This window comes from Mugil cephalus, chromosome 3 (genome assembly GCF_022458985.1).
Source record: "Mugil cephalus isolate CIBA_MC_2020 chromosome 3, CIBA_Mcephalus_1.1, whole genome shotgun sequence".
Lineage (NCBI taxonomy): Eukaryota > Metazoa > Chordata > Actinopteri > Mugiliformes > Mugilidae > Mugil > Mugil cephalus.
In genome coordinates, this window is record NC_061772.1 from 20050961 (window position 1) to 20339318 (window position 288358).

The 288358-nt window shown below is 40.2% G+C and overlaps 2 protein-coding genes across 2 annotated transcripts; one reads left to right on the forward strand and one right to left on the reverse strand.

The window, feature by feature from the left end:
* Nucleotides 1-32494: 32494 nt before the first annotated feature.
* On the reverse strand, nucleotides 32495-49402 carry lingo1b (leucine rich repeat and Ig domain containing 1b). The gene is made up of 2 exons (XM_047580020.1): nucleotides 48891-49402; nucleotides 32495-35878 (listed from the first exon to the last, which is right to left on the reverse strand). The coding sequence occupies exons 1-2, from the start codon at nucleotides 48900-48902 to the stop codon at nucleotides 34019-34021; spliced, it is 1872 nt and encodes a 623-aa protein (XP_047435976.1). The 5' UTR covers nucleotides 48903-49402; the 3' UTR covers nucleotides 32495-34018.
* A 22405-nt stretch (nucleotides 49403-71807) lies between these two features.
* Nucleotides 71808-217776, forward strand: luzp2 (leucine zipper protein 2). The gene is made up of 12 exons (XM_047580021.1): nucleotides 71808-72079; nucleotides 142239-142356; nucleotides 146417-146487; nucleotides 149326-149407; nucleotides 155791-155853; nucleotides 180496-180558; nucleotides 191151-191213; nucleotides 197077-197151; nucleotides 197809-197976; nucleotides 206777-206881; nucleotides 210875-210949; nucleotides 216849-217776. The coding sequence occupies exons 1-12, from the start codon at nucleotides 72018-72020 to the stop codon at nucleotides 216945-216947; spliced, it is 1044 nt and encodes a 347-aa protein (XP_047435977.1). The 5' UTR covers nucleotides 71808-72017; the 3' UTR covers nucleotides 216948-217776.
* The last annotated feature ends 70582 nt before the right edge of the window (nucleotides 217777-288358 follow it).

Consider the following 288358-nt stretch of genomic DNA (forward strand, 5'->3'; position numbering starts at 1 on the left):
ATAGCCCTGTAGGGTAAATGTACAGGCAAATCTAATCTTTATCGATTTATCAATATGCATATTTTCATAGTCCTACTTTTATATGCCGTTTTTGCCCACTTTTGTGATTTTCATTCTTTTTGTTATTTTATTCTCTTGCTCTTATTTTATGTACCGCTCTTTGGCCTCCTAATTGCCCTTCGGGGACAAATAAAGTTTTTTCTGATTCTGATTCTGATACAGTATGTCACAGTCTTAACTGCAGTAAAAAGAAAAAGAAAAAGAAAAAAAAACAACCACAATGTTCTTTTTCTTGTTATTATCATGTTTGCTGCATGTAAACATTGCATTAATGTGTTTTTGCCAGCCCAAAGTCAACAGTGCAAATGTGCAAATGTGGTGCTAAATAAAAAATAACTCAAGGTTCGATGGACATATGGATGGAATTTAAGATGGGTGGATGGATGTTTAAGTATTATACTGAAAAGCTGGTTGAGCTATGAGACTTTCTGCTGTTAGGTTGCATAATACAATACATCAAATTGCTGGTTTTGATGCGCATCTTCGTCTGGTCAGAGGAGCAGAAGGAAAAACAAACACAACAGCTGAAGCATAAGAGTTGGCAATCCCAAACGCACAAAAAATGCACTCGGCCTGTTGAATGGAGCTCTGGCAGCTGAGTTCTGAGGAAGGGGTCGATCTTTTGACGAGCTCGGTTTTAGAGACTTGGTTTTTAGAAACATTGCCTAAGTTTTCCAGCACTTATCAGTGGCTGGAAGAATTCCGTTAGATTTTGGCTTGCAATCCGGAGCATTTTTCTGGCAATGATGCACCGCGTTCGTCCGGATGACTGGGGTCAACAAGGATATCAAATCAGAATTCTCAAAGTGTAAGCAATGGAAACCATGCCGTAATAATTAAGGTACTTCTCTCAAATGTGTTCGCAGGGATCATGCCCACTCTCAGTGTGAAACGGATTTCCTTTCTTTGTGCTACGTGCAAGACCGAAAAACAAAGGGAACGATGCCTCAACTGCCTGGCGGAACAATTTGTAGGAGCCTGAGCCCAGTGCAAGTCCGGTCAACATGCTCAGCAATGAGATGTGCATCGCATGGGTTTTTGTCTTGTCCTTTAGAAATTAAGTGCCCTCTTCCTTTTCTGACATCACACAGCTCAACTGTCCTGGCTGCAGTGGAAGAAGCGCAGCTGCAGGAAGGAAAGTCAACCAGAGAGAAGAAGAGAATCAGCATGATAACAAAGGGATGGAAGAGTGATGTAAAATGAATCGTATAAAATAGAACAAAAAAAAAAATGAACCGAGAATTTTTAAAAGAGAGAAGACAAGGAGAAGGCAAGCGCCGCGATTGTTTGTGCGAGATTGCTACAGGGAGAAATTGCTGTAACACAGCAAGAGGCTGAGTGAAGTGACTGTGACTCACTGTGTTTCCACTGATATCCTTTTTATGCCAAACTGCTAAACTAATTGGATCAAGTCTATAAGTAGATCACAGGCCAAACCTTGACGAAATCTCTGATAACGCGAGGTACTGCGGAAACTGTCTCGTCTTATTTTCGAGCCTCTGGGAATCCAAACGTTCAAAGCCTGTTTGGTGTTGAAGCTGACTAGAAATGCGACCAACTATCTAAAAAACTAAAATCTGTCCAACTCAAGAGAGCAAAAGCCACGAAGTGCGCCGAGAGGGAAAATGTTTGAGGACACACTACTGTTAAATGAAAAGCCGCTACTAAGGAGGCGGGGTGGAGTTTAAATGGAAAAGCATGAGCTCTTCTTTTTTTATAGTCTGGCTGGATGTAGCCCTGTGATTCTTTGACTCATCGAAACCAAGATCTTGGAAAGTGGGGATAAACAAATAAGAATGGGTGAGGCTCGGGAACTGCCAGTCTCCTTGACTCCTCGCATACAAAAAATGGCGGTGGACAAAACTATCAGAAGCACCGTCTAGACCAGGGGCCTCTCACCTTTTTTCCTCCAAGAGCTACGTTTACAAAATGAAAGTTGCCAACAGCTACTCATGTTTTAAGATTTATTCTTACTCTTTATTTCAACCCAAACTAACTGCTTAAGCATGTTTAACCCGAAGATTCAAGAAATGCTGAAGTCCACGACATTTTGCGTGAAAAACACAAAGGATATTTCATTCAAACGCATGTGCATTTTGTATTTCTGTACGATTTTCTTGCAGTGTATCTCACACTATGAAATTGAAATATGAATGCTGTCAATGTACAGTAGCTGATATACTGTAGATGTAAGCACGTATACTGAGTGAGTTCAGTAGCTCATGAGCGGCACGCTGGAGACCTCTGGGCTAGACAATATATCTTCAGAGACCTGTGAATCCGTCTGAACGGCAACGATAAGGGAATATCGTGAGGCCCAGGTGGAGCGGTGGAGTAAATAAATTCATTACGATTACTTATCTGGAGTTACTAAAAAAGACCAGGTCTTGATGGATGCAAGCAAGATAATTAATTGCCAGGACCCAAGGGAAATGGTGGAGGGATGAGAATGGTTGAAGGGAATGGGATGTGGCTGAAGAGAAGGGATTAGAGGGGTCAAAGTAAACGGAGATTAACTTCGGAAAATGATTTGTAGGTGCAGAGGAGCCCAGAAAGTGAGACTAGGAGTGGGCGGCAAGACACAAGAAGCTTTGTCTCCTTTTTCCCCTGATTTGTGTAAGTGAAGACAGAGGAGGAAGCAACAAAGAGACAGGGATTAGGGGTTAGGAACAGAAATGCAGAGGAGAACACAGGAAATAGACTGAAATAATGATTACGGTCTTAGTTATACCTTCATTTAATAAATTCTACTCAAAATCTAGTAAAGGATGCTTTAAAAATATTGCGCAGAAATCAGTAATTTGTGATTCTGAGAAAACAACATATAATGTGGTAAATATAGCCTTGTTTTTATATCGCACCATTCTCCCTCTACTCAAAGTGCTTTACTACCTATTCGCTCACACACATTCACACACTTATGCCATGCATGTGCAGCAACTGGGGGTTCAGTGTCTTCCTCAAGGACTCTTCAGTGTGTGGCACATTCTGGAGAACAAACCGAATCCGTTATTCTACGCAATGTCTGTAAACTACTTTTGTGTTGCAGAGAAAATGGCAATGAAAAGTAATGAAAATCCAAGAGCAGTTTCTTCTAAAGCCCCCACCACAAACGCCTCCACCTTTCAGACATTAGGCAGCCTTAACAAAAACAAACAAAAAAAAAAAGTGCCATTATTTTGACATAATGAAGCGTCACAAGTTAACATTTACATCACCCACTATCCAGGGTTCTGCGAGGATTAAAAGCAGTCGTGTTCTTTTGTCAGCTGTCACTGCCTGTTTAAGAAACCGTTCAGTGTTCCCTTTGGAAGTAGCTCGCCTCAGAGTTGAAAAGGTCAGTCAGTGGAAATTAAGATTCGTGCTTTAACTTCGTGTGGGTGAAGGCATTTTTAACCGTCCCATATGTGACTGGATTACGAAATGTGTTCCAAGGAGACGCTTCCCTTGGGGTTGATGCGTAGTCGTTTTTGTTTAATGTGTGCTCGTGTTGTCCACGGATAATTAGGGATAATGGCTTGCCTCTGCCTTTTAACATTAAAGTTGTGTTCTCTGTGTGTTAGGTATTAGAGAGACAATGCGACAGTCACACATCAGTAGCAGCGATTCATAATTCGACTAAATCATTCATACTAGTAGGCCAACATGCATCTTTAATATGATTACAAAATACAGACATTCTGTACTTCATGTGGCATGCAAAACAAAGTCTGTCCCCAGCTGAAATACTGTAGATGTGGATTTCATAGCACAATTAGATTGTCTTATAGTGAGAGGTATAATATTTAGCCGTTCTCATACATGCATTTATGATGGATAACCTATTTCCTTTCTGGTTCCACTTCCCGCCTCAGTTCCATCACTGATTTGCGGTGACTTTGAAGACTTTGAACCTTCCGATGCGTTCCCCCCCAAACCCCATCCATAGAAGGGGGCACAACCCGAAGCGCCCGCCTCACAAAGGAGCAACATTTTGTTTGAGGAAGGAGCAGACTGTGCCACAAGAAATCCAAGTCAAAGCGTCCCGTTAGGCGTCTCTTTTAGTGTGCCGCTCAGATGGTAAAATGCTTTTCGGGCTTCGGGGGATTCCTTAGTTCAGCTCTGCAGCTCTTATGATTGTAAGCGTGTAGCAGGCTCTGGAGACACAATTATAACTCATGGTTTGGTGTACGTTATGCACACCGTTAACACACACAAGTAAAATAACTGCATGTTATTTCGCTTAGTTACTTGTGTTTGTGATGACACAACATATGTCCCCCTATTGGTCCGGATTTGTGGTGACCTAACACTATTTTTTCAGGTCATTGGTACCCCAGGCTTCAAAAATGACTTAGATTATTGTTATAGCTAATAATGCCTCACTTTCTGTGTGGAGTTTGCATGTTCTCCCTGTGTCTTTGTGAGTTTTCTCCGGGTACTCTCGGTTTCCTCTAAGCATCCAAAGACTCTCTAGTTGTCTAATTGTGATTCTCAACTGGCCATAGATGTGTGTGTTGTGGTTGTCTTCACTTACGGAAACAATGACAACCAACACTGTACAATGGGGAAAAAAATCCATTTTGAGTCTAAAGACCCTCAAAGGGACTTGAACTCCGATGTCCCGTATCGTAGCCAATGGGGCTGGCCACTGTACTATCCAAGCATATGGCTCACAGTGCTGAAAACTGAAAGCTTCCAGTGTGACTTGTGCTGCATCCATATTTTCTAATTTTGTCCAACACATGTTTCAAATCCACAGTTCCGTCTTGGGTCCATGGAGTATTTCCTCCAAAAAGCATGCACAGACCGCAGAAAAGTGAATTCTTGGCCGTTAGCCAGTCATTTCTTTTTAAACCAAGAAACACGAAACGTACAGTTTTGTCGTTTGTCCGTTTGAGTTATTTGAGTGAGTTATTTTATATATCATTTGGCCGACGTGATCCTGGTATCTTAACTTCAAACTTTTCCTCCAAAGACATTGAGGAAAATGGATTAGAAATCAAGTAATCCATGCCGCCATAGATGACCTTCTTCTCTCTTCTCCCACTCTAGCACTAGTAGCACTTCTGACCAATGGTCAGCGGCCTGAGGGCTGACTGGATTTAAGTCAAACGATCAGTGAATGACAGGGGCGTGACATGACACCTGTCAATCACTTCCAAGAATTAAATGAATGGGGGTAAAAAATCTGCCCTATTTAAAGATATTCTATAGGTTGCTTTCAAATGTTTGGTGCTGTTGCTACCTTTGGTTTCACCAAAACGTAAAACAATCTGTTGTAAGTTATTTAAAAAATAATTTTCTCATCTTTTTTATGTCAGCTTAGCCCTGTTAGCCTATTTATACCAGTCTCCCAGATGGTACAATAATGGTTTATCTGAATGTGACCAGACAACACAAACTCACATCTGTCCTAAACATTAAAGTTGCAGTCTCAAAATTTCAGTCCTGGTTTGTTTGCCAACACCTGACTGCAGTGGTAACAGTAAATTTACCGTTTAACACTACACATTTTACATTTCTTGTAAATACATTTTGGTCAAAGAAATCAGACAATAAAATTAATTTTTCATAAATTTTTACCCAGACAGACATCAAAACATTTCAGATTTCCACTTGAAAGCGAAACTTAAAACAAACTCACGTGAGAGCAGCAGCCCCTTTAAATGATGCCCCGCCCACTCTCAAGCTTCTTCCTGCAGGAAACACCTGAAGCTGCTCAGGTAAAATCCACTAATCAACCCAGTTGTGTAGTTTCAGTGTGTTTTCTGGAAGAATGTTGTGTTTGCTCCTCACTCCTCTCCCCCTCTGGCTGGACTTACTGTTTTCTTTGTATGCCCTTTCAAGGCAGATTTGAAGTTCTCCTGTTGGGCTTTTGACAGTTTTGGATACACTGACTTTTCCCTAAGACTTTTTCTCTAACTTACTGAGATGGTTTGAGCCCCTGCTTCACGACAGCAAGGTAAGCTGGATTTATCTTTTTAAGTATACTGTGAGAGGATGAGAGTTATGACACCACTGAGGTTGCTTGCTGTTTTAATGCTCTCTCTCGGAGTGACCACGTTGGCCTCTAATGTCTGCTTTTATGCTAGCTACCAGTGTGAAGTATCTGCATTAACACTTACTGGGAAATATTTTATGCAGCGTGTAATGTGTGTTTCTGGTTTAGTGCATACTTGATGATGCTTTTTATTGTCTCTGTTATCGACTGACTTGTTTTGTCATCATCATATGTTGTTTTTGTTGGATTTGTGAGCCCACTAAAAGCCCGGGTCAGTGCACTGGCCTTAATTATGTAAACATGACTGTGGTCATTCACTTAATAATTTCTCAGTGTTTCAGTAATTTCCACACCATTGAGTTACCCATCGGAGACGAGCTTCAGCCCAAAGCGATGCATTTATGTGACAGCTTCCTTTACTAATCTTCATATCATAATTACATCTGTACTCCTCAGCTCTTGTTCTTGCTCTGCTGCTCCGCTGCTCTGTCAACCTGACGCTGAAAACCGTGTGCGGATGGTCATCTGCTGCTTATCAGCACAACATGGCTTTTCATATCGAGAAGGTGTCTGCTGAATAAGACACGCGTTGTTATGATTTTGATCTATTTAAGTGAATAATCATCTGCTGCAAAGCTGCTGTAGTTTTTTTTTTTTTTTCTTTTTTAGCCTGCACAGGCCTTTTTTTATTCCTCTCACCTCACCAGAGGATATATTCCTAGCTCAGGTTGGATGAGACATCCTAGCGCCTGCTGTGCCGAGCTCCCTGTTTGCTTTTGGGGTAGTGACAATGTTAGACTAGATGCCAAATATCAACTTATTTTGTATTCCCGCGGCAAACCTGCTCTGTGAGTTTGGCTTACTGAACTAATGATGAGGCATGGTTATTCAGAGATTTCCTCAGAAGAGTAAGGGGGGGGGGGGGGGACTCTAAAACTGATCTTCCTTTACACGGTAAATTACTGCAAAGAAAAATAGTGTTGATACGATGAATTTATAGAGGTCGGAATGTGTCCTCCAGCGCACAGTGCTTCAAATATATATATATATATATATATATACACTGACTTCCCATTAAGAGCGCTATGGGGTGTTCACGGTTACAGTGGTAGTTTCCTATAAAGCATTTCTCTTTGGAACTGTCCATGAAGCATTTAGTGGTACTTCACAGTGTGTTTGTAATATAATATAATAGCCGAGATAAAATATAAAAAAATAAATGTTTGAAGAGCAGCAGAAGGTCTAATAACTTTAGACAATAGAATTCACCATTAAATTGTTGATTCGCAGCCTCCTTTACTGTGAAGTTGTTACTGTCGCTGATAAGATTTGGACCATTCCTCTGCTAGCATTAGCACATAGGTCTTCAACAGGGGGTCCGTGGACCCCCTAGGGGTCACGGAGGCACTGCAGGGGGATCGCAAAGTATTTGGTTGATTAGACTTTTTTGTGTGTGTATATATATATGTGTGTATATATATTTATATATATATTTTTATTTCTTTATTAATTTTTCCCCCACAAATTTATATTTCTTTAATACACATTGACATAAATCCAACATATTTTAGTAAAGGGATAAGGCATAGGTTAGTATTGAAAAATGATAGTTATAATGTATATTTATAAATGGCACTAGGCTAGGGGGTCCCTACTTAATCTCTCCATCAGTTTGGGCGTCCTCGGCCTGAAAAACACGTTAGCGGATGTCTTTTCAGATTAATTTTGCATCACAGTAGCACTTTTTCTTGTATTTCGGCACTGACTCATCTTCCGCATGTCACAGTAGTATGGGCTTCATCTTTAGTGTGGTATTTCCACACACCTGGTGAACCGGTGCTAGTTTACTGCAGTGACCCTCTGCATTCACAGATGAACTAGAAGAAAATTGCACTCTAACAAAAGATAACAGTTGAGTGTGCATATTTTGCTCTACATCATCATAAATGACTCTTATATACAATTAAAATAACTCTTAACGGTTTTCCCCAACGTAGTGATATATTTTACTCTACACAGAATAATATTCAAAGCGCATACGCCAGGTATGCAAAAGAGGTCCAATTTTCAAAATAAATGTAGGGTAATGCACCATGAAATGATACTTTAGTAGCAGCTTCTTGTTTGGATACAAATGTTTGAATAACCTCTCCGATCACATTGGGGAAAATACGAGGTTTACAATTTGGAGGAAAAGCCAAAGCAAATACTGTCCTTTGTCATGGCATTCAACCCAAAGTCATTTGTGTCCTCTACCAACTTCACTTAAAGTGGTTTGTTGGCTTGCTCCACATCGCCGTAGTTAAAATTCTTTATTCTCGTGTGTATTTCCTCCAGTGTTGTGTAGTATCAAGTGATGTAAAAGCAGCTTTGTTTCATAATGTGCCACGCCCTCCAAGTTATCATGCAAAACACAGAAATGACTGTTTTCTTACTATAATTTCTGTCAACACAGAAATTACCACAAGTGTTGAAATACTGCAATACAGTTTAACACCCATCAAACAGGGAAGTCTGGGATTTGTCTTTATTTGTTGGCAGTGTTCGTCATGAAGCGCTCGAGTTTGCAAAATTATATTAGGTGAATCTTCATCAAATTCTGTCTGAAAGGCCTCTTTCTAAGCAAGACAAACGATACTAATATCCGGCAATGAATGACTCAACAAAACCAAACAAACAGTGGAGGCTGAGGTTGTCACCGGTAAATTGGACAATAGCTCCATACACTGACACTCCATACACTCCATGCAAAGACAAAATGAGCTTTACAAGACTCATCAAAACGCGCAAGAGAGTCTGGGGACTTGCAGGGTGTAGCATGTTTGTCAATGATGACGCTTTTCTGGGTTCCTGCAGCCATAAGTTAGGGTTGACGGATTTCCGTGATGCTGTCTAGATGCCCTAGGATGCTGATCCTAGTCTGTGACACAAGAACTTCACTAAGTTTACAATGAGTCACAGTTCACTTACGGCTTGAAAAAAAATATCATTGATCTCAAAATGATTTTAACATTTTCTTGATGATTTGGAATGGGTAAAATGAGAACGATCTTTCCTCTGCAGATACCACCAATACAATACAATTGTACAATACAAACTGATGCCACTGCTAGAAACAGGCATTTCAAGCAGAATTGCCATTAAGAAAAATCACAATAATTAATCACAAATAATTATTTACTATTCAGAACTTTTCCAAACTGTAAGTTTTTAAAACCTGAAAAACAATATAAATTAGGTTTTAATGAACTGTGGCGAATGCTTATCCAAAAAACAAAACAAAAAACAGATAAATAAACTGGATCTAGGAACGAGACATTGTTTGAAATGTATGCATTAATGAATAAAACAGACTGCTTGACCTGATGTGTTTTATCAGAATAGTTACTGTAAGCTGATAAATCATGGAGATTGATTCTCCACACAATGCATCACTTGTACATTTAATTTATTTAGTTTTTAGACAAAACGATCGGAACGCCACGTCAGATCGTTTATTATTATTATTATTATTATTATTTTACAATTTAGCAAATATTTTAATCAACAACTGTGCACAGTACTAATCCTTTATAGATTATTAATCACCATAACTGTTGCATGGCCTGACTCAGTTCAAACCGATTTTACAATTATGAATGGATACATACATACAAAGAACAAATGCTACAGAATTTCTTAAACATACATTGTGTGTGCTACGTGTGCGTATAGTTTATTAAATGCTTTATTAAATCAATATTACAGGCTCTCAGGCTTTTGATAATACTATTGTCACGTTACACATCTAAAATCACCTCCGTAAAAAAGATACCTATGTGTTACGTGTGTCAGTCAAATCTTCCTGATTGCATTCAACGGTCTCTTGCAGCCATGAGGTGATGGTGGCAGAAGGTGGACAGGGACCAAAATGGATATTTCACTGTTCCAGCCAGAATAAGCTGAAATAATATCTAAATAACATTTTCTCTCATTTCTTTATCAAAAACAATGTTCTTCTGTAGATTCAGCATTTTTGAACCAGGTCTTGAAGTTCAGTCCGTTGAAGGACTTTCCTCTTGTGGACTGTGGGCCACTTCTCCAGGAACCTTGCAGAGATGGTATCACCAAACATCAGACTGAAATCTTGCTCAATCTGCAGACGAGGTGGAAGACAGAGCAGTAAACATCACTAATACTGTTGTTATGAAGAGCATTCACAGTTTCAAAGTGAAGGACTTGAAGATCCACATAATCCCGCAACTGTCTTCTCCGAGGTGTCCATGTCCTTGTTGTTTTCATGTGATAAACTAATCAAGTTCCTGCTTAAAGCATCACAGCAGTAAAGTCGACTAGTCGGCACAAGCCCTGACAGAGTCGTGTGAATGTGCAGCATGTTTTGTTCATTTGCCTGTGTGTGTGAGGCTTCAGTGAAAGAGACTGTTCAACTGGCACTCAATCAATGTGGTAATTAAAGGAGCAATTGAAGGCATTACGTCCCTCGCCGTCAGTGAAGGATGCTTGATTGATTTATTGAGCCTGCTTTGCTATGGGGTGTAAACACATTCTGTCCTCTCACTTGAGCAACAGCAGCCCTGAAACTTTATGAATCGTTGTCGTCGTACAGAAACATCTGTTTTTGCATCATTTCTGGGGGAAAGCTGCGGCTTCACTTGAGGAAAGATCTATTTTTGACACTCGGGGTATTTCCATCTCGAAAATGAATACTTTAATGATAATGAAAAGAACATTGTACAGCGTTGGCCTTATTAAACTTGTACGCAGTGGGATGAAGATGAATTTGTCTTGACAGCGGCTCTAGCCGACACGTGTTTCCCTTCTGCGGTGTTACAGTCCCAGGAGATGTTACATTCCCTAACCAAGTTTTTGTAACCGACACGATGAACAGGCTAAACGAAATCCTGCTCCTCCAAAAAAAAGTGTCTCTCGCCTCTCATTAAAACGACCTTTGCAATTCATTCTGCTCCGACCACTTTCGGCCGCGTTCATCCGCGGCCAAATCGGATGTGACGGCGTCGTATGACTGTTCCCATACATCTGAGTGTTTCACTGCTCACTTGAGGATTGTGCTGCTGCTCCTCCGAGTTGACTTCGCTTTTCCCGAGTGCCACGAAATGAGATGTGAAAATGATATAGTGCATGAGATGAAAACCCCGACAGAGACAGCACCAGGACAGGAGTAACCAAAGACATCTCCCCTGCTTGACAGCCAGGCAGTGGCATAATGTGGCTTGAAATACGGTACAGCCTGCTTTATTTTCAGGAGGCTCGGCTCTGGCTGCCAGGCTCCACTATTTTCACCCGCAAATCCCAAGACCTCGGTAGCTTCAGTGACATGTGATGCTTCCGGAGCTCTAATTGTTGTTATCGAGACGGCAAATTAAATGACGGCTTAACCACAAAAGGTGTCATCTAGAGTGAACTATTCATTTTATCAGCCGAAATTGGGCACCTGAAAAAAATTTTTTTTGTTATATTCGGCCTTAAAGATGTTATATTCCCAAAGCAAGAGCAGCAAGTCTGTCCTGATGGGATCATTTAGCCTTTTATTTTTTAATTATTTGATTAATTTTATATTTTAATTCATTAAAACAAATCCTGTTCTTATACAAGAAGGGGTGATTATAATAATTAATTGTGTTATTTATTTATTTTTTTTAGAAATAACTGCATAAATTTTTCATCAGATATGCCAGTTATTCCCTGATTGCCACATCTCAACTCATCAGCCGCTTTTGTTTGTCCTACGTGACAATAAACCAGCCATTTCAAGGTTTTGTCAGCCGAGGAAACGGGATGTGACGGCTGTAAATTGCTATGGACATGTTTCTCTGTTTCCCTGACTTTGCCTAGACCAAGCAATTTACTGGAGATAATCGGCAGATCAATCATACTTTGAACTTTAAAATAATTTCACAAGCACCCACACGAGGCAGAACGGACTCATTCGATGCCGATGCTGTGCGACTGTCCACCGAGGCTGACCTTGAGCTGACAGCAGGCCGAGATATTTCAATTACAACATGTCTGCGCGCTGTATTAGTGTACGTGTTGCGTAAACGGGGAGCTATTTTCTACTGCTGTTGACAGAAGATCCCTGCGGAGCGTCTAGAAAACAATTCCATTTTACTTATTAGAGCACTGAAACCAGGAACCAGACAAAAATAAATTATCACGCATAAATATTTATTTCTTGTTGTTTTAGCTTTCGGCTTCCCATATTTAATATGGGATTGTATGATAATAGAGTGATGCGTAAGTATTTACATCACAGTAAATTATATTTGCCATGCTGGAAGGGGATGTCTTATTATTATGCCTTGTTAATGGTAAAATATGGGTTTGTTACCATCTATCTATCACCATCTCTCTCCCTGTCTTCTCCCTGTGTGTGTGTGTGTGTGTGTGTGTGTGTGTGTGTGTGTGTATATTCCTCATCTACATGTTATGCAGTCAAGTGTAACATCTCGCGCTGCAGCTCTGCTCGTTCTGACAGATTACGATCTGTTATGTTGTGATGAAAAGAGCAATGCTTAGATTTCTGGTTGATGACACGCCGGAGGGCTTACACAGTGGCTGTTCAGCACTTTCCCTGGAGTGACGCCTCTCTTTATCTCAGCAGAAACGGCACAAATTCATTACGGCTATTGTCTATACAGTGATTTTTTTTTTTTATAAGTCCCCACTTCACAGCACGGCTAATGAGCGTGGAAAAAAAAAGAAAAAAGAAGAAAAAAAGATGCACTCTACTGTGTTGCGACCCGACGGCAGGTCTGCAGGTCACGGGGGTCACAGAATTACACCGTGGGATCGTTTGGAGCAAGTACTTGTCTAGTAACCTTTATGAAGGTTAATGGCACACGGGCACTGGCTATACTTTATGGCATTTCCCTCTGCATCCTGATTATTGTGGCTGGTGATTTAAACGGTGCTGCGTGACGGCTGTTTCAGGTGGTAAGGTATTGTGGCGGCTCTGGGATTCCGTTTGTTTGTCCCGTGCCTGCGTGGCCTTCATCGGGGTGCTCCAGTTTTCTTCCAAAATCAAAAGCTGTTTATTGTTAATTGTAAATTGGCCATAGTTGTACATGTAAGTGTGACTGCGCCCTGTTGCATGCTTGCGTAGGCTCCAGCCTCCTGCGGCCCAACAGAATAAGCGGGTGTAGATAATGGACGGATGAATAGCAGTTTCCAGTGTTTTCCTCGTCTTACCTCATTCATGTTAATATTGTGAAATGGTGCACTGACGCAGCACTTTTTTATTTTAATGAATGATACAAGCAATTTAAACATGTCCCTTAGTGTTGCTTTGAATTCACTATGTTGTTGTGGTTTTTATCTACAAAGAAAATCAATAATCTTTTTTCATCTCATTTACTTCTCCTACAGAAACATGTTTAATGTAAACTCAGTGCCACTTTACCTGACTTTGTCCAGTTGTAAGTCCCTAAAAACTCTTTGAGATGAAACCTTATAAAATCTAGTACTACTTTCTGAGCCACCTGTGACTGATTCATCTACAAGTGTGCTTCTATAAAGGAGGTGACTCGGGCACTTCTTTATCAGACGCTTGTTTGGCTGCACCTGTAGAGGGCCTGTTGCTATTTTTTTTTATTATTTTTTTTTATTTAATTTTTTTTTTTTTGCAGGATGGCCTCAATTCAGGGCTATTTTAGAACCGGCTGCCTTGTTGTTGCTGAATTGTTTGCCAGATATCCATGCTGCAGTAATGTTCACTCTCATCTAAAGGTTGATGCGGTTTTGTTGAGATTTGTCAGCAGTGTTTAGTAAACTGGTGGATTGAGGGAGCTCTCAATTAACTGTACCGCTTCAGTTAATATGATGACCGTTTTGTGACATACTACTCTATAGGTCGACGGTTGATCAGTCATTTTTTATATATTTTTTAATTTCCCCCCACAAATTTAAATTTCTTTAAATACACATTAACATGAATTGAACATATTTCAGAAAAGGGATGAGAGATAGATTAATATTAAATGCATAAATGATAATTATAATAATGTATATTTATAAATAGCATTAAGCCAAGTTTAATATCGGGGTCCCTACTTAATCTCCCATCAGATATTGAAGACCCCTGTACTACTCTATAGGATGCACCCGGTCAACGGCAACATCTCAAATGTTCCCCAACTGCTGTCTGTGGGCTGAAGCCATTAAAAGACGCAAAGCTCCATTAAATCACCACACGTTCAACCTTGGTTTGTGACTCCACGCAGCATGTACCCACGGCTGCGTGCTGTTCATTTAACTCCGCAAACAGAGATTTGTAACGACCGCTAACTTCTGTTCCCCCGGCCTTCATTTATACAGCTTTTCCAATCACTCGCCCAGTGTAGCATCGCTTGCACCGTAGCATGTGGCTGCTCCGGATTGAAACCCAGCATGGTGCTCTGCTGGGTTCAGTGGGTTGTTTTATTCGGAGATGCCCTTGTGTGCACCGTTTTTGTTACAGGCTTGCATTTGTGTACTACTTTTTTTTGTGTGTGTGTGTGTCCAGGTTGAGATAGCCTGGCCGGTTCTGCTTGGCTGTCTGCCATCAACAAGCTGTTTTTTTTTGCTAGCTGTGCTGCCCACTGACATGATTTTGTCCCATTCCCTGAACGAACTAGACACCTTAAAGCTCAGGAGGCTGACGGTTCAGGGGCTGAAACCGGTAGCTAACTTCAGGCACCAGAAGTGACACAAAAGTCAGTCACTTACGTCATGCACTTCACCTCGGCTCCTTTTGAGTGGCTGAATCTTTTGTCACTGTCTGCTTTTTTAGACGCTTGATTCATTGCTTTGGTGTTCGAAGGAGCTGCCGCAGTTGTTGGCATTAATAATTAATCTTAAAGTCTGGTATTGATTGCTCCAAAAAAAGAAAATGTGTGTGTGTGTGTGTGTGTGCGTGTGTGAGTGTAATATCCCTGTGTGTCTAGAGATTTCAAAGGAACCAGAGCTGTCACTGCACATTTGGTGAAGGCAGTAAGGGTTTCAAAGTTCAGGATAATTGGAGACTTCGCTCCCGAAGGTGAACCTGACACGTATGTGACATTTTTTTTGAGGGACCACAGCAGCACCCCATGTGGAAACGCGTTACAGGGCCACTCCTGGCACCACCTGCACACAGTGAAGACACATGTTGGCCAAGCAACTAGCTGGCAATCAAGAAAATGTCTCAGTACGGCTGCAGCAACTAATTATTATTATTAAAATTCATATATATTTATATATAGATTAATTATCTGTGGATCAGCATTTTAATTGATCAGCTAATTGTCGTAGCTTTGTATATTCAGCATCAGCAAACATGTAATTCCATGTCATTAAGAGCCCAGAGTGCGTGCACTCACTTAACATATTCACTCCAGTATCTGTGTGTCTTAATTGTAGCCTTGAACAAGACTTCGCCTAATGCATTAAATATAATACACGAAGGGGGTGTGAAACCACCGTATTACTATAAATGCACTATCATATACCCCGAATTATGGTAGGTTGATGGATAAAATATTTGATTTCCCAATGAGATGGACTTTCAGTATCAGTAATAATGAGCAGCGATATGTGCTCATTGCATTCAGGAGAGAGAGGATTCTTGCGTTTTTCCATTAGAACAGTGGGGTTGGTGATATGGCCCTTTGTCCATTAGCACAGCTCTTTCCTTTTTTTTGATATTTCCCCCGTTACACAATGCAGCATTTTCAAGAATGTCACTGTGCGAGGAGTGTTTTCAAGTCTTTCAGAGTCTGTCAAAGTGTTTTTAGAGTTTACCAGAGGTTTCAAAAAGGGTAGCGTGATGTGTTTTCCTGCCACAGAGGAAATAAACGAACGCATGCTCAATGTCTCCTGGTATCTTTACTGCAGAAATGAAGTACGGGGATAATCAAATGACAAAGACTTACAGTTGTCACAGATGAAAAGCTCAAAAAGACTGAAAACTTGACTGATAGACAAGATGACAAGCTTGTCTTAAAAGCAGCAGAGTTCTCACATATCCAGTGTGTAGCTCTGCACAACCGAGCCATTTCCATATCAGGGAAACAAGAGGACTACCTGCTGTTTTATTTTCACATCATCAGTTGCTGCTGCTGTTATTCTGGTGTGTTTGAATGGCAAATCTTAAATATCTGCGAGGGCCTATAACTATTTACCACACTATTTCTCATAAGGTGCACAGTCTCCCAGTTAAGTGGTTGTTTGGTGGGTTCATATGCTTTCGTCTTATGATAATTCTAACTGAAAAATGCATATTAGCGCATATTGGCACCATAGTAATATTTTGATATTTTTTTTATTATTTTATTTTTCTTTTTTACCCATAATCAATCATTTTCATTGTAGAAGGTTAGCATTAAGGCACAGGTCTACAATATAGAGTGCGCAACCCGTAGGGGGTCCACGGAGGCACTGCAGGCGGGTCGCAAAATATTTTTTTATACATATTTTCTTACAAATTGAAATTTCTTTAAATACACATTGACACGAATCCAACATATTTTAGTAAAGGGATAAGGGTTAGCTTAACATTGAATGCAAAATGATAATATTAATGTATTTTTATAAACCGCACTAGTCCGAGTTTAATATTGCACACACATACAGTAGGTAGGGGGTCCCTGCTTAATCTCTCTTTCTGTTTGGTGGACCTTAGTCTGAAAAATGCCAAAGATCACTGCGTTAAAATAAGAATTTCAAAAATGAAATACCGCCCATTTTCTCACTTCTAGTGCTGGTGTTTGAGACACAGGAGAGATGTACACCGGTCAGCCACAAAACTAAAACCACTGACAGGAGGAATAAATAAAACCATATTGTAACAATGCAATGTTGTGCTGGGAAACGTTTGGTCTGTGCGGATGTTCCTTAGACATGTACCACCCACACACACACAAACGTTTTCGGAACAACTCAAATAAACGTGAAAAACAGTTCTGCTGTTCTAGTGATGAATCTTCTTCACCCTCCATCCTGCTGTGGGATTTGAATTAAAACAAAGGTTTTTAGTTTTCAATCAATAATTTATGGTATTTATGAAACTGGCCACATGAAGTGATAAATATTTATTTCCCCAGTCTCTATACCAGGTTTTACCATTACATTGAGTCGTCCAGCCTGCCGCTGCATTGTTTTGGTCCGAACAGCTCTGATAGCGTTTTTTGCAGCCACAGCTGGCAGCTGTTTATTTGTTAAGGTCTACAAACCCACTGCACAGTGCTTGCTCAGCACCAAACAGCAGGCCGATGCAGTTGGTGACAAGCTGTTGAACACAGTGGTGCATTTAGCAGCTAAACGGACAGATATTCCCTTTGAGATTTATGGGAAAGCAATAAATAAATAAACAAATAAATGAAAATGAGCTAAGGATTGATGGATTACATTCGCCCAGTTGAAGAAATGTAAATGAATTAAAATAAAGCCGTGACCGATGCATATTTAAATCAAATCGACTGTTAAGTAGTTCTTTTCCTCCACACCTGAGGGGTGTTACAGGTGTTAGTTGTGAAAATTAGTTGTGGCAGAAAAGGGCCGAACACAAGACCAGTAGACACTGTGGGTGTAGAATAGATTTGGGGAAGATGAGATTATTTGACTCTCTTCTTTCCCGGCATGTAACTGTTCAGTTCAACAATAAACTGGACTGGCAGGCTCCACCTACTAAGGCGGCTGAGGTCCTTTGGGGTGTGCAGGACACTACTAAGAAGTTTTATGACACTCTGGGTCACTTTCTGTGCTGTGGTCTGCTGGAGCGGTGGAATCACCGAGCCGTCTTCTGGACTCAAGATGACACGAGATGAGTCAGTGGGTGAGAGGAGGATGTTCACCAAAACTGTCAAACATCCTGAACAACTCCTCTCACACTCTGTATGAAACAGTTGGACACTGCTGCATCAACAGTGGATGAATGTGCTCTTAACAGCAGTCAGACTCTTTGATATCAGCATTTATTTTTTATTCATTTGTTTTAGCACTGCCACGAATTTCCGCCTTAGCCAAACCATCTGTCTATACCTCAGGATGTGTACTTATTTGTCATTTCATTACGGTCTTTTCTCAAGTGCATTGTTTATTGTTTTTACTTTCTAAGAGGCATTTCTTAGTTAAAATGGGAGACTCATCTGAACTTGGATGACTTGATTCTTTGACCGTGTTGTGTTGCGTGGCGAGGTAGGAGCCAATCATAGCCTGGACCTCAAAACTGCTCCTCTAAACTGAAGCCAAAGCAAGTAGAGCTCCCCCTGGTGACTGGCTGCAGTATAGGTCATAAGCTCCACCTCCTCCATGTTAGTGGATGGGACTTGGGCCGAGAATAGGGAACTAAAACACTAAAATTTAAATCAACTTTTTTTTTCTTTCAAGGATGATTTCAGTCATTTTAAGTTCATTCAAATGTCATCTTTGATTTAAGTTTTGTTTGAGTTGGTTATTTGACTCTATGGAAACTGATGTGAAATAATGGTGACTACTAGTTGCCGTGAAGTGGTAAAAAAAGAGAGTTGCAAAAAAATAAAAAATTTAAAAAAAATTCAAGAGCGCAGTATTAATTAAACAAAAATGTAAGTGAGTATGGCAGAAGTATGGTCTGGTCATCCATATCACTGCTCCGCGAGGCTCCACTCTCAGACTGTACCGCACAGACTCAGGCTCCAAAGTTGCAAGGTCCCCCTGCCCGTATCCCCAGGAAAATACCATCAGTTTCCAATGCATGGAGGTGAGGCATATGTTGTCCATATTTATGCAGTCTATGGACCCACTACACAAGACAATAGGGAAGGCAGGAGAAAAAAACAAAAGAACTTTCACAAGAACTTACAAAAGTGAAGAACAAGAATCTCAGGATAGTCAGTTGAAATCCAAATTGAAAGAGAAGGCAATAACACTGGGGAATAGGTTACTCAACTGATAACCTGACAAAGGGGAAAACAGGACTATATACACTGATGGGGCATAAGATCATGGTCACCTTCCTAATATTTTGTAGGTATTTCTTGTGCCATCTTGAGAATGGACATGGTTCTTCTGAGGGTGCCTTGTGGTGTCTGGCACCAGGATGTTGTTAGTGGGGGCTTTTGGGAGCTGTGATTTGAGGGGAGGGACCTTTGTGGAGGAAAAGCAAGACACAAAACACCAAGAAAGAGCTTAGAAAAAAAACGGGAAACACAGCTTTAACAATTATACTATAATTTCTTTAGTAAAGGAGTGATGATGAAATATAAGAAAGCTAGAGGCAGAAACGAAGGTTTTCCTGTATGAGCGCATTTTATTTTAAAGAGATTCTTTGTAATTGTAATGACATTGTTAGGATATATGGTATGAGCGGACTTTGGTGCTCACCCGGTATTCCAAAGCATCAGGTTATTACTGTAAATTTTCTAATGTAGCGCTGGTGACATACAGTGTCTTGGCAAAAGAATAGTCAAGTTTTCATGTGTATGCTCGCATGGAGATAAGTGTTCTTAGAGGGATATTCTTTCATCTTGTACACGAGGTGGTAATAACATGCACAAGGTCTATTTCCATGAAAATGTAAAGTGAAGTATGAAGCGGAGTTGCTACCTCGAAGAAAACCTCAGTCAGTCATCATTAATTTCTATACTACAGAGTCTTGTTGAAGGCATAATGGTTATACTGCTGAATAAATCCTTTGTACACATTGTCTGCAGTAAGAATTTAGAAGCATGAGCGCAAATTCATCATGCTGACTTTCTGCTCTCAGCGGTATTTCTTGCTGGCAGTTATAGCTTTCTAAAGCAGCCAGACGCCATCTAGAAATCTCAATGTTGGGGATAGGCCATTAATTCAATGAATTTGGTTAATTAGCCTACTGCCTTGTGCCAAACCCTTAATAAAATACCCAGGGAGTTATAGTCAGAGGTTGCTTATATCTTTCCAATTCAGCCTTGCCCCATTTAAAAATCAGGCTTCATTATTATTTTTTTTTTATTATTATTTTTTACAGCAGAGTAGTGGGCTGTTGACAAGGTTGTTTCTTTTAGAGAAGGATCAGGGTCGGGGCAGTCTGGCAGATGTTCCCACTAGAAAAAAGCTGTTCTGTGGAGGTGATTCCATAATATAAATCCCATCTGTTCTTAAACTCGGATACATCTGGATGAAAATCTGGGTTTTAATTCTTACTGCTCCCTATTTTACTGCAGACCCCAATCCAGGGCAAGGACCTGGCTATACGAAGTTATGATACTAAACATGTTTTTTTATGGATTTAGAGTTTATGCCACTGCTTTGTATCAGTCTGAATGTGTGTTTCTGCGTTCATGGAGCAAACGGTTAAAAATGGAGCACTTCACCTTTACCTTGAAAGCCCAAACAAGGAGTCTGACATAAAGACGAGTGTTTTAAGTGGGGAGGGGGGAAATCGGATAGAATTTAGTCTACCATTGGCTCACTAATGTCAAACACCGGCACGAGAAGGACAACAGATACATGAAACTCCACTTACCGAGCTTCAGTGACATACACTTGGACCTGTTATGTTTTACTCGAGAGGCAAACACGTGGCTGGATGTGAATGAGTGTGGCATTCAAAAGCAAAAGTGGCATTAAATGTAGTCCTTACACTGACCACAGCTTTAAGAAAGTACAGATTTGACTGAATGGAGCAGAAAAAACAATAAATAAGCAAGTAAACAGCTTAACAGCCATATCAAGAGAGTTTTAACACAGACTGTAAATAGCCAATAAACGACACGAGGCAAGTGCGCAAATTCATTCAGTATGTAAACTGAGCATTAGATTGTTGACGAGTCTAATGGCTCCTGGAATGAAACCAGTATTTGTTCAGTTACTTGTACATACAGACGATCTAAATTACACCGCTAATGGAATCACGACGTTATGGAGAATTTGCACCAATCAGCCACAACATTAAAACCATTGACGAGAAAAGTAAATAATATTGTGTGACAATACAATTTTCAGCTGGGAGACTCTTGGGACTGACATTCGTGTGGATGTTACTTAGACATGTGCCACCCACCGAGAAGAGACCACTCCTTGGTTGCAGCACTCGTCCCCAGCAGGATGCGGACTGACACAGACACACACACAAACCTTTTCAGAACTCAAAAAATACAAACATGGTCTCCAAATTCCCTAGATCAGTGCTCTCCAATGTTTTTAGGACAAGGAACCCCAAACAGACTGAGAGATTAAGGGGAAACTAAAATATATACGTATATATAAAAAATGTCTAATCAACTGGGGATTTTTGGTGGTTATAATGTTATGCCTGCTCAGTATATGTGAGGCTGTTTGTGATCTTGAGGACTTTTGAAGTGGCGATCCTAGCAATCCTTTGGTTTTGCTCATAATATCTGAACTACCTGGCCATTTTGACAAATATGTTCCAGTCTATGAACAAAAATGTAAAAATCCTTGTGATAAATGTTAAAATTTTTCTAACCAATGCTCCAAATAAAATGGTGTTTTTCTTGTGGCAAATGACAAGAAAAGACCAAAATCCTCGAGTATCTTATCCCTGTGCGCCACGGACAAATGCATGTGATGAGAATCGAGAACCACTGTCACTTGAGAACATGACAACCATACTGGACATCCAGATTGTCCAGACAGACGTCCAGTTAATCACGTCACCTACACTTGAGATTCTTTTCTCCTCAAGCTACAGCCAGCTTGAACAGCTCATCGCCACTTAGCCAAATCAAACAAATCCATACAAGCAAGGGGGGAAAAAAAGGCACGTTTGATACATTCATCCCAAGTGATATTTTCCTTCATTTCAATGGACGCTGTAGTTTTATTTTAATTAATCTCACATAGATTGTCCTGCGGAATCGGCAGTGCACAAAATCTGTGTCTCTCAGAAAGTGCTTCAAAGTAGCTGCCAACAAAAGTACTTTGGTGCTCCCTGATTAATTTTTCCTAATTAGTGCTGTGGTCTTGAGCAGGAAAAAAAATTCAATGAACAGCACTTTTCCCTCCCTCAACATCCACAACTAAAGTGCACTTGAGTAAATGTACCTAACCCTGCACCTGTTCCCTAGAGGTGGCATGCGGTTATCTGCTGCACTGAGTGTGTGTTAACCGCTCCCAGTACACGCTGTTTGACCCTTACATGTTGGTCAAATGCAGAGGTGTAAACCCTGCCTCGTGTAAAGCATACTCGCACAAATAAAGTTTCTTCTTCTAGAAACTACATTGCCAAGCTGTGTTGAGTGAATTATTTAGCTCTTGTAAAATGTAAGGTCTGCATGAACAGAATGTCTGCCTGAAACATGGCTGTAAATCCAAATGTCAAAATCTGTCAAGTACTGAAAGCTTCCATAAATGTCTGGTCCTGTTCAGATCAATTCTAGCCATGTAGTTCATAATTTAAATCAAAATTCTTCTAAGTTTAGATGTTTTTAATGGGGCATTCTTGTATAGCTATACCTATTTGAGAGAGCTTTCTCTTTTATCAGATGAGGGTTTATGGGAATAATACCATGCAGCAACCTGCAGCTAAATCAATGTGTATCAGTGAATTGGTCCTTCCTGCACATAGACTGTATATAAATATGGACAATGTGTCCCCACGTCCTAGCACTGACTATGCTGACACTAGCTTTCTGTAGTAAACAGAATGTCGAGGGATATGTGTGAGGAATTGGCACCTCACTAGCTTCAAATTTCAAATTAAGGAATTTCTTCCTTCGGTGTGCAAGCGCCATCATTTCTTATCATTCTCAATTATGACGTCTCGCTTGAGGGCAAGTGTGTTCGATATGAAAAAAAAAATCTTTGCTCCCTCTTGGACTCTGCTCTGCTGCTCTGAAATTGGCCACTCGTATTACAAACTGTGCCACAGATTATCATCTTCCAAGGGGAAGTGAGGGATGGCATATTGAATCGGCAAAGGTGTGTCCGATGGAGAAGAGACAAGCGAAACGGAAATCTTAATGGCACCATTCTATTCCGCCTGGCGCATCTTCATTTGTGTGACCCAATAATCTCCGCGTCCACGTGCGAAGGCGCTGGCTGACTGGTTCAGTTTAACAGGCTTCACGTCGGGCATATCGGGGCGCGGGTCAGTCGTCTGCAGATGCTTGTGATTAATGAATTCTAACACTGTCATTCTGGGGCTGTGGTCGCACAGACTAGGAGGCTGTCTGTCAGCTCCAGCCTGCTCGTCTCGCGGCAGAATTATATTTTTATATATCGTGTTTTAAAATATGGTTTCAAGGTTCCACGAAGGAAGAGACCTCAGACGACGAGGGAGAAAAATCTGGCATTGTTGTGGAACAGCCGTCATTGCTAATTACTGTGATAAAAATAAAGCTGTGACTGTGGTGGTGCTCAACACAGAACAAAAAAAAAAACTATTTCATAGGAAAAGGAGTCTAACATTGGTAGACGTTGACTTGAGCTGACTGTTGCACACTAGTCTCACATTAACCTTAGGCAGGCAGATCATCTTTTATATTGCGGGGCCATTAGGAAGGAATTGTAGAGAACAGGAGGAAGACTAGTTTCTGCAAGCACTTTTTTACTCAATAGATGAAATACAACATCCCTGTCACTTTGATTCATAGTTTCTTTGGATTACAGTGAAACTGGTGTGATTATTGAAATATTTCACGTCAAATACGATCTGGTATGAATGGCAGGCCTTCCCATAGTTTCCCTTTCACAGTTTGATGAAGAAAGGGCAAATGAAACTGTAAACACGTTTTGATGAATAGATAACAATACAGGATTAGTTCAGCCTCAGCGAGCAACCACTGAGTGATTTAAAACGGTGTTTGGAAATCTGAAAAACTGTAAAATATCATCGCCCTACAGAAATGTCAGACACGCTTGTAAGGACACCAGCGTACTGTGGCTGAATGTTAATGAGTTTATGATCTAAATACAGTGCTGCCTAAAAGTATTTGCATCCCTCAGAATTTTCTGCATTTCTGCAGGAAAAAAAAAGAAAAAAAGAAAAAGGACTCAAAACATCAGCGGGTTTTCACACTGAGAGCAGACGAAGGGAACCCAATTAAACACATGAAACAAAAATATTCGTATCTGTTTATTCAGGAAAATTAGCCAATATTGCATATCTGTGAGGTGCGGATATGAGGTGAGTTTTTTTTTGTGGGCGACGGCACGCACAAAGGAGCATTCTGAGGACCTTGGGAAAAGAGCTGGAGGCTGGAAAATGTTACAGATTGTTACACTATCAGTGGATTTAAGATGACCGTTCCCCTCCACAGGAGTGGTCATCCAGCAAAGAATGAATCCACCATCAGGAGAGCACTGAACTACTATGGTGTACATGGAAGAGTGACCAAGACAAAGCCACAGCTCTCTCAAAAGAAACTTTCTACCTGTTTGCAGTTTGCTAAATCTCATGTGGATAAGCCAGACTATTGGAGGATGTTTTGTGGACAGACCAAAGTAGAATTGTCTGGTTTAAATGAGGTGTTGTGTCTGGAGACAAAACACAACTGCATTCCAGCATCAGAGCCTCATAACCTGATTTCGGCCTGTTTTGTTCCATCTGGGCCAGGACAGTTTGACATCGTTGATGGACCAATAAATTCTGTATTATACCAGCAAATTCACAGACGTCTCGAAACTAAAGCGCCTCTGCACCGAGATATTGACTCCCAGCTCCTGCAGAAATGCACCAGCAATGTTTAGTTGCTGTTATTGCTGCACAAATGGGTCAGAACAGATACTAAAAACAAGAATTCACTTACTTTTGCAGTTCGCATTCATGTATTTATTAAAAAATATTCTTGAATAAACGAACATTAAGGCATAGTATTTCAGTTTCATTCATTTGACTGGGTTCTCTTTGATGACCTGCGTCAAAGTCCACTGTTGTGAGTCATTTTCATGCAGAAGTGTAGGAGACTTTGTGGGGTGCAAATACTTTTCAGCGGCACTGTTTGTTTGTTTTTGTCCTTGGATGGCATTAAGAACTTATGAAATTTTTAACAGTTCTCTGCTCAATGTTTTATCTGCTTTTTAATGGCTGTGAAGATCCTCAGTCATCCAGGTCATCGTATGCCAAAAAACAAACAAAGCTCAAACAATGGCAACTGGGCTGGACTGTTTGAACTTTCTTTACAACTTTTTGCCACTCACCCAAGTAACCTTGCTGATGTCCTCTTTTGCACGAATGGTCCTCCAACAACTCATTAATGGCCCATCTCGAGGTGTCAATGAGTGTGAATCAGTGTCAAGGTTGTGTTATAAGTTGTAATAGTTGTATTAAAAAAAAAAAAAAGTTGTATTAAATTGGTTGTAATATTTCCGTTTCTAATGTTTTATCCAAGATTTACAACTAACCTCTAAATCTGATTGGAATTTCCTGAAATTGAATTTCTATGAATTTCTTTTTCAGACTGGACTAACATTAAAATTATGAGTGGAATACTTGTGTCCATGCAAACTTCATCGCAGTCACTGATTTACCAGGTCCTATAAAACACTTAAAACATCACTTAGGGCAGTGGTTCCCGACCTTTTTTTCCTTGGAGTCCTTAGTTAGGACACATTCTCCGAGCTTCATAAATTTACTCTCTGTCTTTTTCTGATCATCATCATTGACTTCAAAGAAAAAGCTTAGATGATGCCTTCACGAAAACTCGGAAATTCCTTTTTCCAACTAGAAAATTTCAGACTTCCGATATCAGAGAGTTTACGTTACAACTCAGAGGAGAACAAATAAGTTGGGTATATTGTTACATTGATTTTAATTAATTAATTAATTAATTAATTAATTAAATTTTAATTAACATATGTGCAGCAGCTACTTTGTATTTTGGAAGCAGTAATTTCTAAGTTTCACCACTCACATCTAATTTGTTTCCCCCAAGTTGTCTTGAATGCAGCCTCAGCTGCAGCTGGATCTCAACTAAGCTTCCCAAGACCCACCCCAACCCCACTTCTGATTGGCTAGTGATGTTAGTTTGGAGAGGAAAAGCTGTGTTACTCTCATCCCTTTAGTAGATGCTAAAATGCTTGAACCTGACAATATCCCACATCAACATGTTTTTTTTGTTAGTTTTTTTTTCATTGTTGATCCTTTTTTTTTTAATTGCGATCAAACGCTACACGCCGGAGATCTGGCACTGTGAATACTTTAAGCCCTGCATATTATACCTGTAGGGAGATGCACGCAATAGTAGTTAAAAACTGGTGACTGGTGAAATGGGTGAAAACTGATGATGAGCTCAGATCAGACTAGTCTTGGCTGACCCCCTGTGATGTCATGCGCCCCCGGACCACAGGTTGGGTAACGCTGGCTTAGGGAGTAAAAACTGTAAATATCTGCTATATTATTTGTCTATGCATCAAGAGGACACTCGGCTAATGAGCCGAAAGCATCTTTAATAAACGGAGGCAAACACAAATAAGACAGCGGCTGACTCAGCGGTGCCATAAGTAGCAGCCTCCAAGTGTTTAATTGCTAAGTAATTTTTTTGTTGTTGTTGTTGTTTTGTTTTTTTCATGTAATAAACTACATTGTCCACATTAATGTCAGTGAACCACGCAAACAACAAATGTTACTCCTCTGCCATAACATCATGCATTATCCAGGAAGAGGTGTTCAAGGAAAGTAACCAGAGACGTCCATTCCCATGTCATAACGGATTAGTCCACACATAACCCAACCTCCACAAACACCCACACACACTCTGCTTCTCTCAGATCAAATTTTCATTCCCTGGTTTCTTTATATTCAGTGGATTTGTGTTTGGGGAGTTCTTAGCTTTTAAGCAAACACAAAGCAGTGGTAAAACCTGAACCTTAAAAATGTATTCGGTGTTTCACAGAGATGCATAATTTGACCAGGTTAATGCAGCTTTGGCATGGCTTGTGTTTCCTCCACCAAGGAAGGGGAGTGTTACATTTGTACCTCTGTAATGAAACACATTTGGCCTAAATGGAACTGCAGCCGGAGCTGTAATACGGCATTCACAAGCCGATGCCAAAGTCTCAAATTATGTTATGTGGACTCTAATGTAGGCTCCCTTTTAAACGCGCTGCTAGCTTTCGTGAAATGAAAGCATATTTGAGTGGAGACGTAATGAAGTGTGTTGACTGATCAGAAAAACAACCACACTCTAACCTTAAAAGGCGAGCTCTCACTACTGCACTTTGATTTGTCATGAGGCAGAGTTATTGAATGATCTGCCAAACAACACTGTATTTCACAGCTTTAATTCGCACGTTAGCAAACTAAATGCAAATCTGAATAAACAAGGGGAATTTCCTTTTTGTGACTGCCACACAATTAACTAAAATGAATAACACTGTGTTAGTTTTGCTGTTGAGGTAGATAGATGTAAAGCTACATCCAGGTATATAAACGGCAACCATCCGGTTCCGCGGCCATATTGGCTTGTGCACATTTTTGGCAGGCCATCAAACAATACTTTTTGCGTCTGGAGAGTTTGTCTGAAGGGAGATATTGTAGAGAGTGAAGGATAGTGGAACACAAGCATGATGAGTGCTGTTCAGAGTGCTGACCGAGGTGCGTGCAGTGAGGCACAGATCAGGCTAGCTGGGCTTCCAGCTGTGCAGTTAACCACTGTATAGAGCATTAACCATTCAGTGTTTCCTACAGAATTGGGTTCTATTTGTGGCAGCAGCTGACAGGGTGGAAGGTGTTGGTGGCGGCAGCGGTGGGCGGGTGCACGCGTATGCATGCAGAAGGAGGCATCACGCCAACTGCCTGCTATCCTCCTTCTCCATCTCTCTCTTCATTAGCCATAGCTATGTCTGCGCCGTCCGCTCTTGCTGTTTCAGCTTCAGCCTGGAAGCACTCAACACTAATTAACTTGTGCAGCTTATCACAGTGGTTGGATTGTGTGTTTTCCAGGTGCTCTGTTTTGCTAATCCCACTGGCCCAGGCTCGTCTTGGCACTTCCTCAAGACGGGTCATTCTGAGTTTTTGTAAATATTATTAAACATTGAGAATTAACATTAACATTTTCCACTTTCCGCATCCCAGATGTGTCCTAATGAAAATTACATGTCTGCTAATGAGTTATTTAAAGAGTTCTGTCTACAAGATTGACAGCGTCGTGTGAATACAACACAAACACATTCACTCAGGGAAGTTAACCTGAATGCGTCACTTTTCGAAAAATTTGCACGGAGCCGGGCGTGATACGCGTTGACATTCGTGAACTCTGAATTGATTTTATTCAGGAATTCGGCCAACCGGCTTCTCCATGGGGAAACAGAAACGGCGATCCTCTCTGCTTTGCACACCGATGTTTTGATTCAGAGTGTCATTCAGATTCGGGGGCTGTACACCTACACGACCGTTGTTTGCGAGGGTGGGTGAGAGGGAGGGGGGGAGAGGCAGAAAATGAGAGCGGACCCTGAGCGAATCAATGCGCCATAAGCTTTACAAAGAGATAGCTTTTATCCATTTCAAAAAGTGAAAAAAATAGAAAATCAATAAGTGGTGGTCGATGTTGATATTGTGCTGTGCTGCCACAAATAAAATAATGTACGCGCTCTCCTCAGGTGACCTTGCCATCAGACTAACTCTTGCCCTTGGTAAATCCATGGAAATCACAAAAAAAAAAAAAAAATGGTGAAAGCTGTTGACTGCTCAGTTTCTTTTGATCTAGCTGCACATTATTGATATTCCGCCATTTGTGGCGAAGTTTCACAACATTTCTCCAAGAACCCTTTTGTGTCTCGTGGAGGAACTTCCAATTACTGCCACTGCGTGACCCAGTTCTGTCACAAGAATTCAGCTATAGACAGTTACGAGTAGTCATAGCGGCAATGTTGAAAGTGGTACAATAGGTTTCTGCTTTTCGGGCTCAAACACTTTTTGGCTATGCAAAGCATGTCGGAGTGGCCTTTAAAAGCAAAGCACAAACAAAACGCGTTACTGTTATTATTGGCGTTTTCCATGCAAAGGATTCATTCTGTGCTTATTTGTGAGTCCACGTGAAGTGTGTGGAAATAACTCAAGTGAGCAATTAAAGAAGGCATGTATGCCGTTGGTGGACGAGGACTGCAATTGCTGAAAAACCAGTGCAAAAATGGAGAATTCTTTGATTTGTTGCTCGCTGAAGTGATTCGAGAGCATTGTCGCCTGATGTCTTTCCAGTCTCTCTAGTGTAGCAACAGCTGTAACTACATAAGTAGGAGTGTGTTAAAGAAGCCACTTCCAATATATCCTCAGAGTAAGTGTCTAAGTCTTTAAATTATGTAAAGACTATGTGGCTGCTACGTTATGGCCAACCCAGATTTTGGAGAAAAAAAAAAAAAAATAAAAAAAGCCATCTGGATTTAACTAAGCTAGCTTCTCATTTCTTAAACAGCCATGTCAAAAAACACATGGAAAAGATGTTAGTCTGTTTGAAAAGGGTCAAATCATTGATATGCATCAAGCAGGAAAAAAACCTCTAAAGAGATTGCAGAAACTACTGGACTTGAGTTATGAACTGTCCAACGTATTATTAAAAACGGGAAGGATAGCAGGGAACCATCGTTTTCGTAGTGATGCTCCCATCGTGCCTAGTGGCTACTGTACAAGCTTGTCAGGGGCACTGCTATGATCTGGGGTTGCTGCGGTCGGACAGGTCTAGGCTCAGCAACATTATGCCCAAAGAATGAGGTCAGCTGACTACCTTAATATACTGAACAGCCAGGTTATTCCAACCGTAGATTTTTTTTTTTCTTCCTTGATGGCACTGGCTTATTCCGCGATGACAATGCCAGGAATCATTGGGCTCAAATTGTGAAAGAGTAATTCAGGGAGCACAAGACATCATTTTCACACATGGATTGGCCACCGCAGAGTCCAGACCTCAACCCCATTGAGAATCTTGGGGATGTGCTTTTTTTTTTTTTTTTTTTCTTTTGGGCCGGGCAGTGTATATCAGTATAAATTGGAATTCTTGGATACACAAACTGGCTCGTGGGGTTAGGTGCGAATGATTTATTAGTTTTCTTAAACCCTTGTAAAATCAACGCAAGATTTCATCCACATTCAGACAGTTAATCAAAGGACTCCAAGACCTGTCTTAGCAGGGTATCAGTCACAGATTGCCATCCACGTTTAGTTTGAATTGAATTTGTTTTGTTGACAACGCCCAAGGTGCAGCTCCCATCTTACCTGTCAGAGAGAAAATCTTCTTAGTCCTTAGTGTGTAGATTTTCCCTGCTCCATTATTTACTAGCGAAGTGTAGTTTTCTATCCTTGGGGTTGTTGTTTATTTTCTCGGCTGTGTTATTAATGTTACTCTCTTCTCCTACAAGCTATGGAGAAAATGTATTTTTTGTTTGTTTGTTTATTTATCTCTTTCCTTTTACATAACTGCAGTCACAATGCATCTCTGGACATATTTGTTTTGTAGCTCCCAAATCAGGTTTGTGCACATGAGTTAGGGACGCCTTAAATGGAGAAACTACGAAATCAAACTTGTTGAAAGGAAAGGAACTAAAAAAAAAACGAATGCTTACAAACGTGCTATTTGCCATGAACAAGGTGTAGCTCAGGTCCAATTTGTGTGTAATTGTGCAGTCAATAATGATCCTCTTCTTTTCTTGACCGGATTCATCACAGAATTGAATTTAATCTTTCAGTGACTACTTGGCGCAGTAGTGTCTGCCTCTTTACCACTTCTCTCTTTGTAAGCCAGTGTGGCCTGTGTGTTTGCTTGCTCTGAACAGGGTAAAAATAAAACTCTAAACGTTATAAACTCTTTCAGAACAGCTACTGGATGCTGTCCAGTAGCTGTCACGCGCGGCTGCAGCAGTGTCAAAGTGGAATAAACTTTTTATCAATCGGAGCAGATGGCCAATTTTTCGTGTCAGCACAGCAGAAATTAAGAAAATAACTTGAATGAAAAACACTTCTTTTTTTTAACCAGTGCTGAACATCCATTAAATCTGTATATAGGGAAAAGTGAGAGGTTCTTCGTTAGAAGCAAGAAAGCAACAAAACCATATTTTATACTGAGATGATTTCTGCCGTCTTGAAATTCATCTCCTCTTTTTCTAAGTGCAGTATTTATTGCTATTTTCCAGCTAAGTGTGCTACCAATAAGCCAAAGGTATCGCCGACTTTGTTGGAGCAAGTCACAAGGTATATAATGAGGCAAGTTACACAACATAAAGAAACTCTACACACAGCTTTGAGTTTTATTCATCCACTATATCGTCAGTGTGCAGGTTTCAGTGCTTCCAGCGCTTGTTTTGAGATGAAAAACCTAAATGGCTTCCAATGTGCTTGAGGCTGTTCCACAGAAGTACGGATGAGTCGGTGTCCTGTGAGGAACTACTGGCAGCTCTATGCGTTTTTGGTGTGACAATGGTCACTCCCCTCAGACTGCGGGTTGTTGTTGTTTCCTCTTTGGCATTCTCCTACAACAACATATGGTTTTTTATTCCGATTGGTAGAAGTTACAATATACGGGGGATTCATTCAGTCACCTGCCAATATTTTTTTTTTTTTTCGTGCCCTTTCTTACTACTTTCCAAAGACCGCTTCCCAGATTTCCATCTGGTAAATTTTAAGTATGAATTTCCCTGTTATGTCTGCCATGGAGAGTTAATAATACATGGACATTGCAGTTAGTGAAGACTTTCTGTTCCACGCAGTGACTTTACCCAGGGGCTCCCCAGAATAGATTCTGTGGTATATGCGTAAGCAGGGATGGCGATTGTGTAGTCCTTTTTTAACCTAATCAAAATGCCAAGGACAAATGATAGTTAATGCTGTTTTTCAAACAAAAAAGCCTGGGTTTGGTTCGTTAGCGCTGCACGTCCCAGGAGCTTTTATGTGTGACCCATCACACCATCGCTTGCATATGCTTCTCACACAATGTCACATGATGACGTTTTTTATTCCATGTAATTGAAACTGAAATATTCTTACAAACCAGTCAAGGAAACAAATGGTTCATGTGGTCAGTCTGATTGTGATTGCACTTATTGCCATGAGGCTTTCACGTGTACTGTGGCATTCCCCTGAGTCAAGCAGACATTTAAAGGTATGTTTCTGCTTTGCCTGTTTTCCCTGCCACAAACGATTTCTATTTCATATTCAGAAATGTTTTGAGTTCTCTGGTGATCCCAAGTTAAGTCCCTGATTCAGTATGCCTTAGGCTCAGATACACACTGTGCATCAGGAGACTTGATATTTTGCACTGTAATTATGCTAGTGCTAGACTTGAGAATTGACTCCAACCTATGACTGTTGCACAAAATGTGCTTAATAACAATAAAACTGGGAGACCTTGTTCTGACATGATTTCGCTACAAATATAGCATCTTAGATTTTACTACATAAATGCATCTTTAGGAGTTGGGCTACGACATTAGTCTCTATAAAAGTAAGTATTTCATGGGGTATTTTAAAATTATGCTTCACTATTCGGTAATCAGCTTTACATCACTTACAGAAGATCTTTTATTTACATTCATTTTATAGTAGATTAGCATAAATGAAGCACCCAGTTATATAAAATGTTCTTTATTTTAATAGAATTTCCATCTGCCCATCCCTTCTTAAACAAGTATTTTAAGAGTTAATGAACACATAATCTTGAGAGCAGACCTGGACTGTTAAATTAATTAAACAACACAAAATCCTTATGAGGCATAAAACTCCATTTTACACATAAATATTGGGTATTGCTCACCAGAAAGCTGGGAAATGGGTAACTTAAGGCAACACATTATTATTTTCACCACTTTTTGGACAGAGTTTTTTCTTGAGCTGCCAAATGGGAAAACGAATCAGCGTTTTCACGTTCGATGATGAATCGTTAATCTGAGGATTTTCAGGGAGGAGGGGCTGTTGTGCTCCCCGGAAAAGGTTTCACTACATCTAAAACTGTTTTACAGAATATTTAATCTGCTCTTTAGATTGTAATATGTTCACAACCCACAGCCATCGAAAGCATTACTATTGTGCCATAGCGTAATGTACAAGGTAGAATAAAATACAGAAAAAATATGTATAGCCAACATGTCAAGACATTTGATGACAAAATTCCTTTCTTGGCTGAAAGGAGCACATACTATAGCGTATTTTTCCTTCAGTCTGTTAACATGCAGACTTGGACTTGACACTTACCAGGATAAGAAAATACTCCAGGTATTAACCTGATTGATACAGCAAAAGTCGGAGAGTCGGTTTATTAATGTTACTTTTCTGTTAGGCTTAATGGAGAAACAATCTACTTTCAGAAGTTTTAAGACATGGTTTCTTCAGGACAGGACAATGCAGTTTTTTAATTTCACAGAAATGGCAGTGAAACGTTTTTCATAACTTCTTCTTAAGTCCCAGTGTGATTTTCTTTCTTTATCTTTGGAACTGTATGCCTTCTTTCTTAAAAGTGCATCCTTTTCTGGCAAAATACCACCACATCCCTTGCGTCTACTCATTTTTCTTTTTATCTTAAGGTAAAACTCTGCATGTCATACTGGTTAATTACTTTAGAGGGGAAAGGGGAGAAAATAAATCTGCTTTCCACTTTACGTTTCAGGTAAGAGAACTTGTGCTCAAATAGTGGGTCATTGTGCTTTGTACATCCATCAAAGCAAAAAAACAGAATCAAGATCTGAAGAAGAGGACCTTTTTGTGCTAATGGAAAGATTACACCTGCAGTGTAATCTCCAGATCATTTCAGATAGTGTGTTTTATTCAAAATATTACCTTTATTTGGTTACATGTGCCAGTCGTTGAGTTCGGTTCGTTGAGTGCATGTTAACATACTGATTGGGTACTGCCGATACAAATGTACAGAAATCCGAATATTTTAAAGTCAACATTTGATTTGAAAGATTCAGTCCCTGAAGTAAAAAAAACAAAACAAAAAAAAAAATCGAAACACAAACAAAAAGTCTAGGGTATAGTGTCAAGATGCGTTTGCTGCTGTGCAATTTCTATCGCTCATAAACTGAGTACATATTTGAAGCAAGGATAGTATGCATCCCGACTGCTGTTTGTAAGCTTACATGACCTCGTTTTGTGGTTCACATGATTTTCATGTTGAATTGCACAGGGGCCTCAGTTGGACTGGCTTCCTCGGTTTCCTCTTTACGTGGCACATATTCAACCTCTATACTCGACTTAGTGTTGTCTTTCCCTCTACTCCAAAGGAATAATATTACAAGACAGAAGAGGACCACTCCGAGGAAAGAGATAAATCCCATGGTAGTTGCAATGATGAGTGTCTTTACGTCAAATGGAAACGGAACCGTGGATCTGGTCACATTAGCACCTTCGTCGCTTGGCTGATTGGAAATGAAGGCAAATGTCTTGTTTGGCTGGTGGGGCCAATTCGGGGAGTAGCTGTGCACAAAAAGATGTGCAGCTTTCGTGTCATTTCCTGCTGCATTACTTGCAATGCACAAGTAGGTGCCATTGTCCTGGATTTGGGCATAACGGACCTCCAGTGTACCCTCATTAGACACAGAAAGTCTTGATCCAACAGTTTTGGTAGTGATGTATTCCTTCTTAGGAGATAGCCACATTATCACAGGAACTGGGTCTCCCTCAGCTTGGCAGGTAAAATGAACCGTTGTTCCTTCATCTACGTGGCTTTCTTGAACCTTGTAATCCAAGATTTTTGATTTCTGGCAGATGAAATAGTCTTGTGGGAGCACGTCTGGGAAATCCTTGAACTCCTTTCCCTTCACAACGTCAGGCGAAGCACACATGGGCTGTTGTCTGTTGAAGTTGAGCCTCCATCGTCGACGGAAGACCCAGAGCAAGCGACAGTCGCAGGCCAAAGGGTTGTCATACAAAGCCAAGGTCTCCAGGTTTCCCACTGAGTGGAAGACGGCCTCTTCCAGGGTGCTCAGGCTGTTGCCGGATACATTGAGTACACGAAGGTGGTTGAGTCCTCGGAAAGAGTAGGGTTCAATGGCTCTCAATTTGCCACCAGCCAAATGAAAAGCCTGCAGCTTCTGTAGATTGAACAGTTGGTTCCCTTCCACAGTCTCAATGGGATTGAAAGACAGATTCAGAAACCGAAGATGCCTTAGGTGACTGATGGCTTGGTAGGGGATAGCACTAAGATTACAATTTGTGACGGACAATGACGTAAGATTGAGTCCAAACAAGCATTTTGGAGTCATAGTATCCAGAGCAGACATATGAGAAATCTCCAGCACTCTCAGCCGATACAGCCTCTTGAAAGAGTAATCCCTTATGACAGTGACGTTAAGATAGCATAATCGAAGTGACAACAGGTTATGCAGATGGCTAAGGGCATCAGTGGGAACTGAAGGCAGATTGTATCCCTCGATGTTGAGGCTTTCGAGGTTGCTGAGACCATGAAATGATCGAGGTGAGATGAACACCAGGTCATTGTCTCCGACCTCCAGAGCCCTCAGGTTGTACAGCTCCTGGAACATATAGTCAAGCAGAATGACAATTTTGTTCTCACTAATATCCAGCTGTGTGAGGTTGGTCAGGCCTGTGAACACCCCCAACTGAATGAGCTTCAGCTGGTTGTTGCGCAAACCTAAAGTTCGTAGGTTCATAAGGTTGCCAAACGCCCCAGGCTCAATGGACGAAATGGTGTTTTCATTAAGTTGCAGCTCCTCCAGCTGAGGGTAATTAATGAACTCCTCGGGCCCCAGAGTTTTCAGACGGTTCTTGCTGAGGTCCAAGAGCCTTGTTTCAGTGGGAATACCCTCAGGAAGAGCTGCCAACCTCCGTCGGTGGCACACGACTGAACGCTCCTGAGCGTTGCAGTCGCATCGGGACGGGCAACCGGTGGTGGAGCCAGAAAGGACGGTGCCGAGCATCAGGATCAGGATGGGCTGCCAGCAAGCCACCAAGTAGCTGTGCCCTCCTGCCTCTCCGAACACCATCCTACTGCTTACCTGTGGAGAAAAGGAAAAAAAGTTTAAATTTGATGTCCATTTACCAGTATTGTTTTTTGTGAGAGACGTGATGACGTATGTTTTTTTTTCTGTTGTATGAAAATAACGAGAATATGTGTTTCTGTGAATAGCTCTTCTGGCAGGAGCTTTTTGATAGTAAACTTATCTGAAAGTCCCAAACATAAATAGCTTAAATCTCATCAATATCTCATCAATTCAGGGGCAAATTTCATCAAAACAAAACTCGATCTCATACTAATGCGTTTTTTGGGTTACAGGCACATTTCAGGGATATTACACAATATGTGCTGAACACATTTCATTGATCATCAGATCTATTTTGATGACGTCCGTTATCAGTGTAGTATTTTTCTGCACACCTTTACAAAGACATAAGCTGCCTTCCGGGTAGTACAAAATTTCATTATAGCGACTTTCCTCACAAGAAATGAATCAGGCGATCAATAAAAGGACTTGGTCACACAGCTGTGCCTTTGAGCTTGCCACAAACAATTATCCGCTATCAATGACGTACCGTCCCTATTCTGACACGTTATTTGCAATTAGCAGTCAAAACTGCCATATGCCTTCATTTTTTATTTTTTTTTCAAAGGAGTTCCCCAACATTTGCAAGCTTAACACATCCCATCCCGCTGCTAAGCTGTTGCCCTTGCAGTGATATAAAGCACAGACTGCTGCCAAGTGGTGATGGATGGAGAGATGGAGATTGTCACAGGACTTCAAGCCCTTATTTGATTTTGACTCGGGGACACTTTAACTTGGTGGAACCTTCAAGATCTGCTTCTCACATCAATCATGCAATTTAGGTCAAAGCTATATCTGTGGGGTCGGTGCACTTGGAGAAGATCCCATGGAAAGTGATACTGTCAAGTGATAAAGTCACAGGACTGAGGCCGGTTGAGGTCTGAGTAGTTCCAATGGATCAATGACTGCATTTTCCATGCATTTCTCTAGAAATGTTAATTCCCATTAGCTGCATATGTTCAACACTTCAGGGCTTAATCCAATGTGTATGCATCAGTAAAACCCTACTGACAGAAGGAAAGCTAAATGTCGGTAACTCCTTTGCGACCTCCCACTCTAGACTCCCATCAATTAAACACATTTGCAAATGGACAGCACGGAGAATCTTCCAGCGGACGGTGAAGAAGTCTTCTTGAGCGGACGAGCTGCAGTTTGGTGCATTTGAACACAGGCGCCTCAGCGGAAGGTCAGCTTTGTTCAATAGTGACAGATTCTGAAATGCAGTGAAATATCACCAAAATATTCGACGCAGAAAAGGGGCGACGTGATTATCTGGTTGACAGAGAATATGATTTTATCTCGACAAGTCAGGAATATGAATGAGGGTGAGGCATGCTGCTGTCACTGCTAATCGAAAACAAGCAAATGCAGTGGTGATTTTTTTTTTGTTCTACAAACCATAGTACCATGCATGATTTATGATTCATAATCTTGTGAGGTCAGGGTTACTATCTGTGTAATCTGGCTTTATAATCCATATCTACTCACTGCATTGCCACTTTATTTTGACCTTGAGCAGAATATCTGAAAACAAAAGAAGCTGGAAAATAGCCCCTGAACTACGGTCCTTACGCAGGTTATAGTCTTTACATGTTAAATGAGGACTACAATACAGTCTTCTATAAAATTATATCACTTGATCCATTGCTGCACAACCTAACAATTCTCTAGTTTTTCTATAGCATTGTTTAGTGGAAGAATATGAATAGTCAAGCGGGGTGGCTGCGGGTTGTGGTGCCACATGCTGAAGTGTCCTTGAGCAAGACACCGAACCCCCAGTTGCTCCCAGTGTCTGGCACTGGTGTGTGTGCTTGTGTGAGTGAATGGGTAGATGCGTCTGTGACTGTTAAGCCCACCAAGTACCAATAGGTAGAAAAGCACTATATTTAAAAAAAGCCCAAAAAAAACAAGCATTTTCTCTTCTGCCCTTTTAGGACTGCTTGCATATTTTTGTCAGCAGACCTCTCACCTTGTCACACGCTTCTTTCAAAAGGTTCTCGGGGCTCACCATTACTCTCTTGTCGCCTTGAGTTACTGCTTCCCTTCTCCTGTGTGGCTTTGCGGTTTGATATGGGGCAAACCGAGAGAAAGGTGTACAAGGATAATGGGTCACTGAACGTCTGCAAGCAGCGCGCAGACGAGTGATGCGTGAGTGCATATGTGCCCTTCGGCTATTTTTACTTATTAAGCACCTTTTGTTGTGTAGCATTATGTCGGAAAGATATTTACATCGTAAGGGTAATTGGGCCAGAAAAGAAAGATTATACGTGCCTTTCTGTGTACTACAAGCAGTAGTTGTTGAAAAAATAATTAACTATAAAGTTACCCAGCTGTAGATGAGAGTTTTGTCATTGGTCAGACCAATTAGTGTGATTTGTCAGTTTGCCATAAGCCTGCCTCCTGTCATGTTCCAGCATTTCTGACTATATATCCTGTGTTACATTAAACATTTTAAATCATTTGCACAATATGAGTGATTTATAATAGCTTTCGCTTCGCCCATATCTGACAAACCTTCCTCTGAGGTGGTGTCTGATGGAAGGACCTATATGGATACGGCTCAGTGGGTAGAGAGGATTGTCCACGAACCAGAGGATTAGCAGTTCGATCCCCGAATGTGCCACATGCTGAAGTGTCCTTAAGGACACTGATGTGTGAATGAGTGTGTGTGTTCTACATAAAAACAAGACCGTTTCTAATGATATGCATTCACATTCGGCTGATAGATCCCGCCTGATCCTTCAACACATTTTCTTTTGTTTTAGCACCGTACGTGTTAGCATTTAATCTTAGAAAACACAATTCAGTAAAGTGATAAATCCATCATGTCTTTATTTAATTAGTTTTTTGTATTACAGTCCAACACCTTATTAAAAATACACAATCGTCGCTTTTTCTCGTACCCACGTCAGTCTGCGGCGCTTTCTTTTCATCAAAAATATTGTTCTCGCTGGACTACTTTCAGCTTTAGTCATCTTCATTATTGTTACAGTGTTCTCATTAGCGCTCCTCTTAGACGTAACTTGTTGTTCAGTGGCAAACACATCCCCAACAGCTTTGATTACGCTGCAACTATTTGGAGAATGGCGAAGATGAAACAAAAAAAAAAAGGAGTAAATATGTGCAGGATTTAAGAGATGAAGGTTTGTTTGTGTTCAGGAAACTAATTTAAAGCGAACAAAACAGAAAACCATATGTGCTTTATTTTAGGGTGGTGTTTGTGGGGGACATGACAGCAGACAAGTCTTTTAGAATGTCTTGTTTCAGGAGACTGAACTACACCTGAAATGTGTTTGTGCGTTGTCTGCTGCACATTGAACATAGCTCAGATCCAGATCCCCTTTTCATGAGTGAGTAAAAACCACTTGCTTACATGCAATCCTGACAGCACCGACGTGGAAATATTTAGACGGAAGTCAAAGCCTATAGAATGGACAGATCTCGACACGTGACAGCTTAACAGTGTAACAGTAATTACATTACAAATATAGAGGGAATGGCAGGAGCACGGGAATAAACGGGTGAGCGCAGACACTTCAAAACTGTAGTGCACCAAGGGCTGCCAGCTAATCTACATTCTCCAGAAGAATGAGCAGTCAGATATGAGAAATCCCATAAAAATAATCCTCCATGGAAGTCAAAGTTAAAGGTAACAAGCCCTGAATTCCAAAGTGAAGCCACATTGCCTGATGATCCCCTTGCCCGGGATCAAATGCTTGGAGAAGGACAAAATGGCTTAGTGCATGGGAATTTACCCCCGTTGAGATGCAGAAAAACACACCTGCGAGGGGTAAGCAGGCTATCAATTTTTCAGTTTTTGACAGAAATATCCTCTCATCTCTCGGGCACCCAGCCAGAAAGGCTTGCTCTTTGCCTCAAAAGTTACTGCAGACAGGATCCCTTGAATGCCCCTCTGCACCTACACCGGCTCGTACATACTATTTTGTAAGGTGATAGTGTTGAGAGGGGTTCGGGTGCTTATAGTGGATGACAAGTAAATGTAGATAAGGTTTCTTTTAAAGAAATGGTTTATGCACAAAGTGAATGCGTTTGTCAGTACTGAATCACCTCTGACAGTTAAATAATGCACTGTAATCCTCAGACTGTACCTCTTGGACAGTCCAAGCTGGCCTTGCAAGGATTTATTTATTTATGTTTTGTGTAACCATTGGGGCTCTTTAAGAAGCAGTCGTCCTCTAGCAAAGGTCTTTGGCCCCGTGGAAACAAATATGACATATCTTAATTAACCTCGTACCTGTCCAAAAAAAAAAAAAAATCGTAGGGAGAGGGGAACTGTACCAACCAGTACACCAGTTTCCTTGGCATAAAAACTGACTGAACGTGACTTGCACGCACTAAAACTTCAGCATTCGTGCTGAATAGTTTTCTATTTGACGGGTGACTCCGCGGAGAAATCGTCTCGAAGATGTCAAGGGACATAGAGGGATCACGGCAGCCTGTTCTCTACCTAAACATGAACGGCAACTGTGTTTAATGGAACAGAATATAATGGTGTCTAGCAGGCTTTCCATTTGATACTGTCCATTTCAGGGAAACTTCAGTGCAGTCTGAGCAACAGAGAATCCATCCACTTATAATGAATCATGACTGGAGCTGGCTAGTCAAGCAGGTTATAGGTTATTTAATACAGAAGCCTGCATAACTGTTAGTGAATTGCAGTAGAACAAATTATTATATATTTTTTTCTTAGTGTGGCACAATAGGACAAATATTAATGTGAGCTTTGGACAGTGAATGTTCAGCTTGATGCAAATGTGGTTTAAAACTGAATTGTTCGAGCTCGAAGTCAGTGTGCACACCTACGCCGGGCTGATGCCATGTTCAAAGGAACCAAAAAGGTGCCAGCCAATAGCAGGTCAGTGAGCATTTTATCACTCTCGCATGCTTGTCCTCTGTACTCCTGGCCTGGAAATAATCAGCTTCAAGATCAGAAGGCTCCTCTCATCTCCTGTGTGGTCAGTGGACTGGGCTGAACCTAATCGCCTTTGATCCTCCACAACCGCACATTTTCATTTTTATTTTTTTTTCGACTGAAAAGCTCGCCATATCATGGCCTGATGAGGGGCATTTATTTAAACAGAAATCTCTGGAGACAACTTAGTCTACTGGTAGCGCTGTATTAAATGTTATCAATCAGGTCAAGGCGTTTCAAGTCAGTACAGTTTAAAAGTAAAGACAAATGTGCCCTGAAACTATATGCATTTACTGTTTCATGCAGACATTTTGACATGTGACAGCGTGACGAGCACAGGGCCGTAATCTTCAGGGCTAAATTCCTTTTGTAAATAGTGGTTTGGAGTCGTGGATTAGAGGCATGTGCAAAAACAAAAGGGAAATCCAAAACTCTCAGAGTTCTGAGTCAACGCCTACATGTCACGCCCTGAAGAAAATTCCTACTGAAACATGTAGGTGTAAGCTATGAGGGAATAAAAGCCTTTGCAATGCATTGCATTTCTCTCAACACAAGATTTCGAGAGCCACAAGTGCCAAGCTTTCCTTTGAAACACTGCCATTAGGCGTCACCCAAAATGTTCAAAATCCCACACCGGATTCTTATAATAATAGTCAGTAATTAGAAAAATAATTGATTAGCATGGGAGAGACCATTAGCGATCCAGTAGAACATTCTAATTGTGTTCATGTAAATTATGACAAATGTATTCAATATTTCTCTTCTTCTGCATATGAATATGTAAACTCTGTAGGTGGGAAAACAGGATTTTGCTCCTGGTAGCGTTCTGGTCTGTAGTTTGAGAAGTATTGATCAGTCATGCCTGAGTGGGCTTTGGTTACATTCAGGCAAACAGTATGTGTTAAAAACATAAACTGGTGAAAGACGCTGTCACATTCTAGCGACCTAACGCATCGCATCATGAACGCCATCTCGAAACTTGTCTGATTGTGTCTCATGTTGGGAGTTGAGTCGTACACAATGACCAGTGCTTGGAATCAGCAGCTGTAGCCTGGAGACCGGCCGTATGTGTTTTTTTTTTTTTTTTTTTTTTTTTTTGGGGGGATATCCGCTGGCCACACCTGAAGCCCTGACACACTGGCCGTAGCCTCCAGAGGCTTAGTCATCAGACGACAGCCTGTAGGCTTCCCATATTGGATTAGGTCAAATATGGAATACGATGGTTTATCATGGTATTTGTGCTACAATCTATCAAATAAACCAAATTAAATGATTGTATCCTTAAAGATGTTTCTTAAGGCGAGACACAGCAGGCAAAAACATTGTTTTTTTTTTTTAACCACTGATTTATTTATATGATATGTTTTGAAGGGCCTGAGCAGATTTGGTTTTGGTACGTAGTGGTTTCCAATAAAAATTTACATGAGTTTGCAATGTAAAACTTTAAAGGCTGTTTTGCCTTTTCTTGATCCAGAAATCTCCACTTCAGTAGCACTTACACATACCAAACTTTCCAGATTTATTCCTAACTACATTCTGCAGGTATTTATAGAGAGGATTTGTCATTCAGAGCCTGATTTATATTACATTTTACTCCTAAAAACACGTTTGTTTGTTTTTTTTTTGAGATTGTTGACAGTGTTTTGTGATTTATGTGACAAAAATCCGTTCTGTAAATACCTGGAAATCTAATGCGTTACAAAATGGAACAAGAACTTTGAACGTCACTTTAGTAATTATTCAGATTTCTGTTCTGGAAATATATGCGAACTGTCCTCATTTGCATATTTAAATCTAAATTAACAGAAAACTTGCAATGCAAAAAATGGTTTTATATATGTAAGTAATCAACTGGATAAGTTTCATGGTGATATCTATTAAACATTCTGTTAAAAATTTTACTCCTGTACACCTGTAGTGTCTGGTCTTAAAGAGCGAGGTTGAGATCGTTTAAATCTTTGGAGCCAGTTTTGACACTATTCACAGGTTTGTGGACAAAAAATAACTGTAAAAAAAAAAAAAAACAACCAAAAATGCTGTTGCACTTTTCTTTTTTAAAGGTCTTTGTGTTGTGTTTCAAGTAATGCTACTGCGTTAAGCAACCAATAGATCCAGAATGCAGACTTGAAAGTGAAGCCATAGCTCAAGAGCTTTCAAGCACTCCTGTGTTCTTGTGAGTAATGTGAGCCAATAGGACATGGCCCAAGCTTTACCCATGGGTACTTACTTACTCATTCAGAATCCATTTAGATTCTACATTGAATTCTTCTGCACTCTTTATCTTGTGTGTGAGAAATGGTTCCTATATATTTGACTTTGTCTTTGGCAGGCATCTGATTCTTCGACACACACTAGCACCTTCTCTGTTGTTTCGCACTGGTCAGGAGGTGTACAATTAGTGTGCGAGATCTTCCGAGCTGGACTAGTATGAGATAGGGGGAGCTGCCTACAGCTTTTTATGGGGGTGGAGGGGTAGGGGTGTGAAAGCCAGAGGGACTCAACCGCACAGGTGAACCCAAACAATTAATTGGAAGAGACTCGAAGCTGCACAGAGCTGACTGTTTCCACTGAAAGTCATTTGATTTTGCATTGAAAACGTTGCTAAATTTAGACGTAACCGCTGAAGATCCACAGACATTTCATCAAGTTGTCTTTTAGATTCATTCTGTCTTTTGAACATTCTTCATTGTTCATTTCATTTAGGCCTAACAACTGATTAGCTTATTGCACCGAAATCTAATTAAATAAATGATTCTATTTGCATCCGGCTGAAAAATCTGCTGTCTCAAAATGACCGGAGACACATGACCCAAATATTAAAACTGCTCTGGTCGGGGATCAACCTTCCGGCATACTTGACTTCTTATACAGTCATTACTATGCAGATGCGTTTCTTGGTTCACAGTCTATTGGTAATACTACAAAAGAGGTTCTTTCCTCATTAACACCCATTCATCCTGAAAGTCAAGTAGGATAAGCCTGAAATTACAAAAACCTTCATCCCCTACACACCATCAGAGAATATAAGATGTTTTGGTCTGAAATTGAAAGGACGGCGCTAAATGCCATTCTAACAGCAATTTTACCTCAGACAAGCCTCTTACAGCCTTTTTTTTTAGAAGGCACAATGAGAGGTTTTGAGAGATTTCCTCACCAAGTAATAATAACCAGTGGCTACAATACAAATATTATGTTGCCTTGCCATTTCTCTATGAAACTGAAGCTGTTTGTATGAATAGCATTTTCAAATGGCATGGCACATGGGCTGAATATTCCAGAAGCTTAATTACTTTCAGAAATACAGGGCAATGATTGTATAGTATATGATACTATATATGTATGAAGAATAGTAATGAGTGGGAAGAGATGACTTTTGCAGGATTTTCACTGTGATCACTTTTATTATACATAATTATAGGCCATGCTACGTTAGAGCAGGACCACAAAGATGAGGCAACCTCAGCCCTCCTTCCCACTAGCCCCTGACTGTCTTATATTTTGCATAAAGCTGTCATTATTAAATTTAAATGAGAAAGGCTACTGGCGAGCAGCAGGACTGTGACCTTCTGAATCCATTTGTGGAACGCAAATTTGAGAATCCCGTGACAGATCTGCCTTCGTCTGTCACCTCTCTATCCAGCAGACACGATATAAACCCATACAGTCCGGCACTCTTCACCACAATTACTTTCATCATTTCATTTGTGACGGATCTGATTTTACCCATTATAGAGCGGCATCCTCATGCAAGATCGATCCTGTTGAAGAGAATGTTTTTTTTAACATTTACACCCTGCATGTGTGCAGGCTTGTACATACATTGCTCCTTTCTGGGCCACAAATTAAGTGAGCGAGAGTGCCCTGATTTTAGCTGTAAATATAATGGGCTACAAATAGAACCCAATATCAAACATGGGAGAAATTAACCATTAGTGGCCGTACACGGGTTTCGAATAAAAGTGACCCATTGTGTTATTATACAGCGAATTCTGGAACAAATCCAGCCATTCTTGCAATATGAGACTGCAGGTGGCTTTCATTGCAATGCACTGGTTTATTTCTGCAAAAATATTGCTGGTTGCTGAACTTACTCCAGCGTATGATTTGTCAGCTTCGCTGTACTTCATCTTAACTGGGTAAAAAAATCCTAATGCGAAAGCATTACCTTGGCTATGATAATTTTCACTTGATCTCACTGTGAGAAAAGTGGCCATTTTTCATAATTCAGTAGACTTCTGCATCACGCGGTATTATTCACAGGATGGCATGGAATGAAGCACCGTGCATGAATAAACAACGCCACTGCTTTGATTGTGTCCTGTTGTTTGTGTTTTGTTTGGAATGAAATGTGAGGGTTTTGTATGTATTTGACAAGGTATATTAATGTTGAAACATTGGTCACGAACAATGTATTTTCTCATCCCTGTTATTTCATCATTAGTGTAATATATAGTAGTGGCAAACTACATGCACTCATAGTTTTTAACATATAAGGGTATTTACGGTCAGCAGAATTGTTCCTAACTTTAACTGAGGTGCTTTGTTGTCTCAACTTAATCAAAGATTGAAGTGTTGATGCTGATCCTGGTTTGCACATTGCACGCCCACCATCTACCCCGATCACCTCTCTGCATCTCCAGTGTGCTAGATAAAAGCAGTGCTTCATTAATTCAGTTGAACTACCTCTTGAGAAAACAAATGTACAAATTATATTTAAAAATCAGTGCTAAACATATCAGATAAGGTTTCCATTATCAAGATTTAAAAAAATAAATAAATACCAAGACTAAAAGGACTGTATTATTAGTTATAAGTAATTTCACAAGCTGTCAGCCATTTTCCCCTGGTCCCTACGTGACACGTTTCGACCAGTACGCGGAACAATTATCCCGTAAAAGTTTGGATGTAGTCATAACGCTGTTCACCACTCAGAAACAGAACCGCAGATCCAACTTGGAGCTGTTTTCTAGTCCGCTCAGCTTTATCATGTAAAGTCCAGAGAGGCAGCGCCGCTTTCTTCTTACTGCTGCTTTGTTACCCGTGCTACTCGGTGTAATTAGATGTTAGCTCTTTAACATGTTTGCCATTAATTGTAAACAGAAGCTCTGACTGTGTCCCTGTTGCTATGGTTACCCATTTTCAACAGTGAGCCAAGAAGGCCTGAATTTAGAGCAGCCAACAGACAGTTTCACTGGAACTACTAACTATGTGTCCTTTACCGGGAATTAACAGACACCATGCACCCAATCAGAGTGAAATATCAGCCCAACTCGGGGTGTACAGAAGACTCAGTGAGGCGGGTTTATTGGCCTATTAATACTTCTGGGTTCAAGACTCTGCTATATTTGATGAGAAACACTTTTCACCTTCCATAATACACAGATGAAGCTATATTACAAAGATTCTCTCAAAAGACCCTTTGGATGCATTTGGTCTCACACTAACAGATATTCTTAAATATGTCAGTATGGACCATGGTGCTACATGTAGAGGTAGAACATATCGTGATTTCCTGTAGCTTTGGTTCAGTTAAGAGATTTTCACATTTGCCATTTCACCCATTAGACTCCTCTCTGCCTCAGATATCAACAGTGATATATTTTTTGTTTGTTTGTTTTTTGATGGATGCTATAGTACGATTGCCCCGAATCAACTAAAAGTCATTGTAAATAAAAACCTAGTATTCAGCTTATGAGAGTCTCAGTGATCAATGACGCATCTTAACAGGAAGGATGTGAAGAATACAAATGTTCAATGGATATATATTATAATATTCAATGGATGCCACACTATGCCCTTTCACGTAACATATTAAAGATGCTATAATCCATTTTCATTTTCTCTGTGTATATTTTGCCACTGTCCAAAAAACAACTTCATATATGAAATAGTGGAAATGGAGGGAACCTTGACCTGACAGCAGATCTCCTTTATGTAATTCAGGGTTTTGTCTCTTATTGTGATTTCTCTTAGGTATTGTTTGAAGCAGCAGTAGACAACTTCTTTTCGGTTAAAAACAAAAAATGCTTATTTTCCTCTCAGGTTTGCAGACAGTTCAGTTAATTTCTTTTTTTTTTTTTTTTCCTTTATTCCCGCATAAAATCAATTTTTTTTGTAGAGCATCTTAGCATGTGGGGGTATCTAGTACTTCTTAATGATAAAATGTCAATGCTTCCTTCCAGCTGCCTTCTGTTGTGGCATACTTGGAAAATTATATTGTTTATGCCTCCATTTCTTTGATGTAATATTACTGCACATCTCAAGGTAGGTTTGACGAGCAAATCTGTCACATGCTGATGCCTCCAAGGAAACGGCAACAGTCGATGTTACCCCCACCCCTCCAGAGAACTATTTCTAACCGCTATTGTTGGAGTTTGAGATGGTAGTGAACGAGACAACAGAAAACACAATAAAGTTTACATTTGTTTCTATGCAAGATTCTATTCAAGAGTTCAAACCAAAACTGAGAAACTGTTATATTTCTGTTTATCAAGCGGATATATCAGGGGGAAATATGACAACAACCGAATGCTAATGTTGCTCCGTTTCTGCCGGAGGTGTTGATGTGCCACATCTTTATTTAGACGCGATATGATCCGAAATTTCATGATGCGGATTAAATGAAAACTAATGCTCAAACATTTAACGCCCTATGTGCATCTTATATAATCAAATTAATGTACAAAGTGTATTAGACTGTCTACAGCGGTCTCGCTACACAGCCACAAATGGCAAGTTCACAGCAGCCATTCACAGCTTGTGCTTGCATTCGCAGTCATGCACGCTGGAATACTAACAGACCCGCAAACAGAACCATCTGACACTGACGGTATATAACGTAGACTGCAAAAAGAAAAAAAAAAGTGACACTTTCAATCACCGGCCTGAATCGGAAATTCATAAGTCATGAACGTCCCTTTCTCGTGCACTTCGCTGAATTTGTGCTGAACGCCTTGGAACTGCAGACGCACGCACACGGGGACACAGGGACATGCACTAATAACTGCCCTCCACCTCCACCCACCCAAAAAAAAAAAAAAGAGATTCTAATCAGCCATTATAACCTGATTGCAGTATCTCAATTAAAAGCTTTGTCTAGCTGCTAAAACCTTGACATGAGGAGCAGACCCTTCATTCAGACTGTCGGGGACTGTCAGGGGTCCATGGCTTTTGCAGAGGTTGCTGCTACAGCGTTAAAAAACGGAGATGAAGGGTCCCCTCGGAGCAGCCTTCCCACTCTAGCACCGCAGCCGCGATTATGAAGACGCAAACATCACAGCCAAAAGAAGAGTGAGATATTGTTCATTTGTGCTGACCCCCCCTCCCACCCCCCCATCCCCCCAGGCCCAACACCCACCTTCTCCATCAGCACTGCCGCCCTCCATCAATCTAACCTGTAGCAAATCAAGCACCTGCATAGGATCCCACACCGCCACCAGGAAAAAAGGCAACAGCAGACGCCTGCTGACAATCTATAAGTGTCAGTCTGGATGAGTGTATTGGCACTTGAAGGAACATGAATGTTAATGTCAGGAAGCAGAGGGATGAGGATGAGCAGATTGGGAAGCAGCAACAAAGCACCCGAAACACTTGGGGGAGAAACACAAACCAGACTCACTCGCGCTCAGCTTCATACCTTGAGCTTTGATGTGGAGAGGCAGGACAGAGGTGTTTTTGCAAGGGTGCGTGCACGCACATGATATATAATGGGAGCAATATGCATGTGTTTCTGTGTAGACCTTGGGAAATATCTACATACGCACAATACATGTGTGTGTGTTCCGTCCGTACAAACCCCGATTGTATAGCAGGGCAAGTAAACTGAAACCCCATCGGTATGACAAAGCACAAATAAGATCTGGAGCTCTCCCCCTGATTTTCCCTCTTTGCATCCCTTCCATTTGCCTATGATACACAAATTTATTCCTGACATTAATTTGCTCCCTGACGATCCCCTGGCCCCACCACTGCACCATAATAAATCTGATCCAATGACTCAGTGCTCAAAGCCCACCATAGAGACAGAGTACTTACCAGGACTGTCATGCAGAGAATTCTAATTCAGGCAGCTCCATGTTGCCAAGGAAATTCAAAATGCCTCCGAAAGCATGGAGGCAGGGATGCAGGAGACGAGACGGGCTGGAGTCAAATGGGAAAGAGGGATATATGCAGAGACGAGAATCCCTTGTCTGAGGGGCATTTGAGAAATGCCTTCGTCCTCTCCAGATGCGCTAAATCCGGCAGCACTGATAGGCTGACATGTAAACACACAGGCGGCTCTGCTGGCTCACACACGCTCACATACATGCTGCACCTAGCAGAGACAGAGAGGAAGAGGGAGGGGCAGCTGATGAGAGAGGTGGAAGGAGGAGCTGCAGTGCACTGGGAGAATGAGAGGCACGGAGCACGGGCGGTGAAGGGAGTTGAAAAAAAATGGAGAGAAATGTTCTCTGATTGCACCGGCAGCCGCATCTTTTAATTTTTGTTTTTGTTTGTTTGTTTACTGTACTTTTCCTATTTATGGAGGCATGTGAATGATCTGGTTATCTGGCCCCACGGCCGCTGGAAAACATGAGTGCTGTTGACAGGAAAGGAGGTTAGAGAGGGAGAAGTGTGGAGGGAGAAAAAAAAAAACAGATGGCTGAAAATGAGCAAAGAAAAAAAGTGAATAATGAAGGGGTGGAGCGAACACTACAGGGATATAGAGTGAATGAAATTCCTGCAGCATGCAAACCTTCGCTGTTAATGATAAGCAACTTCACGACAGGTATGTTTTCAAGGTATCTTGCCAGAGTCTAGGATTAACGCCTCCCACGGTGCAAGGTGGGGTAATCATGAGCCAGACTCACCTTTGCTGTGAGGACTGGGGATTGGGGGTGAGAAGCGGTGGCTTATTGGTGCTAATGGGTATATGGGGCTGGCACACACATGCTGGCAGTGCCAAGGAGGCTTCACAGTCAGGGACTGTTTACGGGAGATTAGAGGGCTGAGGATTTAGTGGAGTGGGGGTGGACACGAAGGGCTCCCGTCCACTGAATGGACCGCGTGACAAATGCTGTGAGCATTAGAAGAACACCTACAAATTAATTTTAAACATCATGTTCTGTATATTATCGCAAAGTTTTATTTATTCAACCCGTTTTTCCGAGAGGTTATGGCGCGCACAGCTCCTGCGAAAGGTTCCGCTCCACAGTTGCACTAAATCTGTTAGACAAACAGCAGTACACAGAGCTGAAGACAGCAAACGGTGGCACGTCTCCGCCGTACAATAAAACATACAGCTGGGGTAGAATTATTTAGATGGCGGGAAAAGGCGACGCACTCTGCACCAATACCACATAAAAGAAATTTATGGCTCATTTTGCCAACTAGAGACTAATCGAAAAGAAATGAGTTATGCACCCACGTCAGGCATGGAACCGACGTCAGATATCCGAAACGCTCCCCGACGAGGAGGAGGGCGAATTAATTGCACCACACCTCATGTGGCACTTCAAAATTGAACTGCAGTTGCTTGACGTCTGCGTTTATATATTCAATGGCGCTATAAATTTCCATCTCCTAGCAGGACCATGTGACCCGCAGCCTATATGATTGGTGATGGATTTTCCTTTTTCTTAGACAATTTCATGAAAACCTTCTAATAAGTTGCAGTATTCTTTTGTGAGAACAAATGACACATGAGTAACTTTAAGTCCATTTTGTGAAAAGTTAACTATTGCTTCCATGAACAGCTTGGCAGACTGGTCAGTTCATTAAGGAGGATGGGGCCAAGCCAGTGGTCAGCTGGATAATCCTCACTGTCCATCTTTTTTTATCTTTTTTTTTTAGCACTGTATTGCTGTGGCTTCCAGGCTTTTACATCCATTCGCCTTTACAGTGCTACTTTACCATTCAAAATTCAACCTTTTTTTTCAGACAAAGGCAGGACAGGGTAGTCATTTTGAGCCAGCAGTTTTTTTTTTTTTTTTTTTTACACTTTGAAATGTCATGCTTTCTTTTAAAACGTCTCTTGCTGACTCCTTTAATACCAGAACTCTGTAAAATAGGGTTTTAATATGCATGATATTTTGCAAGCTCCGGGCATAATGTCATGCATCCACATCAGTGCATTTTGTTATTTTATTCAAACGTAACGTCGGTTTGCTTGCAGACATGATGTTTTCTTCTGTCACCAGAGACAGAGGCTGCAAGATTGGGACTAACTAAAGTACATGGCAAATGCACGGCTATCATGGGTAACGAGCTGGCTGGGATTGATCCACCTTCCGGACTATATGATATAGGTGTGGAGAAATCGGAAGCATTGCTGTGCTGCTGTGCCTCTGGTTGCTGATTGGAGATTTGCTGTTCAGAAATATTTAGTGAACAATCAATCCAAAGGATAGTTTTCGAATGATTCACAGTTTTACAACACTCTCTTTTTTAATGAGCATTAGAAAACTTCTTTTTTTTGTCCTAGTGCCAGATGACCAACGTTCACATTGGCCACTACAAGATACCACATATATAGCACAATTCTCCTCCGTGTCTTGGGGCTTGTTGCCGATTGATAAGCTGATACTTGTTTAATCCCACACGTTCCATTCACAAACTCTGTGAATACTGTGCAGGAATGCAAAGGTGCTGTTCTTGTAAACTTGCAAACACCTGCGCCTGAGTTTTTTTTTTTTTTTGTTTGTTTGTGTGTTCTAAGGTCTTTTGTGCCTGAGCATATCACGCCGTAAAACCTCCACTGACGACAAACAACAAAATGATGCAATGTGTTGTGTATCTACAAGAGACTCACTGAACCAAATATGAGATTGGGGCTTTCATGGAAATTTGCTCTTTTAAACTGCGCGGACTGAAAGACATGTTTAGCGGCAATAAACTCAGTTTCAGTGTATAAATAAAACGTTTCGTCTGGGATGGTCCTGCCAATATAGTATTCATAGGGCGAACACGAAACTGCACACACAGCACGCGTATCATCTGGTGGAAGCGGCATTCTATATTTGGAGGTGAATGCTTCATTACAGATGCATGATCAGTTGAGTGGTTAAATGTACGGTTACAACCTGGAAGGCTCATGCCACCTCTTATCCAATCACAAATCAGCAGCCTCTGCCTGAGCTAAACATCTTGGCCACTTAAAGACACACTCACTTTTTTTTCTTGTTGTTTTGTTTTGGAGTCACTGCTGGCGGCAGGAAACATAGGAATAGTTGAACTATTTTATTTTTATTTATAATTCATTTTTAACCTTTGATATATTTTTTTTCCCCCCAGTCCTGCCCTGTGAGTGCTGGTGTAGTTTATAGTTCTATAGTTATTCATGCAACTAGGTCAGTATAACACTGAAGTAAAAGCAAAAAACTTCACTGACTGTGCATGGGGCATAGTTGGTGTTAAAGTGTTGTAGGGTGGATTTTCTTTCAAACAACCTGATCAGAGACGATTTAAGACCAAAAACTATGTTGTATGTCCAGGCTTATATCTGGTGCTAATTGTCTGCTAGCATGCGACAGGGTTTTCCCAAAATACACGCAGCGACTTCTTCTCCCGAGTGTGTTGTTGTAAGAAAACTGCCACATCCCAAAGAGGAACCGGCTGATTGACAGAGAGAAGAAGATGTAAAGAGGCTCTTCGTCTGCTGTTTGTCTTTAGCAGTCGAGGCCTGGACGCCTCAGGAGTCATTTTGACTCGTTTACGTCACGTTCAATTACGGAGACGGCAAAGACGCAGCACATACGTTAAACGTCGAGCCTTGGAGCGCATGAAGTTGAATGTGGGGCTACAGAAAGCGAGAGGAGCGTCCGCCTGTGGCTTTGTATCCGAGTATTTTTGTGTGCGTTAATGCAGAGAATTGAAATGCAACTTAAAAATCCGGATGCGGTAAAATTATAAATAAAAAAAAAAAAACACAGTCACGAACACACAGCGGGAGTTGTGTTTATGTCTGAGTCAAAGACATCAAAGACTTTTTCTCCAGCTCTAATGAGAGCAAGTCAGTTAGTCATATTTAGACACCTATCTTCGTCATCACGGCCAATAAAAACTAATCTTTGACAACATTTCATTAGGTTATTAACTAAGCGAATTAAGATGGTGCCATTTATTAATTATCCTTTCTTCCAGCTGAAGATGACCTCTATTATTATTTGATCTACAGAAAATGTTCAAAAAATTAAATATATATATACATATTTGCCTGGAGCATGTATAAAAAGGAATATATAAATAAGCGCATCTTTCATAACACCATGTCATCATATCAACACTATAATATGGAAATATGTCAATGTCAATTTACAGCTTTTTGAACCGAGAATCATGTTAATTCAAGTCGCACGCTATGAAACGACCCCTTTCTTTTTTTTAACAAAGTCATACCAAAAGCGTTGTAATCCACAGAACATTTTAGGAGTGCAATAACTCATGATAACATTTATTCAGGCACAAAAGTTAATCACTAACGGGGCTCATACCAGCGAGTCGAGGCACCGCTGGGCCACGACGCTTATAAGCAGAAAGTCGACTAGTTGCAGATCACGCGACAATAACAACAGGGACGCCTCGCAGGACATGTAAGAATATGTCAGACCTGAAATGGAAAAACTGTTCTGCTGCAGTGCACATTCTTCTGAGAAGGCCTCCGCTAATACCAGCAGAGGAACGGTCCAAATCCTCTCGACAGCAGCTTCACTTTTCACAGTGAACAACTTCATCAAACAGAGAGAAGGAGGATTTGTTGGTAAAGTTTTTAGACCTTTAGCTGCTTACACATGGAAAAGGCTTAAGAAATAAACCCCATTCTATTTTTTTTAGTTATTTTATACCAGCTACAATTGCTGCTTCAATTACCTTGCAGAAAAGCCGTAACTTTGAGATGCTATAGCGGTCAGGCCAAGAACATAGATTTCATTGTTGCAACGCATTTTCTACTGTGTTTTTATGTGTGATGTCACTGCCGTCGACTTTCAACACATATTAGTCAACTTTAAAAAAAAAAAAAAGTTGTTCAACCCTTCATTGGTAATGATAATTATTGTACTAATATGAATGGCATACATAACGCCAATAAAGGTGGACAACACATACAGGACATGAAAAACCATCAGAAGTCACCATCTCTTACCCTGCCTCAGACAGTGTCTACCACACTCTCTCATTTGTGTTCTTCAGAGCTGATGCTATTGTACAGATCACAACCAACGGCTGAACGCATCGACACCGGCTGACATTAATCATGAAGTCACATTTTTGCAACGTAGTGCCAGCCAGCGCAGCTCCGGGAGAAATGCTCATGAACAAAGCGTCTTGCAGAGACAGTCTGTCACGTGCGCCAACACTTGAGTGCAATGCAGAGCTCTGAAGAAGTTGAACAGCGGTGGCATGAGCCAGAAAGCGAGGCGAGAAAGGAATGTTTAGCTGTTTAACTATAACACAGCGGTGGTTCTTTTGTTGTGACTGGTTATTAAGTCAAAGCACCAAAAAGAAAAAAGAAAAAAAGAAAAAAAAAACATTAGGACAGCTCTCACGGCACTGTGCCAAAGCAAACGTTAAACAGAGGTAGATAAGATGCTTAATTATTCAGTTTTTGACAGATGGTGACTAAGAATGTGTGAAGAATAGCAAGGATGCAGCAGGATAAAAGGATAATAGATGATTGGCAGTCAGATATGCATGAAGTAATGAGGCCAATGTTTTCCCAGTGTTTAATTAACTGTATCTCAAGGCAGTCAGTTACAGAGTGGTGATCATGAAAGTGCACCTTGTATCACTGAGGTGTAAACATACACGTGAACACTACGGAACAGAGTAGGAACAGAATAGCTTGAAAGTTCGGACTACACGTCACTCTGTCATCTTTATAGAGGCGGCTTTACATTTTCCATCTTGACAGTTTGTCCTCTAAGATGGCTACATAATCCCCAGATGATCTGTCAGATATACTACATTTGATGACTTGTCACAGTGTTGCCACAACGACCAGCGGCATAAATCTTTCATTAGTTGGCACCGTTAATCAGGGGACACGGTGACTGATGGGTAACATGATATTATTGGGTCAGAGTAAAATGTGGAGTGGAACAAGGTAGATTGTCCACTGTAAATCATATAAAAATACACTGCTGTTGTGAATTTTAACCAAGGAGCGATGTCTCATCATTCTCACCATTCTGTTTTATCAAAAACATGCTGTGTCTCTACTACTGTTTATTGAGCAGATTGATTTCCAGTCCGGTAGTTACTGATTAAGTTGCCGCTAAAATAAAACCACATGACATTTTATTGCATGCATGTATTCATGTTCCACCATGATTAGCTGAGTGACTCTAAATGTGATGTACACCAGTGTTAGTGGGGGCCTTTGGCTTGAGAGGAGGGGCCTCTGTGGATCAGGCTTGTTCCAGGCACATCCCACAGATACTTGATTAGTTCGTGATCTAGGGAATTTGGAATTGGTCAGGTCAACACCTTGTCCTGCTTCTCATGTTTCTTGAGTTGTTCCTAAACCATACCAAAGAGTGTTATTGCTATAGGGTGAGGGTCTTGTCAAGGTGCATGTACATGGTACATGTCTAAGTACCATCCACACCAATGGTAGGTCCAAACGTTTCCCTGGTCAGTGTCATTCACTTCTCCTGTCGGTGGTTTCAATGTTCTGCCTGATCGGTGTACGTTACTGTCTTTAAGTCCTGTTTGGGTACAGAAACACCGTTAGAGGGGTCAATTTGTCAAGAAAGGTAATGGACGTCACTCTTTTTGCTCAAACCTTGTGAAAGAGCACCGCCATGTGGATCAAAGCAGTAATGACAGTTGTAGACTTTCTGTATTTAGTTCTGTTATATTTTTCTATAGTTGTGTGCTTGGTTTTGTGCTTGGTTTTGTGAATAAGTCGATTATCTGCAGCTGCCATCGGCCTGAAGCCAAACAGAATGAGGACCGTCACACCCAAGACAAAGAATACGATTGTCTCCAACTCATTATATCTCCACATGATTATTATAATAATTCACAATCGAGACCGGACATTCACCGGAGGAGAATGACAGGTTTTTTTTATTCAGCATCAGTTTCGCCATTACCAGCGTTATCACTTCAAACAACATGCCAGCTGCACAGCCGGACGCACAAACAAAAAGCCACATCTCCGCCAATATTATCGCAGGCAGCTGAAACATTTTCTGCAGAGACACGTGCAGATTTGTTCGGTGAATAACCCTCAGAACAGCAAAAGCAGAGCAGTTCCTCTGGCGTGCTGCTGACTACACTGCGAGCATGTCAGGGAACAGCCCGCGTGTGCGCTACTTGAGCATGACATATCTGCTGAAGACATTCTTTCACCCCCGCTTTTCTGCTGCAGCGCCGCAATACGGAGGGAGAAAAAAAAAAGAACACCTGTCCTTAAAATTACAGAGAATGCCAGTGAGCACAGAGCTCATTGTGTTCAAAGTGTGTATAATTGTGTAAGCCGTGAACCATGTCCACCTTCCATGCTTGGCAGTCATGCACCATTTCCTGTGACCTTGCTTTGCTTTGGGAGAATCTGAACTAAACTAATGCAGTTTCAGTCATTTCGCTACTTTGCTCTTTGCAGTATTATCCTCAAAAAAACATTACACGTTACTTTTATTGCAGTATTTACTTCACTGGAGACCTTACTCAAGCTTGAGTCCAGAAAAGTTCATGCATTTAAATTTTTCTTTTCAACACTCAAAGTGTTGAGAGGTGGAAAAAGGAGGAGCAATTTATGGAAAACTATGGAAAAACTGTGGTAGTTTTCCATTGCACTTAATTGCATGTTGTAAATGGGGTATTGAGAGATTCTGAGGGGGGAAAAAAGTCCCATGAGCGTATTTTTAGTTCTTGCAACATATACTAGTATAATATTTAGATTCAGCTATAACATTATGACCACCTGACTAATATTGCGTGGGTCCCCCTGTTGCTCGAGCACACCTCTGAAAGCGTGCTGTGGCATCCTGGCACCTTTTTGGCATAAGCCCTGCAAGTTGCAACATTGGTCCTCCATGGATTGAACTTGATTGGATTTGTCCGGCACATCCCACAGATAGATGGTTGATTGGAATTTGAACGCCAAGTCTAAACCTTGAGCCTGTTGTTGTGTTCTTCAAACCACCCCTGAACCATTTTTCTACTCAAGAAGGCCAAGGAGGTGATCAGGCTATGGCAGAACCCAAGGTCTCTCAGCAATACATGGCAATGCACACACGCCCTGCCGTCCATGGGATGTAACAGACGGTTCATTTCTGATGCTCACATGTCCGCTGCAGGTGCATGTAGGAGTGGGCAGGGATCAGCATGTTTTGACACCTTTGTATCAGAATTTTATTTTTTAGGAATTATACCTACAGTGGCTCGACTTTCAGCCCCCACATGCATCAATAAGCCATGACCCAGTTGCCGTTTCCCTTTCGAGGGCCGCTTTTGATGGATACTAACCACTACAGACCAGGGGCACTTCACAAGAGCTGTGATTTTGAAGATGGCCCAATCGTCTAGCCATCACAATTTGGCCATTGTCAAAAATGCTCAACTTTGAGGACAAAATTATCACTTGCTGCCTAATATCCCACCAAAAATCCCACCCACTGGCAGGTGCCATAATACCGAGATAATCAGAGTTATCCACTTCACCTGTCAGTGGTCGTAATGGTAGGGCTCATTGGTGTACATGAATCATGATTTAAAAAGAAATGAACAGATTCATCAAAAGTAACAGAAACCGTATAAACTACAATTACCTTGTCACAGCTGTATGCTTCTGTCTGCCAGGCTCAATTCTCATCAGAACATGAGTCCGCTAACATGGCAATGAGATTTCATCACGGGGTTTGTTTCAACCATTACAGAGAAAAAGAGTAATTTTGTTTTCAACAAATTCAACTCTCTACTATGCCGCTGTTGCTCTTCTATCCATCCTTGCTTGAAGCCTGCTCATGTAATTTAAAATGTCTGGCAGATCTCTGTTGTGGCCAACCAGCTTCCATCGAGGAGCAACTTCAAACAAACTTTCCCTCTGCTAACATTTTGTGTGTGCACTGGCTTCCAGGTTAATCCATTTATGCTTGATTCAAAATAATCTTGAACCAAATTTGAGGAGATTCCCTCAGGCAGTTCTTGAGATATTACGTTTTTGAGCTGTAGCCAAAAGTGTTTTTTTGACTGGTAAATGTAACCTTTAGCATTTGACTTCCCAGATCGTATAAGGTCCCAACGAGTTCAAATGAATGCGTGTGCCAAACCCGAAGAAACTGCATGAAGGCACAGAGGAATGAATGAATAAATTAAGATAAAATAAAGAAGAGGAAGACAGAAGAAACACGGGGGTAAAGAGACTAAGACCTTGCAACTCGACAAGAAAAGCATCTAAAGCCAAGGATTACTTTTGATATAAAGTGGAACTCTTTGGTGCACATTCTCTGGCTCGTGAGACGGTTTTCTAAAACTTTACAGATTCACATTTCAGAAATCCCAGTCTGTTGTGCATTTAAAACTTCCCTGCTCTGTCCTGTGAATAAACATCAAGAAGCTCTAATGTAATTGTGTATATAGGTGCACGGAACTCTGCTTTATCTATTAGTTGTTTCAAAACTTCCCACGAAGATTTAGATCTGATTTCAATTATTTCAACATTTTTATCTTCCTTACCCCTTTTCCATCCTGAGAGAAATATTCACAATATTTTATGGAGCAGGCAAACTTAAAATGGCACTGTGAGTTTTTTTCGGGTGAAACATTTCAAGCGCCCCACCAAGCTGCTGGCGCCCTGAATCATGTCAGATTGGTAAAGACGGCATGAGTTGACTGAAATGATCCTTCAGATGGAAATATTAGCAAATGATGTTTTGGCAGTGCATGTCATCAGTATGACAACATGCTGGGTTAATAATGTTAAGCTGGTCAGCTAGCTAACATTAGGCATTTTTCAGACATACACACAAAAATTGGTTAGGAACAACTCAAAAAAATACATTAAAAAAAAACAGCAAAAGGTGTTGACCTGGCCTCCAAATTCACTAGATCCAAATCTGATCAAGTACCTGTGGGATGAGCTGGAACAAGACCCCTCACCTCAACCCATAGGACCCAAACACTACCAACATCCACAGGACACCCTCTGAAGGCCCATGTCCATTTTCTGATGAGTCACAGCTGTTTGTGGGGGCAGCCACATCTGCTGTGGACTTCTTGTTGTTATTAGAAGATATTCCTTTACCCGTGTACACAGACTGATGTGTTTACAGTTCTGTGCTTCAGAATATATTCAGGAATAACATAAATCTAAATGTGCCAGAATGTTGTGCTTTATGTTATAAACTTTGAGGGCTTTGACGCTGAGGAACTTGATGGTCTGAAGTCTGTAAGATGGGTATGATCAATACCTGTCACAACAGCCTCACGCGAGAGAAAGACGTGTCACTTTAAAAGACCAGAATCTCTTAAAAGAGTCTGCACCATACGGTGACCGTAGCCCTTTAAAATCTCTCTTTATTCTTTGGCTATTAGATGACCATTCAAAGTAATCAGTGACCTAATGATTCCCATTAGTCTCCTTGACAGTGCGATCAAAGTTTGAATAGGACATTATTACAGATCTGTCCTCTGGTGAAGGTAATGATAGCCCAACGGGAATTATAAGTGAGTCGATATAAAATGTTTTCTGCATTTTTAAAAAGAAGGGCACACAGGAAAGGGCAGAAACTGACAGATATGGCACCTAAATGATATTGGAGCTTTTCTTTTTTCTTTTTTTTTTCTTTCTCTTGCACGTATCATCTTTTAGTCATTAGTCATTTATAGGCAGCTGTCAGGCACGATGCAGTCAGAATGTATAAGTAAGATCTGTGTGACACATACCCAACAAAATAATCCACAGAATTCATTCATATGTATTAGAATGCCGTCAGTGCTTTTCTACACACAAAAAAAAACTGCACACACAGCACTGGAGCACACAGTAAATATATCACACATGGTGCTGTGTACATGAAGAAGAATTGATAGGAATGATAATAACGTTTAACATGAGAGTTAACGTTGTTAACATCAGTATCATGGATGTGTGAACAATAATTTTAAAATAATATTATGGTTGTGTGATAAAAAAAAACAAAGAAAACATTGGATCTGCAAAGGAAGTAGAAAGTATCCCATTCAGAGATATTGTGAGTGTGGGCCAAAGTGGACTGACCGACATAGCTAAATAAATAAATAGCGCAGAATTAATCAAACTGAAGTAGGTTAGTGGCTACACCTGAGATGGGCCTCCTTGCCTGAGAATAATGCTTTGTTAAAATGGGGTCGAGCTGTTTGTGGTATTCACAACCCCCGTAAGTGGAATTTCCGGTCGGGTCCGAGTTCAGGAGTTGTGTCGGCGGAGATGGATGATAGGTCAGCGTCTTCTAATTCAGGCGTGTAGAGTTTTCTTTGTAGTTTTATAACATTAGTTTAGTTTAGTAGTACCACACCATCACAGGTGTAGCAAAGAAAGATTTTGGAGCCTTGACATCAATATTGTGGAGTCAGTTGGGGATTACACAGAGAGAGAGAGAGAGAGTGCTGAGATGGCCTACATCCAAAGAACCAGGAAATATGCTTGGAACAACCTATCTGGCATGTACCTTGTGCACAGGTGTACATAGAATACACAGTGGGTGGCCATAGTAAATATCATTTCATTCATTTATTTTTTTTCCTGCTCCTCATTCAGCAAATAAAGACATGCTCACTGAATTTTAAGTCCTTAAAACGTTCACGCATTAGTGTATGAATGTTTGACCGCAGCCTTAGCTGAGTTACTTATCAGATGATAATTAGTTAAGGTTCCCTCTGCAAAGACTGTTGTCTGTGGCAGAAGAAAACACAGTGCTTAATCCTTTAGTAGTAGCAAAAGGCACCTCAGACATTCTGTAAAGTGGTGGCTGCTGATCCATGAGCTGAACCCAGATTTAACAAAGTTGAGTGTGTTGATGAAGTGGGCAGGACTGCTGACTTCTTCTCTCCTGTCTACTTAGTTGGAACAAAGTGCTTTTGTAATGCCTCATCACTCTTTGAAAAGGCAAGGCTGAAGTAAAGCTCACAAACCACCATCAGCATCTGACGGCAGCTGAATTACATGATGACTGCTCCGGGCCACTTGCTAAGAAATGTATTTCTCTCTCCCCCATGTCAGCAAATGGGCCGGTGGCCACTAAGGAGAAGCATATGGAGAACTGCCTGCCTTCGCCACAGTTCACTTACGTGGGACCCTGCAGGGGAGAGCCCAAATTTACTTGGTCCTGTCACAGCCACATGCTGGCAAATGGTCATGAACAGTGGAGTCCTGCTGGAGAGTCCTCCACATTTCTTTAATAAGCAATTTGAGGTCCTTCCCTCTGGCAAGACGGACACACAGAGACGGACAGGCAGACACTTACTTTATTTATCCCCAGTTGAACAGAGTGAGCGTTTCTATGCTATGAATGTTCTTAAATCTGCTCACAACAACACAGCAAAACAAAATATCACAGTTAAAACCGTTTACTAAGGTGGTTGTACTGTCATAGCTCTGGGTTTTCATTATGTTCTGTAGTGACGCAGGTTGCAAAAACACGTCTGTCAGACGGTGTAGGTGAATGCTCTGAATGCAAATGATTAAATTGTGCAGTTGTTAACTCAGCAGGTTATTGCTATTAGCACAGTACGTCAGGCATTGTCTAGTCACAATGGTGTGAATGGATGTGAAAACACACAAACAGGCTCTCGATTATAAACATCTGCACTGTTTTTTTTTTCTCTCCTTGTGGCTGGTTGTACCATTATTTGTTACCTTTGGAACAGGTTAATAATCAGTATCGTATTCTTGACATGAAGAAAGCATTCCATTAACCTTTAATATACTACTAGTACTATCTCACCCTATACTGACAGGTAACATAATAGCAAAATAACCTATAAATAACGACAACTCTAGATACTTGCCTTCGTTTTAGTGCAAAGAAGTACTTTAGGAAAATGTTTACATCTAATGTATTTCATGAACAACAAGAAATTTCCTTAGAAAAATAAATATAATAATTGGCACATCTGGCTATATGCTGTCTAGTCCTGGGTCTCTGTGTTGTGCTATGTCCACAACTCTTAATTAAATCAGCATGACAAATTAGGAATAGGTGCCAATTGTATTGAAAAATTGTAGCTAATACCAGTTTTGGCCCACGGCCCGTAATTATAACTCCTCTGGTTTAGAGGAAACTGGACGTATAAAATTGCTTTCCAGAAAAGAAAGAAAAAGCAAGAATTTTAAGTAAGAATATTTGTATTAATTTACATCTATAGACATTATTGGGTCATTAACCTCCTCAGACCCGGCGTCCTTATGTTGAGGCTTGTTGCATCTTATTCTGCTTCATTTGGACCTGTTGTCCTCATAAGGAGACACTTTTGTCTGCCATGTACTGGTAGCGAAGGGTTGATACACTTGTTTATTTATGCTTATTAACTTTTCCAGTTTGGTATGACATGAAAATTTAACAAATTCACAAGCAAGCGTTTTATGACATTGGGATTTCATCATTTTAAATTCTGTTTTTGCTTTTTGCTTGAAAAAAGTCCACATACTTTTTTTTTTTTCAAAAACTACTATTTTATATACTTCTTAGGTTCTACTAATCCCAAAGACCTAAAGATCTTAATCTTATCTTGAAGAAATTCCAGTCAAATGCTTTGGTCTCAGGAGGTTAACAATGTATAATAGCTCAAATGCTTTTGGATGAGGTCAGAACGTAAACATCAGAGCTACTAGACTCTTACAGCTGCTGGACGTTTAGCACCCGCAACCAAATGGTGCATTAGAATGGGATATTAGCCGCATACAAACACGGCTGTAGAAAATATATTCAAGAGTGAACCCCCTTGGTCCCAGTGGCATTCGTTTCTTTCAGTTTGTCTTTGAAGAAAGCTCCTAGTAGGCAGACACAGCGTACCCTCCGTGCTACCATCAAGAAGAGAATCTGACAAAAACAATCACAACTTAAAATCACTGCAGCATATTGACTCAGTTCTGCTGGTTATAACTGTTGGCTTCCATTGGCTGAGTCTTTTATCTTCCCCCACTGGCGGCGCAGCTTCACTTCGTCAGTCTTTATCATTATGTCAAGCGGTGCAGCTGCCTCAGAGATGCACGGATAAAGCTGCATGTTTATGTCCCTCTGGCTTGTGCTGTGGTTGACTGACTGGAGGTCTGTGTTTATGATGCCGCCTGGGCTCTTCCTGCAGTTATTCGTGTGAATCCTCCATTAATTGTGCACCCCTCCTGTGTTGCATGCACCTCCTGCAGGCTGGTTAACATTTTTCTGACCCCTTTTCTTCCATTTACCCTCTTTACTGTGTGTGCATAGATTTTTAAACCAGACATTCATATGGCCACAGAGACTGTGGTATTTGAGGTATTGCAGTTAAAAACACAACTACAGTCCATGTATATATATTCCATTTGAAATTCCCTTTTCTTACTTTAAGTTCATGTCATATGTGAATTTTCCACAGTAATTTAGAAAAAAAAAGGTTTTCTTTTAACACAGTGCATTGTTGCATGTGATGTCAACAATTTAATAGTGCTATATAATATTTGGATTAGTGACATTTTTAAGTGAAACGCAGTTGATGTTCTGTTTGTGGTGAAGTGTCTCACTTATTGCTCGTACATACAGTTGTTCATGTTAGAAATATGCAGTGTCATGCATAAATAATGCCATTTGTGGTCTGAGGAAAGATTCTGTTTTATAAAAAAATGTTACCGTTAGTTTGTGCCAATTTAATTTGGACCAAAATATTGTGATGTTTGTGTCCCTCTCGGGGCATCTGACATAACTATAGCAGTGTGCTGTTAATACTGCTGACTGCAGCATTTTGTTTATCCAGGTCATGCAGAAGCTGCGCGGCCGACTCAACGTATCGAGGTCTTAAAGATGCCTCACTACATATTTGAAGCAGTTTGAGAATAAAAACAAACAAGATGAGATGTGTTAATAACAAAATACACACAATTGTGAATTGTAGGAACTATACCTTTTCTTCCATTTGTTATAACATACTACCACTGTATGCTCCTGTGGTCGGTGGCTGCTGTGGTCAGTCTAAACATCCCTTGCAGTTGAAGTTAGAACCTGAAGGTGGCAGTAAAAATCCACCAGTGAGTTTCAAAAGTAGCCTGCCCCTGAATTATGAGTATTGTTAATCCTCCCACCTCAGACAATTCACTTTGTATTCTTGTAGTACTTCACTGTTCCCTCCTCTCTGGAGTAGTGTATTACAGACAGGCACCCATGTGATGGCACAGCAGTGTGAAGATACCATAGCAATTACTTGGAAAGAATGAGAAGTTCAGTTACCTTTTTCGTCCCCCTCTCTCTGTCTCTTGGCCTCTACTGAGAGAAACATCTCATTCCAGTGCTTAGTAGGTGTTCGAATCAACATTATATACAAATACACATTCCATCTTTCACAATTCTCTAGCTATTCAATTAGTGTTTTGTCGTGTGGCACATGAAAGTCTTTGTAATACAAACAGTATTGTCACATTTTATGCTCCTCTTAATGGCAGAACGCACATTACAAGCACTTCAGAGCCATGGTCTTCATTAAGGAGAATTCTATATACCCGGGTCTTCACAGGAGGACCACAGCCAACTCCACTGAGAGCAGGAAATGGTATAATAGTGGAAATCAGTCCCAGATACGGTCACGTAATGGTAGAAGAGCGATCGATTATAGAACACACAAGAGTTGAACATTAAACCCTGAGGTGACCACAAAGCAGTGGCTGCTGACATTACAGGAGCTCTAAATCTATACGTTTATAGATCTGCAGATGAATACATTGAACGCCCGGAGCCGTGGCACAAGCAGTACAACGACAAACTTGTATTCATTTTCAAGGCCAAAAGTACCAAGGAGGACGGGCAACTCTCACACCTGAGTGGAACAATGCAGCCACATAATAGTTTCTAGACGGGTCACGTGGTTAAAGTAGTAAAACCACTCTTGAGGGCACTGAAGTGAGTTTATGTTGCAGAAATAAGACTGTTTATTGCAAACACATACTGCACATGTCTCGCATAAGGCACATGTAACCCTTTTTTGTACAAGATCAATATTATCTCAGCCATACTGCTGCATTCTTTGCAACCTTGTGAAAACACTCCCACATGCAGGTTTTAGGCCAAAAACAATTCTGCCAGGAATATTAGTTCCATCATTAAGCTTTGGCCACACCACTTCCACTCCCAAAAATTAGACGTGTACAGTGTTGCTGACGAAGGGCTTCTTCCGCCGTGAGTTGCTTTAAGTAATATGATCGAGTAAAGCTCCGAATTGTAAAGTATAATCGGCACTTAATTATACTTAATTATCCAAATTAATAATAGTCTTCTTATGACAATCAAGCGGGTGAATAATTAGCAGATAATACTGTTTAGCTGGGTTTTTCTTTTCGCCTTCACTCATGAGGATGCAGGGTAAGTAGCGCACTGGCTACCAGCCCCACAGAACCACAATAAACCGAGGCACAATCCCCCCACAAATGCTCCCCTCCAGTGACAGCATCACCCTGGTTTAAGGCCAAGGCTCTGCTCCAGGGGTCTCGCTGGAACATTACAATGCACTGGAGTGAACAAAGCTGGACTACAATGACTGAGGTTTTCCTTATTGGTTTCAATTGTGCACAATTTTCGAAATGGCCTATGCTATGGTTAATACAAATCCATGCCTGCTCTGTCTCTAAACATGAATGTCCTGTTGTCTCGCTATTTAACGTGGGTGTCTTGGCTCTTAACTATGGTTTCATTGGTGTCCTGCCAGTTTACCGGCTTAAATGTGGTTGGACGTCCTGGCATGGCCTCCCACTGACTGGTCAGATAGCTGTTTTTGTGAGACCGCACGCTTAAAATAAGCTTTAATTTATCTCACAATGGGGATACATTTATGAAACTGTTCAAAATTAGCATTGGTTTTATTATATCTCCATATTTTGTTTTAGTGCTTGTTATGGTGAAATATTTTGCGTCTGAACCCAGATTGAATCCTCCCCGCCGGCAAATATTCAATACAGTATATCACATTTTCAATAAATAATGTATATTACAATCCCAGGCTTTGTCCCTGTTGAACAGAGAATTTGTGATTTTCTTTTTTTTCTTTTTTTTTTCAATTCATCAGGAATTAATTGTAACCCCATGCTTCATGTGCAGCACTGACAAATGGTAACTGTGAGACAGTTTGAACTGTTTTATCTATCGCCTTTATATAATTTATGGACATCTCTTCTGCAGACTTGGATTTCACAGTTTAATGGTTTTAAATATGCCCTTCCACTTTTATTCACAGTTTATTTTATCCACATAGTTCAGGCTGTTCAGCAATGATTTGGGTTTTCATAATTTATTGTTTAAATCTTTTTATATCCTCTACCACCTACTGGCCACAGGCCTCCCAACGCTACCAGGGAGCCATGTGTAGCGCTCGCATCCAAGACCAGTTTATCCTCCAGAGCAAATTATATTTACTTTAGCGTGCCTTAGCTTTGCCTTCCTTTGCTTATTCAAACATGTAGTGGAAGATCTTTCTTTGCTATCTGAGCCTTGGCATCTTCACTATGTTTAAACAATGCTTCAATCACATTTTAAGGAGGTTACAAAGGAGACACAGAAGGCATCCATTTGTTGACGTACTTTGCTTTTTGTAAAGTGAAGTCTTCACTTGTTAGGTACCTGAACATTGAATTTTCTTTCTCAGTTTTCCTTAGCACGAGCTCATCGCAGTGAATTTTTATACTCTTCAAAATGGTTAAAAGGATGTGGACATAATTAAATTGTCACGGTTGCAACACTTGTATGTACTCTTTTTTTTTAGTGAGCGGCCCTGAAGCTGTTGTCATGGTTACAGAATTGACAACTTGGATCTCTTCTTCTGTCGACTCATTGAAAACGGTTGATTATACAAAGGGTTTTGTAACGTGGGGTGTCGGACCAGTAGACGTGTCAGTGGACATCCCAGGGGCTTCCTTCCTGGGTTCAAAGTAATGGGACTATTTTCTTGCAGCATAAACTGTATTATTAGTAAGTTTGGTATTATGGGGGGAAAAAAATAAAAAAAAGGATGATACAATCGCATCAGTTTATTCACTGTATGGACAGCACAGACACTCCTGCTGCTGGTCTGAAATGAAAACTCTGTGGCAGACAAGTGTCCGTGCAAGTTAGCAACAAGTTGTGTAACCAGAATTGAAAATAAACATGTATTTTCTCAGGTATTTTGCAGACTACGCAGAAAGCCTTAGATTGTTTTTCATCTTGCAGTCAATAAAATCAATTAAAACTACATTAAATCTCTACACTTTTTCAGACCAAGGACCCCCAGACTGATGAGGGATTAAGTAGGGACCCCCTACCTACTGTATGTTGCGGGGAACATGACAGAGTCAATATGCTGCCTCGTGATTGGCTTCAGCAGCGGTAGGGGTGGTGCCTACTGTGTACGGGAAGCTTAGATTGACAGGTCTAGTGCGGTGCTCTCTGCGTGAAACGGTGCGCTGTTGAGACAGCTCCTGTATCATAGAATGAGTGAAGTGCTGAATGATGGATGACGTCTTCTGCCTCCATTTATCCCTTTACTAAAATATGTCAGATGTGTGTGTGTGTGTATATATATATATATATATATCAAAAATGTCTAATCAACCAAAGATTTTGCAACCCCCATACAATACCTCCGCAGACCCCCTAGGGGACCTATGATCTAATGAAAATTGGTCTCTCTGCTTCCTGTTGCTTTGCATTATATCCTATTTTCTCTATTTCTGACTCTACAGCTCAGACTTCAAAACGATATCTCCAGGCTAAAGGGTTAAACAGAATCTTTTTTTCTTTTCTTTTTTTCCCCTCTGTCTGTGACGTACATGCTCCTCATGTATGATCGGTTGATGTATGACACACCAAAATAGCTGCATGTGGATTCATATTTACTGAGATTAGGGTTGTTTTTTTTTCCCCCAGTGTGTCCATATATTTGTTCTTAACGTATGTCGGCAGACTACACATTCCAGACATGACGTCCAGAGCTTATTGCAGCACCACTTCTGTGAAACCATATTTTCATAGCCCTGCACTGAGAGAGCAAACCAAGTGACAGTGACCTGCCTTAAGCTTCAGCTTTCTGCCAGACTTCTTTCTCTTTTTTTTTTTCTTGTTTTCTCTTTCCCTTTCCACATAAAATCTTCAATGGCATTGCAGATGCTGAGAATGGAAATTCATGCAAGGGAACGCTGTGTCTTTTCTTCTCACTCTACTTTTGCAAACTCTGTAAACATACATAATACACTATGGAAATTTTAGGATTTGCCAACATATCTCCTAAAGCTTAATATAAACACTGGGGAAGGAAGGATAAGGAATGAGAAGCTTCGTTTTTCAGAACGTAAACAGTTGTCTGTAAAAAGAGGCAATGTTGCTCATAGACAATTATTTTTCTTTCTATCGTGACTTACTCAGGCAACTGTCAGTCAAGTATTGCTACCTCTGGATATGTTATTGCAAGACGAGTGGAAATTCTTGCCTCCTGGGATCGTTGTAGCCTGAAGGTAAAGAGTGGGGCTTGTGTCCAGAAGACAAACGGAGAAGATTTCAGGATAGGGAAATGTGGACCAAAAAAAAAAAAAAAACAAGACTCACGCTCTGCAATCCCTCAAGAGCCAATACCTGGAATAAGTGCTCTTTAGTAAGGTGTTTAACCAATTCTGCCCAGAGCAGCTACTCAGTGGAACACGGTATTGGTTTTATTTTTTCAATTTCGCTCGTGAGGTGTTTAAGTGTGAGGCGGGGTGTTGCTAAGTAATATGTTCCAAAAACCATTCAGTGGTAAAGAATGGGTTTTATGAGGAAGCGTAAACCGCTACAGATTTTTTCATAAAGCCCAATTTATGCTAGCTTTTATCTAAAAATAACAATAATTGAATAAACCACTTAAAAAGTAAATAAATACATTTTTTAACAATATTTTAGCTCTAAAACAAAATCTCTAATATCTATATGCCCCCAACAGCCCTTGGGAGCTAGTACCAATTTCTTTCCGCAGAAAACTTGAGTGGTCCTCAGAACGTTAGAAGAACAAAAGTACAAACACAGATACCAATATACCGTAATTAATAGTTTAACTTCTGAGAGCAGCCCCGCTAAACCACTGAATCAGCCACTTCTGGTTAGATCGTCTGGCACCTGAAGCCCTGTGGTGCTGCTTAAGCCCAATATCCATCATTTCTTCTGCAGTGACCACTGTGGGAATAAGAAGCTGAGAAATGAACTTTTTTTTATTTTTTTTTTATCTTTTCTTAATATCCAGCAATTCGAGAACCGCCTGTGTAATATTCATGTTTCGTCACTTTTGTGGATGTTAATGATTTTTAATGAATGGTGGAAAAATCCGGACGTAGTAATAATAGAGCTCCATGAGTGCCTTTTTTTTATTATTATTTTAGTTAATGCGACGTGTTTGATAGAAGGGCATGATCCTAGGTGGCTCATATTGTGGGAAGCAGGCTGACAAATGCTTGATATCTGTAGTGATGATCCATTTTTGATAAAGTATTTGGTATGTTCAATGACAAACTGACACAAAAAAAAATGAAAATTTCTCACATTCAAAACCCCTTGCAAGACTGAAACACCTCCTTATGTCATTGTGACTGTAATGTTACATAAAAGAAACAATGGGCTTACAAAAATGCATTTGTATCAAAGCAGAATTCACAAAACAACATTTAGCTGCGCTTGGCTCTGACTAAATCAAAGCGTCTCATTTAGGCTAAATTCAAATGAAGCATTTGCAAACAAAATGCACTAATCAACTGATGTGACATTCAAGCTTAGCTATGGGGATTTATCCGAACGCAATCTTGCTTGTTATCAGCAATTCACGCTCAGTTTATAGTAATTATTCTTCAGTGTGATTAGATGCTCAACAGGTTGGTTTAGCGCGGTGGGACTACAAGTATCGGACTGCTGTGATACCTGATTGAGACAGATTATGCGGGTCCACTGAGGACACTCTCCCTGGTAACCAAGGTAGGCTGGGGTCCAGCAGACTCATTACAACTGGTCACTATGGGTTTCCATGCATGAACTTCTAATTAGACCAAATAAATGGATGGAAATCTTTCAGAATGGAAAACGAGCTACTGCTGCAGCACAATAGACTCCGAACTCTATTAAAACCTGTAATGGGAATCATTTATCATGCCTATGGTGTGTGACCTCCACCCTTTGTATGGACTGCTTAATAATCTACCTGTATTACATGGCTCGGAGCCTCACTTGGAACATCCTCAACATTTTGTTCTTGAGCTGTTCTGATTTTGTCAAGGTTAGCCGTGAATTTCAAGGCACTTCTTAGGGACGCGGAGAGGAGATGATTTCATTACTACACATCCTGGCAAGGTTGTATTCATATATGAGAGTACTTCGCAACATTGGGTTTCACTCTTTATGACCACATTGTCATAATGTAATGTTATACGTTGCATTATACATTTATGTGCTACAGAGAAGTGGTTTCATTTGATGTGACAAGTTTCCAGGAAAGACAGAAGCATGGAGTTGGCAATCATTGTGCGCACTGCAATCATTCAATTAATTCATTTTTCTGTTGGATGAATCCAGTGTTGCCGACCAAGATGAGACAAAGTCCAACAGGTTCCACAATTTAAAAATGCATTTAAAAAAAAAAAATCCTGACGCATGCAAATACCATATCAAGTCGTTTTCATCCATGTAAAGAACTACGCTGTAAGCTCTATTTAGAATTATTTTAGTCAAGCTGGAGAAATGTCACCATTTTTGGTCAACGTGACCAATAAGTGAAGAGCGTGTTGTGACGGTGCATTAATGTGATGGCGCCTTTTCTTTTATTGCCATGTATCTGATTGTTTCTTTAACCCTCATACCTGATTCTAAAACTGTTAGGTTGTTACCATTAAGGGACAAAAATAGCACATGTTAATATTTATTTCCACTGTTTTTAGTCGCATAAATCTTTTACTCCAATTCAGGACTAATCACATATACCAAAAGTTTGATTATTTTCTGACTTTTAATCATTTATATGCCAGTGTTTGTGTTATATGCCAGTGGTGCCGTGAGCACCAAAGTGGATTAAAAGATTTATGTTTGAAAAAAAAAGAGTAGAAAAAAACATTAACACGTGCTATTTTTGAAGAGGACGCTTTTGTCCTTTAATGGTGAAAACGTAACAATTTACATAGTGTAAAAATGGAGCATTATGGGATTTGAGTTTGAAATATCAAAAAGTTATCAAAAAATAAAACAAAATAAAAAATACGCACCTTTGCCAAATGTCATATCAAAAAGCATAACCACCACAAAGTTATCAAAAATAAATAAATAAATAAAATGGAAAATGACACTTTTGTCCTTATCTGGGCGTTAATTTCAGTTTATTATCCCAACTAGTTTTCTCCCATAGTTAAGATAATTGATTTTTTCCCCCATTTTCATTGTTTACACACTTCTTTTCTTCTATTAATGATCATTAATATGCATTAGGAATATGTTAATGTGGCCTCCTGAACCAAACTTTACTGTTACTGAACAGTTGTCTTGTAGTGGCAGCCTCCAGACTGCTTACTAAATGTTTTGCTGTATCTCCACCTATCAGCATGCAGGTAGTAAACAGAATGAAATGAATGGAGAGAGATGTATTGCTGAGGAAACAACCAGTACCAAACAATGGCAAAAAAAAAAAAAAAAAAGCCTCTCGCCAATAGCTGAAGCTTCACGGGCGCTGACATCATATCACTCCCACATCTCCCTCTCTTGATTTCAGCCCCACCCGCTCCTTTCCATTACCAAGTCGGTCCGTGTCCCTGTGTTATTTAAAGCCAGAGATCCTCCCTCTCGCCGAGCCACTGTGTTGCATCTGTCTGCCTCGCTGCTTGTGTGTCTGGGTGGGGGTGTGTGTGTGCGTGTATGTGTGTATGTGTATGAGAGTGCGCTAAAAAACCCAAGCAGCCAGAGGGAGAGCTAGAGAGCAGGGAGAGAGACACGGGGAAGAGGCAAAAAGCATCTGAGAAGGGAGAAAGAACGGGACTGTGAGACAGCTATGAAATTCATCCAAGCTATTTGCTTACTGCTCCTCTGTCCAGCCTTAAGCCTCAACACCAGGTAAGCGATGAATAAGAGGAGATGTTTTTTTTTTCTCTGTCAATTTTTCCCTGCTGGAGACTCTCAAACAAAAGAGGGTATAGGTTCAAGGCATAGCCAATCATAGATTACTAATCTGATGGTCTGTTCAGTCCCGCCAAATAGTGAAGCCTTAATTCGTCCTGGCAGAGGCTCTCTGTGCGCTAAGCATGTTGGAGATTGAAAGACTTAAGAGGAGGACGGAAGGGCTTCTCTGTTGAACTAGGCTATTATCTTTCTCAGTTTAGTGCAGGCTGAGAGACAGTTGTCCTTTTGTGGTGCTAATTCATTGAATTTGCCTCCTCCGAAGCTTCCTGAATAGTGGCGACATTGCTTTTTGGGACTTTTGCTGCCTGCTGGTCTGGGAGGGAGCAAGTTGAAGTCGGGGGAACTGAGAGAAAGGACAAGGCTACTTGTGTTGCAGTGCCTTTTTTAAAAAAAAAAAAAAAAAAAGAGCAGGTGTGTGTGTGGAGAGTGTGTGTGTTTATGTACATGTACTTATCTGCAACATAAGCCTTTGAGAGAAGCTGCCGGAGGAGTGATGGAGAAAAATAATGAATAAGAGAAAAATGTGTAGACGGATGCGGGGGGTTGTGGTGGGTTTGATGATTAATTAAATCATTGATAAAATCATCCTTCTTCACTGCCAGTGCCTGACACCACTGCCTTAACGAGAGCCGCGAGAGGAAATTCGGGGCTTTGACTATACCACGGAGACATCACACGCAGGAAGGCATGCATTATAAAACTTGCCTCTCCTTTTTCTCCTCGTTGCCCCAAAACATGTCAATACTGCTTCCATCGCTCTCTCTCTCTCTTTTTGTGGAGAATTAGGGGAATGCAGTTGCTGGGGACTGGATGCGCGGGCAGACCGACGGCTTTGAACTCTGTGCTTTGTTGTTGATGTTAACTTAAAGGGGCGAATACCTACAATTGACATCAAATAATTTGTTTTTCCTCTGGAGTTACAGCTGAAAGGTTTGCAGAGAAAGTCAAGGTTATTATCCAACATATTTGTCAATAGCACAGCGATGCGCTGATGATTTATGAGTCATATAACTGGGGGCTGTATTGATGTATTAACCTCTAGCATTTAACAGTCAGCAAATTAAGCACCCACACACCCTTTAACACGCCTACAATTTTAATTCTCACATAAGACTAATTCATAAGTAACCTCCTGGCAGCAACTTTGGAAACATTCAGTCTTATTGTTTAACGTGCATGCAGAGACATTTATTTGTCTTTTTTTCCAAGCTATGAAACCAGTAATTATCTTTGTCTCACAAGGTTGATTTTTAAACCGCGTGAACCATAATCAACCTTTTGAGGTGATCTTTTGGATACTGATTGAAGAGGGAGGCATTATGGCAGCAATTTAGCAGGTCAACACAGATTGTATGCCACCTCTTGAGGCATGAAAATGAATTGCTAGAAAGCGCAGATATGATTAAAGTTTTGTTAGAGTTTTTTTTTTTTTTTTTTTTTGCTCAGTTCAAACCATAATATGCTTGCAAGGCTGTGTTTGAATACAAGGGAGAGCGCTATCACAGACGAGGTAATACGTCAGCCATGATTGACTGGACCTTAATAGGACGGGAGAACAAAAGTAATGCGTCTGTGATGCCACATCAGCCTGCCTTGCTTTCAGGAAGCAATTCCAACTTGAACCTGGTTTGTTTGTATCAAACTTCTGTTTGAACTTTCACTCTATTTTCTAATATTTGACCATGGCCAAGACAGTGGTCACACATTTTTGCAGTGCGGATGGTGCACGAGACAAAACCTAAAATAAGAAATTACTTGTGAGAAGGCGAGAAGGTTTCTTAAGGGCTGGGAGTCTTCAGATGGCTATATTTGTTTAGCTATTTTAATTAAAAAAGATGGCAGTAAAGCATTTCCAAGGACATATGTGTATAGTTTTTTATCTTATAAACATTTGCCGTCTCCACAAGTGTCCATTGATGGATTCAATTAAAAGTCTCCACTGAGCAGGGATCCGTGATATCTTCTCAATTCCATCTCTGTGCCCTTCCTCCAGCCATGGTCGATACGTCTACTGTTAAACCCGTCACATATACAGTATTAGCTATTCTTTTAATAGCCAGTAGTAATTAGTGGGCTTATTAACCTGCTATACTTTAAAGCCACTCTGCTGACAACAGTAGGCTCTGACATATTTAACATTAAACTACGGAAACTGCTTTTATTATTGCTGACAAGTTCTTGAGAACAGAACACTCTTCCTTGCTGCCTGTTTCCGCCTCATTTCTTTCTGGTCGTTAAAACCACGAGTGAAACTTTGGAATAATGTAATGCTATAAGTAGATTTTGGTTTTTGGTCTAGCCTGTACCTTTCTCTTGCTGATTTCTTCCTCCAGCACCTGCCGTCGTATTTTTGTTGTCATCCTGGAGGTCATGAGTCCAAACACTGCTTATCATTTGTGACGCCTTCATTTTTTTTTTTTTTTTTTTTTCTCCTTGTAGCGAGACACTGAAGAGACTGACTGCGAGGTACATCTGTGGCAGCAAAATGAATTGTGACTTGAGCTGTCTAGTCCTCGCACTGCTCTGCCTCGCTTTGCTTCAGCCGCTATCGTCTCATCAGCGGTGCGTGCGAGAATCCATTTCATATGCTAAATGCAGCCCCCATTGTGTGACCGGATAGAGTCACCTTAAGGCATGACAACTAATGAAAAAGGAACCGTGTCAATTTATATGTATGACGGCTGTGCCTGTTCCCAACTTAATTCTGTTTACCACCTTAGCTTCTAAAATACACCTCATAGGCTTACTTGCTGTTGTGTGAATGTATGTTCTATAATGGCGATGCATTCAACATTATAAAACGCTGAGTCTAATTTGTGAAATTAACCTTGCTCACATGAGAGTTGGATGTAGACGCATTTGGCTTTAATGAATTGAGCCGGTTACTGGGGCCACATAATACTGGTGCAGGGCCATGTGTCATTGCAGCAATCAATGGGTACTTAGGCAGAACACAAGGCTGCATTGACACGAGCCCCATGAGATATGACCGTCCACCTCTGGGTCAGGACTGGGAGGCTACTACAGTAAGACCGCTTTTATATGCATTTGACTTGTTGTGATTTTTTTTTTTTTTTTTTTTTTTATATTCCCTCCCCCCCTCCCCTCCATACAGATCAAAACGGCTCCACCTTTTTACACTTTCAAATATTCCCTTTCAGAATGTTTCTTGAAACGCACCTGACACATTTTCCTGACACCATCTTTGATGTCTCTTACCTTAGCAGACTCTTCTTGGAAACGCTGATATCTGGTGGGACCTCCACCACATCAAAAATGTATGAGTATTTTGGACGGCAATTAAAAGGACGACAGAGAGCCTTGGATTATACATATAGTGCAGTGGCACTGCTTTATATATTAATATCTGCTTGGCCTCATTGTGAGTGAAATAGTCTCTCTCCTTGATCTTAAATACGGTCGGACATATAAATGAGGATAGTTAATGACTTGGAGGAATGAATGATGGAGCTTGGTGACAATTGAAATGAATTCTACATAACATTGTTGACCATGATGATAATCTTTTATTACAATATAAGAATATTCATGCTGCTGCAAGCAATCAAACGGAATATCATGCCATCATTTACATTAAAATGATCAACTTGATGCACAAGAATGATCTGGTATTTATTCATTATGTACTTCTCAAGGAACTGGTTCTCTGTTGATTATGTTCCTGGAAGACACCGAAACGTACTTTCGCCTCACATTCGTCCGTCAGCGCTGCAGAGTCGCATGTTTGCCCGGTTTAAAACGTTCCACAGGTCATCATATATGCCAAATATACGTACAGCAGCAGAGATAAGCTCAGCAGATATTTCATTGAACGAGCACTTGCAGCGCAATTTGCATTTCTTTTTGAAGTCTGCACCGTCTTGATGAAACCTACGGAGCGAAGTTGCACGACAAATGTCGTCTGACACATGGGGGAAGTGAGAATTGACTCGAGGTCAAGTGTGGAGCAGATGCGCTATAAGACCTAGCTATCGACCGCGGGGAGATGGTAATGTCAATCCATACATTGACGAGACTGCAAATGGTTAGCAGGGGTAATGACAACGTGGAAACAATCCACCTCTTATCCCGCGCCATTGTTTATCAGTCTGATAATGAAAGAGCAACTGCTTTGAACAAATAACCTACATAAAAAAAAAAAAAAAAAACATGTTTAAGTGATGCTCGGCTGTGTCGCCATTTGTCTTGATTGTTATTGAGTGAAAGCTCCATCATTATCTAAATGAACTGATGCTTTATTTATACTCAGGTACGTCGCGGCAGAGTGACATGTTTAAACTGACACCCTTGCATAAGCATCTACGCATTTTGCCGATCGGCACTTTCCTGGGAAGTGGTTCAAGGAGCAATTTGTAAAATGGTTTGAAGAAAAAAAAAAAAGAAAAAGAAGGTGCAGTACCTGTCTTCAGCTGGGGCCGCTGTTGTTCCAGAGCTAAAGCTGCTCAGTTTAAGTAGATTGCTACTTCCGCCTAGTCACAGTCAGGAAGGAACTAACAGCTGTGCAAGGTGATTGATGGAGTTGTTGGCGTGGCAATAGCACACAGCTGCCCATCCAGATTTTTAAGCTTCTTAGTCCTCGTTCCTTTTATTTCTGCGAAACATGGGCATTTGGGCAAACAGTGCTTTTGTCTACTGTAAACGCAAGGTTTGTACCATCTTGTGGTTCAGAGTGTTTTTTCAAGATGTAATTAGCAAGCTAATTTCCCGCAGATGTCACACAACAATAAATAGACCTCTTCAAAATTCTGTCGGCAGTTTTAGTTAATTTTTGAATGATTTAAATCTTTACTTATTCTTAACGAGTCTACAAATTACAAAGTGTCTGAAGTGATGGCGCACCACAATGGAGATTGTTCATTTGCTGTGCAATGGCAAACTCTCATTGTGCAACTGTGATTTTTCATGTTTCCGCCTATACAACATAGCACATTTGTGATACGTAGGGAGAAGAGAAATAAGCATGACTTCTGAATCTGTTTTTTCCCCCCCATACCATCAAAAAATTTGTATAGCAGAGGCGTGATTATTGAGATACTTTGAGGTGTCCACATCTTCAAGATGAAAGAAAATGATATTTGTGCAACCTGGGAATGTCCTCAACGCAAATCAAACCGTGAAAGATAATTGAAATTCAAAGGACATGGAATAATGGTTACACCATGGCAACCGCACTGGCCACACTGACAGTAATGAAGTGAGCTACAATAAACAGAACCTTGGGCAGCTCCTGCAAATGTAAAGTAATTAAAAGGACCAAGATTGGTGCAGGGTGAGAAGTAGCCAAATGTTTTGTATTCGAGGCAACATTTCAGGTAGTGTGTTCCGTGAAGACATTTGAAATGACAACAGCGTTTATTCTTGACACTTGAAAGTGTGTGTCATAGATTACCTGGCATCGCACTTCCTGGAACACAACGTTTTATCATGGAAACGCATCGTCTTCTGATGTCGCATACGAGAGGTTGGAGGGTGGATGCTTGATGGAAAAACAAGGATGTTTCAGAGGAAATGACAGACAGAATTTATTAGAAATGTACAGGCATTGCCAGGCTGGTATCCTTTTCTTAAACAAACAAAAAAAGACTGTTGATATTTTAACAGTCAAAGATGTTCTGAGGATTGTTTGAATAATGAGGGGAAACTCATCTAACCTGCCATTAAATTGATCTTAACAGGCTTTGAACCGAATCGTCATTCTCCTCGAGTAACAAATGCGCCTTGACATTATTATCATCTCAAAAAGTTGCATCACGGCATATAACACGGACAGATGAATGCACTTCAAATGAATTGGAAATGCTAATTGTCTGAAGCTGTGTAGCAATGCAAAGTAGGCATAATTCTATTTTACTCAGTGAATAATATATTTAGCTGAATGATTTAAGTGTTTTGTCAGTCACAATATTTATACAAGCAAAGACTTTTTACAACCAACACTGGACATTTTAATCCATCTGTTGTCAATTAAATATGATATATATATATATATATATATATATATATATATATATATATATATATATATATATATTCATATATTCATATATATATATATATATATATATATATATATATATATATTCATATATATATATATATATTCAAATGATTATGCTTCTATAGATTGGTGGAATTGCTCTCATCTGTATCATAATCATTGAATATGAAGGACTAACTCTGTGGCGCAGAAATAATGTGCCATATTTCATTAAAAATAGGTTCCTCCTATATCTGGAAACCAGGCTGACCTTTAAATCAAGTGATGATTTTTCACTATGAGCTATAGGCCACCCTTAACGTGAATTCTGTTGTTTTGTTAAGTCCCTACCAGCGGAGTAAAGACTGTGATGTTAAAGAAAGCTGTCGTTACACAAAACACTGAACAGGCTCGGGTCTTGTGAAATGAAAGGGAACAGACCATGTAGACCGAATTAATAGCGCTCCCCATGCCAGAGCGGGTTGGAGTCTAACACTGTGCGCCTGTCAGACGGTCTTACTGCTGGAATTCCACCAACGTAACAGTTCTCACAAGGTAATTCACCTTCATCTTGCAAAGCTAATTTAAATACAAACCCGAAACCAAACACTTCACTTTTCGTGAAGGTGATATACAGTACTACTGGTATGTGTATTGGGTATCCCGTGCTGGGTACTGCATTATGTACGAATACAAAAAAAAATATAGGGGAATCATTTGGGAGAAGTGCGATTCCTCCAGAAATTGAACTTCTCACCTTGAATTCTAATTTTCCCCAAACACTTTAAACCATGGTACGCTGAGAATCTGACATTTCCACTGTCTGTTATGGATCAAACTGCTTGTTTCATGTTCATTTTGTTCCTTTCTTTCTTCAGCACCTTTTATTTAATGTAGCACCACTTTTCCTCCCCTTTTGGATCTGCTCTTAGTCTCTGGAAATATCCACCTAGATGCTCCACTATCTTCATGTGTTTGTCTCTGTGTCTTTTTGCAATTTGGTGATGTCCGTGTACAGTGAGTTTGTTGTTGTTGTTGTTGTTGTTTTAAAAAAAAGCTTACAGCCCACAGCAACCAGAAACAACTCTGTGGGAGATTGAATGCGAACCAATACGGTGAAGTTGTGAATTTAATAATTAATGCTGCCATAAAACCTCCTGTAACAGCAAAGACGGCTTCAGATTCCTGTTATAATACCTCTTGGTTTTCATTATCTTCATTTGATATTGCAGAAATATCGCCTCCTTCCTTCTGTACTTTGGATGTGGATCCTCACAGCTGTATCGTCCAGCACTTGATTCTGTCATTACAGATATTAGTCACTGTTGTAATTTGTTGCAATTTAATTGCTCGCTCCCTGTAAACATGATGCTCATGCTCTTTCAGCGGTGAGTCATTAGTAGCATGCCTGCCTGTTTTTTTTTTTTTTTTTTTTTTTTTTTTTTTTTTTACAGTGAGGCGCAAGATTTATAACCAGAACAAAACAAAAACTGAACGCCATGCCCTGTCACGGTGTCACTGTGTATAAAATGTCGTATTAAGTGGGTTGTTGTGGAGCAGCTACCAGTCGAATCCTGTTTGAGCTGGAGGAGAATTCATGCTGTTCTCTTACATTCAGCAATTTCCGCATGGACTATGATTTGACTCAATTCCATGAAGTATTGTCTGTCTCTGTTTAATAATAAAAATATTAACTTAGGAAGGTAGCAAATCAACCTTCAAAGCTAACTAAGTCTAATTCAAGAGTATGATGACCGCTTGTTGAATCAATTGATAAATCAGTGCAGCTCAAACCTTGACAAGTGCCAGGACTTTCCATGTTGCAGTTTCCTTAATTTCAAAGCAGTGTTAAATTATCCTTCCTACATCCCAACATTCAGTTTCCATACTTATATCTTGTTGTGTGACCATAGTCACAACAGCATAATCACGTGTAATACAAATAAAGATAGAACCAGTTCAAAAAAGGAAACTTTGGAAGTTTGGTTTAACAGAATCAGTCGCTACCTTTCATTCATTGCCCAATTGCTATGCCTTTAAATACATCGTATTTTAGACCACAAAGCCCTGTTTTTACTTCGCATATCTATCTATCTATCTATCTATCTATCTATCTATCTATCTATCTATCTATCTATCTATCTATCTATCTATCTATCTATCTATCTATCTATCTATCTATCTATCTATCTATCATCCATCCTCCATCATCCATCATCCATCCATCATCCATCCATCCATCCATCCATCATCCTCCATCATCCATCCATCCATCCATCCATCCATCCATCGACATTTGCACTTTTCTTGACATTTTGCATCCCATTGAATTCCAATATACAGTCCAGATGAACACATGTTAATCAAACAGATTTGTGGCCCACTTCTCCTTAACAAAGAAATTCATTGATTACAATACCTAAAGTACACAGGCTGTAAATATCAAGGATGAATGTCATTCCATCTGAGGGAGATGAAAACGCTTTACACTTTTTCAGCTCTTTTCTCCCAGCTGTTGTTATGTTGTGTTGTTATGCGGCCAGAGAGGAGCTCCTCAGTAGATACAGTCTTTCTTAGAAATGGCATGTTTCACATTCAGAAAGTTACTCTGCCCCTTGCACATCACGTGGTCTTCTACCAAACACCTTAGCTGAAATGAATTAGTGTTTGCTCCAGTAAAATAATTTGGGAATGCGGAGGGGTTTACAGGTTACCCACCTTGATTTTTCACCCTTTCTTGTGATTCAGCTCTCTGTCTCTGACTACTTGTCTGGTCATTAAGCCTCCAGCAGTAATCTACTCGTTCCTGATTTCATTCTTTCCACTGTTTAATGGGCCGTAATTGGTTCACCATGGAATGAACCAAAGTGTTCGGCGGCATTGTTCCCATAATATTAGAGAGATCACAGAATGCGGAGGTATTGGTTTTGGCATGAACAAAACAGGAGGATCATTAATAATACAGGACGACACAAAAGAGTCGAGTTGCAGCGTTTGGGTCCTATTTGTGTTCCTGCCTATTGAAACTTATGTATGTTGTAAAAGCTGTGAATAATTTTTTAATTTCAGCTCTTTCTTCCTCTCATTTACCTTAAATTGTGTTCTGGTGTATTGACATTCAACAAACGCTGGGTTTGAAACGTCTCCCATTCCTTAAAACTTCACCTCGGTCTTTGAAAAACAAAAATCTTTTCCGCTTGTTTAGCAGATGGTGGCATTAAATGTGCAATAATAATAACCAAAGCAATGAAGTAAAGGGTAATGTAACGTTAATGACTGGTTACGGCTTCCAAATTACAATTAGCCTATTAGCTTGCTCAAGTTCAAGTGGAATTTAAAGAAACAGACTTTGCAATCGCTGGATGCTAACAATAAAAGTTGCTCCGAGACTTATTAAACCTTATTACAACAGAGGTCTTTGTTCATTTCTAATGAGTCCTAAGTGGTAAATAAAGAAACGGATATGTGGCATTAAATTCATTCCAGCTGAAGTGCTCAGGGACTCCTTTGCAAAATGATGTACTCCGATCAGACAGCTGTGCTATGAATTCAGGGTCACAGTCTTTCATTGAGGCTTTTTTTTCTTCTGGAAAACAATACAGCAACACCTGCAGAGAACAATGGATTACACCATGCCCTGGGTCTTCATAAGTATGATGCAAAATATTACTTCTTTATCCAGTGGTATCCCACAGTGGTACAAACCTCTGAAGTGCTAAAGGTAAAAGAAAAGAGGTAGTATCTTCCACGGTGTTTATCTGATCATAAAATAGGTAGATTTGGAAAAATATATCTAAAAATATCCAATAACTCTTTCCTACTGCGAGTGCCATGCTTTATTCTCCAAACATTCATATATCCCCATATGTGCAGAATGATATACAACAGTCAGGCATAATATTATGACCACCCTCCTGATATTGCATAGGTCTCCCGTGTGCCTCCAGAACAGTTTTGACTCATCAGATAATGAACATGGACCTTCTGAGAGTGTCCTGTGGTGTCTGGAAACAGGATGATGTTAGTGGGGGCCTTTTGGTCTCTATGGGTTGAGGGGATGGGCTGCTGTGGGTCAGGCTTGCTCCAGTGCATCCCACTGACTTGGAGGCCAGGTCAACACCGTTTTGAGTTCTTCCTAAACCGCTTTTGTGTGTGTGTCTGTGTTAGACTGTTGCCATCAAGGAGTGTCATTGCTATGGGGTGGGGCTAGTCTTTCTCTAAGTAACACCCACATGAATGCTGGGTTTAAAAGTTTCCCAGCAAAACACTCAATCGTGAACTGTTCTCTTCTCTTGCCAGTAGTTTGAATTATGTGGCTGATCAGTGGATATCACAGCATTTACATAAATCTTTAATTTTAAAAATACTCAGTCTTTCTCCCTTGTTTTTTAACGATGTCTGTCCCCTAATCTCATTAATACACCAGCAGGGGATCACAAATGCCACCGTGGCACCATGACATCCATGTTGATTAACAATGATTTACTTTGTTAATTGGATCAATGCAAATGTCCATTTTTTTTCTGTTAATTAAATGAACCCACCGTAATCCAATAACTAATTACACAGTTCGGGTGGGTGACAACTCTCATTTATTTACCTGTAAACATCCTCATATCACTGAAGAGAACATGCACCTAACGCGCCACATACAGCTGTTGTTTCCAGTGTAATGCGAACGCGACAATGTTCAGAGGCGGGGATTCGCCAGCTTTCAGGGGGATTCGCGTCCCCCTCCTTCCCCTCGCCTGTAGGGATTGTTGCTGAACAGGCAGGTTTCTAGCACACTGCTCTCATCTCTCATCTCTCATGCAAGTCTCTGCTGGGTCCCTGTTTGGTCTCTCAACACTTGTGGGCTGTCCCGAGCTTTTGGGATATATGTCCCAAATAGGTTACTGCGGCTCAGGCCGAAACAAATTTGAAATTAATTTGATGCAGTACAGAGGAGTGAGCGTGAGCCTTTGTGTAGGTACCATGTCGCTGAGTAATTGAGGTCTGATCAGCACTGAACGCAGGGATTGGATGAGTGTCTGAGCTGCCAGAATTTCCTCCACAGCAGTCAGTGATCTTGAACATAATTTAACAAAACATCTTTCATGTCAGAGTTGCCCACTTGATTACTAAGCGCTTGCCTCAAATACAACGATCTGGCATAACATTGTGACCACCTGCCTAATATCGTGTAGGTCTCCCTTGTGCCTCCAAGACAGTTGTGACTCATCAGAGAATGAACATGGGTCCTCTGAGGGTGTCCTGTGGTGTCTGGGAACAGAATGTTGTTGGTGGGGCCTTTGGGTCCAATGGGTTGAGGGGAGGGGCTTCTCTGGATCATCCCAGATACTTGACAGGTTTGGGATCTAGTGTATTTGGATGCCAGGTCAACATCTTGTGCTGTTTTTCACATTGTTTAGTTGTTGCTAAACCGTTTTTGTGCGTTTGTGTGTCTGTGTGGGATGGCTGCTGCCATAAAGGAGGGTCATTGCTATGGGGTGGGGGTACTTGGTCTGGTCTTGGTGGGCGGTACATGTTTGAGTAACCGGGTAATACCAGGTCCTGAAGTTTCCTGGCAGCACGTTGTATTTTCACAGACGGTCAATGTTATTCGCTTCTCCTGTCAGTGGGCATATTGCTATGCCTGATCAGTGCAAACAAACCACTTTCTTTACAGCATGTTGGGATATGACGCATCAGAAAATCAATCTTTGAGAGGATGTTTCTCCACTCATCACAGATATAGTGTCAATGTTCAAGAACAAATAAATTAAACATGTTCAAGGGCTGAAACTGATTTCCACATATTTTATAAAGCTGCCAAACCGGTGCTGTGTTTTTCATTTCCTGCCTTTTTATTAACCCCTCCGTATTTGTTTTGTGCTCTCTGCTGGGTATAGTGTACATCACAGCCAAGCGCCAACTTGACATTTTTCAAGAAACATAATATCTGCTTCTTTTAGTGAAGGCTACATAAATCTGAATCCTTTATCAGCCGCCAGCACACCTCCTCGAAGACACCCGGGCGGATTCTGTTATTTTTATCTAATCATTTCCTGAGCATATTCTGGTGTCAGGATCCATCTTGGCTGACAAGTGCTGGTTCCATTTGAGTCCCCTATCACCCTGTTTTTCCAGTGTTTTGCCATGACACCTGACTGATAAGTGTGTTGTTCTGTGTGCATGTAGAAGTGGTGGATTTCGGCTGTGACACATGCCATTTAGCGCAGAGACGGCCGTTCAGTGGTGCCCACAGTGGCAGTTTATCTCATACATGTTTTTTGTTTCATATTTTGATTGAGCAGTTTGTTGCCTGCAGACCTCTGCATTTGATGGCACTTCGGAGACTCCTGCTTATTCACTGCAAAAGAGAAATGGTGTCTTGAGGAAATGTGACGTGTCAGAGGTGTCATCAATCCACAGGCTTTGGTCAGAGGAGCCACAGTTTCAATGAATTTGTGGCCACTATGGAAGTAATGCAAGGTTTAAATCGGAGATATGGACCTCTAGTTATATACGGTATATTCTAGACTTTTATTCTGCATTTATCAGTACACTAACAATGTTCCATTTGCAATAGATTGGGAACTCTCCAAACAGACATAAGTGTTCTACTCTATGTCATGACAAAAATAAGATTGCACACATCCTATAGGACAGTGGTTCCCAACCTGGGGACCATGCCACCCAAAGGGGGCCACCAGAGATCACAGGGGGTCCGACCAAACTTGCCTGATCTGAGTTCACCATCAGTTTTTAACCAGTATTACGTGTCTCCCTACATGTACAATATGCACGGCTTAAAGTATTCCAGCACCGTGCTGGATCTCCAGTGTGTGGCGTTTGACCGTGATTAAAAAACAGAACAACTTTTACAAAATAATAAAGTTGATGTGGGATTTTGTCAGGCTCCAGGAGTCAATTGAGTTCACCTACCAATAGAATGAGATTAAGGCAGCTTTCCCTCTCCAAACTAACATCATGAGCCAATCATGATGGCGCGGGTCAAGACAACTTGGGGGAAAATGAGATGTGAGTTGTTAAACTTAGAAATGACCACGTCTAAAAAATAAAAATAGCTGCTGCACACATTTTAATGTTCAGCAAACGGTAACAATATACCAAACCTTAATCTGTACTGTGAACGCTATGATATTGGAAGTCCGAAATTTCCGAGTTGGAATATAGAATTTCTGAGTTTTCGTGAATGCATCATCTAAGCAGTGTTTTTTTCATCGAAGTCGCTGTAGTTGGAAAGATGGAGAGTAAATTTATGAAGCTAGGTGAATGTAACTGTGAATGTCCCCTGGCTAACTGCAAACAAAGGACTTAAAAATAAAAATTAAAATAATAATAATAACAATAATAATAATAATAATAACCAAAAAAAAAAAGGTTTGGGAACCACACCTATAGTATAGGACACCTAAACATACTTTTTGACCCTTGATCTAGATGTCCAGGAATGAGATGGTATTGTCTCTATAATCTGTTTCATCATCTAAGCAGTGTTTTTTTCATCGAAGTCGCTGTAGTTGGAAAGATGGAGAGTAAATTTATGAAGCTAGGTGAATGTGTGCTAACTGCAAACAAAGGACTTAAAAATAAAAATGAAAATAATAATAATAACAATAATAATAATAATAACCAAAAAAAAAAGTTTGGGAACCACACCTATAGTATAGGACACCTAAACATACTTTTTGACCCTTGATCTAGATGTCCAGGAATGAGATGGTATTGTCTCTATAATCTGTTTCTTGTGTCAGGTTTAGTATTTGGCAACAAATGGAAACCCACTCATGCACTTCAGCCTCTTGGTGATTGCATCTCTCTGATCAATCTGACAGTTTTATTATTATTATTATTTTTATTACTATTTTACCTAAGAATATGGAAAACTACCAAAGAGCAAAGATGACTTCCGGGTTACAAGAGGCGGTCATTCTTCTTTTATGCGTGTGCGTGCGTATGTATGTCCACTGAACCTAACCACTGGGCAAGGAGAGGGCAGTGAGAGGGTGTTATGTTGCTGAAGTCCACCACTCCCATTTGCCTGTCTGTCAGATGTCTTGCTTGGCTGAGCTCCACACAGTGATGGTGTTGACAAAATGACAGGAGGTGGGGCACACTCCAGTGAATGTCAATTTGGCTGCAAAGAACCGTTTCCCCAGGAGCACTGAAGCTCCCACACACCAAAAAAACGTAGAAAGAAAAAAAAGAGAAAAAAGAGAAAGGCAAGCCCCAGAGAATTTGGTATTTACATACAGGTTTACACATATGCATTACAATGTACCCGGCTCAAGTTTAGTGAATAAAGTGAGTAAAATGACATTGGCGCTGCTGCAGTTTGTCATCGTGAAGAAATTGTGTACCTGAATTGTGTCCCTGTGACAAGTCGGTGAAGGCACGAGTCTACGCACAGATTGGTTCGTGTCATTTGTTCACGTACTTCCTGTGTTCTCGCAGCTTTTCCTGGCCTTGCTTGCCCTTTAATGAGAGGGAGGAGGGGTGCTATTAGACAGATTATAAGATTAGAGACACATTAGAATTTGTCTCTAATCCCACTAGTGAAGTCAGGACAGCAAGCAAGGCCAGGCAAAGATGTGAGAACACAGGAAGTATGGGAACAAATGACGCGGATCAATCTGTCCTTAGACTCACGCCTTCACCACCTTGCGTGGAGGTTACTGGGGATCTGAATCGGTAAGCTCGATATTAGAAGTCAGAATATAACTGTTTGCAACTGCATTACACATCTAGAGTCACACAACTCCCCTCAAATGTTAAACAAGTTATCACAAACAACCTCCCCTGGCATGTTTCGCAAATTAGCATTTGATGACAGGTGTTTGGATTAACACTGATTTAATGAGCTTTATGGAAGTCCCCAGAGGATGAATGTGGAGTTTTGGGATTACCTACTTCCAGGACACTCTTAAAGACAGGCAAATGGAAAATCTGTTTTCCAAATCCATTAAAACGTGTCCACGTCCTTATCTGCACAAATCCCGCAAGGAACACATCCCAGCAGAACGCCAGCACTTTTTACTGATGTGCGATTGAGGCGGATGCCTTTTTATTGTGCAGATGTGAAGCTCAAGTGCAGCAAAACATGGAGTTGCTTTGGACCGTAAACTGATTATCACGGTGGCATTCTTTATCTGCTTAACTGGAAACGCTATATGCGAGGTCATTCATAAAGCAGCAGTCTCCAAGGTAGAGCGGATGTTTTTGACTGTTATTTTTGAAGCTTGTTATTATGAGTATGTTCAGGAAGTTTTAGAGACCCTGATTAGATTGATCACAAAGTCCTGTGTGTGTGTGCGTTAGGATACAGTTTCACGTGTGTCTGTAGTGATGCAAATCTGCACTACAAAGCACATTGTGTCCGCCCACCTGCAGGCACTGTGAATAATTTTGTCTCTTGCTAGAAGTTTTTTAATGTGTTCATTCTCATGAGACCATTGTGCATCCTACTGGTATGAATCCCAGATTGCTAGTCGTTGCGGCATTGATTTCACGAAGAAGTGAATGTGGAGAATAATGGATGCAGATTTCTTACAATGATACTGCCTTGGGCTGTGTTAAATGATGGATGATGAATGTAATATTTTTTTTAACAAGAGTGCTAACAGTCGTTCAGTCTGTAATTTTATCAAGTGAAAAATGGTAAAAATATTTTTGTCGCAGAACACAGACAAAAGTCAAAAGTGAAGGCGAAGCAAGTAGAGCTCCCCCTGGTGGCACGCTTCATGTTAGTAGATGGGACTTGGGATCAAACTAAAAATCTAGAGTTTTTTGGATATCAGGAGTGATTAGTTCTTTTTAAGACAAGTCTACAGTGTGCTGTATGTTTTTTGTAGCTCAGTAATTCCACAATATCAATAAAACCATTTGAAATCTACTACTACATGTTGTAGTGTGTCTGAGAGAATGCCCGAGAATGGTGTCCAGCAGGAAACTTGACAGGTTTCAAAAGACATGAACAATGGTCAGCTGTGGGAGTTAAAAACTTGTCCCTGCCGAGCACGACCTTGTCAATCTTCTCCTTATCGGCCAATATCCAGACAAAGGGTCTGCAGTGTCACCTACTGGGGCCCTTGACTGCATTTCAATAGAACCAAGTCTCGGTATGTGAGCACACATCACAAAAAAATATGTGCTCACGGTTAAAAAAAGAACCTGAAGCATACATTTATTATCCCGTTCTCAAGACCTTTTCAGTGTTTACTTGGCCCTCGTAAAAGTGTGCGACTTATTGTTTTGACTCCATTGTGAGCGAAAGTTGTTTCTGTCTTCAAAGCGTATTGCGATGTCTCATATCTCTGAAACCCTGTGAATGCCTCCAATCTTGTGTAATACGTTGTGTAACTAACACCTCCCAACCCGTGTCTGAATTTAGTGCTTGGCTGCGGGCACAATCCCATTACTTAAATGGATAGGACTAATAATAAAATATTACTTCCAACCTAACTGGATTAACAATGATCTTATGTCTGTAGGGATTTTTTTGAGCTGCCGTTTCTACATAAACACCTTTTATATACAAAGCTTTTAAGCAACTTCATTTCACTTCTGCTGCTTTGTGTTCCTGGATTGGTGGAGGGATAATACAGTAAGTGCATGCTGACAAACAAGAAGGGGAAAAAGGCTTATGCGCTTACTGCTGCATTGCACTGTATAGCTGAATTAAAGCCAAGTACACGTTGGGTCAGCAGGGGAATGCATTGGAAAGTTTGAAATCCTCTTCCCACAGAAAATGTAGATGAAAGAAAGGAGAGGGATGGTCTGATCAGCAAGCCGAGACTGAATTGTGAGGTGCACTGTGTGGAGGATTGTGGTCTACTTATTTTGATTAGTATCTGTTTATGTAAAAAAAAAAAAAAAAAAAAGAACTCTACAAAGAACCCTTTAATATTTGATTTTAGGGGCTGATACCAAAAATCAGTTGCAGTAAAAATGCAAAATGAGTCCACAACTGTACAATTGTATCCCAGTGTAATACTACATGCACTTAATAGGGTGCACATATGCTGTTTTTCAGTTTAAATATGTTAATTTCTTCTGAAGCGAATCAAGATGTGCACCAAAGTGCAACTTTGGAAAATTCCTCTTGTTAAAACCAAGTTTCTGAAGTGTTAAAAAAAAAAGAAAAAAAAAAGAAGAAGAATTGGAATCACGAGGAAAAATGGAGAGCCCTAGACTTTGATGTCCATAATTAGGGGATGAAATTAATGCTACTAGAACAGAATTACCAGGTATGAGGATATATATACCATATATGTTCAGTGTGTATAACAGAAATGACTGAGTGTGATTGGATTTGTGTGCAAATAGACATTGATATGGACAATAAAGAGATGGTGTTGAGTCACTACCTCTCCTGGAAGTGTCTTGGGCCTAATTTAATAATGTCTACGACAGTACTGAGATTCTCATTCTTTCCCATCTTCTCTTCCAGTGTGCGAGCCACAGATGACATATCATTGCCTTTAACCCCAGTTTCAGAGCTCGCAAGATAGTTACATCAGAACCTCTATATTAATTAATGACTATAGGCTAGCATTGCTTTCAGTGGTAATATGTTGTAACAGGGCTCGGAATATATTTCTGACAGGTAAAGGCAGTTGTGTTGGCACTGCAAAATCATAACAAGGGTTCTCACTGCAGGGATACATAATTGGCATTCAAGACACAGCCCTCCAGTTGGCCAACAGTTGAAATAGACTGATAACACAGGGTACAGTAATTATAGTTGAAGAGTGAGCTTCTTAACACTCATATCTGCTGGTTTCTTCCAATGGATGGAACTGTATAGTGGCAAAATGAAATGTCAGTTTGCGCCGTGTGTATTGATTTTCCTAATAAAATGGCAGGAACACCACATGGATATTCTTATCTACAGGTTTTTAGCATCCGCTGACAACTTCACGCATCAACTGACATGTGTCATTCATGCCATTTGGTGGAGAATAATGATGACAAAGATGTTTACTGCCGCCTCATCAACTCAGCCAGCACCTGCTTATTACCAGAGATTTCTGCTGCAGATTTGTTTTTATATGGAACCCAGGCCACAAACTTGACTTCCCAGTCGTAATAGCAGCTTGAATGTTGGCATCAGCCCAAGTAGAATAACTGGTAGTTAAAGGATCTTCAACGCAATGTAAATGCAGTATTCAAGTAGCACGGCAACACGCTGGATGCACAAAGTTTAATTATTAGCAGCATAAATTATCCACAGTGATTTGATGGCATGAGCCGATTATTTATTAAGAGTCGGTAACCGCTTAGACGTCAAGGTCATATCTAAATAAAAATGCAATTGTTTTGTACGTTTTAATAAGCAATGGCGACTTCATCACATGGTAAAGAGCACTCACAAAAAAAAAAAAAAAAAAACATTTTACCAAGACTTAATGAAATATAGATGCCTGGATCGCGAATTAATAAATGAAAACATGTAAACTGACATCAGTGATGCTATGAAAAATACATACATTGCTGAAAATAATATAGCATTCACATATGAAACATAAAGAGAAGGACACACTTTCATGTCGAGATGTAAGTAAAGTCTGTGGGATGAATTGAGTATGACTGGCTACATAATGGATCATTCCAGGGCTCCTTTCTTCATAAATATACAAATTTACTTGAGAAGTGTCGCTCCATTGGTGAATATGTTATCATTTCTTTTTTTTTTTTTGTCCTAGACATTTACACAATGTGTTTGTGTTTGCTTTAGACCTTTATTTGATATATATGTAATCATTAGTGTACTTAACGTTATTTAGTCCAGCCCATAGTTTAAAATTCATTTATTACATTACCCTTTCATTTGAAAAACATCACCCATCTTAATTGTGCACATTATGAATTTGGAACTATCACAACAATTATTTCATCCTTTGAAGAAACCACATTACATGATGTAAATGTAATCATTATGCATCAGACGGACTTTTGTGCTGCTGACATTTGGTGACTCGGAAAAAGTCATTCAAGGACAGGAGGAGAGCGCAGAGAATGAGAGCTGAGCCCGTGAACTATGAAAAAATATTTAAACAAGGAGATGGAAATAAGTGAGGGAGCGGGGGCAGGTTTAAGTTTATCAAAGATTCATCTAGCAGAAAGGAAAAGGATGTCCAAAGAAGTGTAAGGAAAGAGCATGGTGCATTAGTGAGAGGACAGAGATTTTTGGAGACTTTTAAGGATGGCATAGACAGTGAGGCAGTCCACACAGTCCTCACGCCCTAGAGCTGCAGCATGGACAAGTCAAGTAATTTGTATCTTAAACGTGAATTAATGGGTACACAAAGCCATTAAAAAAAAAAAAAAAAATACCATACCCATCCAAAGTCCTTTATTTAGTCTATTATGTTTTTAGGAGATGTAATTAATTTGGCTTAAAGAAAGAGTGGTTAGCTTCGCTCCTTTCGAAAACAAAGGAATAATTTCCCTCAGGCTCCTGCAAGAGGCTCCTGTCTTCTTGTTGATGTTAGTGTTTTTGTTTTTTTTTTCTCCTGGCCCAGCGCCACTAATTGGGGTTTTCCATTATCGAGATGAGATGTCTGACATCCCTGCTGTCCCCGCGACGTGTCCCGCCATGTGCCTCTTATAAGTTAGTCTTTGTTTTTTAAATTTCTGTTCCAAAAGTGGTGAAGCTCCTCAGAACAGACAGAATAATATCATATAATATCATATAATATGTACGCAGTCAGGTAGTATATATGCTTTACAATAGTAAAGTCTTTTAGTTTTTTAAACCAAAAAGGAAATAAAACGTGCCTATGAATATTTATGCAGAACACCTGATTCGAGCCAACTGTGGATGTTAAAGGAGCAAGAGCTGACTCATATTGGCACGAAAAGACAACTTGAATAAATTGGTAATGTAAAAAACAAACAAAAAAAATTAGTTGCAGGAATTTTTGTTCTATTTAAATATTGCACAAACTGGGTGCATTTTGTTTTAAATGATAAATGAAATCATATTAGTTTTGAAGGATTTTGCTATATTAATCTTTGCTTGATTCTGCTGTTTTATTAGTTTTTGTTCAATCCACACATGGGCATCTAGCTCCACTGGGGTATCTGTGCCTGAAACAACAGTGTGAGGGTGGGATGGACTGTAAACTATAAAAGCAGAGAAGTCCGCTGCATAGTGCAGCAACCCTCTGTGAATTGCTTCGTGCATAATATTGTTCTGTCAGATATTTCATAAGACTGGAGGATTGGGCAGTGTGTGGTGGGATTTGGGATGGCACAGCTGACGTGGTCTTGGTCTACAGGTTTCTAGGAAATAATAACATTCTGGAACAAAATACTGGTGGAAAAAACAAAAAAAGCAGCCTGTGCTGGAGATGCTGTGATTCATCACCGGTAGTATGGGACGATTCTGAGAGTCCCAAATGCCAAGTGGGTCATCCTGGAGCACAAATAATGCACACATGTGATTTCTGAATTATGGGACCTTTGGCTCACAACACACACCAGCAGGCAGGAGCACTTTGCTTACAACGTAATCATATCGGTCATAAAGAACCCAGGCAGCAGCTATAATGGCTACAATATCCTGTGCTTGTGAATTGAAACGGTCAGTTGAATGGTGTGCACATGTTATATCTGTGCAGATTTTGCAGTTTTATCTAATCTACCCCCATCTGCAACCAGAATACAGTACTTAGCTTTGTAGAGAGCAGACTAAACCAAAGTCTGTTATTGAAGTGCTGTTATTAAATCTTCACTGGGGCATGAAAAAGTCATTGGCTATGAGGCGGTTGTATTGAAGTTCATTGAACAATCCAATGTGCTATGTATAAGACTATGGAATTACTTCTAATTGCATTTTTGTCTGTCTGTGCTCCATGGTATGCAAACAGAAAATGTCATTAAAGTTGCATGCCTATTTTTGATCTGTGACTGCAGTGTAGTTTCTATCAGTCGATCATGTCAGGATCTATTAAACTTGACAAAGTCTGAATATCTGATTTTATCAGATCTTCAAAATCACATATTGACATTGCCTTGTGATGACAAAATAACACAAATTAGAAACCGCAGCTTAGCCACAGTGGGCACATATGAATCCATCCAGGCAGTTAGACACAGCATTGTAATGTCTCCCCATTTAATGAGCAATTCCACTGAAATTGCACTAGTATTCTCTGGGCAAGTCCCCGTAAAAAGAGCCAAGGCTAACAATTAAGTGTCCACGTACCAAAAAATAAGACATATGTGCGCCTTCCAGGGATGCGGAAGGATTTCTTGTGAGCCAGTTTTCAGCCCACCAGGGCCCAGACTCTTCAGAGGATATCAAGGACTGCAGGACAGTGCCTGGCACTGCCAGTAAATGATGGAATAATCTGGAAACACAGCAGCCAATACTTTGGTCTGATGAGTATTTACCTACAGGGGGTATGCTCATCCCTTCCGTTTTATCTCAGCAAGCACATATGGTGCCCTGTTGCAGGCGCCTCCAACAGGAACGTCTGTTTTCCAGAGGATGCCTGCGCATTATTTATACAGTTTTGTGCACTTGTTATGTGGCTATGTGGTGTCAGACAGAAGAGACCTCATGTCAGAATCATGGATAGTTTTATTCCTACTCTCATCAGCTTGGGTCATGCTGTGACATGTGACCTGTGTGTGTGATCCGGACACGGTGACATGAACAATATGTTCTCAGTATAAAACATTTGAAAACCTTCTGTATCAGTGGCTGCTATTGGCCCTGTCCTTCAGACAAGAGAACTCCTGTTGAGCCTACGTGAGCCACTCCACTTCATTCACTTAAGTGTGCCTTTACCCTGACATCTAATGTGACAGCCAATCCTCAGGGGGGCATTGATTGCAGTGACCCCGTTGGGAGTAAGGGGGTACATATTTATGTTGCAATAGACAGCTGTCCTTAAGAGTAATGTAATGGAAGGCTGCTGAGGCAGACATTGACAGTGAATAGTGGCCCCACCAGTGGCTGAACTGCCTACATCATCACCTTCATCAGCTAAAAGAAAATTATATTCACTTTGAATTACTTTATCAGGTTGACCTCGTTGTCTACCCTGGATGATATAAATGTGCCCCGATCAATTATATTTACATAATGAGATTTAAAAACATCAAATGATTGTCAAAGACAACTGTTTCAAGATGCGTTTCTTCAGGCAACAAAGGTGAAGGGTGAACGTGTCAGATTTCGGGACAGAGTTCAGCACCTCATGTAAATGAACCATCCAGCCACATAAAAGACAACAAACAACACGGGCTGTCCTCTGCTTCTCCATTCAAGGGGACGTTCGAGACAAGCGTTTGTTCTGAAGGAGCAGTGTCACTGAGTTTAAAGACTATAAATGCAACTAGAGATGTTGCTGAAAGGTTATTTCAGTTTCTGACAACACACTCTTTGTACTCAGTACAAATTTAAGGTATATTCATTTGGGGGCACATGACAAAATGTTTTCTCTAAAGGTGCTTTGGTGCAAAGTGAAAGTAAGTGTTTAAAATCTCTTGCCTACGCCGCTCATTTAAAAACAATTCCAAACAGACTGACATTTTAACGGATGCAAAGCCGACATGTGAATTTTATCTCAGCAGACAAAAAAAAAAAAAAAAAAAAAAAACACTTCAGTTTTGGAGGACAAATTCTCCCCATATTGCTGTGGCATTTATAATAAATTGGCTCTTCCAGTGAACTTCAAAATGCCTCAAGGCAGAAAAAAGGTCACACGTGAGCTGAGAGAATCATATATGTTTGAAAGCTGAAGTGGTGTTCTTATTGGCAGCTTTAAATGTTCTTGTTCAAAGTCAGTAACCCAATGTGGCAGATGGCTTAGAAACATTTTGGAAAAGGGCAACCATTTGAAAAAAATAGTAATAATAATAATTATACAAACCATCTGTCTATCACTGACAATCTTGGGCTAATTTTACCCAATCAGATTAACAGACTACACAGAATTTGCCAAACGGAAAAAAGTAGCCTCAAAGGAGCTTTGAAAACTCGCTAGCTGTCAGTGCATACACATTTTTTTTTTTTTTTTTTTTATTTTTGAAGAATATTCTGGAAAAAGTTAGGCGTGAACCTCTGTCCACCCCACTACCCTGTATGATGGATTGTTGTGTGTCAATCTCACAAGAATCGAACAACCTGACAAAGTAACACATTTCCTGCAAGCACAGAAGCACAAAGCCTTTAAAATGACTTTGCATAAAAGAGTTTCTGTTGAGAATCCACATAACCACTGTCTGGAGGCAACAACTAGACAAAGCAGATTTTCACTTGTAGCTTTTAAGACACATACACCTGACACAGGCATATGGGCAATTTGGCTCTGGGAGTCCATTTTGAACTGTCTGAACATGACAAATTAAATTTGGCTTTGAAGTTAATATTAAAAAAACATTAAATTGCTTGAAGCAATCAATGCAGCTAATTGGCAGTTATCACTCCTTTCACAGAAGGAAATGCTGGTATGAAATGTTAAACTTAATGATGTTATTCTACCCTCCAGTATTGAGGTTTCAGATCAGATCAAATGTCAGTCGGACTCTTGATGGCGAGTGATGGAGAGGACATATCTTCACTTGGCCAAGCCTCACATATCCAAAATAACTTTGCACTTTAATGATTAAATGTCATAGAGTAAAACCTCACATGTTTGGAGAATGATTATTTTAAAGCCAATCATTTTGTCAGAGACTGAGAACCAAAAGGAAAAAATAAGGTCTTGTTTTTTTAGAAGTGACACATCACTGCAATGCTGTGAGGATTCTGTAACTTGTGATTTTCAATGTTATTTTGTACTTGAAGAGGATTTTAGACATCCCCCCAGACTTGTTGGGAATCATATAGCCTTGGGGTGGACTAAATTCCACTATATCCAACCATCAATAACTAATTACTAACTACTGTACTATGCTATATTTAGTATTGTTTGCTATATATGCCAATACTGCCAGTATTTTTTATTCTATTTTATATATAGTCCACTCTTTACTTTTCTTATTTTTCTTTTCTGCCACTTTGCATGCTGTTACAAACTGCAATTTCCCCACAGTGGACAAACAAAGGTTTACTAATACACATACCTATAGATATATATGTATATAATAGATAATGTACATACACATATACATAGTCCTATATCGCCTAGCAGAGGGCAGGAGGGCAAACAGTTTGTATGCAGGATGAGTAATGGCATGCTGGGATTGTTTTCACCACCATCTGCAGTCTCTTTTGATTGGAGATGGTGCCCATAACACGGCGTGATGCAGCTGGTTAAGATGGTCTTGATAGTGTAGATCTAGCATTAAAGGAGACCTTTCTCCTCAGAATGAAGATGCACTGGTGGGTTGTCTTCACCAGATTCAAGGTGTTTAAAGACCAACATAGGTCCTCAGAGATGTAGACTCCTTGGAACTTGAGTCTGGCAAGACGTTCCACAGTCATTCCATCTGTTTGGGTGGGTGTATGAATGTCACTCTCCACCTTCCTGAAGTCCACTATCCTCCCTGTAGGCATGAATCAGTATTATTTTGGATGACGAGGATCATGATTGTGTCTTCAGCAAACTTAATGATAGATCTGGAAAAAACTGCAGGCGCTCAATCGTAGGTGAAGAGGAATGGGCTCAGCACATAACCTTGTGGGACTCTGGTGTTCATGGTCATTGTTGTGGAGGTGCTGGAGTCTGTTGGTTAGAAAGTCCAGAATCAATGTACAGAATGAGGGTTTAATGCTGAGGCTACTGAGTTTGCTTATTAGCATGGATTCAATGACTGTGTTATTGTTGTCCATATGTGAGATAACAGAGTACAGAACAAAATAAATGGCATCCTCTGTGCACCCTCTGTTCTTGCAGTAGGCAATTGTCCAGTGTGGATGGTAAGCAGGCTTTGAGCTGCGCCATGACCAGTCTCTCAAAGCACTTAATAATAATCGAGGTGAGAGCTACTGAGCGGAAGTCATTCAGGCACAACGGAGTGGTGCACTTTGGGACTGAAACAATGGGGGTGGTTTGCCAGGAACAGGTTGAAAATGTCAGTCAGAACCTCAGCCAGCTGACCAGCACAGGGCTTGAGCAAGTGCCCAGGAATGACATCAGGGCTAGCAGGGAGCCGTGTATTAAGTCCTGCTCAGTGCAACCTGTACATCGGCTGGCGGGATGGGAAAACATTTATGGCCCAGGATCCAAAACTGCTATCGTTTTGCATCTTTACAAAAGTCCAGGGAAAGCTCCTCAATTCTGACCCTCTTCCAAATATGACCAGTGTCCTTTATTGTGTTGTATTGTGCTAATGTTAAGGTTAAAAGGATAAAAAAAAACGGAAAGTGCTGAACTGTTGTTTCAGTCTAAAAGGAAAAGCGCAGAATTTATTACTTTATCGATGTATTGATTTCCTTGGTTGTAATTCACTGGTTGTGCACATAGGAGATGAACACAAAATTATTTGCTTTGTGGGAAAGAAAAAATCTATAGTGGCAGAAAGATTCCACAGAAAGATTTAAAGGTGTAATGTTAATAATCAAAACTGCTCAGGAGCAATTTTAAAATAGTTAATTAACCATACAGTGTGTGCCGGCAACACTGCTGGCTCTTACATTTCCAGGAACCGAAGAGCCTGTACAGCACTGAATAAGTAGCTACAAATATATTCATCTCTAACTATTCCATTCCCTCAGTATTCTCACCTCTGGTGTGTTCTGCCGTGTCTGCAGTATACTGATCGAGTGCTTTCAGAATTACACTTTTTACATTTTTTTTTTTTAATGACAGATGAAGAAACCCAGTGAAGGCTGATAGCTGATTTGCACTGTCGACTGGAAAAAGTGGGACTCAAAGACACTGACGAGCTGTCAACTAACACCAAATCCTCAGGCTGATAGATTTCTACTTCTTTTCTCGGGCTGCCTGGCTGTCATGTAACACCTTGCTATCGCTGACCTCCTCTACTGTAACATGCCTCTCACATGCTCTGGTTTGGCCTTCGTGCTTCTTGGGAGGGTTTAATCGAAAAATTATCCATCTGTTCCATGCACCAGATGGTCATTTGGCATAAAGTAGTAAAGGTTATGCAAGTAATAATCAAGGATTAAATAACATTTTGGTTACTGACGTTAAGTACCTGGGGTTTTGTAAAAACTAGCAAAGCAGTTTAATGCGATTTTCATAAAGATGTGTTTTGTTGCCCACACTTTTGACCTTGTTTTACAGATTCTTCCAGTCTGATTTATACCGGTTTAATGTTAAAAATAAGCACAGATAAATAAATATTTTGTTTTTAATTATGCAAACAAGCCCTATTTCCAATGTGGGCGATGAATAATGGAACAGTTGAGAGAACATGTGCAGCTCTCAGTTAGCCTAATACTTGTTGACTTGTAAGTGTATGTTCTCAAATGAATGATGTTCTTGTAGAGACTCATCTGCCTTCAGCCACTGTCACTAGATGTTTATATGATGATAAATATCCATAAATACATTAATCAGTGTCAGCGGGGAAAATGAAGCCAACAACAGCTCCAGGTAAATGCATAATTTGCTGCAGCATGGAGCTTCTCCAGCTCAGCTAGTTGTTACGAGCGTGATTTGTGTTTGTAGTATTTTTTTGCTCTTCAAGTACTCTGTGCTTCAGTACATTATATCTAAAAAAAAAAAAACAAACAAAAACAAAACAAAAAAACATATTACCCACATCAGCCACAATATTATGACAATTTTGAGGCATTTTTCACTGAATGGTTTTCTGCTGTTAAACAGTTAAGATGCCAGACTTATAGTTACTGTAGGTCAGTAACTGTGCAGGAACCACGACTTGTGTGTGTAACATGATTGGAGCAATATAAGTCCTGTGCAGTGTATTATTTCCCCCCATTTCAGTTTGTCCTTTCACCACACAGGTCTGCATTTGTTTGGTATCTTGCTAAGGAAAAGAAAAGAGCATCGGTGAGACTGTGCCACAGTTATACTCGGTGGTTTTACTTTGTAAGCGTAGCAGCAGCCAGCAAATGGACTGACTCTGGGAAATCATTACCCAGGACGAAGGCCAACAAGTGATGTGATCTGCAGCAGCCTGGTTTAATAATAATAATTGTATTAGTAACACTTGGAATGAATGCAGCCTCTTGAAATTGCAACAAAAACCTAAATCAAAAGAGCATTGTGCAAAATTAGATTTAGTTTGTGTGTAACAGAGTAGAACGCCCCATGCACAGGGGGACTTTCAATTTCAACTGTAATTATTTCTATCTATAACAAACCTACAAAAATAGTTCCCAAGTAAATAGTTTCATTTATCAGACGCAAAACAATTGAGAACATGTGAGAGGATTGATTAGAATTGCTCAAAAGGTCACAAGCCAAAGTAAGAACTGAATAGGCACGATATCAGTCTCATATTTTGGCTTTTGATTAGGTGTTGAGCGTTAGCCTCTGTGTTTCCCTCTCATTATTTATCTGTATGCATGTGCCTGCCCTCTGCCCATAGTGATACTTGAGTATTTATCCTCTCCATGCTGGTATCCTCAGCAGTTTGCTTTGTCCTATTTGGAAAGCTGAGTTAATTATCCCCTAGCCTGTACTTGGCACATCATCTAGACCTCCCCAGAGACACTGTTAGGTTTGGCTCATAATCCCGAGGAAAAAAAAAAAAAGCACTGGGTTAAAGAAGGGGAACGTGGGAGCACTCTGACCTGAATTGCCCCCTCCCTGATTGATTGATATGGATTGGGGATGGAGAAATCAAGAGCATCCATCATAATTTACAGCTGTCATCATTCACTGGGATTTCATGGGGCTAATTGGAAAGTCCTGCAGTGGTTTGCAGTTTCTTCCATTTCTGCTCTCCTCAGGGTTTTCCCCAAAGTGCAAGTCCTCTGTTAATTTGTTGTCGGTGAAATCAAATCATGTTACAGACTGAGAGGGAATGAACGGTAAAATAACCTTATATACAGTATACTATTCAGTATATCTATTTTATCTATACATACAATAAACAAATCAATAGGAATAGGTGCTCTTCAATGGGACATAAGATGATAAAACACTTTAATAACAGCAGTAGTTTAATGTGACCCTTAAGTTTTCAAATACTCAATCTAGCTGCTTATTCAGCTCTTGGATGATGTATGGAAGCAAATGATGATTTATCACAGTTTAAACCTCTTATGTTCTTGCCAGAATATGACTATGGTAGCTTGCCAAGTGGATTTCATTACAGTGCATGGTTGAAATGAAATGCAACTCTGTATGCGACTGGATAGTCCTACAACCAATCAGAGCCAATCCTTTGATAAACCAATTTAGTTCCATTGTGTTCAGGTGATATGTGTGACTGCATCACAGTTACTCTTCTTCCCATAAAGCCCACCTATGAGTTGATTGGCCCTGCAGATATTTGCCAGAAGATAATAAAGTGACAAAATATCTACTTTGCTCCTCAAAACGTTTGTGTGTGGGGGAGGTCAAGTTGGTGTCCAGGCTTTTTTAACACAAACTTCAATAGCAAATTTGCTGCCATTGAATGTGTCAATGCCTTAGTTGCCACCGAGTAAAACAACCTGTATCGTTTGGTGCTGTTGGTTACGAGAAAACAAGAGTAATACGCAAATATACCACCTGTAGGTCAGGGTTTCTTGTTGATTTCTTTCTGGACTGGCACTGAGTCGGACCCCTTACTAGCATTGCAGACTTTGTACCCAAGTTCATTTATTTAACACATAAAACTCTTTGCGACACAATAAAGAATAGAACATCAGTGGATTGTGTTACAGTTTCTCTTGGGACAAATTATATTTAATTTTCAGACAAGAACTGACATGCATTTTATATTATAGATAATAGATCCTGGGGCAACCCCCTAAAGCTTTGTGTGAATTGACAGTCCTGCATTAGGCATAGCTTGCGGATGCTATTCTCTCCCAAGTCCTTTGCAGTGAGTGTGCCATTACACAGTGCCACTCCTAGAAATGAATAATATCTAAGAGTCATTCTAAAAAATGAATGACATTTCTGACTTATTAAAATTTAAAGGACTTCCAAGATCCTTTTCCTCTCACGATTAAACGCAAGCTGAATTCAATTTTCATTATCGCGGCACTCTGAATGAAAAATCAAGAGTCAAGAGATGCACTTTCAAGAGTTGGTTTCAGTTAAAACATTATCTTGTTTGTAAGTGTTGGCAGAACATTATTGCTGAATCTATTACTGTGTCAGGATTGGTTATCTTTGTCAGAATATGTCCGACATTCTCAGCTAAAACAAATATGTGCTAAATACGTCTTAAGGCTTATGTTACTTCCCGCGTAATCTCTACGCAGAAATGGGTTTCAGTCAAAACAAACACAGACATGACTCTCCCAGACTCTTGAGTGCTGCTGGCTTTGTACTGTTTATGATTGAGGTGCAAGCAGTTGTCACTTTTATCTGGTTGACACAGTTATCTTTATTCTTCTCATACCAGCTGGGTTATGAATTCTGTGCCTTGTATTAGCTGACACTGCAATTAGCTTAACGCGACACTGCAAATAAGCTTACGGTATCTTTAAATGTCTGGAAAGACAATGAGAAAACCATCCCTTAAGGATACATTTAATATTAATCAAGTGCTGCAAATAACACTTTTTATTATCAACTGCGCTATGACTTACTACAAAACAGTAAACCCTCATACGTGCAAAAACAAAACTACAGTCATTACAGGTGGCATGGAATATGCACGTGCAAAACATGACACTGAAGCAAACCGTGGTTCACCTTCATCACTGCCTGTGATTAGTGCTTGTTACCAGACTCCTCAGATAATGAAAGTCATTGGTCCTCTAATAATTGGGTATAACCCTCAGCTGTGCATTAATCCTGCCCTTGTGTGTGTGTATATATATAGCTGCCCTGAACCTGTATACCTCTAATGGTCTGAGAAAGGCTCCGTGTCTAACTAGCAAACGATCTTTGTGATGTGACCCAAATTAACAAGTGAAATGTGAATATTTTGTCACTGATTTGAGAAGCTTTTATTGTAGCATATTCTGGCTTAGGTTTATCGAAGCAGGGCTGATATCTCAATGTAATTCACACTCTGGTGATGATGGGGTCAAAATTGTGGGAATTGTTTAAGCACCATTTGGGAATCTCCATTTTGCCATCTCTATCTGTCATGTTTCGGACCAGGAATTTACAAGTAATCCCAAGAACAGATGCCATTACCTAGCATGGGAACATCTCCAGTGTATTTCCAAATTGTAAGCGAAATGAGTAGATTCCTATGTTACGCTAAATTAAACTGATGCCCGAGGGTTTAGTGGGTGGGAGCTACCTTTTGCAGACAAATAATACAGCTGTGTTTCCAACAGTCAGCGCAAGCCATTGGAGTTGAATCATATTCAGCGCTACATGCTATATTAGTATTAATTACAAAATACACTAAATATTAATAAATATATTAATTTTTTTTTAGTATAAGTGTTAGTGGTAATTTAATAAGATTCATGACTACACAGACATAAATAATCAAGTAATCTACAGATAAGGTGATAAAAACAAATGTTTATTGGATCCTTAGATCAATCTATAAGAAATAAATAGTATACAACATACCGTGGTGACCTTTAAATGAAAATTGAACTGCAATACAAGACATGAAGTATTGTAACTAATCTAACTGGATGAAAATGGGGATAGTCTTCAACCTGGCTGAAAAATAAAATAGTAATACCATCTGTGAAAATGAAAAGTGCTTGGGCAGCGAATACACTTCGCATTTTGCACTTCGCAATCTAAAATACAATTGACATTTTAGATTCGAAACCATTGTCTCGCCGCTCGCGTTCCAACGAAATGGTGTGCTGGGTTTGAGTCGAGGTTGAGATGTTGCACACCTCGGATAACTGCCGTCAGATGCTCAGCACTGCTCAAAATGTGTATTGACTACCTGATAGTGTGTTGGCTATCTCCCAGACTCCAATGAAATCACATGCTTCAGCCTATTTAAGAACCTCAGAGTGGCGATCTCTTAATAGAGGAGTTCTGTTCAAGGAGCTGGAGAGTTGCAGCAGTGGAGATACTTGATAGAGTGGCTGTGGTGGAAAACTGATGAGAACGACGAGATGCCTTGAATGTGATCAAAATACCAACTCGCGGGCCCAGTCTCCTGGTCATAGGCAGATTTGTGTGAAAATTGGAACTTTGTAAGCTGACTGGCCAAGTGAGCGGGGTCTTGAATGAGCGCCGCCTCACATCTGTAACCCATGCACATTCACCATGTTATCATGCATGGCGATGCAGCTGCCTATGAATACCAAGTCTAAGCCACTATAAACCTTAGCGCTCACCTAAGAACTGCATTACCAAGGTGAAATGTTCTCCATCCTCACCTTACAGATTCCTCAAATCAATCGGGCACACGAGGCAAAGGATTTTCCACAGGGGGAAATGTAACCATAGCTACCTGCCTTCTGAGGTGGACAGAAGCATTTTTAGTTATTTATCATTTTATTATTTTTATTATTTTATTAATCTACAATAATGCACTTATTAAATGTATTGGTTATTTTATAGGCATTGTGAGTTTCTAAAAATTCATCTGAAATCATGATTCACTTTTTACTCTCTGGCTTCTTTGAAATTCACAGTTACCTATTTTCCTAAAAGTGATGAGTTCATTTCAAACTGCTGACTGGAAAAAGTTCAGTTTTTGATCCATAACTGAACTAAGTGTACTGTTTTCAGTCTATCAAAAGCAACTGATTGCAATCCAGCAGTTCATTATAAGAAATGTGCTGAATAGGATCGGCCCTTGTTTCTTATGCAGCTTTCATTTGTCACTTTAAAAGGTCAAAGAGCCGGGAATACATTTTTTAATATATATATAATATATATATATATATTTTTTTTTTTTTCAACACAATCTCAAAGCAACACGCCCCCCAATGTCAAAGCTGACACAGAGTCAAAGCCTCAAGAACAGAAACATTGATTTGTCCTCTATCTTTTCTAAATATTTTCTATAATAGAGTAAATTTTTGAAATTTCCACAATTCAAATTGAAATTCCTCTCAGCCCAGTCAGCCCCTCCATTAAGGTTGTGTCTGGTTTTCTCGTACACTGCAGTCAAAACACGAATTACTGAAAAATTAGTCACGTCATATAATTTACGTTTGGATACGGTGTCTGATGCAGTTAAATTTTACACCAGGACTATCTTTCTTTATTCACCGAGCTCATACCCGGAGTCCGTTTGACAAATTGTGATTAAGTTACATGGATGTGACATAAATTTCAGGGCAGAAACATGACAGCAGTTTATGACAGGATGGACATGATTGATGGCGCTTGCAGCCGAGGGGATCTTGTATGGTATGTGACAGTCAACTTGATTAATCAACACTGTGAGCTCAAGTAAATACAGAGATATGACCTGAAAATTTCTTGATCCGGGCATTTAAATACCACCGTAAAATCATCTCACACAGGTAGAGCGTTTGTTAACGTATTGTGTATGTACTAGTCTTTTCCAAAGTGGGATTTTTAGGATCAAATGTGTCTATTACTTAGAGATTATTAACAAGCAAGGACATCTAGGAGGCCCCTAATGCCCCTATAATGTTCAACATATAAAGCTAACACTGATGTGCTGCCCAATTAATGAAATTATACTTAACATTCTGCCCCAATTGAACAGGTTGCCCACAAATCCTAAGCTCCTCTCTCTTGACATAATTTGGTTTTGAACCCAGGCTAACATTCCTTGATTAGATTTCGTTATTGATTCTGCTGGAGCCGTGAAGGTCAGACTCTCACTTGACTTACAGAGACTGACCTTCTGAGGAACTCTGGCATGGACAGTTGTCTCATTTCATTTGACTAGGGCCATTTTCAGAGATTGATGTTGCAGGATAACAGATAGGTTACGTGTGCCTGTGTTCAAACATAAAAAAAAAGACTAGAAGCACAGAAACATGCAGTGCATATTAAAGGTGCACGTCAGCGAATAATACATGAAGATAACTTTTGTCCTTCAAGGACATTATCAGTGAAAACAGTGATTTAAAGCCCTCTGTGGGTCCAAATGGAGCTTTTCAACATCCAGCATCACAGAATACAATCCGGATAATGTGTTAATTTCAAGCTGGGCTTGTGATTTTTTTTTTTTTTTTTTAAACAGCCTACTTTATTAACTAGAACCATGAAGGACAGGAAAGGGGATTTAATAAAATGCTTTTAAGCTGCATTATGGCGACTGTAGTTTTCAATATAACCCAGAACCGTACGTATTTTTCAGGACTAAAAACTTGAATTACAATTATTCCAAAGAGGGGTGGTGCAGTTGTGAGTACTGCTGCCTCACAGGAAGACGGTTTTGCGTTCAAATCCACTGTGCAGTTTGCATTTTCTCTATGTGCCGTGTGTTTTTTTTTCCCCCAGTGCTTGTGCTTCCTCCCACCACCCAAAGACAGGTTAATTGGTAATTCTAAATTGGCCGTAGGTGTGAGTGTTGGTGTCAACTGTGGATTGTCTGTCTGTGTTAGCCCTGTGACAGACCGGCAACCTGTCAAAAGGTCTACCCCGCCTCTTGCCTAATGATAGCTGGGACAGGCTGGAGCTCCCCCCGAGACCCGTGAATGAATGAATGCAATTAATGGTGTGATTTCGGCAGGTAACGTGTGATTAATTCAAAATAATCACACATCTTTTAATCTCCAGTAAATGCACCCTAAATTGATATTTTCAGGTTTTTGATACTGTTATTACCGTGGTAGTGGACGTACGTGCCTGCTTTATGCACACGTGTGTTGTTTTTAAAGCAAGTCCAACACACAATTGCTCTCCAGAATATTTTTCAGAAGAGCCACAATGTTACTGCATGCTCAGAAAATATGCTGCGTCTCAGATGCATTTATCCATCCTGGTCTGCCTTTGGCGATGGGGGAGGAAGGCTCTCTGCTCTCAGCTGTTTGTTTGACCAGCAAGCTTCGAAGCTGAACTTGCAATTCAAAAGATCAGTTTCTTTATCCATTACTGCTCCTTTGATTCTGCTTGCTTTCTTCTTCTTTTGAGAGTTTTGGCAGTTTTGACGCCACAGGGCGTATTACTATCCTCCACAGGGGAAGATGATTTACTATGACCGCACTTCAGATTTCCCTTCCTTTGCAGAGTGTTACTGATGCACTAAGCGCTTCCTGATTTCCGAAGCTATGCTGTGGGGTGAGGTCTTAATAATAGAGGACACTGTGGCCACAAAGTGGTGATGGAAATACAGAGTAATAACACTGTAATGGCTGTCAAACGATACTTTAATAGTAGCCCAAGTATAGAATAATCTGCAAACACAATAAAATGTCTGTTATGCCATTGTATATGCTTATACCTATTAAGCCATTACAACTGGCCACACCAGACAAGTGAGTAAGGGTGAGTATAGGAACTGAACGGTACATTTGTAAATGTAATGTGTTTTGTATCGGTATTCTCCTTTCAGAGAAACTACAGGAGCACTATTAGTCGCACCGTATTCAATGATAATGAGTTGCAAGTGTCCTTTGAACTAATATTGAGATTCATGTATTCCTCACATCTGCCATTTGTTCCTGCATGCTGACAAATGTAACACTCTGGGCCATTCGCTTCCTCATCAAGCGGCAAGCGTGAAAAATTACTTCAAGCTTCCACTGTCATCGCAGGAAAGTCAGTCACCATCTCAAGGTTAATGGCAAATCTCTGGGAGGGATTTGGGAAACAGGGATGGAGTTTGTGCAATGTCACAACATGACATATAAATATACATATATATATATATATCATCATATATCATCATTTGCTGCAAGCCTTCAGGTTGCAGCTAATGCTATGATCACAAGAGCTTGATCTGGAGGTTTAGCGGGGTATTGACCTTTCCTGAAAGATTACAGTTGCCCTCGGATTTAATTTAGGAAAATGTGACAGCGCCGTGAGCCCTCATCCTTTCAGTGACATAAGGGTATCGTATGCACTTTGCACTCAGAGCGTGATCCTCATTTAGCTAATGAATATGACAAAGGCTGAACAATTGTGCACATTTGTGGTATTAGAAAAATGTCCATGCCTTCCAACGTCTGCTTCTTATGCGTCACTGCGATTGCGTCACAGGCTCATAGTGACAAGCAGTAGTCACATCAAAATAAACATGTTACTTTCTTATTTCCCGATGTGGCCATATGACAGCTGTCAAGTGCGGCTGTCGGAGCATGAATACATGATATGCAGCGTAAGGAGTGGGAGGAATCAGCATTGCGAGCTCAATGCATCTTGAAGCAGGTCAGGGGGTGGGTTCAGAGTCTGGGAGCAGGTAGATGAAAGTGAAGAGCAGGACGGAAAAATAGAGTAGATATTATATTCCAGTGGAAATAGACATTTGTTTGGCCTTAGTTTATAGTTCGGGAGGACGTGCTGATTGTACAGTGCACTGGCTCCAGATTAACAACATTGTCTATGTTTGGATTGGCTGCCTATAAGCCTTGCTTTCACGATGCAACTCTGTGTGTGGGAAAATAAAGGGCTGATTTACGGCACAAAGAAATACGTGCCTGGTAGCTATGGGTCGCTTTTCTAAAGTTGACAGTGGAACGACAACCATGCAAGCAGAAGAAAAGGGGCTCCGGAAGAGGAAGGTGAAGAGGAAGAGTGAAAGGAACCATGGAAACGAGTGAAGATCGGACAGGCATTCGCTCAATGAAGAGCGCTCCAGGAATTGAAACAAATCAAACATTCAGTTGGAATTACTTCTCCCACGGTGGTAACAAAATCTGCCTACTTGTGTTAACACTACTAGGTGTGCGATTCCTATTTGGCTTTGGACAGCAGCCAGGCTGATTACAATAGCTATGCTGGTAATGCTGTTGCATCTCGAAAAGCATCTAGAGATGTTTTGTTCTGCTCTCGCTTTGTGTCCTGTGTTGTTGGTCGTCGCTTGGCTCTGAGCAAAACAGAATCTGGTCTTTGTGGCCAATTGTGAGACCGTCTAGTGGACAGATGTGACTTAACAAGACCTGAAGTAACAGTACAACCAGCAGAGTATGCAATTCACTGAGATGCTTAGGGCTGGTGTGTGGAGGGGGTGCAAGTTATCAGTATCTAACCTCAACCTGCCATTTTAATGCATCAATAATTTTAATTAATATTTTCATTTCAGTAGAATTTTACTCATTTCCTTCAATTTCACAGTCTAATCTGACTTTTCATGGTCATGTTAGTAGCTCTTCTCTCAAGCTTATATTATGTTCTAGTACAGTGAGTAACATATCATATCAAGCTTCCAACTAAACCGTAGTATATTAAATGGTTTGGATTTCTTATCTGCCTGGGCCACAGATGTAAAAACTACTGGCACTATTAATAAATGAATGAATGGATAAACGACTTAATGGCAACGGCTGAGGCGTATCTGTCAACTGTAACACTGAATAAAAGACAGTGTTACACTCTGCAGAATGTACACTGAAGAGCACATTACACCTCCATTTAATGCTGTCCTACTATTCGACATTTCCTGACTTGAACACTGACCCTGACCATGTCTTATATTGTGGTACAGCTAAATTTACTCTATATCACCAGAACCACCAATCTGGTGTTTTTAGATATATGGAGGGGAGGGATTATACAGTGCCGCTGAAAAGTGTTTGCACAGCTCAAGAATATTTTCTGTGTAAAATTTACTCAAAGAAGTCCTCGAATTAAACAAAGAGAAACCAATCAAGCAAATGAGATGGAAAGATTATACATTTGAGTTTATTTATTCAAGGAAATTACTCATTTGTTCATATCTGTGTGCTTCAACATTAAGTGAAGCCTCGTTTATAATAGTCGGTGTGACCCCCTTGTGCAGCAAGCTAAACAGCAGCTAAACGTCTCTGGTAACTTCTGATTAGTCGTCTACTAAACTTCTAAACCAATTCCGCAAATGTGCGTTGGAAAGTTTAGACTGTGACGAATCAGAGATTTCTTTCAACAACAACAGGGCACCAAATGGCAAATGAGTTTAATTGCATTGATTGGAAACTCTTTGGAAAAGAGAGACTCTAATTTGGCCTTGAAATTAGTTTGTAATCCTAGAGGTTTTGCACCTCATCTAAATGTAACATTGTAATATTTTCCTGAATAAATAGTATAATACTTCTCCTTGTATTTGTTTGACTGGATCTATTTGTCTACTTCTGAAAAATGTGTGAAAATCCACTGAGTTTTTTAGTAATTTTTACGTATAAAGGACGGGCGCAAATACTTTTAAATGGCACCATATATCTCAGCTGGCCTGGGAACCCCCTAGAGCTGGAAAGCGTTGCAGGGGCAGAGGGACATTTGGAATTCTCTGCTTAGCCTGTTGCCACCGCAACCCGACCTTGGATAAGCGAAAGAGAAATAGATGGATGTACTCTAGAGGCCACTTTGGATTTAGGGAAAGAAAAAAAAAACTACAACCCAGGTTTGTCCAGACAAAGAGTTCACACAAGAGAGACATGTTAAATGGCTAAATGTGGATGTACTGATGTCATTTTCTTTGAGGTTCTTTCTTTTCTTTTGGTTTACAGAGGGTATGTACGTGACGTCATAGGAGGCGAGGTTTCTGTGGCAAAAAGTGACAGTTGAGCATGGAGATTAGCAGGAGCAGAAGCAGTCAGAGATCTATTTTTACAGATATCTCTGACTGTCAAAGAAAACACAAGTAAATGGATTGCTGTATTATTAAGAAACAACTGGAATCCAGGCACCGAAACCAGGTGTTGTGGTTCACATTTTGTGTCAGGCAATATTAATTTATTTTGATGAAGTCATACGTTAAATTACTTCTTAACTTACATTCTGGAGGGCTGTCAGATACGGTTGTGGATGTTGTTGTTTTGGTGTAGTTATGGCCGCCAGTAACTATTTCAGTTCCAATAAGTTCCAACAATAAATAACAATAAAACAAAGAATGTAAGATTAGTGATCACTCCTCGTCGTCCTTTTATTGTAATGTCGGACAATACAGTCGGATGCTGCAGTATTGTATGGCTAATGTTACTACTCAGTAAAGCTCTTAGTGTTAGCATCTTTTATTTAACTCAATTTATCGTAACTGAAATTACCTAAAACTAACTGAAACTAACTGAAACTGAAGCTAGTCCACTTTTTCAAATCTAAACTAGATTGTATGGATCATTGTCATGTCCAATTAATTTGATCTGATAATCCACATTTTTCCCTGTCTCGCTGTATTTACTGATACATTTCACCATGTTTTTGCCAGTCAGGTGGGCGTGGCCCTGAGCGGCAGTGACATCACTGCCATTTATTGACAAACTGACTGACTGGTTAATTAATAATGAAAATAAACATGTGCTGCAGATGAGTTATGGTTCTGACTTTCTCTATGCTGATAGCAGTTTTCTGTTCAAATTCTAAAATAAGCACGTTCACTTGAGAATAGAGCAACGCGCGAACACCTCAAAGACCCTGAGAGCCAAAGGCAGAGAAAATAGCTCCATTCTTACCAAGCTAAATTATCATTTAAAGGTAGGGGCTGGTCAATAGATTGTGTGCAGGATGTGTAAAGCCAACAGTCTTATCTGGCTAGTGGTTTTTGATGAAAGTGGACAGATACATAACTCAGTGCCTTTCTTCATGAGTGCCCCATGATGTCTCATCTAGGGGTGAAAGCCTCCTTTTTAAATCTGCAGTGCGAACAAGCGTGCCCTGTGTCTCTTTTTTCCAATGTAGCCATCCGCTCTCTGGTGATGCTGTGGACATTTCTGAAACTATCTGAAGGCCCGTGGCTGAAATCGGGAGGGGGGAGAAAAGGGCATCAGCAGCACACACACACAAACACACAGGCACACAAACACACAGGCACACAGCTGGAAAATCAATATACACTGCATTCCAGATATGCTGTGGAATTCTCTTTGCTACACTGCGGGTGATATTTTCATGGATAACCTGCTGCTTTTAAAGAATAATATCTCTGTCACACACAGTTACTAACCACTGATGACTGTCTACAGCCATTTAATGCATTTGATGCTTCTTTCAGGATCAGTAGTAAAAGTTTTCCCAGCTTTGATCTTCCCCAGCCTTGTTCCTTGAATACCATTTATTTATCCTGGAAGGTTGTAAGCATAGCATCGCCTTCCTTATGAAACTAACACTGGCCATTGTCTGACCATTGGTCAGATAAGAAGGTATTAACCAACCAGTTTATTGGGAAACTGTAGCTCCATGGTTAAAAACTATGTCACTATGCTTTCAATTTCAACCTTCCACACAACAGAACATCAGGATCAAGACGTGTAGATTTACAGCAGGTCTGTCACATTCATTTCACCTAAAAAATGTCAGCTTCTCTATCCACGCTGTGGATGTCAGATAGAAGCAAAGCCCAACTGAGGCAAAAAATAGAGGAAAGACTTTACATTTACCACAGTAGGTTATCTCACTTGGGCTACTTTCAAATCGTGGCTTGTGTTTTTTTTGTTTTTTCCACAAGAATGACTGACAGGGATAGCTTCTTCTAAGAAGAGGAAAATGAGCCCGGATATACAGCAGGAAGACCGAAGTGGGCCCCGGTTTACATTTTTACATCTTAAACACGCACACACAAGGCAGAAAGGGAACTTTAATGAGACGAGAAAAAAAATACGTCCTGCCTATCACGGGCGTTTGTTTTTGTTTTTTACCTGCCGGTATTATGCAAATTGCAAACAGGATGCGCATTGTAGCACATCCTGGGCCTAAACACACGTGGTAATCAGCAATAGTAATCAACAATAGCGGCAAGCCCTATTTTGAGCGGTGCCCCTGATAATTTAGGAAAACAAGCTAGCCTCTATCATAAGTACAGGTTTGGTTGGGCTGTCTGTTCTCTGTCTGCCTCGTATTATTTCAGCCTCAATCTGTAGGAAAATTTTACTTTTGATTCACCCACTTCGCTGGATCTTCGACTCCTGCGAGATTAAATATGTCTTGGACTGGCGGTGGTTTTGTGGCTTCATGTTGAACTTTGGGAAATCTTGTTTGTTTGTTTTTATGACATTTTATAGAGGCGTTAAAGAAGGCTTTGATTGGCAGATGAATCATCCATGATTAGCTCCAGCCTTTTAAGTCTATCTATATCATTTCAAATGAAGTGACTGAGAATCTGTCCTCGTTTCTTGCCGACATCAAAGTTGACTTTGCAAGTCTCTGTATTTACTGTTGTGATAATTAAATCGTAATGTCATCGCAGGTATTTTAGGAGGCCAGTGCCACACGTCTGAACCGGGTCAGAGCTGTGCTGTTTCACCTGAGGCCGCTTACCCAGAATTACTTGCACCTCTGAATCTGTCTCCCTGTGCTGTTACCTGTAGTCCTCTTTATCCAGACAGATTAACGCACAGCTCTTCTGACCACTTCTTGCCTTTTCTTCTTCTTCTTTTTTAACACCTGTAACAGAACAGCTTACACAATGTGTTGGCTGTAAAACTACACAATTCTTTTTCTATCATTTTCACATTGAAATGGAGTGGACTCCTCTTTGTGTAGGTGTTTTCACATTTTCTGTCTTTTAAAGCTGCATTCATTGTGTTGGTGTGAATTCTCTGTGCTCTGTATAATGTTTATATTGCACAGTATTAAGTCCTTGAGTGTGGCAAAGACAGCGGCCATATTGCCTAGTTTTAATGTAAAACCCTTATTTGCTTGACCAGACATATTTCTTCTTTAAAGCTGTTCTCACTACAATAACTCTAGGTTTTTATTTTTATCGTAGGAGCAATTCACAGTTGAGTATACTGCAGTTTGGCCAGCAGTTTAAGGAAACTGTAGATGTTTATTGGCTTATTTAACCAAATTACTAAGTAATGGGACTAATTTGGCCTTATGTGCATTACATTAATTAGCCAAGGGGAAATGAATACAGTGGAAAGTTCACTTGCCATTTCTAGCTTTGACCTGGATAAATTCCAAGTCTGTGTAGTACTTTTGTTTTCCTTATCACTCAGTGGAATTGTCTCATATAATAAATGGTTTGATCCAAGGTGGTGATAATTTGAGACAATTTAGATTCATCACAACCGACCAAGCTCTATTTTAATTTCAGTTTTACACATTATCAACATACACCAATGAGGCACAATGTCGAAGGTCACCTGGGACCTCCAAAACAGCTGTGATTGTGTCCTGTGGTGTCTGGTAACAGGATGTTGTTAGTGGGGGCTTTTGGTCCTATTGGTTGAGTAGAGGGGCTTCTGTGGGTCATCCCACAGACACTTGATCAGTTTGGGATCTAGTGAATTTGGACGCCAAGTTGACACCTTTTTCTTGTTTTTATGTATTTTTTTTGTTTTTTTTTGAGTTGTATAGCTAAACCATTTTTGTGTGTGTGTGTCTGTGTCAGACTGCATCCTGTTGCAGATGTCATTGCTACGGGGTGGGGGTGCCTGGTCTGGTCTACAACATGAGTCAACAATTAATATATTTTTAATTGCATAAATCTTTCGTTTTATTTCTAAAAAATACTTAGTCTTTCTCCCTTGTTTCTTAATAATGTCTGTCCCCTAATCTCATTAATATACCATATATCAGATGTAATACATGTGTTATAGTCACACAGGATGGTGAGACAAACCTAAAGATAAGAGGCATGCACTGATGCGGATACAAACTCCAAAGGATCAGAAATACTGCCATGGCACCATGACATCCATGTTGATTAACAATATTACAACGATTTACTTTGTTAATTGGATCAATACAAATGTACATTTTCTTTCCTCTGTTAATTAAATGAAACCGCCTTTCCTGTGTGTCTGGTCATGTCTGATCCAGGAAATCCAATAGCTGATATTAAATAGTTCGGGTGGGTGACAGCTCTCATTTATTTACCTTCAAATATCCTCATGTCACTGAATTAAAGTGAACACACACCTAACATGCCCCATACAGCTTTTGTTACCAGTGTAATGCGAACGCAACAGTGTTCAGAGGCTTTCAGTAACATCCACATGGACGCCAGGTCCTAAAGCTTCCCAGCAAAGCACTGAGTTACAATATGGCCAATGTTATTTACTTCTCCTGTCAGTGGTTTTAATGTTGTGGCTGATTGGTGTATATGAGGGTGTTTAAGGCAGTCTGGAGCTTAAACTTACAAAGTGTGAAAATTACACAGAGTTGCAATGCAATTTTTCAACGAAAACAACTGCTATTCCTTATTTGTCCACCGTTATAGACAGAGAAGTGGACAGAACACAACACTCAGGACCCAAGATTAGACAGCAATGAGCCCAAATTGCACTTATTTTTCTTAGTTGATAGCTGATTAAATGTAACCACTCTCCTATTTATTTGTTCTTCTGGAGTTGTGTTCTGGAGTTGCTGTTATCCTACTGGTCCGGCCCTCTTGAGGTCAAACGGGGCTCCAGGTGGCCTCCAAACAAAAATTACTTTGACACTCCTGTTTCTGAGGTTTGGAATTCCTGCACCACAGATGAAACATCCTTGAATCATCTCTTACTGAATCAGTCATCAGTGAGTCATCGTAAACACAGTTCGCTGGATGTTTGGGGGTGTGAGTGTGTGTGTGTGCGTGCGAGTGAGTGAGTGTGCAGCGTTCAGGGGGCAATCGGGCAATTCTGTTATTAATATTAATAGAAGATTAAAACTGACACACCTACTTCAACAGGGTGACGGGATTTACACTGGAGGGTAGAGCCAAGATAAGAAATTGATTAAGATTATTAATCAGCTTTTAGTATGAGAAGAATACCAATAACACTGACTTCTTGGATCCCAGTGACATTTTGCTAATGGCAATCACGGAAACTGGTTAAACTTACTCGTTAGAGCCTGAACCTGTAGATCAAGTTTCCACTTTTCTTCAGCAAATGACAAATGACCTGGTTGACGACGTGCATGCAGACAGAGCTCCTCTAAATGTGGTTGGTCAGCAGCAGCATGGCAGAGGTATCTGCATGATTAATGTGGCACTGCTTACACTTCTAGCCTTTAACACACAGGGGGAAAGCTATTCAGTCATGACATTTTAAATTTTTTGCCTGTTTCAGTTGTCTACCGGGAGCAGTTTCCCCGTCAACACATTTCCTGCGGGGGTAAGTGGGTCCGGAGCAGCAGAGATCTGCCAGGCCAGTCAAATCATTTGAGCACTGTGGGGTTAATGCGTTCACAGCAAAATGTAAACACTGACTGAGTACAGTTTGTTCAGTTTTGAGCAATGAACGGCCTGTGACCAGGAAAAATAACTGTGTACTATTACATTAACAACCAGACCATAATTGTTGGAGGCAATTGTGATATTAATACCTGTGCTCCATGGGAAAAATACTACTTTCTCCAACATGGCCAAAGGGCAGCATGTTTTAACAGAAGCAAACGTCTCCTTGGAGATTTATTTTTGCAACATTAAAAAGAAGCATATTTTACACGTGCATTTGGAGAACCCAGCGGAGAAAAAGCCTGTTGTTGTTCTATGCGCGCTCTCTTTTGTCAGCTCCCCCGAGGTTACGAATGTGCACGACTGCATGGTCTAGACCTCATTGTAGTCTATTAATATAATAAATGGATACAGCTCCATGCATGTTGTTCGTCATATGAATTCCAGTGAGCACAAGAGGCTGCAATCCAGCAGAGCCAACCTTTTCCAGCCTTTGCGCTATATTTATGGTTAGTTTCGTCTGTTAATGCACACAAGGGTCTTTGCCATTAGATGCATTTCATTTTTATTTATTTATTTATTTTTAATTTTGTCGCCCTTTCTTGCATGAGAGCCCTGTGGTTATGGCTTAAGGCACATGGCTGTGAAGTCGGTCTTCTGACATACTCCAGCATGTTTTAATGAAAAATTCATCACTGGAGATTGACAGGTGCATCTCTACTGCTCCTTCTCCTCTCATTAAGATCCCTTTCAATGTTTCAGAGCTGTAATGCATACTCCCCTATTTTCTTTCTGCGAAAAGATGTATGGGCCATTCTCGCAAACTCTTGTGGGATGGAAACAGGTGATTCAATGAAGTACATTTGTCTGAAATATGGAGAGAAATGAAATGGTCAAACTCTGTGCGTGTGTATATGTGTGTGTGCATTGCATGTTCAAAAGAAGGTCAAACTCAAGGTTGGCTTGTGAATAATGCATCGGCTGGATCCACCTGACACACACGCAGTAGTTAACGTAGTAGAGCCGCAATCATCTTCTGAGAGAGGTTCCTCTCCTCAGACGGCCTCATGGGGCCCAATCATTTGGGTCGTTTGTTATTCGAGCAGGCTGCTTCATTGTTGGGATGTCTGGTATTTAATTAATAAAAGGGATGGGAACACCTGGCCTGGCATTCATTAGTATGTCTCTTTAAAATCATCAGGTACTAAGAGTTGTAAATTACGTGCCGTGTTTAAATTAGCCATTGAAGAGTGCAACCGTCTGAACAAGGTTTGTCTTTGGCACACTCGTGCTGTAAGGAGAGCTATTTGAGATTGAGCCTATTTTTGTCGGCTTTGCTACTCATTCATTTTTAAGTCTCCACTTGTAAGCCAGCTTGTGAATTGTATATAAAGTCATGCAAATTGCATGCGGAACAACACAATGTACTTACTGGAGCAAACGTGGACTCCGACGTATCCTTTCATCTGAGGGAAACTATCCATCAGCGTTTACAGTATCTATTTTAAAAAACGCTTTTTCTCAGAAAATCCACTCCTCACAATAACGTTACGCGCTGTCATGCGTTTAAAAAAAAAAAAAGATCTTCTGGGAAAGCATTCGCAGTAACTCAGATGAGAGCGATGGTTCAGTTCATTAAAGAATGCAGAGGCCTCGGTGTGTGAACGTCTAATGGAATTTAGATGGCAGAATATTAGCATCACGGTGTGCTATAGAAGAAATTTTAATTAATTAAAAAAACATGAAGAAGCTCTGATATCAAAAGTTTTACTCTGTGCCCTTGGGAGAGGTTGATTAGAACAACCATTTCTAAATGCCGCAAATACGATGAGAACATTTACTGGAGTTCATCTGTCCATTTATTGTGCTTACAGACTGATCATTATAAATACTCATTATAAACAGGTGTTAGAGTCTCACCTTTAAAGAATGAGCTGTGGTTGTTGGTTGTCTGCAGTGCTGAGCCAGTTAGTATGAATGCAGTTTTCAGTGTGCTCAGTTTTCCAAATGACTCATGTTGGGGTAATGGCAATAGCACTGGACACAACACTGATTTTGTGACAACACATGATGGCTGGCTGATTATTTTGTTGTCTTCATCTGAGCCCCTGCGGGTTTTTGATTGACAGAAGCCAGCAGGCTGCGAGCATAGGCTGCTGGTGTTACATGTCGCGAATGAGAGATAAAGTAAACAAACTTGGGCAGACGGCATGTTGTTAGCAGTGATTTTGAGGCGTAGGCACCACTCGAGCCTCTAGCTGGACTGAAGTGACATTTCCGGGAACGGTTACATGCTGGTAAATGTGCAGCAGCTGAGCAGATAATTAGCTATATAGCCTGCAAAGCGATGTGTTCCCCGGTGAACGTTTGTTTGCTCACTAATTTGACAAGGTGCAGGACAAAATGTGTGTTCATTTAAATTAGATAAGGAGAGGGCTTTCCGGAGGAACGGCTATTGTGGTTGTTGTTGGACATGGCGTCATGCTGATGAGGCGCCGTGTGACCTTATGTTCCTTCTGTGGAAGAACCTCATTTAATGCAAGATTCGTTTGGCTGTACTGAAATAAGGTCGGCGATTTCATGCAGGACACATTCGTGGAGAGAATTCTGACAAATTCAAGGAAAACCTGAGGGATGCCATCAAGAAACTAAAATATATAAAATAGAAATGCCACTCTTAGAAAGCAGATGCATGATGTTGTAGACTAATAAAAAAGACATGGATTAAAACCATTTCCTGACCCAATATCATGCACTTTGTGGAGTTTAACACTCATCTAATCTGCTTAATTCCAGTTACTTTGGGTTTGGTTTGATCAGATTTGGCTGACAATAGCCTGCCAATCATTCAGCCTGAGGACAGTAGTCAGATTTCCATGTCAGCTCATATCAGCGTGACGCCAGTGAAAAAGAGATGCGCCGTGCTGGATGGGTACTAACAGATACAGAAGTTGATGTCTTGGAAATGGTAAAATGAAAAATGAATGAAATGCGCATCACCACTGTTGAAAGTTAGGAGTCAGCTGAGTGACAGTGCTGATGCACAGTGAAAGCCTACGGTGCATTTGCTGCAAAATAAACTTTGGCAGCCGGTGAACCGACTGTGGACTCTGCCGCGTGTGGCAACTCTTACCTCATCCAGTCCGTCTGATGTGCGCTGATACGGCCTTCCTGTGAGTTTTCCTCGTGTCCCAAATCCTCCCGCCAATTAGCCTTTAACAGAGATCTTGCGGTGCGTTGGGGCAAACATCCTGCTGTACTTGGTGGATGTGGGGCTGGATTACCGCAATGTTGGCTTAACATGCACTTGGACACTTACCCCTTTGACAAACGGCTTTCCCTGTTACTTAGTGTTTCCGTTTCTTTGTTTCCCTGGTAAACACCACCACCAGCTGAACCCGACAATGCAATTTTAAATAAGGATTAATCATGAATGTTGTTTTGTTCTTTGGCTCTCTGTTTGCCACCCTCCTCTGAGGATCCTTTACAAATTGTAGCCGTAGTGAGCTGGCAAAATACCGCTCCGGCTCTTTGGAGGCGATAGGCTTAGCACAATAAGGGAAACGGTTTAGTCCACGGTTAGAAGACGTCTCGACTTCACTTCTGAGGCCTAGAGAACACACAGCCAGTGCAGTTTTCTTGAGTTTTTTTTTTTTAACCCAATATATCATCAACAGGCCGGTAACTCTTGTCACTGACGGTGCTGGCTGCAGCTTTTCAAACTCTTTCAGCTTTTTTCAGTAATTTAAAGCCCTTATCATCCCACTTTTCACATGCATGTTGCTGTTCACGTGTATATGTGTTGGGTAACTGTTCCCACGAAGCCAAAGTAGTTGAATTAAAATCTTCAAAAGGTTAAAAGCTTAACTTCCGATTTACTTTAAATACTCATCTCTTCTACTACATTCCTAAGGATTTCTCATAAACCTTGCACACTTATTTTTGTGATGCTATTGGCTTGTTGCTTGTATGCATTTTGCCCTTTTTTTTTCTTTTTTTTTTTGCAGCGAAACCTCAGATTTTAATCTTTAATTGTCTCGTGTTTCCTCCAGTTTGACCCTGGCGTGTTTTCCTGTACGTCTGTCATTTTGGTGAACACTCACACGCTATCCATTTCCTGTGAGTGGTATCCTCTCTATAATTCAGAGTGGTGCTACTGAATGATATTTAATATGTCATTCAGCAGTGTTGATGTTTTTATGCTGACAAGGCATCGCTGCACACAGCCAAGCCTCTAGGCGGGCGCGCATAAAAGCTTGGCACTGTGGAGAGGGAGAAAGCGGGGAAACACTTATTGATGACTCTTACAAACTGGCCATCTGTCAATTAAATAGAGGACATTAATTAAGGTGACAAGCCTAACGAATTGAATTAATAAAGGCATTCCAAATTGTTGTCGTGCAACCCGCAATACCAGTGTTTAATCGGGGCCTCGTGCTTCTATTTGTGACCTACTTCCTGTGATGGATGTGAATCCTTATACTACGCATAATATGAAAAGCCACAATTTCATAGTTTATTGAAGAAAGTGACCACTTGTGAGGCAGAATGTCAAAATGTGCTTTACTTTTTTGGGCAGCCCTGTTTGACCACAGCTGAAAGTCACAGACTTTTGCTTGTATACTACTTAATTTTGTCTTAAACAAAGCGAGCATAAAGTTTGCCAGACATTCTCTCCAGCGCATGCAGCAGCTGAGCGACAGCCCATTTTGTGTTTACGGGTGCCGCCTGATTCATCGTTCACTGTGTGTTCCACAGTCTCCGGAGTCAAAGTGAAATTGATTTTTCTGCACATACTGTAGAATTTCACTGTTTCTGCCGGATTACTTTCATGAACAGCCGAATGAGGAATGGCCGTCACTGGCTGTGGTTGCACGCACGAGAGCTCTGCTGATTGTTTAAAAAAAAAAAAAAAAGCTGGTGGGAATGACAAATGCATGCTTAATTGCTCAGCTAATCAACAACGTGAAGGAATCTTGCAGGAATTCCTTTGATGCATTCGCGACTCGCCAAAGGCGGATATGTCATTGTGTGTTTTTCGTCCTTCCATCACACCTTTCTGCAACGGCCAGCCCTTTCTTCTTCACACCTATTTATCAGGATTGATTTATCAGCACACAATGCTTCATTTGCACAACGGCCCGCTCCAGAGCACCTTGAAATGTTATTCTAAATATTTAATCAAAACCCAGCCAACAGAACATGAGGGCAAAGGGCTGGTGAACTGGAGCTAAAACCTTGTGGCTTATATGTAATCTTAAAGGTCACGAATGAACTGAGAACCCAGCGCAAAAAAGAATAAGAGATTCTCCTGACGTTGACGCTCACATAAAGAGACATGAGAGCTAAGAGGGAGGGAGCGCACTCTCCTTGCTCTGCCTTTGTGAGGGAGTGGAGACACTGCGAGGAGCTTACAGCAAGAGCCGTGTCGAGAGAGGAATGCAAAATTCAGAGCGACAAACAAGGCATTCTGACCCCTAACATGGTGTGAGCTTGAGCCATTATCTGTCTCACTTTATCACAGGAATTAGATTATGATTCCATGCTCTGCACTCTCTCAGCAGAATTTATCCAAATGTTAATGGTCTTGGCTGCACAGCAGTTGCAAAAAGAGCCTCAGTGTTGTCACTGGCTCAGCCAATATGCGAAGTGGATGGCCAAGCCTCTGCCCCAGCTTTTAGTGGGCCAGACGGCTCTGTCTGTACACATGGTGAATAAAATGCTCAGGACATATTTAAATACCACGCTTCTATTATACAAATGAGATGCAGCAACAGATCAGATTGCTTGGCAGCAAAACCGAGTCCTTGGAAGATTTAGTTTTAAAGGTTAGTCGGCGTTAATTAGCATCAGTGTGATTAAATCTAATGTTTGCAATTTAAAACATGACTTTTTTTTCCTGAATTTTTAGTGATATACTACCTCATAATAACACACAGCACAGTGCAGCATAGACAAACAGCAAATTTTAACAATTATAAATGCCTTTATTTATCTCTAATCTTGTGCGCACATAGTGTAATAGGTTCTTAAATCAAATTATTTTTTAACATCTATCCACCAAAAATTAATATTTGTTAAATTGTTCATTTAAAATTAATAAAACTGAGAAAAACATCAAATACCAACATTTAAGAAACTTTCTTCTGATAAATAATCGTTTTTTTGAAGACTAGAATGAAGAATTGTAGAACTATTATTTTAATGCACTTATTATTGACTTGTATTATTACTGCTAATTAGGCAACTGTTCCCACTGGCATTGAGGCAAATCTGATTTGGTGTCAGACATGAGACATTGGTAAAAAAAAAAAAAAGACACATCTGCCTTAGATAAGTGATTGTCTCTCTGCTATCCATCCAACATGATTCATTTCAACAAAGCCGGGCCAGTTATCTATTTTTGGCCCCATTCAAATTGAAAAATGCAGATGAGGCATCATTAAAGACTTGTCTGCAATGAAACTGTCTCTCATGCCCGCCGTGGAATTCTTCCTCCATTTGTCCAATTTGAGAAGAAAAATGGGACCCATCTAGCATAATGTCAGATTTATTACTTTTCATTGTAGAAGCACATTGTGCAGGACTCTGCAGTGAGATAACGCTCTAAATCAATACCATGGGGATAAAAGTCATACATGCAGAGTTCCGGTGTGGCAACCACAGTGTGTTCATTGTCGGTGATGTCATGTCTTGCCCATATTACACTGACACACATTTAAATCTGTTACAATTATCTTCTTTTGAATTAAAACCCTCAATAAAATGACACAAAAGTCAAACTTTTCCTAACTAAATACAGCACTGAAAAGCCTTAATAGTGGCTAAAAACCTTTAAAACTTGCAATCAGTCATAGTTGGCCTGACAAACGTAGCAATCAGTTGCTTGGATCCACATTTACAGGCAGCAGTTACAGAGCAAAATATAGTACTCAATAGGGCTACAGTTTTTGGGCCAACGTGTAGAATGAAACTCCAAGATATTCGCTCATGTCTATTTCTGTTTTTTCTCTGCCCCAAGGTGTGAAGGAAATATCTGACTCTTTATGCTGTTGCAATATCATCGAGCAGTTGCTAACTGTGCCTGTGTTCAGTTTGGTGCATACGCACTAGCATGCAGTGACTATTTTTTTTTTTTTTTTTTTTTTTTTTTTTTTAGCATTTTTGTTTTGCAGTAGAAAACAATGCAATCAGATTGAATCTAGCGGTGAAGCCAAACACTGACGGCATTTGATATTACTCTGTGCATAAGCTTATTGTGTGATGGTTCAAATGGCCGTCTTTTCGTTTGCTACCAAGTCCCCAAGGCTTCCTAAGAATACAAACAAATGTCTCCGTCTGACTCACTAAACGTAAATTACACGGTCATTGAAAGTGGGAAAAAAAACAGTGCTGTGGCTCGCAGTTCCTGCGCAACACTGAGTTCAAGGATGCAGTGCATCTTGCAAAATGTCATACGTAATGTCGACATTACCATTCATGAACGTTGAACTGAGCTGAAATCCCTTAGCTTCTGCATGCAAGCCTTACATCAGCTTTCACAACATGCTCATGTAATATACAGAGGAGCTGCTTAAAAGCTCAAAATAAGTGTCCTCATGCCTGATTGTTTCCTTATAAAACAAGGAAAAAACAATCTCTTGGGATTAGCCGAGGAAACAACTGCTCACTGAATCTGCGGTGAATCTGCGTGACTTTTTTTTCACCGCATAGTCTCTCATGATCCTCTCATTTTCTTTTCTTAACTTGTGTTCACAGTCCAAGTGCAACGGATTAGCCGCTGCCAGTCCATGCTCAGTTAATTAATGTCACTGAAGAGGATGGATAAGCTCTGAACAAGTCGGTGACAGCAGAGAGTGTTGAAACAGGCGTGCCTTCTTTAAATGTGGTGTTATTTTTGGCGGGGCTTGTGTTGTTTCAGATCAAGAAAACTACTTCAGAAGTTGTTTTCCGGTGATTTGCTGCAGTTAAGCTTTATTTTTGTTTAGTTACGAGGTGAAAATGCATGATGATCTGGAGGTACAAATGGCAATGCAATAAAATGACAGAATGCGGGAATGCACACTTAAGGAAACACCTGATGTAACAGTGATGTGTCATGAGCAAATTAACGTCGGAATGTCCTCAATTGTTGTGAGTGTGACACTACCACACAAATGTCAGCAGCAAAAACTATAAAATGTGTAAACAGTAGTTAAACAGATTTTTCTCAATGTAGTTATCCCTCTCATTTGTACAGGCCACAGTTTAGACCTAATTAAATTTTAGTGTAGTAAAAGGGGGAAACATCCATCATTCATGTTTTGTTAAAACCAAATTCAAACTTTAATGTAAAGCTGAAATGAGCAAGTTGATATCTTCCTGAGTTTCTCTTTGCGTTTCCCTGTTGGGCTGCAATGATGGATTTATACTAAAACAGCTTTAACTTTGACAGATGTCTACATAACTAAACTGATTATGTCCTGATCAACTTTTTAATGCGTTCGTGCAAAGAGCAAGCTCTTGGGATTTTGTTTCCCATTACTTACAACAGAAGTGCATTAGGAGGGGCCTGTAACCAGTATGGACAAGGGGAACAAGCAGAGCACGTAAAATCTGCGTCTGTGCTCACATGGATGCCCAACAAATGTTTTAGGACACACTTTAAAAATTGTTAAGCCATCTTTTGAATAAATGGGTTTATGTTTCTATAATTAACCAATATTTTAAAGAAAATATTGCAAAATATTGCATATTACAAAACTAATTAGAAAACTTTAGAACATTTAAGTCTGGTTGTCTGTGAACGACGTGATTCACAATGAAGACTGGTTAAACATCTGAGATTTTTATTTTCTCAAGAGACATTGCAACACTGAATACCTGAATACCTGAAGAGCCGTAAAGTGAAAAGGGTACATAAGTCTGAATAAAATTCATGCTGTAGAACATAGGGCCTTTATAAAGTGTATAGACTATTCAAACTTTCACACTTTAAACAGCATTTAAGCATTGAAACAGTAAAATGTCCATCCACTGAATAAAATGAAAGGGCAGTTGTTTCCCTTGCTAGCCAACTGGGTATTCAGACAGCTATTAGGAGACCTGTTCACCCATCTCATTTTTTCAGCTGATGGAACGTGACAAAAGAAATCAAGAAGGTGCAGCGTCTGGACATTACTTGTTGTTCAAGTTTCATTAAATGTTAACGTCCTTCATTTAATAGTTTAGTTGTTTTTAAAAATAAAAATAAAAAATCTGCATGCAGTGTCAGAACATCAAGAGCAAAGCAGATGCACAAAAACGTGACATCGAGGCAGATTCATAGCCTCAGACCCCTTGGCATTTCTGGGCAAGTGCCCTTTTAAAGACCATTTATATGGCATTTCCGCTCTATTATACAGTTCACAGCGAGGAGAGACAAAAAGATGTGAGACCGAGGGCATGACATGCTGCAAAGGTCCCAGACAGAAACTAAATCCACTGTAGCTGGCCGGCAGTTTGGGCAAATGATCTGCCAAAACGGGCAAGAACTGACCTCTTAATCCAAATTTATCCCTTCTACTTTCTGCCAAGTACCACGGTTATTAACATAATTATGTGCAGTTTACATCTTGGCAGTTGTACAGTTCTTTAATAACTTTGTTTTTATGGGATCGTCAAAATCACTTCGCCTCACAAGTCTCATCACGTGAAGTTACAAAGACACCAAAACTGGAAACAGAAATTACAAGGAAATGCCTAAATATACAGTGGCACTTAAAAGTATTAGAGTTTCCAACATTTCTTTGTTTAAAAAAAAAATAATAAAACATCAGTTGATTTTCACACAAGCCCTGACAGCAGACAGAGAATCCAACCAAACAGAAATGTTACGCTTTAGTAATTGTTTTCTCATATCGGTGAGTTGCAAAGGTAAGTGAGTGACCCCCTTGTGCAGAAAGAATAGCAGCTAAACTTCTCTGATAACGGCTTATAAGTCTTCTACAGCAATAGAGACTTGCTATGCAATCTAACATATTATTGGCGTAAATGTAGAAGTTTGTATTTTCTATATCACTGGCAACATCACTGATATAATAATGAACAAGAGTGTACCCAGTACAGAACCTTGGGGGATAATCCGAGAGTCGTTAAGAAAGCTTTATATCATAAAATGATATAAATTTTAAATCATAAATTTTACATGCTGTGAATTTTTGGAAAACTGTAAACCAGCTCGACTTGGCCACCAGTAAGATGCTGGATGTGCATGAACAAACGCATAAATAATTCTTTCTAACTGGACTGGGAAAAAAAATAAATTGGCTAACAAACATGGATATAAACAATACAGGTGTGGAATACATTCGAACAATCAGCTTTATACATACACTGAGCATTTAGCTTTCTTCATGGGGAAAAAAACATATTACTAGTAGTAGCAGATGTTCAAGTGAACACGTAATCATATACAATGTGTGGGTTTATATCTAATCCAGCAAATAAGTGTGACCATAATCTTTCCATTTAGAAATAAGTCCGTATAATCCTGTTTCATGGCCAATTAAAAAGCAAATTATGCCCATATCGCACCTCCCTGTTATGCAAATGGCCACTAAAAACTGCGTTTTCATCAGCATCTAGCTGTAGGACGTGACTATATTTTCACAGGATTAATATTCATGGACAAGTGAGCCGAAATTTGAGGAATGAATGAGAAACTTCATTAAATATTTCTCGTCCCTTCGGGTAAAGTGGCTGCTGCCAACAATAAATAAATAAGTAAAAATACATCAAGTAGTTGCTTATTCTTCTGACCAGCTTTATCAGAAAACATCCATTGTAGTTCACACCAGTGGAAAAAAGATACTGAGCCAGCACTCTATAGCCCTCATTTTTCAATGCAGGAATGTGCTTTGAGACAGAGTCGAGCTGAAAGAGGATGTCGCGCATTAAGCATGTTAACAGATGGCAAAGCTTGCGACGCCAGGTACCAGTGAGCAGGGCAGCAAACCATTTGATTGACAGTTTCACTGAAATGGCACAATGAACAGGAGCCGGGCAGTGCCAATACAAAGACAGGGAAAAAAATATGCCCTTTGTTACCACTCGATTGGTATTTCAAAGTAAAAGCACCTCAGCTCACAGCTTCCTTTCAACAGTATTTCATGAAATGTCAGGTAATCTCTTCTGCAGAGAAATAAGGGATCCCACATCTACATCAAGGGGAGATTCACACAAAGAAAAGCCACACCGCAGGGCTCTTTTTATGTACTGAGTTAATTTTGAATGACCACATCGGTTGTATTTATTTTGGTATTTATTTAGGTCCATTTAGTTCTCTAGATTTAATTTGTCTGGGTGTTGACTAAAATTATCAGTAGTTGGATGATATGCTGTTTGAAGTATGTCTTGGGATGATTTTGTTTTAAAGCTAGACTGTTTTGGAGGATGTATGATGCTGAGAGGATGATCAGCCGTGTAGTGTGATTTAAAAACGCCTAATTTCATAGCCCTTTTCCAGAATTGAGCTGTTAGCGCCCACCTCTTCTATGAGAAGCTGACAGACCAGGTACTTAAAGCACTGTCTTGTGAAGGTACATTTCAAAAAATGGTAACTGCATAATGATCTAAGGAGGGCTGAAGTGAAATCACATACTTTTAAATAGACTCCCTGTCAGTCTTGAGCAAGGCCACAGATGCCAACATTCAGTCTTATCAACTAAGGGTGAGGACCTCTATTAACCTCGGTTCATTTCGGTCCGTTTTCAAATTGATGGTATTTTTAGGCATAGGAGATAATTTCCCTTTCAACGCAGCATAACGTGCCATAGTTCATGAAAAGCAATGTAAATGGGTGGCAGATTAGAGATGAATTTAGTACTTAATATGCTAATAAGTGTAATTATAAATTTGATATGAAATTCATGCAGATTAAAGAGAGAACGTCTGCCTCCTCCATGTATTATATCAACTCATGTAATGTGTTCTACTGTTGGCTTGTCATTTCTGAAATTTGAAAATTTGGCCAACAGATTTGGCTTTTTGCATCGCAATAATGTATGCATCGCTGACGGCGCGAGCACCTGAAAAATTGTGACTGCTGAAGGTGATCTGCTGCTGCTGTTTACGTGCTTAAATCAAGGTTGTCCCTCTGACCTGAATGCCTCTATCAGCATGCTGCCATCTGCCATCTCAGTCATCAGACGGAGCCTCGTCCCGGTCAGCACTTTAATGAGACCGTGTGGTTGTGATGTCCTTTTGTATGCACGCTTTATACAGTGCACACTCCCAGGAGCCCTGTTAAGGAGAAACACAGTGTGTACCTAATCACCAGCAGGCATTAAAGCTGAAGTCACGCGCTTTCAAAAGGAACCGCAGACTATGTTGTGAACATGATGTTCCTTCAACACAAATTAGATTAAATTAAAGTCACACAAATTGGACAAACTGTTTTTCATGATAATATTTGTTAACAGTGTTTCCACTGGTTTACATTTGCTGCGCATCTTTTCTACTTCCCCTTTCAGCCCTTGGTATTTCTCATTGTTTAGCCATCACCAACTTGTTAGCTGGTGCCTGGAAGTCCCACAGGCTTGATCATTCTTGACAACCTTCAGAGGTGTCTCCAGTGTTGACCTTGGGACCTTCCAGTCTATACTGTCTCTGTACACTGTGCCAGTGACTTGGTTACGGTGTTCAACGTATTAGGGTCTCATATACTCTGACTGGCCCCAAAAAAATAAACAAATAAAGTCACCACCTGGATTTAACTAAGCGAATAGGTACAAACCTCCAACTGGATAATTACTGCATAGGTGATTATCTTTAAGCTGCCAGCAAGTTATTTAACCCCAACTGATGCAATGATTAGCTTCTCATTTCTTAAACAACCGCGTCGAAAGACACATCCACGTGTTCATGGAAAAGATGTTAGTCTTTTTGAGAAGGATCAAATCACCATTGGAAATTGAAGCAGAAACTACTGCAACTGGGTTAAAGACTGTCTAATGCATTATTAAAAACTGGAAGGATAAATGGGAACCAGCGTCTTCGAGGAAGAAATGTGGTTGGAAAAAAATCCTGAATGATCGTGATCACATTTATCACTTTGGTAACATTTGGTGAAATCAAATTGAAGAAAAACAACAGTAGAACTCAGGGCTATATTTAATAGTGGAAGCAATGTGAAGGGAACTCAAGGGATTGGGACTGAACAGCTGTGTAGCCTTAAGAAAACCACTAATCAGTGAGGCTAATCAGGAAAAGAAGGCTTCAGTTTCCTAGGGAGCATAAAGATTGAACTCTGGAGCAATGGACGAAGGTCATGTGGTCTGATGAGTCCAGATTCACCCTGTTCTAGAGTGATGGGGCACCAGGGCAAGAAGAGAGGCAGATGAAGTGATACACCCATCATGCCTAGTGTCTACTGTACAAGACTGTGAGGGCAGTGCTGTGGTCTGGCGTTTTCTGCAGTTTGTGAGATCTAGGTTCAGCAGCATTACATTATAACCAAAGAGAGATGTCAGCTGACTACCTGAATACACTGAATGACCAGGTTATTCCATCAATGTTTTTTTGTTTTTTTCTTCCCTGATGGAACGAGCATATTGTCACTGAGATGACAATTTCAGGATTCAAATTGTGAAAGAGTGGTTCATTAGCCATCATCCTCGTCCAGGCCTTAACTCCACTAAGAATCTTCAGGATGTGGTGGAGAAGACTTTGCACAATGGCCAGACTCCCATCATCAATATAAGATCTTGGTGAAAATTTAATGCAACACTGGATAGAAATAAATCTTGTGATATTGCAGAAGCTTATCGAAACAATGCCACAGCGAATGCATTCTGTAATCAAAGTTAAAGGCAGTTCAACGAAATATTAGTGTTTTTTTTTTTGTTTTTGTTTTTTGTTTTTTTGTCAGGCGGTGTGTGATGAATACAGTTTTCCTATTTCATGTTCATGATGTCATGATCATCAAACAGCAGTTTTTTTTTTTTTTTTCATAATTGTGTTGCAGATTACAGCGGATTGCAGATGTGTTGCAATTAAAGCCAACTGTCATGCGATTGCTCTGCTGTTGCAGTACATTTGAACAAAAGCTGCCATCTGAACAAGAGTTCCCGCTGAAATATGAAAGCAGACCAAAAGTTTAAGCGTTGTACTTTATCCTATGACTTTAGAGGGCAGAATGATCAAGCATACCCTTTTCTTCTAGGAGCTATTACATTGGAACCGCTGTGTCTTTGCGCAAAAATTTTAAAATGATTTCAGTGTGCAATGGAAGAATTCCTGGTGCTGTCTTGACTCATTTTTAAAACTTTATACCCTTTATGTTCTCAGGTGGTAGAAATAGCCCATGAATCCTACTTTGAACTGCACACAGGATTGTTTTAAATGTTTTATATATGTCATGTCCTTAATTGTAAGTGTTAAAAAATTCCATGCACAGTTGTATAGTTCTGGTCGGAACCAAGGGAACCAAACTACAACTACGAGGGCACCATTAAGAAAGCCTTTACTTATTTTACCAAATATCAAATATCTAGTCAACCTCGATTAAAAATTTGTACAGTGTACAATGTACTAATTTTGCTGTAGCTGTGGTCATGTTGTTTTAATTGCTTCATTAAACCTTCATTATGTAGCAGTAGTAGCAGTAACATAAAAAACGCACTGGAATGCAAATTGCAGTCCGTATAACTCCTAATCTGGTATGTTAATATCATAAACTGGTTTTCACTCATTACTGCATATAGTGTTATCTTAAAAGTAGCGTATCCTATGAACTGCCTGATTGACTGTAAATGATACAACATGTTATCTAATCAAAGGTGTCTCAAGAATAGGGCCTTATGCTAAAACACATTTAATTATTTATAATTTTTAATGCTTTATAAGAAAGCTGTGAGTGCACTGCCAGACATGTTTAAATCTGCAGCCCAGGTCACACAAAACGCTGCTTGCAGCTTGTAACTGTGCTGAGAATCACAGTCCTGCAACTTGGTGTGTAGGTTGGTTCTTTGCCTGAGGATGATTTGTGGAAAACTAGCAGCAACATCAGAGACAAAATACCCAAACAAACATCCACCAGACACTGTGGTGCTTTCCTGAGCTCATAAACTGCACATTTAATAAGATTTGTAGGAGAGGAGGAATGAAAATGCACAGGTTGCATTGGCAGAAAAGCTTCCGGGAAAGGCATGAGGTTAAAACGTCTTATTCTAACATAAGCCTGTTTTTTTTTTTTTTTTTTTTTTTGTTTTATAAAGCAATAAGCACAGAATGCATTCAAGAGGGTAAGAATGTGGGCGTTTAGACCCATGGTTCAAAGCCAACTCAAATGTTTGGGGTACAAGTGGATGACTTGTATTTTTTGTATATTTTAAGTCCTTTGACAGTTAGCAGGTTGCTACAGACACGTACATTTACACGTTGTCAAACGTCTCTTCAAGCACACTTCTCGAGTGACTCACAAGAGACAGAATGATCAAAATCAAGGCTGCACTGACAAAGAGATCTGCCTCCAGTCTGTCTCAAATTAAAAAAATAAAATAAAATAGGACTCACTTCCCCATCATCAGACTTTTAGTATTTTGTGTGACTCTCCCATCTGATAAATCCGTTGCCATGCACCCAATTTGTAAAATGGACTCTGTTAAAATATGCGTGTGTCTCTGATCCCAGACTGAGATATCCCTGATGGCATGACATTTTTTTCAGAGTTGAACCGTCTCTCAAATGTATCACATAATGAACTACATTTATTGCCTTTCGTGTTATCTGAGTCTCAGAAATCGCACTATGAAATATGTATCACACCACACTAGCGTCAGTGTCATGGACGCCAATTTCTGCAAACGATTCAGCATACAGCGATACACTGAATTGGATTTTAGACTTATGAAAATGCACCTTAGCTGTCTTGTAAATGGCAGTTCTGCAAAATCAATAGTCCCAACATAGATCACATCTAATGATGTAATTTTCCTCCATATTACCTTAAAATTGACTTTTTGCATGACCTTTCTAGGATTTTGACATTGGGAAAAAAAAAAAAAATTAATTGGAGCAACTATCCCAGATTACGTGTCTTAGTTGACATTTACCACAAAAGTTTGTGATTTTTGAGCTGATCATCTTGGTTTCATTCTTCCCAATCATGCTCCGAGGTTGCATGAAAAGCCCCACATCATGCATCATATCAGTCCTACATGCGCCCGGTTTGTGGGAGAACTGGAGCACTGCAGCAGGTGCAGGTGCCTCGGCGCCAACAGAACTAATAAATCTGATGAAAAGCTTGATGGGAGATTTTATTAAAGAGTTGGTGAAGTGGCAAATCATCGAGCCAAGTAGGACGGTGGAGCCAACTTCTAAGTTCAGTCAAAGACAAAGACGGCGCAAAACAATAGATTCAAATAGAGCCCTGCCTACTCCAAATTGATAATCTAGCCGCCAGCAGGTTTCTCATCCACATCGGAGTGGTGCACCAGCAGGGTAGTTAACCAGTAATCAAGTCACATCCGTCATCCAATTCCACATTCTCCACCTCACACTCCCCCTTTTCCCTCCCTTCCGCCCGGCTTAACGTGTCCTCTTGTGTTTTCCCTGAGTGACTCTTGGAAGTTGGGGAGAGGCTTCACTGATTGCCCTTGATGTGAATCAGATGCATCTGCCTGCTTGTTGCCAGTTTCCAACTTCTTAGCCATCGGTCAGATGAGAGGAAATAAGAGAAACACTGACAGAGAGAGGGCTATTATTTCAATGAGTGCTGCTTTCCCCTATATTAAACCGTTTGTATTCCACCTTCACAAATTCCTTCCTGTCATAAAATTAAGATCTCCCGCTGTGTATATTTTCGAGCAGGTAAATTATTTTTCCGACTTTTACGTTCAGTAAGCCAGCCAACTTTTTTTAATCTAGTTGCTACGTTTTGCTGACAAAAACAACTCACTCAGTCATTCACAGTCTGGTGGGGATGCTGGAGGTACACGGGGGTAGAATTTGTTTGATGTCTGCTCGGTGCACGTTCCACCCAGAAGATCGCGCCCCCCTGTTGAAGAGAGTTTAAGTTCATATTGATGAGCTGGACTGATCACACACGGAGGTATTTTAAATAAGTGCTTTGGGTCGTCCTGTGGTTGCAATCCTCCATTAAGCACTTAAACACCTCTACCAACCAAATTCTTGGGGGGAAACCCCTGCAAGTCCACATGTAACACCAGTTTAAAGTTGGGTTGTTAAACAATGGGCTGCTCTGGTGGAAAACAAATGATTTCGTCTGCCGCCTGCTTTAATTATAACGTGTTACTGCTGCAGTGCATGTTATTAGGTATATACACTGATCTGGCATAACATTATGACCTCCATAATACTGTGTAGGTCTCCCTAGGAGCTTCACAACAGACAGAGAATGGACATGGGCCTTCTGAGGGGGTAATATCTGGCAACAGAATGTTGTTAGTGGGGGCTTTTAGGTCCTATTGGTTGAGGGGAGGGGTCTCTGTGGATCTTCGAGTTGTTCCTAAACTGTTTTTCTGTGTGTGCCTGTGTCAGGCTGCGCCCTGCTGGGGATGGTTGCCGACATCAAGGAGTGTTATTTCTATGGGCTGGTCTGGTCTAGGCGGGTGGTACATGTCTGAGACGTAAATGTCAGGTCCAAAGGCTTCCCAGCAATGAATGTTATTCACTTCACGTATCAGTGGTTTCAATGTTGTGGCTGATCGGCCACGGTTTGTGAGTCTTTGCGTTATAGTTTACAGTCGCTCATGTTGGGCCCTGTTACAACGTGATGTTGTTCCCACAAAAGCTCACAAGGAAAATTAATCCGGGAACAGTCAGCCGCAGTTTGTAGCTGTAGTGTAAATGTCCCGAGGATGTTGCCTCTGGTGCAAAACAACTTGTTTCTTGTAGCGTTCTCCGATAACGCTGGAAATAAAGCTGGATTAGATGTTGTCATAAAATATCTCAGAGGGAAAAGGTGAGGCTCTGCCACGTACACAAAGGATCGCTTTAACGTTCACTCCAGCAGTGAGCATTGATGTCTGGCGGAGTGTTGTTTTCAGAGTAAACAAAAAAGTCCAAGCTCAATCCACTTTGATTATAGCATAACAATTACCGACAGAAGAATCGCAGTGTTGCACAGCTTTGAAAAACAGGGATGGGTGGAATTGCATTGGATACACTGAAATCCCAGATTTAATTGAAAGTGGCAACCGTAAGAGGTTCCTGGGATTCTTTAAAATCTGCAATTTGTGTGATATAGGTCCCTAGATGAGAGATTCTGCCATAGGAAAGACACATTGAGTCGCGTCAGTATCATACATCAAGCTGAGGAAGATACACAAAGAGAACATTGGCACATAATGTATAGTAGACGAATATAGCATGAATATGTATTGAGCTAGAATTAAGGGTTTGGATTTGACCTGGTTAATTTAAAATCAAATGCAATTGCAGCACGCGTAGTTTGATTTAAGGGGCTTCATGTCGCAGTGGAAATGGTTTGGATTGTACATGACTAAAGTGAGAGCAGGGAGGAATGTTTGATGAGCTCAGCCCAGGCAGAAAATAGAGAAATACACTCAGGAATATTATTTATTTATTTATTTTGTTCCTTTACGTATGCCTGAAGGAAAAACTGGGCAAAAGTTTTGTATTTTTCTTTTTAAAAGATCTAATTGAAACTTCCCAGTAAAGAACATGCATCATATCTCTGTTGTGCGTCTTTGTGTCCCATTTGCATGTTGTTGTTTCTTATGACAGCTGTATCCTCTATTACGACGCCCCATCCAGCATTGTTCACGTAGAGGGTGATGGGTGTTATTTGTCGAGGGAAAGTAATTGCTGTCTACTTTTGCATGAAAATGCCTGCGAGTAATCATTGAATTATTCATCTAATATGCTAAGTATTTCTATTTCAATGCTTTAAACCTCCCTCGGTAGAAAATTACATAACTTAAGTAATGAGCAAATTAGAAGGACTCCCTTTACAAGGATGCGCAAATGGAGGGATCTTATATCTTTCTCATATCACAATTTTCCGCCACTGTAGTTTCATATTGGCTGCTCAAACACGGCCTGAAAAGAAAACTCCACATATATTCTCAGTCAGCATCCCATAAATAATCAAGGAAAATAGAGAAATACAAAATATCAGTGCGTCTTTATTAGCCATGTGTAAAATTGGTTTGTGCTATTTAAATTTCGCCTGTCTAAATGATTAAGTTCTTAAACACGAGTTGCTCTGCTTTTGTTTATTTCGTAACATAGGCATCCACACATTATTATCTGATGGCACTTGTCCTTGAATGGCTGTTTTAGAGATGTGCGATTGACATTTTAATTTCAGGAATTTGGATAAATCGAACTGATTCACTTCATGATTTAATCAAGGTGTAAACCATTCTTCTATTAACTCTGTATTTCCTCATAATGTACATTTCACATTTCAGCTCAAGATACTACAGAGTATCAGTGTCTGCTGCACTCACCGCTCTCCCGAAGAGGACTCTCTCTCCTCTCTCTGCTCAGTAGCTGACAGACAGGAGCAGCATATTTCGTGGACCATATGGCAGCTGACGTAGCCGTGAATTAGTACATTAGAGAAGTTCCTCCTTTTTTTCCTCCCAGAGTCACCGTCTCACATGTAAATACGCTCTCGCCCCACAGCAAGAAATGTTTTTGTGTTCAAACCTGCCAGCTGGCTGTGCGGCGTTTGCGTGTCCTCCCTGTTCCTTTGTGGGTTTTCACCAGGTGCTGCTACGGCGTTGTCTCATAGTCACGTGACTGAAAGTTAAATGGCGATTCTAAATTGGCCCCGTGCGAGTGCGAGGGCTTGATTGTCCTTCTCTGTTAGCACCGTGATAAACTGGCGACCTGTCCGGGGTCTACCTGGTCTACCCGCCTCTTGCCTGATGCCAGCTGGAATCGGCTCCAGCTACCTGTGTCCCACTGTAGGATAATTAGCAACAGATAATGGATGAAAGGATATAACAGAAATCACTGCATCACAACGAACTTTTGACGCATGTGTATTTCATAAGTCGACGTTGCGGGTTGTTGCAGTTTAGAGCAGCAGTTTGTTAATGGCTTGGAAGAGACCACTGGTTAGCATGTCGTCCAAATGGGCTGCATTTCAATCACTATTTCATACTTGATCTGCAACAAAAACAGAAATAGACTGTAGTACTGTGGGAGAGTATAGGCGTAGAAAGTGTAAAGGGTGTGGAAAAGACAACTTAACCGTTTACATGGAAGCATAAAATGACCAGATAAGATACTCCAGTTTAAAACATAGGCTGTATATAAATATGGACAATGCATCCCCAGAGCTGTTTTAAAATCATAAAATACATGAATTTATGCCAAGTGGTCACACAAATCATGCTGATTGGATGTCCTTAAATGGTAAGGGGTTTGTGTCTGCTTTGAGCTTTATTGATATAGCAAAACTGGCATCCCCACCACTACTTGTTTCATTATATCCCCTCACTAAACAATTAAGGAAGATTTAGTGTCAGCGGTCCCCTGACATGCATGCAATTAATATTCCATGCCGTCTGCGCTGTTTATACAGCAGTTCTTAAACATGACTGACTTTCGTTACAGATGTTGGATGGTGGTCATGCTCTGCTAGAGGAATATATTAATTTGCTGACAGGCCTTGGGCAGTCCCCCTTATTAAAACTATTTATTTACCCCGTCCTAATGGCATAATTAATCCAGTCTGAAATTGGGAGTACCACATAAACTGCTGTCCGCCCGGAATCTGCATGACTACAGATAAACTCCTCTTATGCTCAGTATCTGTTGGTTTCTGTGGCAGCTTCCTTGTAAAATATTAAATGTTTAACTTCGATCTTACAATCAGGGACATGGTGAGGTTTATTAGCAGGCTTAACGCTGGCATTTTCACTTTCTAGTCCAGGACTTGGAAGCAACGGTCACCGCTGAATACTGACTTCATCTCATCAAAATCTTCTTTCATCAGATGTTTATGTAATAAGGTGATCGGGATAGGACAGTTTTTTGACACTGTGTCTTCAATTTCCCCCTGGTTGCTGCAACAAATGATTTATTTTTTTTCAATCGACTTTATTCTGCAAAATATATATATATGACTGAAGTTTTCCTAATAAATTTTATTCATGAATCCAATTAGCCCATTTCAGGCTCATTTCAAATTTTCAAATTTTGCAAAATGATACCATTCAACAAATGTTCGGATTTGCTTAGAGTGATTTTGTCATATTTTGTCATTAATTAGCGTCCATAATGTCGAGAATAATTTAACTTCAAATGACTTGTGCTGACTGTAGTTGGAAATGGCACCTGTATCATCTAGTAGAGGGTAACGAGTTGCACTTGTGTTAACCTTACATGCATGTGTATTTGAGAATAAACACATATGTAAACTCATAAAAACACCTGAGCTGGGCAGCACTTTAGAATTTGCAACTGTCTTGCTGTGATGCTAACCACTGCTTTGTTATTAGCATCCTCTTGACCCTCTTCTTTTTTCAAACACAACCGATAAGGACACAACAACGACGACTCCCAATCTTTGACCACCAACCGGCAAACAGATTAAATTCACTACAATGGTCCAGATATTGAACAGCTCAGCTGCAGTTGGGAGTCGTTTAGATTTTAGTACGTGTGCAACCACTTTGTCTTCTTCTTTAGGGGTTCTGGTTGTTTTGAGCAAATGGTCGTTTTGCTTCACAGTGCAGGATAAAAGTGACAACGACAAGCATGTAGATCTCCATTTAAGGGCTTTTTTTTTTTAACATGGAAACGCGTTTTGACATATTTGCATAGAAAACATCCTCAGTGCCCTAGAATATTTTGTGGTTTCCACTGGTAGAGTTGGCTGTATCCTTCTAAACAATAATATATGATTACTGTTGAAAAATTAGGCAACTGCTGTCATAACTGATGGGTGTTTGCTGTATTTTAACACCAACATACACTGACAAACCAGGATTCACGAGATAGAAACAGGCCCCCAGGCTTCCTGAAGGCACTATGAGAGGAAACCTCAGGGGGAAAAAGAGTTTAAGAGACTCACTTGACCTGAACAGGCCACGTCAAGCCGTGCTAAATAAGAGATTAAACATGTTGGCTAAGGATGAAATAGCTACAGAACAAGTCTCACTGTCTAAAATACTGATATGGCAAATGCCTGCCTGTTCGGTTGAATAGTTTTGATCTATCAATAATAAAGGCGACTGAGAAGCGAGCGAGGCTGCGTTTTCCTCAGGTTGGAAAATGACTCGTTTCGTCTCCAAGAAATCGTCCACGAAGTGAAAATGACACACCATGTATTTATTATGGTCATTGCATTATGTGTATCATCGACATGTGAAGTGAGTGACTGATGTAGCTCAGATTTGGCTGTGGGCGGGTATTAAAATAACGGTTCTGCTACACAATGTGTCTCCAGAGGCACTGAGCCCCAAGGGAATCCTTTAATTTGTCCTTGTCTGAACCACAGACTGTCTCCTGCAATTTTTCCAAAAATAGAGTTCACGTTGGGGAGGGGGGAGACATCAGGTTACTCAACCTGATAACACACTGAGCTCCTCTGTTATTATTTTTTCCACTGCAGCTAATTGGTAAGCAGACGGCGGATAACGTACTCAATGTGACTGCGTTAAGGTTCTCTGGTCTTTCCAGACGTGGAGCCAGTTTTTGCGATTGTTGTCAAACCGTTTATTTTTTTTTTCTGCACTGGCAGCGGTATGATTCCCAGTTTCATCTGCTCCCAAGCAGCGTATAAAGAGCATGAGAAAGATGGAGAAAATAAATAATAAAGATGAAAACATACGTGGGTGTAGCAGCACAACCTGTTTACAACGGGGCAGAGCAGACGCTCCGTCCTTGAGTGCCGAGACAGATGTTTGTGCCGAGATATTACCTCAAGTCTGTGCAACATGGACACCGGGAAGAGGCTAAACGTCATCTACAGGTCTTTTCACATTTTCATGAAACTCTCTGCTGTCACTTATCTCCCATAGTTCCTATATTATGCAGGCTCCTATATCTCTGAGCATAATGTAGTGTACTTCTTACAAATGGCAGCTTTACGCTTTTCTTTTTGCCATGAGATGCAGAGTTGTAAAAGTATATTATAAAAAAAAGTACATCATAAATATGGAATACTTGAAGTGAAGAGGTTTTAATTTGAAGGTATCCAGTTTTTACAATTTAACTTCTTCTTTTTATATAAACCGTCCCCTATTTTGCCAGGTTCATCTGGAACTGGACAAAATCAGATTGCAAATAAAATGTTCACTTTTATCACAGCACAGAAAATCATCTGTCAGCAGTGACCTCGGACATCACCAAAGAATTTAGTTGCTTTCGCCGTGCGTTTCCGTGCAGCTGTCCTCAGTCACTGTCTGTTCCTGCGTCTTTCCGCTTGTAGTTTGATGTCCAACAAGTGAAATGCAGCTCAGTATCAGGAGACTGGCTCGGCCACTGCAGAATTTTCCCCTCCTTCACTTTAAGGAAGAAGGCTTTGCTTCATTTGACTGACTCTGAGCTCTTCTTATGTAACCAGACGCACTTCAGAATTCACGGGACACTTGGCAAAATATGAGCAAAACAATGACCTCTCGTGCCTGGTTGAATGGTTGCTCATCTTTGTGCTGCCAAAACAAACAAAACAGTGTTTGACTGGATTCGAAGGACTCCAAAATCATCCTGGGGTATCATGCACTTAAGACCCTTAAGTCCCGTAAGTTGCTAGTTTGAGCCTTCAGAAATCAGGCTTCTTATTCAGACACATCCTGCAACTGATTCACGGTTAGCTCATCCTCAGACAGACCGCTCTCGGTAGCTGATCATCACTGCTCACTACTGATGGGGAGAACACCACAAAAGTCCCCCCGTTTGTGAGATCCAGCTGTGAAACTGTTCGTTAACCCTGCCCTCATCAAACACGTTGCCTACGAGAGAACAGAGCCATCACAATGAATGTCTCCAAGACCTTGGCATGCGCCTTTGTTTTGACATAATCAGCATTTTTTTAAATTATTATTATTTCTGTACATGTGTTCCTATTGTTCAGATGTAGCTCATTGATGTGTTCTCGTTAATGTGATAAAAGCACTGGTTGTCAGTGAGTCAAGCCACAAGGGGAAAAAAGGAGGAAAATAGAAACATAGAACAAGATCAGGTTATTTAACTTTTTCTTTCTTGTTAGTTACACGTAGTTTTTGTACTACTCAGTAGAAAATCCACTTCAACGTCAAGTTGTGTATCAGACTGTGACACAAAGTATAAATAACGTGAGATTAGATGTAAATGTGTCCAGAGGACTGTACTGCATCAATCATGAAACATGTTTACAGGCCAACTCTTGTCAGCAGCGGACCTCCTTCAGCTCCGCAGCCTTGGCCGCCTTTATTGAGCCATTCCTTGGGTGTTGACTGTAGCGTTCAGCTGCGTTTCCTTTAGCCTCAGCAGTTCTGTTCCCCGCTGCAGGGTCAGCCTCGTATAACTCAGAGACCTGCTGTGTCTCCAGGGGTAAAGAAATATTTGTCCTCAGCGATCGGATCCCCGTAAACGATGCCTCCGCCCTCCCGTCTTGAAGAAAACCAGGGACGGACTTCGATCTGCAGATGTCTGAATAGAAAGATTTCATTATCTCACCCTCCCCTGCTTTTACTGCCATGTGTCGGGTGGCGCCGTTTCTGATCATAAGCCTTTTTTTGTGAGGCGTCCCGGGTCGTCATTACTGTCATTAACGTCACCGACGTGGAAGTAAAGGGGGTCTTTGTTTGGCGGGAGCCTGCCAGAACACTGAACTCTTAGAAGGTCATGGTACAATCATGCAGCTGTTACCGTTTGTTTGTTGTAATGTGCAATTTCTAATGGACCGGGCAGAAAATAAATAAATAAATCCTTTATCTAAGAGCCTTGTGATATGCATGTGCCTGTGTCAACGGGGCTCAAATTATAGGTCTGATTCATTTCACAGATACCCAAGGGTCTATTCTAATGGGCAATGAATAATATGGCAGACAGGGAGGAATCTCTCACCCTTTCTTCCCCCCTTGCTTGAACCTGTAATAAATTTCCAACCAATGCCATATGGTAGCAAGTCATGTGTGGGATTCAGTACACTGTGTTATTTATTTATTTCCCAGGTGTTGCTTTTCTATTAGTGATTTATGTGTTATTGTGCATGATCTGCTGCTGGGATCTATGACATGGACTGCGCAGGGTTTTTGGAAAACGGCCCGGGCTGAAACGAAACCAAGGATTCAGTATAATGTGACAGCTCTCTGCTCTGTTCTGTAACCGTTTCTGTTTTTCAAGGGAGGAACGGTCAACCAGATTCCGTTCTAGTGATTCATGTAGAAAGAGGTAGGCGAGCGAGAGGGTTTTTTGTCCATCAGGAAGTAGCGGGGAGGGTTCAGCGAGGACTCATTGAGCCAGGTCAAGTGCATCTGCAATCTGATTACGTGGGGAAGTAAGCGGAGAAAATTATTTAGATTTAGAGGAAATGAAAAACCTCTTCAGCAAGATGTGTTGTGATGTGTTGGGTTCACCTATTAATCGATTCAATCTTCTGAAACTGCATGCAGTTATTTACAAGAGCAAATGGATTTTGAAAGAAACATATTGCCATCTAATTTCAAAAAAAAAAAAAATTATCAGTGCAGTGAGAAAAAAACCTTCACCGTCAATGTATATTTAGTTCTCTTATTCATAATTTCCATTTCTTCTTTGTTGAACGAAATTGCTTATATTCTTTTATGGTGACTATTTTGCTCATGTCAGGGTGCAGATATGTTATAACATCAATAATAAGAAATGCTAAGGAATGGCCAAAGTAAAATGGGGATAGTGATGGCCACAGAGTGGAACGGGGTCATTTTATACACCAACCTCAATTTGTCTCCTGATAAACACACCTTGTCCAGGTGGAAAATTATATGTGGTACTTGTACACAATCACTTCCATTTATTATTTTTTTCATCTCCGGTCGCATGCGAAGGAGGAGGCTCGACAGCCTCTTTTGTGACTACCATAAACCGTCACAATTAAACTCAAAGTGTCATCAATGTAATCAAATTTGCGAGCTTTAGGGGAAATTTAAAGCCTCTGGGCTCTTTTATTAGTAGGATAACCACATTCAGATTCACTTGATTTTAAACGCCTCCCGGAAGAGTTGCCGCTGCCCTTGAGTCCGTAAACAAGGATGTTAGATTAAATGAAAAATGGATTTTCAATGTTATTAGATTGGTGTCAGGCAGTGAAAGAGAGAAAGCAGTGGAATATCGCAACTCATTGATCACTGGTCGATTAACGGGGCAAAAAGGAAAAGGCTTTCATTCCCTTTGCGTTCGTCGGGTCTTTTGAAAAATAATTTTTGCAGCCTGATGCTCTTTGCATCCAGTTCTTCGGCGCAACACTCAGTGGGGATTGCAGTGGGTCATTTAGAAGAGGGAAGCAAAAGTTTATTATGGCTATAGTTCATGCGAACATGCTGTGAATTAATATTTGCCTCTATGGAAGCTCGGTAATAAATGGCAAGAACGCCTCTGCGGTGCCATTCAATGGGGGTTCAGATGAGAAAAGAGAAAAACAAGATTTGACAAATGTGCCCTGTAGATTTTTTTCTCCCTTAATAATTGGATGAACTACATGAATATTTAAATGAAAATACAAGGGCACACCTCTGGTCAAAAGAGCTATCTTTGTAAAAAGAGTCTGGCTTAAACTTGGTTGATTGAAAGCAATAAATTATTTCTCTTTTTTTTCTGTTTTATCCATCGAGGGACTGTGCTGAGTAGATATTAGTTTTCTCCCCATCGCTCTACCCTTTAGCTTTAACGATGGTGCTTTTAATCTAGTTTAAAACACCTCACTCTCCCAAGGGTGCCAATAAAGAGTGAATTTTCTCAGCTAGTGGTAGACATTTATTAGTGAAATCTCACCCTGTCTCATCTTCTCAACAGACAAAGCTATGATGGGCTGGAAAAGAAGCTGAAGGAAGTCTTCACTGAACGAAGCAGCATCCTGCACCAGCTCTCCAAAACATCAAAGGAACTGGACAGCATAAAAGGCAACCTTCAGGTTGGGATTTGACTGTTTTTCTCTTTGTAATACAGTGATGTTCCAAGACTTATTTGGATGCGAGTTCTTGGCCGCAGGTAATTTTCCCGCCTGTGTTTTCAGCACGTTAAAGGCTGAGGAACACATGACTCCTCTCACTTATTTTTCAGTCAGTCCGCTGCAAACCGGCTAGATGTGATTAAGTATTAATGTGAATTTTTTTTTTCTTTTTTTCCCAGCAAGCCAACCTATTGTTACATATGTAATGTGTTACGGGAAACACGGCTGCTGAATAATGGAGCCGCAGATCACTTAGTGAGCATGTAAGCAATTATTACCGTGAGTGAAAACCACAGCTTTTGCAGAAGTAGAGGGAAAATATGTAGCATAAACAGGAAAGATTGGTCTTGAAGCTTTTAGTCGTGAGTACTGGTTAAAGGAAATTTTTCAGCTTATTGGGCTGGGGTTTGAGGTTGGAAATTGTTCTTTGCTATGGTGACGCTTGTCACCGGCGCCGCTAGCGTAGGTTACATCACAGATACATGTAACCAGATCATTTGAAAAAGTAAATAAAAAAATAAGGTACAGATAAAAATAAACAAATATTTCCCTTGCAAACTTACGTCACACTTTATAGTTTAGTGTTTGACTTAAAGAAGGATAAGGCCATGACTGATTGGCTGACTAGGGCCGGCTCTAAGAGTCGTCTCTTTGAAGTGAACGACGGCAGTCAGTTCACGTCGTTGGGAGCCAATACGTTGTTTCTCGTCCTTTTTTCTGATAAAGCCGAACATGTTTCACATTTCAGTGCGCTTAATAGTACAAAGACTGAGTGGAGACAGTGAGTTAAAAACTGGAATTAGATTTTGTGGTTAGTGCTGATACCCCACACCAGGAAGATTCCTGGTTCAAGTCCAGGCTGAGACGACCCTCCTGATGACCGTTTTTTGCAGCAGTTCAATAAGGATTTAAATAAAGCAATTTAAATAATAAACAATGTATTTATTCATTTATTTCATTAGTAATTCCTTTACACTATACACATCATTTGGTAATAAATTCATTTAAGCAACAACAAAATCTGAGGAGCCAGTTCGGACCCCAGAGAGCCAGCACTTTTTAGTGAGCCGAAACCAAAACAACCGACTCTCTAAAAAGAGCTGTAATTCCCATCACTATTGCGTGTTCTCCCTGTGCCTGCATGGTTTCTCTCCAGTTTCTCTGGCTTCCTCCCACCGTTCCAAGACACGCTCGATAGGTTAACTGATGATTCTAATTTGGCTGTAGGTTTGAGTGTAAATGGACCCTCCAGAGGACAAGCTGTTACAGGAAATGAATAAATGTTAGCATGTTCACAAACACTAAAATGGTCAGACAACTAGGTTGTCTTGCCTTATTTTTAGTTAAGTAACTTTTATATCTTTTTTTAAACAGAATGTAAATGAATGTGCAAATCCCATAAGATGTCGACGCTGGCTTCTCATGGTTTTACTGTACATACAAGTGCGTGCTGTAAAGTTTTAAAGACACTCACTTTAGTTAAACTTAGCTTAAAAAGAAGACCTCATTAAGTAGCAATGAAACTGGGCTCAGAAGAAACTTTAGGTGGATGATAATGAGGATCATTATCTGTGTCACTAGGAGAGGGTTCCGTTGGCCCTGCCAAATACTGGTCTTCGTTAAGTAATGTGCCTTATTATACTGTAGACATTATAATGCTGTGAGAATTTCACAAAACACAATTATCTTAGCGCTGGATACTACACATCACTTCCCACCAGTCAGTTTGGGTCAACTTCATTACAGCTCTTGGCGGTGACAAGAAACGAACAGAAACTCAATTAGGGATTCAGATATTTTAATAATTACATATTTTCAGTTACATTAGCAGATGCAACAATGGATTTACAAAATACACTTTTAGATCCTTGGTGGCAGATGACCTATGTTTCTGTGCAGAGAAACCTTAGCATCCCAAAGCTGAAATCCGAGGGACATATTCCTGTCTGCGTTACAGTGATGTGTTCAAGCTCCAGGGAACATCTGTAGCCAGGATAGTCAGAAAATCAATAATCAGACAAATGATATGCACACATCTCCGGTGTTGGTGTGTGTTTTGTGAGAGATGTCCCATGTGGCAGGAAAAAGCTCATGTAGTCTGGATACCATCATCCTCGGGGCAGGCTTTGATGTCTGCTCACTCCAGGCTAGCTAGGCTGGCATCTTTCTTTGCCCTGGGCCCTGCTCCAACATGCTGGGCAGGCCAGAGGTTGGGTTAGATTTAAAATAGCATGCTGTGGAACAGATCGATTCTTCGTCGGGGTGGGGGGTGGAGGGGGGGCGTCATCCACATAAACATCATTGACTTTTAAAAAGAGAACCTCATCAAGTGGGAGACGTGTAGCGACAGCAGTCGTGTAAGTGTTTATAATTTTAACGAGGTGTCCTCTAGGTGCAGGTCAGCAACACTAATAATTAAACTTTGTGTGACGGGGAATTTATTCTTGGCAGTAGCTCCTGGGATGTTGTGAAGCAGTTAACTGTGGGCTTAAAATAACTGTTTCATGGTTTAAATTCAATGTCATGATCATATAACCTGAGGAGATTTGTAAATATAGGGAACGGACGGTAGGCCAACTCTTTGGGTGCTGCAAGGTTGTCAGCAATTTTATAGAGTAGATTTTCATATACTACTATTTTCCCTTTATTAGACTGGGGGTTTATTTAGCTACATAAATGTCAAAATTAGCGTGAATTCACATTGGTTGCTTTACGACACCAAGTAAATGAGGGTAGAGCAGAGAATGAACTTACACAGAAACTGTCTTCTAGCTCCCAGAACAAATACAAAAACGAAAGAAGTCATTGAGCATAATTAAACAAAGTCATGTAACATGCGTGCACAGGACATATGCCTACACCTCGTCAGTCCCCGATATTTCAGTGCAGTCAGTCACCCTTTCTTTAGACTTCAGTCCTTCCTTTAAATGCTTCTCAGTTTTTATTTGGAGCATCACAAATGCTTGCTACATTCCAATGTCTTCTTCCTGACCAGCAGAGACGAAGATGTACATTCACAGAACCATGGTTACATTCATAACTACTGAACAAAATAGGCTCCGCAATACTCTTAGGTTCAACATTGGCGTCATGTTTTTTTTTTGTGTAAATCACATGAAATACATCCCTATCAGTGTATAAAAAACGACACTGTCACCACAAATACCAGATTTAAAATGCAAAATACAGAGAGATCAATCTTGGCAGTAAACCTGTTGCAGTAAAAGGTTGTAAAAAATGTTTAGTCTTAGCTTTTATCACTCATTTCTGGGAACAAGGTTGCAGAATGGGAGGAAGAAATACTGTATGTCCCTTTGACTCATGGCAGAGAAAGATCCGCTGTTGTTACTGTGCAGTTTAAACAAAGCTTATTATCTTGAGGAACATATGTTCTCTGTTGGCGACGGCTGCCGTCAGACTTATTTTTCTAATTCTTTATCTTCAACGTAGATTTAAATGAAGTGAAGCTGGGGAGGAGATTGCTTCAATCATTATAGAAATGTGGAGTTAATTGGCACAGATATCATCTTCAAGCTCAATTTATGAAGACAATCTTTCCAGTTGGCTCTGCCTTTTCTTACAAGTCTGGAAACAAGCTGATCAGCTCCTAACAAATAAAAACATCTCAGTGGGCTAGTAGGGAAATAATTTCCCATCAGGCAGGTGCTTAGACACCAGCAGAACCCAATCTGCACGCCAGCACATTCCCTCATTAGGACATTGATCAGCAGACAGTTGAAAGCTATAATTTTTGGTGCATTATTTCATAATACTTGTCTTAGGAATCCTGTTCCTTTTTTTGTGTTGTGTTTCAAAATTCTATATTTAACACCTTCACTTGAAGGGAGTTTGAAAACCTGGTTCTAAAACGTTTACTATACAGTTCAGGGACTGTACGTGCAGAGTATGTGTTTGCCCTCTCCGCCGCAGATGCTTTGAAGTCATTCTTATTTTGTTTGTCATGTACTATGCGAAACGGTGTCTTTCCTGGAAAAACAGAGACTCCTGTGTTCTCTTTTAGACACTGAAAAGCGATGACTCAGTACCCAAGAAGGACGTGCAGAGGATTTTGGAGCTCAGCCACAAACAGAGGTAAAGTAGGACATCAAGCATGACTTACACATGACTTATCAACGATGCCGTGCTGCTCCCAAATGTCATCGTGATGTAGGTTAGCAATGTATAACTGTCACTATTACATGGTCCAAGTCTCTGGGGACTTTCCAGACAGAAACTCTTCACTTCAGTTATAAACAGCTTGAGGGCAAATGTTGGTTTTTCATCCAACATCTAGAGACGTAATCATTTGAGGTTAATCATATCAATCTGCAGCTCCAGCCAATAAACATTTGGGTTTTGGTTGCTTTTGATGCTTTGATTATCAATACGATGGATTAGACATGCTTTCTTTGTTAAAATAATTAAGTCTACTGGTGATAACTTATATTATATACACCTATATAACTAGAGACCTGCTGCATTATCCAGCAGCGTCGCAGTTTTCCACTGACAATATGGTATGAATTAAAAACTAATGAAAAGGGAATAAAGCATCTTTCAGCACCAGGAGGTCTTTCATTCAGATTAAATATTCATTACTAAATAAGCAGCTATGAAATGAACAAAAGAGGACGAAAGACATTCATCTAGTCAGCTTTGTAAGACCTTCGTTGGAAATTTGATCAAATCTCAAGAGTTAGCATCTTGAGTGGTAAATGCAAGCTACATCTTCAGCAGACGATCGCATGAGCTAACGTGTAGTAAATAAGCTTTGGAGACCTTTAAATGAAGACTTATGTACTGTTGTTCATAGCTGAGTTTATATGTCCTGGATATATATAGAGAACTGACAATGAAAATCTTTGAATCTTAGATCTTTATTCTCCGTTATTGATTCTGCTGCTTCTGAAGCTGTTGTTTAGTGCTCTATTTTTTTTTTTTTTTTTTGTTGTTGTTGTTCAAAGTGAGCTGAGAACGTATTTTCCTAAACTGCTTCACTAGTTAGTACTGTCTGATTAATGTTGTGTGTAATGAGACTGTTAATGATTAGGAGTCATTCGTGGCCTCCATGCTCTCTGGAACGCCAGCTTGATTGAAGTCCGACCTCCTGTGTGCCGCATCTTGATAGCCAATCAATAGCCTATCACCAACCCATGGCAGCTCTCACATGTCATCAAGTTAAAAACCATAAAGCAGCAGCTTGGTTCGATGTTGCCTACCTAGCAGTTGTGAGCCACAATTTTATCCAAGTGTTATTAATCCACCTTTGGAGTTCCATGTCTGCCTAGAGTGATTACAAGTTGACTCCATCACAACGGATGCAGACAGGTGATTCATTGCAACTCATTTATTTTTGACAACTCTTAACAGAGGTTTGATTGCTTTCTGAAAATTATTTTTGCTACAAAGTGTTTTGCAACAAAACGGACAGAGCAGGAGCAGGTAGTGAAAATGTAAGATTTTTAGGGTTTAAAACAGCAAATTCAGATGTGTCCTAACATATGGCTGACCTATTAGTACTCACTTGTCTTGTGCTCACTACTCTGTGTCTTCAAGGCATGTCAATCCCACATTCACGGTGCAAGTTTCTGTCAGTTTGGACAGTTCTGATCTTATTTGCACAAAATGTTTCCAAGTCTTGGATACAGGAGATGGGATTATAAATGAAATGCCAAAGCAGCGTTGGTTGGCTGGTCGCCGTGAAGAAAAAAAATGTTTGCTAGGCTGAACTTATGCCAAGAGACAAGACCACTGGCATATAAAATGTAAGAGTAGTGAAGTGCGAGATCCGTTCCACGCAGAGTTGCTGTGCTGCTTTGAAAGATACTACCTCTCAACTACACCACTGGTTGACTAGGACCTGCACCATCTACTTTTAAATTTGCAGCCGTGTTTGCGAAACAGTAAACAGCCTGTTCCTTCTAATTTAACCGGGATGCCTCGCGATTATAATTTCTGCCTGCATTTTTTAAACTACTGACCCACATCACTTGCCTACTTGATCCATAATTCATTGTGCATTGCTGTTATCTGTGCACAGGAGCATCAAGCGGTACAGAAATACCCATTGCATTCTAATGCATAACATTTAAATTTTATGTTAAACGCATAAATGAATGCAGCACCAGTCTTCACACAGCATGCGTAAAATCAATGTGGAGCGTTCCAAATACTACATAATACAACATAAGCACTTCGCAAATCTTCCTGTTCAAGCTAGTATCCTGTTCCATTCACCATTGTCCGCTTGTTTGCTAAATCGTGGATATTTGTTGCAAATAACGAAAAAAAAGCATCTAAGCATTTTAAATCCCAAATATAAAAGATTAATAATTGTGAAATAGATCTGTTAAGCTTGAGAGAAAAGGAAAATGGAAGGAAGAAAAATGTCCAAAACCAATCGAATGTGAAAGTGTAAACAAGGATTGAACAAATAAACAAGCGTTGTATAATCCTTCCTCGAGTAGACCAAATCAGATTTTGCTGTCAAAGAGGTTGGGTTTCAATGAAATGTGAGCGAGAATTTGTGAAAATGGAAATCATAGTATTTATTCAACATGTTCTTTACAGACTGTATGACTGCAAGTTTCTCTCGTGCACAGCTCCGTGTGATTAAATCAATTGAGTTTTGAAAATTTGTCAGTTTACGTTACCTGCTTGATTTAATCCAACAGATGAGATGGCTGCAGGTGTAAAAAAAAAAAAAAAAGAAAAAGTAAAGAAAAAAGTATTGCATTAAATTCTGCTTGGGGACAAAAACACAACAATGGAGTGAAAATAGCTTTTGCACAAATCCATTTCTCTGCAGAATGGCTCTCAACAGTGGTATATTTAAGAAAGGCATTCTATGGCGGCAGAGCTGCGCAGGCCTCTGAGAGCGTGAGGAGGATGTGCTAACAGAGTGTTTCTCACTTCCCTCTCACTTGACAGAGAGGAGATGAAGTCCCTCCAGGCAGCCTTGCAGAAGCAGCTGGATGAGGCAAATGAGAGAGCAGAGAAGCAGCAGGCCACGGTAAGACAGAGCTGACCTGACCATCCACGTCCTGCCTCCTCTAACCAGCAGTGTCACCTGTCACACAGGCCCCTCAGTGATCCACCCTCATTACCCAGCAGCCAGTGCTCGCCTCTATCTCTTACCTCTTAATTGAAACTCTCAGAAATAGTGATAGCGACAAAGCTTTGTGCCCTCCATTTTTTAATTTTTTTTTTTGACCAAAAGTCCAGAACCCAAAGAACTTCAGTGTTGTGTAAAATTTGGAAGAGCCGCAAATTGGCACATTTGGGGAGATGGTTTACAACAATGACCTGGTTTTCTGTTGATTAACGAATCAATTAATCAGCTAATCCTTTTCCACTCCAGTCGTTTGTAATGTAATGATTCATAAAACTGAAGTGTTCGTTTTACACAAAATTTTAATTAAACGAAATTACCACAGGATAGTAATGGCCCAACATTTTTAATGACTGCAGCACACTGAGAATTTTATAAATAAAATACGAAGAGGCTAAGTGAAGATAGCCTTTTACACAATCAAGTTACTATGACCAAAATTCATTCATTAGTGTAACTGATTAAAAGAAAAGGAAATACTAATTATCTCAAAAACCATCCTAGACGATTTATTTTTTTCTCCCAAACACTATTAAAAAAGACAAAGAACTCCATTTGTAAATCTACAAACGGATGAATGTTCTGAGCGGCAATATGTTTTATTACATTGGATTTACTGAGTTGAGAACATTAATAAATGGTCAGTTTCTCTTCTCTTGTTCTCTACCTGTTCTCTGAGCTGAAGAGTCAACCAGAGTGATCTCTGTCACTAAGATTCTCTTTCAACACAATCAACTGGTTGATAAGCCACCAACAGGGGTCGGTCTAATGTCAGCGGGCGAGACCCAGCTACACAACGACACTGGCCAACAGCCAAATATTGGTTTTGTGTGTCCAGAGGTGCAGCTTGTCAGCAGGGAAGGCCGGCAACCTCTCAAGGCCCATGGCCAGTAGTGGATGAAGTTTTCAATTCAATTTCAAAGTAGATTAAAAATTCAAATTTAAAAATTAAAAGAAGGCAGAATAAAGGAAAATAAAGGAACACCATAGTAAGTAAAGCAGATAAGTAATAGTACAAAATGGTTAAGTGAATGCTGCTAGTCTTGCCTTAAGCATAAAGGGAGACACATTGAATAAAATAACTTCCACTAATGTCACATTATTTAGTTTTCTTTATTTGTTTGGTTATTTGGCTAGAAGCTCTTGTTGTCTGTGACCACATGCACAGGCTGCTCAAACTCTAGTCAACGTCTTCCCTCATCCAAGAGGCTTAACCTCCTGGGACCTGAGCTTTTATATGCTATGCATTTTTAATTTCTCTAAGGTATTTGGGATCAGTAGGACCTAAGAAGTATAAAAAACTAAGTATCATCTTTCAGTAGTAGTTTTTGTTAAAGTCTCGTTAAAGTAATAACACTTTCTGCCTGTATCAGATTATCGTAAAATAATGGAGATGAATGTGGATAGACCTTGGATTCAGTAGACTCTCTTGGTGTCATGGTCCTAAACGCCCGGTCAGGCTCACCTACATCAGTACAAATACATTCGAAATACACTGAGTCTAGTCTATGGCGCCACTGTGTTACTGAAAGCTGTGCTCTGTCTTACTGTACTGTGTCACACTTGTATCCTCAGTCTGTTCAGCAGTGACTTTCGCCACCAAACTCCTTATTAACAAATGAACCCAAAGCCCATCTGGCTGCACTGACAGCTGCAGTTCAGGATTGCCTCCGGGATTTTCAATATATGCTAATGAAAAGCTTGTCCTACAATATTCCTGGCTGCTTATGCGCAGTCATGACGTTTAATGTGCACAGTGACATTACAATCGACAATGAAATCATGGGCGCTGTGAGACAAACAACAGTACAGTAACATTTCAAGTGACATTGCTGCCATTGTCCTTAGACTATCCCAATTGCTGTCTTTATGGTTTGAGTTTGACATTCATGTTCTCTTAAATGGTATTTATCACCTCCACTGAGGGATCGTGATTAAAAAGAACTGCTCAACTGCCGTAATGCCACATGCGTTCAAGAGAACAATGAAAGAGTGAATCTACTTTTTAAGATGCTTGTGTCAGTGTAAAAATTCAACAGGAAACCAGGGCATTAAAAAGACTGAGAAAGTAATAAACTTCAGGAAACTTAGAGGCTCATTTCTTTCAGGTTTTGTTGAGCCAAAATCAGGGAGGAAAAAAAACAACAATCGAAGAAGAAAGTTACTAAATATGTTGACACTAAATATGACATAGGCAATGAGCATGAAGATGGTTAGTTTTTGACTGAATGAGTTCTGCAGACCTGAGTTTCAATGTATTTACTTGACAAACATCTAGAAATAGGCATCTACATGTTAATTGTCCACATAATAATGACGTTGTCAAAAAAAAATCCTTCAAATTCAAGCTCTGTGGCTGGCAGCATCAGTGTGTTGCTTTGTTGTTCAGTCCACTACTGCTGTGGTCTAGAGGTGGGTTTCACGGCTCTTTGAAGGGAGCTGGATCTTGTGGATCTTCCTCTCAAAGAGCCGTTCAAAGGACCAGTCTCATTTTAATATTTATGTATTTTCAAGATGCCAGTCTGTGGGTAACTCGTTTTGTCTGGGAAAAGAATCACTGGAAGGATCGATAGGGTAAGATTCAGATCTGAATGATTTAAACTGAAACATCCCACCAATATATATTCTATTGGTGAGATGTCTAAGTTTGAATTATTCTGAAATATCGATTCTGGATAGATGCCTTGCTTTATCCCTTGGGGAAGTCAATAAAGACCTTTGACCAGGAATCAAAACCGGATCAACTACGTTCGCCACTACCACCAAAGCTATAATATCCTGGCAAATATTATACTTTTCTTTACTGTTTTTGCGGCGTTTTGTTTGGCTCAGTTTGTCTTCTTGAGTCACCAGCCACTCACTTCAAATGAAGCGTCCCGTTTTGAGATCGCTGTGGAATGATGCACTCACATGAAGGCAGTGTGGTCAACTCTGATGACCTCATGCGATATTTGCATATCAGATCTCAGTCTCAGAGGAGTGGCAAATGTTGCTTGAGTGTTCATCTGTGTGCAACAGCAAATAATAAAAGAGGAAAAACAAACTCCTCCTAAGTGCGACTCAGTTCCCATCGTTTGTTTTAAAGGTCAATAAATTGTGTTTGTTCACGGACGTCACAACAAACTGAAATTTGTTCTGGGGACGTTTTGTTGGAAACTGATTACGTCAAATTGTTTGGGTGGGCTTTAGAGTAACAATAATATATAAGTCATAGAGGGTTTTTTTTTTTCTTTGTATCAGTTGATATGCGCCACCTAATTAAATACAAATGGCATTTTACCAAACTCATATTCCGTCATTCTGCCATAGTCTGCCATTCTACTACTCCAACCGAATTTTCAATTTTGTTGACAACAAATTGACATAAAATTTGGCATACTTTCTCAAAAGAGGATTAAACTTTGGCAGTCTCCGCTCATTTCCTTTTAGAGCCACCATATATTCATAATTTGTGGTTTTGAGAGAAATTTTTACTGCTGTCTGCAAACACTCATATCTCATTCTGAATGAGTTGTGACAACCTTGGTGACTTTCCATTTAGTCCCATTGCCAGGTCAAGCCTTGGTCAGTGCTTTGGTGTTTCACTCAATGATTCACCGACCTTCTGCTACAACTAATATCCCAAATCAATGGCGGGAGCATCAGTGTCGCCTGCTAAGCTACTAGCAAGGTTTTGGTAAATAAAATAAACACTGTTCTGGATACATTTGTTGTTAATTGACAAGTAATAATGTTTCTATCAGTACATAATTCATTTAAGTTTCCAGAAATGCGTCCTAGGTGCATTTTAGGTTTTATTGCAGCTTATTCTGCTTCATTTGAACCCGTTGTCCTCGTTAGTAGACACTTTAGTCTGCCATCTAGTGGTAGCAAAGGGTCAACACACTAGTCGGTGTAAAATCATGATAGTACATTTCATTCATTCAACAGACGAGGTACAAAACCTTGTTAAATTTTACGGTTGAAACTTATTTATGCTTAATAATGTTTCTAGTTTGAAATGCGCAAATGTAACAAATTCTATCAATAGCAACAAAATACAACGTTGATGAGGTTGGGACTTCATTGTTCGCAATTCTGTCTTTAAACAGTCATGTTCAGGCATTAAAATAAATGGTGACTTTATTATAATATAAACAAATAATCCCAGTGTCCACATATGAGGACATTGTATTTTCAAAAACTTCTACTTCCTGTTCAAAGATGATGCTTAGTTTTTATACGTCTTATGTCTTACCAATCCTAAACACCTTGGAGAGATTAAAAATATATACCAAATAAAAGCTCAGGTCTCAGGGGGTTAAGGCAGAATTTTGAATTTGAAAAGTCATTCAGACTCAAAAGTTCAACTAAACTACTTCAATATGTAGCGCATACAACGCTTCGTTCACTGAATTTCCTTCCTTATATGGGAGTTTAGCTGGGCCTTTTTTATTTATTTATTCATTTATTTTTATTGTGCCCATTCTCAGAGGCTGCAGCTGTGACTGAAAGGCTCAAACGTGAACGCTGATGTTATCATGCACCGCTTGGGGGATGTCAGTCATTTGGTGAGGTTTAGTTTACCGTTCCCTGAGGTGGGAACCTGGCATGAGGTCACCAGCCCCATGAATCTTTTCCTCTTTGTCTCCAGGACTATCTTAACGACCTCTCCCAAGGACACAACGCTTTAAAAAAAAAAAAAAAAAACTTTTTAACTGAAAAACAACAAGAGAAAAGATACCTTGATCTATCTATCTTACTTGCATCCACAGAATTCATCCGTTTAGATATAAGGTAGCCCCTGGCAGCAGGTTGCCATCTGTGGTTGGTGTTTGAACCTTAGTTTGGCTGTTATGAGCAAACACACAGAAACACCCACAACAGCCACAGGCTTGCACCAGCAAGACATGCTGAGCTCATGATAAAAGGATTGTGATAAACAAAGATATTACTCTGACATGATAAGCATATGGGCTATTAAATCAGGCACGGACTGGAAAATAGGCAGCCGCTCACTGCAGGAATAAATGTCTCAACGTATCATATGTGCTGCAATGCCGAGTCCCAGATGAAACATTTCTGGACAATTGTTATGCTAAACTAACTCTGTAAGACATGAGAGAAATATAATATGTGACAGGGCCTTTATCAGAGTTAAAAAGACTTTAAGCTTTGATGTGTGGCTAGCTGAAAAGTGAGAAACAGTGTTTTAAACATTTTACTGCAGCAGCGGGCCTCTGTGCTGCTGTCAGATAATAAGAAACTGTCCTCATTTGAGGCGGTAGCTTTAGTTATAGCGCCTGAATGTAAACTTAGTTACACTGCTGGTTAAATTAAAGACAATAAATCAGACGTTGACACAATTTTTTTTTTTTATTTATACTGGCATAATCCCATAGGCTCAGCAACTGTTAAAACAAGCAGTTTTGAGTGTTATTTTTATTCTTCTTTATTGAAATGCTGCATCAAGATGTTTTTCTTTTCTCTTTCCGATGGTTCTGTTTTTCATTTTAACTGTTCTCGGGGGCTGTGACAGTGATTGAATATGACCTTTGATGTTATCCCGGCCTGCTTGGGGATGTGAGTCAACTGGTGTGGTCTAGTTTACAGTTCCCGAGGGTGCCTTGCTAGAAAGTAGAGGAAAACAAAGGACCTTGAATTTTAGTAAACAGAAAACTCCTTGTATAAAATATAAAACCACATTAGTAATACTTGCTTAAGGGTAAGTCTAGCCACATTCTTAACATTACTGTCAACAGATCCCATGCAAGTTACACAGCTAATCACTAATTCTTCTAATAAATATTGTCTTTTGTAACAGGTTCTTTTGTGCCATGCGGCTCTGTTGTTTTCCACAAAACGTATCAGCATTCTACGCTTTTACACCGAGTCACATGTTCCTTTGTGCCTCAATTGTGTAGTAATCTGTTACTTCTTCCCAAAATTACACCGTTCACTCCAGTTTGACTGATGCATGATTAAAACTACGCGGCCCGGCTGTTTTCAGAGATAAAAAGAACATTTTTAGTGAAGGAATATATTTTTGACACATTTTTTTTTTTTTTTTTTTTTTTTTTTTTTTTTAAATGTGAGAAGGAACGAAGGGGCTCCGGGCCGGGATTCAATCCTGAATCACCATCATTCAATGCAATTAATTACACACACGCCGCTTAAATGGGCACATTCGACATCCCTAACCTTCATTAAATATGTTCAGTGATATAAAAAAATTAAAAAATTTAAAAAAACACGCTCACAGCTGGGCTTTCAACGCTGTCATCTCTCTTTTGTTTTGTCTTCAGATAAAATTTCTCAAAGTGGAGATGGAGAAAAAAACCAAAATCATCAAGGATTTACAGCAAGAGGTGAGTAATCAAAGTATCGTCTGATGCTGGCATGAAACACATCACACAGTCGTGAGGTACATGCAATCATAGAGGCAGAATTTCCTCTGATTCTCTAATCAGGAAACAAGTTTTCCAGCTACGTCGAACTCTTTTTGACATGATAAATTTCTGCTTTTGACAAACACCTTTTGACAATCCAGTGGGACTCAGGGGGACGGCTTGTTGCTTTCAATCAAAGGTGGACATTTTCTGACATGAATATGTCTATTTTGCCGAGTACTTTGCAAACAGTGAAGTGCGCCTTTGATCATGATTGCGATCATTGCTGCCGTGGCTTGTGTTGGTGGAGAAATTGGTCTCTCGTCTTCCGCCTCTTCTGCAGCGATTTTCTCTGCGCGTGGCTGCTCAACATCAGTGCAAAATTCATCTAAAAAGAACCTTTTCTCTCTTTGATTCTGAGGGTGTGACACCAGAAACTGACGTTTTTCCACTGATGCCGCAGCTGGCGGGGGGAAAAAAAAAATGTGTTTTACTGAAAATGTGTTTGACACCGCATTATCTACTGTTTGGCTTTTCATCTGTAGGAATAAAAAAAAAAAAAACTTACAGAAAGACTCAAAACTACGTGGGCCCCATTAAATGTAACATTGGTACATTGGTGATAGCTGCCTTTAAAGCTGTTCAAGCCTCCAAACTTTTATGTTTCCGCTATTATTTTTGTCATAGAACGTGTTTGTCTGTCAGCTTTGCAACATAGGCAACAAAAATGATAAATGTAAAAATGGAACTTCGGCAGACACGGACTGTAACAAATTAACTGCAAATCATGTATTTCTGGAAACTTGATTACAGAATTTGATAGGTAGGGAACTTGGTGAAAAATAATAATAATAACCAATGGTTTTTTGCTTATTCTGAGTGCATGAAGTTTGTTACATGTGCACATAGTGCCATGTGTACATAGCAGCAATAAGGATATTCTATTTTTAATTAAAAATCTTATACAGGCACATTATGCACTATTATAGAACATATAGTCACCGTACGGCTTATTTCTTTTCTGACCTGCAGAGAGGCTATTTCATTACGCTACATAATCACGAGTAGTGATGACGAAGAGATGCTGAAAATTACACCAGCGCACTGCTCAGTGTTGCACATAGGAAAGTGAATTTCACCAGATGTTCAGATTAATTTGAAGCCAATTTTGACTAAGCTCTGCCTCGGCGAAACGATCAAGTGCTGACATAATGACATCAGTTTACTACCATCAGGCTGTTCAGAGAAGTATTTGCCAAAGTGAAGGTTTCTGTGGATTTTATTATCAGACTGATCCGTTGCTAGATCATGCCCAGCTTGAGGATGCTGGGTTTGAAAATTTCTCATTTCCACAGCTACACATATCAGAGATTTTGTTGAGTGGATCTTGATGTCTAAACCGCCAGGGAGACAACAACATTTTCGATCATTTGTCATCGTTTTCTATGATTTTTACCACCAGAACATGTGTTGTGTGATGCCTTTATTTTAAACTTTTTTTTTTCTCTGGTAGTTTTATTGTTAATTATATGCATGACCGTGAGCACACATATGCACGCTGGTGGCCCAATCCGGAAATATGCAGTTATGAATGGCAATGTTGATGCAACAGCACTGCCGTCAGTGAGAAGGTAGAAAAAGACAGCACACGAGTAAACGCGGACAGAAACAAGGCAGTTGTTGTGTAAAAATAGTTACCACAGCCAAAAAAGTTGTTGTGGAAAATTCAGTTTCATTCGGGGCAGGCTTTTGACCTGCTTCATACTCTTGACTTCCAGCCTTTTTTGTCAGACACACTTCAGTTCGATGAGCTCAAGTACAGATACATGCTCTCATGTTGGTGTGGTTGGATTTAGTTCATTTTCAATAACAATTGATGCAGCCATTTGGAGGAATAATCTGGAGATTTCACTCGTGAATCCATAATGGATCCAGATCCTTCTTATTTATTCATTGTTTCAGCTTTGGCGATTAAAATGATTTTGCTTAACTCATCGTTATTGACCATTTGTCCAATCTTTAGCTACATATTTTAACCAATTTACCGATGACTTTCAAGCAGATTATTTCAGATTTTTAACAAAAAAACAAAAACACTTACTGATTCCTAGAAGTTAACTGTTTCCAGTTAGAACTAAAAACCTGCTAAACTTTATTCCTAATTAATGTCACAAAATGGATCTTGACCCTTACACCCACTGTTACATTTATCCTTCCCAGTAGTTTTTCAGTACGTTACCTACAGTCATGCATGTCATCTCACCTTATATATGATACATATATATCATTTATTGTTATAGTCCAGTGTAGAAATGTTTACAATACCTTAAAATAGATATGACTTGGAAGATATTCCTGTTCATTAGTGCATTTAAAAGGGAATATCCATGGTGGCAGGAAATTTGGATGCATTTCTGTGAATGTTAATATTGAATTTGTTCTTGCAAGCTTTATTCCCCAGGGGGTAATCAGAGGTAAATGTAGAGACACTTCCTTAATCAATCAAGTGATTTTCACAGCAGGAGTTTGCACATGTCTGCAATACAGCAGATCAGTTAACTGACTAAATGACCCATAAAGAAGGCCATGATCTGACTTTGTAATGAACAATTAGAGATTCCTTTACCCTTAAACAGCATCTTGATTTGAAAGTAGAATATGGGACTGACAGAGGAGCATTAACATAATCAAATGTTGGTCACAATCACAACAGCCTCTCTATGATTTCATGTTTTTACACGCTGTGATCCCAGGCCCCCTGCTGAACCTCATTACCATAAGCCAATCATTAATGTACGCTCTAATCTTGCCAAGACAAAGAGCTGGCGATTAGCTTTGCCAACTTGAATTAGACTTCACTGAACTGTAATTGAAAAGACTTGAAAAATTTGCTGCACTTTTTCCATGGATTTTCATATAAATAGCTCCAGTGGCATTGAGGTTATTTGCACATTTTAGACAGGAGGACATGGCAAAGAGCAACTGATTGCCCCACCACCACAGAGTGCTTCATTGTTGACATTTTTTGGTTTGCCTATTCTCTTCCTGGTCTACATGTCTTTGAAAATGGCCCTGTAGGTTTGAGGGGCCTTTATAATCACATACAGTAGGGGTCATTCGTGGTCAGTTGAAGCCTGAGAACTTCTCTGACATCTGTGTCGCTCTGACATTTAAGCCGAGGCTGCATGTGGAGAATCATGAGAAACATCGATTACACTTGTGTGAGTTGAAGAAAATTGTGTGTGCACAAACTCAAAGGTCAAAAATGTTGAAGCATTATCATTTTACTACCTTACAGTCCACTCTACCCAGTATAACAATGTGCTCGGTAACCTTTTAATCTGCGTTTTCTTGTTGTTCTGTTTTCTGGAAAGTACATTTTAATTTGTTTTTAGAAGGGTATGGCTGAGATTGCACCACTGTATGCCTCTTATTTTAAGAGTTAATTGTCAATGGATAATTTGCATTTTTTAAGACTAATGAAGTCTAGTGTAACAATCATGCAATAAATTTTCTTTTTTTTTTGTTATTTTATGACAGTATTTGCTAAAACTTCAGTTAGTCCATGTCAGATTAGCTACCTGAAATCTGTGACAGCAGACTTACAACGTCAGGCAGGGTAATGGAACATCACCACACTGTTTCAACTATAGATGCCATGATATGCATTCAAGGGTTGAACCTGCCATTCCTCGAATGGCCACTTGTGGCTGGATCCAATAGTGAATCCATCCCAATCAATCGTACATTGAGCTCCAAAACCATTCCTCAAGTCATGCCCGCCTTTTACCTTTAATTGGTAATGTATATTAATTTGTTGAAATGGTGTAAATTTATGTCGTCTTTGTTTTGTTTTTTACCTGGCCTTGATTGCCAAACATTCTTCGGAAATCCTATGGGTGTCATTACCAAGATTTTCTCCATTTTCATATGAAAGACTAATGTAAACTAGCAGGCTAAAATCCTACCAAAATGCCTGTTGGTAACTAAAATAATTTAGATTTGCAGATTATTTCAGCGCTCTGTATCTGCCTGTTAATTTTGTGAGTTATGGTAGTCAACTAAGTTAACTAATAAACATAATAGTGCATAGCTTTGGGATTTAATCCACATTTCCCTCTAAAGTATAACACAGGCTGAATACTGTCAGAATGCTTTAGCTTAACTGCCTGAGACACAGACAAACTGAGTGTCACACAAATTTCTAAAGATGCTTCACACCTGGGTTGTTGTTCCGACACCGTGAGCGCCTTGAATGGAGCAATCACAGTCTGCCCTAGACCAAGGCCAGAAAAGTTAGAGACAGCGTTTTCAGTCTGCTTGCAATCACTCCCTGGGGAGATGTGTTTTCAGTGTTAACACAGGTGACCAACAGACATATTCAACTTATTATTAGTATATGCAGAATATTACAATTATGTAACCTAGCAGTTTACCTGATGCATCTCTTGAATAGAAACTGTTGATCTGTCTGTGTGTCTGTCTGCTGCCAGACAAGCTACTCTCTTGGCTACTATAACTAAGCAGTTCACTTAATGCGCCTTTGGAAGAGAGCACACCAGAAATTGGTAACAGCATCGCCTTACCCAGCATATGCAATGAAAAGTAGTTTCCTCCACATAGCCTCGATGCTCGACCAAAGCGAACCATATTTCCATGTAATTATTTCCTGATTTCTTGAAATCTGAATTTCATACAAAATTATGACCAGTCACAAAACTTTCTGCGAGCTTGTAGGGTAGAAGATGCCTCAGAACTTTGTCCCTGTTGCCCTGTGAACAGGACTCGAATCAAGGTTAAATATTGAAACATATTGTATCATATTACTCCCAGATTTGGAACGGAATAAAGGTGTGAAAGGTTATTATTCCTGACTCCTGACATTTTCTTTAAACCTGCGTCCTTTAACCTTTTGGTGGTGCATCCCACCACAAAGCAGTGGGCTGTTTATTTATTTATTTATTTTTTCCCCATCTAAAGGACAATGTGACGATGACCTTCACGCACTACGTGGGGAGTCGGTGGGGAGCATTTAATTGTTTTCCTCCCTGGTGTGATGTGCTCTGTCTTTATAATAAAAACCAGGTGAGAGACACAAAGAAAATGTCTTTAACGTTACAGTTTTTAGGAAAGCCAAAATAATTGACGGCAACTGTTAATGGTGTCATTTACCAAAGGAGTCTACATTAACCTTGACTTAGAAGATAAGATATGTATCCCAAAATGGGGGGATTTGCAAGTCTAAACGACAGTGTACACCAGAGAAAAAATAGAAAAGGTATGTATTTATTTTTGTATGTATGCGGTCTTCTGGAGCAGGGTTGGTTGCCTAGTTTCACAGCAGCAGGAAGCAAGGTCCTTCACAGGGAAAGTAGTCAACTGCTGAAGGCGCTGCCCAGTGCTGTTAAAGTTCCATGAATGGGTTGGGATTGGTTATCCGTCAGGAATGACAGCTTTGCTTCCATCCTACGATCACCCACCACCTCCACAGGCTCATAAGAACAGAGCCAGCCTTCTTCCCGATCCCTGTTTAGTCTCCTTTTGTCTACTGCTGAGAGACTGCCACTCCAGCAGACCACACCATAAAAGATGATGCCACCACAGAGTCATAAAAGGACCTCTGGGGTGCTCCCTGCGTGCCAAAAGACCCAAGTGTCCTTAGCAGGTAGAGTCTGCGCTGACCTTTCTTACGAAGTGCACTAGCTTGGTTAGTCCATTCCAGTTTTTTGTTCAGGTGAACACCCAGGTACTTACAAGAGTCCACTATCTCTGTGTCCATTCCCAGCATGTGTGTGTTTGTGCCTGCGGAAAACCACCACCAGTTCTGTGGTTTTGCCCACATTCAGCTGGAGGCAGTTTTTCTGGCACCAGACTACAAAGTCACGGATGAGTCGTCTGTATTCTCCATCTTCCCCATCCTGTATGGGGTAGATTTACTGCAGGACTAAATCAGACTAAAGCCTGATAAATATATTGTACAGTTTTAAGTATTGCTCCAATATTGTAAAATGTGCACAAAATCCTCACAAAGCTGAAGGCACAGATGTAAAGCCAATGATATCCTTTGTGTACAGCAGTATTTTCTGCTAAAATACACGGTTTCGTTTCCATATCAGAGTGAATTGTATCGTGGTGTCGGTGGGAAAGCTTTATGGCCGCAATTCTGTGTGAAGTCATTATCAATGATTTGCTTTCAGGGCTTATTACGAGTATTTTGGGGGGAGAACGATTTACAGACTGACTTGGATCCTGCTGGGATTCATCAGGTTCTCACGGAGCATTGTAATAGAAAGCTTTGCCACACACTCGGCTCCTCACCGCTGATGCTGATGTTTTTTTTTTTTTTAGTATAAAATGGCTTCCCGCCATTGTCTTTTCCCTTTCATGTCTTCCTGATGTAATTTCACCAGCTAAATGGCAGAAAATATCATGTGCCTGGGCATTTACTGGATCCCTCTGTGATACTCTTACCGGGAAAAAAAAAAGTGACAAGAAACTGAAGCGGGCAGGAAATGGAAACTGCGTCATTATGTCAGCTGAACAGGACGAAGACAGAGCAGATGAAAACGCGGATGTTAATGGAGGCTTAATATTATCATCTAGCAAACTGTGCTGTTCTTTTTCTTCTACTTCTTTATTGGGTCTGCTCATTGATCCCATAGGTTCACTTGTTCATGGCCGTCACTTATATTGCGCCTTGAAATGAACATAGTAAAGAAAATATATATTCTGATACAGAGAAGACTGTTCTGGATTCTTAATATTTGGCTTGTAAATGTCCAACTAGTTTTTAATAATTGCTGATTTTTAGGGTCGCAAAAGAGCTGTTTGGTATTATTGCTTTAAGTAATAATGATTTCCTCATTTACCTGGACAATGTGTAACCACTGTAAGAACAGAAAAGACTTTATCACAACTAGCCACGTGTGGTCCCTGAAAAACATTAAAAGCACTTGTCTACAGCCACAAATAAAATGGAGGCTTAAGTAAAATTGGGTGAGACGGGTGAAGGCGTGCAGTGTCACTTTTTGCACTGAGCAGACAACTGATGTGTGTCCACCTGATCGATAGCACCGACATATCGAAGTCAGCAGGCCCGACTTGTTACGCAAGAGTGATGATGGACTTGACAGCCAAGAGTGTTTGTTGTGGAGGTTGAGGGGGGGTGAATTATGGTTAAAATGCAGTAAAATATAATCAAACAATTACCTGCATTTGTATTTTGCTGAAGATGCGATGCATGTGGTCGAGTAAGCTAAGCAAAAAAATAAAAAACCCTCATAATGACGTTTAACGAGCAAGACAGCACAGATTTTCATTATGTAATATTTGTGCATAATGCATTTTTTTTTTTTTTTAAATTTACCTTATGACTCATCAAAACAAAATCTTACTCACCCTCTGTCCACCCTTTAAAACTGAGTAAATGACTGACCTCAAGGAAATCATATTTAGGAATGCAGTTAAGCACTCAATTTACTGTGCAAAGAACAAAAGCTAAAATAAACACGTCCAGATGCGAGGATGGTACAAGCGTTCTGATTAGATGCAAATAAAATCAAGACAGTGGTCCACCCCCGCACAGCCACAAAATATATATGCTTGAGTCAGACGAGCCCCCGTGCTCAGCGCAAAAAAAACATAAATAAAATAATGAGAATTCTGACTGAACACAGGTGACACAAAGGTGTCACCAGGTGAACGCAAGTGCCCACCGTGAGCTTTTTAAATACGTCTAAGATGACAAATATTAAGTAAAACATACTGCGTTTTGAGCAATCAACAGCAATTGATAACATTCCTAAAAGGTGATGTACCCGTGCAATCAGCTCCTATTCAGCAACAAACTCACAATTTCGAGTTGCCCGTCACATGAAGATAAAAAATAAAACTTTGGTTACGGTTCAAACTCCGTTCAAGTATTAAAATGTAAAAAAAAATAATTATAACTGGGCAGCTGAAGTTTAAGGATGGTTCCGTTTATATGAGGTGGGGTCGTATGTGTTACAAATACTGAATAGGAGCTGATTGTGTGGGTGGTTAAATGTCATCAGTTGCTGTTGATTGCTCGTACTTGTAGTTTTGCGTTAATTTTATATATCAGCGTCAGCATGATACACTGTATTTGGTATGTTATAGCCCCTATCAGACATCCTTTTGTTCCCATTATATTGCTCTTTTCAAAAGCTCTGGTAGAAGAGCAACTACCGTGTTCTGCAATGTGAAATTACTATTTTTCTTGTGTAGCATGGCGGCTTTGTAAAGATGGTCAATGTTATTCACTTTTCGTGGGTATCGGCAGTCATAATGTTAAGCCTGATTGGTGCTAACTCTGTCCATAGCAGCTTATTACTGGTCTTTGCTGTTATCCACTCTGCCTCTCCAAACTACAGCCTTGTCAACCATTATCTACTGTAGGTAATACGTTGGATATGTCCATTTATAACATCACTTCAAAAACTATTGGAGTCTGTTGGAGTCAGATGTAAATAAACCCACCGACCATGCTGGTCCAGTGTCAGACCGATTTCCTGTTTCTCTTCCACAGATCCTTTTGTATTTCTCTCACTTTACATGCAAGAGAGCTCGTGCTTTCATTTCATGACCTCATGTCCATTTCACACAATTTCTAGCACAAAACCAGCTTTAACCTCGGCCCTCTCCACATGCAGCATCGATTCCCCCTCCGCTGAGATCAGGGGAAAACCCAGAAAGCTTGCCACTGAATCTCAGATTTTGGCGTAGAAAACACACGCACACACACACGCAGTTCACTTCTTCGGGTAGCTTAATGTTCAATCAAATGTGGCTTGGGGTGAGTCGCTGGGTTATCATGTTCTCAGTCGGTGTCAGAAACGTATTGCGGGTGCAGGACACTGCTAATGAATCTCATTATTTGCTAATTCATATCAACCAATGAACCAACAGCTTATTCCTTCAGCTAATAATTCTGTCCACTTCCCATAGCTTAGGTGAAAAACTGATCTTGATGAGGAAGTACCGTGGCTGTCCTGGGTAGCACTGTGTGTGAGAGGCACCAAAGTCCGTTGGCCAAATGCTTCCTAAAGTGAATTGAGGTCTTATTTGACTGCGAGTGCTTGGAAGCATTGGATGACTAATGAAACCAACGTGTGTACTTCAGAGTTCTTTGCATTGTAGTGAAAAATCACCAAATTAGTTTTGATTCGGATTTGTGTTTCGACAAACAGAAAGTAATTTGTTTTTCGCTTGCCGTTTAATTTCATTAGCAGCTCTGTAATTGTGAAAATTTAATTAAAAATATGTAAAATGAGCTCTGTTTTTTTTTTTTTTTTTTTTTTTTATGTTCAGGATTACAGCCAAGAAAGAAATAGAGCCCGAGTGTAAACGTCTGAGATCTCAGTGCTGTCAGCAGCGTGTGGATGATATCAGCTATGGATTTGAAACAGAGTGTCTTTGTGGTCAGGGTTAGGCAGCAAACTTTATTATCTGCAGCAGAGGCTGCTGCGCTGAAGATGTTTTCTGGCACTGTTGTTTGTCGATTCATTATCAGCAGGCCAGATTATGCAACAGTTGACGTCAGGATGATTTATTTTTTGTGAACTATTCCAAAGTCAGTTTTCTAATGCTGGGTTACTTTATAATTAGAGGTGATAGCCCACAGCTAGAAGATATTAAAATCCTGAGTTGCCTCCCATGGACAGTGAATTTGTACATGAACACAATGAGTAAATCCAGCAGAGTCCATGGAAAGAGAAAGTCTATTCAAATCACGAGGTACAGTAATTCTGCTCTCGCTTGTCTGTAATGAAATCTGGAGTGGCAGGTAAACAGGAAAGCACAGTGTGTTGGTTCAGTGTCTCACACTAACAAGAGGGCGTGTTCCTACGGACCCCAGAGGGCGGCTTGTATTAAATCTGCGTTTCCATGCAACTCTGGCAAAGCGCTGCGATATGCAAAAGCACAAATTGCAGTTACCGTCTGTGAAATAGCCAATACAGCCATTTTGTTTTATTTACAGGTAAATACTTCACTTTCTCCATTCATGATAAATGAAGTCAAAAACCTCTCCAAATTTAGCACCACTCGTACCGGAACTTATGCTGATAAACATAAGAACTATTGGGACGCTGCGACAGTCAGCTTTTTTTTTTTATTATTATTATTATTTTGCAGTTTACTTCCCCAACGTGATGTTCAGAACTCACAGGGAACTTAAGCAACACAGCCAGAAATATCCTGAAACCCACATTTACATATTTCTTATATGAAAGTCAGCGTTACTTCCTTCCTGTGCAGCTGTGCAATAATGTATACAAGGATCAGGCATAACATTATGACCGCATTCCTAATATTGTGTCGCTCTCCCTCGAGCCTCCAAAACAGTTGTGACTCATCGGAGAATGGACATGGGTCTTCTGAGGGTGCCATGTGGTGTCCCGAGGGGCCTCTGTGGATCAGTGGACCAGCAGAACATTGTGTTCTCATAAGATGGTCAATGTTATTTACTTCAAATATCAGTGGTTATAATGTTTTGCCTGATCGGTGTATAGTACGAGCTAAAAACAATAATGTTCTACTTAAATTATGCGCTGCAAGTTACAATCGCTTCAAATTTGTTGATTGGCTTTCAACAGTTAAACCCATACATGAAGAACGAATATAACCATAACAACCTGTAGGTTTGTGGACTTTCTGAAGCGTTGGGCTTGACATTTAGCTGTCACCATTTTTTCTTTGGCGCAAGAAGCGACTATATTTGGGAGGAGCAGTGGATCTGACTCAGAACACGAGGACAGCTTGTCAGTCACTAGACCAGACATGTCAATCAAGCTGTGCTCTTGCCCACACACACACACACACACACACACACACACACTTCTCTTTCAAATATCCAAATATCTACTTAATTATGACACTTAAACAGACCCACGACCCACTGGTCTGAAGATGAGAATTTAGCTCTCGATAAATTTTAAAGACTTAGTACTTCTTGAGGGAAGTGGTTGATTCTTCAATGGGAACGACACATTTTTGTAGACACATAGTGACCGCCAATCAGGCATAACATTATGACCAGCTTCCTAATACTGTAATACTGTGTAGGTCTTCCTTGGTGCCTCCCAAACAGTTGTGAAACATCAGAGATTGGACATGGGCCTCATGTGATGTCTGGCAACATATTTGTGGGGGCCTTTGGGTCCTGTGGGTTGAAGGGAGGGGCCACTGTGGATCAGGCTTGTTCCAGTGCATCCCACGGATAATTGATCAGTTTGGGATCTAGCAAATTTGGAGGCCATGTCCAATTCTGGGATTCTGGGAGAAGGTGATTGAAACTGTATCAGTGCTGACAGGGGTAAAGTTTCCAATGGATCCTGCAGTGCATCTTTTAAATGATGACTCTCCGCTGTCTCTTACTGAAAAAACATGTAAAATCTGGTTGACTGACTTAGCTGCAGCCAAAAAGATTATAGCCCAACTATGGAGACCTCCTCATGACACTTCCAGGACTCACTGGCTAAGTCAAAAACAATCCTAATATGGAAGAATTTGGTATCTGATTTAACTGATCTGCAGTGATAAATGCATGCATCCTTTGCTTAACAAAAACTGAATGAGGAAAAAATACAATTCAACCTAAAGCTAGTGCTACTTCTCTGAAGATCTACGCTTGGCAGATGAAATTTGGTTTAAATTAACCACTGAATACAAATCTTTTGACTTGCCATTAATCAGTTTAGTGTTCGCTAATGGATGGCTCCATTTACAGTGTCCAAATTCTGACTGAGCCAACGCGTTTCCTTCCAGCCTCATTCAGTGACGCCTTTGAAAATCCCGAGTTATATATATACTGTCGAGTTTCACAAGTCATCACTCATAGCAACCCTCAACGCCACAGCGCAAGCAGACTAACAATCAGCCACAATTTCACCACCTGCCATCAAGGAGATTCTGTCTGAGCTTTGCGACACCTTGAAGTGCAAAATCATAGTCTACTTCCTCATTTGCAGTGTGTGGGATGTCTGTCTGGGTAACTCAGTCACCTGCTAGCAACTCCTACATTTATGCATAAGACTTTCTTCTACAAGTGGGATTAAATCTGTGTCACTCTCCACATTGTTTTGCAATTGTTTTTTTTTTTCTACTCTGTGCAGCTTCATGGGTACCAGCACTGAAGTCGAATCATAGAAACTTGAGAGAGGTAAAAAAACAGGCGGCGTGTGTTCAGAGGGCTGGTGTCATGCTGTCACTTAGTAGCTCTGCTTTATTCCTCACAGCCCGCCATGGGTATTGATTTCTGGCCCTCCGCTCACAGACAAGTGACCAGTTTTCTGTGGTATTCAGCTGTGACACTATAAAGTGGATAGTCTATTTTCTATTTTTTTTACAGAAATACATCCAAGTGCTTCAAGACTGATGAAGGCTGCGACTGCAGACATTTCTCCGAGATGTTCAGAAAATTACTTTTTTTTTTTTCCTCCTTACTTTATTGTAGCTAGGGGCTGTTTTAACAAATACTGTCACTCATTTTTTTTTGGGCCTGTCCCAAGCTTGGGAAGTTTTAGGATGATATCTTCCATCTGTACGGCGCAGTATATAACAAACAGCTACCCCCTGACATTCTCTCAGTGATGATGGGATGCTCTGACCAAACGCAGACTCTCCCTCCACTACTGCAGCAAGCGCTTATGTTTGCTGTGGTTATTGCAAAGAGGGAGATCCCCAGGGAGTGGAAATCAGTCTCCCCATCTTGTTTTGAAAAAGTGGCTGAATGAGATGACTTCCTGTCTGTACTTTGAAGAAATATGTTACACTCTGTCTTATTCCTATGTCTATGTCGGGTTCACGTATGTTCTTTGTTGTCCTGAGACTCTTGGACAAAACAATTTCCCTGTGGGGATCAATAAAGTGATCTTGAACCTTGAGATGCTCGTTCCAGGTGCATCAGTGTTTGGGTGCCTTTTATTGACTACATTAAGGGTCAGAGCACATGATATAATCGTGTGATCTCAGTGTAATGCTTAGTAGGGTTTGTATGTTGCCTTTACACTAGGCCTCCCTCGACCTCAGTCTCCCAAGTGTCAACAATTTCATGATCTGGCGCTCAAATATCCGTGTATTTGTTTTTTCTTTTACTGGCAGTGTTATTTTTTTGGTAGTTTTTTTTGAGGGGTGGTGAGTAGGCATCTGAAGGTTCTCTTTGTTGCTGGATCAAGGTGTAAAAAATGTAAAATCTTTGAAAGTATAAAAAAATAATAATAATAATAATAATAAAAACAACAAAAAAAAACAACAACAGACAAACACAGTGGTTTCACAGGACCTTCAATTTCAAAATGTCTTGTGGCACCGTGAGTCAGTGTCATCCAAGACATCAGAATATCTTCACACAGAAAAACTGGGCCTTATTGTGGAAAAGAATATCTTGGTCTTCCTTCGGAAATACAACTTTATATATTTGATATTTCATACATACAAGTCTTTGATGGAATTAACATGGCAGTAACTAAGAGACTAACTAGAACTAACTAACAATATGAAATATACACATATATATGATTATTAGTGTGTGATCACAGGACACTCAAATGTTACATGCACATGTGTGTTTCTATGGTTATATTTAAATAAGTACTACATCACTGTAGTGGAAATTGATACCTAAACCAGCAGAGCATTTCCAAATATTAAAATTAAGAAACTTTTTTATTTGACCTACATTTGGAGCTAATCAAACAAAATGTGCAATTTTTTTGTCCAGAATAAGAAATTAAAAAGCTTAAGTCATTTTTAATAAATCAGAAAAAGAAAGTAATTCTGACTTAAGAAGAAAAAATAAAATAAAAAATAAATCCTTTTCACTGAATTCATCATGAATTTTTCCATTACCGTCAGTAGCTGTGTTTATTGCAAGAGTGATGTTTCTGAAATTTCTTTGTATGTGTTTCCATTGAAAGGTGTTTTGCGAATGAGCTGTATCTCCCTTTCTCATCTTGTGATATCGCACAATTCTCTTAAATTCTTGTCACGCGTGACTTGTCAGGCAGACTTCATATGAACTGGTCACATGACCCCCTGGTGACAGGGAAATGCAAATAAGTCTTTCCTTTGCACTTTTGCAATAAACTTTTATGTCGGTACATCAGAAAAAACACCTCATGAGAGCTTAAAAATGTTTTAGTGGTATTTGAGAGGTTTTTTAAATGTAGGTTTTGTGCATTTCCAGAGGTAATGGAAACGCAGCAACTGATTAGTTACGGGCACTAAAAACCAGTGAGTGATGGATAATTTGGACGTTCTGCCAGACTATATATAATATTCCCAGAACATACAGGTGCTAAAATATTAGCCGTGCTTTTCTCTGCCAAGAGGCATCTAATCCTGTCCGAATCCGACAACGATGTCTGTGATGTTGAAAGTGAAAAGAAAATAAACCAGGAAAAAAAAAAAGCTGTAAATCCGTTGCTGCGAGATTGAACACTTTCACAAGAGCCTTGTTTGTATGTGGCACATTCTGGGGGATGTCTTCCCACTAAGAGTGGGAGCTCTTGCACTTAAACCCTTTGTTTATCCAGAGCAAATTCTCCACCCTCATGATAGATGTAAGAGTAAATTCTTTAATTCCATGGGGTCCTCAGGTAGTAGTCTGGTGCATGTAGAGCTCAAAGAGGCTATAGTCAATACTCAGTATCGGAGTGTAATGATGCAGCACTTTTCAGGTGTGTGCAGGCTAGTTGTGAGTCTAAAAAACCGAATGATTATATTTCTGTCAATATTATTTTTTTATAAACAGAAACACAAAATGCAACATTTTTGTCAAAACTTAGAAGTGTACCCTCCACATACATCAGACCAGGCACCCCCACCACATAGCAATGATTCTGCACACACACAAAAACTGTTTAGGAGCAAAACATGAAAAACAGCACTATGTGTTAACCCGGCCTCCAAATTCACTAGATCCCAAACTGATCAGGCTGGAGCTGGAACAAGGCTGATCCACTGATGCCCCTCCCCTCAACCCATAGGACCCAAAGCCCCTGGCACGACGCCCTCAGAAGGCCCTGGTCCATTGTCTGATGAGTCATAACTGTTTTGGAGGCACAACAATGACCTACACAGTATTAGACGGGTAGTAATAATGTTAGACTTATGGTACTGCATGAAGACAACAAATGAAAACGACAGATTGGGAGGGCTTTATTCTGAGTGTCTCCTCTCAAAGTGAGCTTCTTTGTGTCTAGTGTTCTCTTGCAGGTCTAACAATCCCTCTAATATCACCAGTTCCTGTTCCATTTTGAATGCTGAAGGTCAGACACACGCTGACACGAGTTATGTCCATCTTCCCGAAAAGGAACATTTGAGGAAAAAACTATAATGTCTTCGGCTTGTTTCTGGATTTTGGATCACTCTTGTTTCTGTTACATAAAATGTGGTCTTACAGCACAGTAAAAGCTCAAAAAGTGCAGCTCTGGTTCAAAAGTAAGTTTTTTTTTTTAGTAGTTCTACTATAGCAGTAAATATTATTTCTGCCTTTCTTGTTCAGCAGCAACGTCATGTGATATTACGGATCGTTTATGACTTGATTAGATTAACATTCCCATTAACTGTTCTCGCAAGCTCTGGCAACAAACCAGCTCGAACAAAAGCAGGTGGAATCCAGCCATCATAAATACACACGTATGATTTTCACTAGTGCAACACATCAAAATACCAGCTGTGAGGAGAAAAAAAAATCAAATGATGAAGACTTCTTCATCGTGTTCTTGCAGGTGAACGGTTCAACTCATGAACAAACTTCCCAATACGATGCGATGTGTATTGGGAGGAGACATCAAGCAATCATATGTCTTAATTAGCACACTGAATTACATTAATGTACTTCAGTTACTCAGTGGTTAGAAAGGTATAGTAATTTCCTACTCTACTCCACAGACAATATCATACACAGCATTAAGTCTGCATGTTCTGGAGGTGTGATTATTTTTTCTCTTACTGAAACAAATTAAACACAGTGGCACTATTAGGCATAATTAAACATCACATCCAAGGAATGATAATTATTTAGTAAAGTTTGAAAGATCTATGGCCAAAATCTATTCTCATGAGGAGTCATTAAATGTCCCAACAAATCACTGTGCAAAGTTCATCCCACACTGAACCAGAACAGAATGTGTGGTTACGTCATGTTTTAGACCAACCTGTTTAGTGGGTGTTTTTTTGTAATCGTGACTAGTTATTTTAATAATATGTTAAAGAAAAAACGCTACCTACGAGGGAAATATCACCCCAAGTGAACTCCGATCCACCTCAACGCAGAGCAGAAACATTTGGAGCCCGTTGCACATATCTAGACTTTGATTCATTCCTTTTGAAATATCAATTTTGTCTAAGCATTCTCCATATTTTACAGTTGCAGCACTTGGATTAATCTCCAAGATAATTCACTCTCAGCATTAGAGGGCTCCTCTGTCATAATTTCCATCTGATTTATCAGGTTGTTGGAGCCGTTTTTTGATTCAGCTTGAACGAATATGAGCAACGGCAATGAATTAAATGACCAGAAAAGATTAGTGTTCAGGTGGGTGGGTTCGCTCAGGGATGCGCTGCGGCTCTATTATTATGCTGATAGTAATTCAGGCTACTTCACAGGGAATATTTCAGCTCTGCTTTGAAACGCCAAGCCTCACCTATTTTCTCTGAGACGATCAATAGGGTTCATCTTATCTCTTTCCTCCGAATAGCCTGAAGCCTTGTCAAGCATCTTGGACCAGGACTCAACAGCTATTTGATGAGAAATGCAGAAAGTTAATATCAGCAGAGAAACACTGAAGTGACGCGTGTGTACGCTGTGTTCATCACAGCCTAATCTAACGCGTGATCGTGACAACAGAAAGTTTGAGCTGACGGATTTATAATTTGAAAACGAATTATGATTTTGTCTTGTCCTGTCGGCTTCAGTGTTCAGTCTTGCGCTTGGATGCATCCGATAACTGACGGGATTAAAAGAAAATGGTTAAACACCTAATGTTTATGAGTCAGTGGGGAGAAAGCAAGCTTTCTGTCACTGGTATAATCCCCCTTTTAACCTCAAGAGTCCTCAAGACACTGCAACTGCCAAGATCAGTTCAACTCAAGCTGCCGAACGTCTTGTAAGATGTCTGCGTGTGTGTCACACTTAATAGCTTATCCACAGTGAACATTTGCTTTCCTAATGCTGGTAATTTACATTAGACATCTACATAGTTACTTGTTACTTTTTGCCCCACCTTTTTTTCTTGCTTTGAGGAAGACTGTACTGACAGAGAGTGTAATTGGTAATGTTATGTATAAAATCTGTTCATTATTACGTGACAGAGGCTATTACACAGGCAGATCTTAGGGTGTTTTTACTCTATGATATATAAGCCACTTATGAGGAGATCCAGGGATACGAGACAAAGTCAGCTTCTGCTTCTTTTGCCGTTAATTTTATTCATAATCTACGTACAGGAAACCTCCTGATGAATCTCTGGGGCTGGCAGTGTTGCACAATGTTGCAGTGACCCTTTTCTTTCCTACTGCGGTAGCAATACCACCAGTTACCAGTAGATAACTGCTGGTTATCGGTTCAGCACCTATAAATGTAACATGCACATCCAGAATCAGGTGCAGTGCCACTGGGGTTGAACATTTACAATGGATTAAAGAAGTGCAATCGCATGACTCTGAGTTTTACAATTACGTTACTCATTTATTTTGAATGTTTGCTTGTCTCTTTTTCAAAGCAGCAAAATAATAATAATAAATATATGGCCCATTCTGTTTCATAGGATTGTCTCAATCGCTAACCAACTGTGTTCTAGAGATAAACAAGAACAAAACAAAAGCACAGGTTCCCTAATGAAATCACATTAAGGTTAGCACTCCAGGAGCCCAATCAGATTGCATTCCATTGTGCGCAGCTCAATAAAATGAATAAATAAATAGATGTTGTGGCCTGAGGGACAAACAGCCTCCTCCTGTTAGCCTTTCATCGAACAAGTGTCTCTGTCTGACTTGGGTGTCGTGTAGAGAGTGGTGGACATTGGACACAATGGTCCGGATTTTGTTCAAGATCCTTGCATCTGCATCTGCCAGCTCTGTCCCCACCGCAGAGCCTGCCTCTTGTATCAGTTTGTCCAGGTGCAGATGCCATCGATACTCTGGCAGAACATGTCCAGCAGCAGTTGTCAAACGACCTTAGTCTCCTGAGAGACAGTATGTTAGTCGACCACTCCAGTTTGTGATCCAGATGTAGAACCAGGTACTTATAGGTCTGAACCACTTCCACTCGATGATGTTTATGGGGTCCAGAAATCCACTATGTTCTCCTTGGCTTTAGCTTTAATGATCAGAAGGTGGTTCGCTCTACATCATGAGACAAGGTTGTTCATACGCTTGTTCACCCCTGATGGACTTCAGCAGGTGACATGACTCTGTGTTGTGCTTGAAGTCCTTCTGGCAATTTGCAGCCATATTAAAATTGACTCAAAGGGGATGTCTACAGGAAGTCCATATACACTATGTATATATTCCAACCAATGGACAAAGGACTGTTGCTCACCAAAAATCAGGATGCTTTTCTTTTGTTCCCACTTGCCCACCATCTGGGATCTTTGAAGGTCCCTCAGTAGCGAGGCCTAGAAAAAAGAGCGACACCTCTCTGAATCAAATAATTACAAACAGCACTTCTGCCTCTGCGACCCAGCCGAGTGCACGAAAGCCTCGTGAATGAAAGCTGTTTCTCACATTTCGGCAATGATGTGACAATTGCAAGGCCTCACAAAATTCAAACTGCTTCCTGCAGGCACAACAGATAGAGGTTATGTGAAGCTGCAGTAGCTGTATTCTTATAGGAAATAAATTCAGATATCGTTTTTTAAGGTGTATGAACTTCCTTATTTGTGTGCCATCATCGATTGACATCAGTACTAGAAGTGAGAAACTTGAATAAGAAGTTAATTATAAACTAAACTCAACCATTATCGACAACATTGCACATTTTTAAAGAAGAATTTTGAACCCGCCTCTCGCCCAGTGACAGCTGGGTAGGCTCCATCCTCCCTTGTGACCCTCCAGTAGCAAAGGCAAGCAGTTAAAGAAAATTAACGAATGAATACATTTTTTTTCCCCCGTGAGCAGATTTCATTGTGGTCTTCAACTGACATGAATAATGAAGTCCCATTTTCGTAACAGACATGGCCTTAAAGCAGTGATGCAACATGTGGTGTTGTTTCTTTTTGTAATTGCAATGAGTCTCATTGACCTTTTAAGCTGAAATATGTTGTGACAACAGCATCTCGCTTGTTCCACCTTTAAACGGTGTCGGGCAACGTGCGCACCATGACTAGTGCTACTCCATTTGTTGAAAATAAAAATGCCAACACTAAACGCGCTGCACTTTTGATAGATTATTTCAACTTTGCAGCGGTGGGTGGAAGGAGAAGTGTGGGAGGGTGCAACGCATAAATGTGAGATATGACTGAGTTCGTTATGCGTTACTACGTTCACACTGTGGAGCGCACGTGGGAACAGCCCGACTGAGATGAAATGAAAATGTGTTTCCAGAAGAGTCGTTTTCTGACACTTCACTCGGAGGTTAAAAGGATCCTTCGCTGATGGGTTTTGAGTACTGTGAAAGTTGACCTAGATGGACAGTAAATGTCAACACTCAGAGGCTGTCAGCCTATCAGCACTTTATAATGTGTGAAAATAACTTAGAGTTGGCTCGTGTGTTCAGTCCTTTAGGTGGTTGATTGCTTCTATTGCTGAACAGTACGCAATTATTTAGCTGACGTTCTATTTGTCTGTTCCGTAGTCTTATGCAACCCAGTGTGATTACGTAGTTAAGATCTTCACATGGCTAAAACAAAGCTGTTCACTCCTTTCTGGTGTGAATCTGCAGTTGGCAAGGAACAGAGATAAAGGGGCTGTGACAAATGCAGAGAGATACCACACAATGTTTTTTGTGTGCTGCTGGATTTTTGTAAACGGAGAATATTAGCAACATGAAAAGGTAAAAATGTGCCTTTATTTTCAGGTCTGCAGAATGACAGCGCTGCGGGAATAACACGTTACGACATATGCAGCTCCGTGTACCTCATTTCGCATAATGCACTGTGACATATATGCTCGAGAGGATCTTATTTTCACTCCGAGTATGTCCTGGGGCTAAACGACGTCACATTTTATGATGGCTGCCAGTTCCACATGTCCTCAAATGGTGGTCCCTCGGTAGGGGTGAGAGGAGGTGCTACTGTGTGGAATTAATACCTGCCCGGCTTTGCCGCCTCACTGGATTGCAAGTGCCATCTCAGCTCATTATCTCGGCTCAGTGTGGACGTCCTCTATGTGTTGGAGTGTACAGTACACTGTACAGGTGTGGGTGTGAGAACAGGATTGCTAAGAAAAGACAGAGTCCAGAATGTACCATATGTTAAAAAGCTCCCGCTTTTTTTGAGCCAAATATTTTCTGCCGCCTCTAAATCTGCTTGAACACCATGTTAGCGTATTGCCTGTTTTTAAAATAATGCTTATGTACGGTAATCCAGAAGCAAGAGTGAACTCTTAAAAAAATATATAAAGATCCGTAGTTTGACTGTGAAACAGCAACCCGAAGTGTTAACGATGCCCTGATACTGTGTTTCATTTTGGTAATAATTAAGTATCACATTGTAAGTTGGAAGTTTGATTACCAGGACTTGTGGTTTTTGCCTCCAGCCACCAGAGACATAACTTCATAACTCTAGATGAAGTCATATAATTATGTTTAAGGCCGAAGGACAAACTGAGCTTTGGCCAATTTGACTTTGATATTATCCATTAAATGGAGACGGGATTAAAAGTCTGTGTCCATTCATATGGTTGTGTGCAGATGTCCAAGTAACATCCACACAAATGGCAGGTCCAAGAGTTTCCTAGCAGAACACTGTATTGTCACAAGATGGTCAGTGTTACTTACTTCATATGTCAGTGGTTTTAATGTTGTGGCTGATTGTGTGTATTGTTCTGAATCCAAACTGCCCCTGTGGTTTCCAGTTGACTTATCACCTGTGTTTTCTCCAGCTAGTCTGTCATCAATTGTTAGTGACAATATTGCCTGTATATGTATCTTGTTTATGCATATAATATACCCACTCCAAGTAGGGTCACATATGGAAATAAAAGCACTTGCATTGGAGCCAAAGATCTGACTCTGAAGGTCAAACAGAGAAGCAGATGTTTATTTTATGTCAACTCTTATTCACTGTGGTTATTATAAAAACATCTCCCTGTGACAAAGTAATGAATCCTATTTATGTGAGACTTGTCATTTTAATGAAGTGCAGAATGTCTTCCCACAGCTATACATGGCTCCGACTGTCAAACTGTGGCTGGAACGATGAACTGTTTATAGCCGGGGCCACCCATCATCTCATCTCACTCTCCATTCCCAGGCCCGCCTCCCACATAGCAAAGAGTGCAATAGGTTCATTGTGCAGTTAGGAGGTTACTGCCATCGAAAGATTCAGCAACACTACATGAAAGATTCAGCAACACTACAGGCTCGGCTCCCTCTTGGCGCCCAGCTTCACGCTGTTTCAAAGTCTGTTCCATCACACTCTAAGACCACTGTAATCCATTCACATCCGAGGCAAGTGGGAAAGGAACTGTCTGTTGCATACTGGTTCACGTAGCCTTGAATTTAGTATTAAATTGAAGCTTTTGTTGTTTTTTTAAGCTACACATGGGTGGCACCGAGGGGCCCATTTCACAGCTTCTCTGCCCTACTCTAACCCTAAAGGCCTCTCCGATCCCTCGAACAATTGGTTTCAGCTGTTTGACAATTGAGACTAGTGTGTAAGGAAGATGGTGCCTTTGTGATGGTTTCCGTTTTTTAATCAATTGTTACAGTCAAACAAAACTTCACTGACTCACCAGAACAATAGAACATGGCTCAGCACAAACAATCTGTGCATGTAAACACTACATGGCTTTCAAAGCTGTACAGAACACAAGTGCACGGTGCACTATACAGTGGGGGAAATAAGTATTTGATCCCCTGCTGAATTTGTAAGTTTGCCCACTTCCATAGAAATGATCAGACTCTGGTTTTTATGGTTGTTTACTGGTTATGGGTATAGACAGAATATCAATCGAAAATGCATAAAAAACACACAATCTAAAAGTTATAAATTGTTATGTATTTTATTAAGGGAAATAAGTATTTGATCCCCAAGCACAACACAAGTCAGTACTTTGTAGAGAAACCTTTGTTGGCAAGCACAGCGATGAGACGTTTCTTGTAGTTGGTCACCAGGTTTGCACACAGCGCAGGAGGGATTTTGGCCCATTCATCTTTACAGACAGTCTCTAAATCCTTCAAGTTTCTTGGCTGCCTCTTGGAAACTCGGAGCTTCAGCTCCCTCCACAGGTTTTCGATCGGGTTAAGGTCTGGAGACTGACTAGGCCACTCCATGACCTTAATATGCTTCTTCTTGAGCCACTCCTTTGTTGTCCTGGCAGTATGTTTTGGGTCATTGTCATGTTGGAAAACCCACCCACGAGGCATCTTCAGTGTTCTTGCTGAGGAAAGAAGGTTTTTGTCCAAGATGTTACAGTACATGGCTGCATTCATTGGCCCCATAATGCGGTGAAGTTGCCCTGTACCCTTTGCTGAAAAACAGCCCCAAAACATGATGTTTCCACCTCCATGCTTAACCGTGGGTATGGTGTTCTTTGGGTCATACTCATGTTTTTTCATCCTCCAAACACGGCGGGTCGAGTTAATGCCAAATAGCTCAACTTTGGTTTCGTCAGACCACAGCACTTTCTCCCAAGCCTTCTCTGAGTCATTTAGATGTTCACTGGCAAACTTAAGCGGGGCCTGTACATGTGCCTTCTTGAGCAGGGGGACCTTGCGGGCACTGCAAGAGTTCAATCCATAACGGCGCAGTGTGTTGCCAACTGTTTTCTTGGTGACGGAGGTCCCAACTGCTTCCAGATCATTAACAAGCTCCTGCCGTGTTGTTTTAGGCTGCTCCCTCACCTTTCTCATCATCATCCTCACTCCATGAGGCGAGATTTTGCTCGGAGCTCCAGACCGAGGACAGTTGATGGTCCTTTTATGGGTCTTCCACTTGCGAATAATGGCACCAATAGTTGTCACCTTCTCACCAAGCCTTTTGCTGATGGTTTTGTAACCTATACCAGCCTTGTGCAGGTCTACAATCTTGTCCCTGACATCTTTTGACAGCTCTTTGGTCTTGCCCATGGTGCTGTAGAAGTTGGAATGTAAGAAACTGATTCTTAGAGCAGGTGTGCTTTATATACATGACGAGTTAAGATCAGGAGTATTGGTAATTAGTTGACTGAGCACAGCTGTGTGCCACATGCGCACCAGCCAATCTGTAGGAGCCTGAATTCTAAGTGAATTGTTGGGGATCAAATACTTATTTCCCTTAATAAAATACATAACAATTTATAACTTTTAGATTGTGTGTTTTTTATGCATTTTCGATTGATATTCTGTCTATACCCATAACCAGTAAACAACCATAAAAACCAGAGTCTGATCATTTCTATGGAAGTGGGCAAACTTACAAATTCAGCAGGGGATCAAATACTTATTTCCCCCACTGTATTTACTGCATAACGTTGATTTTAGCTTGTAGCATTTGCACTGCGATAACATTTCCGTGAAATGTTCATGCAGACATTAGTGAAGTTTGGTCATGGTTGGTTGTTGTGTTTGATTAAATCATCTCAAAGTCTGAACTTTGCTTTGCATTAACCTGGCTTTGGATCGCTGTTACCAATAGATCATAACCAAAGCACGGCGTAAATCACAATGCCTATCAACACAAATTTAATCGTAAATCAGTACTATGTACACAAGTTGAAATGGGAGGCTGCCTCTTGCTGCTACATCGTCTTAAATTGGTCATGTGATCTGAACGCACCATCGCATCCTTCGACTCCACATGGTTAGAAGAAGCAAGCCCCCCCACACACACACTCTCAAATGCTGTTATCCCTTTCAGACTCAACTCTCTCCTGCATTTGTAGACTTTCTTTTAAACACACAGTATTTAATTTAATTTCAGAAAGGAAGATCTTGACCTCTAACAGCAAACATTATCTTTTACTTACCTTTAAGAAACAGAGGCTTTACTATAGGAATTGGAGATTTTATTACTTCAGAATAAAGCTTTTTTATATATATTAATATATTATATATATGTATGTTATTGCTTTCTGGGTCATGGATTACTCTCGGGCCTCCAGAGTATTACAATACTGCAGCGAGAATCGTAACTGGAACCAAACAACAGGACCTTATGACCCACACTCTGGCATCTCTCCACTCCCTGCTAGTCAGACGATTTTAAAGCTTTACTGATCACGTTTAAATTCAGATTCTGACCTTTAAGACGCCTGTGAGCCCGAGTGCACCCTGCAAATCCTCAGACAGGGCACTCCTGACTGCTCCTCAGTCTAGTCTGAAATCGAGTGGCCACCAAGCACTTGCTGCCAGACCTCTGAGGCCCACTAAGTCAATAGTGCTTTTTATGAAGCAGCAGAAAAGTTTGCAGAATATAGGCACAAATGTTATTATTTCTTTCTTTTCTTTTTTTTCAGAACAAGAGTTTGAAAACTAAGCTACTCTCTGGAAACAAACTTTGTGACGCCTATGCTGAAGAGGTAAGAATTTTTAAATGGTACATATGTCGTTTATTCTCATCTGTGGCTATGCTCATAGAATAAGTACAGTTCCTAAGATGTTGCAGACAAAATTTATTTCCCTGTGAGCAAGCAATTTTAATACAATGAAAATGGAACAGCTGGTAATGTATTTATAATAATGACAAGAATTAACTAGGTTACAGTGGGGCATTTACTCTTATTCAGCTAAGGGATTGTAGCTCTTTTTTGGTGCTGTTTGTACATGGTGAAAGATTAAAAAAAAATCAGCTAAAGGTTAGAAATGATCCATCCTTGTCTTTCCTTGTTCCACTCCCCATTTCTCTCTCTCCCACACGCTTGCTTGGCACACTTTTGGCTGTCAAGTGAATATCAGAACGCGTCTCTAACAGCAAGCTTTCTGATGGTCTTACGGTGCAATCTGAGGAGGCGGTTGTAGTGAAAGGAGCCTCGAGTGCATTTTGTCTGTCATTTCATCTGTCACATCTCCTCTATCCCCCTGCTTCAGCTCGGATGCCTGTTGTTACGGTCAGATGCGTCCACCAGGTCCAGATCCTTAGCTAAGCCTTGAGCCGAGCTTTGAACTGCCACTTTTGCCTTCCTGCTGACCAGTGCTCATGCTGTAAATGTAGCCATGCAGGATTGTACAAGGCAGTGGGCCCTGCAGGCATCCTGATGACATGCTCAAGTCAGTGCAAGCAATGCTGTGTAATCATGGGTTTTTTATAGTTGAGCAGTTGGGTGATTCCAAGCTTTTCCTATAACCAGGCTACAGATTGTGGAATAACTTGTGGTTTTTACAACACTGTGCAGTGTGGTGATAGAGACAGCTTGATAGATGGCAACCTTGGTGTTGAGATGGGGATTGTACTTAGTAAAGACCCTGGGCTAGTCCACAACCAAAGGCAGCTATGGGTTGTTTGATCAATGCTGTAGATTGCATGAAGCAAGGTTTCTGAATGGCTGAACAATGGTTTGTTCCCTGGCAGTTATCAATATGGAAACTTTGATAGCCGCAATCTGCCCCCTCAAAAAAATATTGTACAGTTCAGTTCAGCAGCATCTCAAGGTATATCAAATAAAGTAACAATCCCCTTCCATCTAAAAGCTAAGCATAAAAGCATGAAGATTGGGGTTATTGCAAGGATAAAGTAATAATTTCAAGGATTATGGACTACATTTGTTTTTGGTACTTGATTACGTGGTAATTGAATCTGCCCTCATAGTATTAACACCTCCTTGATGTCTAATCCTTTTGTATTCCACTTTTAAAGGGATACGCCACCCCTGAAAATTAGTCACTCACCGTATTTCCCAGAGTTAGATAAGTGAGGAAAAAATGTTTTTAAATTGGTCCAGGCATTGTCCTAATCCAGTAGTGCAGCTGTTAGCTTTAGCTTAGCAGGCACTGTAATGTAGTGTTGCCAATTAGCCAGTTGTTTGCAAAAGTCTTAAATTAACTAAAAAAATATTGTTATTACTTCTTGTAACTTGTGCACAAGTCGAGATCGAATGTAGTGTGCATGTGATACACAGCACCTGAAAACCTGTCAGCTGGTGTGTTGACGGAAGTTGGGGGTTTTCAGGTGCTGTGTGGTGTCTCTGCACCTGCCAGCGGTACTTTGCCGGAATATAGTCTCAAGTCTAAATCTGCCCTTGGCAAGGGGTTAATTGTACTCGGACATTTGTACTCGATGTGAATGTACAGGTGAGTGGCTAAATTTCACATAGGGCTGGTGTATCTATTTAAGTATAACTTTCTAAAATTCTTCTTGAATGTAAACTTCTTAAGTTCATTATTTTACATACTATACTACACTATACTATACTATTCTGACTTACTGAATTAAGTAATTTTCTAGGATATAATCATTCTGAGTATTTGAATTAACATGAGAATGTGAGTGATTCAACACAGCAGCTAAATCCCCTCTTGAACAGCATGAGCAGCATTGGACTGCTTTGTACCGGCCAAAGATACACAAGCAGCACAGCTCAACGATCCACAAAAATGAATCGCAGTGTTTAGAAGCTCTTAAGGTTAAGTAGCCTTTCATCTACCCCCTAAGTCTGCTCCAACAATGGTAACTCTTGAGTTCCTTTGGAGACACAGGAAATTGACGTTGAAAATTACCCGGGCTCTTTATATTCCACCAGCTAAGCTTTCCCCGGCCATCATCGCATATTCAGACCCCGGAATGATGATGATGGTACATTTGACTCTGCAGCCTGACTGATTATAACCCTTCAGGCAAGATTTGGAAAGAGTACAAAGGCGATGAAGAAGTCCTGATTGAAGTTGTGGGTCAATCTATGTGGAGCCAAAAGTTTTCCAGCAGCAGCAGCAGCAGCAGAAGCAAAGGAAGTGGTCGAGGCGTTGATAATTCATGGAGGCTGGGTTTTGTGCTTGTAGTTAAGAATACTTCATCCTCAACACTTTTAAGGCTCAGCTGTGTTCTGTGTGTGCCTGATTATTTCCGTAGAGCCATTATTAAGGCTGTAGACTTTGGGATGTTTGGGTGAACGAGAGGCTAGTAGACTTTCCTTGAACACAGGTAGATGGAGGTCACCGTGTCCAATTCCCTGGGAGGCTTTAAACGTTGAACGAGGCACGTTGTTGCATGCCCCTGCTCTCTTTCTAGAAAGTTATTTACGTTTAAAGGGGAAGGGTTACTGGCTGAACTTGTAATCACATTATAATTACTATAGGGTGTCAGAAAGAAAGCTACAAAACAGGTTATTACACCATTATTACTTATTACGAAAGGGGGCTAAATTCAGTCTTCTTAAATCTGATCTTTGAATCCATGTCAAAGAACTGAGTTTAGACTCTTTAAACTTTAAAGATGCTGGGTAAGTAAAAAGAAATGGCAGCATTTTGTGCACCTTACGTACTCATACGGTAAATTGTGAAAATTTGCTTCGGTAGTTGCCACATCTTAACACATTTCATTTGATTTGATAATCATTTTCAAACAGCTGCTGTAACCTGTGCTTGGCCTTTGCTCGCTATGTGGGGTGAAGGATGGGGTTTTGTGCTCTTAATCCGTGTGCTGTTGTGAAAGTGACTAAAAATGGCTAAGGAGGCACGTCGACAACGCTGTAAGGGTCGCTGCTACGCTAATGTGCACGAACTGATACATTATCTTCACTCACCTGGATATGTTTTGGGAAAAAGCTAAGTCTAAAATAAATAAATTAGAAAGCTCCAAGCATAAAATGGGAAGTGTGTCATTGCTTGACTAGAGTTTTGTTGGAGATCTTATCAGATCTTCAGCAGTCGGGCAAGTAGCTCAAATGAACGGTTTACAGAAAAGCTCCAACTTTCTGGGAGCAGAACGGGGGACATCCTGCCATTTGTTCGTTATTAATCAGTTAAATATCTCAATTATTTTTTACAACTGCAAAGTATTGTCCAACCAACAGTCCAACACTTTAAGTATTTATAAAATGCAGAACATTTTTTCAGATGAGAAGATAAACATTAATCCAAACAGTCTATTCATCTTCTTGTCTAAAATCAAGTGCCTCACTAAAAGGAATCTGAATGTGCATAAACATAAAATAATAAAAAAAGAAAGTAAGATATTTTACAAACAAAAACCGTGAAGTGTTTAGACTGCTGCATTTAACTGGCATGTATGCTTACATCATATAACACAGATAGATAGATAGATAGATAGATAGATAGATAGATAGATAGATAGATAGATAGATAGATAGATAGATAGAGTCAATGACAATGGTTTGGACTTGGTTTAAACTCCTTCCCTCCATCTGGCCTCGATGAGCAGGCGTCTGCATGGGGGTTAAATGGCTAAAAAGACTCTTGGCCTTCATAGTCCATTTGCCTCAGCCTCGGTGAAAACAGTTCAATGAAATGTCAGTGTCTGGACTAAATTGATTTCAGAATAGATGAAGTAAACCCAGACATATTTAATGGCATGATGGACGGAAGTTTCTTTAATGAATCTAAAACACACTTCGAAAACACAACAGCTGAAATGTCAGAGTTCAATCACGTGAATGGGGTCGGGACAAGAAACATGTATCACAGGCTCGCAATAGGAACTCACTGACCGGCTTCAGCTGTGTGTTTGGTAACTTCCCCTGATCCAAAAGGTTCACAGAGTCAGGTGAAACTAAACTAGCTGCTGCTGCTTCTGCTGAAGACGTTGCTGCCTGTACATATCAGGCTATTTTTGCTCTTTACCCAGTTCATTGGAAAAATGTCAAGCAACCTTTCAGAACCAGACGGTGATGTCCTCAGGGAAACGTCTGATACCTCAGAAAACTGGAGTCAATGTCAAGGTTAAGACCATTCAGTAAAGCAGAGCGACGCGCGGTATTAGAGATGTCATTTAATCTGTTGCACATCTTTTCCTGAACAGCATGAATATACCACCTATTTCCTTCCCTGTCAAATTTATGGGGTTGCTCATATCTTTCGATGGAGGATGGTGTTACAAGAGCATCTCAGCCCCGTTATTGCTGGAATTATCACTCTTGAAACATCGACTAACAAAGTATAATGCGCTGGATTTGGGAGGATTTTCTGCAGTGATGGATTTCAAGGTGAATGGCCTCATGTAATTAATTCTTCAGGGCCTTTTGAATGGAGCAGCATGTCATCTTCCTCATATGTATTCGGTGGAAATTAATGAGGTGAGAAACAGATCACAGGAGTCTTTACTAACGAAGCATCACTTTTAATAAATGATCTTCTTTTTATTAGTAGACTTTGGACGTCTCCGTGGGTTGCATTGGACGTTCTGTGATTAAATGTTATTCACTCTGGCTAAACTAGTAAAATGGTTTCATTATTTTCACATAAGTAAAAAGAGAAAAAAAAAAAATGTATTTATTTAATTAGAATACCAGAGTCATTTTGTTGTTGTGATAGGAATCTATGTGTGTCTTAGAATGCTCAGATGGTTAAATAAGGTATTTTATATGAAAACCAGGTGGGATTTATGTCTTGAATGGCTGTGGAAGTGACATGGCCCTCATCACTTGTGTCCTAGTGCAATCTCCAAGTCTTAACACATTTATTGGATTTTTCTGTCCTGTCAGGAGGAGATGATCGCTAAATGCCAGGTTTTATTAGATTGCCTCAGGTCTCATCCAGGACTCTGAAATCAAAGCCGTTTGTGAACATATGAACGTTTGAAGTGTGGTCGCTTTGATAATGCCTTGTTTTGGGACATGACGTGTGTTTTCGGCTTAAATGATGTATCCCTCTGAACAAATAGTCATGTGCACGGGGGAGCAAGATACAAGAGCAGAGCATTTAAATAAAACAAACATACCGCTATGTTGTTCTACTTTATTCTCAATCCGTACTGAATAAATCAGATTACCTTGACTGAAATGATTGAAATGAAAGAGAACTTCGGTAGGTACATTTCTGGCAGCCAGCCAGTCGCTGGTCAGCCAATCAGACACACTTCACAAATAGGGCAATCTGTTTAAAAGGGGAAAGAGAAATAACAGGTTGTGATGCTGCAATTGCGCATGCAAATGTGTGCCGAGGACGTCTGGACACTGTTGCACCCCTATCACCCTCCATCTCTGCCATGTCTCCTTTTGATGTGTTTGTATCTGCTTGAATGTAATGTGGAGCCATTATGCTGTTCTCCTACATGTAGGATTTATTATACCATAACCTGTCGACACAGTCTATACATAGAAAACAGATGTTTGCCCAAAGTAAATGTTTAGTCTGTTTTTTTTTTCTTCAGCAACAACACAATCTTATTGTTAGATGTCCTTCACATAGGACACAGGCACAGATGCACTATATTGCCAAAAGTATTCCCTCACCCATCCAGATAATTGAATTCAGGTATTCCAATCATTCCCATGGTCACAGGTGTATACAATCAAGCACGTAGGCATGCAGATTGCTTCTACAAATATTTGTGAAAGAATGGGTCGCTCTCAGGAGCTCAGTGAATTCGGCATGGCGCCATGGCGCTGTGATAGGATGTCACCTGTGAAAAAAGTCCAGTCGTGAAATTTCCCCCGCCACTAAATATTCCACAATATTTGTCAACTGTCAGTGTCGTTACAACAAAGTGGAAGTGATTGGGAACGACAGCGACTCGGCCAAAAAGTGTCAGGACACATAAAATGAAAGAGTGGAGTCAGTGGATGCTAAGGCGCAAAGTGTGCAGAGGTCGTCGACTTTCTGCAGAGTCAGTCGCTACAGACCTCCAAACTTCATGTGGCCTTCAGATCAGGTGCAGAACAGTGCGTGGAGAGCTACATGGGAAGGGTTTTCATGGCCGAGCAGCTGTGTTCAAGCTACACATCACCAAGTGCAACACAAAACGTCTGATGCAGTTGTGTAAAGCACGCCACCACTGGACTCTAGAGCGGTGGAGACGTTCTCTGGAGTGACAAATCAGGCTTCTCCACCTGGTAATCTGATGGATGAATCTGGGTTTGACGGTTGCCAGGAGAACGGTACTTGTCTGACTGCATTGTGCCAAGTGTGAAGTTAGGTGGAGAGGGGATTATGGTGTGGGGTTGTTTTTCAGGAGCTGGGCCCCGTTCCAGTGAAAGGAACTCTGAATGCTTCAGCATACCAAGAGATTTTGGACAATTCCCTCCTCCCAGCTTTGTGGGAACAGTTTCCAACATGACTGTGCACCAGTGCACAAAGCAATAATCAGGCTTCTACCAGGGCATCCCACAGATACTTGGTCAATACTTTGTGCTGTTCTTCTTTTTGAGTTATTCCTCAGTTGTACCTGTGTCAGGCTGCGTCCTTATTGCTATAGGGTGGGGGTGCCGGGTCTGGTCTAGGTGGGTGGTAGAAGTAATATCCAGTTGTCACAAGATGGTCAATATTATTTATGTCTTCAGTCAGTGGTTTTAATGTTGTGGCTAATTGGCGTAAAATTGTGGTGCTGTGGAAATGGGTTTAGCGTTACACTAAAATTAGTCCTCGTGTTAGAGAGGCTGGACATCTATTGCATACCTAGTTTAGAAAAGAAATAATAATAAGAGCTGTGTGAGGAGATGAGGAAAAAATAATAATTCCTAAGCATGTTCAAGCAAAAAGCTTGACCATCTGAAGCAGCCGGCTGGTCCCATGACCACAAAGGTTAATGCTATTAAGAGGTTTCTGGTCCAGCCTCCTCAGATCAGGTGAGAGGAGAAACGCGAGGCCAGGCTGATCAGAAGTTTGAGTGGATAAAAAAGAACCGGCAATACCTCAAAAAAAAAGAAAAAGGAAAAAAAAAGCTGACCTCCAAGATCAAGGTAAACCAGAGTGTGTTTGCTTTGTGAATGGATGTGAGCTACATGGGAGTAGGCTTCTTTTTTGAAAGAGAAATATAAAAAAGCAAAACTGGAGTTTCCTAAAGAGCATGCTGATTTTTTGTAAGGCTTCTGGAAGACTGTCTTCTGGATAGACAGAAAAAAGAAGCTTTTTGTGTTCACAGAAGACAAACTGATAAAGGAAACAACCTGACCTCCACTCTAGAGGGGTGAGTCAAAGTTATAATAAAATGTTGCTTTGCTGGTGCCGTGAATCGGTAAAGAGCGCCGTGAGATTATCAAAGGAGGTGAGACGTAATGTCTCAGGTGGCTCTGCCTCAGGTGGAGGTCAAGGTTCCTCAAATAGGATATTGACCTAAAAGCAACTTCTGAAGGCAGCAATGAACGCTATTACTCCTGATTTTAATCAAACTGAACATGCATGGAAAGAACTGAAAAACACGGTTGGGGAAAAATGCACTCATTAGAGAGAAGTGGAGCAGTTTGATCCAAACAGTTCAAACCAGTCGGGAAGTGGAACGTCTCATTAGGAGCAAAACGTGCAGATATTTACTAAAAAGCGTGCTTGACAAAATATTAGTTTGAGAGCCTCTGCGCTTTTATCCAGCCCATTTTCATTCAGAATGTTACACTGAAAAGCCAAAAGTAATGTCTGTTTTCTGCTTAACAAAACTAGGAATTACAGACGGCAGTTTCAGATACCAGAGAAAATTGCAGACCAGCACCAAAACATGATAAGTTACGAGTGTGGATCCTGTGTTTTGGGGTGTTATTTTACACATTTCACACTGCATGATCTCAATGAGAAACCACCTATCCCTGTCTTTAGCCCTAGCTCTAACACTAGTCATTAAATGAAAAAACAAAACAAACAAGAACAACGAAAACACTCATGATGCTGGAATATGATGGAAATGTCGTGCTGTTAATATGTTCACAATGTCTCGTAGGGAGGTTTAGCTACGTATATTTTTGGCCATGTTTGTACATGCATCCATTCATCCATTCTCTGTAACTGCTTGTCCTCACTTGTCCTCCAGTTAACCTAAAGAGCATGTCTTTGGATGGTGGGAGGAAGCCGGAGTACCTGGAGAGAACCCACATTGACAAAGGGAGAACATTCAAACTCCACACAGAAAGGCCCCAGTTGGCCTTGTACTAAATATAAGTTTTATTGAAGCTGCTTTATTTTACTATACTCTTAAGATTTCTTTCATAAAACATCACACATGAACTCTACCTCCGTAGCACAAAAGACAAAATTAGCAACCAGCTAGCGAACAAACTTGAGCATTTACAGTTTGGGAATCACATCAATAATTACTTCAAAAACAGAAAAATAATAGATTTAATGATGGCTTAAACATCTGATGAATATCTTGAAACTTCCCTCTGGTGGGCCGGTTTTGGCCTCCGGTCCAGGCCGCATGTTTGACAAATCCTACCTGATTTTATTTACAGAAGAATAGCACTGACCTCAGTTGGATAGGGCAAAAAAAAAAAAAAAAAAGCTGATAGGGTTTTCCCACAAGTACATAGTAGCATAAAGGCACACAATACTGTAGCATCTGTCACCTGGAGTTAGTTTAACTGACACTAAACAAGAGAGTATGAATTACAAAACAACATCCCCAAAGACCAAATCCCTCCAGAATCTGGCAGCCAGCAGCATTTGTTTGATCTTGTTATTAATCATACATAAATGATAAACCTAGCAGTAGCCGAGACATACTGTGGACATACCATATTAATCTCTCTCTTGGGACAAATCATCATTACATGGAAGATGACTCACGACGAAACCTTTCAATATTCTGATGAAGTTAGAAAGAGATGTTTAATTACGCCGAGCTTTAAAAAAATCCTGCCTCTGCAGTCTCTTTGTGCTGTTGGTAGGTGTTTGAAATGCAGGGGTCATGGAACCACAAGAAGAACAAGAGAAAGGGAGAGAGAACGGTGCTGCGATGATTCTCCTGGGCACATAATTTATTCAGAGTAAATAACAGACCAATGCTTTGGCAATTCAGAGAGCTTGGTATATTCACACATTTGCATTTATCACCGTCCACAGCCTACTCTACACTTTCTAACTATAATCCATTTTATCGCCACTGAATAAATCTCCACTTCAGTGATACAAATAAAATTAACTTTTTATTTTATGACCCGGGCCAGAGAAAAAGAAAACACACTTATTGATCTTAAATCAAATATATTACTCGCCCTCTGATCTGTGTTTGTCTAACCTTGCAATTTTTTTTTCATGAGGAGCCCCAGGATGCAATTTTTGAATCAAGTTACACAAGACAGAGATGGGTGTCTTGGGACATGGAATCACGCTGGGGAGAAGAATAACAAGATAAAGAAACTCATAAAAAAAAAGCACAGTTGCTTGCTTGTATTGTGCTCAGTGGTCTTTAGTTTAAAAAAAAAAAGAAGAAGACTCTGTGTCACCTGTGTCAAGGACATAAAGAGAAAAGCAGCGGGCTTATATTAGATGGATTTAGACGCATACAGACAGTGGTTTAATCTGAATTTTAAAGCAGAACTGAAATATTAATTTACGTGAACTTTTGTGATTACTAAAATATCATGACCCGACCCATTCACCTTTTCCTCAAATCTCCAGCCTCTCAGGGGTTCAACTTCAGTCTTATTTATACCCCATACAGCTCAAGCGCTGCAACACTTCACAATACCTGCAGCGTAAAATCTCTACGAAAACATCTTTGAGCCTCAGTGAGAATTCGTCGGAGATGCTGCGGAGGCTGTGTCGGCTGTTCATGCTCTCACAACATGAGCAGCTTTGAGAGTGGCCACGCATCGAGCTATCTGGGAGGCGGTCTCTGTGTTCGCTGTGCCCACCGATGTGGAGCAGCAGAGTGAGTGTCAGGCAGAGCTGGTCACAGTGCGTGTTTTGGGGGGCTGCAGCAAAGAGACGCTCTGTTTGTGTGCGCTGCTTCCCGGTGACAGGCGGGAGAGCCTGTTGTAGGTAAGCAGCGAGGAGCCTGCACGTGTGCGGCGATGGTGGCAGTAATGTGTGTAGTGGGAGAGAGAATTCAGGTTTAGACAGTGGGCAAGAAGCCAGTGCATGACTGCATCATTGTGTGGACTATGCAGTTCAGTGAAGGGTAGATGTGATATTTTCTTCCTCTCAGTAGGGCCTTCCTTTAAGCCAGAGCTTTGCCCAGGGAACACTCACAAAGGAGTCCTCTGCTGCAGCTGGCAGAATCCTGCTACGTGATCTAAAACCAATTTCGCTATTTGAATAAGCTAACACTTATTTTCTTATCTTCTCCTTGCAGTCCAAAAAAATCCAGGCTCAACTGAAAGAACTGCGGTACGGGAAAAAGGATTTAATTTTTAAGGTAAGCTCAAACTGAAGGTGGGTGGCTTCATAGCAGCTCCAGACCAGGGGGTAAACAGGTACTTCTGGTCACCATTAAAGGATGATCCCATCACAGAAGGTGCTCCAATTAATTCCGCGAGCAATTACCAAGACCCTTCCAGCAAGGCAAAGTCAATTGGACAGCGGTTCATCCTCGCACTGCTAAGTCTTGTCCTCTGTTTTCCCCTCTGCAAGATCCAGCCCATCCTTTCCAATCATGGCGTGTACGTGGATAACTGATCTGGACAGTGCTGGATGAAGTTGATACAGAATTATGCATTAGATCATATAAGGGACTCAAAATTACAGATGACACCATGTAATGCCACAATTCGGGGGGTAGCACATATTTTAGGGCATCAGACATTTGTCTCCTCCTCACATACTTCCTCCCCGAGCACATTGTGACCAGTCGCAAACAAGCAACAGCTCTGTATTGTTGCTCACCCGTACATACTCCACTGCCCTTTGTATCGGAAGGACTAAATGTTCTTATATGTGAGTGCTCACGTTAATATTTATTGGCATTTACTGGTACACGGGCTGACCTTTCAGGCCTCATTGGCGGCGTTAAAATGTCGGTCAACATTTCTGCCACAGTGCCTTGAATTGTGATTTCTTAAACGTACGTGTTGATGCTTAAAACTCATCATTCCCAAAGCTGCGTCGCACATGAACGAGTTTAAAGGGAATCGGAGCTCGTGGACCGAATTTTCAAGCCCCCCGGGCCCCGACACCTGAATATATTGTCCCTGGATGTCCTGTCCCCTGTTCTATTTCTGGCCTGTCAATGATGGATGCATGGACTTGTTTGCTTGGTGTCGCTGCTCGTAAATCGTTGTCTCTAAATTGCATCAGTCACTCACGTAAAACAACGTTATTGCTCAATGTCACCAAGCATTTCATGTGGCCCTTAAAAACATTACGGTCTCTGGTGATTTGCAGCCGCAACCGGATGAGGCTAATTTGATGATGCTTCATCTTGTAAAAACGGCAATCTGTGGGAGATGGCATACATAGCTTCTTTTCTTTTTCTTTCCCCTCCCGACGGAAAGGTCAGAGTAAAATGAATCATGTTCTCCTGACCCCCTGATCCCTCTGGTTATTCCTGAAAACTCATTTGTATTCCCCACGTTCTGTGATCAAAAACCCAGCAGGGGATGGATGAGGAGGAGGGAGAGGAAGAAGAGAGGAGTCACTCAAGACGGAGAAATGTCATCAGTCTCACAGGGGAGGGGGGTGGTGTCAGTCAAGGCACCTTGACCGTGAGGCAATTGAATTGGTTGTGACAGCTGTTGCGCCATATCAAAGTGCATTTTGCAGCACAATGTCACAGGACACGAAACAAGCGCACGAGATCAGGGCTGGAGGAAAATCAAGAAACCTCGAAAACCTAATTATTTTATCTCGGGAGCGGTTCGCTCTCGGAATTGACAGGTGTGTCCGTGAAAGGAAAAAAAATGAGGACACCTAGAGCAACAGAAAATTGAGCCTGAATTATGAGCGGATCGCGTTTGATTACTATCCCTTTAATATGAAGGATCGCCAAAAGAAGAGGCAGTAATCAGAATCTGAAAACATCAAAGAGGCAGGTTTTAGAGGGACTGACGGTGCCTTCCCTGCATTCCTCTGTGACACGCTGCTGCGGCAGAGGAGTAGTGTTGGAGCTTTCGCGTCGCCTTTTCCCTGTCAGTCCGCTTTTTTACCCCTGGAGCTGTTTCTGCTCCAGCCGGGCACAAGAGGGAAGTGAAATAAAAAGAAAAAAAACTGAAAAGAAAAATGACGGCTTGATGTAGCTGCATGCCTCGTCAAGCAGAGTGGCTCGTACCCCACTGACCGGACACCTCTGTAATAGACTCAGTACAGAACCACAGAGCTTTCCACTCAGAGGCACTAACCCTGAAAGTCAGCATTTCTGGGTCAGCGGCCGTGCACTCATGCCCTCAGAGGACTGTCCACTGATGATGCTCCGTGTAATGGATGTAATGGCTCTCTGCTGCTGCACACGCGCAAACATGCAGAATATTCAGATCCTCTAGAAGACAAGCTAAGGCTGCGTTTTTGCACGAGTCAACCCCAACTTATAAATGAGTAAATTATTATTCAGTACTTTATTAAACTCAGCAGTTGTTATTTTTAAAATATTTTCCTCTGAACCCAGGACATAAACATATGCAGAAATGGCCCGAGGCAGCTCAAAGTGCTCCATTTTCTATTGGTGTTCTGACAGACTCTTTAGAAATTAATTCTTTTGACAGCTGGTAACATGATATTTTAATGTCAGTAATTTTAATGGAGAATATCTAATAATATGTCACCAGTCTCCAGAAACTGGGCTGGTTTGTACCCTTCAGTATCCTTTAACATTTGTCAGAAATATATATATTAAACCCTTTTATTCAAATATTAAAGAACTGTTCCTCAAACTTTATTACCTTTGGATTCCCTCTCGAGTACAGCCCACCAGCTTCTTGTAAAAAAGGGTCATTTTGAGATCAGATTAATTGCTGTCTTTGAAAGGTGTTTAATGTTGCTCTGTCCTCGAGCGTCACTCTACGACTCATCTGTCAGAGGAGGCTTAAACAGCACTTCAGCTGCCCTGTCGAGTGGTAGATGTGACAGACATGTTCATCATTAAAATTACTACTTTGCTGGCAGTCATCGAGATGAAAACGAGATGAACCCCGTGAACATGCCAAGTGTCCCCCACTGTGTCAAAAAAAAAAAAAGCCTCACAGGGGAGCCACATAAGTCTGCAAAACAGATCAAAAGACATCAGTCAGCCTCAGCACCACTTTCTCAGAGTTCCCTCAACTCCTGCAGATGGCGGCCGCTGTTTGTTGGGTTACCTGACCTTTCCGTTTCATGATCTTAGCCTATACATGCGGTTCATCATTTTGAGAGGCCAGTAAAAGACACCCAATAAAAGTTCACGCTGTAAAGTCCAGCACCAGTGGCAGCTTTAAACAGACTACAGAATGCAAATGATCCCAGTGCAAGTTTCGTTTCCTCCTGCTGATGAGCTTATCAATAATAAAAAAAAAGACTCCTCTCGAGGAGCTCTGTTGATCCTCACGTGGAGTTGTTCTGGTACATTTACTCAACAGAACCCTTTTGTGTGTGTGTGCGTGTTGTTCAGTTTTGGGATTAAGCTTTAGAAATTATGCTCATTAAGGGATTTGATAGTTTCAAGGGCTTTGCTCTTTTAATTGTGAAGATTAAACCTGTCTTGTGTGTAAAGGGCAGATGTTATCTTTTTCAATTTGGCTTTGAATGAACTTATGCTTATCTGGGTCCATGTACCTTGTGGATTCCACACATTTCTGTAAAGCCTGAAACAAGTTAGGGGTGTTTTGAAGTCAAATTTACCAAATAATTTGTATATTTTATTATAAAGGCGTTTCTTTGAGTTATGTGTCTTATTCCTGATTTTGAAAAAAGTCAGAATAAAAGTGATGATCTGCAAAATCATGAAGAGGAGCCTGGATCATTTGAGCTATACGGTGCAGTCCATAAATATTGGGACACAGACACAATTCTCATTTTATGGCTCTGTACACCACTACAGTGGATTTGAAAAGAGACGAACAAGATGTGCTTTAACTGCAGACTTTCAGCTTTAATTTACATCCAAATCAGGTGAACGGTGTAGGAATTACAACAGTTTGTGTATGTGCCTCCCACTTTTTAATGGACCAAAAGTAATGGAACAAATTAACAATCATAAATCAAACTTTCACTTTTTAATACTTGGTTGCAAATCCTTTGCAGTCAATTACAGCCTGAAGTCTGGAACGCATAGACATCGCCAGACGCTGGGTTTCATCCCGCGTGATGCTCTGCCAGGCCTTTACTGCAACTGTGTTCAGTTTCTTGCTTGTTCTTGGATTCGCTCTCGTCTCCAGCAAGTGAAATGCATGCTTATTCAGATTCAAGGCAGGTGATTGCCATTGCATAACATTCCACTGCTTTGCCTTAAAAAACTCTTTGGTTGCTTAAGCTTCAGGTCATTGTCCATCTGCACTGCGAAGCGTTGTCCAATGAGTTCTGAAGCATTTAGCTGAAGTCACGTCATCAATAAATGCAAGGGAACCAGTTCCATAGGCAGCTGTACACACCCAAGCCCTGACACTGCCACCACCATGCTTCACTGATGAGGTGGTATGTTTTGGATCATGAGCAGTTCCTGTCCTTCTACATACTCTTCTCATCACTTTGGTACAAGTTGATCTTTGTCTCTTCTGTCCATAAGATGTTGTTCTAGACCTGTAAAGAGGCTTTTTTTAGATGTTGTTTGTCAAACTCTAATCTGGCCTTCCTGTTTTTGAGGCTCACCAGTGGTTTACATCGTGTGGTGAACCCTCTATGTTCACTCTGGTGAAGTTTTCTCTTGATTATTGACAGTAACACCTACCTCCTGGAGAATGTTCTTGATCTGGCCAACTGCTGTGAAGCGTTTTTTCTTCACCAGGGAAAGAATTCTTAGGTCATCCACCACAGTTGTTTTCCGTGGTCTCACTGGTGCATCCTTTCTTTTTCAGAATGTTCCAAACTGTTGATTTGGCCATCTCTCTGCCATCTCTTTGATGGGTTTGCTTTGAATTCTCAGCCTAATGATGGCTTGCTTCCCTGATAGTGACAGCTCTTTGGATCTCATATTGAGAGCTGATAGCAACAGATTCCAAATGCGAATAGTGTACTGGAAATAAACTCTGGAACTTTTACCTGCTCATTGTGAGTGTGATAATGAGGGAATAACACACACCTGGCCATGGAACAGCTGAGCAGCCAATTGTCCCATTACTTTTGATGCCTTAAAAAGTGTGAGGCACATATACAAACTGTTGTAATACCTACACTGTTCACCTGATTTGGTTGTATATACCCTCAAATTAAAGCTGAACGTCTGCAATTAAAGCACATCTTGTTCCTTTCGATTCAAAACCATTGTGGTGGTGTATAGAAGGTATGCATTGACATCGCTGCCACCAGGGGCCACGCCCAAAAACATGGTGAAATGTAGCAGTAAATAGAGCGAGACCGGGAAAAATGTAGATTATCAGATCAAATTAAGGACAACTGAACACAGTAACAATCCAGACGAACTACCAAATAACAAATGGTCCACAAACATTGACATGGGGCCAGAAATCAGTTCTCCATATTTATATGGATGTGATTTCAAAGCCTAGAAATACTTTACTCATCCTAAAGTCAGAGGTTTTGGTACTTTATACAACACAGCTCCAACGGCTTAACTGAAATAGTTACTGTCGGCCGTAACTACGCCAAAACAACAACATCCACAAAGTGACAGCCCTCCTGACTTCATCAAAATATACAGCATGAATTTATATTACTATATTATTATATTATGACAGAAAATGTGAACCACAACACCAGGTTTCCAGTTGTTTCTTCAAAATGCAGCGATCCATTTACTTCTCTCCTCTTTGTCTGTATATCTGTAAAAATATATCTCCGACTGCTTTTTAAATCTGTTGGTTCAGTCAATTGCACAACAGCTCTTCACCTTTTTTAAAATTAATTTTACAGTTTAGATGCTATTAAAGCCTATGATTCAAACTAATGCAGCTAATCTTCATGCTCAACTGTCACTTTTTGCCTCTAAGTGGCCGTAACCACGGAGACTTCAGCTTGCTGTGTCATTACGTGCTTACCCTCTACAGAGCCAAAAAGATGAGAATTGTGTCTATGTCCTATATCTTTATGGACCCAACTGTAGATTTCTTAGTGTTGATGATATAAAGTAGGGAAGGAGAAATGCTTTGACATAGACCAAATAAGGCTCACCTGGCTTAAACAATCATGTCCGTCTGCAGGGGCAGCAGCTAATGGACTTGGAGCACAAGTTAACTATAGCCAAGGAGGAGCTGGAGAAGACTGCGCTGGATAAGGTGAGTATTATTTTACAGCAAGTTTCAACTTTTGGCTCATCTCGCCTCTCTTCTCTAACCTGCCGACTCCTCTAAACCCTGCAATGTGATCAGATAATTAAACAGCTTCTTAATTACTCAAAAGAATGAATAATGTGTGGTAATATTAGCCTGTGTAAAACCATATTTTTCACTTGTTTCGTTTCAAGTGTTTAGGTGCAGTTTTGAAGATGGAGGTTAAGTGCAAAACAGGGTTTTCACTGCAATTTTTTCATTACTGAGGACGTATTTCCACTACATTTAGCTTCAGTGTGTGAAGAAACATGCACAAGCTTTAATTTGTGTACTGTAATGTTATTTATACATGTGCTTATTAGGAGAACGGATAATTCTAAACTTTACGTCAGGAGCATTGACATCAGATGCTATTGTAAATTAATGACAGCAATTATTCAGTCAATTATGATTGAATAAAAGTGAAGGATTTTCGAGACATTCCTTCTTCCTCGTTACTCCAGTGAGTTCCGCCTCATGTTTTGCCTAACGATGCCTCCTAGCTCTTCTAAAGTCCCTTCAAAGCATGGCCTCCCATGGCTTTAATGCTTAAGTACATTTCTCGTGTGGATGGAAGGAGGGATTCAGAAATGTACTTGTGTGTGTAATCTTGTTTGGGGACAGGAGTCTCAGCTGAAGGCGCTGAAGGACACAGTGCACATCTGCTTCTCAGCTGTCCTCCACAACCAGCCCAGCAGCAGTCACAGATTTCCTACCTCCCCCACCCACTTGTTCAGATACTCATCGCTCATCAACAGCTCCAGAGTCACCTTTCAGCAGCCACACGCCAAGGTAACTCCACATTCAGTGCCGTTTAATAAAAATCAAACCTTTTTTTATGTTAAGTGAAGCAATCTGTTGACAGGCTCTGTTTGTCTAGAAGAGGAATTGCTATACCAGAAGACGTCAGTACATGCACTGCCAAGATTGTTTATCTTTACGTAAATAGGTGTTTTAACAGTGCTTTAAATAGGTCCGTTGTGTCTGGTAGTAGCAGTAGTAGTAGTAGTAGCCACTTCTCAATTTCACCCTCTAGCATACCACATGTTTTTTCAGTCCACACCCTCTCCCGTTGACTCATAATAACCCTTTAAAAATTACATTATCCGGAGAGCAGAAAGTGTTGCTTTTCTACATCTTGGAGACATGACACGACGCGCACCTTTATTCTTGTGCAAGTGTAACAACACGCGGTAACACTTGTGGATAAACGTAACGGCGAAGAATGAGAACGTGTCAGTCATGTTGGCTTAGCTTCAAAAGTCACAAAGACAGCATGGACTGAGTTGGATGAGACATACTGTCGCTCTCCACACATGACTGAACTGAATGGATGGAGTCGTCACGCTTCCTTATGCGGTTACATACAGGAACGGCTCCGGGAAAGAGCTCTAAACGGCAGCACGTTTTGCCTCGACCGTATAATTATCTGCTGAGCAATAAAGTTCATCTAAAATCTTGCATAGATTTTACAAGTCACTTATTCATTAATTATCAAGCTAAGTTTAATATGAATTGATTAACTGTTCTTATGGCCATGAAACTAGAAACTACTCTTCAGTTGTTCTTGCATTGTGACCACACCAAAAAAAAAAAAAAAGTGATGTGAAAAAATAAGAATATCATCCTATTGCTTTGTGTGTGAAACCACATAAATTTCACTAACGATAAACCTTTCTTCAGATTGTTTCAGAATGCAACCTTTACCACCTGCTTTAATATTTTTCTCTAAATGAATAATCTTGTTCCCATCGCCAGGGAATAATGGCACTTATTTGTTTTTCCATTCTAAGCACTGCCTCAACATGATCTTTCCTTCAAGTTGCAATGGTCCTACATTTTTATGTGTTCATTAAATGGTGCAAGCCATTCCCAGCACATTTTACTATACACGCTGATCAGCCACAACATTAGAACCACTGACCAGAGAAGTAACTGATCATCTAGTGACAATTCATTGTTCTGCCGGGAAACGTTTGAACCTGGCATTCATTCGTGTGAATTTTACTTAGATATATAAATTCCCTAGATCCCAAACTGATTGAGCATCTGTGGGATGATTCACAGAGACCCCTGAACCGATAGGACCCTAAGGCCCCCACTAACAAGATTCTGTTGCCAGACACCACAGGACACCCTCAGAAGGCCCATGTCCATTCTCTGATGAGTCAGACGGCTAAGGAACAGATTAACCAGCACTTTGTCCACTTTTGAATTTCCAAGTGTTTTAAAGTTTCAAACAAAATTTTTATATGTCCACAATTATAGTTAACTAACAACCCTGTAACCCAGCTAAGAAATTATTCTGTGATCATGTCCTGCAGCTGTACCAAAAGGAAAAAAAAACACACACACACACACGATTTGTACCATGGATGTATTTCATTGTGGTAATCATGGCTGATTGTGGCGTAAGGACAATTACTTTTTTTGCAAGACAGCCTTATTCACGCAGCCCTTGAATGAGTCATGGGGGCTGAATACAAAATGTGATCCTACAGGCCTTTCGTGTTACCAGAAGCATGACCAATGGGCCTTTTATCACAGCAGACGTTTTGACTTGCCATAGCAGGGAAATTGCAGGTGTAATTAATACCGTTAACAATGGCTCACTTCCATTTAAGTATATCACTAAGCCAGGTCAGGAAGCCAGCATGCAAAATAGCAGTGACCTTAAACATGTAATTTTAAATGTAGTTCAGCCTCTTCTCATTCTTTTTAATCACACCTTCTGGTTTCCCGCTCTGAAATGTCAAAGTTTCTGCAAAAACAAAGCCTGTAGCCTGACGTTTGCCACCAGTATCTGGTCAGTTTAAATGTCAGTGACCCCAGTTTAAATGCAGCAGCTATAATGTCTGGAAATGGGAAACGGGATCCATTTGTTTAGTGAAGTGATAAAGAAAAGTATGTCGTATTTGGGATGTGCCTCTGTAATGCAGTATAATTTTACCCCTGACTTTCCAGATAAGATAAACCCGGCCGGTGTTTTGTTTTTGTTTGTGTAAACAGCCGGAAATTGAAATATATTTCACACTGGAAAAAAAAAAACGCGATATAACTCGATGCCAAAATATTCACCTTGCTGCGCATCAGAGCACACATAATGCACTGTCTGAGGTATGAGTGCAAGTGTTAGCCGATTATTACCTCCTTTTCAGCTGGCGATTTGTCAGTTTGACGCCCTAAGTATCACTCTCCGGAGGGAAATAGCCCAGGAAATAATTACTACCAAATATAACAGTGGGGCAAATACGATTCCAGCGGTTGTTCGGGATAATAACATGCCTAAATCCAGCAGCAGTCAAAGTCGTTTATGTAGGTATTTATATATTTTTTTTTAGGTGCTGTGGGAGTTTTGGTTTGTTGGGCTTGAATATTTTCTCTATGAAAAGTATTACTTCAATGTGACAGTCTTTGTTTGGAGCCTCTCAAAGTCAAGGACACTGTCGATGCTACTGAAAGCTCAGAATTTAAACCCTTTTAGGAGTAAAACAAGGTGACTACCAGGAAGATTCAAATGGCATTGCGCATCCAGTGTACGTATCACTGCTCGTTTTCCTAATATGACTCTCTTATGTTTTAGGACATGTGTCAAGATTCTGCAGAGTCGATAGCATTTTGTTTTTCAAAAAACACCCAGTAACTGACAGATTCAAAACAACACAACAAGGAGAAAAATGGAACTCGAGCGCTGCCAAATACACACATCACTTTTGTTTCTTGAAGATGTGCTTTGGTTATTTTCTCCCCTCTACCCAACTGTCATGTCAGCCTCAATAAGAGCCTGTGTTACTTATGATTTCTGAGAAGCAGTCGCTGCAGCCACTTTGAAATCAAGTTGGCCACAGCACCGCAGTGTCTTATCTGCCATGATCCTGGCGAGCAATGCTGGCTTTAAGAGGCTTTTCTCTCCTCAAACCCGTCACAATTTAGTCTGCGCCTCAATCGTGGGTGCCTAAAAGATTTGACATGCCACTTGGAGATTTTCTTCTTTTTTTTTTCCCCTTCTCCTTTCCTATCACGTTTCAGTTCCGCCGCGGCCACGAGAGCCATCGCCGTCCCTCAGCTGTGGCGTCATCCAAAACAACGTTCTATAATTGACACTTTCTGTCCACATTTACTGCCTTGTTGGTGTTTGCAGCAAAACAGGATGATCCCGCTTTAACGAGTGTGTATTTCCCCATCATTTTCCATTCAGAGCTGCGTATGCATGACGTAAAAATACGTACCTTATAAAAGACAAGACAGTTAAAGAAAACTCCAAAAAGTAGATGTGGGTTGTTTTTGTTTTTTATGCTAATGAAGTTACTACTTCCCACTTCATTAGCATACAAATAGCAGCACTTCACTTGTGAGCAGTTGCTCCATTATCTCCTGTAGGTGCTGTGCACTTTGACGGGCTGTCTGATAAATCTGAGCTCGCCCTCACTGTAAAAATAAATAAATAAATAAATAAAAAATACTGGGGTGCTCCATCTGTCCACTCTGCCTATGCATGTGGAGGTGGGTCAGATCTCATTTAAATCGCTGCCAAATTTATTTCAAATTAAGCAGTAAAACACACACACACACAATAGCGCTTACTGGGTATAAAAGAGCCTAACAGCCTGCAGCTGAAGTGACAAATGTTAGGAAGTTGGCTCTGTGATGACCACATGGTATCCTTCATTATGCCTGTTAACAGCAGGAAGCGTTCAGTAGTGCTTATTATCACGTCTTTTACTTGCGTCTCTGTTGTGTAGTTATGAGCTGGACTGCTTGTTATATGGAATTATAACTTTGAATTTTATGCATTCGCTACACAAAAATCCCAGATCCCATGGCAATTTGGTGTTGATCGTGAGGTGAGTTATTTTGCAGGAGGACAGAACAGCAGACGCAGAGCGAAATATGCAGCAAAGCTTTTAACATACAGAGGAAGCCTTTATCTGCGAGCTGGGCGATAAAACATACATTTGAGGTTCATGAGTACACTCAGACTAAATTCTGCTTTGTGTTTCCAAATCCAAAGTGGGTAAGTGCGGCGATGTTTTCTTCAAGCGACACCACTTTGAGCTTCACACTCGCACTCCGAGTTAACATAATGGGCCTCAAGCCCATGGTTGACGCCGCAGATAAGACTCTCCCGGACCCTTCCTCGTTCACACGTGCACACGCGCGCACATACGCGTCGACACAAAGCTCTCTTGCCGGGTGAAAGATTCATTAGTGCGAGGATGCAGAGATCAGCAAGATTGGAATGGAAGTTGCTTCATATTTAACAGTCTTGGGGAGCGAGCCAAGTCTTGTGGTCCGATAGCATGCAATTTTCATCAAAGTAATGGGAGATGATGTCCTGGATGCTCGGAGCGCCATGCTGCAGGAGAAATCGGGCATTTCATTGTCCTGCTCTCGGTACTTACTATTTACTTTTAAGATCGTTTCCTTGTCCACATAAATCAACGGGATGTTCATCTCTGCCAGGGAAGCAGGAGATAGTAGGTGGTTGACAGAGCAAAAATATTTGGAGTAGGTCCGTTATTATCATGCAGCAAAAGTGACGAGCCCGAATAAGAAATCCACTTAAGTACTGGGTTCTCTTTGTTATTTATTACATTTTGAAGACATATTAATCTAGCACAGTCTGCCAAATGAATGTAGATAGGAGTCACCGAATTCAAGACAGATGTGAAATAACTTTACATTATGAATTATATTATACTAATCACTTTTTCTTTTTTTACTTTAGACTACAGTTAACCCTTTATGGGGCAAAGGACCATATGTGGTAACTTCTGCACACCTCTCAGTGAGGTTTAGAAGCATGGGGTTTTTATTCAGGGAATCAGAGAAGATCAAGGAAACAATCTCAAATCAAATCAGGGTGAAATGTGGTCTGCTAGGTCCACCTCTGCGTGAGCATACCTGATTGATTAGGTACCATTAAGAAGTGGCCTAATGTCGTCTGATGTGATAGAGTGTATGTTGACAAGTGCCTGAATCAGCACTATTCGAATTGTCTAAATGAAGTCTTCAACAGGGGGTCCGCGACCCCTAGAGGGTACGCGGTGGTCCTTCAGAGGGGTCGCAGCATCTTTGGGTGATTAGTCATTTTTCGTGTATCTTTTTACGCCCAAAAATTGTTTAAATGTACATTAACATGAATCAAACCTTTATTAGAGAAGGGATAAATCAGGGTTGTCTTTCAGTCAGCACTCATTCAGCGATATAGGAGCTGTCTGAACAGCGCACCGTTTCACACTAGCCGAGACCTGTCAATCTAAGCCTCTTGTATGCAGTAGGCCCCGCCCCTATTGCAACTGCTCCAATGACGAGTCTGCATATTACACGACTCTGTCAGGTTCCCCGCAATTGGCCGAGAGCCAATTCAGTCCCCAAGTGAAATCCAGAGGCACGTTGCAAGAGAAGACAAGTTCGTGAGCTCGTGATTTATTGCCCCAACTACATTTAGCTATGTTTAAAGGTTAAGGCTTGCATGTTTGTAGCAGTCGCACAACCACCGTACTGTTGCACATGTTTGAAAATTTAACCTGTGTATCATTTAAATAACTTAACACTGAATGCAAAATGATGATAATAATGCATATTTATAATAAGCTTAACATAGAACGCATATAGTAGGTAGGGGCTCCCCACTTAATCTCTCCATCAGTTTGGGTTCCTTGGCCTGAAAAATGTTGAAGAACCCTGGTCTAAATACATGTTTACATTTGTTTGTCGCTTAGGGCCAAGTAACCATATATGGTAAATTCAATCATGCCCCAATGAATGAAAAAAGAAAGAGAAAAAAAAAAGTAAAACTTTTTTCTGATGTACTACGATAACACTCTGGAGTTAAATTTTAGAATTTTTGAGTATCTCAATGAGTTCCCTGTAAAGGGTTAAACTTAAAACCCCCTGATGATAAATGCTCTCTATTTAAACGCCCGATTGCTACATTGTCTTTATGACGGTGACAGAGCAGCATGTCAAATTCTATACTGGAAAATGTTGCTGATTGTGAGTAGATGCTGTCAAATTATGCATGAAATGCTCACCCTAAAGTGGTCACTTCCTCAAGCGAAGTCTATTCCACCGAACCTACCAAGAAAAAAAAGAAAAAAGATGCCGCTTTCAGCTGACACGGTAGGAATAGAGTTTTGACAGTAACAGGTTAAGGTTGTTTGTGTATGTCTTGGAACTATCTTGCTTTACGCTCTCAAGAGGCCATTTCTGACCCAGTTAAAGTGGCTATAGCTTTGTGCAGAGGGCTGGCTGCAGCAGAAGAAGACTTTTGGAGAGGCCTCTGCTGTAATGTTTTGTCCTAACCGGTCGATTTATTGTTGACAGCAGAAAAGTCTAATGTAATGTTTTATTCTGTGGTGAGGAAATTGTCCAAATAATAGGAGTTTGGTGCAATAAAAATGGAAAACAGTGATTACATAATAGGAAATGTACATTTTCTTTGTATAAAACTTTGAGATATTTCAGAATATGTTTCAGTTAACAGTTGGAATGTATTTATTTATTTTTTTTGCCGCAACGCCTACCTGAGCCACTGGCTTATAGATCAGCAGTGCTATTATACACAAGCAGAGCAGCTGCCTTTTGCCTCTTGAGTCCCCGTGGGTGAAACCTTGAGCTGCCCCTAAATAATGTCATTCCCTCTGCATGAGGGTCAAGCAGGAGACACTTGCTGTACTCGGTGCACATCGGCAGTCTGAAAACATTCTGCACACAAACACACAGTGTAGTTTGGAGAAGACAGACTTTGAGTAACTGTCACAAAGCCTGCAGGCGAAAAGCTAACTTTTTTTGCACCTGAGAGCTGGGCATGCCAATTTCTGAAACGATTGTTCTCCACAGACCAAATGTGCTTATCAGTGTTTGCGAATACAGAGCGAGGCAGTCCTCAGTGGTTTCTACTTACATGAAGTACCGAGGTCTCCAGGAAATACCCTCAGCTATGTAGTGACAACAAAACAATTGGCACTGGATTATCTGGTATTTATGAAGTCACACACAGACATGACTCTTTTCACAGTGAACATTCCGGAAGACGCCTAAATTTTAAAGTAAACGCACAGATCGGGCATAACATTATGACCGGCTTCTTAAAATCATGTAGGTCACCGTTGAGCCTCCAAAAAAGTTATCAGAGAATGGTCGTGTGCTTGTTCCAGTGCATCCCACAGATAGTTGATCAATTTGGGATCTGGGGAATTTGGAGGCCAGGTCAACACCTTGTGGTGCCATCAGGATTCAGCCATGTGAATGCAAGGTCCAAAAGTTTCTCAGAACACTGTATTGCCCCAAGATGGTCAATGTTATTTACTTCTTCTGTCACTGGTCATAATGTTGTGCCTGACCGGTGAATATTCTAAGCTATTGTATCCCACTGCCTCTCTGTTCTGGAGAAGAAAGAGTTGACAAAGTCTGCCATGTAACCATCAAGATAGCTATAGTTTTTATTTACCGTTTTTCTGGCCTCTAGCACACAGCATTTCTTGCACCATTGATTCAAGCACAGCGCCCTCGCAATAGTAATGTTTTTTATGCGGACATCATTTCAAGTGGTCACGATGATTGCTCTATCACCTCCAGAGAAAACCTTTCTTTTTTTTAAATCTTCTACGGCCCATCTTGTTTTCTTCTCACTACCCCAGCATTACGTTGGTTGTATTGGTAGTGGGTCACTTCACTGAAACACTGCTGTCCATCAAAGTGGCAATTCCCAAATCTACCTTTAAGAAATACTGACATGTCCCTTTGAGTTGAACTGAACAAATGTCTGTTGCATCCTGGTTTGAAGGACCAACAACTGCATCCTTTATGTTTTATACTATAACAAAATCCCTAATATGATGGGGGTATAATTGCTTAATTTACCAGCAAGGTGTGAAAGGAATGGAAATTGTTAGTATAGGTTCCTGTATTGACAAGTGGAAGAAATGGGATTTATCCCACCATATTGGAAAAGCTGTCTCCTAATATGGCTAATATCACTTTCTCATAATATTGAAAAACATCCCCAGCTTTATGATCGACGCTGGATGCACACTGCACCACATTTCACTTAATGGGAATAAGGTGCTGACTTGCTCCAGACTGCAATTTCTTCAAATTGTGATTGACTCATTCATGACACACACAGGATGCTTTGTATTAAATCTGGTTTCCAGCTTTCCATTCCTCATTACCATCATCGTCTGGAGAAAAATGTAATTTGTCAAGTATTTTTATGAGCAAATATCTGCAAAATTAACTCCATTCCCATCAGTCCCAGCTGTATTTTTTTTTTGTGACTGCAGCAACCGCTAAGCCTCACAATGCTGCATATGTGATTACAGAGACCTGGATCATCAATATAACTTAAAAACTTCCATGATAATTGTTTTACTGCCTTCTTTGTAAACCCGACTAATTCTATTTAATATAATTGTCTAATACCTGTAGAGCTATTTGCATCTTAATTATATAACATTTCTGACTATTAGTTCACTTCCAAGCCTTGGTAAGCCCCTTTTTAGCTTGTTGTCACTCCGTAACAAGCAAATGTATTGGTAACCCTGCGTTGAATATTTCTCTCTTCTTTTTTTTTAACCCTCTACAGGATATCTCTAAAGTTCAGAGAATTGTCGCAGCCAGTAAATCACCCATGAACATCGGAGTAATGAGGAGAGAGAGCGGCGGAGGTAAAGAGTGCCAGATGGAAAAGGTGAGCCTTTAGAGTAATTAAACTGTAATGGCCTGTGTGACCCGAAGGCTCGTATCTGTGAGGTTCATCTGTTCACTGAATTCACGCTCAAGTCCCTCATCAGAAATCAAAGAGGCCAATTTTACTCCAAGTGTCTCCATTAGGCTCATTAAGTGGAGAACTTAATACAATAGCAACACGTTTCATGTTAAATTGGATATAAACCATTGGCTAACTGTTTTCTTTTTTTTTTTTTTACAAGTGTAATTGTGTTAAATAAATCGTACACATCACCAAACAGTTCCAAACACCAGTGCTGAAGTGCTATTAGACTAAAAAAATGTCAGGAGTAAATCAGCAAGAATATATTTTTAAAAGACGCTAATCAATTAAATGAGGCCATTCGTCGAGAAGAAAACGTAAATGTGCCAATTTACTGTGTGGCTCTTAAGAGTTGGGAGTGTTCCTTTTCCAAAAATAAAGATTGGACTGTCGTTCTAACTTCAAACGCTTCAGCCAGCAACTCGACATGATTAAACAGTAACTCACAGCATTAAATCATCTACGTTTCAGCTGTGGGGGGAAAAAAAAAAAACATAAAAAAATTGCAGGTGTTAGTGTCACGCGACCTCATTTTAGTGAATTTCCTTCAAAAAAATAAATAATAGAGGAGACTGTGTACTGTTCCTGACGGTGCAGGGATCCTGAAGTGTGCCGCTGGGAATAATTATACACGATTACAGCATTTTACAGCTTAATGAGTGAGTCAATCAACGGAGGATTAATTGACAATATTGATTTGCTGCTCTTCTATTTGTTTATCATTATAAATTGAATATGTTGGGGGTAGTGAACTGAGTTTCACATAAAACCCGCAATTTGGCGGCATCATCTCAGGCTGTGACACGTTGTGACTGACGTGTTCCAGGTCTTTTTACACCTAAGGTTTACGTTCTTGTCACATCAGAGACGTTTCATTTGGTGACTTTAGTTTCAAGACACATGACTTGTTGTCATCTCATACTATCTTACTATAGCTCACATTAATTGATTTGTAGACAGCTGTTTATAGAGTGTCAGTGCGCTGGAAAATGTTGTTGACGGCAGAAAGGAGCCAGCGTTTGAGTGCTGAACGTTCAGCTATCCGCTACTTTCAGAGGTGTTTTCTGTTGTACAGGACACATTGGCAGACGTGAGCTCAAGCCGGGGAAAGACTCCGCAACCCTAATGGGACAGCTTGTTGGATGAGTTCCCATAATTCCTGGCTGTCCAAGGCTCACTGGTTGATGCATCACTTTTTCCAATGGCATCACCCACCTTTGTACACTTTGTTTATTTTCTCTATCTTCAAGTGGCTTTGCTCTCTTGTCCTCCTCTCCTCTCCCCTCCAAAAGATACCGGACCATATTTTAATTGAAAACTTCCTCCTCTCCTCATGTGCTATTGAAGATGATTTTCAGGTTCTGACCATAGCCTGCTGTAACTTCATGTAATTGTTATAATCAAGTTCAAACTATACCAAAAATAATTTAAATAAGTTAAAATGAGTTTTAGACTTAGAAAGATTTTAATCATCCTTAAGGGAAATTAACAAAAATAAATAAATAAATAAAATAAAGAAAAAAATAAAATAAAAATAAGACAAAGGTGAAAAGTAAAAATCCGGTAAAATAAAATAGTATAAAAAAACAAACAAAAACAAAATTAGCATATGAACACATGTACAAGAAAAATAAATAAATATATATTTTAATATAGAAAACAACAACACGTGGTTCAATCTGATCCAGTAATGGAGCCAGTTTGGTGCGAAAACAAACGTGTAATTGAGAAAAATAAGTTATTTTTTCTTTCAGACATAAAAATGTCTAACAATGATGTCAGCATTGCAGCTGAATTTCAGCTGCATGGGAGAATACCGGAGTTGCACCAAAGATAAAATTTGCACATTCACACTCACTTCAAAGAGCCCTTCACTCACTCAGTGCTTGGCTGACTCTTTGAAAGCAGTTATTGAGGGGCGAGAGCAAAAGGCAGTGAGTGACCTCTCCTGTTCAGATTTGCCCCGAAGGACTCACGGTAGCTCATGGCCACAGACTCGTTCTTCCGAGATCTTGGCGTCTGTGCGCCGCCGGTTATCAAGGAGCCACCGAGGGAGTATCTTCATCTCTGTCAAAACCAAGAGGATCAAGAAAGGAAGGGAACGGTGTCCATAAGGATTTTTGACAAGTGGCTATCAAGAGCTATTACAGATCTAAGTTGATAGACCACGGGAGACAGGGGAATACTGAGAGACGCTGCCCAGAGAGAAAATTACACTGTGTGGAAACTGTGTCAAAAAGATTGTCCCTTAATGAAATTGTGCCAAAAACGATGTTCACTGGCATCCCATAATCGATTACATAATTTTGGCAGGGATGTAAAAAAAAAAAAAAAAAAAAAAAAAAAAAATCCTGCCGCAAGAAGGAGAATCGTGCTGACACAGATAAGAGGAGACGTATTTGAAACAGAGTCTCCGATATTGTGCGAACACCGCCGCGTCTCCCACTGTCCTCCTCTCTCCATAGGCGGGGGGAGGAAATGAGGGAAGACAGTTTGTTTGATCACATAAAGCTTTGACGCTGGAAATATGATGGGTTTTCTGCATCATCCTAAGGAATGATTTGCTTTTTTTTATATAGACAGGAGTGTACACACCTTACTGATACAAAATAGAGCTGGAGATTGCCTCATGGTGGCGTGAAGCATCTGCGTCTTCATCTTTATTCATCACCCGTCCTACGTGTGGTTAGACGCTTCTAAATGTTCTGGAACACAGCAGGTGCTCCGTGCAAGTTGTTCACGAGCGACGTTCAGGCGGCGGAAAGGTTCGTTTAGGTCTTTTACAGTTTGCAGCGATGGAAGCAGAGGATTGCTTTGAAGGAAAAATATAGTTTCAAGCTTGCTACCGAGACATGATTGACATGCCTTGTAGCTATATTATTATACGCTCTGCAACGTAGGTCTTTAGTAGGGGGTCTGTGACCCCTAGAGGGTACGCGGAGGTACTGCAGGGGGATCGCAAAATCTTTGGTTGATTAAACATTTTTATATATATATTTTTAATTTTCCTCCACAAATTAAAATTTCTTTAACATGAATCCAACATCTTTCATTCAACTCTTGATCAACTGCTTCAACAAAATAGTTTCACACTAGACCTGTCAATCTAAGCCTCCTGTACGCACTAGGACACCCCTTATCGCTGCTCAGCCAGTCACAATGGTGCTTATTACACTCTGACTCTGTTAGGTTGCAATATTGGTAGAAGAGAAGCTAACAATGTAGCTCCCACTCCCATTAGCCAACTAGGCCGAAATGGATCGCTTTGTCTCTGAACAAAAAAAAAATATATATATATATATTTGAACCTATTACCTATTTGAATATCTTAAAATGTAATGCATAATAATAATAATAATAATGTATATTTGTAATTTGCACAAGGCAAGTTTAATATAGAACACATATAGTAGGTAGGGGGTCCCTACTTAATTTCTCCATCAATTTGGGGGTCCTTGGCCTGAAAAACACTGAAGACCCCTGCTATACAAATCTCATGCTGGAAGCAAGTTATGGGTATTATGAGTATAGATTTTAGAGCAAACAATCAATCAGGAAAATGGTCAAAAACGTACATCTTAAATCGTCCTTGCTCTGTGAAAAATGGAGAAATAGATGTCAGGGTCCTTTAATTACTGTATAATTATACATTCCACCGTTGATTCATTCACTGTTGATTGCCTGTTGACGAGTGTTCAGTAAATATATAGTTTAGCTGTTTACATGTTTCTCCTAATTGACAGATTTTGTGTTTGTAGACGACCTTAATGAAACCTTTCCTGGAAAATCAAAAGGGGGTGTCAGTGTCATCGCTGTGGGTCTATTCATCTTGTGCGTTTCCACTGGATACGCGCAGCTGGGGAGTGTGATGGGTGTGCTGTGCTGAGATATTTTGTCTCTCTCCTCTTACAGACCGGGGGCGACTGCTTCCAGAATCAGACGGAGGAATCGGCTGCAGGAAGTAAAAAGCTAGCAGAGCCACAGCAGGTGTGCTTCACTTGAATTTATACGGAAATAACGGTAACAGATGAGGACATTTCACTCGTTACTGAAGTGAATTGTTCTTCTTCTTCTTTGACGTTATGTGAAAATAAGGATCGGGGGGAAAGAAATGAACACCTTCCTATCCTGTGTTTCGTACTCCAATGAGCCAAGTTAGCCCATAGCTAAAGACACATACATTTTTCAAACAGTTCACAGAAAAGCTGGGCACACATCAGCCCCATCTCACCTAGCAGTGCACGCATAAATAACACAGTCACCCATTACGCATGCGATCAGTATCAATTTCTTGGCTTTTCCTTGTTATTTTGTGTAATCTTGATGAAGATTAGCCCTAACTCTAACCATCTTGCCTCTCACTTACCGCCGTAAAACGACACACAAAAGGCTCCAATTGCATTGCCGTGACGTGCAAAATTCACCCTATTTATGCACAGTTACATGAATTTGCTTAGGCACTGTTTAGTGCTCAAACAGCGGAACGGAGAATGTCCTGGTGTAAAGTAATTTACTGCACTGCCTGGTCTCTGACAGCCCGGGGGGGAGGGTATATGAGTAATATTTGGGTTTGGTGTTTAAATAAAAATATAGACATCATCAGATTCCACCTTTCAGTAGCTCCCCCTTTATGTGGCTTTTCTGAAAGTACACTTCAGCATTACGCGAAAATTGAATTATACAAATGAATACCATAAGGCATCTTTAAAGGATGTTTCGGATGGAGAGGCAACGCAGTGTAACTGCCAAACAAAGTACACCACAAAGCACGGCAAGCGATACACGCCCACGTCCCATTCCTAAAATAAGGCGTCCAATCTACCGAAATCTAATATTCACTGTGCCAGTGTCACCTACAGTACGTGATATTCAGTGCCCTGCCAAAGTCTATGCATAACTGCCTCCCTCATCATACTATTGAATTGAGTCACACCTGTTTGGCGGTGGCAGATGGTACAGCAAAACAATGCGTCTCATTTCAGTGTAGAGCAACGCCGTGTAACTGAGCAACTGCCTCGCATCCTGAGCGCCAGCGATCCATTTTTAGACGCGCAGCAAAACTATTTGCAGGGAAATGTGAGAATATTTCAAAAGAGATTTTGACGAATGGGCACATTTGACTTCGCCGGGTTGCTTTGTGCCGGAGAAATACTCAGGGAAAGTCTGACACTGGTTTTTCTTTATGTGATACGGCGGAGGTCTGTGCAGGACAAGACATGATGATATTTAGATTTACATAACACCGTAAGTTACTAGTGAAGTCACAAGCGTTCAGACCATCAAAGATCTTAAAAGCATTATTGGATTTAAATAAATCTGTTAACGAACGATAAAAATTAAGATGCTTTTTTAACTTGTTTTTTAGTTGCAGAGTTGAGTTGTAACATCTCTGTTCGACTAATGACTTTTCAGACATGTAACCTTTTTCAGCGTTATCTCTTTTGTCCCTAATTAGGAAATTTTCTGATTGTGTCGCAGCACTGAATCTACAATCGACTCCCTTTTTCCTGCTGTCTGTTGGCATCCCTCATGTGCACCACTTGCTGTGGTAGTAAACAATTTGATTGGTCGTGATTTGCATTCTGGTCCCTGTGGATCAATCTGCATTAACATGCTCCCTATTTCTGTCACCACTCTACCTTCATTACGTGCTTTCGTGTTCGATTTGCAAGGCAGAGAACCTGAGTGGCGTTTCCTCTTAAGTTCAGATGTTTTCTGGGAAGAAAACCTCTCGCACCTGTGGTGTTTTTGTACGGAACAAAGGGAAAGCAGAGCAACACCCACACTTCAGGTTAGATAAATTACACAATGTGCCAGTCATCTATTCACTCAGTCGCTTCTGGCAAACCAAGAGGCTCTCATCGATGTGGCCTGGACGCCGACAGACAAACCCACAGAGGAGCTTTCAGTCAGATCGTCTTAGCAAGGATCATAGAGGACAGATAACATTTGTCTGTTTGGTTAAGTTTACTGTGTAGCTTTTGTAGCCACACTATTGCAGTTGAACAGTTAGCATTCTAACACACCATTTTTAAATAACAGAGCGTATCTCAGAAGTACGGTGGTTGTTTCTGACAATTTGTTAAAAAATGTGCCAGAGAAAGCACCGGAGGCAGCTGGAATATAAAAAGAAACAACACAAGGGGCTACGGAGGAGGAGTTTAACATCTCAGCTGAGATTCTCTGATATGCAGTTCCTAAAAATCATCAATTACTAATTATTGTTCAAAATCTTCCCTGATTAGGGTGAACAAAACACTGGCTTGAACCAACACAGCGATCACGCTCCGTTCCAGAGCAAATTGACTGAGCTGAGAGCGGTTAGAGAGGGTCGTCCCAGATTCATTTACAGTCAGAGCACACACATGCCGATACAACTATTATTAGTAATCACGGTGGACACGAACCATGGTTCAAAGCAGCCTTGCGATGTAATGTACCAATTAATCCCTAATTCTGAATGAAATATAGGTGTGAAATCACCTTTAGGTGACTTAAAAATAATTAAATTGTGCCTGCTTTGATAATGAAGATAATAGTAGTTCCCCAAGGTTCACTTTCTGGTAACCATGGTAATAAAGTTATAGATGAACAGTAGTTAGTTATTGTGTCTTGCCAGGAAAAAATACTTTATAATTGTTAGCTCTGTCATGATTATGTGTCTGTTCTACGTTTTGAGTTTTATTTTGTTAAGTTCCTTGGGTTGCTGATTGGTTTCTCCTTGTCTGCTCCACCCTCATTAGTTTCACCTGTGTCTTGTTATCCCTCTGCCCATGTGTGTATATATAGCCCTGCCTTTCCCTTTGTTCCCTGTCGTGTCGTTTTTGTCCCCAAACCACGTTTCTGTCTTGTAGTTTTTGCTCAGTGTTTAGGAGGATCCTGCCATGCCTGCAGCGTCTTTTGTCTTCTTTTGTTAACTATAAAATGCCTTTTGTTTGAACTCCGGGCCTCATCTTTTGTCCGGCATTTGGGTCCTCCCTCAAAACCCTCCTTTGCGACAAGCTTTCCTAATTTAAGCATATCTGGAATGTGCACCCAAACAAAAACATAATACAAAGGGTACTTAACTTCAGGACAGAAGTGTTAGAAGTGTCGGTAACATCTGGTTAGATGTCCACCAATCAGGCATAACATAATGACCACTGTCTTCTGAGGGTGACCGGGGGTGTCTGGATGTGGTTAGTGTGGGTCTTTGTGGATCAGGCAGATACTCGATCAGTTTGGAATCAAGTGATTTTGGAGGTCAGTCAACAACTTGGGGGGGGGGGATACATGTCTAAGCAACATCCACACCAATGCCAGATCCAAAAGTTCCCCAGCAGAACATTGTATTGCCACCAGAAGTTCAATGTTATTTACTTCTCCTGTCCATGGTTGTAATGTTGTGGCTATTCAGTGTGAATGTGAGGAAATTAATGAAAATTAAAGGAATAAAATAAGAAATGAGATGGTTAGAGTGGCTACAACAGGAGACCCACTCTATCCAGAATCTAACTTGAGGATTACCGACCATGTGTATGTATCGAAAGAGTATTTTGTTCAAACATCAAAATTCAAATACACTATTGGGACAAGCTTTTCAGTGAGCAAATTGAGCCTGTTGACATTTTGTCAACAGAGCAGCCACACAGAGCATGCACACTTGTGCATGTAAGTTTTAGAAAGTGTCAATGTTGGGACAGCTTTAGTTTGAGAAGGTTAGGATTGGCATATACTGTATTTAGCCTCTTCACACTAAACTGGGGAAAATCCCATATTATTCTCTTCCCATCTTGAGACTTAAGAACAAAGGTTTATATAATAGTTTTTGAATGGTCAAATAAGCGGAGATCGAGACCCATTGGCTAAAACAGTGAAAGTGTTTCACATACAGCTGACATATGTTTTAGTTGCTGACGTCTTCCAAGAAATAAAACATACCATCTGGCTGCTTTACTTGTATTTAGTCCAATATACAATGAAATAGGGCAAAGACATCTACACAGTTTGGAATATGATCAAAAGATACTAGTCTGGAAAACAGCCCGAACTTACCCTGCCCACAATTTATTTCTTTCCTTTTCCTAAGACTGATTTCTTACTTATTAATTTTAATTATGTTAATGGCCGTTTTTATGAATTCAGCCTCTAATCAGGTGGCAACAGTAAAAGCATGGAAATCTGCCAGACACATTATACATGTGCAGCTTACACAGCGCTGCAGCCTGCCACTGAAAAAAGCTGTTTCAAGTTCTTCCAAAATTCTTGCAGAGAAACTTCCAGATGTCCTTAAGGTTTTTTTTTTTTTTTTTTTTTTTTGTGATAAATAAGATATAAACAGAAAAAAAGGAAAATCCCAAACCCCAATCAGAGTGGGTGGCAGCTGAAGTTGGCAAGAAGCCAAGAGAGTGCATTAAGTGAGAGATCAAGTGCGCCTGCAGATGGAAGAGAGAGTCATTAAATCTGTTGTCACGGTATCACGCACAGTACACACTTACATAGATCTTAAAAACACATTTGTCTGCATTTTAGGATTGTTTGAAATTTTACTTTCACGCTCCCCTGAAAGTCATGGGATAAAAAGTAGAGGTGCATACGTTTTTGCTTCGAGCCATATGATAGAACTGTAACCCGCCCCCATGCAGAGTGATGTGTAACTCAATAATCTGCAGGCAGCCAGCGAGCCTTAAGGCATTCTCCAAAGTGACATTGGTAAACACAAAACAGATGCTGTGCTTGGAGAATGGGTTTCTAGTGCTTAAATGAGCCATTGACAAAAACGACTTGAATTATTCAAAATGCCAAAGCAAATGGTTGCCCACTACTAATTTCATCCCTTAAATGTTAGAACTGGAAAACAAAACCCTGCATCACTTAATTTTTCATGGTGGCATTATCACATTAAACTTGGGTTTGATTCATCTTCAACTTTTGTTTATGAGAAAGCACAGTTTGGTCTTCAACAATATTAAACGGTTTTGGGCTTCTTTCTGGCTCTCTCTGTATTTTACAAAAGTACTTCCCAAATGCATAAGAGAAGAGAGAATAAACTGGAAGTAGTTCTGGAATAAAAAAAAATCCTCATATGTGAACACAGGGATTATTTCACCGTGTATTAAAATAAAGTCACCAATGTGTAACAAATTATAAAACTATTTATTTTAATACCTGAAGATGGCTGAGCAAAGACAGGATTGGAAACAACAAAGTCCTCAAACGAGTACTTGCTTGATACTATTGAAAGAATTTGTTAAATGTGCACATCATATCATACTAGAAAAGTTAATAAGCGTAAATCAGCAAGTTTATTAAGAACTAAATCTGATCATTTTACTACACGACTACGTCAGGGGTCTTCAATGTTTTTCAGGCCAAGGACCACCAAACTGGTGGAGAGATTAAGTAGGGACCCAGCTACTTTGGCATAGGGCAAATTGTAAATAGACATTATTATCATTATGCATTAAAAATTAAGCTATTCAAATAATGCACAGCTTCAAATATGATAATTTTTTTATTTCTATTTGTTGTTCTAGTGGCAGTTATTTGTTTCATTGAATGAGTGAAGTTCTAACTGAAAGATAACGCCTTCTGCCTCCGTTTATCCTTTCACTAAAATATGTTGGATAGATGTTAATGTGTATTTAGTACCTTCACAGGCCCCCTAGGGGTCATGGAACCCCAGTTAGTGCTGCATAAGCTGAAGCAGTAGCTTATACATTCAACGGCGAGTCTGTGAGGAGACGCAGAACTAAAAGAGAATTAGTCTGATAATAGCATAAAGCAGTCATGCTGTCGTATCTCACTAGCACATACGAGGCATTTCCTGCTCAGCATACAGACCACCATGTGTCTACGGCGGAGTATTATCTCCTTTGCTCATTATCAATCTTTGTCTCCTCAACAGCAAAGGAGCCAAGAGCCAACTGAAAAACTCAACACAAAGCCCACAGACGAGGCAGAGGGAGGCGGCAGCAAAAAGACAAAGTCACATGAACACAACTGAGCGGACGGCGTATCACCGGGGATTCAGAGCTCCTGCTTTGCCTGAAGGATCTTTCTAAGAGCACACACTTGCGCACTCTCACAAAAAAAAAAAAAACACAAGTGCGCCCACACACACTTTTAAACACACACATGCACACACACACAGACACACACATGCATACCTATACATACGCATATCAGCATTGTTAGCAAAGGCTGAGAGACTGGAATTGTCAACAAATTTCAAACTGTCATCTGACAACCTCCATAGTAAAATGGCATGCGTTTAGAAATTTTTTTCAAAGGTAGCAATGGCACTGGTAACTTGTTTCATGATTGTTCTTTTTGTTGTTTACTTATCCGAGTTTTATTCTGAGTGAGGACACTGCTTTCTAAATGTGTGATCTTTCTAGAAAAATCCCTTTGCACTGGTGAGGTCTGACACTGTATCCTGTGATGAGTATATCAATTGACAAATAAAAAAAACTACTCCTACTACTACTACTACTACTTACTACTATTACTACAGTACTACTACCCAACTTAGAATATTGTTTGTCACTCATTGTAGCAAGGTTAATTTACTCCTCCACATTTTGAAATATAGAGGCTCAAGTTGGCTGGCCAACTGTTCAACGTTTAATATTTCAGCACTCTTTCCGCCTTTAACACTCCAGAGGCAAAGAGCCAAAGACTCACAATGGGTCGTCTCCCTGAGAATGTGCCATGCACTGAGTAGTAACTCCTAGCTACATGTATCTGTGTTATCTGACCTTTCTGTGTCCTTTCAATAAACTGTAATTTTCAGTAAATGTGTGAAGAATAAATGGTTATTTGTGGGAAAGAAATGAGTGTTTGTTTGTGGTCGACTTAAGAGAAGGTTCACAGTGGTTCACCTTAAAAGATTTCTGTTGTGATCTAGCACTGTATAGAAAATAAAAAGGGGGCGGGGCACTCCCCTGATATAATGGTGGAGGAAACACTGCCCTTTTTCGCCTTCTAATAGGCAGTTCATACAGAAATAAAAAAAATATCTGCATCAATTTGACAGTCTAGACCCTAAGCAACGCCGTAGCCTGGTGTGTACCTCCCCATGTAACTACTTGTCACGGTGTCGCAGATCGCAAGAGGGTGATTGGTCCGTTTGGTAGTAGCATATTTCCAGCTGTTTCTCCATCTCCGCAATTTTTAAATTGATTGTTTTAAATCTATAAAGAAGGAGCACATCGATAAAAGACTGACTGAGGAGTTTTGAAGGAACAAGTAATTGTACGACTATTCTTCAGAGAAATTTGGCAAACATTTCAGTCGCCATTGTTGAATATGAAGCAGGAAGTAGACACAAAAAACTAACCCAACTAACAAAAAAGACACCCCGCTGATTAGTGTTTGGGTGGCGGTTTTCCAAAGTTTCAGAGCCAGTCTGACGAGCGCTCAAGTATAAATGGCTCATTTATACTTGACTATGTACGTAGGTTACGTATGAAAAAAGATTGACTGAGGAGGTTTGAAGGAACAAGTATTTGTGTGACTATTCTTTGGAGGAATTTGGCAAAAGATTTCACTTGCCATTGTTGTTGAATTGTGAAGTAGAAACAAAAACTAACCCGACTGACAAAAAAAGGCAGTACAGATTAGTGTGTTTGGGTGGCGTTTCAGAACCAGACTGACGAGCGCTCAAGTGCAAATGGCTCATTTATATTTGCGTTGACTACGTACGTAGTAAGAGGCTTAAACCGCACTTAAGTATTAACTAAGTTAAGTCATGCTAGTGACTGCTAGATGAGGTTGTTGGAGTCACCTCCTTTGTTTTACTTGAATAATATTTCACAAATTATTCAGAATAAAAGCCCACATCTTAGCCTTGTTTTTACCATTTGTTTCTCTCTTGATGGAATATATATATATGTGCCCCAATTTTTGGTGTCATGAAGTTACCAGGAGAGATAGAAACATGGAAGTAACACTGAAACACAAAATCCCAGTTCTATGAAAATATCTATGAAATCATTTGTTTATAGTTACTGAATTTAGTGTATTTCAAAACAGTTGAGTTTGGACTGATGCCTTATGGTAAGAAGTAATCTTATTGCACCATTTTATTCACTATCCATGTCAACGGTTTGAATCATGCAGAAGAAATAATGTTCGTGTAAAAGCACAAACAGACATATCTGAGATCAAAACCTAATTTACTTTACGAGATTATGAGAATAATCCAGTTCCAATTTAAAAATGAAATAACAATTCATTTCAAAATGATGATTAAAGAGTAAGATCATCACATCTCATGTTGTCGTGGTATTGTTTATTAGACCAAAGTCTATATCTGTATACATTGTTAACACCCCAACTAAATTCAGCCGTTTAATTAATCTTGCGCGGCCATGCTCAATGTGTGCCACTAATGATTATTTTTCATAATTTATTAAAATGCTGATTATTTTTTGATTGGTCCATGAATCACTCCGTTTAAAAACATCACATTGATGTAAAAGAATGCCAATCATAATGTCCCAGAGTCCAAGGTCGGACCACTTGATGCTTTATTTTATCAAAACAATGCAGCTAAAGCTAAGAACATTCAATTTCCTTTAGTAAATGTTAGATGTGTAAAAAGCTGCAAATCTTTACATTTGCTTGAACAGTAGATAGATATCAACACATTAAAACTAAATTATTAACATGTCAATTAAGATCTGTGAATGGTGATGAATTTTCCCAGCTCCAACTTGAGGGAAAAAAAAAAGCATTGAAGATATCTGAAGACATCTTTTACAAAAAAAACAAAAAAAAAAAGACATTGCAGCAAAGAAATTCTATTGTATTATGTGGCCCTGGTCACAATTTTAATATAAAGATGTGGTGATACTGAATGAAGGTGCAGGTGGAGGGAAAATCTCCACTGAAGGCATGAACCGAAGCAAAGACGCTTGTGATTGTGTATGCTGAATTCACACGAAAAGTTTGTGCTCATGTCAAGGCTGAATGATTTTATTTCATGTAAAGCGGAAGGAAAACAAGACAAGAAATGAAAGAAAACATAAATAAGATCTCGGGGGGGTTCTGAGAAGTTTGTGCCTGAGCAGACAGACAATAAACACAAGTAAATAAAAGCACATTTCAAAAAGGGGTTAGCACAAGGTAAGTAAATGAAGTAAATAGCATGGAAGCATAACGTCCATAATTATTGACTTATTTGGTGTTTTATAGGTTTTATAAATTTTTTTTGTTAATTTATTTTACTATATCAATATTTATTTATTTTAACTGTAGTTTTAACTTTTCTGAGGATTTTCCATAGCAACTGCCAAACCTAGCAATCAGTAGAGATCCATTATCAGCAACACTTCACATTTAGAAACGTCCAAATCCTGAGAGATATCACAACTATAGGGTTATACTCCGTTGCTAAGTGTGAAAAACTTCTGTGGCTCAATTTAGGGCTTTGAAAGCCACCAACTGATTTAAGCAGCTTTGTGGTCACAGCATCCCCTTCATGTGACATTTGAGTATGGTCTTTGGATTCAACAGTGTCCGTGCTGGAAAATGTTAGGTGACAGGTGTGCAGCTCTATTTTTGGATCCATAATCCATCTTCTTTTTTCTTTTTTTTGAGAGAGAGATTCTCCAGGTCAGCTCTATGTCTTGCTGCGAAGTAAAACAAAAGGGCGTGTCGCCAGGATTGAGAAGAAACCCACTGAGGATCCTGCAAACGCTGAGCACAGAAATAGAGAGAAGATGGTCAAGCTTGGCATCAAGTGCACAGTCTTGGAATTTGATCAAAGTGACACAAGGGCTTTTTGGATGCAATATTTATTTTAGTGCATCCCATTTGCTGCTGAGGACAGTTAGCCATTGGGCAACATTAATAGCAAACCATCTAAACATGAAGCCCATTTTCCAATACACCCAGCCAATAAAAAAGCTCCAGTATAAAAACTAAGCACTACATATTGCAAGGTTAATATAATTCATTTTGGTTTAATTGTCTTCCCTGTCTAAAGATCCTTACTTATCCAGAATGGTTATTTGTTTGTTTGCGAAGCTTCATTCAGTCACAACAGTGTCACAGATGTCATAAAAGGTGCGGTTGTTGTAGATATAGACGTACCCACTATCAAGCACAGATAGCATGGATATGCATGGCGGAACTACTCTTCAAAAGTTAAGTCAAAGCAAGTAGAGCTCCCCCTGGTGTCTGGCTGAAATATAAACCATAAGCTGCACCTAAATAATAAAACACTAAAATACACGAAAATATTTTTTTTTCTAAGAACGATTTCTGTAAATTTAGGTAGTTAAAAGAACTATTTTTTTGGCTAAGTTTCGTTGTAGTTTGTTATTTGACACTTTAGAAACAGGACGCAAAATTAACACAACATTTAAGCCCCTTATTTACACACTTTATTTATGTATGTCTCTTGGGGATATCACAAAGGTAAAAGGTAAATTTAAAAGGGATTTTTAGTGAAACTGTAGCTACAATTATCACAGCGACAGACACGGCCCACGGATGTGTTAAGAAAATCCATGAGTAAATGTTTACACAAGCTGCTTATCAACACGGTTAAGCTTGGAAGGAGTCGAGATGCATCTGGCTGGAAAGTGTCCTGTAAGTGGTTTGAGCAAAGCACTTTAATCTGGATGCATTTACACTTACTGTCACTTTCCTGAGATCAGATAGGACTCCAATGCATCCAAGACGCATGAAGTGACACAGTAAATATGGCAAGTGCATATGGAAGATCAAGGACCCAGATCTGAAGCAATAAGAGACATTATTTCTTTAATTTACACTTATGTTATCCCTGTTGCAACGTGTATGGCACAAAAACAAAACAAAACAATCATCTCCAGATGTGGATGACATTAATGGGCAAAAATAATACCTTTTATTTAGACTGATCGATGGCTAACATAGTAGCATCATAAGTCAGGAAACTCATTCAGTATGTTTTGTTAGACCTCCAAGATAACTGTGTCACAGTAAATAACACAGAATTTAAATTAAACTTGCCTGTTCATCATTCCAAGGGGCATTTTTAGCTTAGGATTGAATCCATAATAAACCAAATAAAGGTCTGTCATTTATTTTCTTATTAATACATTGATTTTTCCTTGTAACTGACATATTAATATTTCAACTCAGTCTTATGGGAGTTTGTGAAGTAGTCGCGCAATTTAATTACAGTGATTTGTGTCATGGATACTGCAGTCTGATTACAATTTTTTTTATTTTTTTTTCAGATTTAGCTGTGTGTCACTAAGAAAGTGAATGTTTGAATCCACTGATTAAAGACTTTGGACACAGATTTTGAGACTATTCCATGAACTGCAATCAGTTGGTTCACAACAACAACAACGTGTGAAAAATGGGACTCAAAACGAAGACAAAGGAAAGACTGAAAGGGCAGACACCACTGACAGCTGCTGTCTGAAATATTGTTAGATGCTTCCTTGTCAAGTTATTGATGGCAGTTTGGGAGCACATAGTTTGACCTTCTGTATACTTGGTCTGATGGTTACCAAGATTTGCTGTGTTTCCCATTGTACGGGTTTAAGTGTTTTATTTTTTTTTCTCGCTTCAGCCCTGCATGCGTCAGCTAAGCACTCACTGTAAACTTGCCAGGCTATAGGGTTATTGTACAAATGAGGGCTGACCAGAACATCCATCCATTGTCTATAATCATTTAACCTGAAGGGCAGCAGGGTTCTGGAGCCGATCCCACCTGGCACTGGGTGAGAGGCAGGGCGTGGACAGGTCGCCAGTCTATCACACGGCTAACGCAGAGGGACAAACAACCATTCACACTGACATGCACCCTAACAGCTAATACAGATTCATGAATCAACCTAACATGCATGTCACTGGACTGTGGAAGGGAGCCAGGGCAACGGAGAAAACCCTATGCATGCAAACGGAGACATCAGACCAGTAGATTAGAAACAGGAACCGATACATTATTATTATTACTCTTAGTTTATTGAATTGGACAACGCACATTAATCAAACACTGATGCTTTACCTAAGTGAGAGAAGCTAATCTCTCGGTTGAAAGTCACATGGTTGTGTGGTGGCTGCATGGAGGAGGGGGCGACTCCAGGATGCTGGAACTCACTGTTAAGTGAGTTGACGTAGGCCTAACTTAAAGAAACATTGGTGAAGTGAGGTGCCCACTTGAAAACCCTAATGATGATACTGCCTACTGCTGTTGGCTAGGCTAGTTAGCTGTTGTCTTCTTGTTGGTTGCTGATGACTAGCCTGCTGGTCGTTTTTTTCAGTTAGACTGGGCTTAAATGTGTCTTGCCCTGAATCTTGGCAAAGGGAGAAGTGTTGGTTGACATGTAGTCACATATCCCATCACTTCTTCCGGAACCCCTCTGTACTGTCAGGGTGGTTGAAATGCTGCCATTTCCCACTCACACTCTCCTGGGGGACCGGATTATGTGGGCCTACTGCTGTTGGCTAGGCTAGTTAGCTGGTCTTCTTTTTGGTTGCTAGTTGGTAGCTGACTGCTAGTCTGCTGGTTTTTATTCAGTTGGGCTTCTAAATGTGGCTGTTCTATGTTTGCCTCAGATCTTGGCACAAGGGATTGTAACATCTTATCCTGTGTATTAATGAATGAATGTAGTCATCAATGTAAATGGGCAGCCCAAATGCAAATTTTCTGCCGTTTTCTATTCTTGCATATCTTGGAACATCTGGCAATAATTGCAGAGGGCCTCTTGGAGGACCTTCTGAGGGTGGCGGTGTTACGCCCCTCTGCACCTCCACAGGCCCCGCAGTAGCAGTGCTTCATTAGCTTAACCTAACCTAGGCCTAAAGCCTCACCACTTTTCATCTGCAGTAGGTTGCCATGTCTCATCTGCAGCCTTTTTGTTTTCTTTTTAATAAAATGAACCCTTATTGATGTAGTTCAGTCATGTGTCTCAGCTTTATGTTGCGGCCCTCGAGCCAGGTCTTTACATTTACGACTCTGTGCAGTAAGCTACTACCTTACCAACTGCCTACTAAGTATTTATAATTCTGAACTTGATACTTGAACTGATATAAAATAAGATATTTTATCTTTTTCTATATAGAAAATCTGTTCTCTCCATTTCACCCATCCATTCACAGTGGGCAGCCGTGTGCAGCGCCCACAGTGCTCGGGGCGAATTAGGAGCCTTGCTCAAGGGCTCTTCAGCCATGGACGCCAAGGGGAATGCACTGCTCATTAACTCTATCCTTGCACATTTGTTCCTATTAATGCTGGAATAATTAATTCTTTCAGTCCACTACTGGACTTTTTTAATAATTTAAGTCTTCAACACAATGATGTGTTGAAAGATAGTTCTATCACAAATGGGGAAAATAAGTCTGTGGCTGAATTTCAAGACAACAAGGGTCAGCTGTATTATGACAGTGAATAGCCCTCACTACTTAAGCACAAAAACCTAATTAAACACTCGGTCTAATTAACACAGCCTGGAGCCGCCTCTTCTTTTGAAACTTCTGCCGCTGGGGCTGATACCGTATTGAGGCACACATGAATGACTGCGAAGTCTTTATAGAGCAATCACAAGTGTGTCAAGATTGCCCACTTCATCTGCTATTTTATCCACAGCTCTTAAAGCTCAGCTTGCTAATGCGCTGAGAGAGTAAATGATTTTAATGAGGTGGAGGTTTGTGATGGAAGAGCTGCTTCACACATCCATCAATTCGGAGTAGTGTGGAAAGGAAAGTGGGGCCAGGACGACTGGTGCAGATTTGTGTTTTGAGCAGTTATTTTAAACCTGTTTTGAGTGGACCGCGTGAGCACAAGTCCAGTGGTGATTAGTTCGATGTCAGCCACAGATTAGTGTTGATTTTTAATATTCTGCTACAATACAAGTTTAACATACTGCCAAGGGATTTGGCAACAACACCCACTTGGCAGCTAACTATACAAAGCAGTAGGAAACTGTGTACAAATACAAATGTCTTGTACCCACTTCTAGCACCCATGTCTTTAAAATGTGTTAATTGTCACGTCCGATCATTTCAGTTTTCATTTTATCTAAACTTAAAATGTATTTCCCGAGAATGAAGTTAGCACTAATTCCTTCAATCCATCTGGACATCCAATAATCTATTGTAGCCTCTAGTTTCTCATTTACAGCGTGCATGCAGTCCATTGAAGACATATTCCAATACCAAATAAAATAAAAAGGCAACTGCATTCAGTGTAATACACATTGTATTTAAAAATGCATGAAACCAAACTAAAAAAGTGGTCTTGTAGTATAGAGAACCTCAACATCTTAAGCTTCCTGAGCTTTTTGACACATAAAAAATATAAATTAAACATTTGACAGAGAAAATTTCACCCATCTGTCTACCACGTCCCTAGCTGCTGACCAGACTTTTCTTAATGTTGCTCCATATCTATTTGAGGTGGGATGTCACTTCAATCCATCTCTACTACCACGTATTTGCAGATATCAGCAGTTTCCTCCCCCTCACTTCCTGACCAACTGCAAAACGTCTTTTAACACCAGTCTTTAATGCCAGGGCGAATAGGAGAATATGAGATTTTCAGGGTCAGTCACCGTTCAGCTTAATATTCTCCTTTCCCTTTTGATTTGATAAGCTTTAAAGCAACATGTTATATGTGACCTTTAACTGGTCAGAATCGACTTTATCTCACATTAAAATTCAGAGGAAAGCTGCTGCCACCGGAGGCGAGGTCTGCTCTAGCTAATGACACGTGTAGTGTGAAACACAACCTATGGTTTCTGCACTAGGAGTATAGATTGAACAGTTACCTGACAGAAAAGTAGTTTCAAGAGGGTAAATAACCGCATGCATCTGCAGCATATCCATTACAAAGCAGCTGCTGTACTCTTTACATCCACCTTCTTGTTTCAGAATACCATTTTATATGTATCGTTAGCCTAATAGCATCAATGTGCAGGTATTTACAATACAATACACAAGTTCAAGGATTATTTTTGTTTCATTCCAAACATGCAACCATGTTCAAGAGGCTTAGATTGACAGGTCTCAGCTAGTGTGGTGCTCTGTGCGAAGGCTGAGACAGCTCCTGTATCGCTGAATGAATGAAGTACTGATGTACTATAGCTCAATACCAGCCTTAAAAATCCACACGATAATGAACAGTATTTGGTACAGCCCATTGGTAAAACCTTTATTCAACCAGTACGGGTTTGTTCTTTAATGAGGCGCTGTCTAAATGTCACACCAGAAGGCCACCTGTGTCACCCAAGAGCCTCTGCGATTAGCCCAACAGCCCTCGGTCAATTAAAAGCCCCTGCTGTCACTTCAAATGAGCTAAAAATCAGTGTGGGGGGTAAAAAATGAAACCTGTTTTGGTGTCTGCTCCTCTGACCAGGGGGTTTGACCAATTTACAGTAGTCCTGCAATTCAAAGACAAAGAAACAAAATGCACTACTGAACAAATTATGACATTGAAATTATGACATTGAAGTGGATACATACTGCATACCTTACTGCCTTTCACTGTGGGCTAAAGAAAATTTCATCAAGTCTCCCCGAGTCTTTCCACTGTGAATCAAATCTGATCCTTCCCATGCGCTCACACTTAAAATTCATACCCTATTGGATTTATCAGCGGGGTGTGATCTGTTTGTGGTCAGAAGGATGTTGTCTGAGCCACAACTTTTTCTTTTGCCTCTATGAAACTAAACTCTATTATTTTGACAACCCTGCCAGTGACCAAGGCTGTGTGTTCAATTCACTGCAGCTGAACAGCACCGCAACGATCAGGTGGTTTAATTACCACCTTTCAGCATAAACTGAACATTTAAACAATCACGTTAAAGTTTTTAAATGAAGGACCGTTATATCAGAATGCATTCATTCTCACTGGTGTATCTGGACCTGGCTGCTTTTTCACTCTACGAGTCGAGACGAGAGTTCCGGCTAAAATATTAAAACTAAATTAATAAAAAAATGATATTAAAATAAAATAAATCAAAATGATATTAAAATAAAATAAATCTTGTATTGTAATAAACACATCGCATGCCCCTTTAATTCCAACTGCTTTATAATCATGCCACCCATATTTTGGTTACATAAGTTCTAATTTCCAAGTTGTGAAGGAAAAACAAAGGAAAAAAAAAACACAATTTTCCAGCCCTAAAAAATTCTGAGGTGGTGATGAGCACTTTGCTCCATTAATGCAAATGACCGCTGTCGCAGAATGAAGTATCCTTTTCAAATGGGTTATGAAAAGAAAAATAAATAGAATTGTAATTACCATTTTCACAGCGTTTAAAAAACGTCAATACAAAGTGTGTGTCCCGCTGTTAAGTACCCAGCTTTGATGGGGTTTTGTATTCAATCGCAGAAACACATTCATTTGTTTATTGGAGCCGAGTAGGCAGTGACTTCTGCGTGCGAAAACCTTTTCACCCTGCCTGTTGTCTGACATATGCTGAGTGGTCTGAAGACAACAGCAGTGCTTCTATGAAGGATCTTCTTGTATTTATACTCGTAGATTAGTAACACTTTTAGAAATGACAACATGGCAAATAACTGAAAGCATAGTGTGATTAAAAGGGGACAGATATAACTATAAAAGGACACATTTTGGATAAGTCTCTGTTTGTCAAATTACTTCAACATATAGGGACATCACAGGTCTGACAATCATCAACCTCATGAGAGGTCCAATGAGCGGCATTGTCAGGTTTCTGGCACACCGTCCACCAAATAGATGTTTTTAAGGTTTTATTGCCTCATTGAACAAATGACCTTAATACTGTATGTATCTGCTCAGGATGAATACGGATCAATAGAGATGAGTGGAGTACGATTTCTGTCTGACAAAAGTCGTTTCCCGGCTCATGTGCTGGTGCTCAAGGTCTTCGTCTCTCCTGCTAAATCGGCAGTTTGCTCTGTTTCTGTCAACTGATCTGATGTGATACCTTTCGATAAATCAGTGACTCAATATTTGAATAAAATGGCAAGAACTAGCCCAAAAACTGACCGTCATCATTCCCCACAACCCAAGGTGATGTTTTGAGACGTCGTGTTTGGTCAGGACTTCAGCTTATACCTCAATAAACTTTCTGTTTCACCGTCAACTGCAGCAAAGAAATCATAACATCTGAGAAACTGTGCACACTGGTTGGTTGTGTGCATTTTGTGCATTGATTTATTAAAAAAGTAACAACATGTCAGTCACAAGGACCTATCTGAAGTCACACAAGACATGAAATGCCACATGCCGCTGTCATCACAAAAGGGGTCCATACACACATGTGGTATTCACACAACTTTATAAATGGAAATTTTCCTCAGAAAATGCTGATGTCCCCAATGGCTTCATCCTTTAATTATGCACTTCCTGCATTAAGTTACCTTGTCTTTAAAAATGTGTGGTCTCAGTTGCCTAGCAGCAGTGCTCTGTGTACCCAACGTCCCATGTTGTCTCCACAAACCCCCAGGTTTCATCTTAAGGCAACATCAGGACTTAAACACAGCCCATAGTTTCCATGTCCATGTACATCATCGCAAATAATAAAGACATTTTAATTCAATAAGGAAGTAAAAAGACGGAAACAGCAAATAAATGAAATAAAATATGCAAAATATGAATCAATCCTCGAATAGACGTGAATCGTTGAAGTGAAGAAATGAGGAAGAAAGAAGAAATGAAGTGAATCAACAAATTATATAATATACTATTGTTTTAGCTCCATATAGAGCAGTATTATTGTCAGAGTAATTTCATCACACCACGTACCTCATCGCTTAATGTTTTTGCTTCGTAATTAGCCAGCCTTCACTTTGAATTCAAGAACAGAGCGCCGTAAGACGCTACGCCGAGGGACAGACCGCCACGCAGCGCTCTCTAAAAAAGGCTACAAAGGGACCAGCTCTCAGTAAAAATGTCAGGCGCTCACTGAGAACAGTCTGAATCTTTTTGGTAAACAACTGGGCAGCATTAAAGTTTGGATGATTACCGCATTTCTTCGAGCGCACTCTTTCTCCAAAGACCAAATTTAAAAATAGGCTGTTGCTAAAACATCACGTTTTGAATAATTTAGAAATGTGCGCAGGCCTTTGGTGGCAATTGCGGTGTCTCAGAAAGTGTAAAAAAAAAAAAAAAAAAAAAAAAAAGCCCATTAAAGCCCACAGCTGTGCCAAAATTACAACAACTGTCAACTCTCTCATTGATGGCAATGCCATAAAGATACAGCCTAGAGCACATGGGGCTCAGCAAAACACTAGAAAGAAAATAGGATGTATTTGACTATTACAATCTCCAGCCGGTTAACTCTTACGAGGCAAAAGCTACATCACACAAATGCTACTGTACGTGACATTCAGAAGACATTTCACCTTTCCATGAACGCACACACTATTTTTAATGTGTTATATTTGGTTGAGAAGACCTCTACATTATTTAACAAGGATTTATGTTTCATGCTAAGCAACACTTCATGTCTGTAAGAAACTACATGAGGGTCACGGAGCAGTGGAATATCCTGTTAATATTTTATTGGTTTGATTATCAGAAATTTCTATGCTTTATTAAGCAGCAGCTGCCCCGACGCCATGTGGCTTCTCTGAATTTGAACCTCTTTCACTGAGCAGCTGCAGCAGGCATTTGCATGTTTTTGTTAGATCTTAAAAAGCTATTTGTTGGTTAAAAAAAAGAAAAAAAAATGGCTGGAGAGAAAACTCTGCGCCGGGTATGAAAACTAATTGTTTTTTAAATAAAAGTTGACATTATGCTGCCGTAGGATTCAAGATATTCCGCACCTCAGCATAACTGACTTTTCAATTAAAAAGTCAATCATCAGCATCTTTCCATCATAACTGTCCACTGAGCAAAATACAAACACCTTCTCTGTTGTGATTCTGTGGGGTTTTAAAAGACCCTGCTTACCACGCAGTTTCCAGTCACTCTGGTGCATGAGACTCATTCGGAATAACATAGTGAGTAAAGTCTGCTTCCAGTAAACATTTCCTTTTTTGCTTTGTTAAGAAATTAAAGTTTTATTTTTCCTACAGATCGGTTTCATGACATTTTGACTGGTTGCTGCCGGATAAAGTACAAGTGAATTTTGTTAACTGTGCTCCAGGGCTATTGTTTGTTTCATTACTTATTTTCATTTATTTATTTAGGCAGGGACATTGTACATCAGGGGTCATTGCTTTTTTTTAAACGAAAAAAAAAAAAAGGCAAGAAAATGTAGATGCTCCCAGTCAAGGGCTGATTTATACTGATAGTCTCCATGCCAGATGTTAGTTGGCATAGTTCCTAAAAAAACATCACATCATAAGTATTTATTGTGCAGTATTTAGTGTCCACAATGAGACAAAGGACATCCTCACAAGTTGATGGACATGCAGTTCAGAAACTAGAGCTGCCAAAGTGTGTTCTTCTATTGATTTATCAATGATTGTTTAATAGTGTTGAGTGGGATTTAACTTAGATTATATTCAGAAAGATTCGTTTTACAACTTTATGTACAGGCACACCAAACCCACATCAAACACATACTGGCAACAGGGACAGTCACATGTCACAGGTGCCCTCTGTGTGACAAAAGTGAAGCCAAAGTAGAGCTCCCCCTGGTGGCTGGCTGCAGCATAGGTCATAAGCTCCACCCCACATTTTCTTCAAGGATTGTTTCTGTCATTTTAGGTAGTTTATAAAATACTGATGCACAGGTGCCCATTTTCCTGATTAGTTTCATTTTAAGTTTCTTATTTGACGCTACAGAGACAGGATGTCACATCATGATGATTACAAGTTGTCGTGCCAATATGAGAAAAAATAAATACATAAATAAATAAGTACATGCAGAGGAAGAGCTATGAACCAGTGTGCAGAGCTAATTGGTTGGTCTACAGTTTATTCAAAAATCATCATGGTGTGAATATATTTGTGTATTTTAATTTTCTCATGAGACTAAGGTGAAAATGGAGGAGAGCCTCATGTGTTTCCTTTGAACTTAGCTTCGTCAATGGCAAACAGTTTGCCTTTAGCACTGAACATGTATGCAGGTGTTTTATTTTTTTTTTAAATTTCATAGCTCTGTGTGCACAAAAACAAAAAAGGTGATTACAAACACACTCGAAGGCAGGCTTACCATACTCATCCATGAGTATCCGCTCTAGAGGCGTTAATGAGTTCCTGTCTGAAACACCCCAAAACACACAAGGATAAAACAATGGCTCCCAGGCACTGACCACCAACCAGGATTCAGACAACAATCCAAATATGTGTGAGATCGTAACGATAACATAATTCGTTAACACTGACGCTCCATTGCAGCTCCAATTGGAATCCCCACTGATTATTTGCATGTTTACCTAAAACAGTACAACAGTCATTTACAATCGTGTTTCCATCAACTGAGAAAAAACCCTGAGGATGAGCTGGCTCTTAAGCTGCTAGATGTTTGACTCCCTTAATACCGATTGTTTGTTGAGCAGAGCTGTCAGCTTCTGCCAAGACATAATACTAAAGCAATGAGATGGGGAGAAAAATGACTAGAAATCTGTGCAGAGACACACTGGATGATAATACTCTCTGAGATCATCACTGCGGGGAATCCTTTTCACTCTACTGAAGTCACTCAATGTAATGTTCATACATAAACATATTGATTAATGCGGCTTTCAGGCTTTAGGTTTTCTACTTCGACAACTTCAAACGTTAAAGCAGGTTTTTGCGCTGCTGCAGAAACTTTAGAAACAAACCACAAAAACCCTGTCCACTTTGAGTGTTGGTCCCGTTTAAATATTTACAGTGCATGTTAATGTAGCTATGGTACACATAAACAATGCATAATGCAGCCGCGTTCCTGCTGATATTGAAGACCTGCACAGCAGGGGCTCCCATATTTTATTAATCTGACTCTGTGAAATTAAATACAAACATGATCTGTGCACAAAATCTGGGAGATATACGGCACATTTTCCCACCACTGAAAGGACAGCAAAGTCATTTAAAGCACCTGCACTGGGTTTTTCAATAAGTTATGCTCAGCAATGAGCACCCAAGTTATTTAGATGACTTTACACTTCAGACGGGGGACCTCGAGCAACAACAAAAGTTTCAAAGTTCTTCAAACCTCCCCCATCATAGTTGCCCACTGTGTTTGTTTTGTCCTCGTTTACTTTCTCTTTTCATGCAGAAAGGATAGGAAGTCAGAACTGACTGACCATGACGTGTACGCCTTAACTCCAGCTACGGACCATTACTGTTGTCTTCTTTATTCAATAATTCAAACTGGTCCAAAAGTGTTTGCATGCTGTGACAGGCAGCGAGGAGGAGGAGGAGTAGGAGGAGGAGAATGGTGCAAATAACTGGCACACAATGTAGGACAATGAGGGGACAGAGCACAGGAGTTGTTGTTGTTGTTGTTGAGTGGCTCACTGCCATCAGCTAAAGCTGCTGTCAGTCCAAACCTGCCAGGGTGAAACAGGAAAACTTTTAGCATTGTTAACATAAACTAAAAGTTTGACTTTCCTGCCATCAGCTCACCTTAAAAATAAAGCAATTACTAAAAACGCAGTTCAGGCAACACTGTCACATACTGTAACGTGTGGTCAGGAAACATTTAATTGGATGTTTGCCTGATTAAATCTGAGCAGCATTTCTGATTATGTCGCTAATTGAATATTTTTAGCACAGCGATTTTCACAAAACAAGTTCTCTGAAGTAAAAGTACGTGACATTCCAGTTATTCGTGAGTTTGTTTAGGGTGCGTCATCCAGAGACAACTTGTGGTCCTGAAAAAGTGCCAAAAGCTGCATCTAAATCAAATCAATCTCCTCAGATCTCCATGTTAAAAAGACACAACTTAAAAACAGAGATAAATATCTTTGCCGCCTGGCACTGAAGTAGTTGTGGTCCCTGTAGCTAATTTCACCATTCACGATGATGAATGGAGATGAATGGTGTGCATCTCACTCGCTTGAGGATTTATGCATAATTAACGGTGCCGTCTCAGGCTGCTAGCTGTCTGACTAAGCGTCACCTCGGCTTCAATCACACCACCTCTTAGTCGCCCAGGTGTCAGATGGTGACAGTGGCGCCAGTCAAACACGTTCTTCGAGGGGAACCTACACTGATCAGGCGTAACATTATGACCACCTTCCTAACATTGTGCAGGTCTCCCTTGAGCCTCCAAAACGGTTGTGACTCAGCAAAGCATGGACATGGGCCTTCTGAGGGCGTCATGTGGAGTCTGGCAACACCACATTTAAGGCTAATTTATGGTTCTGCGCTGACCTAAGCACAGACCCTACACACCAGCACAGATAGTGAATTTGGAGGCTAGGTCAACACCTTGTGCTGTTCTTGTGTTGTTTCGCTGTAGTATAATAATGTAATGCTCCTTCAAGTGTTGATTCTCAGAGTCAGAGGCTTCATTATGCACACAGTACCAATAACATGCTTATAATTATATAGATTTTAGACAACTAATCATGTTTTTTTTTAAAAAAACAACAACTTTAAAATGTAAACAGATGGATTTTAAATAAATAAATACATTTAAAAAAAAAAGCCTAAATGAAATATATTGTACGTTCATTAGTGCTCATCTGCCAAATTAATCCTCATTTGCTGTAAAACAAACAGAAAACTGGCAGCCCATTAATTCTGGCATCCCCTCTCACTGTGCAGGAGGAATGTTATTGACACACAGTATATTCCAGCTCACAGGGGTTCCAATTTAAATTCAACCTGTATTTAATAGATTAAATGTATGCAAACAATTGATTTTCCCGAAGATGAGATTAGTGTTTATTCAGGATGCAGGCTTTTGATATCACGTGAACGAAATTCATCCGTCTTTCAGTTCCTGTGCCTCTAAGAACGTGCCTTCACATAAGTAGCTGGCACAGGATAAGCCTGAGCAAACAGAATGGAGTCAAACTAATAACACAACCCAGCTTCCTCCACCCCAGTTCTATACGGCCCAACACACTTGGCCCTGGAAGCATGTGTCTGAATGTGACACGAATCATTAAAACAGCAGCAACTTCTAAGTAAAAAATAAAAATATTAAATTCACAGTATCTCAGGGAAAAAAAAATGAAAAAAAAAAAAACATTAGAGGCGTCTTAAACATTGTGAATCACACTTATTTTCACCTTTTCTACGTACGATAACAACAACGTGATTAATATTTCCACTGCTGATATTCCCCATGGTGTCATTAATATTCACTGTGAAACGTAAATACCCCAACCTGTGATTTCTGCACGGTGCACAGTTGAGCGTGGGGGAGACCTCCTAGTTACAGAAGGATCCAATAACAAAAGGCAGCTCAGTGAAATTAAAATATCCCTATGGTTCTGTTTGCTGCTGCTGTAAAGTCCACTTTGGTTCCCAGTTCTAAGCTCAATACAGACCACTAATTAGTAGTTACAGGCATGGAAATTGAAAAATAGGTTTTGATCATATACTGGTCCATGATTACAGCAGTAATAAAATCATCATGGAATCTGTACTTGAGTTGTGAAATTCCGTTAGGATATCTGCTCCATCTTTGTCCTGTACATTATATTTACTACTCCAGCTCTCTGGTCCCTCACAGACCTAATGTCAAAGAGTGAATTAACACACACAAGGTGAACATAAATAACTCTACCTATAAAGACTCTATATGTGTTTTAAACCACTCCTGCACTGATGTGCAATGGTCCAGTATCCCAGGCTAATGGAAGCACCTTAAATCAGCAGATTTAATCTTAGACATCCAGACAGAAACCTTAATTCCTCAACACCAAAGTTTGTTAGCAGAACTGTAAGTTCAACCCAAAGACTGTATATAAATATGAGTCTCCACTTCCTTACATTGGCCAAACTGATGCTATATGGTGACGAAAAACAAAATCTGATGTGTATTTTAGTGTTTTAGTTTGGCCCATCCGCTAACATGGAGGGGGTGGAGCTCATGGCCTATACTACAGCCAGTCACCAGGGGGAGCTCTACTCGCTTTGGCTTCACTTGGGAGGAGCTGTTCCTCCGTCCATCTTTATACTCTCTATGGTTCAAACACAACGTTTGTGCCTTCCCAAGGTGCAGTCTGTAATGGAATGTGGTAAGTTCGTATGGCATTGGTAAACGCTGAATTTATAGAAAAGCTGAATTTACTGAGGCTATTGTGCTCCTCAAAATTCCCTCGCACACTTGTTACACTGTAACTCGGCTTTTGGCTTCAAGAGGATGAATTGTTGTTGTAAATATCTGGAGTCTCTTTGTGTCCCTCGACACTCTTTTAAACTCAATCTCCCACCTCTGAAGGATTATTAAATCCTAGACATACAGCGACGGCACATCCCTCCCGCATCAAAAGGAGGCTGCATCAAACTGGCTGTACGGCGAAGACAAGCCTTCGCATTTCATTTGCGATAGTAAGCAGCCGTGCATCCGAACACAGAATGATCAGGAAAAGCGTGTTTTAACCTTTGTCGCTGCTGTGGGGCAAATTACATTTAAAAAGGTCGTGTTTATGAGCTGAAAGAGGGCCACTGACAGCAGACTAGGTCAGGAAGAGGTTTAATAAGCTTCCTGGTCGCAAGCCAATGACATTTTAATTCAGCCTTTTGATAACTCACAACTGGTGAAGCTCAAAACTCTCCTGGTATGATGCCTGAAATGTCAAAACTCTTTGATTCCGTTGCATCTAAATTCGATTCAGTTTATGAAGGATCTTTCAGACGCAGTTTTCGGTCTGTCTTTGCTGAACAGGCTTTTGGAAGTGTGAGAATAATGTAGGTGGAAGGCCACAAAGAAACAATGTGTGTGCCTCAGCGATAGTGTAGCTCACCTCATATTCTCATTATAGCTTACTACTGCTTGTTAAACCTGTACTATATAGAGTTACACCAAGTCTCAGTGTGCTTTTACTAGTAGAGGTCACTGAAGGTTCGGATTTCTCTCCTCCATAATCTCCCATATCTGATATTGAAGTAGACAAGCGAAAAGATCCAAATGTCTGTCAGCTCCACCTCAACCCTCAGGGTGATGGCTGAGCTTTTAGAGGATGGCATTATTGAGTGTCTCAGCGAGCTCAGGAAAAGACTTGGTCTGCTACGACAGTGCCGATTATAAAATGGGTCTGTACGTTTTATGAGATGAATGCTGCCTGGTGAAATGTTTCACGGCACAGACAAACTTTCCGAATACTTTTTAATGGTTTTTTAAAACTGCACTGATAGAAAATGTTTCTCCCACATTAGCATGAACACATCAAAACACATTAAGGCTGTGATTTTCGATTATCTCGATACCTTTTCACTTTCTGTATGCGTTGTTCCATTTTTTTTATATATATATATATATATATTTATAACTCTTATTCATTTTATTTTTCTGGGCACCAAGTAAATCAAAGTCCATAGTACAAAGAGTCCATCTAAAAGCATATTAGCACAAATTAATTCTTGTTTTCTGCTCTGAAACCGTTGCAGCTGATTTCTATATATTGATATTTTATTTAATACAGTGTTATTCTATTGACATTCGTGTGCTTCAATAGGTGGAGCAGGTTGTCCAGGTTGGGTACATGAGTTATTGTGAAGCACTTTTTGTACCAATAGGTACAAAAGCATAATATAAATATGAGAAATACAAAGTTCAGGCATATCAAGGATGGAATCATCCTCTGCAATGGAATAAAAAAACAAATAAATAAATAAATAGGAACATAATTTGTTTTTAGCTCTACACCAAAAGTTTCTGGAGGAATGTCTGACCCTGGTTGGTTACAGCACACTGAGACTGGTTATGAACAAGATTGAAAAAGACTCTCTAACAAAGTAAAAAGTATTATAATATAGATATGTAACGAAGGAATAGATAGGGTTTAGCATGATTGAGCTACTGTGTATAAATTCAGTCACGCACTTACTGTATGTCAGCAACAGCCACAGCTGAATATAAATAAAAACATATTCTTCTGACCCACTGATTGATCCTTGTGTTTTGTTTAGTGAGTCCTGAAATAATCAGGCGGCTTAATGCATCTATGTATGACAGCAGAGCTCCCAGCCTTAGATACGCTGTTATAAGCCCAGGCTGCTGGGGGACATCCTATGATGCAGTGGCTGATTCTCCTCTACTCTTTTCTCACTGTCAAAGCTTTATATGCCACTGATAGGTGGTTTAGATGAAGCTGGGTTTACATGGAGCCAAATATTCAGAGTGCAATTTGAATAGAAGCCCAGACCGAATGAAAATGCTCCATATAAACACCTACATTGGAATTAACATTTGGTTTCACAGGGGTAGAACAATCCTTTTCCCAAACCTATCAAAAGTCATGTAAACAGAATGAAGTCAGGCTCTGTTCTCTCTGCGCATGCTCTGACTTGATGTAAATGCGTAGTGATGTTTCCTTAACTGGTCTGTGGCTCCGCGGAGAACTTATTTTTAATAACAACTCTGAGAGAATTACACATTATCGCACGCTTAGACGGCAGAAAAATTAGAAATATCAAATTGTTTAAAAAGGTCCATCAAAAATTCACTGAAGCCGGGGGTAGACTGAAGCGTGGAACAAATTCAGAACTGTTGGAAAACCTTGGAAAACTGGCTACTATAAGGCTAACACAACAGCAACTGGATGTGACCCCACAAACTTTCCGATTCAAGCTTTAATAATAAAACTAAAAACAATAGAAACTACTGCTGATTAGATAAGAGACCTCCATCTCTGATCAGTCACATGATATTTTCATCGAGCTGCGTAAGTCACATATCTGTAAAATGCCTGTTCCAATTAAAAGTAAAGGTACATGTAAACATCAGATCAGAATTGCTCACCTCACATGTGAACAGGTGACCTGAAACCTTCAATTGTAATTATTTCATTTTGAATCAGAAAAAGTTCTCCATGTAAACGTGGCTAGTAACATAGGTGATGTGCACCACCCTCAGAAAGTTAATTATGTGCCGCGGTGACGCAGACCACGAGAGCTCTGATTGGTCCACTTGGTAGCATGTTTATTCTTTAGTATTTCCAACTGCTTCTCTGCGTTTGTTTTGGATCAACAAAGGTCAACTGAGAAGGTTCAGAGATACAAACAGTTGCATGACTGTAGCGAACGCTTCAGTTCATTGTTGAAAGTGAAACAGGTACAAAAAAGTACAAAAAAAATTAAGACACAGCTACCACCAACTAGCATTTGGGTGGCGCTGTTACAGAGCTACGTGCAAATCTGTATGTCCCGCAGTACTATAAAAGAGACTTAAACCTATTTAAGCTCAGATTTTGCACAAATTAAAATGAGATAGAGTATTATGGGATAGCAGACTGTTATTGGGTGGGACACTCTCGCTTTCAGGTGGTTGAAATGTCCAAAAAGACACAGAAAATTGCATTTGTTTAACTCAAAAATACTTCCACTATGTTGTGATGTGGCACAAAAACACATTCTTCCATTTGCTGCTCTTAGTAGAAAAGCACATATAAGGTTGTTATGTTTGAATCACAACATAAGACATTTGGGTGGTGAAACCGAGAGACAAAGCCCCGGGCAGCTAGTCCCCATTCAGTGGCCATTTGGAGGAGAATATGTAAATTATGTTGTTTTCAGAACAAACAATCTAAACGAGAGCCAAGTGGTAATCTGGGTCTTTGTGTCCCTGCTTGAACACGGTGTATATAATATGCGGAGGAAATGCGCGCCGAGACACCACATGAGCGTCTACCTCGTGACAGTAAGGATTTTAATAAAAGCTATTTTAATTTGAGGAAAGGATTTGTTCCAGTGTGTGGTGTCCTCGGATATTCAATTTATTTTAACCCCACGAAATCTAACTCATAAGGTCGAAAACATTGTATTAACCAAGGTGCCTCAACACAGAATCTGTACTCGAGAGTTATTTGAAAAGCAAAAGGAAAAAAAAAAATCCTCTCAGCAGTTTTTTCTTTCTTTCAGGTAAAGAGCAGTAGACCTGGAGAATGAGCCCATCCGTGAGCTGTCTCCGTGTCTCTATACTCCAGCCGAGGTCGTGAACAGCGTTTATTGGCTTGTCTCACTACAGCAAAACCTATAATGATATATTGTAACTGACTGAACCAACTCTTCTGCACACACGCACACACACACGCACACACACACACACACACACCTTATATCTGCCACCCACTGTGTCACCATTTTTTGGCAATAATTGGATAACAATACAGCACAGACTGTGTTTCCTGACAAAAATGTTCACTGGTAAGGAGCATTTGATTCCTGTGATTAAAAGGTTTTACGGCTGGAATCCTAATCTTTGTGCATATTTAAAAGAATTTACTCTAAAGACAATGTGTCATTACCGACAAAAACTGAAAAAATTGGGCAATTAATTGGTCTATTAACGGAAATTGCTACAGACGTAAAAATAATTGTTTTAAATGCTTATTTTAATTATTATAATTTTCTGGCTGTGTCATTTCACTTATGAGAAGACTACATATGCAAATCTGTAAGAGATTAAGGTTTCCAATGGGGCTCTATGTTATTTTTTTGTTTGTTTGTTTTTAACATTTTCTTATATGTTTTTGTCATCTTCAAGGTCAGAGAATTGATATGTCATATGTAGATAACTGTGTGTAATGCTGGCCCTTCAGGTTTAACGTCCAACCAATTCACATTACCCCTATTTTCTAATACTAACCCGTTCCGTCCGCTTTCCTGTTCCTATATTAAAAGAGAAATACATCAAATAAATCAATTGCAGCCTTTTGTGAAGTAAAACCACCAAGCCTGCTCCGTTCAGGGTAAGCCTAACAAAGGCAAAGCCGTGAGTTGAAATTACATCCAGTCTCATATTAAATGTTTGTTCTCTGATTTGAAATGTGTGACAGCACTTATACTAAACACAAAGGAAAATTGCTTTCAGAGTGAAACGGGCAACAAGTGAAAAGAGCTGTTCGTTGTTGGTTTCAAAGATTTAATTCACTTTCGACAGTGTAGTGCTAAAGGAAGTGGTGATATTTTCTGCAATTCAGGTCGAAGTCCTTCTGCTTAAAAAAAAAAAAAAAAAACTACCCTGCTTAAGGCTGCACTGATTTTCAGTCCCATGGGTATACAAAAGTTTATGCATACAAAAGTTTCCTTGGTTTCCTTGAAACAGGACATTTAAAGACATCTGTTTTTTTTTTTCATTCTGCTGCAGTACAAAAGGAATAATCTTTGAACAGTTTAAGTTTAGTTTAAGAAGGCAGTGAGCAATTTGTGACTTTGAATCAATGGTTTCAGGAAATTATTTCGGAAATATAAATTTTCCTTTTGTACAGACATGAGTTGTGTTTAATAGAGCTATTCCTGTAACTTGTTTGAACTGGAAAACTCTGTTACAAATTCACAGCTAAAGCGAGGTTAAGATTAAATATCTATGCTTCTCATGAATACTCTATATTTAGCCATTTAACCATCTAATCTGCAGGTTGTTGTGGTAACATAACCAAAACCTGGATGGTAAGCAATTTTCCAGTTAATATTTTTTTTTCTCTCCCCCTTAATGCTCTCACATCATTCTCCATATGCACCTTCATTCTGTTACAGATCATTTAGTTTTAGTATGGTATTAATCTCTGGCCCGTATAATACAAATAATCACAATGTAAGTTCTAAGGTATTCTCTGCATCTTAAATTTGGACCACGTGTGCTGCAATTTGCTCACACATGTCCCTAAACAAAAAAATTAAGAAAAACTCTACAAAGCTCTATACAAAGCAAGCGGATATTTTCATTTAACACAGAATAATTCATCAATATTAACAGCACTGAAGAAACACTGCAAACTATTTAAAGCTTTGTTAAAAAATTGACCTAAAATGTGATTTCACTGAACGCAGCTTCAAAGTTTTCTTGTGAGTTTTGAAAATGTGCAGTTCTTTTCATCGATGAAACACATTTGCTTTCCACTTACATTTTTCAGTGAGAAGAGTTCCCCTTTTAAAATTAGGAAACTTCCAACCGCGGCTCCTCTTCATCTCGATTCTGCTTTTTTCTATTTTTACATACTGTATCAGATCTTCAAGTAATTGTTTTGCATAAGATGTAGGCAATGTTAGTCAAAAGAAATTTTGAGCCTCTGTTCTTTTCATTCTTAAAGATCTGTTGTGCTAAAATTATACATATTTTCTTGGCTAGCAATGTTTTCTGCGTCATCATTCACCCATGGATGCTATTCATTAGATTGATTTGTAGATAATAACTAGTACTGCATATTTGTTGAGTATCGGAGCCTTAAAATTTGTAACTCTTCCCAGATGTATTTGAATCAACTTTATTCCTCATATGCTCTGGAATTTCAATTGAATTTGGCATACATACAGTTAACTTACACTTAAAACTTCTATGTTTACACAGGTTACCTTTGTTTTATGTTAGACTTGGTTTGAAGGTTTAGTATGAGATGTGCCAACTCCCTCAGGGCCAACCAAGATTATTGGTGTTCGGGGAGTGGTTCATTAGGAGAGATGGCTGACACCTGGGTTAGTGTGATTGCTACTCTATATCCATCAGTGTCTGAGCAGAGCTTTTCTTTGATTTGGTTTGCACTTTGGCTTCTTTTTGTGCTTCTAGCATTCACTCGCTCAGACATAAACACACTACAAACATTTGATATGATTAAATACACTAACTTTATTTAAGAGATTTGTGTGTCGTCTCCACATTTTGTCCTACCTTGGTGCAGGGTTGTGACAGAGTTAGATAAAAGAATACCTTTTTACGCTAAGTGTGCAGGTGCAGGTGCAGCTACACTTCAGTATAACCTTCATTGTGATTAGTAATGTTTTCATTATGAAAAGAAATAACCAGGGCTCCACTTAATATGCGTTACACACACACCAGGTTTCCTGGTGCTTTATATTTTCTTCCGTGGAGTGTTCTTAACCTGAATGAAGTCTGCTAGATAGCTTGTTGTATTTCGAAAGAAATTGAGTATGTGCGTGAATCCTTAGAAGTACATTTGTTCAGCTGATCATCTCATATCAAAAGACTTAAAAGATAAAGGAATTCCTGTTTGTAGGTTCTGAAGTGATCGTGAAATTAAAAACACAAGCTAAGTCCGCTGCCCTAGCCCACCTAACAGTCCAGATTCACCACCATTGTTAGGGCGGGTTCATACCGAACACCGGTATGTTTTTCCGTCATGATATGAATTTTTAACATACCAGCATAACGGTGTATTTTATCACACAGCCTTTGGAACGCTGCGTCGCAAGACACTGTTTCAGACCGGATCATTTATAATGTAGCACTGCTAAATACACATGGTGAAACTGTGTGGTGAAGAGGGAAAGAAGTGAAAAATGAACGGGCAGAATGAGAGATGGTGACCGGACATCCCTGATTTCTGGGGGACAGTCCCTGTTTTGGATGACTTGTTTCTTGGCTACAGCTGTCCTCAAAATTGTCCCCAATTTTAGCTTTTTGTGAATGAGAAGAAAAATGTTACTACAATTATTACCATATTACCGTAGCCGGTCACGCTGCTACTGACATTACTGACATAGCAGTTTAAATATGAATAAATATATCAAAATAAATGAAGCTGTTATTGTCCCCGTTTTTTCATTGCATCTTGATAACATTTTATTTATTTATTTATTTTTTTTATCTCTGAGCCATAAATGTTCCCAGATCAGTAGGCAGTGCTAGCACGGGGCCATGCAAACCTGTTTTACTACCTGTGTGGGATTATTCTACAGTATTCATCATCACAGTAAAATATTCCGCCCTTAGTCAATCTACTGCATTAATTCCTCTATAGAAAATGTGATTATGCATGAAAAACAACATGTTTGGTCAGCCCTAACCAATGTTTTTTTCAATTCTGATTAAATCCTTTTGGATGTCATCCAACCATCTCGTTGGGTGATGTGTAGCGTCTGCACTGGTCTAGAGGGAAGACTAAATAAGCACAGAGCTTGATTATTACAGAGTGTGAGTGTGAGGCTAAAGGCTACAGGGAGGCATTGGACTGCCTTGGAGGTTTTCTCGGCTGCTTAATTGGCATCCTCTGACAATATGTTTTCACTTCCCTGAAATAAAACCATTCAGGATGTAACTCTATCAGCACATGTGCGATAGAGAAAACATTTTCTGCGAATTCCGCTTTTTGGATATACCATGACCTCATCATCACAGACACAATGCTCCTGCTCTTCAAAGGGGGCATGAACATTTGTGAGGACTTAAACTGAGACAGCTCATTTCAGCCGGATATTTCATTTAAGATTCAATATAATTGCCATTATGAAACACAAAGATTGTACAACAAAACTTCAGATGGGGTCTCTTTTTCCTACTTACTAAAAATTCAAAAGGTTTTAGTGAACAAATAATCTTGTTGTAGTGTGGGGAGGATGAATTTAGTAATCTTACAGCCTGAGGTAAAGAACTGCTCCAAACTCTGGTGGTACAGGAGCAGATACTTCTGTTATTGCTTTCCAGACGACAGTAGGATGTACAGGCTTTTTAAGTATCGTTTGGGATCTGTGCAGACATCATATTTCATCCGTATCACTGACGCTCATTAGTTGGACACCAAAGCTGTGCATATGTGATATCATGAAATTCAGTATAGACGCTTCAGGCACATTTTGTGTGTTATGGCGTTGCGTTTTAAGCCGACTATTTTCGTTTAAGGCTTGCCGAATGGTTAGAGGTTGGTAAGGGTGGCTGAAATTAATGACGATTGAATAATATTGCACTTGATATGATTTGGTATATTACTGATATGCTGTTAGATGATGCCATCCTGGTGCATCTCATCCCAGTTAGTATGCTTTCTATTGCTTCCCTGTAAATGTCAACATGTTTCTGAGCTTTCTTTTCCAGGGTGGAGATGTGTTACAACCGTGACAAGTTCACTGTGATACAGATTCTCAGCAGCCTTGTCCAGTTGTTCCACTGATGTAGAAAGTGTAATTTGTATTTTTCGTCTTCTTTTGTCTGACTTCAAACTAGAGTTCCCTCCACGTCTGGAAATGTAGGGTGTATATCATGAACAGAAAGGGTCTAAGTACACAACCCTTATTTTTTTGATCACATGAGCGGTGGAGGTCTGAACTGTCAGGGGTCTGCCTGTGAAAAGTGCAACATCCAGAGTGCTGTCAGTTTTATAGGGTAGACTGTGTCGAATACTGAGGAGGAACCACAACCAGCATTACAATACAGGCGTTGTTATTTTCAACAAGTGGGTATCCAGAGCAGAGGGCAGCCGAGGTGCTCTCCTCTGTGCATCTGTTGGTTCTGAAACTGCTGAGGGTCTACACTCGCCCCGATGCTGACTATTGTTAGAGTTATTTTTGAATTCTTATTTAGAAGTGTGTTAATCAGTATTTCCAGTTAATACAATCAGGACAGGACTTCCCCTCCCTTTTGGGTCTCCCCTCCCTTTTTCTCTTTGAGTGCTCAAGAGCAGAAATCATTTAGACAAGAAAGTGCAGGCTTTTTAGTTCCAGGCGTGATGGTAGCTAGTTTAAAGCCAATGGGAAGACCCGTGGGATATGTTAAAATGCTATTACCGGAACATGAAACACCTTTTTTTTTTTTTTTTGACATGGAAACCACTTTGACAAGCCCTGACCTGTCAAAGAAGAAAAGCAAAGTTTTGCCATCTTGCCCAGTAACAGAACTACACATTTTTTCAGAAGAGAAGAGACATATATCTGGATGCAAAAGAAAGAATGCCGAACATTTGACGCATCCTCTTGTGTGATGATCTGATACATTTCTATACCTGCACTGTGGTGACCTCAAAATCTAGATTAAAAAGCAAGCTGCAACGCCTTGGTAACTTGTGATGTGTTTTCACCGTTTCACTGTTTGTGAAGTTTAATTCACCGTTCTAGATAATAACCATTGGCACAGCCTTATTTTACTATGTTGAAAAAACTAATCAACATGAAGCTTCTGCTTCCCTAAGCACTTAAATGAAACCTTCATCTACCTGGGAGGTGGGCTGTGTGTATTATTACTGCCTCTTGAACGCAGGGGACACTTGCTTTTAAGTCAGGGAGAGAGTCTTTCATGCAAAGATGGACAGTGGGTATAATTTTCAAGACAATTTGATTTGCAGAAAACACTTTTTCCACATCTGAAGCAAAATAAATCATAAGTGTTTGTTGTAGACAGAGAATGTTATTATTCAAATATTCAAATCAAGATACAAAAGCTGTTGTGCTACTCATCTTCAAACAGTCACCATCAACCAACAATTTGTGGACAACAAAGCAATGGAAGGTGAACTGGTGTGACGAATCAAGTTTTCCTTTACATCACATGGATGGCCAGATGCTTGTGCCTCACTTTCCTGGGGAACACATTCTACTGGGGTGCACTATAGGAGGAAGACGACAGATGCCGCATGATGCTTTAGCCAGGGTTCTGCTGAGAGACCATGGGCCTTGCCATTATTGTGTTTGTTACTATGACACATACCGCCTACGTAAGCATTGTTGTAGAGAATGTTCACACTCATGGAAACAGTATTTCCTGGTGGTGCCGGCCTCTTTCAACAGGCTAAAGCACCCTTCCACAAATCAATAATGGTTTAAGAATGGTTTGAGGAGCACAACAACAAGTTTGAGCATTAACAAGCAACTGCAGCAGGTGCTGGACAAACAAGTCCGATCCACCTCACAACCTGCAGGACTTAAAGGATCTTCTGGCTGTTAGCCTCTTGGTGCCAGTTAGCACAGCTCGCCTTTAGAGGTCAGCCTCCACGGGTCAAGGCCAGACGTATATTGAGAGTCTGGCCAACTGAAATCGTGGGCGCCATGTTTGCTACATAGGAGGGAAGATTCCACAGTGTAACCCTACGGGGTGGATGTGCTTTGTTTAAATAAATCACTTATTTTCAACCATTAACGGGCTTATAAATGTTGTTTCTAATGTCTGTCAATACATGAAAGGCCCTCACTTAAATATCCCAGTGTCTACTTACTTTTAATATCCTTAATGAGGCTGTAAAATGCGTTGCCCAACGGCCTCGTCAGTCATGGAGCTGTGTTTACCCTCTCCTCAGTCTTCTGGGTTTATCTATCACCTTTAAAAGATTGAAATTACTCAGAAAATTGATCAATACTCTGAAATACGGAAAATTAAACAAGTCTTACTGTTATTTAGTATTATCAGTATAACTATAATATATAGTATAACTATAATTAGCACTCTAGTCATAATAACTTACTAGTAATCTGTCCGTCTACACGGACATAAATGACATGCACACATGGTTTTCACAGTATATATGATGGTAGCTGGTATTTTTCTAAGCCAACTAGCTGGCATAAGGCTTAGTTAAATTCAAAACTTCATTTGTAAGGTGGTGTTGGGCATTTGAGATCAATGTTCAATATCAATACATTAAATTCGGCTGTGACCTGCTGGGGGAACAGCAGTACAGCCAGTGACGCCAACAGACTGTATAAACTGATCAGGAAGGCTGGCTCTGTCACTGGCCGCACACAGGAAACTTTTGAGGTGGTGGTGGAGAGGAGGACACTTAACAAACTCTTATCAATCATGGATAATCCTGACCACCCTCTCCACCAGACGACAGACAGACAACGGAGTTCCTTCTCCAAGAGACTCAGACATCTCCGTTGTCTCAAAGAACTACAGGAGATTTTTCCTGCCTCAAGCCATACGCCTGTTCAGCTCCTCACCTGCATGTGACGGATAACACTCTGTACAATCTATCTATCTATAAATCATGGTATAACTTTATTTTTCCTATATAAAATGTTGACAAACTTCAAAGAGAGAAATTGATATTTAACACACTTAATGTGGAGAAATCAGTCGAAATCCAGTTCTCCCTTTTAATCTTCTGCTACCATAACTTTCTCTTTTGTTCATGGGTTTTTTCCCTTTCCCGAACCTGTGCTGCAGCTGTAGATGGTTTTAATTTTAATTTGTTATTGCCGCTACTCTATGGGTGAATGTTGGTTAGATGTAGCATCAGCTTAGCGGGATAGCTCGGACGGTCTGTTCCCTAGTTGGCCAGACTCTGTCTAATATACATCTCTGGTCAGGGCTGTTTTGGATGCAAAACGGGGACCAACACAATATTAGGGAGGTGGTCATAATCGTAGCTGAACAGTGGTACGGAATGTACATTGCTGTACAAAATTCATGATTTAGTATGTAATGTAGTTTTGTAGTTTGGTACATTTTAAACATAGAAGGAAGATTCTTATTACTTACTTTTAATAAGAATCAGATGCAAAAATTGAGTCAAGTGAAGATATTAACCATTGAAGGCAGCTGAATCGATTCAGTAAGAATTGCACAAAGCATCACATCAAGCCTGGTCATTTCATGCAGTTTTTAGCGATAGAGAAAGACTGAGGAAAACATACTACTGACATAGTATTTTGTACAATTTGAACATAAACTGCATTCTGCACAACTTTAAAAGCGAAACACATTAGCATGTTATACCTGAACAACAACAGCTGCACTGCCAAAATATTTCTAGTGGAACCAGGTTCTAGTGGTCTATCCAACTGAATGACTGAAAACACTGAATGATAAATGGGCACTGCCGAATGATCACCATAGGAGTAAGTGGTTCCACACGGTGCCGCTGACTGTGGAAAAATGAAGAGCAAGAAAATAAAATTGACTCAAAACAGCCTTTTTTTGAGCAGGATTTTACTATCAAAGCTCAAGTACAGAGGTAAAGCAAGACTAAATTGTTTGAAATTCCATTTCATATGTAAGGAACCTCCTCTACCTCTAAACATTTCCTCTTAAAGCTGATAAAAACAGATCAAACAGAATACCAAATAAATGTCTCTCACTGATGGGAGAGACAGCAAATCTCGATAAATTGATCTTAATGAAACCAGCATGCAATTACAGGGTATCGAGATACATGAGCGACTTCCAGATCTAATCAGTGCTTACTTATAACACAAAACACAAGACGCATTTTATTCAACTTTAGCCATAGAAATATCATCAAAGAAACTTGGCTCTTGGTAAAATGACAGTATTCGTTAAAGGTCTGGGAAATATGGAGGCTTAATATAGTGAAACCAGAGCCGCCGACCGTGAGCCCCCATTATTTGTGATCCTCACTGTGATAATTATCTGCTTGTGTTGGCATAAGCAGCACGGTGTACTCTAATCAGACATGAGATGAAACTAAATAACATGGGGAAAAGGAAAGAAGTGTTGAGTTTCTCGTACAAACTACAAACACTTGGTAGGACAATAACACGCGAGAACAAAGAAAAACATCTCCAATGTATTTCTATCATAGGCCAAGGACAGCATGGAAAGGACAAGGAAAGCCTTCAGCCTCTAACTAATATAAGGTATAAAGTCGCATCTGATTTATCTGAGGAGCCTTGGAATAGAGTGTGCCCTGTAATGAGGCCAGGAAGGAATAGTTGTTTCAGAGCTGCTTGAGGGGGAAGTGTTTGTTCCCAGCTCAGAATGATGTGCTTGTTTATTGGCCACACGTGGAATGAAACTGTCTGCAAAATCCATAATGGTTTTCAAATTTCCAGAGTCCAGAAGTTTGTTGTTACTGCAATCCTTAAGAAGATTCCAACTGCCAGTACCAACAGCTCAACATCCCCTTTGAAAAAAGAAAAAAGAAAAGAAAAGAAAAAAAAACGTCATGGTGTTGCTTCTACTGTTGTTGTTGTTTAGTCCTGTGGGGAGCTGGGATCTCCAAGTACGGCTCATGTGTTGATGGGGGATGAGCGAGTTTTCTGTGCTGTATAGCCAGGAGCTACTGCAATAAACACTGAAAGCAACATAACACATTGTGTAATGGGCTGAGAAAGCGGCAATGTTGCTGTTACTCAAGAGAAAGGGGAGTGGAGGGAGAAAGTATAGAAAGCTTGAAATAAAGTAAGTGCTTATTTAACCCTCTTATGCACTCTTTTCCTAACCCATGTAACCTATTTCTGCTTTTACAAACACAGCTCAGTGTGTCATTTCATTGTAGACTCTTTGGCTTTCTATAAAGTGACAGACATTCATTATTATACAGGGTGATTTCTTACAGTCCCATTTAAATCACATTTAGAAAGCCAAGTCAAACTGAAAAACCGACAGCAGGCTAGCAGTCAGCTACCAACTAGCAACCAACACCAGCTAACTAGCCTAGCCAACAGCAGGGGACATGCAACAACATGTCAAGCAACACTTCTTCGAAACACGAGGCAAAACACACTTAGAAACCCAGTCCAACTGAGAAAACAAAAAACGACCAGCAGGCAGGCTAACAGTCAGCTACCAACTAGCAACTGACAGAAGACAACAGCTAACTAGCTTAGCCAACAGCAGTAGGCAGTATGCAGCACATCATTGGGGTTTTCAAGTGGGCTGAATCCAGCCTTAGGAAGAGTAGTTCCATTTTAAATGACTGCAAAAATAATTAAAAAACAATTATTATCTGCTATACTTGCCTCCACATGGACTTTAGAAGTACTTTGGTCTCTTTCCAGCTGAGAATCCTGGAGCTTTTTTAAGACGGCTCCAATTCCCACGGCCCGATGGTGGAACATCAAGCTGCCCATTTACAATATGTCTAGAAAGCAAGTTTTAACGCTCCCCGAAAGTGGTGCCAAATAAGCATTTGTTGCACTGTAAGAGCAAAAGCAATGTCAGAAATGGACACAGAATTTTTCTTAATTTAATGTGCTGCAGTTTAAAAGCACAGTTAAATAACTGATAGGATGAAGCAAAACCATGAAGGACAAGCTGTTCTGTAACTCTCCGACCATTCTTTCTTTCAGCTCTAGACCTCCCAAATTGCACAAAGATAATTATGGATTTATTTTATTCTCAATTCTTTTTCAAGAGAGGATTTGAAAAGAGACGAGAAATGTACTGTTCAAATAAATGTACGATTTTATTTTCATAAAGATGACAATATTAGAAAGGCAATTTTGAAACATCTCATATTTCATTGAACTTTGTGAACCAGGATTATTTCCTTGGTTTAAAAGTTTTGTCCTTTTCCGCCACTGCTGAACTTGTTCAACTTAATATTTAAAAAGGTACTGAGAAAGAACATTTGCCTCTTCGCTCAAGGATTGTCCAAATCATCTTTTTATTTTTACTTTTTCTTCCAATCATTTAATATCGAATATACAGTAAGCAAATCCAAGTTCTGATTTTTTCTTCTTTTTTTTCCCCATTTTTGTCTTGACTGATCCTGGTCCCAACCGTGATGTTGACACTTTGCACCTCAAACTAAGCTCGACAGGCATGTAATACATTTAGCAAGTCAAACGGAATTGCAAGTACAATGCAAATTGACCAGTTGTTAAATATTTGACTGGCAGCAAATTATTAAACAATGGAATATATACCTTAGTTTTATAAAAGACACAAGAAATAATACAATTTCTGAGGAGGCCTTTGGAGATTAGGAAGCTTGAACACATTATGCATCATACACATACTTCTCAACTCTCCAGAGACGTTTTCTTATAGATCAAAGCACATCCTCTTTCTGAAATAATGAGGAAAGAAAGAAAAAAAAAAGTGAAGATATCCTCATCCGACGTGTCAGTCTCCCACCTTGAATATACCATCAGCATCCTGCGGGCTCCAGAACAATTTTAGGAGAATACTACGGTAAGCGCAGACTTCATGTGGAAGTCAAAATAAACAACAAATGGGATTCGGATACTTGAGAAATGCCAAACAACAGTCTGGTTGTTAAGAGGCAAAATATTACTTGGTCAAATCATTTTGCATCATGAGCTCACCTCAAACATCTTCATCGTGGTCCCCTCCTTTTCACTCACACACTCGCAGGGTTACCATGGAAACAAGGAGTCTACTGTTCTAGCCTCCTTACAAAGTGCTGCAGCCTTACAGCAGACCAAACACGCCCCTGTTACAGCGCTCCAAGAATGCGGCATTGTCTAAACCAGCTGCAGACAAGTTCTTGTTTTCAAAGAATCTCGTAGTGGATTGGGAGAGGATGTTTCTGGTATAAAGTAAGTAGTAAGTAAGTAGTAAATGACTAAAAAGGAGAAAAAGAAAAAAAAACAAAACCTTTAATAATACCAATTACATACCCATGTCCCAAAAGAAAGTGTTTCCATTCCCTGGATAAATCCCCTCCAAAACTAGGTTAAGTCTATGATGTTTCATCCTTTGATGTATAAAAAGGCCACACAAAGGGATTATTAACCGGATGTTAGTGTTTATTACATTTAGAGGCCAGTCAGTTAAAAATAAATAAAAAATTAGATTCCGATTCAGACACATCACACTTTTTAATTTTAAAATGCCTTTGTGAAATATTAGCAAATATTAGTGTTTATTTGAGTTCATATACATTTCAAGGTTCATCACAACTTTACTGCTGTTACCAAGATTCAAATCTAATAAACAATATGAATTATTACGATGTGATTGCTGTGAATAAGAAGAAATAATCTTTTGACCAGGTGTTCAAACATTTTGCAGGGCTGGCGTGCAGACACGTGGAGAGAAGGCTCATTTTGTCTGTATTAAATTTCAGTTGTATTGGTTGTAAATCACAAAAACGGCTGATGAGATTAACGGAACCAGTCCAACTGTGTAATCTACTAAAGTGCTGTTTGGCACTCAGTTAAGAACAGGTGGGAGACATGCTCTCACTATCTACTAGCCGCAACTGTGGCTCGGCTGCTGGAGCGGGGAGTCCGCTATCACAATACTGGCACCAAAGTACATGCCAAAATGTCTTTGGGCAAGACAGTGAACTCCAAGTTGCTCCCAATGGCAGGCCAGCACCTTGGATGGAGCCAATGCTGCCACTGGTATCTGAGTGTGGGGGTTTGTACCACTAGAAAAGAGCTATAAAGTGCAGAATATTTTAGTTTGCGTGGCTATATTTTACAGAGAGAGAGAGAAAAATCTTAACTTTCGTTCTGAATCTGAATCCATATATTGGTATTCCAAAATAGATAATCAGAAGCTGGCTTTGGAGTTTGTACAATATTCTACAGTCCTGTTGTATTTGTAAGGCTAAATATATATGACATGCTGTATATTTACCACCTAAGTGAATCGGGCATAAAAAGGCTCATGCATTAGAAGAAAACAGCCAACAACTAAAAATGGAGACAGCAAATCCAAAGATACTCACCTTAGGTCAGGGGTACCCACACTTTTTTTGGCTTGCAAGCTACTTACAATGACTACTCAAAGTGATCCACTGGAACACAATATATACTGTATATATACCCTACGCTAAGTCATTAATTGTTGCTACAGTAGCTGGGTTTACATGGAGACGTTTTTCTTGTTCCAGTTGAAGGTTTTAGGTCACCTGGTTAAATGTGAGGTGATCTATGCCCATCTGATGTTTACATGTACCTCTACTTCTATCTGAACGGCCGTGTTACAAAGGTGTGACATGCGCCGATCGGTGAAAATATCATGTGACTGATCAAATATGGAAGTATCCCATCTAATCAGCAGTGGTTTGTGTTAGCATTATAGTAGCCAGTTTTCCAGCGGTTCTGAATTTGTTCCATGCTTCGGGTCTATCCCGGCTTCAATTAAGTTTTGATGGACCTTTTTAAACAGTTCAATATGTCTGTTTTTTTCTGCTGTCTAAGCGTGCGATGATGTCTAGTTCCTTCAGAGTTGTTATTAAACAGTTCTCCACAGAGCCGCAGACCAGTTAAAGAAACAACACTCGAACGTCACTGCAAATTCACGTCAACACAGAGCATGCTCAGACAGAACGGAGCCTGACTTCATTCAGATTCACCGTTTACATGACTTTCCATCGGTTTGGGAAAAGGAACATTCTACCCCTGTGAAACCGAATGAAATTTAATTTCGGTTTGGGCCTGTTAATTCCAATCGAGGTGTTTATATGGAGCATTTTCACTCGGAATATCTGGCTCCACGTAAACCCAGCTAGTGTTAAAAGCTCTATCCACCTTTGTTTTGATTTCTATCAAGACAAATTGGTGCACTGGACCTTTGGGGAAAAAAATAGCGCTGTCCCTTTAATACCCTTTATCTAAAACACTTTTTTTTCCAATTGCCTGCCATCTACCCACCGCCTTCTCAATCTACCGGTCGGTCGCGGTCAACGTATTGGGCACCCCTGCCTTAGGTGATTCAAACTCACTGTGTTAAACACAGGCTGCATTTGCCTTTTGTGTCTGTACTCAGGGGCTGTATATTTTATTGTAATATCACTGTTCAACCGAGAGGTTTCAGCTGAACTTAATTTGCATAGAAATATGTAATTAAATGGGGCAATCCCATGACTGAGTAAACTCATTTTTGTTCAACTATGCAACTGGGCACCACCCAGTAAGAGGCCTTTAGACAAGTGATTGGATAAGTGCTGACCATTCAGCTTTCATCTGCAAGTAAGTGACCACAATTAGGAACTCAGAGCCTGAAGTAGTCCTCAGCAAACGAGGTGGGGGGAAAAAAGGAAACAATTCTTCGTCATGGTTTCTTTTTAAACTGGCATTGACTTAAATTTCATGCAAATATTTGGATTCTATTTTGAAACCTCTATTGGCTCAAAACGCTCAGTGGATTTAAATAATCTGACAATTTAATGTGATGTACTTAATTTGAAAAAAAAAGTACATTCTAAACTATTATTTCTGGTAAACAGTAAGGCGTCTGCAAAAACCGTGGGCTTTGTATCAGCATGTTTCTCTTTTGACAGAACAGGACAATAGAGAATGAATCAAGCCTCTGCGCAATCTTCCTTCTCATCCTCCTCCTCGTCCCATCTGCTGAGTTCAAAGGCCACCAGCAAAGTACAAATGCATTCTGAGATGCTTCTTCATATCGTCAGCCAAAAAAGCTGATTTCTATAAAAATCACAAAACTTAAACCACCACGTCTTGTTAAATGGTTGGATAAAAGAATCAGGATGAGTTTGCTGTATCCAGTCTTTCTGAAGTGGATAGAGGAAGAGGAGGAGGTTGCAGATAATATCTCACATGCCATGCCACATTCTGTGGAGCAGCATAACTTTACATGTAATGAAGAGTAGACGGTAAAATTGAGCGCTGTACTTAAAATGATCAAAAGAAAGAAATCTATAGATAGTAGCGTCACATCATCTCCTCCACTTACATTATCTCCATTCTTCTTGTCATTTTGATTGTGTAAACCTGTTTCCTTGTCTGGTGTCACTCTCCATACGCTCTATGAGTCATATGCGGGTTACAATTTGACATTATTGTCGTCTTCTTTCATCACCGGCAGCACCGCAGGACAGTATCCACGCAACTTTAAGAGAGAGACTGTCACACCGACTTTTTTTTCCCACTGTAAGCGATGACAGGTAGGAACCAAAATGTAATCCTGCAACATCCTAATATGCTGTTGCACAACCAAATACACAACATAAATTAGAATGACAAAACTACTTAAACTATGTTTAAAATAATTAAAAAATGAACTTGTGCAATAGCTAAAGTTATACTTCAACATTAACATTATTCAGAATATGCAGTATCTGTAGGGAAGAGAAAATATTCCAGTACTGCAGTTTTTTTGTGTCTGTTTGTATACCAATCACGTTTGAGGTGGCTTTACCTGAATGCAAGCCAATAGCCTGAATGGAATGCAAAGGGATACCGTGCCATACCGTAGCAGGAAGCAAGCCAAAGTGGTCAGACTGCAAACAAAGATCGACGCACGTATAGAAGCTGTGGCCCAGTTATCCATTAGGCTTTTATCCAGATACCCACTGGCTACACTGGCAGCCCCGAAACAGTACCTGTCACCCCCAGAGGTTAAGTCATCAGACAACAGCTGATGTCCTTCCAGATTGCTTTTCTACTAAACCCATCAGGCATTATTATTTTTACTTATTTTTTTATATAAAGTGCCATCTTTGCTTTCAATCTGCCCTGTAGAAGCAAAACACCAACGATGCTGCATTACGGATTTTATATTCCCACACTCGCTGTTCAGAGCTTTGAATTAAGTACTAACATCTGCTTTTAATCTAAGTCACGTAGATCTTGATCACAAATTTCTGCACAATACTCTAGCAACGGCACCCCAATTCTCATAAGAGTCATCTAAACCCCATCCAACGCATCTAACCCCTCACTTAAAACCGAGCCCTGCCATATAAGGGAAATAATTTCCAGGTGCAACATCAATCTTAGTAACAACAGGCTTCGTACTGGCAACCAGACACTAATAGAACAACTGAACTTGTTGCCTTAAAATACCCCATTCAGCATGTACAAACTAAGTGTATGGGAAAACAATAGCTCCAATTATGTAAAATAAATAAATACACTGGGACCTGGGGACACCGAGCGGGCCACTTAATTCATCTTTCGCAACAGTATCTGTAAAATGATGAATTGACGCATCTATCTTAGTTATTAGCAGATAGATTTTTATAGTTTCTGCTGCTGGAGCCGCTGGAAGCTGATTGTTTCAGTTGAAACTACCGAAGATGTTTGACATGACTGCTGCCCACAAAAGTCTGACTTACTTGTTGGTAGTGGGTGGTGATAGATGGCTTCAAATATCCACAAGAGATTTCCTAGCGTTCCAAAGTTGTTGATGTTGATAAACTGCAAGTTAGCTTTTTCTTTGTATGCGTGCGTTTCCTATTAGACACGCGTAGTGAGGAGTTAGCATTTGTAAAACATCACATGGGTCCTAAAAGAGGAAGTTAATGTTTACTTGTACATTTTTATGCATAATTCCTTGTAACTAGACTAATCAACTGTTACACATCATCAGGCGTCAAGTCTGGGGCTGTTATTTGCCAAAGCCAAACTAACTTACATTTTTTTTCTCCTAAACTTTATTTAAATATGCATTATCAATATATCACTCTGCCCTGTGTTATTGGCATCATTAAACTCCCTGTGCTGTTGCGTCACATCTATTTTTCTCCCTTCCTTCACCTTATCCTTTGCCTTGTTTCATTTTCTGATTCTGAGCAGTAGTCTAACCAGAAGTTCTCATTTTGCTAACCTAGCACTCCCCTCAGTTCTCAGCAGAGTCTGGTAACACAACATGTGAACTTCATGATGGGACATGTTTCAATCAATACAGAGAAAAAATAAAATACCTCTGCGTGCAATTGGCTAGTCCTACAACCAGTCACACGTTGGATTATGTTGCTGTTACACTTCTGTCAATCACTGCATAAACCCCTCAATCGATTTGACTGGGCTGGCAGATCTTTGCTGACACATAATCAGATCCCAAGAAAAAGATGCCAGAACACCTGGAGGAAGGTTTCCAGGCTTTGATTGTGTGATTTTGATTTTTGGCTGTTAGAATCAGTTCTTTTTCATGACTAGAGATGTATTTAAATACTTAAATTTTATTTTTAATTTGCAGCTGCAGTTTTTAGAACCACTACAATAACTCCATTGAATTAAACAATTTTAAATTATAGTTCTCCTGACATGAGAACGTCAGTGATCTCATCCTTCATCTTCCGTCTTCTGCGCTGGAAAGAGAGAAGGCAGCTGCAGACTCAGTACAGTTTGCCAAGACACGTGGCAAACTGTTGTTGTAGCTGGTTCATAAGACTTTGTATCGGAAGAAACAAGTGTGGTGTGATTGTGTGAAACATAACAGTGGATCACATTTCTACAGGTTTAAGCTTGTTGGATGGATTGTTTCACAGAGGACCGTCGTTGACTTTTTACTTAAGAGGTTTTATTGCACTCTGTGGGGAGTGTAGATGTTAACTTGAGAAAAATGTAATCTTTTTGTGTACCAGGTCACCATTGCCTTTTTGTTGTCTGCTATATGCGAGTCAGAGACTGAAGCACTGTCAGGAGAGGCAAACCACGCAACTCGTTTCATATTAGGGTTACGGTTCAGATTGGCAATGCGAGCCCGGGCGGAATTCACTTTTAACGTTAGAGCGGTCCAGAGCTATACAACCAGAGCATGAGAAATCATTGAGTGGTTTGGTTCCCAAGAAGCTTATCTTTCCTATATGCAGGTTTATACCTTAAATAACACCCCAAGAAGACTAATTCCAACATCTGCATTGCTACCTAAAATTGTTTGTGCAAAAACGGTTTAAAAACCCAAGTAAGTGAGCCAATATCTCTCTTCTAAACGTTTGTCTCATCTAGAGAATCGGAGTATACCTAATGTTGACTAATGCCCTTTAAAAGTGACCGAAGGAGACAGCAGTTCAGAAAACATTAACATCTATATGAAAACTCTTTCCAAAACAGGTTTGTTGGTTCATTCATGTGCTAATGTATGCATTACATTTCTGTCTCAGACCAAAACCTACACAGGGCAAACTCCACTGTAGCAAACTAAGTTAGGACTTAACCCTTAAATAACTCATTCTTTTTAATTCACTATCCTTAAATAACATTAAAATAATTCTTTCATCTCTTTTATTTCTCCTTTCTATTTACGTGTACTGTCTGAATCGGGCAAACTTCATAGAACAAAGAGAGAGAGATCAGTGAGCTTCGTGGGAGAAGTCATGGTTTCAAACCCTTCGCCAGTGTGAGACATCTTCTAATCTGCTTTTGATCATTATTAGAGGGGCAAACATCAAAGATGCAGTGACAATTCATTGTTCCTCTCAGCTTTCTTTCCCTTTTGCTTTGTTCTTGTTAGTCACTGCCTACAGACCTATTCATACAAGGCATACAGGTATAGAGGGGGAGATTATGGTTAACATTGGAATCAGTTTAGCTGGTGTTGTCCCAGTGTACTACTATAATGCTTTCCCATGCATGTGCATACTGGTATACATTAAATAGAGAAGACCCCAGTATTAGGTTTCTTTTCAACAGTGATTTTTTTTTTCTCTGTGCAAAAGTATGTTTTTAAAAGTATATAATGATCTAACCAGCTACATAACCCAGCGTAAACACTATCAGTGTTTTACAAGGGCAATATTTCTTAAACTGAACTAATTATAGATCCTAACTTCTTTTTTACATGCTCAAACTTGTTTTGCCTGGTGTGGAGCATTGAATCAGGCAAAAATATAAGAAAAGAAAAATAATTCAAAAGAAATGTGAATTTATTTATTCCCACCAGACTGAAATAACTGGATCGAGTGTTTGCATGGTTATTAAGAGCTAAAAAATTTCTACTGAATTGATTATCAAATGTTTACACGACTTACTCTTACTTACTTAACTTTACTCAGGCCTTTTAATTCCCAGATGAACACAGGCCATCGACAAAGCTCCCTCATTGGGCGCCAGTTGTTGCCAGGACAGCGCTTCTTTCTTCATCTCCCGTTCTGATTCTCAGTCCGCCTCTCTTCCTCATGCCCTGCGGGTTCCACACCAGAGACTGTTTTGTGATTGATTTCTTTCTTCTGAGTGTGTGGCCTATCCACTTCCATTTCTTCCTCCGGATTTGAATTTCTATTGTGTCTCGTGGTGGTGAGAGGTTGGCGTTACAGATGTTTGTTGGGCCAGTATATTCTCAGGAGGCGTCTGAGGCCCCCGGTTAATGAAGGTCTGCAGGTTTTGCAGGTTTCTGAGCCACGGAGCAGAGTGGTCTTTACATTTGAGTTGAAGATTTGTAGCTTCATAGGGCCAGAGATATGAGGCGCTTTTATTCAGAATGGGCAGTTACTAGTACTAGACTACTAGTGTTCATTTAAATGAAGCACAGATCAGTTCGGGCATCAATATAACAGCCTAATCTCAACATCGTTTATCATTCTACATCTCTGTCAAATTCTTTACCAAATGCACAGGGAAGTTTATTTAGTATTATTTTCATATAACGCAAAGTAGCTAGTCATGATATACACTTTTATTTTTATTTTTTTCCTGCTCAAATGTGTTTTCCATTACTTCACAACTTCTGCATGAGTTGATTTACCACACACTGCATGAGTCATATTTAATTTCGTTGAGTGGAAAGAGAGAGACCCCTGTTGAATATATGAACAGAGGAATAGCTCTACAATTCACATATTCTTATGATCTTGCGAGAGCCCATTCAGAATTAATGAACGCGAGATTCTCCAAATCATAAGAAACCAAAAGCTAGAATCAGCGGCTCTGCATCATTAAGTAAAACTTTTTGAAGAAAGCCAATAAAGCACTGGGGATGTGGGAGCATTTGCAGCAGCGCCTTGTAGAAATTAAGCTCATTGAAGGGTAAACTTTTAAGTAAATCCTCTGCATTTCACAAATTTAACCTCCTACACAGTGAAGCACGGCATCAGCGTATCGTCGCAGCACCTGTTTTGAGTTTCCTTATAGCTCAGGTTCACATATCATTAGTCAAAGAAGTATGGAAGATTGGGTTTCAGGGTAGACTTTAGTTTTATTTCCAAGGTTTGCTTTGCTGAATTTCCAGGAATTTATACAAAGAAAACAATCGCCCAAAGGCCCGCGCTGCCTGCACTTCTGCAAGTTTCAGAGCTTTTTTCGCGTGCAGCAGAGGACCTTGCCTATGTATACTACACACAGTTAGCGAAAACTGGGTCAGAATGAGGCGCAAGATGTGAAAGTGGAAATTGTGCACCGATGCTTATTTAAGCATGTCGGGGTTCTGGTTTGATTGAACTGCGCGGGGTGTCTGACTTGAAGCAATTTATGTTTTCAGATTTTCAGATAAAGATTCAACGGTGACATCAATTGCTCTTGAAGAAGGGAAACTGCCACGACACGGGGGATCACACATGTCAAGAAATTGTTAACCAAATTCGCTTAATTCGTACTTACCCACTAGCTGACATTTATGAATAAAAGCTGGGGAGGGTTGATGAAAAAATAAAATAAAATAAAAAATAATGTTCACGTGAGAGAGACCAATTACGGCCCTTAATTGTTTTTTAAACTGTAACTTCTAGAGTGCAGTGAGCTGGTGGCACGGAGGAGCAAAAGCAGAGGCGTCCTCATCAGATTATACTGATACAATATCCTCTCCTCTCCCTCCTTCCGCACATTGTTTTGAGGCGATGTCACCTTGACATGAAGGTAGAAACATCTCGCAGTCCGCCCCGCCGTTCTATCTGCAGCCTGACCCGTGGGTCGCAGGAAATTCTCAGCAGGGATGGACTCGCAGCGGAGCGTCTACCTTTATCTAATTATATGACAGCTTCAAGGGAGGGAGAGCTGCAGCTCGACGATCCCTTCATGGTGCCTAATATCCCATTCCTTTTCATATTGAATCTTTGTGTTCAAAGCAGCCCTTTAATGCTCGCTGCGCCCTCATCACCCAGGCGCTGGCAGAGAGGGAAGAAGCACAAGTGCGGGGCTTCAAGCAGGAAAAAAGAAAAAAAAGAAGAGTGAATAGTTAGATTCTCCAATCTCACCTATTGGGGGATATGTCTGATAAATTGCATCACTTCATATTTAGGCCTTTCCTAAAGTTTTTCCTGTGTGAGGCCGTCCGTGCCTCAAAGCATCAGATGTTCTGGATCCGTGTGTGTGCTCATGTTGAGAGTGTGCGTTACATGCAAGGTTTTGATGCCTTTGATCTTAATATAAAAAGCCCAGTTAGACTTACATCAGAATTTGCTCTATGCATGTCATTACCGCAGCGCCACAGTGAGTAATAAGCCATGTTAATGCGACACAATGGTTTCATGTATGCTGAAAAGCCTTTGTTGCGTCTTTTTGTGAATGGAGAAATCAAGTGTTTTCGAGGCAACGATTTAAAAATATGGACTAGAACTGGTTTATTTGTTTCCTCTCTTGGACCCACTTATCCAAGGGGGAAAACAAAAAAACAAAAAAAAAACCCAAAAAAAGGGAATTAGGTTGTTCGTTCAGTGCACATTAAACTTATAGATAGATCAAAAATAAATTAGGGAAGAGGCACATCAATTATTTACAGCAGCTGTGTTAATGAAGGCGATTCTGCCAGCAACTTATGTAAATATCAGCCATCTTTCTCTTAACACTTTTGGCGAGCTCAGCAAAAAAACTTGGTCTCCAACTCCTAAATCAGTGAGTTCTCATTCAGCGAAATTTGTAAACCTTTCCACCCCGTGCTGAGACACCAGAAGGGCAAAACAGTATTGAGGTCATGCCTGCAACCAGTTGGAGTTCAGCAGAGTGCTATATGAATTATCCATCAGTGACAAAAAAATAACTTAGACTGCAAACTGTATTTTCACATATTTGTTGTTTTACTATGCTTTTTGAACATGCTAATTAAATCCTTCACAAACAGCTTTGTTCTAACGTTGCGATACATAATTCATGCCATGATGTCAATGGGGAACCGCCTTTAATGAAGATAAATTGTGTCTGCAAGTTGGACATAATTTCAACCAGCTGAAATCACATTATTAACATGAAAATCTAATCAGTCAGATTACACGGTGAGGTACGCGCAGCTCCTGGCACTGTGTGGTTTCTTACTTCGAGCATCCAATAATCAGCTTAACTCAATTTAATCCTCGTCATAACTCCATTAGTAAATTATACGAGTCAATTCAAACTCAAAGCGAGATGTGGATCTACTTAATCTCGGAGATATTTCCCCAAAAAATCTGTGCAACCAAACACAAATCCCTGTTGCTCGGCCCCGTAGTTCGCTTTAAGTTCTTAACCAGATTGTAGAGAAGAAGGAACAGATTTTGCATCAACGTGAATTCATGAAATGCCAAGTAGAGCTACACAGACACCATCAAATGATACACCGATCAGGCACAACATGATGACCACTAAAAGGATAACATTGGAAGACAAATAACACATCATATTGTGACAATGCAATGTTCTGCTGGGAAAATTTTGGACCTGGCGTTCATGTGGATCTTACTTGTGCCATCCACCTAGACCAGACCCCCACCCCAAAGCAATGACACTCCTTGATGGCAGCAGTCATCCCCAGCAGGATGCAGCCTGACACAGACACAAAAACAGTTTAGGAACGGCTAAAAAACACGAAAAGCAGCACAAAGTGTTGACCTTAGCCTACCCCTCCCCTCAACCCATAGGACCCCAAGGCCCCCACTAACAACATTGTTGCCGGACACCACAGGACAGTTTTGGAGGCCCATGGGAGACCTACACAATATTAGGAAGGTGGTCATAATGTTATGCCTGATAACAGGTATAGAAGTCTTATATGACAGGCCTATGTGGTTTTAACAGTGCTTCACTGCCTTCTTCTAAGGTCAAGTTGAAATTAAAATAATACTTCCTAAGAAAATAGTAACTATAGTTTGATTTCTGTATGTATTCTCCCATAGGAATTCTGTGTGTATTGAACTAATTTAGAATAGTAAATAAATGAAGAAGGAACATCTAATATGGATGAGGACGCTATCACAGGTCAAGACCTGCCAGATCACACAAATATTATTAACTCATTTTAACCACATACTGGTACTGTGTTAAACTCACACATGCTTAAACCCATAACGTAGATGGATGCATATATAGAGTCAGTCAGCACGATTTAAATCGTCTGAAAAAAAAAAAAAAAAAGAATATTTCCTATATCAACAAGTTACATGCTTGCTGGTATAGGGTGGTGTATCACATATTTTTTAAGACGATTACCAAACAACGTGTCCTCACAATGTGACTCAGTGCGAGCCTATCAACCGACTGCTGCATTTACCTTTCCACACAACACGGGCCTCCACCAGCAGCCGAATCAGAGTAGCTCTGATTGAAGAGCCAGACAAGCAGCCGCTCTGCTCATTAAACCGGCAATTAGCGCGAGGATCAAGCAAAGAGCCAGGTGCCCTGCCTCGAACCAGGTGGGTGGTCCGCATCACCTTAGTGTGAAGAAGGTAGTGAGTGCCCTGTGAAGAGAAGTTCATCGGTTCACCTTGGTTTTCCACTCGTTTTCAGGTGAGCTAGCAGGTGAGTCGGCGCCGGTCGCTGTCGATCCTCCACCTCCACCACCACCACGGTAAGGTGAAAACAAAAGCTCCGGAAGTTTACTACGTTTGAACGCCTACATGCAACAATATGGTCTTCATAAATCCGTGTTACCGTTGTTAATGTTTTAGTTCTCTGCTGCTTTTTGTGCTTATTAATTTTAATCATTAGTTACATGCACACACCTGCTAACCGGTTGTTTTCTACCGAACATGGGGAATCGGGTGCTGCGTTCAGGGTCACACCGAACCTGTTTTGTTGTTGTGTTTGCTAATTAGTACAAACATCTACAAACATCTTCAAACAGTGTCTTCAGTTTGAACGCAACATATCAGGAACTGGCTCTGTATTTAACAATATGTCTAAAACATGGTATGTAATTTTTTTGGGCGTGATTTTGTCCAAATTCAATAACAGCCTGTTGCTGTTTTGGGTGTTCCTCTTGGTTACATTACATATGTCATGGATATGTCATGCATGTCCAATTGCTAGTCAGTAACTATGCTGAAGTAACATTTGTTTGTTCATAAATTCGATTTGTTCACAATAGAAAGGTAAAGTACTTTACCTGTGACTCAGCCATGGTGTATAACTGAGTGGCCGTGTCCAAAATCACCACCTAATGTACCTAGTATGCCATTTTGTAGTGGTGTCCGAAGCCTTAGTGATCAAATTCTATGCCCTACACATAGGCCACTCAAAATTTCCCAAGTAGCATTGCGAAAAGTAGTGACGGGTATTGGATATCCCATCATGTATTGCGTCCCTGGTGGCACCGCCATTAATGACTGTTAGTGGCTGTTAGTGAGACGCATTTTGATGTTACATTGCAAAAATATGAAACTTTTTTTTAAACATAGTTTTAGTTTTTATTTCACACTTATTTGTTTACAAAATCATCATGTTTTAGTAATGTGTAAATTACAATGGGCTAACCAGGGGCGCCACGGCAGTCTGGGGTTAGGGTTAGGGAACCCTAACGATTTCAGACACATGGTATAACTGTTCCACCGGTGTGCACGTTCGTAGGGAGGTGGAAGGAGTGGAATAAACAAGAAATAGCTCTTTGTAATGCACCTAGCTATCTATTCATAACTTAATTTATTCTCTATTAAATCATAGTTGGATGGAACAAAATAAAGTCCATCGTGAACAGCGTCCACCACTCCTACATGACACGACAGTCAGACAGAGAAGCTTGTTCAGTGACAGACTGCTGCACATTGAGGACTTCGTTTGCACCTCAGGCCATAACGTCACAGTTTGTTTGATTGTTAATTGTTGTTCTTGTAGGCCATGTCCTTGGCTGGATTTTGGACAAATGTGTTGCATACAAATAAGTCAACGATAGACTAGAATCTAATCAGTTATCCTCCTTTATGACACAGACTTGAGGAAAAATGGTTCCTACACCCAACGCTCATTTTCTTTCCCAACACGACATGCCTGCCAGACTCAACTGTTTTCTGGCTGACTGGAAGCCTGATTCCAGCATTAACAGTGAGGAGTTTTCCCAGAGTGACTGTACCAAGCCCAAGCCTACCCTTGCTCCCCAAGTAAGCCTAAAGTTTGAGAAAACTTGCCTTAAAAAAAAAAAAAAAAATGTTGGAAAGTCAAGTGGGAAGGAGGCAGCTCAGCAGGATCAACTGTACCGTGGTGGATTGGGACAGGTAGTGACACAGGAAAGATTTTAACAGCTTCCCAACTATTCACTTTATTATCTGGATGAAAGGCAAACTGACATTGAGTAGAGGAGGTTCTTCAAGCGCGTAGTGAAGGATGAAAGAGACGCTATCTGCAGTGAGGGAGGAAAGCTGCTGCCTCGGCCTAGAATACCAATTTTGTATCTTAAGTTGACCTAAGAAAGCAGCGCACATTTCTAAGAACCACTGTAGCAACAATGCCTGGGCAGGCCAGACATTTTACAGCTGTCTGTGGTATTCACACTTGAGAGCTGGATGTTCCTGGAGAAATGGCATCGTAGAGGCAACAAAGGGGAGGAGAGGCAGCCATGAAAACCCAGAGTAAAGACGGCTACAGGCAGTCACGACTGCAGATGGTTGACAGCCCGACAGCCTCGTCTCTTCGCTGCAAAAGTGAGGAGCCATCAAAAACTCAAATGCCACAGCCATTTTAATGATCAGGAGGAGTGATCTGTGGACCAAGTATGCAATTCAGACTCAAGCTATTGGTGCTCAGGGGAATTTAAGATGTTTTTCTATCTGGGGCAGCTTAGTGTGTGACAAATGAAGACCAAAAAAAAAGTTATTATGGAAAAAGATGCGTTGTTGTTTCCAGTGTCTAATTTGACCGTTTTCACTGTTTTCTATGCACTGCCCTACCCTGTGGGAAAGAAGTTGTGATGTATGACTGTAACTTAATGTGCCCAGGTCAGTGCAGTCTTAAGAGAGCCCAATTCTCAAGTGTTCGTTGCCCCTGTCACTATTTTTAGCTCTCCAGACGGACATTGTGTGGCTCTGTCTCTGACAGGAATGAGGCCATCTGAATGCAGGGAATGAACCTATGCCAACTGCCAAGAGTCTCACCCCCTCTGCATATTCATTGTCCAAAACATAACATCTGGGACATTTCCCTGTCGGCCCGATTTCCACACTCACTGTAATGCCCCACTTTAATCAAATGATTTGCTCGTCTCTCTGTCCCTGTGAACCGTTATTTGAAAGGCCAAGTGACAAATTAATGGGATGCCAGACGGGGTATGGTACATGACGGAGATTTGGCCGAAGTATTTGTGCGCCGTGCACTCTCAAAATGAATTGAGTGCTGTCGAAGCAGTTGATGGATTTGCTGTGTGCATGCGCTGTGGAGATGGGCTTGCAGCGTCCAGTATCTGGTGGGCACAGGCTACTACTTTGTCATTTGCCTCTCTGCGATAATTCTGTGCAATCGTGCTATATAACTCCTCACCACTTCTGCAAAACTAGAGACTGTTCATATTGTACAACAGGCCCATTCAAACATATAGCTCCAGTCAGTTAAACTGCCCGCAGTTAATCAGTGGATGGATTCTGCCTTTGTTCATATTCCATTCATTTCAGTACACTGCACTCAAGTCTAACTGGACATAATAACAGCAAATAAACAACTTTTTGAGAGATGTATCTTGTCAACAGCTCCACAAGACTACATCACCAGCCTCCGACCTCTACTGCCTTCCTTCTGTCTTATCAAAACTACATAATGTACAAAATGTACATAATTCTCTTTGCAGATGTATTGTATGCATTGGATGTTTTTTTACTATTCTTGCCACAGCCATAACTCAGCTGACTTTAAATACTGCACGCATTTGTTGTATAGAGATATTGACTCTTTCCATATATTCCCTGCATTCATTGTTGAATTACATGTACTGTTTGTTCTGAACACTTATAGTTTTATGCTATATTATGCTGGTAATGTGACTGAGCAAAGAGCAAACGTTGTTCTACCCCTGCGTCTTTGTGTCGGTGTGTAATAAAATGTGCTGCTGTGTGGGATGCTGTGCATAAACTTTGACAGAATTCGTTGCACAGCTACTTCGCTCGCCAGTAGGTACCTGAACCGACTGAACGCCTTTCACCTTTCTAAAATTCCCAGGGGAAAAAAAAAAAATGTGATTGCTTTGCTCAGACTGACTGTGCAAAATACAGTTAGCTGAAACTCAGATTCTCCGCACGTCCTGATAATTGCATTATATTCATGATTACATTCATCCAGATACAGACACATCAATCACGGCGGATTTTTTTTTTTCTTTCTTCTAGGCAGGTGTTATCATTATAAGTCTCCAAGTTCACCGCTGTAACTTTATTACTCTTTCTTTATATGCCCTGAGCATGCCACCAACTCAAAAATAAGGTGCTTTTGTTTAATTTTAATGAGCTGCTTGTGAGTCTGAATCATGTGTCATTACATGAGAGACCCGATCTTCACGTGCTTCACCACACGATATCGAAATGAAAAACCAGAAGGTGGTCCTCGTTATATTCTTAAGCCACTGTATTATTTTTTTTATTTATTTATTTTTTGAGATTTTAAATAAATCTGCCAGAGTCGATTTCTTATAACCATATTTGCCCTGAATTTATTTGCTAGGAGTTCTGCACTACTGTTCTAAATTATAATCACTTTAATCAAAATGTAATTGTCTTTGAACCTGCGGATATTCTGTCATTATTAAATACAGGTTTAGCCGCAAATCTGCTGAAAATTTCAATTCTTGAGAAACCTTCCAGCCAAAACAGAGAGGGGGGGAAAGTTACTCTCTGTCTATTCATATTGCCTCATGTGCCAATTTAGTAGCAATTTTCTACTCGGGAGCTGTAACTTGTGATTAGCTCCACTGCTCTACGTGTACATGTGTGGCTCCTTGGTTGAGTGTTTCTTTTACCTGGCGAGCTAAAAATGAAGAGCAGCTGAATAAGTAGAAACCTCAACTCAGTTTGACTGTCACAGTTAATTTATTCAATGCTCCCACTCTGCATTGTTGGCCAAAGATTCAACTATACGTTTTTACTGGCTCTGGATGGTGAGTTTGATACGTTGTTGTTATGTCTTTGAGTGAATCACTTTCACTGATGTTAGGTATGTCAAAGAGAAGTTGATAACGGGGCCAAGTCTCCCAGAAGAAGAAATCTGCTTGAACGCGTGTGTAAGGGCACATTATAAGCAGTCGTTTTGTAGCGAGGTGTGTGTGTGTGTGTGTGTGTGTGTGTGTGTGTGTGTGTGTGTGTGTGTGTGTGTGTGTGTGTGTGTGTGTGTGTGTGTGTGTGTGTGTGTGTGTGTGTGTGTGTGTGTGTGTGTGACAACTTCTGGGCTGCAGAATAAGCGTCAGACATTGAGTTGTGTTACTGAGAAATATACGGCCTAATGCGGTTGTTAAATGAGGATTAATGTTGTAATTGCAAAATAATATTAACCTCCAGAACCATGCTGTAAGCTAAGAGAAGTATTAAAATTTCCGTTAGCGGGAATTCATCTGGAATATTGAGGCATGAATCTTTGTTGGGGGCACGGCTGAGACCGGTGACCTGATGAGTTCCTGGAACCATTTTTAGCTCATGAGGTTGGACTTAATGTAATCTACACCCGAGGAGCCGGGGACAGCCAGCACATAGCAGGCTCTCTGGAATACAAGTAGTGAGATGATAGTCCCCTTTCCAATGCGTAGCAACAACTATAATAATAGGTTTTCTGCTCTCATCCGACCAGTCAGTGCACTCTGACAGGTCTGTCCTGGCACCAACCAACTGTATGATATGTGACTTAAAAGCCTTTTTCCATTCATGGCCAAACAGCCCATAAACCAATTCACTGATGTGGCCCCATTGCACTTGGTATCCAGCGAACCCATCTCATTTACCGCTTGCACATGCTCCTTCTACTTTTGTCTTTTATTCCGCCACGATTTCTGACGTTTGCCACCATCTTGTCATTGTTCTGTCAGACAGGTGCTGCCCCCCTGTGCTATGTTAAATGTTGAACGTATAGTAAAAGGTGGCAGGTTAAGTATCAGACTGTGGCAGGATAGTGAGATTGATTCCGGTTGGAGCTGTGTGACTGCCATCTGAGGGGATATTTATTCTGTCTTTGTGGAAAAGAGAGAAAGTGCTACATCAGTCCAGTGTTGCATTAGTTGACTCAGAGTTGTACACTTTGTTTCCAAAGCTCGACTACCTCCTACTCTCAGGGAATGCAGTCTACATTTGTACTTCTTCCATTTTCTTCTAATTTCAAATATTCTTTTTCTGCTGTAAAGGCCAACTTCACTTTTTTTTGTTCGGTTGAATTAACCGGATTCTCTAAAAGTGGGTGTTAGGTAAGAGGTCTTGTCCTTCAGAACAATGGTTTGCTTTGTTCAAGTTACAGTGACAGACAGCTACAGCAAGTGTGAAACACAATACATGCTACAGACGTTTTTTTTTTTCTTTTTAAATGTACTCATTCTCACAAAAGTTAAGCATTAAACTGCTATAGAGGATGACGTCCACCATAAACGCATCCATTTTGCACATGGTTAGATTTGCCACATGCTGATTACAAAACTAGCCACCAGTCAGTTGTAGTTTTATGAGGTGATGGGAGCATTTAGCTAATTAGCCCCAGGTCACAATTAAATCATGCCTGAGTTTAAAAAGGGAATAAGGTGATTGTGATACTAAAAAGGCTTCATGTTTTTCACTCTAAAGCTGCGTCCGACATCATCTCTACATGCAGTTATTCACTAAAGATCAAATTATAATGACAAAGTGACAGGATAATCAAAAGTATTCAAATATTTAAACACTCACTGGCCACTTCATTAGGTTGACAATGAACGCATTCTAATATGGCAGTCCTGTATGAATTCTTAGCTTAATGAAGTTTAAAATAACACCTGTGTTTTTCATTTCGGAGGCTGTGGTTTGTAGTACTATTGAACTGCATTGTGTTGTCCTGAAACATGTTTCTATTAAGTAAATAGTAAAAGTTCTTGTAGTTTTATGTAATGGGAATCAAATCAATAGCCCTCTGGTTTGTGGACAACCTGTCTTTACCTACTGAGCCACAGCTCATGTTAGTCACTGGACTAAATAACAAACACTTCTATGCTCAGTCCAGTCCAGTTTAATGGCACCACAAACTACATCCTCTTAGTTGACAATATAGTTGAATCGCCACCTTTCTGATACTGTTACAGCGTAAACGGACATTTGAACAGTAATGAAGGCTGATTTAGTGCAGGACTATGCATTAACGTGCATAAGTGAGCAGCTAGCTGTTAAGCTCTTAACCAGCATCAAACCTCATGGTGCACATATCTCAATGCTCTTGCGCACAAACACAAGGAGTGATATCTGTATGTGTGTGTGTGTGTTGCATGTAAGTGTGCTCAAAATGGGGCGTCAGCTTTTCTCTTGACCACGTGTAAGGGATGCTCAGTAGTTGAGCAGTGAATATTAAAGTGTAATTTCAGAAGCTCACTTATTAGTATCATCACATTCATAAGCACAGACCCCACTTGAGTGGATAAATGTATTCACTCGGAATCCCTGCTCATATGAAATGATGGGCGGTAAACGTGGATGGAGAAACCAAATAATTAACACAGGTGCACATTGCAGATAAACCCTGAAAATTGCAACTGCAAAAAAAATAAATAAATAAATAAAATGGCATATTCAACGGGCACCTTGGGCTCTGAACCTGCTTGGAATTACTAAGTCACCTTGGACTTAAGTGTGCCAAAATCGGAGGAGAGGCACTTCAGTGTGGTCAAGTAGCATTTGTGGGACCGAGCGTTATTACACTCCATCTTCCAGCTGAAAGGATGTCGAAGGCACATTCTGCAGCATTAGTGGGTTTCGCCTAAGCACTTTCCACAATAGCGTGTAATGGGTAATAAACCTTTTTGTAGATGTTTTGTAGATGTGTGGTGTGTTGGACAGTAATAGCAGTACGTGTGGTAATGGGAAGTCACACACAGATCCTCAAAATCACACAGAAAATAATTTTACACAGAACACTCCATTCAATTGCTTGTTTTTTACTTCAAAACAGTAATAATAGAGTGGTCTTGTTCCAACTCAAAGTGTCACGCTGCTATAGTAGTAGCCCTGACACTGGTAGTGTTTGCACAGTGAAAGATCAAATGTGGCTCTGTCCTTGTGCCATGCTGACAATCAGCTAAGTGTTATATACTTTTTTTTTTTTTTTTTTTTTTTTTTTTTTTTTTTTTTACTACTGCTCTTCACTTTTCAGAAATAGGTGGAAAGAAACAGCGTTGTGTTGGTCTAACTGTGGCAGAAAAGAGAGAGACAGAGAAAATCAGACAAAAGGTTGTCAGAGACGCTGTGATAGAGTGGCTGCAGACATGCTGTAGCCGAGTGGCAGAGAGGCAGCTCGAGTGTGGCAGGCGGGAAGCTTTTCAGTGAAATAACATGCTGGAACAAGGTGTCTCTGTATTTTTACTCAATTTTGCAGTATTGCTCGAGCCTTTGAGATACTTTTTAATTTATTTATACAGTGTGTTACTGAGAGATAACATTCAAATGGCTCTTACCAGCATATAGGTCCTGACATTACTCTGTTTTAAGTGACCCATAAAGAAATTATAAGAAAGAAGTAAATTGAAATTCCGCTTTGTCCCTTTACTTAAAGCTCGACGATTCAAAACACGTTTCAAGCAAGCGTGTCGCTGTACTCTGCTGATCTACAGGTGGCAGAAACGTGCTGAGGAATGCAGAGAGGAGGTGGCAAAGGCAGTGAGGAAGATGGTATGAATATAAACAAATGGGGTTTCAAAAGTTTGAGGAAAAATCTGCCTTGCAAATATATCATATGAGGAAGGAAATTCACTCGAAATCATTTGTTTCAAGGATTCATCAAGGACACAAGGCCGAGGGTAAACAAAATTTGTTTTTTTTATAACATAAGTTCCACAGGACTTTATTTTTTAGATGCATTCTTATAAAATATGAAATTCAAATTATAGAAACCAAACCCAGCTATTTGCTTCTTTTGGATTGAGAGGTTTTGTGAGTAAAATTTGAATAATACACAAAATAACACGGCTGTCGATCATATATCAACTGTATGTAGTTGATATATTTAAAACGTATTTAAAGCTTCACATCAAAAGAAGAAATTTCCAAAAGTATTGCCATTTTTTTTTCCAAAAAAAGATACTTTACAATACTACAATACATACAACGAAATAGAATGTTACTTAAGCTGAGCAGTTATTGAGTCGCCCGTGACCCCAATTCTACGGTGCAGTTCTAATACAAATAAAACACACATTTATTAACACCCTATAAAATCAAATAATTACCAGATGAAACTTAATTTTCCTGCTCCTGTCTGCGTGCTCTCTTAATTGTGTCACGTTGTGGCTCCATCTCTCCGTCACCTTCAGTGTGACGGTTAAATGTTGGTAACATTAGATTTATTAGTCGAGAGCTACATCAAGTCACCAAACCTGGACACTGTCTGACCTGCATCCAAGCTGAGAGGTAGTGTTGTGAATAAATTGGTTGAACCCCCCCCCAAAATCAGGATTAATCTGTCTGTTGTTTCTCTGACGAGGATCTGTCCCCTCACGGTTCCTCTCCAGTGTATGTGAGCTGTCGTTCTATTCACTAATCTATTCCATCAAAATCAGCATATCCTCAATTGCAAGTCACTGCTTCCATCCAATGAACGATTTATCTGCTTTCTCCCAATAATTCCCTCGTATCTGTGCATTAAGATTATTGTAATTCTTTCAGTCTGTCCAAATTATCATTTAAACCATCCTCCAGAAGTGGTAAGACATTGTCCATATTTATATACAGTCTATGGGTCGTACCAACAAGTCTTCATCATAGGTCTCCTTCAGTCAGTATCTTCTCCACCATCACCAGTGTCTAAATGATGGGGGTCCCTATCTACCTTCACTGTTTAAGAGTGAGGTCTTCAACATCTGTTTCAGGCCAAGGACCCCCAAACTGATGAAGTGATGAAGTGGGGACCCCCTACCTTCTATATGTGTTCTATAGCCCAGCGCTATTTATAACTATACATCATTTTCATTTTGCATTTAGTATGCATTTATGTGCAACAGTAGGGTGTCTGTAATGTCTTCTGCCTCCATTTATTCCTTCACTAAAATATGTTGCATTCATGTGAATGTGTATTTAAAGAATATTAAATTTGCCGTTAGAAAATTATGGGGGAAAATTACAAAAACATATCTAATCAACCATAGATTTTACTAACCCCTAGAGGTTGCTGACCCCCTGTTGAGGACCTATGGTCTTCAGACTCTATGGTACAGCCACTCTCAGGGTCTTACCACCAAACTATTGCTAGATTGTCACTCTTAACCAACTTGTTCCCTCTTTATTGAACTGGACCTACATCCCAACAGTTTTGCCTTCAGATGTGTCCAGACCCCATGTAGAAAATACAGTCCCACTAAAGCTAAATCTATTGTTTGTCTTAGTCTGTTTGGTGTGGATTGTTGTTGGGAAAATGGTATTCCAGCATGATCCTTTTAAGAGTGGCTCTGCCTATTTATAGAGGTGCTTGTAAACACTGTCATTGCCCCTTTTCATTCCCCTCAAAGACACTAGTCGGTTCAATCAAACGGTTGTTTGTTTGCTTGTAGTGTATTGATGCTTCCGATCTGATCCGTGTGATCTCCCTCTCGGATGCCTTTCTCCACTGCATTTTGGAGCCGTCTCTCTTCCACACCGCAGCTATTTGTTGTCGCTCCAACCACTTTGGTTGTGCTGCCTCTTTGTTTTCGTGAACTCACCATTCTTTTCCTGAGTCACATACTGTATGACATCCTCATCTTAGACATGCTCATCTTGTCCATTTTCTCAGCTCCTCCTTTTAGTTGATCTAGTTCTGTTCAGAAGCTTGTTTCACAATATTCCTTTTTGTGTGTAGCCTCAGGCCATTTAAGTCTGGCTGTTTGCTTCTTTAGCTGCTTCACGTTTTGACCGTCCACACCCAGAGTGTGTCTTACAGTGTACGACGTTATGTGACATGTGATAATGAAATGACATGACTCAGATTTTACAGAAGGTGCTGTGTTACATTATCTAGGCTTAACCTAGGCTTTATTTATTTATTTATTTATTTTGTTCCAAAGCCTTTTCAGATTTCTTAATTGTGCAATTTGTATTCCTGAAATCATTGCTGTAATGCAGAGATTGCCATTGAAGTTAACTAACTTGCTCATGTCTGAGGACAGTGAAAGGAGTGGCGTTGGCAAAGGCCGTATATATATGTACAGTCTATGACTCTCAGTCAAGGAGAAGAACAGGTCAACCAATAAATGAAACGGGAAATGCAACAGTGGCTGAAACTCACCACTCTGTTACCAGATTTTATGTCCAAGTGGCCAGTTTCAGTGTTTGTTTTCAGAGTAAAAGTGGAGTTGGGTAGGTACACAAATTGTGGTGTGGTTGGGGGTTGTTTTGGCATTTTTTTCTAATTTCTTAATACTGGCTAATGCAAAAAGACTGTCAGTGCGCCCGGTTCTCTATTTGATACCTGGACGTACCAAGAGTTTTCCTGTTGTGTCCGATTGTACAGGGACTTCTCACATGTTGTCCAGTCTCCCTTTTGTTAATACCTAATGGCACTTACACTACATTAGCTAGGAAGGCACTAGATGTTTTGTAACTTTATTTACAACATACAGTCATCAGGTATAACATTATGACCACCTTCCGAATATTATGTAGGTCTCCCTTGTGCTTGCAAAGCAGCTCTCAGAGAATGAACATGAGCCTTCTGAGGGTGTCCTGTGGTGTCTGGCAACACAATGTTGTAAATGGGAGGGGGGGCTTCGGGTCCTATGGATTAAGGGGAGGGGCTTCTGTGGATCAGCCTTGTCCCAGTGCATCCCACAGATATTTGATCAGTTTGGGATCTAGTGAATTTGGAGGCCAGGTCAACACCTTGTGCTGTTCTTCATGTTCTGTTTTTTTTGTTTGTTTGTTTGTTTGTTTGTTTGTTTTGTTTTTGTTTTGAGTTGATACTGTGTCAGGTTGCATCCTGCTGAGGATGGCTGCTGCCATCAAGGAGCATCATCGCTGTGTGATGCTACGTGATGATCTGATCTAGGTGGTGATACATGTCTAAGTAACATCCACATGAATGTCGGGTCCAGAAGTTTCCCAGCAGAACATTGAATTGTTACAAGATGGTCAATGTGATTTACTTCTCCTGTCAGTTGTCCAGATGTTGTGGTGATCTGTGTATTTTACAGATTAACCAGAAATACGATGATGTCACCAATTGGTTTTGTAGTAGTCCAAATTCATTTGTTGTGTTTGTTGCTGTGTGGCTTCTATGCTTCGACTTCATTTCTTTTCATGATCGACGACACTGCCATAACCAGTGGTTAAACTACCAAACAGAATATCAATATAATATTTTGGGCAGCTTTGTGTGCATTTTGGCAGTTTTTCAACAGCTTTTGTGCTGGAAACCATTAGCTGTGTCTGGCAACACTGCCATACCCTCATAGGCTGCCTACAACATCCCCAGATAACCAGGCCTCTTCCCAGCAGTAAGCTAACATCACATAGCCTAACCAGCGGATCATCACTGTGTTCAGTTTTTGGACCATTTCCATGCTGTAGAAGAGTCTGGTGATGGTAAACATAAACACTGGCTGCTCCGATCCATGCTCTGTACAGCTGAAAGAAAATCTGGGATGAGAAGCAAAATATTACTCTCTTGTGAGTCAGTAGTTCTCAGTTTTATACATAAGCATTTCTTCTCTCTGCTTCTATGCTGATTTAAGTCACTTCTGGGTTAATATTTAAACATAGATATATGCCAAATCGTGTTGAAACTGGCTGCAGCATAACAGAAACAGAACAGCCCATCTGAGGAAAGGTATTACACACCATTTGCAAACCTTTTTACAAATTGCACCATTAGGAGCACAACTATTTTCCCCCTTTTTCTAGCAATGTGTTAATAGTCATGTTCATGCCATTTGTGGTTCCGCCAGTCACCATCATCCTCATTCGTAACTTTTCATAGTGTTAACAGAATGTAAGCCTGTATGTTGAACTGGCCTTGAATGCAGCTCTCATGAGCTGCAAACCCATTACATCCTCAGTTGGGTCTTTTCCCTCCCATCAGCCATTACCATTGTTATTGTTTCTGCATGGCGGTCCTTCAGCAGCTGTCAGCAGTAATATTCACAGCAGTGACTAGATGAATCTTACAGAGACAATTATGCACATGGATTTGAACTGAATAAAGCAGATAGTTCGAACTGTGTGGCAGAACAATCGCTTGGGTGTTGGAAAATTGAGTTGAAGTCATCATTTAAGCCGTTGACTGACAGAATTGCTTACTAACTTTTTGCCAAACTGCTAAAGTGTAACATTAAGAAAAAAGTAGAGATGGTGTATGCAACACTTCCCGTTGACAGTGACAGAGAGTTAAAAAATTGCTGACTAAAACAAACAAATTTAGCGAGAGAAAAGAAGGATATTAAATAGTGCACCATCAGGTTTTCCGTTAAATAACTAAATGCATGGTGCATAGCCAGGGCAAATGAGGATAGGAGTTAAATGGATGTTGGCCTGTTTTCTTATTGAACTCCCATGCCAGCATTTCAAAACACTGTGAAACTGAGCTAAGGAGCAATGCATAAATTTAAAACGTATAGCAAAGCCAAGCCAGGACCTTTCTTGGCATATACCGTTGTTACACATGGGGAAATTCTGTATCAGTTTTAAATGAGATTCATTCGCTATAGTTAAGCCGAGTTCAAGTTAATGCTCTGGAGTGATGCATATGTCAAAATAAAAAGTATTCACTGAACTTTTGTTATGGGAAAAGGAGATACTTTGCCATTTATCCAACTGGCTTTCTTCTCCAGGCAGGCAGGACTAAACTCGGCCTCATTCTCCTTGTGGATAAAAACCTAATTGATGCCATCTGTTCAGAGGGTACCTGGAGTGGTGCACACTTCTTGGTGTGATGACCTCTCCCATCACTACCACTGTTAATCGGTTAAAGAACTCAAAAATATTTTGAGGCAGCAGCATTTGAGAGCCAAAATGTGTACTTTGGCTGGATTTGCGAAGGAAGATAAACTGACAGCAACAAGGTTCAAACTCACAACTCTAAAGCATACGTTTTCACTGTCATTGGTTGGAGAAATTATATATGCTTGTATATGCATACATAGATAGACAGTTATACAGTAAATAAGTTGTAGGGAAACTCTGAAAATAACAGGTCGGGAATGATCTCACACACACGGGCACATCTTGTTCGGTCAAATCTGGTTTAGGTCAACTTGACCTCATCAGCTATGAGAATTTCCAGGCACAAAACCAAACGTTGGTCAAAAACTGGAAAACAGGATTCTACTGCCAAGAGCAAGTTGAGTAACCAAAAGAACATAACACACACAAACATCATTAACGCACACATCCATGGCTCAGCAAAAAAACATGTAACACACTCACCAACACTATATAAACTAAATGCCAGTTGTTTGTCGTTGGGTTGTGTCCAGGGTGTTGTCTAGTACAGCTGTGTTCTGTAAAATAAAGTTTAATAGTGATTGGCAACAGGGTAAGTTTTGCAGACAACACATACACCTGTTGCCTTGTATATTACCTTGGTTTAGTGTAGCATTCACAGAAGGTTGTGAGCAATTAGTCAGTTTTGAGGTGTCTTCTCTTTAATAGCCGCCTTTCCTCAGGAATTGCAATACTAATATTAGCCAAATGAAATTCAATGTGAACTGACTTCAGGAATATGACATCAAAGTGGCATCCTTGCTTATTAGTAAGAAAAGACAGAATTACCACATATGTTTTGAAGGGATTTCTTTAAGTCTGCACATTTCTTTCAAAATATTTGGTGAAATAAATTGGTAGAGATAATAGTATAAGGACTTATTTTAAAGTGGCAGCGGTAGAATGACAGATGACTCACCAGGTTCTTCTGTCTGATAAGGAAAGTGACAAAGTCACAGTTTAGCACTGGATTTTACGAGAAAAGTATTTTTGGCCACTGTTGCATTGTGAATGGACTTTTCAGGGACCCAAGACGACAAAGGGGAGCAGATTGAGACGGGACCTTGCAGTGTTATATGAGGGTTATCCAAGGAAATGGATTTTAAAGCAATGAGAAACCCTTTCCTTGCTTTGTTTTCGAAGGGTATGACATTCTTAAGGCCGGCAGTAAAATCTTCCAGGGACAAAAATGTTTTGGTGAAACAGGAAAATGCTCATTATAAGACTATGTATATGTATACGAGTAAAAATAATGCAAGGACAAGGATATGTAATTGACATAATTATGCAAAGCTCAATGGTCGTACAGAGCAGATTATTTGCTTAACGTTGCAGGATGGGGAGTGAAACTGAAACTGACACAAATTACAGACACAGATGCATGAGAAAAGCAGAAAGCTGAAATTCACCTCAAATTGCGAAGCTATAATCTTCCTCAAGGCGTAAGGCACTAAACACTCAAAGACAAAGTACTGCGTCATGGGAAAATGAGAGAACACAGCATTGTGATACGAGACAAAGAATATACAGGTTGTTATTATATCGTTTACGCACTAATGGAGATAAAGCAAATGGAATAAACTGTGTATTGAACGTCGGAAATCTAATTTTGCTTTTAGTGTGGGAGGACATGTACTTTTACTTTACTTACTTTGTATTTTAAAGTTGGGGAATGGTCAAGCTCTAAAAACAACACAGACTGTCAGTTTTAAATGTGAAATGAGTCTCTGGTGTTTCCATCGAATGTTTTGTTGACCCGCCCATCTGGCCCGCCCATGCTGAAATAAAGCTTGTTGAACTTTTTCTGAAGAAAGTGCTATGCCTACAAGAAAACTCATGTGACACATGGGCCAGTGGAGTGGGAAGCAGCTCTCAACACTGAAACAGTACGTTTCAGGCCCAAGACATTTTACTGTACAGTGAACATGACGGATGAACGGCTCCTTTCTGCCCTTCACTCACTTTGGATTCTACTATTGAAAAGCAGCCGTAACAATAACGGCTTTCAATTTACTTTCAGTTTATGTTCAGTAGAGTAATTAATTGTCCTAATTTTGAATTTATTGAATTATCTTTTGCACATGTTTTATGCTTGTTAATAGATTGCTGCAAGTAACACAGTTTCATAGGTCCTGCTCAGTGACGGGTTGAGACTAAATGAAATCCTCACAGGTTGTTCAAATTAAATTCCTTCCTCGCCAATAATTTTTGTAGCTGTTTGGCTCCATTTTAAACTATCTACTTCGTTTCTGGCAGATTAAATGATGGCAAAGAAACCAAGGCTTTAAATTTTTATGCCCAAGTTTGGGATGTAAATTTTATTTTGTAATTGCATTTATATTCAGGACTGACTTAAAAATAAACACCAGCTTTTTTTTTTTTTTTACTTGCATCTGGTCTATGTCTAAATACTCCTTAGGGGAGCACCCATCTCTCTCTTAGATCAGTGGTGTTATGTCCTTCCTTTTTATAACAGCCGTTACACATCTCACATGGGCTCTCATATCTTTAATGAACATCCCACAGAATTATCTCTTTTTTTTTGTATTTGCCAGTTTGGGTCCAAACTGCTCAGTCTCCCCCATGATGGCTCCATAAATGAATTTACCCAGCTGTGCATATTATTGCTCCACCCAGGAATCAAACAACAATTGGAAAATCTGGACATGATTTTTTTGTTTTTTTTTGTTTGTTTGTTTTCTCCTAAAACTCACCTCTTCAGGGTTTTTATTCACTCCCGTTGATTACGTTACAGTCGCCACTGACAGGTGTTCCAGCTGCTCCAATTGTTAACTCTGAGAAATTATTCACTGCGCGACCATCAGTGCAACAATTATCTGCTGCCTGTCATTATTACTTGCGAGCTGATTTATTAAGACATGTTCCCTCAAGGTTGCGTAGGCACTTGCTCCCTCGAATGTACTTTGAAATGCACTGATGTGGATGGTTTTCAGTTTCTTGGCCATTAACATAGAACCTAGCTCAGACACACGTCATTATTTGTATCTTTTATGTCCAGTGGATATCAAAATGGAAAAGTGTAAATGCATCCAAGAAGCGTTCGAGACGGATTAGAAAACGGTCCCTTGTGATCATGGCACGCCACAGTTCCAATTAAATTATTCTTTAATTAGCTGTCCATCTTCATACATAATTAAAGATCTATGGTGAAATGGCTCCAGAGAATTCAGCACATATGGTCATACTGAAGCCATCATACGAAAGCTGTTGTAGCAGCTTGCTGCGATCACTTATAACTCCAAACAATAAATTATCTTTTGGGGTGAATAAACAGCTTGACTGAGAGGCAATAAATATTATAGTCTGGCTTTTTGTTTACATTATTCTTTTTATTACGTTATCCCTTAACAAACCACACAGTTTGGTAGTTAAGAAACTTTTACAGGTGCATAATCAACACCCTGTGGAGAAGAGCAAAGCTGGATGTAGCCTGGGAAAACCATATTTGTCATCAACAAAATCTCACCCACATTTTCATGCAACTGCATTAAAAAAAAAAAAAAAAAAAAAAAAAAAAGGCCTAGAGTGTAGGTGTCCCGCCCCTATTGTTGCTGATCCAATCGCGAGGATGCATATTACATGCTGACTCTGTCAGGTTCCCCGCAATTGGCCGAGAGCCTGTTGAGTCCCCAGTTGAAGCTAACAGTGCAGCTCGCTCTCAATCAGCCAAAATGTTTTCGTGATTCACTGTCCCTACTACATTTAGCTATGTTTAAAGGTAAAGATATGCATGTTTATTTGAACCTGTGTATTATTTTAATAGCTTAATATTGAATGCACAATGATAATAATAATATTAATATGTATTTAGAAATAGCCAGGCTGAGAAAATATAGAACACATACAGTTGAGGGTCCATCAGTTTGAGGGTCCTTGGCCTGAAAAACATTGAAAACCCTTAGCCTAGAGATAATACACTTCCAAAATGAAGAGGCTGTAGCATCAAAGGTAATTCCAGTGGAGCCGCAAGTCCCTGGTTTATTAATTATCTGCTGATAAATGTATATTCTTCTTGGTGCTCAACGTTGCCGCTGCTTCACCTAAGCTCAGGCTCAGATGTGATTAATCACGTTATTGTAATTGATTTTCTGTGGAATGAGAATGGTATTTCTGGGGCTACGAAGGGCTGGCTTCTCCTTCTACCCATCAAACAGAAAATGTTTAGTCTCCAGTGGTGATTATGCATCTTCAGGCTCTGTTCTGGGGCCAAATCTGTTTTATTTAACCTTTTGGCTTGCAGTATTTGTCAGCATGCATTTCCTTTAACTGCTATGCCAGCAGTACTTGGAGCCAACTTGAAGCTTCAAGTTGCCAATAGTGAATGAGTGTCTGGCTAATGTCAACAAATAATTGCTCTAAAACTGATAATCTTGTTATTTGCTCTGAAGACGTCTCTAAAAAAACAAAAAAAAAAAAAATAGAATAGTCTTTTTAGATCCGTTTAAATTCAAATGATACAGAGGAATTATTTTATAAACGAGTATCGTATATAATATATTTCAGACATTTACCATCTTAGACACACTGGCTTTGTCTTTAATAACATGGAGATCAGTTTGGTATTTTAGGCACTAATTTTTTTTCCCCCATCATCTCTCCTCGCCGTGATACAATTCCCCGTTTTTAAAGCAAACAAACTGTGTTTTGGCGTCACACTGTGCAGAGATTCAGCGTGATCTAATCCCATCTGTTGGAGTCATATGGAGCTTATTTTAGATTTTCTTCTGAGACGGAGCAACTGTATCTGACCTCGCACATTCTGATGTCGCCTGTGTATTCATTTGTTATTCCTATTCTGCTTCTATCATAGTATTATAATCCTACGAGGTATTATTATTATTATTTTATTTGAAATGTAGCAAGCTACCATTGATTTCAGACATGAGAAGACAAAAGCAGCAGTCATAGCCAGTTCCACGCAGTGATAATCTTTGGCTCTTCCCGGTTTTATTGGTACCTTTGCCATTGCTGTTGCTTTAAACCACAGCTGCTAGAGCTATAACTACCTCTGCTTCTTTTATAGCCATCAGATAACTCCAGACACACATTTAGCCTTTAATATAAAACGCTGTGCAGGAAGAAATATGAAAATGCCAGAGCTGATTTGAGGTTTCAATTGTGAGCGGATAAGACAACAACATGTTTTTGTAGCATTTAAAGGTCTACGCTTTTAAAATACTGAAGCTTACACACTGGATCAATAGTCTATAACAAGGGATCAAGACATCAGGATGTTGTTACCAAGGTCTGAAGTGATCCAGTCTCCTTGGTGTGTCAAAAGGTAAGTCGTTATATTCACCTCACCTGTATCCAGTTCCTCCACCCTGCTCCTCAAGAGCTACACTAGTCGACTGCTCTCGCTACGATGCCCCGAGGCAGTGCTGATGCGGTGAAATGTTCTGTGAAAACACTTGGGAGAATCCCCACAACTCTCTAAATCAATAGTTTTTTTTTCTTCCCCCCCATTAGAAGTTAACACTGTGGGAACTTAACTTCGGTGAATTTCCTTATAACGACAAGCAAGACAGAGTATTTTAAAATCTGGATATTAGCTCTGACCTTTACTTTTATCTACCCATCTATCCAGAGGAGCAGTCCGTCTCTGAAGGATGCGCGTCTGGAGGATATTTTGAGTAAAGGTCATGTTTGTTAGCTCTCGCATATACAAATGTGACATTGTCGCTGTTCACTGATCGCGGATTAAAGAAGCGATAAAAGTGAAGACGAATGCATATATTAAAGCGACCCTGATGGATTCCAAGGCATGCTGGGTGGTGATATATTCATATCGTCTTATAACCTGAGCGAAGTGGAAAGTCACAGTGTTTTTTTTTTTTTTTTTAATATTCAAGCGCAGCGTGTGCACTTTAATTGTCAGGTTTTTCAAGGTATTTTAAGTGAGAACAAGCAATCAAGGGTACAGACTGCCAATTCAGCCTTGAATTGTAATGTGTTTTGCACACAGCAGTGAGATAGGGATGAATGAATTTAGCCTTCTCTTCCCCTGCTAATTCTGCTACAATATCAGGGAGAATTGATGAGGAGAAATGCCAAGTCACTTCAGCTTTATAAGGCTCTGTGGCAGGGACAGGTCGGTTTTTAAAGCTACAGTGCACACCGATCAGCCACAACATTGAAACCACTGACAGGAGCAGTAAATAACATTGACCGTGTTGTGGCAATTCAGTGTTCTGCTGGGAAACTTTTGGATCTGGCGTTCATGTGGATGTTTCTTAGACATGTACCAATCACCTACACCAGATGAACCACCCCCACCCTGTAGCAATGACACTCCTTGATGGCAGCAGCCATCCGCAGCAACCTGACACAGACACACACAAAAAAGGTTTAGTAACAATTTTGTGGTTTTAACAGTGCTTCACTGTCTTCTTCTAAGGTCAACTTGAAATTAAAATTAATTTTCCTCACAAATTAGTAACTATAGTTTGATTTCTGTACATATTCTCCCATAGAAATTCTGTGTGTATTGAATTATTTGCAATAGTAAATAAGTGAAGAAACAACACCTGAAATGTGTCTGTCAAAAAAAAAAGAAAAAAAGAAAAACACGACCTTAACATGATACCTTTAGGGGAAAAAAAGTCCTGCAGGCTTCAAAATGCAAACTCTCGACCCTGGTATTGACGCCTGGAGCTTTTTATGTCCACCCTCCCCTGACCACTTTCCTGCCGCAATTTCTAAATGTAGCGGTTCATTCATCCAAAGGAAAAATCATTGCCTGTGAACAGAATCCAGGAGTTACATTTGCCCTGGCAACGTAATTAGAAAAACAATACTCCATCTGACGCTGTCGGTTCACAGAATGGATACCAACACAATGGATATTGAAACGGTGATTTTCATTTTAATAAATGCTCAAACGATACAATATCTTCCCCACAAAAAATCAAAGCTCAGTGGAAAACAAATTTGTTTATCGATTCACAGTATTTCCTTCTGTCCTGTCCCATTAATCAACTCCCATCTTAGAAAACAGCTCAGACGAGATCCACTTCTAGAAGCTGAACCAGCAGCATGATGCTTACATGGCTAAATATAATACTGATTTAATGTATAATAGCAGTATAATAATAATATAATAGTACCAGACGGCAGTCAAGAAGGTGCTTTTTCTTTAATGTGTCTTAACTACATTTTGATGCTTTCCTTTTTCAGTGAACAGACTGCTCCAGTGTTTTAGTGGTGTGTATTAAATGCTCTGTAAGAATGAATTGGCATTTAAATTAATAAGGTAAATAGCAAACTGTCTGTTGGATGGAATCAGTCAGTGCGTTTACATGCACGTGAAAAAAACAAATTATTGCCTTAATCAGACTATAACAGGAGAACTTAAGTGCATGTAAACATGTAACTCTGATTAAAATTTGAGATCTCATTATCCGATTAAGACACCCAGATAATGCGATTGGAATTCAATTTTCTCCGGCATGTATACGGTAACCGCAGTTTTCCAATCGGATAATGCATGTGCGCATGCTCCACAACAACTGTGCTCGCATGTAACCCCGGAACAAAAACATCCAAGAAAGCTGGTCGCAGAAGGAGAAGCTAAATTAAGCCGCTAGAAGAACCGTCTGAAGGATATCGTGCAACTTATCTGCACCAGAAGTAGTGCAAACATTACATACGAGATTAAAAGATGTACTATTATCCCTATGGTTGTTGTTGGAAATGCTGGTTTGCGGCATGAATGACTCTTGTTTATGATATGACACAATAGGTCAACCAGAAATCGGGCTGTATTAACGTGGCATTATCCTGCTGAAAAGACACATATCGCCACCTAGTGTGGAGGAGGAGAACAGTTATTCGATTTTCTTGCGCTGCATGTAAACTGGGACAAGGACTGCAGTCAGAAAGTCTTGTTTTTTTAACCTAACTCAAACATGTACACTTATTACAAAAGGGGGAATAATTCAACATTCACAGAGACTTTATACGCAGTTTACACAAACATACCCTCAACAGCAGCAGAATCATCCTTGTTCTTTATATTTTTACGCATTCAAATTTTACGTCAGTATTAGAAAATAATGAAAAGAAAATAATTATTCACATGTTTTTTAGGCTCTTTTAATAATCAGATTATTATTTGCTAAAAAAAATTAAACTTCATGCTCAGTCTGCAGCATGGCCAAGATTTCCACAATTTACCTTCCTCCTGCTCATACAGAACATTAAATTGGACTAGTCATTGAAAACATTTAAAAAAAGAAAAAAGGTGCACTCATACTGATGTTCAAACACATCTGAGGCCTCTACAGTTATTTCTCCTTTATTAAAGGGTGCAGGATTTGTAATAAATAAGATCTGCCTGTTAGTTGCCAGGTGATCTGGGGAAATATATCACCAAACACGCATTTATCAACATTTCTTTTCCCGCTTTTTCGTGGTTCATCAAGATGATGGAACTGCAATTTCTGTAGAAGCACTCACATTGTAAGTTGGTCCTGGTCTCTATGGAGCAATACACAACTTCAAATGAAACGAGGTGGAAAAAACAACATATTTTAAAAGACATTCTCGAACCACTATGAACTGCGTGCAGACAGTTATGTTGGCGAATATGCGTGACAAGAACAGTAGCTACATTTATAAGAGTAAATGGGGGCAAAAATGTACAAGAATGTGTTAAAATATTCGTTTATAGTGCAAACAAACACACTTTCACAGATCATATTCATATGTTCTCTAAAAAGCAGACTGAAATATCATCCACTGATTTAATGCTTAGCAGGTATCTTCAAATTACGCATGCATGTGTCACATGTATGTATGTGTCTTCTACACCATATCTAGCACATGCACACAAGCTTTTCCTTTAAGAGTGGCACATTTTAAGCCACTACTTGACCACAAATGCACACAATTTGATTGCAAATGGGTTTTATATCAAAGGTGGTCTGAAATGATTCAGTTTCATATAAGGCCGCAAAATGAAATTTTGTTATGAACCTTAAGAAGTACAGCTGGCCTGGACGACCCTTCCTTAATGAGGGCATGTGTTTTGGGAGATTGAAGAAGAAAGAGTCCATGAACTTTGATGTACATGAATAGCAGCCGTTTAAATGGAAACTAATACCAACAAACAATTGCCACTGCATACATGAGAAAACCCAGGCAGAAACTTAAAGGACAAGTAGAGGAAAATATTGGAATACGCTGAAGATCAAGGTGCTGGGAAGCAATGCCAGGATACAAAAATCTGTTAGGGAGCAGATGGAAATGGCTGGTTTAAGTGCCAAAGGAGTGATTGGGGGATGAGGAGCAGATGAGCAGGTGATTTGGAAGAGTGAAATGGTCTGAGGGAATCTTGGTGGTCAGGTGGCGAATGCCAAGGACTGGCAGGGGCGCTGCGAGGAGTAGGAACATGGCTGAAGGCAGGAGCAGAGGAAGAAGAGTCTTTGTAATCAACTGCACCTTTAGTTATACAGTAATCTTCAATGCACCAAGGGCATTTATTATCTGCAAAATCTGCCAAACGTTTATTATTTTTATTCATACATGTACATGTATTCAGAATGACAATTTTTAAAATAAGATCGTCCCCATGCGAGTTGACCTCATACCCGAAGGGCGCAATGCAATCCCTGAAGGGCGGAGGTCCTTTTACAATCACTGCACTGGAGAACAATAACCACCTACAGCTGAATCTGAAATAAACTTCAACCAGTCTGTTTCCCAACACAGCTCACAAATAACAACTTGAGATGTGCATTATTAATTCATGAGAGGTGGGGGTGGTAGCTGAGATGTGTTGATGCCTCAGAGGAGGGTAATTAAACAGATAGAGCTGTTTCCACGCAGTAAAACACGCTCGTACTGCGGCGCTGTGGGACACGAGATGTGCCTGTATATGCTCAGGGGGCACTATAATTTAATACAACACTCAAACTTGCATGTATGTTGACTCGGTCTGCTCCGAGTTTCAAAGAGCACATGAGCCTGAGGGGGGGTCAAACCCATTGCGCCCCTGGGGGGTTTTAGCAGAAACCTGCTGCTCACGTTACCGCATGTGATCCTCTTGATGATTCTCTGCTTTCTCAAGACCAAAGAGCATATTTAGCCAAGTGTTCATTTAATGATATGCTTGCTTACATTTGAAACATATACAGATATTGTCAGATGTGTAATGTGTACATATATTTACACTACTGCAGCAACACATAAAAAATAAATGTTGACTACTTACTGTTTGATGGAGACTTTATACTTGTACCTTGTCAATAAGTCTTCAATAGAAAAAACATTTGGTAAATCAGCTACGACATTTAAACTCGGGTGGTCTCCCAGTCTCCAAGTCCCACAGTGTCACCTTTCATTCATCCAACTTATGTGTGACTTGTATGTTTCTAGTTAAAGGGCCGACGTGTTGCATTTAGTGCCACCTTGTGTTGGCATTTCAGATTGCAGTACCTGACATCTACCACAGGAGTAGGGGAACCAACAGGGGACAACATTTCAGTATAAAAGCATGAAAGATTTTTTCCAGGTCCAGTATTTGTTCTCGGTTACCGTAGAAACGTGGTCGTCTCTGTGGAAGATGACCTGCTCTCTGTGTACATATGAAATGCTCAATCTTAGATCATAAAAACATAGCGATTTTACTGTAAATAAAATAAAATTAAAGAGCCAAATGACTGCTGTGAATCCACTGTGAGAAGGCAAATGTTTTCAAGCAGGTGCTGACCCTGCACCAAGTTACTGTGTAAATTTGTGAAGCTAGTAGAATATGTCCTAACTGCAAACAAAGGACTTAAAAGTAAAAATAATAACTAATAATAAAAGCTCCAAGGATAAAAGGTTGGGAACCACTCCTATACCATTTAGGAGTGCTGACTGGGACAAAGTGTAATCCCAAACAGTTTGTACAGCCAGTCATTTTAATAGGTTCATGTCACCTGGATAAATGTGTGCTAACGGTTAAAGCACACGGTAAGACCAGACATTTTGAAAGGAAAGGATGTGTGCTGCTCTCATTGCAGACAGGAGGAAGGGTAATGTGGTTCAGAATTAGTGGCCGTGTGGGTCAAGAACGCCGTGGCATTTCGGCTGTAGCCTCCGCTTCAGACGACTGCAGATAAATTTTCAATGACTCGTTTGAAGCCTAAATGTTGCTAATAAGTTGAGCGGAAAGATAATCGACTTGGTCAATTTGCTGGTACAGAACACCCTGAGAGTCTCTGCTAGTAGTCAGATTGATTCCTGAAGAGGAAACCTGAAAAAATGCATCACCACAGGATCCAGGGAGAAAAAAAAGGGTGTGTAGTGGTGCATTGATGAATTAGACGTGCCACAAAGCATTATTTCTCTCTGATGTGCTTCAAAGCAGTAGGTTCAGAGGCACTTTGTCATCGCTGTCGTGCACCAAGAGAAGCTCATAGAAAAATATTTCCTCAGGTTAAGACCAAATTTGATGGAGAATAAAACTGAATCAAGGTCCTAAGGTGCGTGACGTTTCCAAAATTATTAACATCAAAATTTATTTCAGTGGGTTTTGTTCACCTGAATTTGAATAATTGATCAAAAAGCAACTTATAAATGAGACAACGGACACATCCTCTTCTCTGATGTCAGGATGATTTAATGGAAGGTGAAGCACATATCCTTGGAAATCCGAAAACAGGATCAGAAGCGTTGGATTTGTGGCTTACAATAATTGTCCTTGCAGTTCAGATACGCAGGTGTAACAAATGCAAGAATTACAGACAAAACAACTCATGAGTGTTTTCTCAATTGCCACATGTATATTTAAGATCAGTTCAAGTCAAACCAACTAAAACTTCTTGTTCAAGCAATGGCAGTAGTTAAAAGAAACCATTGGTCTGTTGGGGCACCACAATTCCAAGTCACACATTTTCTATCCGTATGTCAAGCATCCTGACTTCTGACTCTAGAGCAGGCATGTCAAACTCAGTTTGGCTCTGGGGCCGGATCCAGACTTTCTGTTCTCAGGTGGGCCGGATCAGTAAAAGAATGTCAACTCCAAATATTTAGCTTTGTTTTTCAGTACTATGCTTTATCATTCAGCCTATATTTGTAGCCTACCGTACA

Coding starts and splice junctions, on each gene's coding strand:
- luzp2 (XM_047580021.1), top strand. CDS start 72,018: ATGAAATTCATCCAAGCTATTTGCTTACTGCTCCTCTGTCCAGCCTTA. Junction 142,357..146,416: donor GCATAAAAGGCAACCTTCAG/GTTGGGATTTGA, acceptor GTTCTCTTTTAG/ACACTGAAAAGCGATGACTC. Junction 155,854..180,495: donor TCAAGGATTTACAGCAAGAG/GTGAGTAATCAA, acceptor CTTTTTTTTCAG/AACAAGAGTTTGAAAACTAA.